The sequence below is a fragment of the Lissotriton vulgaris genome, chromosome 12 (assembly GCF_964263255.1).
Source record: "Lissotriton vulgaris chromosome 12, aLisVul1.2, whole genome shotgun sequence".
In the NCBI taxonomy this organism is placed as follows: Eukaryota; Metazoa; Chordata; class Amphibia; order Caudata; family Salamandridae; genus Lissotriton; species Lissotriton vulgaris.
Window position 1 is genome coordinate 39,156,948 of NC_141700.1, and position 255,731 is coordinate 39,412,678.

Sequence of the window (255,731 nt, forward strand, 5' to 3'; positions counted from 1 at the left end):
ATCTGATGAGCTTGGCCACCACCTTCGGAATCAGAGCCAGAGGAGGAAACGCATAGGCGAACATTCCTGTCCACTCCAGCAGGAGAGCGTTCCCTTGTGTCCCTGGTCGGTGGAACCTGGACGCGAAGGCGTGGCATTTGGCGTTTTCGTCGTCCGCGAATAAATCTATGTCTGGATGGCCCCAGCAACGGAAGAGTTCTTCGACTACTTCGTCGTTTAGCACCCAGTCTGGCTGATCTTCGAAGTGCCTGCTGAGTGCGTCCGCCTTTGTGTTTAGCTCGCCTGGAAGGTGTACTGCCACCACCGACAGTCCCCGAGCCAGAAGCCAGTGCCATATGGCTTGGGCCTCCTGAGACAGAGGGCGAGACCGTGTTCCTCCCTGCTTGTTCAGATAGAACATTGTTGTAGTGTTGTCCGTCTGAACCAAGATCTTGTCCGTTGTGATTGCTGGAAGGAACGCTTTGAGCGCCAGATGTACTGCTCGAAGTTCCAGCATGTTGATATGGTAAGTCTGAAGGTTGGTCGACCAGCGACCCTGAATCTGAAGACGACCCATGTGAGCACCCCAACCTTCCAGAGATGCGTCCGTTATCACAGACATCGAAGGAAGAGGCTGCTGAAAAGGGACTCCCTGCAAGACATTCCGAGGGCGAGTCCACCACTGTATTGAGGATAGTGCTGCTTGAGATAGGATGATTCGATCCTCCCAATCTCCAGTCGCTTGGTCCCACTGGTCTTCCACAGACTCTTGAAGAGGACGCATCCTCAACCTGGCGTTTGGAATTAGGAAGATGCAGGACGCCATGGAGCCCAGTAGAGACGCTACTTCTCGCACCTTTGGACGAGGAGACTGAAGTAACTTTCTGCATTTCTGCCCCATGGAAGATAGTCTCTCCTGCGAAGGAAACGCTCTTCCTAAATTTGTGTCTAGGACCGCTCCCAGATAGTGGATGGTTTGCGTGGGATGCAGGACTGACTTTTCTGTGTTCACGTGGAGCCCAAGCCTGTGTAGTTGTTGAAGACACAGACGACAGTCTTTGGTGGCTTGATGAGGGGACTGGCTCTTCAGGAGCCAGTCGTCCAGATATGGGTACACAAACAGACCTTTTTTGTGTAGACATGCCGCTACCACTGCCATGCACTTGGTGAACACCCTTGGTGCGGATTTCAGACCGAACGGAAGTACTTTGTACTGGTAATGCTTGTTCCCTACCAGAAACCTCAAGTACTTCCGATGACCTGGTGTGATAGGAATGTGGAAGTACGCGTCCTGTAAATCCACCGAACACATCCAATCTCCACTTTGTAGATGAGGACATATCTGATGAAGTGCCAGCATGCGAAACTTCTCTTTGACCACCACTTTGTTGAGGGACCGAAGATCTAGAATCGGTCTGAACTTGTCCTCTTGGTCTCTTTTGGGGACTAGAAAATACCTTGAGTACACTCCTCTCCCCCTTTGGGATGGGGGTACCTCTTCGATTGCGTTTTTCTGCAAGAGGACGCTCACCTCCCTTTTGAGGAGGTTTAGATGGTACGAGCGAGTCTTTTTTGGAGGAATCGGTTGTGGTCTCTTCCGGAAACGTAGCGCATATCCATTGCGCAGTATATTCAGCACCCACTGATCTTTTGTGATGCTGACCCACTCTTCCAGGTGTTGCGAAGCACTTCCTCCCACTGGAGTGGGTAACGGCGCCAGAGGAAGCCACTGCTCAGGCCTTGCCTCCTCTGGGCGTGGCAGAGGACTGATGATGTCCGCCTCTGCCTCTGCCTGATTTTCCTCCTCTGTATTGTGTCTTCCCTTGTGGCTTGTTCTGAGACCATTGAGGGGTTTGAACCCTCTGTTGGCCTCCCCGGTTCTTGTTGGTCTTGAAGCGTCGCTTGAACGGCTCTTCTTTTCCAGACCAACCGCCTTCACCGTGTCCAATTCGGTTTTCATGCGGGTCATTTCCTGATCGGCATGCTCCCCAAAGAGTGAAGATCCTGAGAAGGGCAGATTGAGGATGCGTTGCTGGGCATCTGGTTTGAGACCCGTCAACCGCAACCAAGAAGATCTTCTTGCGCAAACCCCATGCGAGTAGGCATGTCCTGCTAGGAGTGCGTTATCTGCGGACGAACTGATCATTTGGTTTGCCACCAAACAGCCCTCCGTCACTGTTTCCTCAAAGTCCTTCTGGTCCTCCTTGGGCAATTTCTCTTTGAATCGTTCCATGGAGTCCCACAGTGCTCTATCATATCTGCCGAGAAGTGCTGAGGCACTAGAGACTTTCAGTGATGAAGCTGCTGTGCTGCACACTCTGCGTCCCCAAGAATCTTGGGTCTTGCTGTCCTTGTCAGGAGGAACTGAAGAAGAGGGTGCGACTGCGTGATTCTTCCTAGCTGAGGCTACGATAACCGAGTCCGCCGCAGGCTCCCCTTTAACAAAGATTGGATCCGAGTCGGCCGGCCTATACTTTTTCTGGATACGTGCCGGAACCGCTCTGATTGCCGCTGGCGTGAGGAAGACCTCCTTGATTGGGTCCATTATCCCTGGAACCAATGGGAGCAAAGGCCGTGAATATGATTTGTGCCGAAGGGTCTCAAAAATTACAGTAGTGGAAACTTCTGGAACAGCCATTTCTATTTGAAGTTTTTGAGCGCCCCTTTGAAGAACGTCTAGGTATGTGTTGACGTCGTCAAGCGGGGAAGCTCTGGAGTGAGGGCTGTCTGCCAGCGTTGGGGAGTAATCCCTTTTAGAAGATCTTGAAGAGGATGAGGAGGAGGTTGATGGTGTTCTCCTTCTCCTGTGGTGAGATTTTACCTTCCTCATTGGCGATCTTCTCGGTCGGTCTTCCCTTCGAGGAGAACGTGATTCTCTCCGACGCTCCCTTCGTGGAGATCTCGACCTCTCAGTTCGTTTCTCCCTTCTCGGCGTTTGAGATCTGGGATGCTCTCTCCGCGGTGATCGGGAGACCCTGGGGGTATGTGACCTTTCCGCTCTCCTCTCCCGAGAGCGTGATTGGTGCCTGATAGGACTCTGTCTGTCTGCCTCTTCTACCAGTCTCTGAAGAGGTGACCTGTGGAGTGGGCTTACATATCTGTGCAGCCTCTCCGTCGCTCCAGAATCCTTCCACGTGTGCAAAGGAGCATACCATCTTGGCGAGAGTGTTATCTTTCGCTGGGGCAACGGACTTCTACTCCTGGAACTGGACCTCGATGAGCTAGAGGCCCTTGAGGAGGAATGGTGAGAAGCCGATTGGGTCACCAAAATAGTCGAAGGCACTGAAGGGGATTTTCGTCTCACCGGTGTTGGCGGACGTCTTAGAAGTCTTTCCCTTGACGTTGGACGCCTCTGCGGCGTCGACGGAGTGATAATCTTCGACGTCGAACGCCTCGATGACGACCTGTGTTCTCTCGACGTCGACCTGTGATGTCGAGCCGCTGACGGTGTCTTTTCCCTCGACGTCGAACAGCGTCGTCCCGCCTTCGACGGAGGTCTCGACGTCGAACGGCGTTGCCCTGCCGTCGACGGAGGTCTCGACGTCGAGCGGCGTTGCCCTGCCGTCGACGGAGGTCTCGACGTCGAACGGCGTTGCCCTGCCGTCGACGGAGGTCTCGACGTCGGCCGACGTTGGTCTGTCGGCGACGGAGATGGCCTTCGACGTCCTGTCGTCGACGAAGCCCTTGATGTCGATCTGGCATGTGGCGACGGCGGAGGATCGGACATCCTCGACGTCGAGCGCCGACACGTCTTCGACGATGATCCCTTCCTCGACGACGATCGTCCGAGGGGGCTCTTGCTCCTCGACGCCGAGCGCCTCCGTGGAGACTTCGGCGGAGGTGTCACACTCTTCGAAGCCTGTCGACGTTGGGACGACGGCGAGTGTATTCTGTCTCTCGACGCCGACCGTCGCCTGGTTGACGGCGGCGGAGTTGACTTACGTCTTGACGTCGATCTTCTCGTCGACGGAGATCTCGTGGCTTCTCTCGACGCCGATCGTCGCCTAGTTGACGACGGCGGAGCTTTCTTCGTCGTCGGTGATTTTCCTTTCGACGACGATTTCCTCGTCGACGCCGGTCCCGACGTCGACGGAGCTTTATCTTTCGATTTTTCCATCAGATGTTGTTTTTTCAGCGCCGAGCCCGGCGCTGAGGTCGATGGACGCTCTGACTTGCCTTTAGAGGGAGTTCTGGGTCTCTTTGAACTCTTCCTCTCTGTAGATCTTCCCCTCATGGATCTTTGGGCCAAACCATAGAGCCTGTTCCTCTCCCTGTCTTTTAAAGTTCTGTCAGACAGGTTTTGACAATGAGAACAGTCCTTTGGATCATGATCTTCTGGCAAGCATAAAATACAGACCTCATGAGAGTCCGTTTTTGCCTTCTTGTGGCCACAAGAAGGGCAATCATCGAATAATGAAGGCATCCTGACAGGAAAAACCTCACAAAAATTCGACTGTTAAGCAGTTATTTACTTGACCCTGATGTAAAAAGTCAAAGTAAATCAAAAAAATGTTCTTTAGAAGCTTTTCTGACTGAAAAAGGCAGAAAAACTGTGGAGCTGTGTATCCAGGGTCCTTCCTGAAGGAGCCGGAAAGAACAACTGACCTAACTGTAACCCCTGAGGCATGATGGGAAGCTAGGGGCAGAGGTGCCTTAAAGGCACAGCGTCAGTTTTGGTACATGCAGCCACAGGGTTAGCTTTTCAGTCTTTTTAGACTGGGTATTTGCAATGCAGCCTGGGAGCTGTATATGCTTACAGTGTCTTATAAGAATTTCTGCTGTTTTCTAAGCATTAAAACAGTTTCTAAACAAGCATTTGTGTTGTTTATCATGTTTCTAATGCTAATACACATGTATGGTGGAAATTCTTCACAGCATATTCCAGCTCTACTGTTTTATTTGGCTGCGATTGCTTATTTTTATATATATATATTTATATATATATGTATATGTATATGTGGGGCACATATAATATATTGTTTCCGGGGTCCCGCGCATGGGCGGGAATATTCTAATGCTTATGACTTTGATGAGGATCCCCTGGAAGAGAAACACTAAAACCCATCTGCCTCCTCCTAGAAACTAGTGTCAGCGGTCTATGGGTGATGCATGGGTGTGGTGGTGTTGCTAGCTGGAGAATGGCGTTGATTGTTCTCAATTTACTTGGATCCTTCAGCACCTCCCAGATTTCTTCAAAGGGTGTTATGACATTGCATCCCTCAGTTGTGTAGGCGGTTTAATCACTGCTCATGTTTCCTGTTGAGTTCCTACTCTAAAGCTGTCAGCATTTCTAGAAGTTATACAATGTCATGCCTAAACATGACGGCCATTCAATATTTTTATTCTAAACACATCCTTGGTCAAAGCTTTGGGAGTGAATGACTTCAAAGACAATTCAAAATTGAAGTTCTTCGATAACTGCAAGTGTCATGTGTACACCATCTATTTTTCACTTTTTTGTAATGAATTCTGGAGTTATTGTGGCTGTATGTGCTTGTCTAAATACATGGAAAGACCCCGGCTTGTCATAGGTTTTACAGGGCGCGGGTAAATCACCTCCTACAAGCCCACGCCTTCCACTTATGCAGGGTGGCATGAGCACCTGGCATGAATTCCTGATTCAAGGTTTTACAAAAAAAGTAATTCCAGTTTTTTCTACACCATCTGGCACCATCAAGTGACATTTCCATTTTGGTTGCTTTATCATTAGTAATAAAAAAAAAAATTAACAGGCTTGCTTTATAAATCCACTAACCTAGATTTTGATCCACTGTTATGGTGGCCCTGGACAAACCTCATGCCTGAACACGTAGTTGATTTACCTTCAAGCAGGAGTAAAGTTTAGAACATGACATAACATGGAGCACACCACCTCCGAGATGTCCCAGAATATTAGATCCCTTCAGCCATTTAAAAAAATATGTCTCAGTATACGCAGATGGAAGTGTTTTTTAAGCTCTTCAGTCCGTGGTAGGGTTTTTTTCTGTTGTCACAACATTGAAAATTAGTTGATTTCTGATGACCCCAAAGGTCTTTAGTAGATGTAATGTAAGTATTTGTTGCCTCAAAGTAAGTCTTTTGAATGGATTAAAGGTAGATTCGATATCCACAATACACAGTGATATCTTAACACATTTCAGGTTGTATGATTATTCATATATGGATGGTGTAAAGCAAAGATAATTTTCTGTGAGCAGGGATATATATTAAGAAGTTGCTATTCTTACCTAAACCTGGGCACGTAGGATCATTAATAATCCTAACTGGTCAACTAATTCCTCTCATCCATGCATGGACCCCAGAACACTTAATCCATCCGCTATCTCCAAAGAGGGTGCACAACATTTTATGTCCAATGTAAAAAATAAAAAAATTACACCCTTCTATATGGACATTCTGATGGTTACTTTGTTACTTTTAACTTCAAATTCCTTACCATAAGATTATCCTCAAGCGTTCCAGCCTGAATCAGGGGAATTTTCTCAGCAATGCTCCTGCACACTGATAAGTAATGCCATGTGGCTCTGCTGTGATTTCGTACCACCCTGAAAGTGACGGAGTGGAGTCACGTATGTGGAGTCCGTCACAGAATAGAGTTCGTTTTTTTCATTCTGTGGCCTTAGATGCAGATTCAGAGCTCCACTCCCAACTTTATCGTCTAAAGGCGACTTCAGATTTATCTCAAAGAATGTGCCAGGATTTAAATAGTTCCAAAAGCAGATTTTGGTCACAGACCTGCAAGATGTGGGCCTTGGGTGCTTGACTCATGTCACAACTCGAAATAATGCAATAAATGTTGCTTCACGTGCCTGAAGGTGATCCAGAAGCAGGAGGCAAAACTGTATGTTGCTGAACATGACAAGAGGATGCTCCCACTTCAAGGCACAGGGTTGTTCACGATCATGTTCTAAGCTAATATGGTACCCAGAGCTCATGAGCATTTCTCTTTGATTCTGCTATCTGAAAGAGACACATTAGTGATAGATTCCTTACCTTAGAATATCCCCAGGCGTTAGACTGGATCCGGAAATTTTTGCGTAGCAGTACCCTTGCGCGTCGGTAGGCGTCGTCTGCGGCTCCGCGTCCGTCGTGGGCGCCGTGATGACGTCGTCGGAGTACTTAGACGCCGCCTCCGCATGCTGACGTCAGTTCTTCTTTTTTCCGCGCTAGCAAGCGCAGATCTGGAAAAAACAGTAACCCTTAGTCAATTTTTGACTAACTTTTTGGATCACTTTTGATCCTTTCTCGAAGCCATAGGGATGCCTGGATTCAAGCACTGCGAGGATTTTTGGGTAGCAGTACCCTTGCGCGTCGGTAGGCGTCGTCTGCGGCTCCGCGTCCGTCGTCCACGTCGTGGGTGCCGTGATGACGTCGTCGGAGTACTTAGACGCCGCCTCCTGTGCTGACGTCAGTTCTTCTTTTTCCCGCGCCAGCAAGCGCAGATCTGGAAAAAGCAGTAACCCTTAGTCAATTTTTGACTAACTTTTTGGATCACTTTTGATCATTTCTCGAAGCCATAGGGATGCCTGGATTCAAGCACTGCGAGGATTGCGACCGCACGATGTCGGTCACGGATCCTCACCACCTGTGCCTAACTTGTCTAGGCGTCGACCACGACGACACGGCCTGCTCCGACTGCCGGGCCCTCTCTTCGAAAGCCAGGCGGGAGTGGTCCCGCAGTCGACTCGAACTCCGGCAGTCGGCCCCGCGCCGCGAGAGGTCCCGGTCCCATGGGAGGTCGAGGGACAGGTCACGGGCTCGGAGCCACCACAGCTCAGAGAGTCGGCACCACTCCTCCGGGTCGAAGTCGTCGTCGGGTAAGAAACACAAGAAGTCGAAGAGGTGTCATCGCTCTTCTGACTCCCCCCGACGCTCGCGCGATGCAGCCGGGGGTTCGGGTGACACCGCCCATGCGGCTCCGCCGGAGTCGCGGGCGTCGCGGCCTGCTCCACACCCTCCGGTCCCTGGGCAAGACGCGAGGAGATCGAGCGCTTCCTCATGGCCATGAGGTCCCTCTCTCCTCCGACGGGCTCCGCGAGGCCTTCGGCCCAGTGGACCCGTCTGGGGCCCCTAGCGGGTCGGGGGCTTCGGCCCGACACCGCAGGGCCCCACGGTCCCGGCGCCTTCGGGCCCTGCGCCGCGGGACCCCACTGGACCCGCTTCGGGATCTGGATCGTCGCCGGTGGACCTTACGACCCCCCCGGCGTCGTCCTCAGGTGGCGCCGTCCCCGATGCCTCCTTTGTTCCGGTTCGGACGTCTAAACGGCGCCACTTTCGACAGCGCTTGGGGAGTTTTACTTCAATGAACCGGCCCCATTAATTGAAAACTCTGAGTATCAGGAGATGGGTGATGAGGAAGATTCGGAGGGGTCTGAGGACCCTCTGACCCGAGAATGTCAGTCTCATGAGGACTGGACAGGGGAACTTGGGGAGGCCAGTTGTCTGGACACCTCTCCAGACACTGGTTTTGTCTCCCCTCCTACCGTGGCTTCAGAGGAGGGGCCAACCTATAGTGTGGTGTTGATGAGGGCTGCCAAGGCCTTGGGCCTTGAGCCCCCCTTCGCGGCCGTGAGGACTAACCTCCCCACTGAGGTCCTTAAACCGCAGTCAAGCTCGGCCGAGCCTCTGCTGCCCTTTAATGAGGCCTTGACCGACGTTCCTTTGGGCACTTGGTCCAGGCCCGCTACGGGTTCGCCCGTAGATAGGAACGTGGCCAGACGCCACCGCCCGGCCCCGGGGCGACCCATGTTTCCTGTCTACTCACCCCACCCTCGAGAGCCTGGTCATCCAGGCATCCAATTCCCATACCCCATTCCCGTCGGCTCCGCCGGACAGGGAATCCAAGAGGTACGAGCAGTCTGGGACTGCGATCTTCCAACAACGCATGCCTCTTGGGCCGCTATACCCGCTCTCTGTGGGAGACGGTTGAGGAAGTGCTGCCAGAGTGTCAGTTGGAGATACGGGCCAAACTCGGCCAAGCCCTTGTGGAGGGCCAGTATGCAGCCAAATATTCTATCCGGTGTGGGCTGGATACCACCGACTCACTAGGTAGAGCAATGGCAACGACAGTGGAGGTTAGACGCCACACCTGGTTGAGGTCCGCCAACTTTTCGGCCGATGTCCAAAACACACTGACGGACATGCCGTTTAATGGCCGTCGCCTTTTTGGCGACAAGGCAGACCATGCGCTTGAGCGCTTTAAGGACTCCAGGGCTACGGCCAAGTCCTTGGGCCTCTCGGTCCCGCTCCAGCAAACGGGTGCCTTTCGCTCCTTTCGTGGCCAAGGAAGAGGCGCCCCCCACGTGCTGCCAGCCACACGCCGCAGACTAACTTCCAGCGCGGTGGTGGCCTTGGAAATCGCCGCGGAGGTGGTTGGGGACAACGGCGAGGCCAGTCCATACCTTCCCCCGCAGCATCCGCCTCTAAACCCTCCTAGTCTGTGCTTTTCGGCCCATGTGACGCCAGTGGGGGGCAGGGTTCGCCATCACCACTCTCACTGGCGCACTGTCACTTCGGACAGGTGGGTGCTGCAGATCGCCCGAAGGGGCTACTCCCTCGCCTTCGAGACGACCCCTCAAGCCATTCCACCGCAACACCACCGCGTATCGGGGGATCATTTGCGGCTTATGCAGGAGGAAGTTTCGGCCCTCTTGGCCAAGGGGGCCAGCGAGCGCGTTCCTGGGCCAGAAGTAGGACGTGGTTGCTACTCCCACTACTTTCTGGTACCCAAGAAGGGCAAAGGGGCCTACGCCCTATCTTGGACCTACAGAAAGTCAACGGCTTCCTCCGGAAGGAGAAGTTAAAGATGCTGACTCTGGCTCAAGTGTTAGCTGCCCTGGATCCAGGAGACTGGATGGTAGCGTTGGACTTGCAGGATGCTTATTTCCACATCCCCGTCCTGCCGGCCCACCGGCGCTACCTGCGGTTCACGGTAGGCCACAAGCACTTTCAGTTTACTGTGCTCCCCTTCGGCCTTACCAGCGCCCCACGGGTGTTCACGAAGGTGATGGCGGTGGTCGCAGCTCATCTGCGCAGGTTAGGGGTTTCAGTCTTCCCCTACCTCGACGATTGGTTGTTGAAGGCGGGCTCGCCCCAGACAGTCGTCAGCCACCTCCAGATGACGGCAGACCTCTTGCACCAGCTGGGGTTCTCCATCAATGTGCCAAAGTCAAACCTGTGCCCCTCTCAGAAGCTCCTTTTCATCGGAGCGGTTCTCGACTCGGCGCAGTTTCGGGTTTACCCACCTGAACAGCTGGTTCGGGATATACAGGCTCTGATTCCTATCTTTCAGCCTTTATCCCGGGTCTCGCTCAGGTTGACGCTGCGGCTTCTGGGGCTGATGGCTTCCTGCATCCTTCTGGTGCATCACGCCCGTTGGCGGATGCGGGCTCTGCAGTGGGACCTGAAGTTTCAGTGGGCCCAGCACCAGGGCAACCTTTCTGACCATGTCCTGATCTCGGAGGGCACTGCGAGACAGCTGCAGTGGTGGCTCACGGACCGCGTTTGGGCCAGCGGCAGATCCCTCTCCCTTCCCCAATCGGAGCACGTAGTTGTGACGGACGCGTCCCTCCAGGGCTGGGGAGGCCACATGGATGAGGCGGAGATCAGAGTCCTCGGTCTCTGGCGGAGTCCCTGCTCCATATCAACCTTTTGGAGCTGCGGGCGATTCGTCTAGCACTGAAGGCATTCCTCCCCTCTGTCCGGTGGAGTGTAGTGCAGGTGTTCACGGACAACACCACCGCCATGTGGTACTGCAACAACCAGGGCGGGGTGGGGTTGTGAACCTTCTGCCAGGAGGCTCTGCGCCTCTGGCAATGGCTGGAACATCATGGCGTGACCCTGATGGTTCAACACCTGGCAGGTTCTCTGAACGCCAGGGCGGACGAACTCAGCCGCCGGTACATGATGGATCATGAATGCCGTCTGAACTCGGACGTGGCGCAAGGTCTCTTTCTGCAGTGGGGAGAGCCTTGGTTAGATCTATTCGCCACCGAAGAGAACGCGCAATGTCATAAGTTCTGCGCGTTGGAATTTCCAAGGCGGCACTCGCTCGGAGACGCTTTTCGTTGCGAGTGGAGTTGCGGTCTGTTGTACGCCTTTCCGCCTATACCACTTCTGCCCAGAGTGCTGAAGAAGATCAAGTGCGATCGGGCACAAGTCCTCCTTGTGGCTCCGGACTGGGCGCGAAGGTACTGGTATCCCTAGCTACTCAGTATGTCAGTCGATCCCCCGGTTCGTCTGCCTCTTCAGGAGGACCTTCTGTCGCAGCAGCAGGGGGCGGTCCTCCACCCGAACTTGTCCAGTGTCCACCTCCATGATTGGAGATTGAGTGGCGACAGTTGAGGCCATTTGACTTGCCTCCTGAAGTCTGTAACACCATTGTGGCAGCCAGGCGTCCCTCCACAAAGTCGGTATACGCCTGCAGGTGGAACAGATTTGTGGCATGGTGCACAGCAAAGGCTGTGGATCCTCTCTCTGCCCCTCTTTCTGAGGTTCTTCTCTTTCTTCTTTCACTTGCCCAGCAGGGCTCTGCTCTGGGCACTATCAAGGGCTAACTTTCGGCTCTTTCAGCCTTTTTGAGGCTGCCTGATCAAACTTCCTTGTTCAAGTCCCCCATTGTTAATCGATTCTTTAAAGGCATCACGCATACGTTCCCTCTGGTGCCCTTTGTGATGCTTCAGTGGGACTTGAACTTGGTTCTTTCTTTTCTGATGTGCGCTCCCTTTGAGCCACTTCACAACTGTCCTCTCCGCCTTCTTACTTTGAAGACTGCCTTCCTGGTGGCCATCACCTCTGCCAGGAGAGTGAGTGAGCTCCAGGCTCTATCCTGTAAACCTTCTTTCCTTTCAGTCCATCCGGAAGAGGTTGTGTTGTGGACAAGGCCGCCTTTCCTGCCCAAGGTAGTCACGGCCTTCCACATCGGGCAGTCCATCACCTTGCCCACCTTCTTTCCGCCTCCGCATCCCTCGAGAGAGGAAGAGAGGCTCCACCGTCTGGACCCAAAACGTGCGCTCTCATTCTATTTGGATCGCACACGCCAGTTTCGGGTGGATGACCAACTGTTTGTTGGTTACGTGGGCGCTAAGAAGGGGAAAGCGGTGCACAAGCGGGCCATCTCGCGGTGGATTACCTTGTGTATCCAGGCGTGTTACTCCTTGGCTAAGAAGGAACCCCCTGTTGGGCTGAGGGCTCATTCCACTCGGGCCACAGCGACTACAACTGCCTTGGGCCGAGGTGTGCCCTTGCAGAACATTTGCCAGGCGGCTACGTGGGCCTCGCTGCGCACGTTTGCAAGACATTATTGCCTGGACAGCCAAGTCCGGAGGGATGGCTTCTTTGGCTGTTCCGTCCTCCAGGACTTTCTGGTGTGATTATTGGTTCGCAGACCCACCACCGGGGTTGGTATTGCTGGGGTATCTATTCTAAGGTAAGGAATCTATCACTAACATGTCTCTTTCAGATGCACAAGTTACTACTTGTGTAACGATATATCTGTAAGAGACATTAGTTAGTGATAGATTCCTTACCGACCCACCCATCCTCCCCGTTCTGCGAACCGATATCTTGTTTTCTTTTGTTCTCATTAGTCAGACTGGCACCAAACCTATTAGGAGGAAAGCTACCCCTAGAACCGCTTTGTGTGACCACAGAGGAGGGGACTGCTGATTACCCTGGCCACATCCAGGTGGGCAAACAGGCTCTGCACAATGGGAGAAAAGTTTCCCCCATCTTGAAGTTTTAAAGTGAGGGGCCCTTTGCGATCGTCTGTATTATGGAAAACAGGAACTGCTGAAAAAGCAGGTCGGTTTGCCACTAGAAACTTTTACCCTATGGATTACGGAGAGACAAAGAGTGACCATCAGCCTCTAGCTAATGCCAACCTTAAACGTGCACCCCCTGATGTCAGTAGTCTGATAGGATCCTTGAAGGACTGGACCGGCTCCCTCTTGCCTCCAGGGCAAAGAATTGGACTCTAAGCGTCCGTTAGCTAGCATAGTGTGCGGGTAAGGGGACAAAGCAAGCTGCAATAAGGCTTTTTCCTGAAAGTACCCATTTGGCTGGTAACAACTGGACCTGCATTGGACTTCGCTGTTGGCCTCTGACTGACACCATGATAGCTTCTAAGTGCCCTCCCCTGAGGTTGTGGTGGCCTTAGAAGATTGCTGTCGTCGTTGATTTTTTGGGCACCAGAAGAAAAGATTTTGAAAAACGTTTCCTCCGGCTCTTCAGAGGGACCCGCTGGAAAAGTATCGGGCCCAGCAGTTCCATGGTGTCAGACTGAATTTCAGCTTCACCCAGCCCAAGGCTCTCAGCACTTTAAAAAAATAATGCTCTAAGTCCCAACATACGTTGAGACTCAAGAAATATTCATCTAGAAATCTCCAGGGCTGCAGCGGGCCCACCTGCTTCAAGAAGCCAGCCTTCAGTTACATTGTGGCAGCTACAATTTCAACTGCAGCCCTCTCGGGTCGGATGTTTCTTCTCAAAAGACTGTTTCTCAGAAATGGGGATAAATGCTAGCTGTGGCAGGGTCTTTACTTCAGCTCTCTGCCTGTCAGGCCTCCTTCTGCCCTCATTCACTTACAGTGCTGCTGTGTAGCTTTATATTTTGGAGCAGGAGTATACATGTACGAAAAACATCAGCCTAAATAGGCTACTCAGTGGGTGACCTTTTTTACCCTGGGCATGTTACTTTTGTTCACCCTCCATGGAGATAGTTTGTGACCGAATTGTTCCAAGGTTCATACATGGGGCAGAATTATTCTTACATTTATGAATTCAATTAAGAGCACAATGATGCAGAACCAGGTCTACAAGTAAGTAACCATTACTTCTTTCTTTATTATTGTTCTGCTTCATTTTTTAAAATTTCCAATTATTTTGAATTGGGCACTGCAGAATTAAAGCCGGATAAATTTGATCGTAGGCTCTTACTCTGGAAATATTAATATTTTTTCACTAGTTCATGTCACTGTGTTACAGTTTTCTAGTTGCTAGATCACGTTTTTATAACCCAGTTGTCAACAACTTCCTTATAACTAATTAATTACAAAATAGTTTTCAGCTAGCCACTGTGTTTTTTGTTCCTGGTCTCACGGACAGGCATATTTGTTGAAGGATGTACTTCTAGATTGAGCCGCTGAGTATCCGTGTTTATGGTGTAAATATAAAAGGAAAGCCTTTGGAGGGGAAGGTTTAAATTTTAATTGTGTGTCATGTCCACTAAGAAACTTTTCTCCTACGGAATGGAGCCATCTTATGAGTTAACGGAGGTGCCTGTAGAGGCAAAGGAAGGTGAGATTCTCCCAGCTGGGTGTTGTAGAAGGGACAGTAAACATTTGGAGGCTACGTTTCAAGATTTTAAAAAATGACATTTCATGCTCATTGGTAAAAGTAGGTTAGTCTCTATACCAACACTGGAATCTACATTTTGTAATCTACATTTTGTCATGTAGCTAAAGCCTACTGCCCAAAAAGACATTCTGATGTCATTGATGGATTTCGGGTTTGTCACTGGGGCTATAGGTGCCAGAACCACCCTAATCCAAGATTATTTCCGTCAGTGCATATCATGCTGGAAAACAGAAGCAGGGGTCCAATAAGGGTGAATGGTTTTCAATAGAGGACCATATTGTTGCCTCAACCATTATGTAGCGAAGTAAAACTGGGGAAAGGGGGTAGAAGAGTGGGGGCACTTTCGCCTCTCCATCTTTCAAGATTTCTGTATACGTTTCAATAGCCTGACCTAAAAGCTTGCCAAGTCTCTAAGGAATCTTTCAAAACCTCCTCAAACATATCAGATGACTATACATGGACAACAAGGCTTGGAATTATTGTATGCAAAAAGTGGTGTACTTTGGCAGGATAAATGCAAACCATTGTTTCTCTTGTTGGGCAGCAGGAACAGGATAGCAAAATGCAAGTCAATATATATATTTTGGTGAAGAGGATGTGGTTAGTTTTGCACTACTCACACCCTCTCTACCCAATTGTATAATATTAATGGGGGCACACCCAGTTTTAAATAATATGCAGCTGGGGGGTCAAGTGCCTCCTCACCACAAAAAAGAAATATATTGTCACTTTTGATTGCATTATTTTTGTGCTTTAGTTTAGAACACTTGCTGTTTTTTTATGCGAGATATTAAAGTGGAACTGATTGTAATGCTCTGCCTTTGTGCAGCCATCTCCAAGTGCAACAGAAAGTCCTAAGAAGTTACTTGTTCCTAAGAAGTCTGACGAGGGCTCATCCCACCAAGATCCTGATCCCAAGTAAGTATACCAGCGTGCTGTCCCTGGGGGGAGTACCCCTTTATTTGTTACAGGATACCCCACCCCATGTTGATCCTACATAAAATAATTTAAAAGACTATACAACAAATAACCAAGCATGCTAAATGCTACATTCTGAGCACATTCGTAACATTACATTTGTTACAATTAAAGTAAATCTGACATTATTATGGGGTTTCTGCTTTGGTATAAAGTGCAGCTCAGCCTAGTTACTAGAATGAAAAATAATATTTTTCATCATCTTGTTTTGGAGATATTCTGGCCCCTTCTAACGGATTACCCTAATGTTTGGCATAGAAGCAGGCTTCAATTACTTCACTTTCTAAATCTTTTTTTAGAAAGGCTCCATTCCAATCTGGAATCAAATGAGTGAGAAAGGTAACAAGTCTCAAAACCAGCCTAGGAACTCTAAAATCAATATGTATCATTTGGCACAAGTGCAATTAAGACATTAGTGCCTACAGGGAGAGTTGTGTTCAAGTTCTTCATTAAGCACTTAAAACAGTTAAATCAAAATCAGTCAAACCTAATCTTACCTTGCTGCCCATGAGGTAGGGTGCATACTATTTAAGAGTGGGATTTGGGTCATATTAGACATGGCATGTACTTTCAGTGACTAAGCCCATAAACATACTGTCACTGGTCAGGATGTAACTCACACATAGGACAAGTCAAAATATGGATAATACACTTTACTATATAACCCTTGACACGTAGCAGCTATTTTAAAGACTTCTTTTTTAATTGAATAAATGGTAAAGTCTGATTTGTATTAAATATATGGGAAATGTAACTTTCAGAAAGCTATTTTTACTCTGCCCCAAGTTGCTGAAGCTCCTTAGCAACTGCCTGTAGGAAACTGGCTTTTTGTTGCAGTACTCCTCCAACTCCATAACGAAACCCCCCACACTCAAACACACTGTTTGCCTGCTATTTGATGCAACTTTGACTGGGCATAGGTACTATGGAGGGTCGCTAAGAGCTGCAGCATATCTTGCGCCGCTCTAAGGGACCCAGCATCTAACTCATACAGACTACCACTGCAGGCTGCATGACAAGGTGCTCCAAAAAGTGAAAACATGACACATCCCTGTTCATTCACAAGCGAGAGCCACGTGGGCACTTTAATTCGGTTGGCTAGCAGCATAAAGCACAAAATACCAGTGATTGGTCAAATGTATATGACCTGGCTTTTCCTCATGGGGACATCTTCTCAGGGGGGGCTTGGGGACTTGTTTACTCTGAAGGACCTGAAGACCGTGACCTGGGCTTATGGCTCATACAGAAGAGATGTACCTATTTTAACTAGCGTGCATGTGGCTTACAGCTTCTACCTTGGGGAATTGGGGCATTGCGAACAATTTAGCACAGCCCATCCAATGGCCTGACTAGTTCTGTTCGGATTGGTGGATCACGTATATGGTTCAATTCTGACACCTAGGGGGTATAAATGGGACCCTGCTAGATCCATGTCCCCTAACAGTGCATGTAATATTTGTAAGTCACCCCTACAGCAGGGCTTACACCCTAATGCAGGGTGCATTATAGTACACATGAGGGCATCTGCATAAGCAGATGTGCCCCTGTGATGTCTAGTTCTATTACTGAATAGTACAAGTAAACAGTGAAACCAATTTAAGGTATGTACTGGGCGCTGGGCAAAACGAATTTCCCAGCTGCATAATGGCTTCACTGAAACCTATTTTGTTTGGTATCCAACACCTTTTATTAATAACCCCACACTGATTCCAGTGAAGAATTTATTAACACATACACCCAGCGGGCCCCTTAGAAGTTCCCCATGAACCCTACTAGCCTGCCACCACAGATGCGCTTCTGATCCCCTAGAAGGTGAGAGCCCCACTCTCAGAGGTCAGGAACAATGCCTGTTCCGGTGGGAGGTGTTTACACTTTATCCTCCAGGAAGCCTATTAGATCAGGATATCAACGCAGGAGGTTCTTTACGCCTCTGCCACCTTTGATATGCGACCCCAAGGCTCTCAGCGACAGGGAAAATGCCAACCCCTGACCCTAGGCTCATTTGGCACCAGGACAGGGGGGGAAATTAGCTGGTCAGGAGGTGTGTTCACCCTCAGGCTAGTGCCACCTCTAAGGTGGGGTACCTGAATTGCACAAAACGAAGAAAATTCCACCATCTTGGTTTTTGGTGGCATTCGGTGCCCTGGGTTAGGGTTATACCCACTTCCCACAGGAAGTGGTCATAAAGATGGTGTAGTCACCCTAAAGGTAGGTAGCCCATTGGCTACTACCTAACACTCCCTGTAACACCCCTAAATACAGTATTTAGGTGGCACTCCTGATGCCTTAACCTTACATTCAACATACAAATAGAAGAAGTGGACAAAGAAAAAGGGCTTAGCCAAGACTCAATGAACAGCTACTGACTTGGCACCAACCCTGCCAACCTGCCTGCTGAACCCGTTCCTTATGGAGAACCTGACTCGTCCTTTGCTGTGCAGACTCCAAGAAACCCGGATGGCTGCCAGTGCTTCGCAAATAGTCAGAGAACTCCTTTGAAGTAGAGGAGCTACTCTCCTGCAGCCGCAAGCACCAAAAAAGCAAAGTTCAGTATACCGACCTGCCGCTGACCGAGACTACTGATGCAGCAGCCACCCAGGAAGAGGTCACCTTGCTCCTACAGGTCAGCTCCGTCCTCTTTCCAAGTGTGGGGATGCCAGGACCGACCATAGCTGCACAACACCAATACCTGGGGTACTGTACCTCTTGCAGCAACCAAGGCTTGTTGTGTTCAGCCTGGACACTAATGCTGAGGAAGACCAACCTGCAATGTCGAGGGACTTCAGGGTCAGTGATACCTTCACCGAGAGTGGCCCAGCAGTCTTGTTTGTCCCTTGTCTGCAAAACTAAATCAGAGAGTAAGTCGCCAACACCCACAAGAGCCGAGCCCATCCTTGAGTCTGGCCAGACTGGACTTCCAGTCTTCTCGTTGAGTCTCTTTCTGCAGGGCCCCCTCCAATTGCGAGTGTCTCCAGCATACGACCCAATGCCAAAAGACACCACTGCACCCGCGCCCCACAGCCCGAGGATAAGAGGACCAACAGTGTCTGAGCATCTCCAGGACTGAGCCCCCTGTGGGTTCACCTGGACTGGCCCCCCAGTCCAAGCTTGCAGCCTCTTTTCAACCGTACCAATCCCATTTGAAGTGCATGAAACACCCAATCAATTAATCAGGAGTTTGTATAGTGAAGCCACTTACCCATGGGGTTCTTAAGGCACTGAGGGGGGGGGGGGGGGGGGGGGGGGGGGTCTGCTGATCGGTCTGGGCGTGGAGGTTGTCGAAGAGCCAGGTATTGAGAATCCTTCTTGAATTGGGTCAGTGACTGGGATTTACTGAGGTGGAGAGGCAGGGTGTTCCAGGTCTTAGCGGCAAGGTAGGAGAAGGATCTTTCTCCGGTTCTGGTCTTGTGAATCCGTGGGACAGTGACTAGGGCAAGTTGGGTGGAACGAAGTTGTCTGGTGGGTAAATGGAATAAGAGGCAGTGGTTCAGATATGCTGGTCCTGCATCGTGGAAAGCTTTGTAGGCATGTATGTGGAGCTTCAAGGTGATACTCTTGTTGGCTGGGAGCCAGTGGAGTTGTGAGAGGTGATGTGGCTGCAGCAGGGGATGTCCAGTACCAGTCTGGCTGCAGCTTTTTGAACGTTCAGTGGTTTCCTGAACTGTTTCTAGGTGATGCTGGGGTAGAGTGCGTTGCCAGGCTGAATTACACCTCTGACCCTGGCCTCGCCAGTGCTGCCCAAGGTGATCTGTTGGTGTTGCCTTGGACCTTGCCCGATACTCACCTTCAGTCCAGGATAAGAGTACCGTAAGTCGCTGACAAGTGCCTGAATCCAATGCATGTTTTTCCTTCATAGGATAACATTCCCACTCCAGAAATTGCACTGTCAATTTTTGAAACCTGTGTAAGTTCATGTCTTGAAAAAGTACTTCTCTAATTCCAATGGTCTGTGTATCTAAATTCATATAAAAATAAGTTATTTTTATAAATTGATTCTGATTTCTTTGAGTGTGTCTCACTTACTGCGTTTGTGTGCAGTAAATGCATAGCACTACCCTTTGATATGTCTAACTGCTTGCCCACACTAACACAAAAGATAGCATTTGGGGTTTAATTTGTGCTTCTGTAAACCAGTTGGGGTTTGCCTGGACTCTTTGTACAGTGTACCTCTTTTTATTCCATTATATAAACAGCCAGCTTCTTACGTTGATGGTTCAGCGGTGTGATGTAAGACTTTGCAATTGCTGTACAACTCCGTCAGTATTGTGATGCCACAAAGGAATCCACAATTGACTTTAGTTGGCCAAAATATTTTTTGATGTATTGTTTTTTTCTCAATTTTTTTATCTGGTTTGGTATGTCCTTGTCTAAGCCACCCCAATTCTTGTTAGACATTTTAAAATTATCCTAGACTGGCATTAAAAGTTTAAAGATTTTTTTTGTATTTTCAACAACAACAAAAAGTCCCAACTGATCTAATACCATGTTTGAGGCGGGGGGTAGTACCCATATGCTCACCCTGGCTCCCTACAAGAAACTTACGTTTACACAGCTTGGAACCTTGCCATGGGGCCTAATCCTACCAAGGCTCATCTCCAGAACCTGCTGGCTGAGCATGATTGGACCATGGTAATGGAAACACATCAAAATGAAACAGGAGAGGGAGATGTCAGTGAAGATGATGAGGAAGTCTCCATTACACCTACTGACAGTACCTCTACTGTGAGTACCTCTAACAGTATCCCTGGGGAAATAGATGAGGAAGATGCAGACCTTCAGACATTGGCTAAGAAAATAGCCCTTGAGACCAAACTCTTAGCTATAGAAAAAGAAAGAATGGAGATTGCTCTAGGACTGTCTGATGGCAGCAAAGACTTAAATAAGGAGGAAGAAATATCTTTTGAACCAAAAATCCCCAAAGGGATTGTCCCTAAATATACAGAAGGTATTGATATCTGCAAATAGTTTACAACCTTTGAGGAGGCCTGTAGGATGAGGAAACACTACCAAACGTATTGGGGCTCTCGGCTCTGGGAGCTGTTTCAGGAAAGTACAGGTATAGACTCCTGACACTTGATGAGGCAGATGCTGAGTCCTATGACTTTATGAAGGGAACACTGTTTGAGGGATTTGGACTCACCACAGACGAATATAGAATTAAGTTCAGCAAGACTCAGAAAACATCTAGTCAGTCCTGGGTTTATTTTGTAGACTTTTCAGTTAAAACACTAGGTGGCTGGTTGAAGGGAAGTCAGGTGCAAGATTAAGATGGGCTTTATAATTTTCTTATGAAAGCAATTGTACCTCTGAAAAGTTGCATCAATATCTGGTGGACCTGGGTCAGGTCTCTCCCTAGGAGTTGGGGGAGAAGGCTGACCGTTGGGTCAAAACCAGAGTGCTCAAAAAGGGTCGTGAAGGGGGTGACCTGAAGAAAGGGGTTGTTAAGCCCCCTCAAGAGAAAAACGCGGACCACTCTAAACATAAAGCTAATGAGCCCGCTGTAGGATTCCAAAAATCTATCCAGTAGGGTGGACCCCAAGACACCTCACAAAACAAAAGTGGGTACCAGGGCAAGGCCTGTGATCTCAAAAAGGCTTGGTGCTTTCACTGTAAAAAGGCAGGGCACCGAAACAAGGACTCTTCCTGTCCTAAAAACAAACCTACTAATGTACCCCCATAGGTTGCCAGTGTAGCCTTTGAGCGCGATTCCACAGAAGAGGACATCCTTGTAGCTTAAAACTGGGAAATGGGACCAGAAAGTGAGTTTGTGATCCCAGAGGGAGGCAGACACGTTTGTGATCCCAGAGGGAGGCAGACACTTCCACCACCTACTGGTGAATGGAATCCCAGCCATTACCCTGAGGGATACATGACATGTCCAGACCAGAATATCCTAGGTGAGACTAGAAGAGTAAGGGTTATCACTGGGGAGGTTACTGAGAGGCCTGTGGCTTTAGTACCCATTGAAACAGCTGGGTCCCTTAGTTGGAGAAGGGCGGTAACAGGACAGACTTCCCCTTCCATATTCTCCTTCAAAATTACCCCCCAGAGGTCAGTCTGAACCCAAAAGAGATTCCGATCCAGTGCCAGTTCTCTCCCAAGGATTCTGGACATGCTGAACCTGCAGTTAGGACGAGTAGTCCCCAGAAGAAAAGAAAAAAGGAGAAAGTGTTGGAAAGGTGGACAACTTTTAGCCAAAGTTCCAGTGAGTCAAGGAGATCCTACCCCAGTTGGCACTGGTGAAGCCCCGCCTGACCCACAAGAAGTCCCGACTAGTCAGGCATATGTTAAGCACGAGATGGTGGCTCCTCAGCTCATAGAGGAGAGAGTGGGAGGAGGGTGTTTGCTACAGGATTTTCAGGAGGGGGTGGCTGTGTGTAATGTGGGTATACAGTGACTACCTTCTCGTTTGTGGTTTGTTTTGTACTAAATAAGAAATAAATAAGAATAATTGTAACCAAAATAATTAAATCTATTTGGGATGTGATATGAAATCTTGCCTTAATAAATGAGTTTGTTTCTTTCTACTAAGTAGAGTGTGATAATATTGAATGATATAGTGATTCTTGAACTTATTAGGGCAGTGGTGTATTTCTTGGTCTTTCTCTGGTTATTCCGCTGCCCCGCACCTCATAGTATAACCAGGGGTCCCCTATTTCTTCACTTGAACATTTCAGGATGAGGATTCAGCCACTTTTATCAATTAAATTAGTTGATTCAGAGTATAGGGGTGAATTCCACTGTGAAGGGCTCTGTGGAATGGGTGAATGAATAGGGCCACATACATGAATTAAATCATGTAACAAGCTTGTAGCAAAGGTGTGTTCATGCATGTAGGGTGGCAGGTCTGAATGCTGTAGCTTGCAGTGCTTTGAGTATCTTGTGACCTCATATAGAATTCAAGTGGTTATGAGTATTCAATTTTATACCTTTTCTTCTTTGTGTCCATCCAGACATAGGGTTCCTTTTTACAGACTGCTAGTAAAGAAGCCTGAAAAGAAATCCTCAAAAGACAATATTCAGACTCCGGAGGGCAGGGAGGTAGTTGGCTTTCCTCATGCTACATCGGATACCACGGGGAATAAGAAGAACGAAGGTAGGTCTTGTGCAGGCTGAATGTTGTTGTTGCTCCCATTGGTGCTTCGGTCTGTTACAATGGAGGGTCCTTGTGCAGGCTGGGTGTTAATGGCACACTTTCCTGGTGCCTTGGTCTCTTACAAGCATTAGTCCAATGGATGTTGAGTGTTTGTGCTGCATTTGTCAGTTTTAGTCCTTAAAGAAGGTGAATCCTGTGTAGGTCACGTGATTGCGGCACATCGGTGATTGCTTCTTCTTTAACCAAGTTGGTTTCTCTGTAGGCTCTTTTTTCATGCCACCCATGCCTGTGCTTTGGTCTGTTAGGAAGGTGTTTCCTGTGAAGGCAGGGTGTTTCTGCTGCATGTGTTAGGGTTATCGTCATAAATTCGGGTGGGTTATAACCTGGCAGTGCCTGGGACTATTACAAACACAAGTTCTCATAGTGTTCTCCATCTCTAGATGTTTCAGGCTGGTATCAGGGGCGGCCTTAGGCATGTGCAAGCTGTGCACCTGCACAGGGCCACCAAACCCCAGGGGCCACCACACCAATATATATCCTTAATATAATAATCCTTTGAGGATGGATACATATTTGCGTGGCGGCCCCTAGCAGAGATTTGGCAGCCTCCGGCTCTGTTCCACTTCCATACACCCTGTGCCCACCACTCTTCACTGGCCTCCGTGCTCCGACCCACCCGGACCACCTCTTCAGGGGCCCCCTACCTACGCTCCCTGCCCAGGGCCGCCATGAGCCTAGAGCCGCCCCTGCTGGTATGGAGATGGGTTCTAGGGAATCTGGGAGTTCATGCCACACCTGTCAGGGCTTCGGTCTGCCTACCAGTTTAGCTGCTGCCACCACTCTGCACATGCTTCTGTTTAAAGGTTAATAACGTTTCTTCTCTTGTTGCAGTTTTCGCACTCACAGTAAGGGATATTTTAAAAGGGGTGGGAACGCTTCATGATCACTAAATCAGAGACTTTTTATGCTGCTGCCATAGTTGCATTGGAATTCACTACCTTCTGCAGTGCTTCATTATTGAATGGCTGGATTTGCAGTACACAAGCACCAGTGATTCGGGGAAGGCCTTTACTTGGGTCGGGTGAGCTGATTTTTGGGGTTTGTCCAGTGAAATTACACTGCATTGAGCTTGATAGCTTTTATGACCTACTACTCTGCCTTGGTAGAAGGGTGTGATTTAGAAGGAATCTACATATATGCCGTTGAGGATGAACAGCTCTTCCACCATTGGGGTTGGCAGTCTATACTGTTGATGTGGCGTAGGAGAGAGGAGGAAAGTAGGTCTCTTGAGTGAGGCCTCTGTTATTGCAGCATCCGCTTGCCTCCCATTTGGTGACAGGTGGCGATGGAATAGTAGGTGTTTCATGCCGGTGGATTTATCTTTTGTTCTCAATCGAGGGGGAGCAAAATCTTATGCTGTACTGCTGTAAGGTGCATTTATGGTAGAGGTCAGAGTTGTTGTGCTACGTTCGCTGTGCTCCAGATTCTAGGCACTTTTGCAGTGGGTATTTATGGGTGTGTTTTGAGGTGGGGACTGCCTAACCTGTTAGATGATGGAGGGGTGGTTGATGTAGAGTGATATGGTGCTTTTTTATCAAATTGGGCAGTGCCACTTTGTCTCTATTAATTTGAACTGGCACTAGTTCCACTCTGGATTTTCTCTCTGTAGAGGCAGTCTTCATTCACATTGCCAACGGCAAGTTGTCCTCATAGCATAAATACTTAGACAAGCATCATTAAAGTCCTAAATCTGTGCACGGCACAGCCTGATGCTATGGGTTAAATTAAGTTTCATTTTGTATGTTCTCTGCTCCTTTTTCTCTCCCCCTAAAGCAGGATCTGGACATCAAAACCGTGTCCAGGCCGTAGATCAAGGGAGGAAAGATGTTAATGCCAAAGTTAAACGCAATCCCTCTATCAAGATCAGCGAAGCCACCTCCGTTTCAGAAAAGTGGCATGCCTCGCAACATGGAGAGATCACTAACTCCAACGAACTCAAACACCTGGATGAGTTTCTTTTCAATAAGGTAATGGAAATTGGATGAGAGGATAATGTATATTGCCCTTTCTCTCCCTTGCATTCAAACAATGCATCCCAGATTTCAAAATAAATAGATTTTTATACAAAAAATGTTTATATAGCAAACCATTTATAGACTCACAAGCTGTGCATCATTCCTCGTTGTAGTGGCTGAGTTCACATTTGTATCTAATTTACTGAACTTTGAATGTCAGCCATAGGCGTAAGTCTGATGACTTGCTGTGATGTTGACAGTAATCCCTCAATGACCAACTATATGACCACCATTTTAGATGACCTCCCTGCAGGTAAGCTGTTTCCATTGGAGAAAATATCCTCCAGTCAACACATGGGTGTTGAAATCTTCATGGCAGCCATTTCCCTTGCTAAATTGCACCTCTTCTGCCACCCTCCAGGAGACAACCAGATAGCTGTTCATGTAGTAAATAATGGTAACAGTCTCAGAGCATGTCCTGCACCACCTGAACGTGATCTTTTTTGGGTATTTCAACCATCAGTGAAATGATGTGGATGACTTGCAAGTTACCACTCTAACAAACTTTCTGAAAGATCAAAATCTTGTGCAAGCCTATACAGAAACGACATACACAAAAGTAATGACCCTCAATCTAATCATATCCAAGGCAGGAGCTCTGAGCATCGACTCGATTAACTCATGTAACAGGTCAGACCATCACTCCTTCACATTCTACATCTCAGCTTGGTACATAAATAATTTGACCACAGGGTCAAACCTAGGCATTGAACCAAAGGTACCAGAAACATATACTGGGACAATCTTTCCTCTTTTTCAGAGAAACCTTATCCCCCAGAATTAATATGGGATGTACTAGAAATAACAGAGCACTACAATGGCTAACATAATAGAGGTTGAAGCCCTGCTACTCCTCAAAAGGCTAAAAAATAAGTCAGCCCAGCGATGGTACTGTGGTCGTAGTACCCTTAACAGTTTGTCTACTCCCCTTTCTAAATTAGTCAGTCCCAGACTAAATGTGTGTACTTCATACTTCTTAATTCGTTTTAGGTTTGGGTCTTAACCAGTCTCTTAAGTCCAAAAACAAAACACGCTGTATAATTATAGGGCACTTCGACTACGAGCTTCCTGGGGTCTCTCTTCCCGCCGTCCTCTCCCGGCCAGTGTGTTTGGACCCAAAAAGAAACAGAAAGAAAACAAGGCTCAGACTACTTGTCCTTTGGTTGGATATGAAAAAGTGGAGGGATGGGGGGATGGGGGGTTGTGCACCGTCACCAGGTCCCTAACGTGCTGTGACTAATGTGGTTAGGGAAACATTGGTGCCATTAGTGCCCTGTTACTCGCACCCACAGCCCCCGTATTAACCTTGAACATGCAGGTTGCACTTGCCTGCTCCCACGACCCTCCTGGGCCGTGGTGTAGGGAGACCCCGCCTCCTCGTCGTAGGGGGGACTCGTGGTCCCGGGCGCGGTGCTCCTAGAGCGGTTTCCTCTGGTTGGGTCGGGTCCGCTGTCGCGTCTCTCCCGTGCTGGCTCCTCGGTGGAGATAGGCTCCTCGTCGTCCTCTTCCTGTCCGTGCTGAACACCTCGAGGCTCTTCTGATTCCTGATGATCCGCGTCCTCCTCTCGATCTCGTGTCTCCCCAGCTGAACACCCATTTCCCGGCTTTTCACTTTTTTCAGCCGTCTCCGCACCTGGGCTTTTCTCAAACACTGGACCGTCAACCTCACTTCTGGAACTCTCCTCCTCGGCGGCCATATTGGGTTGGTCGGTGTCCTTGTCGGGTGAGGGTTCTAAACCCTCACATTGCCTCCCCCTTGGGAATGGCCGGTCGGGCCATTCAAGAACTGGAAATTTGGATAGATAGTCCACATTTGTCTGTAGTTTTCCGGGAACATGTATAGCTTCAAAGGTGAAAGGCTTTAATGCAAGGAACCATCTTAATACTTTTGGGTTAGAGTCTTTAAGCAGAGACAGCCAAGTAAGGGGAGCATGATCAGTCAATACTAAAAAGGTACGTCCTAAAAGATAATATTGGAGTGCTTCCATGGCCCATTTCAGTGCTAAGCACTCTTTTTCAATTGTTGCATATCTGGTTTCCCTGGGAAACAGTTTTGTACTAAAATACAGAATGGGACTCAAGTCACCTGAGTCATCTGGATATTTTTTAAACTCCTTTTTAATATATTTACTGTAATAATTTTAATGCGTAAATAATGTATATATAATGTATCATCGTCTTTTTATGATATTGAATTATCGAAATAAAGTATCTTGACTGACTGACTGAGTCATCTGGCTGGGACAGTACAGCCCCAAGACCCCTCCCAGATGCATCCGTTTGAAGGAAAAATGTCTTCCTAAAATGAGGGCAGGTAAGTACTGTGGATGTACAGAGAATAGTTTTCATTTGTTGGAAGCTCTCTTCTTGGAATGCTAGCCACGGAAGGTGTTTCCCTGCATGTCCTTTTGTGAGCAAATCAGTGAGGGGACTAGCTAGTTAAGAGAAGTGTGGTATAAACCGTCTTTAATACCCCACCAACCCGAAGAAGGAAGGCGGTCTTTCTTACAGGAGGGACAGGGAATCTTGGAGATCGCTTCTATCTTAGTCACCTGTGGTTTTATACACCCTCCACAGATAGTGTCCCCTAAATACTCTATACAGTCCGTTCCAAAGGTGGTCTTCTTGGGAGTTAGGGTGAGTCCTGCTTGTTTTAACGACTGTAGTACTGCTTCGAGGTGTACTAGGTCTGTCTCCCAATCTGGGCTATATACGACAATGTCGTCCAGATAGGCGACTGCAAATGTGTGGTGTGGTGTTAGTATTGTATCCATTAGCCGCTGAAAAGTAGCAGGGGCCCCATGGAGGCCAAATGGCAAGACTTTGAAATGGTACAGGCCTGTTGGTGTAGAAAAGGCTGTCTTTTCTCTAGAAGAAGCAGTTAATGGGATCTGCCAATAGCCTTTAGTTAAGTCTATGGTTGTCATTACCCTGGCTTCCCCAGTCGCTTGATTAACTCGTGCACCCTAGACATTGGGTAGGCATCAAACTTTGATACCGCATTCACCTGACGAAAGTCAATGCAGAATCTGATGCTTGCATTAGGTTTCGGGACGAGAACCACTGGAGAGGACCAGGCACTATTAAAAGGTTCGATTATGTCGGCTTCTAACATTGACTGTATCTCTTGATTTACTGCCTCCCTCCTTGCTTCTGGAATGCGGTACAGCTTAAGTTTAACTGGTTGGGCTGTTTTTGTAATAATGTCGTGTTCGACTAACGTGGTTCTCCCAGGATTCCCAGACACTACACTGGCATATTTGGCACATAAAGACAGCATTTGTTGTTTTTGTCTGATTGTCACTCGCGGTCCTAGTTGAATGTGGCTCCTTTCCTTACTCTCCTTAGGGACATAGGATACTTCTACGGGTTTGTCTACAGTAATGTGGTGGATGGGAGTGTCTATGTTTGAGGTACTTGGAAGAGGTTCTTCCCAGGCTTTCAGTAGGTTTACATGATATATCTGCCCTTCGTTCTTTTTGTGGGGTACATCCACTCTGTATGTTACAAGTGTTACCTTCCCAAGATTTTGCAGGGACCTTGCCATGTGGCTAAGAGTTTCTTATCAGAGCTAGGTAACCATATAAGTACTTGGTCTCCTGTCTTAAACTCTCTAAGGCTAGATTTACGGTAATAAAGGTGTTTTTGCCTGTTTTAAGCCCCTTCCATATTTACACACACCTCTTCCCATAAGGAGGATAAGGTCTCTTTTAGGTTGACTGAATATTGAAGTGGAGGTTGGCCCTCCTCTTCTTCCTCGGTCCACTTTTCTACAGCCATGTCCAGAAGTGTTCTGGGTTGTCTCCCAAAGAGGAGTTCAAACGGGGAGAAGCCTGTTGACCTCTGTTCATGTGTCCGGATAGCTAATAAAACAAGCGGTAGCTGCCTATCCCAATCCCTCCCTGCCTTGTCTATGCTTTTCCGCAAAATGGTCTTGATTACTTGATTGTGCGGTTCTATCTTTCTACCAACCCATCAGTTTGGGGATGGTAGACTGATGTACGTATTTGTTTCACTTTGAGGATGGTACAAACTTGTTTCATTAAGCGAGACATAAAGGGGGTGCCCTGATCAGTTAACAATTCTTGAGGGAACCCCACCTGGGAAAAGAAGGTGACCATTGCATGGGCTATAGCTGAGGTAGTAGTGGAGGACAAGGGTATGGCTTCTGGATATCTGGTAGCGTAATCCACCAAGACCAAAATATACTGGTGGCCTCTAGCAGAGGGAATAAGAGGACCTACCAGATCCATTCCTACCCTTTTAAAGGGTACATCTTTGATGGGTAGAGGAAATAGTGGAGCCTTCGGGATAGCCGGGGTATTGATCAGTTGACAGCGAGAACATGTAGAGCAATATCTGGCTACTTCTTGATACACCCCCGGCCAATAGAATCTAGATAATAGGTATTTAAGAGTGTGTTCTTTACCGTAGTGTCCACCCCCTGTCTGACTAAGAGCTATCCCTGTAGGATCGTGGAACTAACAGCTGTTCCTTCCTTTTATCCCCCTCATGAGAAACCCGGTACAAAAGACCCTTTTTCACACAGAAGAAGGGGCCTATCTTATCAGGTTGGTCTTCCTGGACCTGGTTCCAAGCGTTTTGGAGCGTGGTGTCATCTTTTTGAGCGGCCCGGAAGCTCAGTCCTGCCTCTTGTGATGTGTCTGGGGAGGTAAAGATACTAATGGGTAAGACTGGTTTTGCCCGGGCATACCTGGCTCTGTCTTTTCTTTTTTCACTACGTGTTTTTGGCACTTTAGGAAAGGCTTCCACTATTTCTTCTTCATAAAAAGGGGCACTATCTAACCAAAGAGTCGGAGGAGGAGACGTATATGTCTGTAAATACTCATGGAATCTGGGGAGATCTGTCCCCAATAGGACTGTCTCAGGAAGGTTTGGAACCACCCCCACCTTTCTGAGCTGGGACTCCCCGTCAATGTCTAGCAAGATCTCAGCCAAAGGATACAACTTTTTGTCTCCGTGAACACAGGTTACTTGTATGCATTCTTCTTCCACTAACTGCGATTCCCTTATCAAGGAGTGGTCAACTTCTGTATGGTGACACCCTGTATCTAAGAATGCGAACACTGGTCTCCCATTCACATATATTTGCTTTCTATGTCTTTCTGGGGGTTTTCCCGTCACTAATACCCTCCCTTGAATATACTTCCATGGGCTCCTGTGGGAAAAGGCATGAGGGACAGTTACGAGCTATGTGTCCCCACTCAGCACAATGGAAACACTGAGGTCCTGGTAGGGCAGGAGTGGGTACAGGTGGTCGGGGTTGGGGTCATGTGTTGACTTGTCCCTTCTGTTCTACTGGAACAATGCTGGGTCTAACCGGGATTCGTGGGGGTCCGGTCTGTGGTTTATGGGGTGGAGCCTTAAACTCAGGGGAGCGGTGGTATGCACAAGCCAGATCCACTGCGAGGGTAACCGTTAGGTTAGGATGTTGTTTTATCCAGGCTCTTGTGCTGAATGGTAGGGCCTTTAAATATTGTTCAAGGTACACCTTTTCCGTGAGCTCGTCCACAGAGGATACAGTAGGTTGTAGCCAGCGATTGCCTAAGTCCCTTATCCTGTAGTATAAGGCCCTAGGATTATCACCTGCTGTCCATTTTCTTTTCTGAACCTGGAGCGATAGTACTCATGATCACACCCTAATAGCTCTACTATAGCCTTCTATCTGAAAGAAACAGGTTAGTATTAGATTCCTTACCTTAGAATAAACCCAGGTGTCAGACTGGATCCGGAAATTTTTGCGTAGCAGTACCCTGGCGCGTCATCCGCGACTCCGCGTCCGCCGTGATGACGTCATCGGAGTACTTAGACGCCGCCTCCGCGCCAGCAGCGCAGATCTGGAAAAAGTGGTACCCATAGTCACTTTTTGACTAACTTTTTCGATCTTTTCTGATCATTTTTCAGAGTCTTTCGACTCCGAACGGTGCCGGTAGGATGCCTGGATTTAAACCCTGTGAGGACTGCGACCGACTGATGTCGGTTACCGACCCTCACCGCCGGTGCCTTCACTGTCTCGGCTTTGACCACGACGACAAGGTCTGCCCCGACTGCCGAGCCCTGACGTCGAAAGCTAGGCGGGAGCGGTCCCGCAAGCAGCTCGAGCTCCGGCAGTCGGCCCCGTGCTGTGGGAGGTCCCGGCCCGGACGGAGGTCGAGGGACCGGTCGCGGGGTCGGAGCCATCATAGCTCCGGGAGTCACCATCGGTCTTCGGGCTCGAAGTCGTCCGGTAAGCACAAGAAGTCGAAGAGACGTCATCGCTCTTCCGACTCCCCCCCCCCGACGCTCGAGCGATGCGGCCGGGGGTTCGGGTGACACCGCCCACGCGGCTCTGTCGGAGTCCAGGCGTCGCAACCTGCTTCATACCCTCCGGTCCCTATGCAGGACGCGACGCCGGAGGAGATCGAGCTCTTCCTCATGTCCATGAGGTCTCTCTCTCCTCCGACGGGCTCCGCGGCGCCTTCGGGCCCAGCGGACCCATCTGGGGGCCCCAGCGGGTCGGGTGCTTCGGCCCGACGCCGACTGGTGCTTCGGCCCGACGCCGCCGACACCTTGGGCCCGGCGCCGCAGGGCCCGGCTGGATCCGCTTCCGGATACAGGTCGTCGCCGGTTGACCTGACGACCTCACCGGCGCTGATCCCTAGGGTGTCCCCTCCGTCGCCGCCTTCAGGCGACGCCGTCCCCGATGCCTCCCTCGATCCGGTCCCGGCGTCGGAGCGGCGCCGCTCTCGGCGCCGCTTGGAGAGTTCTACTTCAACGAACCGGCCCCATCCTTTGACAACCCTGATTATCAGGAGATGGGTGATGAGGAGTATTGGGAGGGGTTTGAGGACCCTCTGACACGTGATTGTCAGTCCCAGCAGGACTGGACAGGTGAACTTGGGAATGCCAGTGGTCTGGACACTTTGCCGGACACTCGTTTTGTCTCACCTCCTACCGTGGCTACGGAAGAGGGGGCAACCTACAGTGTAGTGCTGACGTGGGCGGCCAGGGCCTTGGGCCTTGAGCTCCCCGTCGCGGCCGTAAGGACTAACCTCCTCACTGAGGTCCTTAAACCGCAGTCATGCTCGGCTGAGCCTCTGCTGCCGTTTAATGAGGCCTTGACTGATGTTCTTTTGGGCACTTGGTCCAGGCCCGGTGCAGGTCCGCCTGTAGATAGGAACGTGGCCAGACGCCACTGCCCGGCCCCGGGCGACCCTTGTTTCCTGTCCACCCATCCCACCCCCGAGAGCCTGGTCATCCAGGCCTCCAACTCCCAGACGGCATTCCGGACGGCTCCGCCCGATCGGGAATCCAAGAGGTATGAGCAATACAGCAAGAAGGTATTCTCCTCCCTAAGTTTGGGACTGTGGTCTTCCAAGAAAGCGTGCCTCTTGGGCCGCTACACCCACTCTCTGTGGGACACGGTCGCGAACGTGCTGCCAGAATGCCCGGCGGAGGTCAAGGCTAACTCGCACAAGCCCTTGCGGAGGTTCGAGATTCAGCACTTTTTTCCATCCGGTGTGGACTGGATACCACCGACTCACTGGGCAGAGCAATGGCAACGACGGTGGCGATTCGTCGCCACGCCTGGTTGAGGTCCGCCAACTATTCGGCCGCTGTCCAGAATACACTCATAGACATGCCGTTTGATGGCCATCGCCTTTTTGGCGACAAGGCAGACCATGCGCTTGAGCGCTTTAAGGACTCCACAGCTACGGCCAAGTCCTTGGGCCTCTCGGCCCCGCGCCAGCAAACGGGTGTCTTTCGTGGCCAAGGAAGGGGTGCCCCCACACGTGCTGCCAGCCACGCACCGCAGACTAGTTTCCGAAGCGGTGGCGGCCGTGGAAACCGCCGTGGTGGCGGTCGGGGACAGTCCACATCTACCACTGCAGCATCCGCCTCCAAACCCTCCTAGTCCGAGCTTTCAGGCCCATGTGACGCCAGTGGGGGGCAGGTTTTGCCATCACCTCCTCCACTGGCGCACTGTCACATCGGACAGGTGGGTGCTGCAAATCGTCCGAAGGGGCTACTCCCTCCCCTTCGATGCGACCCCTCCAGCCATGCCACCGCAATACCACCGCGTGTCGGGGGATCACTTGCGACTTCTGCAAGAGGAAGTTCCGGCCCTCTTGGCCAAGGGGGCCATCGAGCGCGTTCCTGGGCCAGAAGTATTGTGTGGTTGTTACTTCCACTACTTTCTGGTACCCAAGAAGGGCGAAGGGGGCCTACGCCCTATCTTGGACCTACGGAACGTCAACGGCTTCCTCCGGAAGGAGAAGTTCAAAATGCTGACACTGGCTCAGGTCTTAGCTGCCTTGGACCCAAGAGACTGGCTGGTAGCGTTGGACTTGCAGGACGCTTATTTCCACATTCCCGTCCTGCCGGCCCACCGGCGCTACCTGCAGTTCACGGTAGGCCACGAGCACTTGGTTTACCGTGCTCCCCTTCGGCCTTACCAGCGCCCCACGGGTGTTCACGAAGGTGATGGCGGTGGTCGCAGCTCATCTGCGCAGGTTAGGGGTTTCAGTCTTCCCCTACCTCGACGACTGGTTGTTGAAGGCGAGGTCGCCCCAGACAGTCGTCAGCCACCTCCAGACGACGGCAGACCTCCTGCACCAGCTGGGGTTCTCCATCATTGTGCCGAAGTTACACCTGTGACCCTCCCAGAAGCTCCTCTTCATCGGCGCAGTCTCGGAATTATCCTCCAGAACAGCGGGTTCGGGATATTCAGGCTCTGATTCCGATCTTTCAGCCTTTATCCCGAGTCTCGGTCAGGTTGACGCTGCGGCTTCTGGGGCTTATGGCCTTTCATCCTTCTGGTGCATCACGCACGATGGCCGGCTCTGCAGTGGGACCTGAAGTTTCAGTGGGCCCAGCATCAGGGCAACCTGTCCGACCATGTCCTGATCTCGGAGGGCACAACGAGACAGCTGCAGTGGTGGCTCACGGACCGCGATTGGGTTAGCGGCAGATCCCTCTCCTTTCCCCAAACGGAGCACGTAGTTGTGACGGACACGTCCCTCCAGGGCTGGGGAGGCCACAGGGGAGAGGCGGAGATCAGAGGCCACTGGTCTCCGGCCGAGTCCCGGCTCCATATCAACCTTTTGGAGCTGCGGGCGATTAGTCTAGCACTGAAGGCATTCCTTCCCTCTGTCCGGGGGAGTGTAGTGCAGGTGTTCACGGACAACACCAGCCTGATAGGCGGCCTGTAATTCGCCTGATAGCAAGGGTGCGATATACTGCCCCCACCTCTCTTGGGGCCATGTGGCTGTGGAAGCAACTCTCTCGAAATTAACAAAAAAATAATCTGGGTCATCCCCTCGCTGAAATTTCTGCAATACCGAGCCGGGCACATTGGAATGAACACGCGCACTTGAAATGGCATCAGTAAGACAAAGTACAGCTGTATCCTGTACTTGTTGGTTCGAGGCCATAAGAGCGGCTTGGTCCTTCAGGGCAGCCTGTAAAGCCTCCCTTTCTTTTTAGGCTTGTTTAGTCTGTTCTTCAAAGACTAACTGCAGATGGCGCTGTCCTTCAGCTTGCTGGGTGATGATTGCTTACATGGTGGGGTCCTGTCTTTGCCTGACCTATCCCACTTCTGACACCACTGTGGTCGTGGTACCCTTAACAGTTTGTCTACTCGCCTTTCTAAAGTAGTCAGTCCCAGACTAAATGTGTGTACTTTATACTTCTTTATTCGTTTTAGGTTTGGGTCTTAACCAGTCTCTTAAGTCCAAAAACAAAACACACTGTATAATTATAGGGCCCTTCCACTGCGAGCTTCCTGGGGTCTCTCTTCCTGCCGTCCTCTCCCGGCCAGTGTGTTTGGACCCAAAAAGAAACAGAAAGAAAACAAGGCTCAGACTACTTGTCCTTTGGTTGCATATGAAAAGGGGGGGTGCACCGTCACCAAGTCCCTAACGTGCTGTGCCTAATGTGGTTGGGGAAACATTGGTGCCATTAGTGCCCTGTTGCTCGCGCCCACAGCCCCCGTATTAACCACGGACATGCAGGTTGCACTTGCCTGCTACCACGACCCTCCTGGGCCGTGGTGTAGGGAGACACCGCCTCCTCACCGTAGGGAAGACTCATGGTCCCGGGCGCGGTGCTCCTAGAGCGGTTTCCTCTGGTTGGGTCCGCTGTCGCGTCTCTCCCGTGCTGACTCCTCGGTGGGGGATAGGCTCCTCGTCCTCCTCTTCCTGTCCGTACTGTACTCCTCAAGGCTCCTCCAATTCATGATGGTCCGCGTCCTCCTCTCAATCTCGCGTCTCCCTAGCTGAACACCCGTTTTGCTGGCTTTTCGTGCTTTTCAGTCGTCTCCGCACCTGGGCTTTCCTCAAACACTGGGCCGTCGACCTCACTTCCGAAACTCTCCTCCTCGGTGGCCATATTGGGTTGGTCGGTGTCCTTGTCGGGTGAGGGTTCGAAACCCTCACAGGTACAACCAGAACCCAAATGTAGAAAGAAATGACTAGAACTCGTAGAGGAGCACTGGAGATACAAACACTCTTCAAAGCTAAGGGAACAAAGGAACGCCTACAAAAAGCTCATATGGAATGAAAAAGCAGCATTCTTCAGATCCCAGTTAGATAACGCCAGAAACCAGAGAGGTAAACAGTTCTAAATTGTTACGCAACAAACCGGGTCCGACAACTCCACCTCAAGCAGTAATGCCTCCGTAGGGAACTGTAAAGCTTTCTCATCCTTCCTCGAGGAGAAATTAAAATTAAAAACTCAATCGCAATAGGCAATGAACAGCATCAGGTCAGAGATTAACCATACACCAGCCTCGACACGAAATCACTAACAGTGCGATGCACAAGCATCAAGCAGTTCAATTAATTATGAAAATAGGGGGACATGGAGTGAATTCAGCACTTTCAGCGAAGCTGAAATCTTTAAGCTCATAATGCCAATGAAGCCAACCTCGCATTTCAACAACTGCGTTCCCTCAAAATTGTCTTGACTGATCTCAGTCCTCTTTTTCTCCCACCTCTGGGGAAAGATAGTAAATGCATATCTAACACAAGGCACCATCCCTGACTGCCTCAAGACCAGACTGTAGGAAAGTTCCCCTTTTTGCTCTGGTCACCCCCACTTTTTGCCACTGGTACTGATGTTTTTTGACTGATGTGCACTGGTTCCCTATATGCCAGGCCCTAGTGCCAGTGCTCTTTTCCTAAAAACAAGGCAAACATTTCTAATTGTAACACAGTCTGCACACACTTTAGCACCCCTGTAAGTCCTTAGTAAATGCTGCCCCTAGGGCTTGGGTACCCCTCTTCTTGAAGTTGCTGGTAAAATGTGTTCACAACAGTCTTATGATGACGCATTGAACAGTTTTGCTTGCTCAACAAATTTCAACTAGGTTCCATGCCGGGTTACAGAAATACAATAGCCATCCTACACATTGATGGTGCACTCAATGTCCTGGACCGAAACGACTCGTGCCTAGTGACCCTTCATGTCTTGTCCTCCGCTTTCGGCACAGTCAACCAGACAAGCTTTTCAAGTTACTAGATTACAGAATAGGAATGTTCGGGAACATGCTAAATTGGTTCACCTCTTTTCTACATAATTGACCATAATGAATCAAAATGGGTGGTGCATTATCCAATGAATTCCCAGTCAGACTTTGGGTACCCCAAGGATCCATCATCGACCTCCTTTCTTCAACCTCTATATGGGACCATTGACTGAGATCCTCAAACAAGAGTGTCAATGGGCAATAAACACCAGAGCAAGTATGATGTATGCACATAGGGTTTATTTTAAGGTCTTTTGGTTCAATGGAACAACAATAGTCTGTTCTCCCACGTCTTCCACTCAGAGGTAGGGTACTTCACTGCAGCTTGTCGTCGTCCAACCGAACCAAGGTCATCAGCCATTAAAAAAAATATATAAAAAGAGGAGGATTTAAGGCAAGTGGTCTGATACTTGCCTTGGCTAAGGGAGGGGAGTGAGGGATGAACACCCAACACCTGGTACTACCACCACTTGTGTTACATTTCGCAGCTATGGTTTTACGCTGCCAAGCATACCAGGGATGTCTGTCAACCCTCCCCTTCCTTTCTTAATGGTGTCTCAGTGGCTGAGAGGCGCTTACTAAACCAAGGCCGGATTCGTCCACGTACCTCTGGGATCCACGCTCCCCCAGGAGCACGGACGGTGTTCATGTAGTACTGGATAGGGTCCGGCTCCCTCTGGTTCTGGACTCCCCGGCTCAGTGATCTTCAGGTCGGAGATGGCGTCCTCTGTACGTCATCAGCAGGGATTTCTTAGTCGGAGTCCTTGAGTTCGAAGCTCCTCTCTAACTTGGCCTCTGTCCTGGTTTCCTCGTACTGCGGTGTGATCAGGTTTCTCTCCCTCTCGCCGATTTCAAACATTCTTCCGGATATAAAGACCTCCCTCTCCTCCTCGATGGCTTCTGTTGGTGCATGTGACGGTATTACCTTGGGTCTGCCTCGGTTCTAGGAAGTGTAGCTGGTTAAAGGGACCGGTACAGTCCTCCGCACTTTCCCCAAAGGGAGACTGTAAATAAAGTATAGGAGAGACATAAGGGGGGATAACATCCTCGTTGTCCTCTTTCTCCCGACCAGGTACATTGTGACAAAGAGGCACACGTCTGTGCTGCCACAGGCGAGGCTTTTATCCAAGTGAACCTCCCCAAGAAGGTGAAACCATTCATCCCATCACCATATTTCAAGATAGCAGCGCAGTCCCTAGTTTACTGCAGGCTTGACTACAGGAGTGTGTCTCTTTCAGGTCTGCTTGAAGCAAAAACGGCACAGCTTGTGACAATCTTCAACACTGCAGCAAGACTAATTACAGGTACGAGACGTTTCGACTGAATCACACCCTCTCTCAAGTTTGTCCACTGCCACCTGTTCAAAGCCAGAATCCAGTTGAAGATAATCTTTGTAAGGAGCTGGCTCTTTATGTGATATATCAGTAATCTGATCCACCATGCAAAGAGTCCAGGGGGTCCCCTAGTTGTGGACAGGGGCTTGCTATGCAATCCCAAAGTGCTCTATTAGTGGGTGGTGTGGTCGAGCAGCCTTAAGGTATACACAGAGGAGTGCTAGACATTTGCAAATACACACAATGATTAATAAATGGCACACACGACTCCGGAAGGATATCCACACCAATTTATCAAAATAGCAAGTACCTTTATAGATGGTTAGGCATCAGAGAAAAATTGTTGAAGTAAATACGTTTTAAATATAAACTCTTTTCACATTAAAAAGTGGACACAGTGCAATTTCTAAGTTCAGCAGGGTTATCCTATGGAAGGAATGTTCTTCCAACAGTTACAGTCCTTAGACTTACAAGACCAATCTCGGGGAGTTAAGGTGAGTGGTCCATTGCAGCACCAGCAGTACTCAACCAGTGGCACAAGGATAGCCAGGTGCAGGGTGCAAAACTGTATTGAGTGCCCAATGTGTTTCAATGAAAATAGGTCACTGCGAAAAGTGTCCGCAGGCTCTTGCAAGTAAGCCAGTTGGCCTGAACCAGCAAGTGGGCTCAGGCCTTGCAACGCTTGGGGACGGAAGGACACCAAGGCCCAGGGGCGACGGGACCAGAGGTGTCGTTAGGCATTGGGTTTCCTTAAACGGGGCAGTCGTGGCAGAGGAGGCCTGCATGCCGAGGTTGCAGGCGACGTCAGGGAGTCTAGATGGAGTGAATCCACGATTGACTCGGGCTCTGCAGAGCTGGGGAACCTCGTTTGAACCATTGTCCACCTTCAGCTCGGCTACGACGGGTGCAGTGGTTGCTTCTATTTTTGGATTTTGGTGGTTCCACACGTGTCGGAGTAGTCTTCTGATTTCTTGAGAACTGGTCTGCTGTTCACTGGAGGTCTTTAGTCTTTCTTGAAGCCAGGCAGTCCTCCCGGGGATTTGGAGGCACACAGCTGCAGGACGAGACGTCTTTGGCACAGAGTAGACGGAGAACGGCAGACAGGTCAGCTGGGATGGGACCACAGGTGCTCGCCTCAGTCTTCTGCTTTTGCAGCTTTTCATGTTCTTCTTGCCTTTACCAATGATTGTGTGTAAATCATTGTTAGATAAAGTAAATGAAAATAATCAAAATATCGGAGCAACAGCAGACCCGTATTTTTAGGAGTCTCGAAACTGATCATTGAATTCGATATTTTCAGTCTTTAAAATGGCTTAGTTTATATTTCAAGTACTTGGCACATACAAAACTATAGAATTCGAAAGGCCTGTACATACAGAGTGTAGGAGAGTAGGGTCTGCAATCCTATGATCACCCAGATTTTTTGCTTTTGTTTCACTGGTTTACGACTTTCTCTGGCTGTGGGCCTGCTAATCAGACCCACAGCCTGGCTGTTCCCTCACTAAATTGACATGTGTACCTTAGGTGCATTATCCAATTGGTACTGGGCCACCTTATCAGACCCTGTAACTCAGGGCATAGGTGTACCCAGGGCCTACCAGGGGCTGAAGCATGTATTATGCCACCCCTGGATGGCCATCTAAATCTGACACAACTGGCTGCACGACAGCTGGGGCAAGGTGGCGTAATCACCCTTTGCTTTAGATATAGTATCCCTATATCTAACCCTAAAAATGGACACACAGATTCCTATCAGTCACTCCTATGGCAGGCCTTGACAATCCTGAAGGCAGAGTGCTTGGAATCGTGTGAGATGGTGCTCTGGCATGAGCTGAGCCCGTTTGCAGCTTGCGGAACCAAGTCCTAATAGCTGTTCCATGATAACGCATACCATATACTCTTAAGTGCATTATAATCCTCGCGGTTAAATGCTATCTCTGGTATCGCTTTATCAAAACATGTCGAGTAAGGTGTCATACGAATTGGAATACTAACCCCTCACCAATTCTGGCGACGGGATTAGCATTCCGCCCTTCTAGAGGGACACGACATGTATGTAACTGTGAACCCCGGTTAAAGTTAACTCAAGCCTCAGCATCACAAAATGGATGCTGCCACCACAGACACGAGTCTGACCCCCTGCAGCTGGGAGTCCTTCCAGCGAGGGGAGCTTGGACAAAGGGTTTCCTGTCAGGGGCGGTGCTAGCACCATCCCAGACAGGGTTTTGTGTATCCTGGGTAGGCAGGGCTTTACAGGAAGGTGACTGCAAGTGGCACCCCGGTGCTCACTATGCATCTGCTGGCTAGAACCAGTTCCAGGGGCACACCAGCCCCTGGCCTGGGGAAAGTCCGGCATGGGAGAGGGGTGTAACCACCCCCCTTCCTAGTCCCACCCCTAGGGCAGGACCTAGTCGCGTACCCACCCCTTTCTTTAGGATAAAGGCAGGAGCGGGGACCCTTCCAAATTAGATCATCTTTGAATCAAGAAACTACTTTCCACGAAAGGAACTCTCGACTTCTTCTTAAGATTTCTCCCTTGTGACTAAGGAGTAGTCACCCTGCATCCGCAGGCTCCATCTAAGAACTCTGCGGTTTGCTGCACGTCCTTCCTCCGGAATCCGACCGCCCAGCACGACGAGACCCGGCTTCCCTGGCACCTCTGACCTCTACCTACCTCTACAGCTAAGCTGAGAACCGTAGGTGCGACGAGACCTCGAGGGACCGGCCATCATCAGAACTGCACGACTTCTAACCAGCACGACCGCCGAGGGATCCTCTGGTGAGTGCTTTGGGGTCCGAGAAGCCCCGACCCTGAGCAGCTCCAGCACCGAAGTCCAGCCCCCCAGCATCCACGAGATCTGCGTGGGGCCCTTCTGCTTTTTGCTGCTCACCGCGTTGTCTGGCTACTAGCCCGCTGGCTTGTGGCCTTCCCGACGACGACCGACGACGACAACACTGCTGGTCTGGTTGCTCCAGACTGGCCCTAGCTCCCTTCCAAAAGAGGAGCACCCCGGACCCTCCTGGTCCACTCCAGACGCCATTTTAGGTCCACCGCGTGGGCTTGAATTTGCCAAGACTTGTTACCCCAATCCTGGGTCCAGCGACGTCGACAGCATCAACCATCGTGGGACAGCTCGCACCTCCATCCTGGTCGCCGACGACGCCTCCTGGTCCGTGAGACTGCAGAGTCCAGCGTCGCCCACTCACCTGGTCGAGGTGACTTCGCCCGGTGCCATCCTGGTGCCCACACAATCACTGGCTAGTGATTAAGAACTTGGTCCCCTCTGCTTTCAGGTGTCATCCATCTTCGATCCAGGCTTGGATCCATCAAACAATCTTCACTGGTCGCCTGCCAGCAACTTCTTTCTTCAGGCTCCTGGTTCGTCAACGAGGATTCCCGACGCCTTTTCAGACCTATGCAGCTGCAGCCCCTGGGCTAGGTAACTTCGGCATTTCGGTGCCCCAGCATAGCCTCACTATCCAAGGGTCCAGATCCACTTTTGTTTTCAACGTACCTAGTCTGGTTCGCCCAAGAACACTAACTTTGCTTTTACTAGCCTCCATAGACTTTGTCCCGCATCCCGCGTGAGAGTGCACACTCTGCACCCGAGTCCCCTAGGCCTCCTACTAGTAATCTGAAGGTTCAGTAACGTAGTCCTAGCGATTCCAAAGCCTATTAGTCCAGTACTTACCTGCTAGTAATTTCGCATTCCACTTTCATAGTATATGGTTTTTCGTGCCCCTCGGGCATTTGTGTAAATTGTGCAACTTAAAGTATTTTCGTAAGAGTTTTGTTGTGTGCTTAGTACCCTGTCCTCATAAAGAGTACAGGGATGTTGTGATCTAAATAAATACACTGTTTATTTTCATAACACTTGTGTGGTGTCCTTTCACTTGGTGTTTAAGGGGTATATGCGATGGTATAACAGCTGGCTTAACACGCCCTCTAGAGTTTAGCCCGAAGACTGCTCGTATCCACGCTACTAGGATAGCTGGTCTATAAGGTTGACTTACAACCAATCGCCATAAGGGTTGTTTGGACTGATACATAGTGATCACTAGAATAGTGAACACTGAATATCAGGCCAACTTCTCACATTGGTGAGCAGCGGTTGGGATTTGAGCTTGCTGTTGTTTTACCACACGTATCCTAAGAATATCATTGTGAAAGATCACATGAGTTAAGGTACATATAACTTAGCTTAGAATACTCTGAGTTCTACTGAACCAGCTGTTGTAGTTTAACAAGGCTTAGCACACCTTGACTACAACTCTTAGCAAGGGATCAGTAGGCAAACAAATAGTGTAGGTAGGTGCATCACTTAAACCACACTAGAAGCATGTCTAACCTCGGAGAGTCTTCAGAGACCCCTCTTGCATTTGTAGACCCTCCACAGGTCCCTTCCAGATATGCTGCACTTAGCTTCCAAGAGATGAGGCAAATCTGTACATCCAGGAAGCTAAGACAGGGTTCTAACCCTACCATTCCCTTTCTGATTGGTCTCTTAGAGACTTATGATGCCAGGAGGTCTGCCAACACAGATCCTTCTCATCCAGATGGGAATATGCCCCACTTACAGGGTCCCTTTGATAACCATGACCATCCCCTCCAGGAGGCAGATGAGGATGAGGATGAGTTATCAGGGGAGGAGGCAGACAAAGGTCAGGTAGAAGTCAGTAGACTCACTAGGACCAACTTAAGTAGGCATGAGAATGGATTTGGGGGACCCCCAGGGCCACTCTCAGGCAGACTTAACATTGGGAATGGACGAGTTAGGTCTCTATCAAGAGGCTCTAACAGGTCCATTCGAACCAATGGCTCTCAGACCTCTTCTCATAGAGGGATGTCATCCCCTAAGAGAAGGGAGCATGAAGCTAAGATGAGGGAAGCCAATCTGAGGATTGAAAGGGAAGAACTTGCCCTGGCCAAAGAGAGGCTTGCCTTTGCTAGAGAGCAAAAGTTAAGTGGGTTAGATCTCACTGGTGGCAGCATTCTCCCAAGAGAAAAAGACAGGAGTTTAGACACTAGACACCTGAGTAAGATAGTGCCCCCCTTTAAACAAGGGGATGATATCTACAAATGGATGACTGCTTTGGAGAGGGCTTGCACTGTACAGTGTGTCCCCCAGAGTCAGTGGGCAGCTATTTTGTGGCTCTCCTTTGAAGGTAAAGGTAGAGACAAGCTCCTCACTACTAGAGCTGAGGATGCTAACAATTACCAAGTCCTGAAGAATACACTGATAGATGGGTTTGGCCTAACCACTGAGCAGTACAGGTTGCTGTTCAGGGATACCCAGAAAACTCAGTCTCAGGATTGGTCTGACTTTGTAGATTGTGCCACTAAGGCTTTGGAGGGCTGGTTGCTGAGCAGTAAGGTTACTGATTATACAGGATTGTACAATCTGATCATGAGGGAACAGATTTTAAACAATTGTCAGAACCAGTTGTTGCATCAGCACCTTGTTGACTCAGATCTGACCTCTCCCCAAGAATTGGGAAAGAAGGCAGACAGATGGGTCAGAACAAGGGTTAAGCAGAACCAGGGCCAGAACCAGGGTGGTCAGAAGAAAGCAGACCAGAAGGGTAAAGATACTAAAGGTGAACAAAATGACCAGAAGTCTTCAACAGGTCCCCAACAATCCAAAGAGGGTTGGGGTCAGGCTTCCCAGAAGAAGAAGACTCAAGAAGGCCAGTCAAAAAGGTGGTGCCAGTACTGTAAAAGTAAAACTCACTGGTTTAGTGAGTGCACCAAGAAAGGAGGGCAAACTCCTGCCACTGCAGCCCCTAAGGCAACTGCACCCCCTAGTACAGTCAGCAGTGGTAGTGCACCTCCCAAGGGATTAGTTGGGTTAACCTTGGGTTCTGAGGGGTATGACAACTTAGTTGGCACACTCACTCAGGCTGTCCTTGTCTGTACAGGGGATATGGATATATCCCCTGATGTCAGTCCCAATACTTTGGGCAAATACAGGCAGACACCTTTGATAAATGACAAAATGGCTCAGGCCTATAGGGACACTTGTGCCAGTGTCACCATGGTGACACCTAACTTTGTGGACCCTGGACAGATCATGCCAGGTACAGATTTCCTGGTGACCAATGCCAGCAACGTCACTACCAGTCATAGTATGGCGATTGTTGCTTTCTCCTGGGGAGGGGTAAATGGCCAAAAGAAGGTTGTAGTTAGTGCAGACCTCCCAGTGGATTGTTTGTTGGGCAATGATTTGGAGTCATCACAGTGGTCAGAAGAGAAGCAGAGGACTCACATGGAGATGTTAGGCTTGCCAGCACATGTGCTTGCTGTGACTAGGTCACAGGCCAGAAGATGCCCCACTGAACAGGTGCTGGATCCTGGAACAATGGACCAGACACCTTCCAAGAAGAAGAGCAGTAGGGTTAAGGCATTGCCTTCCCCCTTGCCCCAGGTTGAGGATCAAGTCTCAGAGGAGGCTGACCTACAGGAACTGAGGGAAACTGAGCCTAAAGAATTTGAACTTGATCTAGTTGAATTTCCGGGCTCAGGGGGACCCTCAAGAGAAGACCTGGGGAAGGAACAGTTAGACTGCCCTTCCCTTGAACCCCTCAGACAGCAGGCTGCTGCTGAGGCTGCTGGGAACGCCACAGGTACCCACAAGGTATACTGGGATGATGGACTCCTGTATACTGAGGCAAGAGACCCCAAGCCTGGTGCAACCAGGAGGCTGGTTATCCCCTTGTCTCAGAGAGGTTTCCTTCTTACCTTGGCCCATGAGATTCCCTTAGCAGGACACTTAGGCCAGACAAAGACTTGGGACAGACTTGTCTCACACTTTCACTGGCCTCACATGAATGGAGATACCAGGGAGTTTTGTCGCTCCTGTGTCACTTGCCAAGCCAGTGGTAAGTCAGGTGGCACAACAAAGGCCCCCCTTATACCAATGCCTGTGGTGGGGGTGCCCTTTGAAAGAGTGGGGATTGACATTGTTGGTCCAATGGAACCCCAGACAGCATCAGGGCACAAGTTTATACTGGTGGTAGTGGATCATGCCACCAGGTATCCTGAAGCTATTCCACTTAGGACCCCTTCAGCACCTGTAGTGGCAAGAGCCCTAGTTGGAGTGTTCTCCAGAGTGGGCTTCCCTAAGGAGGTTGTCTCTGACAGAAGTGCAAACTTCATGTCAAGCTACTTAACTGCTATGTGGAAGGAATGTGGTGTCAACTACAAGTTCACTACACCCTATCATCCACAATGCAATGGGCTTGTTGAAAGGTTCAACAGGACCCTAAAAGGGATGATTCATGGACTACCTGAAAAGCTCAGGCGTAGATGGGATGTCCTGATTCCCTGCCTTTTGTTTGCTTACAGAGAGGTCCCACAGAAGGGGGTTGGCTTCAGCCCTTTTGAACTTCTGTATGGGCATCCTGTGAGAGGACCCCTGTGTTTGGTTAAGGAAGGATGGGAGAGACCTCTCAAAAAGCCTGCAACCAGCATAGTGGACTATGTACTTGGTCTCCGCTCCAGGATGGCTGAGTATATGGAAAAGGCATCTGAAAACCTTAAGGCCAGCCAAGAACTCCAAAAAGCTTGGCATGACCAAAAGGCTGTCCTGACTGTGTATCAGCCTGGACAGAAGGTGTGGGTGTTGGAGCCAGTGGCCCCAGCAGCACTCAAAGACAAATGGTCTGGGCCCCACACAATCCTTGAGCAAAAGGGAGAGGTCACCTACCTGGTGGACCTTGGAACTCCCAGGAGCCCCCACAGGGTGCTCCATGTAAACAGGCTCAAAGCATATGTCGACAGGAAGGACATGAGCTTGCTCATGGCCATAGATGAGGGACAGGAGGAAGAGTGACCCTCTCCCAGACCTGCTCACTCAGAATCCTGATGATGGATCAGTAGATGGTGTTGTCTTTTGTGGCAGCCTCTCTGAACATCAACAGAAGGATTGCAAACAAGTTCTTCAATCCTTCAGGCATATGTTCTCTCTAACACCCAGTCAAACCAATTGGTGTACCCATGAGGTTGACACTGGTGACAGCTTGCCAGTTAAGAGTAAAATCTACAGGCAGCCTGATCATGTTAGAGACTGCATCACAACAGAAGTGCAGAAAATGTTGGAGTTGGGAGTCATTGAACCCTCAGATAGCCCTTGGGCTAGTCCAGTAGTTCTAGTGCCAAAGCCTCACACCCAGGGTGGTAAGAAAGAGATGAGGTTTTGCGTAGACTACAGAGGTCTCAATGCACTCACTAAGACTGATGCCTACCCAATACCAAGGGCAGATGAACGTATAGATAGATTGGCTTCTGCCAACTACTTAAGTACATTTGACCTGACAGCTGGGTATTGGCAAATCAGGTTAGCTGAGGATGCCAAGCCCACGACAGCATTTTCTACCCCTGGTGGGCATTATCAATTTGTGGTAATGCCCTTTGGTTTGAAAAATGCACCTGCCACCTTCCAAAGGCTGGTGAATCATGTTCTCACTGGGCTGGATGACTTATGTGCAGCATATCTGGATGATATAGCTGTCTTTAGCTCCACCTGGGAGGATCACCTGGTCCACCTGAGGAAAGTGTTAGAGGCACTGCAAGCAACAGGTCTCACTATCAAGGCCACTAAGTGCCAGATAGGACAGACACAGGTTGTATACTTGGGCCACCTTGTAGGTGGAGGCCAAGTTCAGCCACTGGAGAGCAAGATACAGTCAATCAGGGACTGGGCTCCTCCAACCACCCAGACTCAGGTTCGAGCTTTCTTGGGCCTGACTGGTTACTACAGAAAGTTTGTCAGGAATTATGGATCAATTGTGACTCCACTTAATGAACTGACAAGTAAAAAGATGCCAAAGGAAGTTCAGTGGACAGCAGGCTGTCAAAAAGCATTCGATGACCTAAAGCAGGCCATGTCCACAGCACCTATCCTCAAGAGTCCAGACTATTCCAAACCATTCATTGTCCAAACAGATGCTTCTGAGTTGGGTGTGGGAGCTGTTCTATCTCAACTGAATTTTGATGGTCATGACCAGCCCATTGCTTTTATAAGCAGAAGGCTGACCCCCAGAGAGAAAAATTGGTCAGCTATTGAGAGGGAGGCCTTTGCTGTGGTTTGGGCCCTGAAGAAACTGAGGCCATACTTGTTTGGCGCTCATTTCAAAATTCAGACCGACCATAAGCCCCTCTTATGGCTAAATCAGATGAAGGGTGAAAACCCCAAACTGCTTAGGTGGTCCATTTCCCTACAGGGGATGGATTTTACAGTGGAGCATAGACCTGGCACTGATCATGGCAATGCAGATGGGCTCTCCAGGTATTTCCACTTAGAGCAAGAAGACTCACCTGGTCAAGGTTAGTTTATTGTCCCAAAGTTTGGGGGGGGGGGGTCATGTAGGAGAGTAGGGTCTGCAATCCTATGATCACCCAGATTTTTTGCTTTTGTTTCACTGGTTTACGACTTTCTCTGGCTGTGGGCCTGCTAATCAGACCCACAGCCTGGCTGTTCCCTCACTAAATTGACATGTGTACCTTAGGTGCATTATCCAATTGGTACTGGGCCACCTTATCAGACCCTGTAACTCAGGGCATAGGTGTACCCAGGGCCTACCAGGGGCTGAAGCATGTATTATGCCACCCCTGGATGGCCATCTAAATCTGACACAACTGGTTGCACAACAGCTGGGGCAAGGTGGTGTAATCACCCTTTGCTTTAGATATAGTATCCCTATATCTAACCCTAAAAATGGACACACAGATTCCTATCAGTCACTCCTATGGCAGGCCTTGACAATCCTGAAGGCAGAGTGCTTGGAATCGTGTGAGATGGTGCTCTGGCATGAGCTGAGCCTGTTTGCAGCTTGCAGAACCAAGTCCTAATAGCTGTTCCATGATAACGCATACCATCTATTCTTAAGTGCATTATAATCCTCGCGGTTAAATGCTATCTCTGGTATCGCTTTATCAAAACATGTCGAGTAAGGTGTCATACGAATTGATATACTAACCCCTCGCCAATTCTGGCGACGGGGTTAGCATTCCACCCTTCTAGAGGGACACGACATGTAACTGTGAACCCCGGTTAAAGTTAACTCAAGCCTCAGCATCACAAAATGGATGCTGCCACCACAGACACGAGTCTGACCCCCTGCAGCTGGGAGTCCTTCCAGCGAGGGGAGCTTGGACAAAGGGTTTCCTGTCAGGGGCGGTGCTAGCACCATCCCAGACAGGGTTTTGTGTATCCTGGGTAGGCAGGGCTTTACAGGAAGGTGACTGCAAGTGGCACCCCGGTGCTCACTATGCATCTGCCGGCTAGAACCAGTTCCAGGGGCACACCAGCCCCTGGCCTGGGGAAAGTCTGGCATAGGAGAGGGGTGTAACCACCCCTCTTCCTGGTCCCACCCCTAGGGCAGGACCTAGTCTCTTACCCACCCCTTTCTTTAGGATAAAGGCAGGAGCGGGGACCCTTCCAAATTAGATCATCTTTGAATCAAGAAACTACTTTCCACGAAAGGAACTCTCGACTTCTTCTTAAGATTTCTCCCTTGTGACTAAGGAGTAGTCACCCTGCATCCGCAGGCACCATCTAAGAACTCTGCGGTTTGCTGCACGTCCTTCCTCCGGAATCGGACCGCCCAGCACGACGAGACCCGGCTTCCCTGGCACCTCTGACCTCTACCTACCTCTACAGCTAAGCTGAGAACCGTAGGAGCGACGAGACCTCGAGGGACCGGCCATCATCAGAACTGCACGACTTCTTATCCAGTACGACCGCCGAGGGATCCTCTGGTGAGTGCTTTGGGGTCCGAGAAGCCCCGACCCTGAGCAGCTCCAGCACCGAAGTCCAGCCCCCCAGCATCCACGAGATCTGCGTGGGGCCCTTCTGCTTTTTGCTGCTCACCGCGTTGTCTGGCTACTAGCCCGCTGGCTTGTGGCCTTCCCGACGACGACCACACTGCTGGTCTGGTTGCTCCAGACTGGCCCTTGCTCCCTTCCAAAAGAGGAGCACCCCGGACCCTCCTGGTACACTCCAGACGCCATTTTAGGTCCACCGCGTGGGCTTGAATTTGCCAAGACTTGTTGCCCCAATCCTGGGTCCAGCGATGTCAACAGCATCAACCATCGTGGGACAGCTAGCACCTCCATCCTGGTCGCTGACGACGCCTCCTGGTCCGTGAGACTGCAGAGCCCAGCGTCGCTCACTTAACTGGTCGAGGTGACTTCGCCCGGTGCCATCCTGGTGCCCACACAATCACTGGCTAGTGATTAAGAACTTGGTCCCCTCTGCTTTCAGGTGTCATCCATCTTCGATCCAGGCTTGGATCCATCAAACAATCTTCACTGGTCGCCTGCCAGCAACTTCTTTCTTCAGGCTCCTGGTTCGTCAACGAGGATTCCCCGACGTCTTTTCAGACCTATGCAGCTGCAGCCCCTGGGCTAGGTAACTTCGGCATTTTGGTGCCCCAGCATAGCCTCACTATCCAAGGGTCCAGATCCACTTTCGTTTTCAACCTACCTAGTCGGGTTCGCCCGAGAACACTAACTTTGCTTTTACTAGCCTCCATAGACTTTGTCCCGCATCCCGCGTGAGAGTGCACACTCTGCACCCGAGTCCCCTAGGCCTCCTACTAGTAATCTGAAGGTTCAGTAAAGTAGTCCTAGCGATTCCAAAGCCTATTAGTCCAGTACTTACCTGCTAGTAATTTCGCATTCCACTTTCATAGTATATGTTTTTTCGTGCCCCTCGGGCATTTGTGTAAATTGTGCAACTTAAAGTATTTTCGTAAGAGTTTTGTTGTGTGCTTAGTACCCTGTCCTCATAAAGAGTACAGGGCTGTTGGGATCTAAATAAATACACTGTTTATTTTCATAACACTTTTGTGGTGTCCTTTCACTTGGTGTTCAAGGGGTATATGCGATGGTATAACAGCTGGCTTAACACGCCCTCTAGAGTTTAGCCCGAAGACTGCTCGTATCCACGCTACTAGGATAGCTGGTCTATAAGGTTGACTTACAACCAATCACCATAAGGGTTGTTTGGACTGATACATAGTGATCACTAGAATAGTGAACACTGAATATCAGGCCAACTTCTCACACAGAGGTCCAATTTACTTTCCATGCAACTTGATAAAATGGTCTAGCCAATTGGTGTTCTGCAGCAGCTGGGGCATGCCCCCCCCCAACATAACAGCTGCCTCCGTGTTCCACCCCCTGGCATTTCTTGCACCCCACAGAACACAGGAAATGAACTAAAACCAACCAGTAATCTTCTCTTTAATCGGTCCAGCAAAATTATACCTGTTGCTGTGCTTCTATGGACAAGTTTGGGGTGTGAATGGCACAGGACGAGCTTGGCAGAACAAGAAAACACATGCACTCCCATGGTGTGTTCTACGAGAAAGAAAACAGAAGCTCTGTGATGTAAGCCATGGCATACCTCACGGCATCCAATCAAAAGCATAGTAAAGATGCTATCCTCCAGTAGTAGAAGAAGAAACACAAGAAAAGTAAGGGAAACCACCAAATAAGCGAGTAAAGGAGATTGACAGGAAAGCGAGCCAATTATAAACAATGGGCTGACCCAGCAGTTACTGTTAGGTATTGGTATTTTCCAGTAGATCTTAGACAACACACCAACTAAAACTGTAGGCAAGCCAACAATTGGATTTTCCCTTTGTATGAGCTCATCTTCCTTGCTGTTATAATGCTGATGGGAATGCAGAAGCTGAGCTCTGTTAATGTGTTTTTTAGGTCTCGCCTGTCGATGCGCATGCGCATCGAGCTTGCGAGACTATGGGGGCTTAAACACTCTTTAACCAACTTGCAAGGAATCGTGGCGATTCCTTGCAGTGCCCGTGAAATTTAAGCTCAATGCGCATGCGCATTGAGCTTAAAAGCGCGTGCACATGCCCCCAGCCGCCTGCCTTGCCCACTCTCTCTCTCACAGCCTCCCCCAGCTCCGCCCCCTCACTTCTTGGTTGCACGGCCGCTAGGCCGTGCCTCCCCTACTCTCCTCCCCCCTCCTACTCTCCTCCCCCTCCTCCTCCTACTCTCCTCCCTTGCCTGCCGTGTCGCACCTCTCCCCGCTCCGCCCCCTCCCCTGCCCGCCGTGTCGCAGAACACAGAAGCTTGCCTCTTAATTCACTTGTTTGCTTGAAACATCTGCTATCTCAGCTTTGTAAAACACAAAAAGCACCATTTCCTGAAATCTGCGGCGACAGTTGATGAAAAACCGGGCAGATCCGGGACGCTTGACCACCCTAAAATATACTTCAGTGTAATAACCTGCCCTGGAAACATTCCAAACTGCGCACAAAAAAGTTGCAGCAAACTAATTTCGTTAAGCTCGTGACACACTCCCTAGCCACTCGAGCTCTTCCTCTTTCGAGAACCCAGAGGTGCAGCTTTTGAGAACGAAAGGCCTGGAGTGAACATGCACACGGTGAAGCATAGCTGCGCATGCGCGGATGCTACCATTACCACCCACGTGATAGCCGAAAAAGAGCATCCACCTGTGTATAAAATAACAAATTATGTGGCACCATTCTCCGGCACAGTGAAAAGAATGAAGCCAAGTGATTCGTTACGGCAGGGCTCCGGCCCGAAGCTTAGACAGTTTTATGAGTGCCACTTTGGTGTCGCCCGCAAGCATCACTCTTTTCTCACAGACTGGCAGCGCACCGCGCGACGTCGCCCCGCACTGTCTATGACGTCACTGTTCTCGAGCGCAAATCGTAATCGCATTGACATTCCAAACACTCACAGGAGTAACCCCGACCGAAGCGCGCGCGCCCCCTCCTCCTCGCGCCTTCCGCAACCCCCTCCCTCTGCCGGGCCCGCCCCCCTCTTTCCGCCATGCGCAGCCACTCCCCTTCTTCTGTGCCTGTTTCCCGCTCTTTTTTCTAACCGCCCTCGCTGCTCACTTAGGCAAATCATGGCAACATCCATCAAACGGTGGTTAAGCAACCTCTCGACCACCTCCATCAGAAAGACCCGCAAGGCCGAACTCTGCGTGACTCCATCTGGGCACCTTAGACCAATTGCAACTGGCCCGGATAAAACGCAGTCCGCGCCTGTGTTTTCAGAGAAAGAGTTGAGTGAACTATTCCCGTGCACATGCCCCCAGCCGCCTGCCTTGCCCACTCTCTCTCTCACAGCCTCCCCCAGCTCCGCCCCCTCATTTCTTGGTTGCACGGCCGCTAGGCCGTGCCTCCCCTACTCTCCTCCCCCCTCCTCCTCCTACTCTCCTCCCCCCTCCTCCTCCTACTCTCCTCCCCTGCCTGCCGTGTCGCACCTCTCCCCGCTCCGCCCCCTCCCCTGCCCGCCGTGTCGCATTTCTCCTCCCCCCTCCCCTTCTCTACCTTCCCTCCGTCTTGTCTCTTTTGGCCCCCCTCCTCCTCCTACTTTCCTCCCCACTCTCTCTCTCACAGCCTCCCCCAGCTCCGCCCCCTCACTCTTGGTTGCACGGCCGCTAGGCCCTGCCTCCCCTACTCTCCTCCCCCCTCCTCCTCTCCTCCCCCCTCCTCCCCCCTCCTCCTCCTACTCTCCTCCCCCCTCCTCCTCCTACTCTCCTCCCCACTCTCTCTCTCCCAGCACAACCTTTTTTACTTTTGTCTACCTGTGATAACGCACGTCTGTGTCTGTCTGATTTTTTCTCAATAACTAGGAAGATAAACCTGCGTTAAATGAACAATTTGCTGAGTTCCACGTTTTGGGGTGTGCAGGATGTTAGCTAGTATTTTTTAACACACCGGTGTGCACTGTGGAGAGTCTTCCGTGACGATATCGGTCATGGGCGCTCATGTGGTTAAAGATGGCGATAGGCAGTGTGAGTGAGCAAAGAGCTGCTTCTGTGCGTGTTTTCAGCCGGCAGTAAGCATCTTTGTGAGACTGCTCTGCAGTTGTTGCTTTCCCAATCGGCATTGTGTTTCCCTTAATGGCCAATTAATTTCAAATGTTGCTGCTTGCAAATGATGCGTGTGAGAGACCCCTCTGGGGGCCTCTTATGTTCGTCATAACTTCCTAGTGGGACCGCCGTTGTCGGCCAAGACTTTTGGCGGGGCTGTGAAAGCGAAGACAGCGGAAAACGAGCCATTCTGATTACGTGCAGCACGTCCTCCAACTCAGCACGATCACAAGCAAAACCTCTCCCTGCTCCTGTCCAGTGCTAAGGACGTGCCTTTTATGGGCTATGAGACTATATCTTGGACGGGCTTTGTGCTTTGACCTTCTCTTGTATTCGTCACTCTCTTGTAACCAACCCTCTATCATTCAAATAGGTTAGTATTTCCCACCACTTTCTTCCAAACATCCTCTAGGAGGCAGGATACAAACGGTTAATGTTGCCTGCATAGATTTTAATACGTGAGGAAAGTCTAACACGGCGCCCGATTATTGCCCTTCATATGTTCCCCGACTTTTTTTCTTCATTTCCTCATGTTTGTCAGTTCGCAGTTTTCCCTGCAAAATGACATTATTATTTCTCAGTGCAAGTTGGCACTGAAAGTGGTTGAACTTCTTTCTCGCAATTTTATTTCAACACCACTTGATGGATGTTGGAGATCTTTATTTTCTCACGACATTTTAAAAAGGAAGCAAAAGTCCTGATTTTAATTTGAAAACACAAATGTAAAAAACTCTGCTAACTCCAGATAGCAATTATGCATTCGCAAGTATTACGAAAAGTTTACTAGAGAGACATTTTGGTTTTGCACATCCCTTATTCAATGCATGACTACTGCAATCAAGTCTAAAGCCAGTTTCTGAGCTGTCATTGAAATTGAAATAGTCAACTGTTCCAGAAACTAAAGCATGTCGTTGAGTGTGTAACATCCATGTCATTCAATACAACAGCCATGCTCTAGATCAGAAGCTTTTCATCCAAACACCTCCCTTGATCTAAACCAATACAATGAGCTAACAGATCACTAACTTATAGGTGGAGTGGGAAAAATAAAATATCAAGGAAGCAAACCTGTATTACGCCTTGAAAATGGAGCAACACCCTTCTACACATAATGCTTGCACCTTCATATCTATAATTAAAAAAAATCTGAATACATCTTTCTTGAACATTTTCAAAAAATATTTCATCCATTATCCATGATTAAAAGAGCACCAATTTGCCACCTCGGAATCCACTTAGATTACATTTACCTTTCTTCTGCTATCATCTGTATTATGCACAAAGTCATATCACCTCTTCCCCAAGTTCTGCATACGTTCATTTTTAGGCCTCGCGTAAGGCCTCACGTACCGACAGCTCATGTATGCTCATGTATCCCGCTTTCACCACATCCACAACCACCACCACCACATCCACTACCACTTTCACCACAACCACATCCACCACATCACCACCACATCCATCACCTCCACCACCACCACATCCACCCCCACATCCACCATCACCACCACCACCACATCCACCACCACATCCACCACCACCATATCCCCCAGATCCACCACCACCACATCTATATGTGTGTGGCTCTGTGTGTGTTTAGGTGCAAATGCAATGTTCTTGGATTTTCGTCACAATAAAATACACTGAACATAATCTTCACAAAAGTTATTTACAAACGTTTAAGCTATTGCCATTATAAATTACAATAACTTTTATTTAAGTATTAATTATTTACAAAATTAAAAGCCATTGTTATTTGTAATATCAATACATCTAAGTCACGTAAATACAACACACATTGCATTACAAATGCTATAGGTGTCACATTTGCGAAAGTTAAAACTATTGACATTGTAACTGACAAAGCTATTAATTTTGCTACTTTCAAAACCAACACATAAATAAAAAAGTGTCATTTACAATATCAATAGCTCAAACTTTCCTAATGCGAGACCTATTGCATTTCCAATGCTTGTTTTTTATATGTTCGGTCGCTTGTTTGGAATAGCTCTGATTTCAGGTATGTGACTGTCCATACTGGTGCCTGGCGTGGTGTGGTGATCTATTTCCTTTTCTCTTTACAGATCAATGATTTGAGTTCTCTAAAGTCTGGGATAGAATGTTTGTTTCTTGAAGCAACCGAAAAGTTTAGAAGATTCATCAAGACAATGTATTCTACTCCAGTAAGTAGTTGCCTTCCTTTCAGAGGAGAACTTACACATCTGTGATTCATAACCTATTAGGCATAGCTATATCATGTCTAATGTTTGTAAACTGATACAGTGGTGGTAGTCTTGCTCACTACGTGTCTGCACATTTGAAATGCCGATTTAGTGCTCATTGCATGAAAATAAACAGTGTTATTGTTTATTATTTGCGTTGTTGGGAAACCTGACCCTATGCTTGAACTTACATTGTAAATAGTTGTGTTAAGGTGATCCCTGTTCTAGTGGATAGGTTTAGTAACTTGCATCAATGATAGCTGGTTCTCATCCCAGCTCCCTGTCTTCTGAAATATCATACACATTTCTTGTCCTTGTATCTAAGTTCACTTACCGAAAATTGGGAGCTCTTAGAAGGAAGTTAAATGCATTCATTATGCGCTGTAAAAATATTTAGAAATCATAACGTTTCACCATTTCATTAAATATTGCGAACGTTAATAATTCTGGTTGAAACCTACAAACATAAGTTGGCAGCTGTGTGAAATAAGCTCTTGTCCTCCACCATGTGTGAATGTCTTATGATTGTTCATGCTTCTCTTGTACTTTTGAAAAGTGTGTGGCAAATATAAAAATGAATCTCCTCATGAGTTCCTTGACTTTCCTACACAGTAGAACAAGATTGTCCTCTTAGCTGCAAGTCACCCTGCTGCCGTTGCTCAAGTTCTGTGAGGAATTGCTTATGATTGTTGCTGAAGCGATACTTCTCTGTAAATTACCGTTTTTTCCCAGAATGGGCACATTCACGCTGGTTATGGAGATCTGATGGAGCGGTACCGGTTCCTGGTGGCCAGTCTGGCAAAAAAGCAGGAGGAAAAGGATGTGAACCTTGTTCTGAATCTCTTCCAGTCATTTCTCGATGAGTTCACCAAAGGCTATTCCCGGAAAGATGACTCAGAGGTCCAAAAGGTAAACAATTCCAAGTTGTCTGTGGAGTGAAGCTTGACTGGGTAGACCATAGCATGATTACGGTCTGTTAATGTTTAAGAAAGTTGTTTGTAGAGCAGAACTTTAATACCTTTGATGCCTGCATGCAACGGAAGTGAAGTGGGACCAGTGTTGAGACAACCATCCTCCTTCAAATGAACTACTCAGTGGCTGTCCGATGTTACGTTTGGGTCACTTACTTCCTCAGTTAGACCCGTATCTTTGTCGTAGTGGGGAAAAATGTGAGCCAGTAGGATCAAATTACCTGAAGAAAGCTGCTAGCTAGCCAGTCAAGGAGGATCGATTTTGCATGGTGTAGCCGGTCTTCCATCTAGGAAAGAGAAATGGTTGATATTTTATTCACAGTGGAGGTAGCATTTTATAACGCTTGAAGCATGTCTCTGGATGTTGAAGTTTTTATGTTACCTATAACTCTGCTAGCTATAACATGTGAGGCAGGAGCTTGGCACATACACTCATTCTTGTGAGGAGGCTAAAGTTACACCTGAGTTATGTGTTTGATCTTTCCACAGCAAAGCAAAGCTCAAAAAAAGAAACGTAAACAGGATCAAGTGGTGAGTATTGTTTTATATCTTCCATCAATTGTAATAGCAAGAGTGTGTGAGGCTCAGGGAGACATTGAATGTGGTACGAAAGTTTACTTCACAGTTCTACGCTTTCACAGTATGCAGGGCTCTAGATCAGGAAGGTTCAGTGTCAGTGTATCACTAAAAGCAAGTGTTGCATCCTTAGAAAAAAGAAATATAGGGATATTGTCCACACAAGGCCCTCTAGTCGTGCGCCTCAAGTGAAAGCCCTAAGATTAAAGGAAAAGGTGTCATTGTGGCATAGCTGTCTGTTGTTACATTATTGGCTCCAACAACTATGTGTTCTCACAGATATAATTGTTTAACAATAAAAAGGTGTGTTCACTAGACTAAACATTGCATCTGATAGAGCCTTCTGGCCACAGATTCCTAACCTTGGAATATTCCCAGGCGCCAGACTGGACCCGGAAATGTTTTGAGCAATCCCCTTGCACCCTGGTATGCGGCATTGTTTGGCTGCGCATGGCATAGTCTGTGCCGAAAATGACATGTACAATACCTATATCAGTGTCACCCTAGTGCACTGACCACAGTGCCTTCTTTTCTGCACCATCAGCATGGATCCAGATCGAGCTTGCCTCCTGTCACTTTTTGACTGACGTTGACGTTGAGTGCCATTTTTCAGAGATGTCCCTGAAGAAACCCAAAGGGTTCAAGCTTTGTGGTGCCTATCATTGACAGATGTCAGTGATGGACCCCCACTTGGTTTATCTGTGGAGTCTGAACCTAGCGTTCTGGCTCCTGAAGTCATAGAGTTTGGTTACATTTACCACCAGACTGTATGAATATTCTAGAAGAAGTAACAAGGCCTACCACCAGAGCTTGCTATGCAGCAAACTGGAAAAGATGTGTTTTCACTGCAATAAGAACAAAATCAATCCTTTAGATGCTTCTATACAAAACATTATCTGTTACCTGTAACATTTACAGCAAATTGGACTAGCTTATACATCTATTTGTTTGCACCTTGCAGTAGTAGCTGTGTATTTGCAGACCAGGCAGCATCCATCACTATTCAGTGTTCCAGTAATCAAAGGTTCGAGGCATGTGGGCTGCTAAATTCATATCTAGTGCACAGATCGCCGCCTCGTGTTGGGTCAGGATGATTGCACCTTGTTGTCCTGGAAGAGTCTTCGAAGTATCACGAGATAGGTGGCTCCTCCCCTGGACTACGGTGCGCATGGGCATCGACTCCATCCCCAGATTGTTTTTTTCCGCCATTGGGTTCGGATGTGATTTCGACGTCTCCTGTTCGGAATCAATAAAACAACTTCTTAAAGGCCAAAAGGCTTTCCTTACTTCGTCGGTATTGTTCGCGTTCGGTCTCGAGTATACTCTGGCTCGTCGAGTCGGATATCGGAGGAGTCGGGTGACTCTTCGGTCATCGAGGCCCTGTCGACGCAGCAAGACCCTGACGATTCTACGATGGAACGGAGTCCGTTCAAGTACTGCCCCGTGTGTGGTTCGAAGTACCCACACATCGACGTGCACCCTGTGTGCAACAAGTGCCTATCGCCGGACCACGACGAGGCCAGCTGTATGGCCTGTTCAAGATTTCGATCGAAGAAGACGATCAAGCTTCGGCGCGTGGCGCGCCTCGAGGCCCAGCGATCGGCCACGGCACCAGTGGACATCTTTGACAGCCCCGACGCAGGCGAGCAAGAACTTCACCTGCAGATTTCACCTCCATCGGCGGAGGTCGAGGCCGACTACGGAGAGGACCAGGACCTCGAGGAAGACGTCGAGGAGGTAGGGAACGACGAAGAACCTTTTGGGGCCGTGGAAGATAGCTCGGAGGATGAGCTATGCCCCGTACAAACTATTACATAGGCTCAGGTCACGGGATCGCCACAAGGCCTTACCCACGACCCTACACCTCGCTCCTCGGCCCCGCCTCCTGGCCCGGCTACGGACACCTCTACGGAGCCGCCATTGCCTAAATCGAAACCGATAGTGAAACCTTCGGGATCGACCAAATCAAAGATGGCCGACGCACCGCCGAAACCGAAGACGCCATTAACGACCTCGTCGCCGGAGCCCTCTAAGCCGAAGAAGGCTGTCGAACAGGCTAAAGTGCCTAAGGTGGTCAAAGAGCCAAGCTCGAAAGCAGTCGTCCAGCACTCGAGTAAGGTGGTCGAGTCGAAGTCGGCCGTCGAGCCGTCTACTGTCAAGCCTACCGCATCTACAGGCAAACCGGCCGTCGAGGCCAAATCGGCGAAGGGCACCGAGCCAAAGTCTGGAGCCACAACGCCAAAGGGAAAGTCTGCCGATCCGAAGCCATCGGCGTCGACGCATGGGGCCGTGGATGGTGGCGGACGCGCAGTTGTCGAGAGTACGTCTGCGCCTCCAGCAAGGAACATGGATTCATCAACGCTCCAGTCTTCCCCTGGGGGTGGATCGAGGTCCTCGGTCGGGTCGACGAGACGTCCGCTTCTTTTACCAAGCAAGTGGCAGACTCCCTCAAACGGATTCGGGAGAAAGAGTTGACGTCGGTGCCAAAGACACCCTCGGTACCTACTCCGGTAGCGCCACCGAAGACCTCCATGCCGCTCCTTTTTACTCTACCACCCAAGGTGGTGCCAAAGGCCTTTGCACCTCGGTCGGTGCCTAAGGACTCAGAAGGGGTGAGGCAAACTCAACTGAGTGGAAGTTTGAGTCGACAACCCTTATTAGAAGAGCAGTCGGAACAGTATATCAACGCCGACACGGGAAAATTAACGCTCTACAAGAGAAAGATTACTTCACAGCCTTTGGAGTCGTTTGTAATCCCTCTGAAAAAGAAAAGGCCAGCGCCAGAGACGCCAGAACTTTTTGAGCACATTCCTCCGCATCCTGGGAGAAGCCCATCGCCTTCACCCACTTGCTCAGATGGAGATCAGGGTGAACAGGACGAGGAGTATACTTTTCCCGAAAACACAGACCCTGATGAGCAACAGGACTCGTGGTTAGCCTCAGGTGATCAGGGGGACCAACAAGCTGTCCATGACCCACAAGCTTTTGGCGCAAAGACTTCTCCAACCGAAGATTCTGCGGCATTCAATGCCTTGATTGAAAGGGCGGCTGCAAACCATAAGGTGGAAATGCATGCTGACCCTGTGGACGTTGACTTTTTATTTGACACTTTCTCTGCTGCCGAGAAAACTGTAAAAACACTTCCAATGCTTAAGGGTGTTCTTAAGCATGCCATAGACAGTTTCAAGGAAACTACAAGGGCACGGGTTGTCAACCCTAGAATAAAGAAAAAATACAGACCGGCACCTGGGGACCCAACTTACATAAGGGGCCAGTTGCCTCTGGATCTTTGGTGGTCTCTAATGCTCGCAAGAGGGCGAACTCACAGACAACGGGTGAAGCTCCTCCCCCGGACAAAGAGTCTAAAGTGCTGGAGGCGTCGGGGAAAAGGGTGGCAGCGCAGGCAGCCAACATCTGGCGCATATCCAACACACAAGCTCTGTTGGCCAGATACGACAGGGCACACTATGACACCTTAGAGCAGCTTTTACCGCACCTTCCAGACGAGTTTAAAGAAGGAGCTGAGATGCTTATCCAGGAAGGCAAGCTCATCTCCAACGCTGCGATTAGATGTGCTCTCGACGTTACGGATACGGCAGCAAGAGCGATAAATACTAGTGTGATGTCTCGGCGTCAAGCATGGCTACGCATCTCAGGGTTCAAGCCAGAGATACAGACTACTATCCTCAACCAGCCCGTTAATCCAGACAGACTATTTGGCCCTGAGGTGGACACCACCCTCGAAAAAATTAAAAAAGATACTACGACGGCTAAATCCATGGGTGCACTTCAGTCTCAGCAATTCAGAGGGAGCACTTTACTACGCTCAGGCACTCGGGGTGTTACCAGAGGACACTTGGCACAACAGGCGCAATTCAGTAAAAGTGGGACGCAGTCCTCGTACCCCAAACAGGGTAGAGGAGGTTACAGAGGAAACAACGCCAAGGGCAGGGGCAGAGGCAACAACAGTTCCCGTTCCTCTGCTGCCAACAAACAGTGACTTCCTGTCACTGCCCCCCGACCATCCAACACCTGTCGGGGGGAGACTCCAACAGTTCCTGCCAGTCTGGAAGTCCATCACCACAGACAGGTGGGTAAGGAAACTTATCCAGTTCGGCTATTGTTTGGAGTTAACGTCCACTCCACCCAACATACCCCCAAGACAACGTCCTATGTCGGCAGAGCACTTGCACTTATTGCAGCAAGAGGTTCTTGTGATGCTGCAAAAAGGCGCAATAGAGCTCGTGCCACTGGAGGAACAAGGCACAGGGATTTACTCCCTGTACTTCTTAATCCCAAAGAAGGACGGCTCACTCAGACCCATTCTGGACCTACGCCCCCTCAACCTGTATATTCTTTCAGAACACTTCCACATGTTAACTCTGCAGCAGGTTCTTCCACTGTTAAACCAGGGAGACTTCCTCGCAACCTTGGACCTCAAGGATGCTTATTTTCACGTACCACTCCATCCATCCCACAAAAAATACCGCCGGTTCACCATTCTAAACCGGCATTACCAGTTCAGGGTCCTACCCTTCGGAGTGACCACTGCTCCCCGAGTGTTCACAAAGTGTCTGGCAACGGTAGCGGCGCACCTCAGGAGACAGAACATACATGTCTACCCTTACCTGGACGACTGGCTCGTTCAAGCCAAGTCGGCACAGCAGTGCGCCGCAGACATGTCCCGCACTATTCACCTGTTTCACAGTCTGGGGTTTTCGCTAAACTATCCAAAGTCGCACCTTCAGCCAGCCCATGTGCGGTAATATTTGGGCGCGACGATAAATACTCTGGCTGCTACAGCTCAGCCGAACCCAGCGAGGATCAACAACATCCAGTCGCTGATACAGAGGTTCAGACCGCAACACTCACTCCCTGCGAGAGTGTTTATGCAGTTGATAGGCATGATGGCCTCCTGCATCTTCATAGTCCCACACGCGAGGTTGCATATGCGTCCTCTCCAGGCATGCTTGGCACACCAGTGGACTCAGGCTCAAGGGCAGTTGAAAGACCTAGTGTTGGTAACTGGTCGGGCATACAACTCTCTGCATTGGTGGACTCCACACAACCTTTGCAAGGGCCGACAGTTCCAGGAGCCTGTGCCACAAATTATCCTGACGACGGACGCATCTCTCCAGGGTTGGGGACCGCATGTCCTCCACTACACAGTGCAGGGGCTATCGAGAAAGCCGTCAACAACCAGCTCGCCGCCTTCCTCGAAAGCAACAAATCCCTCGACTCTTCACAGTCCGGCTTCCGAGCCAAACACAGCACGGAGACCGCTCTCATCGCAGCTACAGACGACATTCGAACTCTACTAGACAACGGAGACACAGTCGCCCTCATCCTCCTCGACCTCTCCGCAGCCTTCGACACAGTCTGCCATAGCACTCTCCTACAGCGCCTCAATAACACCGGGATCCAAGGAAAAGCTCTGGAATGGATCACCTCATTCCTCACCGGAAGAACCCAGAGAGTCCGCCTCCCACCATTCAAGTCCGAGGCCACTGAAGTCATCTGCGGCGTACCCCAAGGTTCCTCACTCAGCCCCACCCTCTTCAACGTATACATGAGCCCCCTCGCTACCATCGCTCGCCAACACAACCTCAACCTCAACATCATCTCCTACGCAGACGACACCCAACTGATCCTATCACTCACCAAAGACCCCAACACCGCCAAAACCAACCTACATGAAGGCATGAAAGAAGTAGCAGAGTGGATGAAGCACAGCCGTCTGAAACTGAACTCAGACAAAACAGAAGTCCTTATCTTAGGCACCTCCCCCTCCGCTTGGGACGACTCTTGGTGGCCAGAGGCCCTTGGAAAAGCACCCATCCCGACGGACCACGCACAAAACCTGGGCATCATCCTGGACTCCTCTCTCTCGATGAACAGACAAGTCAACGCAGTCTCATCTTCATGTTTCAACATCCTCTGCATGCTCAAAAAAACATTTCGCTGGATCCCCACCGAAACTAGAAAGACAGTCACCCATGCACTGGTTACAAGTCGCCTGGACTACGGAAACACCCTATACGCCGGTATCACCGCAAAACTCCAGAAAAAACTCCAACGCATCCAGAACGCATCAGCCAGACTCATACTAGACATCCCACGCAAAGACCATATCTCTAGCCACCTGAAAAACCTCCACTGGCTCCCCGTCAATAAGAGGATTACTTTCCGACTCCTAACCCACGCTCACAAAGCACTCTACGAACCTGGACCCGAATGCCTCAACACACGACTTTCCTTCTACACCCCCCCTCGCCAGCTACGATCTTCCAACCAAGCCCTTGCTACCATCCCTCGCATCAATAAAACCACCATGGGAGGTAGATCCTTCTCCTACCTCGCAGCTAAAACCTGGAACTCACTCCCCATCCACCTACGTCTCACACAGAACCACCTAGCATTCAGAAAGCAACTTAAAACCTGGTTATTCGACAAGTAACTCCCTTCCCCTCCTCAAGCGCCTTGAGACCCTCTGGGTATGTAGTGCGCTATATAAATTTCTACTTGACTTGACTTGACTCTCCACAGTTGTCTCATCTGGCTCAGGGCATGTGGAAGTGGGCCATTCAGAGGAACATCTTCCTCATGGCAGAACACCTCCCGGGCGTGGACAATCAGATGGCGGATCTGCTCAGCAGGTACAGCCACCAAATGCACGAGTGGGAGTTACATCCATCAGTACTCCACCCGTACTTCCAGCAGTGGGTTCATACAGAGATAGACCTGTTTGCCACATGGGAGAACGCAAAATGCCCAAGCTTCGCCGCCAGGTTCCCACACCCACAGTCGCAGGGCAATGCGATATGGATGAACTGGTCAGGCAAATTTGCGTACGCTTTTCCCCCAGCACCTCTCATACCGCTGGTGGCACGAAAGCTGCTGCAACACTCGATGACACTCATCCTGGTTGCTCCAACGTGGGCACGCCAGCCATGGTACACCACGTTTCTGGAACTCTCCGTGGTACCGCATCAAAGGCTGCGCCTCACACCCAGGCTCTTGACGCCGAACCATGGCGACATTCAGCACCCAGATCCGCAACAGCTGAACCTGGCGATCTGGCTCCTGAGGTCTTAGAGTTTGGCTACCTGGATTTGCCCCCGGAATGCATGGACATCATCCGGGAGGCAAGAAGGCCCACTACCAGAGCTTGCCATGCAGCAAAATGGAAGCGGTTTGTCATTTACTGTACAGAACATCATATCAACCCGCTAGATGCATCCATTCCTAATATCATCTGCTATTTGTTACATCTTTACAAATGTAATCTGGCGTATGCTTCCATTCGGATACACTTATCCGCCATAGCGGCTTATCTCCAAAACAGGCAGCACCTCTCGGTTTTCAGGGTGCCTGCCATCAAAGCATTCCTGGAAGGGCTGAAACGAGTCATCCCCCCCCCCAGGACCCCACCGGCTCCTGTGTGGAACCTCAATGTGGTCCTCACCAGATTGATGGGACCACCGTTTTGAGCCTCTACACTCCTGTGAGATTCAGTTCTTGACATGGAAAGTGGCCTTTCTCATTGCCATCACGTCTCTACAACGTGTTAGTGAGCTACAAGCGCTCACGATACAAGAGCCATTTATTCAAATTCATCCTAACAGGGTAGTGCTGCGCACTAACCCTAAGTTTCTTCCTAAGGTGGTGTCGCAGTTTCATGTCAATCAAACCATTGAACTACCCACATTCTTTCAGAACCCTGAAACAGTAGCAGAAAGAATGCTCCACACGCTTGATGTCAAACCAGCATTACTGTACTACATTGACAGGACCAAAAGCTTTAGGAAGACACAACAGCTATTTGTTGCCTTCTCAGCCCAGCACAAAGGCAACCCCATTTCCAAGGCAGGAATAGCCAGGTGGATCGTTAAGTGTATTCAGATTTGCTACCACAAGGCTAAGCGCACTTTAACGGTCCCCCCCAGGGCCCACTCCACACGCAAGTTAGGGGCCTCCATGGCTTTCCTAGGTAATATTCCTTTGGAGGATATTTGTAGAGCAGCCACGTGGATTACACCACACACCTTTACTAAACACTACTGTGTAGATGTGCATTCCAAACAGCAGGCAGCTGTGGGTCAGGCTGTTCTTAAAACTCTTTTTCAGACTTCTGCAGCTGGCAAGGGCGGCCGCCGTTAATGGAGGGACTGCTATGTATTCTATGCACAGATATGAATTTAGCAGCCCACATGCCTCGAACTGAATATGCTACTTACCAGTATGCATCTGTTCTTGGCATGTAGGGCTGCTGACATTCATATCGCCCGCCCTCCTCCCCGGCGCCCGTAGCGGCTGCAGATTATTTCTTGCATTCAATCATTAGCATGGACATCATTTACACTATTTCACTCCATCTCGGCCACAATGGCTAAAAACAATCTGGGGATGGAGTCGATGCCCATGCGCACTGTAGTCCAGGGGAGGAGCCACCTATCTCGTGATACTTCGAAGACTCTTCCAGGACAACAAGGTGCAATCATCCGGACCCAACACTAGGCGGCGATCTATGCACTAGATATGAATGTTAGCAGCCCTACATGCCAAGAACAGATGCATACTGGTAAGTAGCATATTCACTTTCAAGGATGAGGTAAAGAGAGTAATGCCAGCAAGGATTCCTCCTGCCTCACTTTGGAATCTCAACATTGTTCTCACAAGGCTCATGGGTCCTCCTTTTGAACCATTGCATAAGTGCCCCTTGCATTTTCTCTCATGGAAATGTACTTTCCTCATTGCGATCACGTCACTCAGGAGAGTTGGTGAGCTACAGTCATTAACCTTAGAAGAACCCTTCTTTCAACTACACAATGACAGGGTAGTTCTAGACACCAACCCTAAATTCCTTACAAAAGGGATTTCTGCATTTCATATCAACCAATCAGTTGTTACCAGTCATTTTTCCTCAACCTGATTCTGTAGCAGAACGCTCTTTTCTCACACTTGACTTTAAAAGAGCTTTATTGTACTACATAGATGGAACAAAAGATTTTCACAAAACAACTGTTGCATTTGGTCTGCCTCACAAAGGTAATCCCATCTCTAAATCTGCTATTGCAAAATGGATTGTTAAAGAGCCTCAGATTTTCTACCGCACGTTGTGCTAAGAGAGTCTCCTTTGAGCTCTGCTCACTTAAACTCTATTTGAGGATTTTTTCCAGCATTTTTATTCAGGATTGTTAGGTGTTTCATCTAGAAATGTCTGACAGAGAGAAGAAAGCCCTTTTCAAAGCTTGTGCCACCTGTGGCAAGGAAAGTCTGTATGTGGAAGACAGGCATAAGGACTGCATTTATTGCCTGTATCCAGATCATAAGGCTGCGGAATGCAAGAACTGTTGCACCTTCTCTTCAAAGACCCTCCAGGACCGTGAGGGTCGCCTCCACACTTGGCTCCAGAAATTAAAGTCAAGGAAGGAAACTCTGTCAAGTGACAGTGAAGACTCTTTATCTGCAGCCTCATCTAGAAGGTCAGTCAAAAGGGGTAGGGTTTCCCCTTCACCTTCTTCAGAACGTCCAGTTAAGGCCTCAAAAAAGACCCCAGTGAGTCTGAGAGCCGGAGTCCTAGTAAATATCCTCACCACGGTGTAAAGGAGAGGAAAGGACTATCTACAGCTACAGCAGTGGTGGAGGCTGCTAAGACGTTCAAGAAGCCCTCTTCTCTGGCATCTGAGAAGTCAGAGAAAGGTTCCAAGTCGTCAACGACGCTGCAGAAGACTCTGTCGACGAAAGCTTCTAAATCACAGGTGGGAAAAGTTACACCGTTGACAGGCTCGTCGACGGTGCAGTCAGCGTCGACGGTGACGTTGATGAGGATGTCGACGAAGGTAACGACAGCGACGAGGATGTAGTTGACGGTGGTGGTGACGACAGTGTTGTTGACGAGAGCTTCGACGACTATGACGACGGCGGGAGCGTTGACTACACCCATCTCGTCGTCAATTCAACTGTCGACGGTGGATCACTATTTCCTTGAAAAGGACAACACCGGACATGACTTCCCCAAGGAGGGTTACCATCTTGCCACCCGCGCTGTTACTTGAGGAAGAGGAGGGTTCTGATGGAGGTGATCAGGACTCTTTTGGCTATGCACATAGTCCTTCTCAGTTGTTGGTGAAGTGCCAAGAGACTGACTCTGAGGGCGAGTAACTTCATGAATGCTCTCACCAGCAGTCTTATCGACGTCAAGAGAGAGCAGGGCAGGAGATGGTGTCAGTTCCTTCTTCCTTCTTGGCAGATCTCCATGGCATGCCGCCTACTGTTCCCTCTGTCCCGGCAGTACAAGCTATACCTGCTCCCACGGCTTCCATAGTTGTTTCTCCGGAAATGCCATCCCAGGTGTTTGCTCAGCCACAGACACCTGTTCCAAGTTCACCTCCAGTGATCCAGGACATTCATGATGATTCCTCGGATAGAGATCAGGATGAGGATAACCGGCCTAACCAAGGTGTGGAATGTGATGATTACCTAATCCCGGACCCAGCGTCTCCTAGTCCAGACCCAGTGGACTCTCCCCCGTGGATATTGGTAGTTTTCACAAGCTGATGGAGAGAGCATATAGTAGGTTCAAACTACTTATGCCTTCTGTACAAAGTGTTTCCTCTATGATTTTAAGGAACCCTATAGGAAGGTGACCCGGTCAATACACATTGTTGACCATGTCTAGGAGGAGGGTCTAAAGGCGATGAAAAACCCAGCTACGGTATTTCCAGTTTTGCCACGCCTGGAAAAGAAATACAAGGCCCCTGAGGAGGGTCCGGCGTCTTTAACTGGGCAGCCGAAACCGGACTCTGTAATATGGCAAGCGACACAGAGAAAGTCTTGTAACCCTTCGGCACCCCTGTCAACTCCTCCTGATAAAGAGGGCAGGCGCCTTGATAATGCGGGGAAGTGATTCTCCTCTATGCCAAGTCTTCTGGTGCGAGCGGCAAATGCATTGGCGATCCTTGGCGGGTATGATTGTCAATTATGGTGTGATCTATCACCATATTTGGACCAATTTCCCCAGAAGTCCAAGGGGGAGGCCAAGAAGATACTGCAGGAAGGGGAAGCGACATCGGCAGAGGTGATAGATTGTGCCATGGATATTGCCACCACGGCTTTCCGTTCGCTGGCTGGCGCATCGGTTCTTTGTCGCCAAGGATGGCTCAGGGCGACCTGGATCAGACCGGAGGTCCAAAATAAGATACTGGTCCTCCCTTTTGATAGTGAGGCATTGTTTGGCAAACACATCGATGATGCCCTCCAAAAGATAAAAAAGGATACGGAGACGGCTAGGTCTCTCGGTACTCTTCAGTATTGGAAGGCTCCTTTCAGGGGGGGCCAGAGGAAGGAGTACTACTTCATACAGAGGCTCGTACCAACAACAGAGGTACTCTTCTTATGGATCAACGTCTCAATCGTATCGACAACCTTACCAGCAAAAACAAGGCCAAACCTTGTCTTTCTCTAGGTCCAATGCTAGAGGAAAGCAGAATCGCCAGGGACGTGATACTTCCAAGAGGCAATAGCGGCGTTCTGGCTCAGACTGCTGTACCCACCTCCTCAACATCTGTAGGAGGCAGGGTGTCTCAATACCTCCACAACTGGAACGGATAACATCAGACCATTGGGTGCTCAACATCATTCAAGAGGGCCAAACATTGGAGTTTACTCAAATACCACCTTCCAAGCCCCCTGCTGCCATTCCTTCGAAACATCTGCGTCTCTTGCAGCTCAGATGATCCTCAAAGGAGCTGTGGAGCTGGTTCCCTTATCTCAAAGAGGGGAAGGATTCTATTCCAGGTTCTTCCTGGTAAAGAAGACGCTGGAGAAGTGGCACCCCATTTTAGATCTCAGGGAGCTAAACACCTATCTCATTTCTCAATCCTTTCGAATGGTCTCGCTCCAGGATATCTTACGTCTCATCAATCCAGGTGATTTCATGGCCACTCTCGATCTCGAAGATGCGTATTTTCACATACCCATTCACCCAGCTCACAGGTTTCTTCGATTCACAGTAGCCAAGAGGCACTTACAATTCAGGGTTTTACCCTTCAGGCTTCGCTCTGCCCCGAGTATCTTTACCAAGATGCTGGCACCGGTGGCAGCTTTCCTAAGAAAACAGCATTTTCAGGTCTTCCCATACCTGGACGACTGGTTGCTGAAGGCCCTGTCCTGGGGGGCTGCGGAGGAAACAGTCAAGGCATGCACGAACCTATTCAGGAACCTGGGTCTCACTCTCAATAGGGAGGAGTCGTCTCTCCTCCCTTCCAGGACAGCACGTTTCCTGGGAGCTATCTTGGACACGACTCTCGGCAAGGCCTTTCCATCCCTCGAAAGGCAGGAAAAACTGAAATCCATGGCGCGTTCGTTGAGAAAAAGAAAGTGTCTTTCAGTACGCCCTTACAAATCCCTTCTAGGAGTGATTTCTTTATGCATTCCTCTGATACCCCAGTGCTGACTGCGGATGCGATCTCTTCAGGAACAGCTAGACAAGCAATGGCGGCAGATTCACGGCTCATTAGATTACAAGGTGCTAATTACTGCGACAATGAGAAAGGCAGCCTTGTGGTGGGCGAAGGAAGAAAACCTATCCCAAGGTCTATCCTTTGTAAGCAATCCAGCTCCTCAAGTGGTAACGACAGATGCCTCGCTGGAGGGCTGGGGTGCGGTGCTTCAGGATCTACATGTCAGCGGGCATTGGTTGCCCCAGCACCGTCATTTTCACATCAACCTCCTAGAACGAAGAGCAATCCGGCTGGCACTTCAAACATTTCTTTCACAATTGCAGGGGTCGGCGGTTCTCTTCCGCACGGACAACTCCACGGTCATGCACTACATAAACAAGGAAGGGGGTACCAGATCTCTTCCATTATCCCAGGAGGCCCAATAAATTTGGGAATGGGTGAACCTACACAGAATATCGCTACAAGCAGAACACCTGCCAGGAGTGCTAAACGAAAAGGCGGACAGACTCAGCAGGCTGTCGTCAGTCAGCCACGAATGGGAACTGAACCAGACGGTCTTGGAGGAGATTTTTCATCGGTGGGGCAAACCCTCAATAGATCTCTTTGCCACCCCGATGAACAGAAAATGCCAGTTTTACGCAAGCAGGTTACACCATTGAGGGTCGTTGGGGAATGCGCTTTCGATAGCTTGGTCAAGAGCATTTGTGTACGCCTTTCCCCCCATTCTGTCAAGGAACAAACTACAGAGTTTACACTATCCAGCCAATCAAATGCTATAGAAGTGTACAGTGACAGTTCACAAGTTCAGATGCTTGCTGGGAATGATGTCATCTTGTATTCATCTGATCCCATTCTCTTTCCACCATATGAGACCATTGCAGGAGGAACTTGATAGCCACAGGCTTTATTTTATGATCAGATTACTGTGGACACGTGTATACAATAGACTTCAACATGTATTACGGCAAGGCATGAAGGTGCCCTATGAACAAGCAGCTGGTCTTCCTCCAGGTTTATTGCTATTTCTACTGTCATTTGTATGTCAATTATGCACATGTAGTGCTGTAAAAGCAAGTCCATTCTTGTATCTTTGCACTCTGCACTAAGCTCCAGCTCAAACAAATGTGTTCTTAGTTTTCCATATACTGTGAAGGTCACCAGGTCAGCTTTCAGTGTCTGGTCAGAACGCAGTCAGTTCGTAAGAAACTCCTCCTTCCCAACTTGAAGCTTAAATCTGGCAAGAATGCAGTCAGCTGGAAGACATAATGCTGGCTGAATGAGCAGCAAAGTTCTCGTGGACACTGAGGGACAAAAACTGATAAAATTATGGAGTACTTAAAAAAATATCTTTTTTTTTGTAAAAAAATATCTTTAAACTTTTGCAGGTTCAGTCTATTGTCACCTAAAACAAGTGGGTGGAGTGTAGCTTTAAAATTGCATGTCACATTGCAGCACTATATGCTCCGCCTCTGCTCCTGCTGCAGCAGAGATAGGTCGAGCGAATATACTTTATTTACATTCTCAAGGCGCAGTGTTTATGGCTTGCAGCACTCTGCGAGTAACGGAAAGATTAATGCACACGATACGGTCACTAATAGAGTATTAAAAGTAACTTTAAGGACAAACATGCAGTTGCGTTAAGGCAGCTTCTTTGCATGATGAGATTCCTTTGGTTTTCATTCAGAATGCTTCTGTTTACGATAATTCATTTATTTTCTCTTGCCTGTCTTCTGTTTGCAGACGGAGCATTGCGGCCACGTTTTCATCCACTATCAAGTTAGCATAGGCCAGTCATGTGAACAGTGCCAATCCAATATCTGGCCCATGGACAAAGTGTACCTCTGCAGAAGTAAGAATTGAATTGTTTTTACAGGTTTCTGCCACAGTAAAAACTGCTACTGTCTGTCGAATGTAACTATTGTCAAATATTTATGAAAGGAAAGCCTGAGAGGTGAGCCTGTTCCTGCTAGTAAATTAGAGACAGTAAATTCAATTCAACCTAATGTTTAAGTCCTGTAGGTGAGTGAAGAAATAAATAATGAAGCCTGTCTGAGCAGTTAAAGAAAGTAGCAAATCACTTGGTGCTGCTTTGGAGCCAGAACATTTTATTACCACAATTTTAAAACATAAATGCTCATTGGAACATGCTGGAGAAATGTGGGAGTCGGATCGCTTGGTATTTGGGCATTACCTGGAAATATATACCCAGATTTGACGAGCTGTAGCCAGGCTTAGGAGACTCAACATGCTCCTTGCACTCTGCTGTCTTCTCTGGTACCTATTGCAACCAGTTAAAACATCCTGCTCCTACGGCTGGTGTCATTCAGTGACTCCAAATGCAGGGGGAGCTAAGGCCTTCTGGGTGCTTCTCATTTTCCAGGGTTCTTCCCCAAGGGTGTCTCAGCCCAGTGCACTCTCATGTGCTTGCTCCATGTCTATTAATACTGAATGTCGACAGCCTCTGGAGGTGCACACAGACGCGGGTCTACCTTCTTCTGCAGCTATTATTCAGTGACAGAAGCCACTGAGGGAAAGGAGTAAGGGGTTTACCAGTGGCTGCTCAGTGGTTTACATCTTTAGAGGTACCTGGAAAATGACACGCCAACTATCCCACAGCCCCCCGTATCCACCCCCAACCCTTTCTCCCTAGAAGATTGGGGCCATCTAGGAACAGGCTGACTCCAAGGAGTTAAAGCTGTATAAAAAGTTTTGTATTTATATTTTTGGCAGCATCTTCCATTTTTACCGGTTCCCTCATTTTAGGGAGCAATCTGAAGAAGACATAGTGGTGAACACTGCCTTTGAAGTGCAAAGCAAAATATTTGTTTAGTTTTTTTATTCAGTACTAGGTCTTGTGGAAGGTGGACCGGTGAATCCACTACAGGGATCTGTACTGGATCTTGTGATTACAGTGGATCTCCTCCAGTCAAGCTTCTGAGATAGAATATAATGTCTCCATATAAATGTCTTAAACATGAATGTAACATCTCAGATTGTTTCCCTTGTAACAGTTGATTTGCTGCAGGTGTTGGGTTGTAGGGGTGAAAACTCATGGTGGTTATTTGTTTAAAATGCGAAACGCAGATGTGGACTACCCAATTTTTATTTTCTTTCTCCCTAGATTGCACAATGATCTGCCACAAGAAGTGCACACTGAAAATCCACAACTGGTGCGTCTCATCTTATGTCCGTAAGGTATATATATCTGCTGTAAACTAATTTGTGAGTATCCTTGGCAGTTAACGGCTGTGAGTATCCTTGGCAAATGGTAGGGGCCCATTGCATCTTCACTCCCTTCAAACCCACTACATTGGCCAGTTGGTTAGTTCACCACCTTCAGAGAGATTTCTAATATACAATGTACAGTTTTGACTCCCATTAGAGCCACCTTAGTATCCCATGTTTTCTGCCAGGCGAAGTGAGTAACACTGAGCTGTGTAAAAGTGAGAAATGTTCTGTGTGTGGTGATATTTTGCTACGTAATGGATCATATTAGTAAAATCATTGGTGTTGGCTGATTTTTTTTTTTTGCCTCAGTTATGATTTCCTAAAATATTTCTTTGCCTAAATGTTCTTATCTGGGCATGTACTACACAATGTTTTTATCTATGGGTTTTAAGTACAGATAAAGCTGTAAGTATTGTATATTGTCTACTACCACTAGGTTGCATATAGTTCCCAACTGTTGCCTAAATAGAGCAGCATAACCCCTACAAGTGAGTACTCGATTGGTTAACCTGCACACAACAGCTCGTAGTTCACACCATTATGGATACAGATATACTCTCATGACTTCTTCCCTTCTCTTCTTCCAGAGCGAGCCGAACAAGGATTCGCGCCACTTTGGGGTCGAGGTGTCTGCTCTGACCAGTGACCGTAAACCTGTCCCCATTGTGATGGAGAAACTCCTAGAGTACCTGGAGATGCACGGCCTCTTCACAGAAGGGATCTACCGGAAGTCTGGAGCAGCCAATCGTATGAGGGAGTTGAAGCAGTCCTTAGAGAATGGTAATGCCTAGTTTAATGTTTTTGCAGGTTTTTTCCACTGTTCTGGTCGTAGCTTAAAACTGCTCAAAATTTGCCTCACCGGCTAATCTACAGGGTATGGCCACGTTGCTTTTAGATGTAATTGGTAAGTTGTGGTTATGTCAGTCATCTACCTGAACGTGTGTTGTTCATGATTGGGCATGTAGAAGTAGCTGCAAAACCCCGTTCTCACAGTACAATTGAGATGCAATGCCAGGTGGTACAAGTAACAGAAAACGGCTCTGGTGTCATTGCATTAGGGCATCATTTCCACCAAAAGTGATGTTGCCTTTCCATGTGGGGCAGACATTCATGAGCCTCACTTTTTTCTCTACGCCACATCCCACTAAGAAGGAAAAGAGCTTGTACCGGTTGGACCCCAAGTGGGCCCTCGGCTTTATATCGATCGGACCAGGAAGCACCGGATGGATGATCAGCTTTTTATGGACTTCAGTGGTGTTGAGAATGGAAGAGCAGTCCACAAGGACCTTAGTCAGCTGAATTCATTCTCTGCATTATGGCTTTGTGTTATGGCATGGATAAGGAGCTTCCTGAGTGCGTTCAGGCTCATTCTACCCGAGCGAAGGCCAACTTTAACAGTGGTGCGACGGTGCAGGACATCTATCTGTACACCCCTTCCCCAGGCAGGATTCACTGGATTGCAGGGAGGGCCAGTTGGCCCACTTGATCCTGCAGGATTTCCGGTGTCAAACTGACTCCTTTGACCTTCGCACCTTTTAGGAGGTACTAATTTTGTATCTATTCAAAAAGTGAAGTCTCTATGGTTAGATGTATCCATCAGACAAACAAGTTACTCACTTTTGGTAACTCTCTTCTATGAAATACTATTCTCTAACTGCAGACTCATAACTGAACCATCATCCTCCCCGTTCCGTGGAGTGGACTTATAGGTATTAATAAGGTTCCATGTTAGATTCTGCAGAGTATCACTGTTCTTTACTGGTACTCCTCCTTTAACGTTACAGTGCAGAAGGTTTTCTTGTAAACTGATGTCTTCATACTTGTGGCTGCTACATATGGCTCGCCGCTGTCACTTCAGGGGAAGGGAGCGAGGCAGCTACGGTGGTCCAACGGCATCAGCTATTAGCGCATGAGGTAATTTGCTGGAAAACATTTCTCGATCCAGCATGGTGCCTGGGAGAATTTTAAAAAGTAAGGAACCTTTGGTTAGATTGACTGTCCACAGAAACAGAATTCCAGCAGGTAAGTAGCTTGTTCATTTGGACCCAGAAATCTACCAATTCATGTATCAGCAATTGACGATCCCTTCGCTGACCCTGGACGTGCTGCTTAATCATGTTTTGCTGTGTTGAAGTCATGCATGATTGAGTTGTGTATTAAAATAAACTAAGACAAAACTGATGGAATGTTTAGAATTCTAACACTACAAAGTCTTGATACAGTGTGTTTTTTTATTATCTAAGGAACATTGTTATTGTCGTTTTTGATCACCGGTGCTGATTTATAAACCAGTCATTCCCTTTGCAGATCCAAATTCCGTAAAGCTTGAAAACTATCCAATTCATGCGATCACTGGAATCCTGAAGCAGTGGCTGCGAGAGCTGCCGGAGCCGCTTATGACTTTCAGCCAGTACAATGACTTCCTGCGGGCTGTGGGTATGTTTCTTGGTGATGTTTTTCATTGTCATGCTTTTGGCCCTTACAATGGCCACTACTCTCTTTGTTAAAGAGCCCTGTGCTTCTGTCTCAACTAGGCGCAGCCGAACAGGCAAACGCACAGACCTCTTCAGAAGGTAGTCCATTAGCCTGAGTAGCTAGTACCTAAAGTCAAAAAAAAGACCTGCTGCGAGAGGTGGTGGTGTTAGTTATTAGCCAATAAAAATGTCTTGTTGGGAAAAAGCTGGAAATGTAGTGCTTTTCTTCAAAAAGAAAAAAGGATGTATGAGTCTTTGATGTAATGCACACGATGTGGAAGTTGCATGAAGAATTAATTATAACTTCCTCTTATAAACATGTTTGAGGATGGGAGCGCCTGTTGTGGGACATTAGTACAGCAATCAAGAATTACGCTTTCATTCTCGGTGATTCTGCATACGACGCTGAATTTGTGTGGCATTTTGCAACTGTCCTAGTGCTGAGCTGTGAAGGCTTTTGGCCATCTCTCAATAAGTTCCCCATAGTCCACCCTTCTCTCTCCTTTCACAGAGCTCCCTGGAAAGCAGGAACAACTGTGTGCGCTCTACAAGGTCATAGAACAGCTCCCGCAGGTCAACTACGACACACTGGAGCGGCTTATCTTCCACCTCGTCCAGTAAGAGCTTCCAGCACAATTCTATTTTTTCTTTACTTTTTATATTTTAAGTCCGGATCCAAACTGAGATTCGCGTTCTCATGACCTGCATTGTTTGCAAAACTATGTATCTGTACAATTTTATGTATTGTTTATCATTTATTGTTAAAAAGTTATTTAGGTTTTACTTGAATTCCTCAGTCCCAGGAAACAAGTCCGCACAATGCTTAAACATATCTTTAAGTCTTGTCTCGCAGCATAACAAACTTATTGATACAATAGTCATGCCGTCTTATGACTTGCTCACGTACCGCCATTGTTTTGGTCTCTATGTCTACCTTAATCTGTAAACCAATAACTACTGCAATGCAAATTTTGTGAAGCGCTCTGATGCCTTCGGTTCAAGTTTGCCCTATATAAAACTCTACAAATAATGAAAAAATGATGGTAGTTAGGGACATTTTACTACAACAGTTGCCGTTTGTCTGTAACATTTCTCCTAAGGGAGCATTTTCCAGAGAGCCTGTATCCTGTGCCTCTATACAAAGAGGGTTGACTGGGATGGGTGGGTTTATGGGGTGCGAGAAGGATTCTGTTGCAGAGAATCACACATTATCTAGTGTCTGAAGGCCTCTCGGGTAAATTTGGTAACTGTATAACTCTTGGGTGTTGGCATGTCCAAAGAGTGGTTGCTGGTGCTACAAACACAGGCTGCAATTTTCATAAAGACTTAATTGTTTTAATTTTGCTCTCTACTATTTTTACGTTTACAGAGTAGCTTCACTGGAAGATGTCAATCGTATGACTCCCAATTCTCTTGCTATTGTCTTTGCTCCATGTCTTCTGCGATGCCCCGACAACTCAGATCCGCTGACCAGTATGAAGGACGTTTCTAAGACCACAACGTAAGTGTGAGAAAAAAAATATACGCTGGGAATCAGGAATGCCCTAAAAAATTGGCATAATCGAAGAGAATGGCTTGTAGCAGCACATCTTGCATGAGCACGTAACCATGAGGCAGTTTTAACGAAAAAAAGGCTGCCTAAGGGAACTCTGATGTTTTTAAACTATTGAGTCTCAGCAAGAAGCATATGTCTTGGCTCTCAGCTGCCTAACTCTGGGTTGTCATGGAGACTGAGACCAATAAAAAGGCAGTAGTGATTTTAGTTTTTTCCAAGTGTAATGTCATTCTTCAACAGAACAAAGCCCTCCTTTGGGCCTTCAGTTCAGTCAACAAAGTCTAGTGTTTCCCCTCTTTTCACTCTCGTGGAATCCCCTCAATTTTAAACTTGACTTTTATTTTAGAAACAAAACTTCTTATGATGGGTCTTTTGACATAAAACACACCCGCAAACATACATTCACACTTTTTTTTTTTTTCTATAAGTTGATGAAACTTTGCTCTGTTCACCAAGTCAGTAAATCATGCAGAGCCTGGATATACTGTAACGAGAGAGGTGTGTTAACATTCAGAGTGTTTCCTTAACGAAGTTTATAGTGTTTTTGCAATCATTTGGCAAACTTTGTGCACCGCATGAAGGTGTCAGCGTTTTCTAAAATAAATTGTTTAAATAAAAATCCACAAAAGTAGATTTGGAATAAAAACATCTAAGCAAAATTACAAGTCAGTTGGATAATTATCTTAAAAGTATTTTTTCCCGGATAGTTTATTTCCAGTAACACTCCCTCACAATCATTTTCACCCACAGGCAAAGTTTTATCAAGTTTACAAAACGTACCTACCTTTGCAAAGTTGATTAACTTTGCAAAATGTGATGGTTGATTTTTTCTTTTTTATTTTGCCTGCTACCACATAAAACTAAAAAAAAACTCAAATTTAATGGATCTAAATTTCTGATACTTTTTGTGGTTTGTGCCTCTCGACATTTAACCTTTTGTCTGTGCACACTGCAGAATGCCATAACACCTCTGCTTTATGGGTAATTTTGCAAGAAGCCTTTGGAATCCAAGAACTGGGGAGTGATCCTCATTTCTCCATTTTTCATTTCCTCACCCACGCCACCATTTCCTTCATGTTTTCCCTACTCTATTCCTGTTCACTTTCCCACTTACCAACTAAATGGACATTCTTACTGCTGCAACCCTGTGCTCACTTAATTATCCTGAAGTTCTAAGTGCTGCAGTTCAGCTCTCTGACCACCTCACCATTTACCTTAAAGCCTTCAATTCCCACATCTCATGCCTCTTCTTACTGGCAGATGTCTAACTGCTGATGTCCCCATCCCTTCAGGTGCCTTGAGATGCTGATCACGGAACAGATCCGGAAATACAAGATCAGAATGGAGGAAATCTCTCAGCTAGAGGCCGCAGAGTCCATGGCAATCCGGCGGTTGTCCTTGCTAAGACAGAACACAGTAAGTATTGAAGTTAATCATTTCATAGTAGCTCATTCGAGTAGAGATTCTCTAGTCGAACCTGTTCATAATTTCCCTTCATCGTTGTGTTTTTTTGTCTTCACAAATTATATTTTTCAACTAATAGTTTATAACGTGTTTTTTCATAGCCCAAAATGCATTGTACTTGTTTACACATTATGTTCACAATGAATGCCTCAGCTAGTAGGTACTATACATAAGATTGTTTGAAATAGTTCAAGGTGCAGCACATACAGACATGTTGAACAACCAGTGCTGATTCCAAGCATTTCTCTCTCATGTGTTAGCATTAGATCAACATTCTTTCCACATCCATTTGATACATTCCTCACATTTTAAAGATCTGTTTAAGTGTTCCACTTCAGCAGCTGTCTATTCCCAGACCCTCAGATTGTCATGTGTCCTAAACTAAATGGACAACCCTTTCTATGATGAAAGTCTTGAACTTTGGACTGTGTCATAGTGGTTTGTGTGTTGTGAGAACTGACCACTGTCGAAGTTGGTATTTCAAACCGGGTCTCGTTTAGACACGGTGAGAAACCAGGCAAAAGTGGTACCAACCCTGTACTTTATTGACCTCCTGTTTAAGCCTTAATGTATGCTCTGTCGCAATCCGAAGGTGAGAACCCACATGGTGTTTCCCCCTGAAGAAGTTAAAGCACAGCCCTGCTTTGTGAATTGTTTAATCCTTTGCCTTAAGTGATCTTTAGCCATACGGCGCACAATAAAATGCCCAGCATTGTGCAGAATTGATCTCCCTGCTTGATGATGTATGTTGGTGAATTGAATCTTGGTTCTTCTCTCTCTAGCTCTGGCCTCTCCGCCTCGGTTTCTCTTCTTCTTTGGAGGGGTTGCTGGTAGGTAAATGGCCTAGTGAGTCCCTCTTGCATGATTAGTCTGCACTCTCTATCCCACCCATTACAGTTTGCCTTGAATGCTCACATAGCTACTAGTGCATGTCGTTTGTAAAGCAAGCCTGCATGTCCTGTAGCTTTCCGGAAGCCCCCTACCTCTCCTCCATTGTAGGCAGTCTAAATTATTTGCATCACTCAGCATGTACTTCTTTCAAAGGTAGGATTAGGCAAAGTTTCAATTCATCATTTCACCTTTTTTGACCTGGAATATTAACAATGGCTTTGTCAGGTTAATATGGATTTTCTAAATGGGAAGACTGCTAAAAGCAAAGGATGTCAATTATGGGATGATGAACTCTCCTTGTCCACAGCATTGCATTGCACACCGATGGTTGAATGGTTTGCAGTAGATGTCATATCTCTTGGCTCTCCACAAAGCCTCTCTTACCACCTCTCCAAGGCTCCATTTACACTCTTCCCTGAAAAAGAGAAGAGTGATTCTGGGCAGGTGCCCACCCCTCCTCATGATTCCAGAAAGCATAGACTCCGCCTTTAATTTCATTCAGCCTTCTCACGTGCACATACAAAGCCCTACACAACACAGGACCAGAATACCTGGACGGCTGCATACACTTCAACCAACCACCAGACATCTGCGCTCTGCCTCACTCTCACACACACCCCGCACCCACCAAAGCAAAACTGGAGTTTGCTCCTTCTAATGTTTTGCGGGAGATATGGACCAACCTCCCGCAAAACATCAGAGCCTCCTTCTCACTTCTTGAGTTCTGCAAGAAGTTGGAAGACCTGGGTCTTCGTGTAAGCACCGTGGGTACCACAAATCTGCACACCTCCCCAAGCACCTGGATATTCTCGAGTGATTAGTGTGGTATACAGATCACTATAACATAACCTAACATAAATGAGGAACACGCTCATACTGCAAAAAGCAGTGTGTAAAACAAATTGGATAATTAGTTTATTGTAAGAAAATTCAGTATATTTAATTACATACTTTTTACTTGCTGATTAATAAAATCTACCTGTCCGTCTTACTGTTAACTGACAAATTTGTCTTCTGTCCCTTAAAGGTGTTCCTCAGTCCCATATGTTTTTTATCAACAGCTGGTTTCTATGTGCACTGATCACATCATCTACACAGACTTCTGACTGGTTTCAGTGCACCGATTGAGCCCTGGCTTTACTATGTGTTTCTTGAATGCCCATCTATGACACTTTATCTGTCTCTAACCCTCGTACATTTTTACACCCTCCCAGGTTTTGCTGCAGCAGTGGAGCGAGTCATAGGTTGTCTCCTATATAACGTACATGTAATGTTACATAGACATGGACTGACCTGTAGGGAAGTCTAGACGTAGAATGAAAGTACCTGCCTCTGACAAGCCAGTAGTGCCAGGGCCCAGTCCATCAATGCATGCAGAGCTGGTCTTGTAGCTGATTCTGCCTGTCCACGTTTCCCCATCTCTTGCTGTTCCCTCTCTGCAAGGATGTGAAAATACCTGCCCTGAGCACTTTCAGATGTGCCTGCACTACAAGCGACACTAAGATTAAGAAGCTTCTTGATCAGGTTTTTTAACATGATTTCAAATTGGTTCAGTCCTCCTCTCTGCCTTTTTAAAAATTCGTAACTTTCCAGGTGCCCTGTTCTAGGTCCAACTTTGTTTACCCTTCGCTTTCAGCAATTTTTTAAAGTAATATTTATTGCTCCTGAATTGTCCTAGTGACCACACAAGGCAAAACACCATTTTGTTCACAACTTTTAACAATGTCTCCAAGTGTTTCCGGTTACAATAATACACAATGTAAACAGTCTCTTGATTGTACCCTGAAAGTTGCAGTCCCTGGTAAGAGATAGGAGGTACTAACTCTGGCTCATTTTTTAAACATCTTGCTTGTTTTAACTAACCTTAGAGAAGTGTCTGAGGTTGGCAGTAGAACTTACATGAATACAATTTCTCAGGCAGAATAAACAAAATAACATTTATAGTCTACTAATTTCTCGTTTTACTTCTATTTTGCAGGGTCGGAGTCCCAAATCGAACGAGAGTGTTATTCCGGAGCTAGGGTCTGTGCAGGAGGAGGACCCATCAGAGGTTGAGGTGGATCGGGAATCTGAAATCCTTATTGAGCGAATACAGTGCATCAAGGAAGAAAAGTGAGCATAGATCCCTAATTGTAGCTGTTGCAAGAATCACAGAATGATGTATTTTTTCCCATGTTAAGCTGAAAAACTTTGGCCTTGTCCGTTATTTTATTTCTATAGTATTCGTGATTCTCTACCTCCGCACCCGCTCCAATTCTGAATACGCTCTCTCCACTACAACCTCCCTCACTACCCACAACCCTCCAGTCCTGTGAAAACATCAAGGGTCATGCGCCTTAAGTCATAGCACTGACAGTTTGATGGAAATGGAATTATTTAACTGTAATACTTAGATATAGCCAGAGCGAGGAGCTATGCCTGTCATAGAGAGGTTCATTGGGATAAGTACTTTTCATGCAGTGCCCCTAATAGGCTTTGCTCCTTTTTTCTTTCAGGGAAGATATTACCTATCGTTTACCAGAGTTAGATCAACGAGGTTCGGATGAAGAGAACCTTGACTCTGAGGCATCCATTAGTACGGAGAGCTTGCTAGACGACCGCACTGGGCAGGTGGACAAGGAAGGTCAGTATTAAGGTAGTGTGTGTTTTTCTTACCTTCACATTTTTTATTTATCAGAATTTGGTTAAACTTCGTACTTTTTTCTGGGCTTTGTGAGAATTCTCAATCCGATTTTTGCTTTTATATTTAAGGACACCCGAAGATCTGTGTACAGTCATCCGGCTCTGATGTCGTTGTTTCCTATCCTGATGCCTGCTTTTGGCCCCCTAGTAGTGTCACACCGTCCAAAAACACTTTGGCACTGCCCAGCAATTCCCTTTCACTGGATCAGTCAGACTTGTCCAACAGCACCTCTCCTCTGCGTCGTCGGCCATCGTCCTTCTTGGCGAAAATGAAGGTACACCGAAGAAACCCAGTAATTCCAGCTTCGAATATCAAACTGCCATATGGCATTGTTCGCTCCACTGAAAGCTTGGGTAGGGCCACAGGTGCCAGTGCAGCAGAACTAGTGGTGAGGCGCCGGGATCAGCCAGCCCGACGGAAAGACAGTGTTCACTCGGTGTACATTGCCCAGGGGACAGAACCAGGTCCAGCAGAGGAGCCGTTTCAGGATTATGAACCAACAGCGAAGTTGAAACGGCGCTTTTCCGACCCCTTCTTGCACGTGCCTTGCGTCGAGGAATCGAACCTTTGAAGCACTTAAAGGCACAGTTTAAGAATTCACATTAATTCTTGAGACCAAAATACAGTTGACTATGGTTTCTTCTGGAGACCAAAAGACGTTGAACAGTTCGCTGAAAATAATCTCTATTTCCACATTTGTGCCTTTCTTTCTAGCAGGAACAAATGAGACCAAACTTGAGTCACTTTCACCAACCTTTCGATCTCCCCAAGTTTTTTCTTTTTTTTATTTTATAAAGAATTTATTTTTTATGCCTGGTTGTTCTGATGTTTTTTAACATTGTTACATTGTTATTGCATCAACCGAGGACCAAAGTCGACAAAATATTTATTCCATTGAGATGGGAATAAATGCCTCTCTGGTAAATGTGGTGGCGGCGTTGAGGCAAATCAGAAGCTTGGGCAGTTTTCTTTTGTTGCATTTTTGATGCACTCTGGCGTATTGAAGCACATCTAGTAGGGTACAGTGTAACACAGCACAAGGCAATCCAACGTAATGAAGCTGGGGGCCTGTGGAATCTCTCAGCTGACCTTCTCATTGGCCAGGTTAAATGGTACTCCTAGAACTAGACATGATGCGTAACTGAAGCCCATCACTTCCAGACCGTGCCTGTTACACTCACAGAAGGTTACTTATAAGCCGGCTGTGCAATTCTGAACTGGTCTCAAGCGGATTCTGTTGCCATAAATGACAAGACTTTCTAGATCAAGAATATTATTCTGAAACCTGTGAGGGAAATGGTTACTGCCGCCTTATGACATCCTCACTGTGCTGAGGAAAGTGCAAGCCCTTTTGAAGTGATACATAAGAAGCACTTGTATAATGGGAGGTGCAGCGGGGGAGGGGGAGGTTGTGTCGATAATATAGCACATCATGGAGCAGTTTATGTATTTGGGTAATTTCCTACTAATGTGTCCTATTCTGAAATGATTTGCTGCAATAAGCAATCTTACTATTTTCAAGTATTTCAGTTTTTTTTTATTGCTTAAACATCAACATTTTCCAAACAGTTCCTCAAATGTTTGCGGGCACAAATTTGGGCCTCTGTCGTTTATTTACAGACGATTTGTGTTTAGTTCCAGAAGGAGAGGCGCGAATTTCACACATGAGCAGAATCCCATGGGAATATCTAAGCCATTCCAAAAGTAACAGACAATTGGCGAGAAGATGGCCTAGTGTGATCCTGCTCCCCGCCAGGAAATAAGATGTTCCAACTGCTGCTCATCAGCAGATATAGAATATTAAACCCACTCTCGACCCCATCTTCTTATCTAGAGGAGCCACAAAGAGAACAATTCAGATAAAAGGTTTTCATGTTTGCCGTTTTATTTTTCCTACTGTGTGAATACATCTTATTGGTGACTTGTCATACCTCCTATGAAGTATCCAATCTGGTACGCCATTTGGTGTCTTACAAAGCTCTATGTTGGTAAAACAGATCATGACCACTGCCTGAGTTCTCTGTTTTGAGATGTTTGAACTGAGCACTGCCGGGCTTGCAAAGAATAACGCACACATTCTTTCTGTAGTTGCTAATACACGAGCAGCCAGCTCAACTGTATGAGAGGCAGGAAGCTGCACTCTGCTGCATATCCATGAAGCATTAGGACCCTAAGCCAGATTTAGTCCTCATTGATGAAACTATGGCATTAAGAAGCAAAATCACTCTTGTTCCTGCTCCTTTTCGTTTTTGGAGGCCACAACTGCTATAAAATGTCCAAAAGAATTCAATCAAAAACACAGAATCGGCTAGTTTATTTTCCTAATTGTAGGACAGGTTGACTATCACCGACTCTTACACCTTCGTTGTTAGTAGGGATTGTGAATCCGTAATCAGTTGCCTTTTGAGGAGAGTCCTTTTCATACCACCACATCGCCCTTTTCATACCACCACATCGCCCTTTTCTGCAGTTGACACAGACATCATTTGTAAAGGCTCCCATTACATTCTCCAGAAGAAGGCTATGGAATTTACTTGACCAAAACTTGTGTCCACATCTGTAGAGAGGAAGTCGAAATAGATGATTCTCTTTAAGGCAATATTATAGGGAAAAACATTCCCATTAACCTGCTCTCAGCAGTTGAGTGTCATATTGGAGTAATTGCAGTTGTCAGTAGTCAAATTGACCAGAATCTTTCAGTGCTGCAGCCAAAGCTATACGTTGGCTGTCTCTGAGAGAAGCTGTTGCTATTTTAAAACTTGCCAGTTCTAGAAGATACCATTGTTTCTTGACTCGGTGCACGGTGTTCCGCAGATTTAAAGTATGGCACTGTGTAATCTTACGGGTCTTAGTCCATATTTAACATTTAAAGTTGATGTAGGTATTGTTAGATGGTTTTCCCGACAACCTAGCTTAACAACACAAGCGCTTGAAAAGCTTATTGAAGGCAGACATTTTTCTATCTAGAACAGATAGAGCTGAGAGCTATATTACCTAGATTAAAGAATGTGTAAATGTCTTCAAACTGAGATTAGATACATCAATACTACAGAGTACATGCTTTGTCTTTCAGAATTAATCTTTTCTCTGGAAAACAGTGGGGGTCTGGGCAGTGAGATTTAGTCCCTAAAGAAAGGTAAGGCCAGTTTGCTGCCTGGCTTATTTTCTGAAATGCCGGTGAGGTTCCTGACCAACAGCACTTGGTATTGTTGGAGGTGGTAACCAACTGAGATTTGGGACGGTACCAGTGCACCATAGCGCCTCTCCTTCATCCTCGACACCGAGGGCTCGGTGCTGCTTTGAGTGTTCTCTCTTTCTAAGGCAAGTCACAGTTCTTTGTATACTGATTCAAAGAACGGCCTTCATGAACTGCCATGCCTCTTTGCTACTGTGTGCCAATGGTGTGTCTAGCTAGTGATGTGGCTACTTGTATATGGGAGGGCATAGACTTGCCTTGTAGCTCACTATCAGCCGCTTTATTTAAACCAGAGTCCTAGTTGTAAATTACCTCTGTGCCAAGAAGACGGAGTATTCCGTTTTTTGTTGGGTAGTTTTCAACCATGCTGGCCAGTTTGCTGACCTTTCACAGAGGGAAGACCAATGTACGCCGCATCAACAAGCTAGTGTGTTAGTCTGTGCTTTCCGTTCAGGTTATTGATTTTGGAATGAAATATCTGATTTCTGCCTCATTCTCAACCAGAACAGAGCTTTCACTGTTGTAAAGTGGTGAAAGATTGTATCATCTATTTTGCACTGTGAATTGCGTCTATATTCTGATGCTGTGTATTATTCTGCCATCAATTGGTTGGGTCCGGAAACTGTAAAACTGTATTAAAATGTAAAACTTTTTTCTTGTGGACATTGAATACTGCAACAGTATTCCAGTTGCACAGCGACCTGCCCCGCTAGCTTCTTCAGTGAAGGCTGGAGCTCTGCTGTTTATTTGAAAGTCGGTCTGTTTTAAGACTAGACCACAACTCTGGCCAGCGCCTAAGCCTCATGCTAGGGCTACATTCCTGAGGAGCCCTTTTTTGAAAGGCTCTCTAGATCCAGAAAAAACACTTCACTATGAGTATTTCTTCTATGTCATTTATGCCTCAACCAGCCAGAGATAGGAATTTAATACTGGGACCCAACCAAGGGGCCGAGGATATGTCAGTATGCTTTTTCTTTTCACAATTTAAAGTGCTCAACTTTATTTCTTCTAATCAAAAGTGTTAACAAAATGTATTTTAAAAAGATAAGATTCACATACAAAAAAATAATGGACACCCAGACTGTAGGTCACAATGCAAGGCTGGAAGCACCAAAATGTATCCAATATTTGCATAAATATTGCTTTGGGTAATTGCTTAAAAACAGAGCTGGTTTTGTGGTTTGGCATTTTGATCTTGTGTTGCAATATTTACACAAAGGCTGACCGGATGTTTACAAAAATTTCTCTATGTGCACTCAGGACGCAATAATGTGCCTGCATGCATTTCAAAGAATGACAACATTTGTGTTGTATGTAGGTAAACACACACACAGTTGTAAAGAAAGAAGTCGTCATCTGAGAAGAAGGCATCAGTTTGAAAATATTCACTTTTCTGATAATAGACTCTTCGTATATTGTCTGCAAGCTTTTGTCTTCAATGAAATCATGAACTTTGAAAAATGTGGCTGTGTACAGAATTCAGGAACCCTGCATAGTGGTGATGCTGTCCCAAGTTCACGAATCCAGGAGAGATTCACATATCGGCTAAGACATTTGTCTTAAAAATAGCTCTAAACTACCCGAGGCTGACAAATGAGGGGCAAGCAGACACCAACTGGAAAGTTCAAGATGAAAGAGGATTGTCTGGGAAAAGGGCCTTTTGAGATGCAAGTGAGGTCAGCTTTTTACACACATTAAAGAATAAGGCTCACAAACCGCTCATGAATAGATGAAAATCAGAATAGCAAACGTTTTGGAAGATAAAAGGTGAGCCGCTTGCATTCTGGTGAACATTTGGTTTGTAAAGTCTCTGCCTCTTATTCTCCGGCAACTAAGGCTGTGTTTGTTATTAGTAGGCATTCATCTGGTACACAGGCCATTTTTCTGTGCCAACACAGTGTTTTAGCAAAAGGGGGACCATAGAACCATGTGTGAGATCAAGGCCTCCAACAGTTGAAGAGTTTTGCAGGTGTTTTGTGAGATATAACACTAAAGCAACTCAAGACGCCATTCCTTGTCTGGCCTCAACAAGCTTAGAATCCATTTGTTCCAACTGTAGAGATGTCTTGCAAGAAACAGAAACGTACACTTATTAGAGCAAAATGTTTAACCAGACCGTACATTTAAAATGCCCTTTGACTCTTCAGGTGATTGCGGTCGTAGTATTGTTGATTTTGCTTTTGCCCAAGTTGTTGGAGGATATATTTTGGTAGGTGCACCAACCGTTCTTCGCCTTAACATTTCAACCTTTTTCCCATTTCATGGTTACACGTATCAAAATGTCGACGTACAAAAAGATTTTATAAACTATTTTTGAATGAAAGGTATTAAGTGTGATATCCTCGAGTCCAGATTTGGGTTCCCAAGAAAGCATTGGAATTGTACATTCCTTTTGAATGTTCATATATTTTTGTCTGCAGTTTATTTCTATATTTTTTTGATCAGGAAAATTGTTTCATTGCATTGCCATCTGCATATTGTCTCAGCTCTTTGTTGTCTGGGAGAGTAATAGTTATTTCTGAGAAAATGCCTGTAACTAAATGTTGTGTGTAAAGCGGCCGTATTACAGTGTTTAACTTAATTTAACTTTGTAAAATAAAAGACAAAATGTAAGAAAATTTACTGTTGTTTTTGCCAGCAGTACTGGATTTCTTTGATAACAGGAAGCGCAATTTCTGTACAGCCCGCCATTGCATTTGCAAATGATGTTTTCTTTTCAACAACATGCCCAGTGTAGAGAAGGAGCCAATACTGAAGTGTGGGATGACTAAATTTCTTTTATTAGATGGTTTATACAGCAAGTTCAACTCGTCACAAAATGTGGGGTAGGGTTCCTGCAGCTGATCTTTGGTAAGTATCCACGGCTTGATCGGTATTCTGTTCTCCTCACTGTCTCGCCAAGGGGTAATGCAAAAAGAAAGAAAACATGGCGGTTAGCTCACAGCTCAATAACCAATTCTGGTTATGGGGTAGGGTGTGCGGGTAACATTCGTGAGGAAGGAATAGACCAACACCATATGTCTCAGGACAGATCACTACCCCGATAAGTGCGGTGCTCAGTGCACAAAAATGAAATGGTGCCCTTAGGATAGTCCCTCCCTCCTCACTCTGCTACCCGGTTCCCCACCTCTTAATTCCTAGTAGGGTTCTGAAGCAAGCCCGTACCTGGTTTAGCCACACGTCTTCCTGAGCGTGGCTGGGCGATGCGAGGGGACGGTGGCCTCCTGGCTTCTCCTGCGGTGGAGTCTCCGGTACGTTCTCTCGACCTTTGGCTCGGCTATCAGCTCTCCCGGCTCAGACGTCCTCCAGGTCCGTGGCTCCGCTGCAAACACTCCCGGCTCCGCCGTTCTCTGGGTCCGAGTTTTCAGTCCGGTCTACCTCCAGCAGTCTTCCTCTCCTCTGCTCCGAGTCGCGTTGAACCTCCCACACGTTCGCGTCTTCCGGGTCTGCCTTTCTTTCCCCTGAGGCCAGTTCTGATAGGCCAACAAACTCAGTCATCATAGGGGTGGAGTCAAGGTCCGGGAAGACCAGGCTGTCCTTAAAGGGCCCGGACCAGTCCTGTTGATTAGATGGAGAGTCAGTTACTGGGGATCGCAAAGGGGAGTTCGGTACCCTGAGACAAGCATGAAGAAGCAACCAAGAAAACTGTTAGGGAAATTTGCTGACTATCTGAAGCTTGGTATCTGCTTCGAGGCTGTGATACAGATTTCAGGAGTAAACTCTTTAAGGGGAGTGCACAGGAAATTAAATAGTAACGATTGATCTAAGTGGTGGTATAGGGAATGAAGAAGCCAAAGGGTTTAGAATAACAAATACCAAATTCCACCACACCTTTCTGTCTGTGAAATTCTTTACTGTTTATTTTTAAATATGGCACTTGTGGCCGCACTGCTGGCATCATAACACCACACGTGCCGATGATCTTGCTGTAAGAACCAGCATACATCTCTGAATGCCTGACTTTCCACCAATCAACCAGAGATCTCCGATCAGCCTCCCTCCTCATCGCAGACCACCACCCCCCCAACCGCACCCGCCCCCCCAAACTGACAACAGAGGTCTTTCTCTCACCATCCCATTGCTCCAGCAATTCAGGAAGGCGTTCAAGACCTGGATGTTTAAATGAAAACCACCATGCAACAGCCAACCTCTCCAGCGCTTAGAGACCCTCACTGGTGATTTGCTGCGCTTTATAAATGTTTGATTGATTGAGTGCGACTGAATATGCTTGGCATATTTCTTCTACCGATTGGTTTGATCCAGGTAGACCTCGATATGAAATGCAATTGAACATCATTCTGCAGTTTGCATCTAATTCACACCCAGTTAAGTCACAGATTCTGTTATTAAATGCTCCAAGAGTTGTAAAACATATTTTAAAATATTCAGGCTGGAACCACTAGAAGGCAAGGCATATGAATGTATAAGAGAGGAGAAGTAAGTAAATGTACTATTAATCGTCATCACATTAGTACTCATTGGCTGCTTCACAGCATTGTGTTTTTTTTATTTCTGTAATTGGGGATCTCTGTGTATAGTCATAATCTAGTGAATAGTCCCGCCCATGTGCCTGTACCCCGGAGCAATCAAAAATAATCTCTTAAATCGTCAAAAATTGCAGACCTGCACAGACACTTAAGAGAGAATTCAAAGACAGATAATGCAGCCTATATCCACAGGCTACACTGTCCAGTACTTCAACTAGAAATTCCACCAAAAACCCACAAACAGCACAGCCTGTCCAGTGTTTTCCACAGAGAAAATCCTTCCCCTACCAGCAGAAGCCTCTGGAATGATAGAGAAAGTGGTGGACAGACAAGCCCCATAGGCTGCCGTTATGTGGCTCAGAACAGGATACTGTGCCTTTAAGAGAACCTTCCAGAACTCTCCCAGTATCCCAGAATGCACAGCAGGTCCCTTTTACTTTCAGTTCTTTTTTCCGACTCCTGCAAGCAGGACCCTGGAGCATTGAGCTCTCCCTTTCTAGGGTTTATTTACAGATTTTTTCACTTTTTACGTGTTTGAGTGCTTTCATTTGAAGTACTTTGGTGCTTTCTTCCTTGTGTGTGTCTTTAAGCACTCTTTTATTTGTCACAATGCCTGTTTTGTTTGACAAATGCCCACAGTGTTCGAGGAAGTAGGCCAAGTCGGACCCACACGAGGTGTGCATCATCTGCCTTCCCTCATCTCATGTCCCGTAGGAGTGTGACATTTGCCAGTCCTCCAGCAGGACCCTGAGAGATAGGATGAAGATCAGGCTCCAAGGCCTGGAAGATAGAAGACTGAAGGCACAAGGTGGGTCTGGGCATACTTCATCTGCCCATGCTGAGGCCTCTGGAGGGCTCTCCAGGGGCAGGAAGACCAGCAAACGTCCATGTTCTCCGCCGGCGTCGATAGCACCGACGACGGCGTCGAGAGGGATGACTGCAGTCTGTTCCCCGTCTCCCCATGGCTCTGGGTCGAGGCGACGTCGACGTCGAGGGATCTGACTAGACTGCCGTCGAATTCACCGTTGACTATGTCTTCATCGTCAGCGTCGGCGCCGAGTTATCGATGTCGAGAGGCGGCCCAGCGTTGGCACTCGCCATCGAGGCTACACCGCTGTTTACCGTCGGCGAAGAGGAGGAGGTCGTCGTCGAGGGGATCCTTGACGTCGAGGAGGCGTTCGCCGTAGAGGAGGCGTTCACCGTCGAGGAGGCGTTCACTGTCGAAATGGAGGTGTTCGCCGTCAAGACGAGGGCGTACGACGTCGAGAGGATGACGGTCGCCGTCGAGGCGGCATTCTTCTACGCCAAAGAAGCTCAGAAGGAGTTCAGGCGCCAGGAGTTCCTCTGGGTCCGCTGGGACGCACCGACGTGCGCCACTAGGCTCTGCCTCACCATCGCCTCCACCTAAGAAGAAAGCAGAGGATGACAATGAGGAGGGAGCGGCGGAAGTGGAGGCGGAGTGGGATTCCGCGGTGGAGGATCCTTGGGCAACGGAGGAGGAGGGGAAGGTGTCCTCTGCTTAGGAGGTGTATATACCTCGGAGTACACAGAGCCCTGTGACTCCCTTTCCTCCTTCTGGACCGCCGGTGGTTTCGCAGAGGATGGCTTCACTACCACAGTACCAGACGCCGCTTAAGGGGACTCCTCAGCCGAGGCCCCCGGTCAGGCCGCAGTCACCTGCTCTTGTGAGGCCTGTGGAGCGTCCGAAGTCGCCTGCTCCTGTGAGGCCTGTGGAGCGGCCGAAGCCAAGGAGATCGCGTTCTCGCTTCGACCGGAGGGGGAGATCGCATAGTCGTCACCGGTTGTCATCAAGACAACGCCACAGGAGGCGCAGATCCAGATCCCACACAAACTCTTCAGGGACCAGGGAATACTCGCCGACTTTGTCGGAATCCCCAGGGACGAGGGTGTCGCCTGTAGACTACATCGTCTCATTCCAAGATGTTCTGCTGAGGGGTGCGGCTAAGTTGGGCATCATGGTGACGGTGCCTACGCCCACGACGTCCGTGATTTTCGAGACGCTACATTAAAAGCACCTGTCTCGACCGTTGCTGCCTCTAGTACCAGGTTTGGTGGAGTCCGCCAATGAGTTGTTTCTCACTCCGGCGGTGACGAAGGCGGCCCCCTCCAGGCTCCTCAAGAAGTACCGGGCTTCGGATTCTGGCCTGGCTTTTCTTAGGATGGATCCAATACCGGACTCAGTCATTGTAACGGCGGCTAGGAAGCAGCACGCCACCACCCCGTCGTCTACAGTGCCTCCTGATAAGGTGAGCCGCTGGATACACTCGGCTGGCTGGAAGGTCTGTGGGACAGCGTCTACCACGATGAAGGCGGCCAGTGCTGCAGCATTGCTAGGCGATACGATCGAGCCCTATCGGAGTCCCTCCAGCAATTTGCTGAGCTTCTTCCTCGAGAGAAGAAACAAGATTTTCAGGAGATCCTGAATGAGGAGATTTTGGTGTCAAACCAGCTCATCAGCGCGGCTGCTGATGTGTCCCTTCTGGCGGCGCATGGGTACTGCCATGGTGTCAACCAACAGCGTCACGCTTGGCTTCGACTTGCGTCTCTCAAGCCAGAGGATCAACAACAGGTGGCCAACCTGCCTTTCTCGGGGCAAACCCTGTTTGGCAAGCATGCGGACGACGAGATGGGCCGCATGAAAGAGGAGGCCGAGACCCTGACGGCCGTCTGGTTGGAGAAACCCAAGGAGAAGACCTAGCACCCGTTGCAGAGGCGGTTCGGGGCGCAGGGCAGAGGGCGAGGACATGCTTCGGGACAGCAGCAACAACAGCAGCAGTTCCGGAGGACCTTCCAGAAGCGCCAGAAGGGCAGAGGCGGCCATCAGTCCGCAGCGGCGAACAAAGGCCCGGCCGGGTCTAGGCCCTGAGCTGTTACTTCCCCTGCATCCATTACCCACTCCGGTGGGGGGAAGCGTTCAATTTTTTCTGGCAGAGTGGAGAAAAATTACTCGGGACAAGTGGGTGCTGAATATTGTTTGCAATGGATACAGTCTTCGGTTCACCAGCCCGCCTCCAGCAATTCCATCGGTCAGCTCTCAGTTTCGACTGCGCGAGCTCCAGGCGGAGGCCGATACCCTGTTAAGGAAAAGGGCGATAGAAGACGTACCTCTGTCTCAAAGGGGAAGAGGTCTGTACTCACAGTTCTTTCTGGTTCACAAGAAGGACAAGAACCAGTTCAGGCCCATTCTGGATTTGAGACAAGCAAACAAGTGGATTCGCAGAGAGAAATTTTGCATGCTGTTGTTGCATCAGATTTATCCTCAGCTGCAACAGGGAGACTGGCTATGTGCTATAGACCTACAGGATGCTTACTTCCATGTGCCCATTGCACAAAAACACAGGAAGTTCCTGCGATTCCAAGTCGGCACCAATCATTATCAGTACACAGTACTGCCATTCGGGCTGAAGTCTACACCCAGAACATTCTCAAAGTGCATGGCAGTGGTAGCGGCACACCTGAGGAAGAACAAGGTGTTAGTCTACCCGTACCTGGACGATTGGTTGATCAAGGCCTCCTCATTCTCGGACGTTCAAGCGCACTTCCAGAAGGCGTGCGTTCTCTTGAACAAGCTGGGGTTGCACATCAACATGTCCAAGTCTGTCACGACTCCGGTCCAGCGCATTCAGTACTTGGGAGCTGTAGGAGAGTAGGGTCTGCAATCCTATGAGCACCCCAGATTTTTGCTTTTTGCTTCACTGGTTATCGACTTCCCTGGCTGTGGGCCTGCTAATCAGACACACAGCCTAGCTGTTCTCTCACTAAATTGACACGTGTACCTTAGGTGCATATACCAATTGGTACTGGCCCACCTTATCAGTCCCTGTACCCAGGGCATAGGTGTACCCAGGGCCTACCAGGGGCTGCAGCATGTATTATGCCACCCCTGGCTGGCCATCTAAATCTGACACAACTGGCTGCACGAGAGCTGGGGCTAGGTGGTGTAATCACCCTTTGCTTTAGATATAGTATACCTATATCTAACCCTAAAATGGACACATGTATTCCTATCAGTCACTCCTATGGCAGGCCTTAACAATCCTGAAGGCAGAGTGCTTGGAATTATGTGAGATGGTGCTCTGGCATGAGCTGAGCCCGTTTGCAGCTTGCGGAACCAAGTCCTAATAGCTGTTCCATGATAACGCGTACCATATACTCTTAAGTGCATTATAATCCTCGCGGTTATTTGCCATCTCTGGTATCGCTTTATCAAAACATGTCGAGTAAGGTGTCATACGAATTGGAATACTAACCCCTCGCCAATTATGGCGACAGGGTTAGCATTCCACCCTTCTAGAGGGACACGACATGTATGTAACTGTGAACCCCGTTTAAAGTTAACTCGAGCCTCAGCATCACAAAATGGATACTGCCACCACAGACACAAGTCTGACCTCCTGCTGCTGGGAGTCCTTCCAGCGAGGAGAGCTTGGACAAAGGGTTTCCTGTCGGGGGCGGTGCTAGCACCATCCCAGACAGGGTTTTGTGTATCCCAGGTAGGCAGGGCTGAGAGGAAGGTGACTGCAAGTGGCACCCCGGTGCTCACTGTGCATATGCCGGCTTGAACCAGTTCCAGGGGCACACCAGCCCCTGAGCTGGGGAAAGTCCGGACAGGGGAGAGGGGTGTAACCACCCCCCTTCCTGGTCCCACCCATGGGCAGGACCTAGTCGCGTGCCAGCCCCTTTCCTTAGTATAAAGATAGGAGCGGGCCCCCTTCCCAAATTAGATCATTTTTGAATCCTGAAACTACTTTCTACGAAAGGAACTCTCGACTTCTTCTCAAGATTTCTCCCTTGTGACTAAGGAGTAGTCACCCTGCAGCAGCAGGCACCAACTAAGTATCTTGCGGTTTTGCTGCACGTCCTTTCTCCGGAACCAGACCGACCAGCAGGACGAGACCCGGACTCCCTGCCCTCTCTGACCTCAACCTGCCTCTACAGCACAGCTGAGAACCGTGGGTGCGACGAGACCAGAGGAACCGGCTATCATCAGAACCAGCACGACACTGATCCAGCATGACCGCCGAGGGACCTTTGAGTGGGTGCACTGGGGTAAGAGAAGCCCCAACCCCAAGCAGCACGAGCACCGAAGTCCAGCCCCCCAGCATCCACCAGATCTGCGTGGGGCCCATTTGCTCCTGTGTTGCTTGCCACGTTGTCCAGTCACTTGCCCGTTGGCTAGTGACCCTCCAGGCGACGTCCTACGTTTGTTTCACCGCTGGTCTAGCTCCTCTAGACTAGCCCTTGTCTCCTCTTGAAGGGGACTTTCCTCGGACCCTCCTGGTCCACTCCAGACGCCATTTTGTGTCGCCACGTGGGCTTGCCTTAGCCAAGGCTTGTTGCCTCCTTCACCGGATCCAGCATCAGACATCCGACGTGGGACAGCTCGCAGACCTCCAGCCTGGTCGACATCAGCGCCCTGGTCCGTGCAGCAGCAGAATCCAGTGTCACCTCTTCACCTGGCTGAGTGACCTCGACCGATGCCATCCTGTTGCCCACCTAATCACTGGCTAGTGATTCAGAACTCGGTCCCCTCTGCTTACAGGTACCCTTCTTCACTGATCCATCCTTGGATCAGCCCGGAACATCTTCACTGGTCGCCTGCCAGCAACTTCCACTTCAGGCTCCTGGTTCGTCAACGAGGATTCCCGACGACACTTGAACCCTATGCAGCCGCAGCCCCTGGGCTAGGTAAACCAAGTACCACGGTGCTCCAGCGTAGAACCACTCTCTAAGTGTCTAGATCCACTTTCGTTTTTGACCTACCTAGTCAGGTTCGCCCGAGAACACTAACTTTGCATTTACTAGCCCTCATAGACTTTGTCCCGCATTACGCGTGAGAGTTTCTACTCTGCACACGACGTCCCTAGGCCTCCTGCTTCTAATCTAAGGGTTCAGCATTGTAGGCCCAGTGGTTCTAAAGCCTCTGAGAATAGTTAGTTACCTGCTAGTAATTCGCATTCCACTTTTGTAGTATATGGTTTTTCGTGCCCCTCGGGCATTTGTGTAAAATGTGCGACTTTCTGTATTTCTTTAAGAGTTTTGTATTGTGCTTAGCACCCTGTCCTCATAAAGAGTCCAGGGTTGTTGTGTTATAAATAAATATCCTTTTATTTTCATAACAACTTGTGTGGTGTCCTTTCACTTGGTGTTCAAGGGGTATATGTGATGGTATAATAGCTGGCTTAACACGCCCTCTAGAGTTTAGCCTAAAGACTGCTCTTGTCCGTGCTACTAGGATAGCTGGTTATAAGGTTGACTTACAACCAATCATCAATAAGGGTCGTTTGGTATGATACATAGTGATCACTAGAATAGTGAGCACTGCATATCAGGCCAACTTCTCACAGGAGCCACCATCAATACGCTGTCAGCAAGCGTGTCTCCTTCGGAGGAGTGGTGATTATCTCTCCTTCGGAAGGCTCAGGCTCTTATGACCACTCCATTTACAACAGTGAGGACGGTGTCTTCTCTACTGGGATCGATGGCCTCTTGCATCTTCCTAACGCCACACGCACGACTGCACATGAGACCGTTGCAGGAGTGCTTTGAGGATCAGTGGGATCAGAGAAAAGAGCTCTGGGACGACAAGATACGACTGTCTCTGCATGCTCTTCAGTCTCTGAAGTGGTGGTGTTCAGCAGAGAATCTCCTCAGAGGGGTTCACTTCCACAAGGACATTCCCACGCAGACTATCGTGACGGATGCGGCTCTCCACGGCAGGGGGGCACACTCTGGAGACTTACAGGTACAAGGAACGTGGTCCCCGACGGAGTCCACGTATCACATCAATTTCCTGGAACTCAGAGCTGTTCACTTGGCGCTGAAGGCCTTTCATCCGTCCTTCCAGGCCAACTCTCTGCTTGTACAGACGGACAATACGACCACAATGTATTACCTCAACAAGCAGGGGGGCTCGAGATCACGCATCTCTGTCTCAGGAGGCGCAGGTGATCTGGCGCTGGCTTCTGGCCAGAGGACTGACGATAACGGCTACCCATCTAACAGGTGTGCAGAATGTTCAGGCGGACGCACTGAGCAGACTGATTCAGGAAAACCACGAGTGGGTCATAAACGACGAAGTACTAGGAGAAGTGTTCGCAAGGTGGGGAACTCCAGACTTAGGTCTGTTCGCCACCGCTGAAAACAGCAAATGCCGAGACTTCGCCTCCAGATACTACCAGCAGGGGACGCTGGGGAATGCGCTATGGATCAACTGGTAGAACTGCTTTCTGTACGCTTTTCCACCCATTCCCCTGATTCCGGTGGTGCTCATCAAGCTGGCCCACTCCAGGGCGCGGATGATCCTGATCGCCCCGGAATGGCCCAGGCAGTGGTGGTTCACGGACCTGCTTCACCGGTCTCTCCTTCCTCACATACGGCTGCCGTGCCGGCCGGACCTTCTCACGAAGTTCGGGGGGCAGATGGTGCACCCCAACCTCTCGTCGTTGAGTTTGGCGGCATGGCTCCTGAGATAGTGCAATAATGCCATTTGAATCTACCAGAAGATTGTATGGACATATTGAAGGAGGCTAAGCGACCTTCCACTAGGACTTCCTATGCTTACCAGTGGAAGAGATTCTGCATGTGGTGCAAGTCCAAGAACTATGATCCAACAACATGTAAGGAAGATGTCATCCTTCCACATTTAGTGCAGTCTGGCCTTAATTTCCATTCCATTAAGGTTCATCTCGCTGCGCTGACTGCCTACAGGAAATGCCCTTCACAGACTTCCTTCTTCCAGATCCCTGTGATCAAGGATTTTTTGGAAGGCTTGAAGAAAGTGTTCCCTCTTGTCCGGCTTCCTTCGCCTTCATGGGAATTGAATGTGGTGCTGTCCAGATTGATTAAGGAGCCTTTTGAACCTATTCATAAGGCTTTGTTGCAGCACCTGTCCTGGAAGGAGGCGTTCCTCGTGGCCATCACATCAGCCCGTAGGGTGAGTGAAATTCAGGCGTTGTGTTGCCAAGAACTATATACTTTATTTCATGCTGCTAAGGTTGTTATGCGTACTCACCCTACATTTCTTCCAAAGGTTATCTCTGATTTCCATGTTAACCAGACCATAACTTTACCTACATTTTTTCTGAATCCTTCGTCTCCAGCGGAAAGGTCTCTGCATTCCCTGGATGTTAGGAGGGTGTTGAAATGTTATCTGGATAAAACCAAAGAAATTTGTAGGTCAGACCAATTGTTTATCAATTATGGATCAGTCAGGACCGGTCTTGCTACCTCAAAACAGTCCATCTCTCGGTGGATTGTGTCCTGTATACCATTGTGTTACCAGAAGGCTAATAAGACCTTAGGGGTAAACCTAAGGCTCATTCCACCAGGGGCAAAGCTGCTACGACTGCTTTGCTACGTAATGTTCCGATTGCAGAGATCTGCAAGGCGGCCACTTGGAAGTCGGTCCATACCTTTGCTAAGCATTACTGTCTGGACACTGATGCCAGGACAGATGCTCAGGTTGGGCAGGCTTCGCTGCGAAATATGTTCGCACAGTAGTGGTGTTATTTTTCTTCTCTCCACCGCTGCTTTGGGGTGGGGATGGGCTTGCCATTCTATTCACTAGATTATGACTATACACAGAGATCCCCTACTACAGAAGGAGTAGTTTCTGTCCTGTAACTCCAGTTCTGTAGTAGGGGTATCTCTGTTATAGTCATAAGCGCCCGCCCTCCTCCCCGGTGGAGAAAGATATTCATGTAAGTAATGCTACAGGTCAGGCGTGTTACGCCTAAAAAAAGAACTGAAAGTAAAAGGGACCTGCTGTGCATTCTGGGATACTGAGAGAGTTCTGGAAGATTCTCTTAAAGGCACAGTATCCTGTTCTGAGCCACATAATGGCAGCCTATGGGGCTTGTCTGTTCACCACTTTCTCTATCATTCCAGAGGCTTCTGTTGGTAGGGGAAGGATTTTCTCTGTGGAAAACACTGGACAGGCTGTGCTGTTTGTGGGTTTTTGGTGGAATTTCTAGTTGAAGTACTGGACAGTGTGGCCTGTGGATATAGGCTGCATTATCTGTCTTTAAATTCTCTCTTCAGTGTCTGTGCAGGTCTGCAGTTTTTGACGACTTAAGAGATTCTTTTTGATTGCTCTGGGGTCCACGCACATGGGTGGGACTATTCACTAGATTATGACTATAACAGAGATACCCCTACTACAGAACTGGAGTTACAGGACAGAAACTACTCCTTACTTTCAAACATGCTGCACCACAGCTGCACTGCTGTGCAAGATGTATATAACTAACTACGACAAAGCCAATACCTTGAATAGGCTAGACTTAGTGCCTTTGCCAATACTTGTTTAGAGAGAAGACAGGGCATGGAGAAGAAGCAAGCATAAATGACCTCAAATAACAAGAATCAAAGGGAGAAGTGAGCCCAGGAAACGGAACTAAACACAGGCTTAGTAATGAACTTGAGTGACACCCCATCACAGATTTGCTAGTGAGAATCCTGAAAGATCAGAATAAGGCTTTTTTTATTTGCAAACTGTTGACAGGCAAGATGCAATCAGATCCTGTTTGAAGGGATAAAAAGATCTTCATTCACTTTCTCCACCCCCTCCTTTCCTCCAGAAGTAGCCACTTTTGAAAAGACCATGCTGAATGGCCTACAAGAAAGAGGCCTATTGGAAATATATTAAAGGCCTCATTAACGACTGTGCTTCACAAGGCTGCAGATCCGTGCTTAATTTGAGCAGGTGCTTTCCGGTGCTCAACACCGGCACTTAATTGGTTTCCTGTGTTCGGCACCGGCACCTAATTGTCAACACCATACTTAGAACAGTCTACGGGTGGCGCTGCTCATCTAATTTAGAGATGAGCAGAACAACGGTTGTTTAGGAATACAATATACATTAAAATAGTGCTAATACCTGCCTCCCCAGCCATTCCTTTAACTTTGGGGACCTGGAATAATCTGAACGGTTGCATTTACATTTACGGTGCTCACTACGCATAGGCCGGCCAGAACCAGTTCCAGGGGCACACCAGCCCCTGGCCTGGGGAAAGTCCGGCATGGGAGAGGGGTGTAACCACCCCCCTTCCTGGTCCCACCCCTAGGGCAGGACCTAGTCGCGTACCCACCCCTTTCTTTAGGATAAAGGCAGGAGCGGGAACCCTTCCAAATGAGATCATCTTTGAATCAAGAAACTACTTTCCACGAAAGGAACTCTCGACTTCTTCTTAAGATTTCTCCCTTGTGACTAAGGAGTAGTCACCCTGCATCCGCAGGCACCATCTAAGAACTCTGCGGTTTGCTGCACGTCCTTCCTCCGGAATCCGACCGCCCAGCACGATGAGACCCGGCTTCCCTGGCACCTCTGACCTCTACCTACCTCTACAGCTAAGCTGAGAACCGTAGGTGCGACGAGACCTCGAGGGACCGGCCATCATCAGAACTGCACGACTTCTATCCAGCACGACCGCCGAGGGATCCTCTGGTGAGTGCTTTGGGGTCCGAGAAGCCCCGACCCTGAGCAGCTCCAGCACCGAAGTCCAGCCCCCCAGCATCCACAAGATCTGCGTGGGGCCCTTCTGCTTTTTGCTGCTCACCGCGTTGTCTGGCTACTAGCCCGCTGGCTTGTGGCCTTCCCGACGACGACAACACTGCTGGTCTGGTTGCTCCAGACTGGCCCTTGCTCCCTTCCAAAAGAGGAGCACACCGGACCCTCCTGGTCCACTCCAGACGCCATTTTAGGTCCACCGCTTGGGCTTGAATTTGCCAAGACTTGTTGCCCCAATCCTGGGTCCAGCGACGTCAACAGCATCAACCATCGTGGGACAGCTCGCACCTCCATCCTGGTCGCCGACGACGCCTCCTGGTCCGTGAGACTGCAGAGCCCAGCGTCGCCCACTCACCTGGTCGAGGTGACTTCGCCCGGTGCCATCCTGGTGCCCACACAATCACTGGCTAGTGATTAAGAACTTGGTCCCCTCTGCTTTCAGGTGTCATCCATCTTCGATCCAGGCTTGGATCCATCAAACAATCTTCACTGGTCGCCTGCCAGCAACTTCTTTCTTCAGGCTCCTGGTTCGTCAACGAGGATTCCCGACGTCTTTTCAGACCTATGCAGCTGCAGCCCCTGGGCTAGGTAACTTCGGCATTTCGGTGCCCCAGCATAGCCTCACTATCCAAGGGTCCAGATCCACTTTCGTTTTCAACCTACCTAGTCGGGTTCGCCCGAGAACACTAACTTTGCTTTTAACACTAACTTTGCTTTTACTAGCCTCCATAGACTTTGTCCCGCATCCCGCGTGAGAGTGCACACTCTGCACCCGAGTCCCCTAGGCCTCCTACTAGTAATCTGAAGGTTCAGTAACGTAGTCCTAGCGATTCCAAAGCCTATTAGTCCAGTACTTACCTGCTAGTAATTTCGCATTCCACTTTCATAGTATATGGTTTTTCGTGCCCCTCGGGCATTTGTGTAAATTGTGCAACTTAAAGTATTTTCGTAAGAGTTTTGTTGTGTGCTTAGTACCCTGTCCTCATAAAGAGTACAGGGCTGTTGTGATCTAAATAAATACACTGTTTATTTTCATAACACTTGTGTGGTGTCCTTTCACTTGGTGTTCAAGGGGTATATGCGATGGTATAACAGCTGGCTTAACACGCCCTCTAGAGTTTAGCCCGAAGACTGCTCGTATCCACGCTACTAGGATAGCTGGTCTATAAGGTTGACTTACAACCAATCGCCATAAGGGTTGTTTGGACTGATACATAGTGATCACTAGAATAGTGAACACTGAATATCAGGCCAACTTCTCACATTGGTGAGCAGCGGTTGGGATTTGAGCTTGCTGTTGTTTTACCACACGTATCCTAAGAATATCATCGTGAAAGATCACATAAGTTAAGGTACATATAACTTAGCTTAGAATACTCTGAGTTCTACTGAACCAGCTGTTGTAGTTTAACAAGGCTTAGCACACCTTGACTACAACTCTTAGCAAGGGATCAGTAGGCAAACAAATAGTGTAGGTAGGTGCATCACTTACACCACACTAGAAGCATGTCTAACCTCGGAGAGTCTTCAGAGACCCCTCTTGCGTTTGTGGACCCTCCACAGGTCCCTTCCAGATATGCTGCACTTAGCTTCCAAGAGATGAGACAAATCTGTACATCCAGGAAGCTAAGACAGGGTTCTAACCCTACCATTCCCTTTCTGATTGGTCTCTTAGAGACTTATGATGCCAGGAGGTCTGCCAACACAGATCCTTCTCATCCAGATGGGAATATGCCCCCCTTACAGGGTCCCTTTGATAACCATGACCATCCCCTCCAGGAGGCAGATGAGGATGAGTTATCAGGGGAGGAGGCAGACAAAGGTCAGGTAGAAGTCAGTAGACTCACTAGGACCAACTTAAGTAGGCATGAGAATGGATTTGGGGGACCCCCAGGGCCACTCTCAGGCAGACTTAACATTGAGAATGGACGAGATAGGTCTCTATCTAGAGGCTCTAACAGATCCATTTGAACCAATGCGCTCAGACCTCTTCTCATAGAAGGATGTCATCCCCTAAGAGAAGGGAGCATGAAGCTAAGATGAGGGAAGCCAATCTGAGGATTGAAAGGGAAGAACTTGCCCTGGCCAAAGAGAGGCTTGCCTTTGCTAGAGAGCAAAAGTTAAGTGGGTTAGATCTCACTGGTGGCAGCATTCTCCCAAGAGAAAAAGACAGGAGTTTAGACACTAGACACCTGAGTAAGATAGTGCCCCCCTTTAAACAAGGGGATGATATCCACAAATGGATGACTGCTTTGGAGAGGGCTTGCACTGTACAGTGTGTCCCCCAGAGTCAGTGGGCAGCTATCTTGTGGCTCTCCTTTGAAGGTAAAGGTAGAGACAAGCTCCTCACTACTAGAGCTGAGGATGCTAACAATTACCAAGTCCTGATGAATACACTGATAGATGGGTTTGGCCTAACCACTGAGCAGTACAGGTTGCTGTTCAGGGATACCAAGAAAACTCAGTCTCAGGATTAGTCTGACTTTGTAGATTGTGCCACTAAGGCTTCGGAGGGCTTGTTGCTGGGCAGTAAGGGTACTGATTATACAGGATTGTACAATCTGATCATGAGGGAACAGATTTTAAACAATTGTCAGAACCAGTTGTTGCATCAGCACCTTGTTGACTCAGATCTGACCTCTCCCCAAGAATTGGGAAAGAAGGCAGACAGATGGGTCAGAACAAGGGTTAAGCAGAACCAGGGCCAGAACCAGGGTGGTCAGAAGAAAGCAGACCAGAAGGGTAAAGATACTAAAGGTGAACAAAATGACCAGAAGTCTTCAACAGGTCCCCAACAATCCAAAGAGGGTGGGGGTCAGGCTTCCCAGAAGAAGAAGACTCAAGAGGGCCAGTCAAAAAGGTGGTGCCAGTACTGTAAAAGTAAAACTCACTGGTTTAGTGAGTGCACCAAGAAAGGAGGGCACACTCCTGCCACTGCAGCCCCTAAGGCAACTGCACCCCCTAGTACAGTCAGCAGTGGTAGTGCACCTCCCAAGGGATTGGTTGAGTTAACCTTGGGTTCTGAGGGGTATGACAACTTAGTTGGCACACTCACTCAGGCTGTCCTTGTCTGTACAGGGGATATGGATATATCCCCTGATGTCAGTCCCAATACTTTGGGCAAATACAGGCAGACACCTTTGATAAATGGCTAAATGGCTCAGGCCTATAGGGACACTTGTGCCAGTATCACCATGGTGACACCTAACTTTGTGGACCCTGGACAGATCATGCCAGGTACAGATTTCCTGGTGACCAATGCCAGCAACGTCACTACCAGTCATAGTATGGCGATTGTTGCTTTCTCCTGGGGAGGGGTAAATGGCCAAAAGAAGGTTGTAGTTAGTGCAGCCTCCCAGTGGATTGTTTGTTGGGCAATGATTTGGAGTCATCACAGTGGTCAGAGGACTCACATGGAGATGTTAGGCTTGCCAGCACACGTGCTTGCTGTGACTAGGTCACAGGCCAGAAGATGCCCCACTGAACAGGTGCTGGATCCTGGAACAATGGACCAGCCACCTTCCAAGAAGAAGAGCAGTAGGGTTAAGGCATTGCCTTCCCCCTTGCCCCAGGTTGAGGATCAAGTCTCAGAGGAGGCTGACCTACAGGAAATGAGGGAAACTGAGCCTAAAGAACTTGAACTTGATCAAGTTGAATTTCTGGGCTCAGGGGGACCCTCAAGAGAAGACCTGGGGAAGGAACAATTAGACTGCCCTTCCCTTGAACCCCTCAGATAGCAGGCTGCTGCTGAGGATGCTGGGAACGCCACAGGTACCCACAAGGTATATTGGGATGATGGACTCCTGTATACTGAGGCAAGAGACCCCAAGCCTGGTGCAACCAGGAGGCTGGTTATACCCTTGTCTCAGAGAGGTTTCCTTCTTACCTTGGCCCATGAGATTCCCTTAGCAGGACACTTAGGCCAGACAAAGACTTGGGACAGACTTGTCTCACACTTTCACTGGCCTCACATGAATGGAGATACCAGGGAGTTTTGTCGCTCCTGTGTCCCTTGCCAAGCCAGTGGTAAGTCAGGTGGCACAACAAAGGCCCCCCTTATACCAATGCCTGTGGTGGGGGTGCCCTTTGAAAGAGTGGGGATTGACATTGTTGGTCCAATGGAACCCCAGACAGCATCAGGGCACAAGTTTATACTGGTGGTAGTGGATCATGCCACCAGGTATCCTGAAGCTATTCCACTTAGGACCACTACAGCACCTGTAGTGGCAAGAGCCCTAGTTGGAGTGTTCTCCAGAGTGGGCTTCCCTAAGGAGGTTGTCTCTGACAGAGGTGCAAACTTCATGTCAAGCTACTTAACTGCTATGTGGAAGGAATGTGGTGTCAACTACAAGTTCATGCAATGGGCTTGTTGAAAGGTTCAACAGGACCCTAAAAGGGATGATTCATGGACTACCTGAAAAGCTCAGGCGTAGATGGGATGTACTGATTCCCTGCCTTTTGTTGGCTTACAGAGAGGTCCCACAGAAGGGGGTTGGCTTCAGCCCTTTTGAACTTCTGTATGGGCATCCTGTGAGAGGACCCCTGTGTTTGGTTAAGGAAGGATGGGAGAGACCTCTCAAAAAGCCTGCAACCAGCATAGTGGACTATGTACTTGGTCTCCGCTCCAGGATGGCTGAGTATATGGAAAAGGCATCTGAAAACCTTAAGGCCAGCCAAGAACTCCAAAAAGCTTGGCATGACCAAAAGGCTGTCCTGACTGTGTATCAGCCTGGACAGAAGGTGTGGGTGTTGGAGCCAGTGGCCCCAGCAGCACTCAAAGACAAATGGTCTGGGCCCCACACAATCCTTGAGCAAAAGGGAGAGGTCACCTACCTGGTGGACCTTGGAACTCCCAGGAGCCCCCACAGGGTGCTCCATGTAAACAGGCTCAAAGCATATGTCGACAGGAAGGACATGAGCTTGCTCATGGCCATAGATGAGGGACAGGAGGAAGAGAGTGACCCTCTCCCAGACCTGCTCACTCAGAATCCTGATGATGGATCAGTAGATGGTGTTGTCTTTTGTGGCAGCCTCTCTGAACATCAACAGAAGGATTGCAAACAAGTTCTTCAATCCTTCAGGCATATGTTCTCTCTAACACCCAGTCAAACCAATTGGTGTACCCATGAGGTTGACACTGGTGACAGCTTGCCAGTTAAGAGTAAAATCTACAGGCAGCCTGATCATGTTAGAGACTGCATCAAAACAGAAGTGCAGAAAATGTTGGAGTTGGGAGTCATTGAACCCTCAGATAGCCCTTGGGCTAGTCCAGTAGTTCTAGTGCCAAAGCCTCACACCCAAGGTGGTAAGAAAGAGATGAGGTTTTGCATAGACTACAGAGGTCTCAATGCAGTCACTAAGACTGATGCCCACCCAATACCAAGGGCAGATGAACTTATAGATAGATTGGCTTCTGCCAACTACTTAACCCCTTCGATGCTGATGACGAGCTCAGCTCGTCATCACCCACGGGGGTCGTGTGCTGATGACGAGCTGAGCTCGTCATGGTGCAACTAAAATGGCATTTTCCAGCACAGGAGGGGGAAAACGCCTAGCATCCAAGTGGTTAAGTACATTTGACCTGACAGCTGGGTATTGGCAAATCAGGTTAGCTGAGGATGCCAAGCCCAAGACAGCATTTTCTACCCCTGGTGGGCATTATCAATTTGTGGTAATGCCCTTTGGTTTGAAAAATGCACCTGCCTCCTTCCAAAGGCTGGTGAATCATGTTCTCACTGGGCTGGATGACTTCTGTGCAGCATATCTGGATGATATAGCTGTCTTTAGCTCCACCTGGGAGGATCACCTGGTCCACCTGAGGAAAGTGTTAGAGGCACTGCAAGCAGCAGGTCTCAATATCAAGGCCACTAAGTGCCAGATAGGGCAGACACAGGTTGTATACTTGGGCCACCTTGTAGGTGGAGGCCAAGTTCAGCCACTGGAGAGCAAGATACAGTCAATCAGGGACTGGGCTCCTCCAACCACCCAGACTCAGGTTCGAGCTTTCTTGGGCCTGACTGGTTACTACAGAAAGTTTGTCAGGAATTATGGATCAATTGTGACTCCACTTAATGAACTGACAAGTAAAAAGATGCCAAAGAAAGTTCAGTGGACAGCAGGCTGTCAAAAAGCATTCGATGACCTAAAGCAGGCCATGTGCACAGCACCTATCCTCAAGAGTCCAGACTACTCCAAACCATTCATTGTCCAAACAGATGCTTCTGAGTTGGGTGTGGGAGCTGTTCTATCTCAACTGAATTTTGATGGTCATGACCAGCCCATTGCTTTTATAAGCAGAAGGCTGACCCCCAGAGAGAAAAATTGGTCAGCTATTGAGAGGGAGGCCTTTTCTGTGGTTTGGGCCCTGAAGAAACTGAGGCCATACTTGTTTGGCGCTCATTTCAAAATTCAGACCGACCATAAGCCCCTCTTATGGCTAAATCAGATGAAGGGTGAAAACCCCAAACTGCTTAGGTGGTCCATTTCCCTACAGGGGATGGATTTTACAGTGGAGCATAGACCTGGCACTGATCATGGCAATGCAGATGGGCTCTCCAGGTATTTCCACTTAGAGCAAGAAGACTCACCTGGTCAAGGTTAGTTTATTGTCCCAAAGTTTGGGGGGGGGGGTCATGTAGGAGAGTAGGGTCTGCAATCCTATGATCACCCAGATTTTTTGCTTTTGTTTCACTGGTTTATGACTTTCTCTGGCTGTGGGCCTGCTAATCAGACCCACAGCCTGGCTGTTCTCTCACTAAATTGACATGTGTACCTTAGGTGCATTATCCAATTGGTACTGGGCCACCTTATCAGACCCTGTAACTCAGGGCATAGGTGTACCCAGGGCCTACCAGGGGCTGAAGCATGTATTATGCCACCCCTGGATGGCCATCTAAATCTGACACAACTGGCTGCACAACAGCTGGGGCAAGGTGGTGTAATCACCCTTTGCTTTAGATATAGTATCCCTATATCTAACCCTAAAAATGGACACACAGATTCCTATCAGTCACTCCTATGGCAGGCCTTGACAATCCTGAAGGCAGAGTGCTTGGAATCGTGTGAGATGGTGCTCTGGCATGAGCTGAGCCTGTTTGCAGCTTGCAGAACCAAGTCCTAATAGCTGTTCCATGATAACGCATACCATATATTCTTAAGTGCATTATAATCTTCGCGGTTAAATGCTATCTCTGGTATCGCTTTATCAAAACATGTCGAGTAAGGTGTCATACGAATTGGTATACTAACCCCTCGCCAATTCTGGCGACGGGGTTAGCATTCCACCCTTCTAGAGGGACACGACATGTATGTAACTGTGAACCCCGGTTAAAGTTAACTCAAGCCTCAGCATCACAAAATGGATGCTGCCACCACAGACACGAGTCTGACCCCCTGCAGCTGGGAGTCCTTCCAGCGAGGGGAGCTTAGACAAAGGGTTTCCTGTCAGGGGCGGTGCTAGCACCATCCCAGACAGGGTTTTGTGTATCCTGGGTAGGCAGGGCTTTACAGGAAGGTGACTGCAAGTGGCACCCCGGTTCTCACTATGCATCTGCCGGCTAGAACCAGTTCCAGGAGCACACCAGCCCCTGGCCTGGGGAAAGTCCGGCATGGGAGAGGGGTGTAACCACCCCCCTTCCTGGTCCCACCCCTAGGGCAGGACCTAGTCGCGTACCCACCCCTTTCTTTAGGATAAAGACAGGAGCGAGGACCTTTTCAAATTAGATCATCTTTGAATCAAGAAACTACTTTCCACGAAAGGAACTCTCGACTTCTTCTTAAGATTTCTCCCTTGTGACTAAGGAGTAGTCACCCTGCATCCGCAGGCACCATCTAAGAACTCTGCGGTTTGCTGCACGTCCTTCCTCCGGAATCCGACCGCCCAGCACGACGAGACCCGGCTTCCCTGGCACCTCTGACCTCTACCTACCTCTACAGCTAAGCTGAGAACCGTAGGTGCGACGAGACCTCGAGGGACCGGCCATCATCAGAACTGCACGACTTCTATCCAGCACGACCGCCGAGGGATCCTCTGGTGAGTGCTTTGGGGTCCGAGAATCCCCAACCCTGAGCAGCTCCAGCACCGAAGTCCAGCCCCCCAGCATCCACGAGATCTGCGTGGGGCCCTTCTGCTTTTTGCTGCTCACCGCGTTGTCTGGCTACTAGCCCGCTGGCTTGTGGCCTTCCCGACGACGACCGACGACGACAACACTGCTGGTCTGGTTGCTCCAGACTGGCCCTTGCTCCCTTCCACAAGAGGAGCACCCCGGACCCTCCTGGTCCACTCCAGACGCCATTTTAGGTCCACCGCGTGGGCTTGAATTTGCCAACACTTGTTGCCCCAATCCTGGGTCCAGCGACGTCGACAGCATCAACCATCGTGGGACAGCTCGCACCTCCATCCTGGTAGCTGACGACGCCTCCTGGTCCGTGAGACTGCAGAGCCCAGCGTCGCCCACTCATCTGGTCGAGGTGACTTCGCCCGGTGCCATCCTGGTGCCCACACAATCACTGGCTAGTGATTAAGAACTTGGTCCCCTCTGCTTTCAGGTGTCATCCATCTTCGATCCAGGCTTGGATCCATCAAACAATCTTCACTGGTCGCCTGCCAGCAACTTCTTTCTTCAGGCTCCTGGTTCGTCAACGAGGATTCCCGACGTCTTTTCAGACCTATGCAGCTGCAGCCCCTGGGCTAGGTAACTTCGGCATTTCGGTGCCCCAGCATAGCCTCACTATCCAAGGGTCCAGATCCACTATCGTTTTCAACCTACCTAGTCGGGTTCGCCCGAGAACACTAACTTTGCTTTTACTAGCCTCCATAGACTTTGTCCCGCATCCCGCGTGAGAGTGCACACTCTGCACCCGAGTCCCCTAGGCCTCCTACTAGTAATCTGAAGGTTCAGTAACGTAGTCCTAGCGATTCCAAAGCCTATTAGTCCAGTACTTACCTGCTAGTAATTTCGCATTCCACTTTCATAGTATATGGTTTTTCGTGCCCCTCGGGCATTTGTGTAAATTGTGCAACTTAAAGTATTTTCGTAAGAGTTGTGTTGTGTGCTTAGTACCCTGTCCTCATAAAGAGTACAGGGCTGTTGTGATCTAAATAAATACACTGTTTATTTTCATAACACTTGTGTGGTGTCCTTTCACTTGGTGTTCAAGGGGTATATGCGATGGTATAACAGCTGGCTTAACACGCCCTTTAGAGTTTAGCCCGAAGACTTCTCGTATCCACGCTACTAGGATAGCTGGTCTATAAGGTTGACTTACAACCAATCACCATAAGGGTTGTTTGGACTGATACATAGTGATCACTAGAATAGTGAACACTGAATATCAGGCCAACTTCTCACACAGAGGTCCAATTTACTTTCGATGCAACTTGATAAAATGGTCTAGCCAATTGGTGTTCTGCAGCAGCTGGGGCATGCCACCCCCCGCCCCCCCCAACATAACAGCTGCCTCCGTGTTCCACGGCCTGGCATTTCTTGCACCCCACAGAACACAGGAAATGAATTAAAACCAACCAGTAATCTTCTCTTTAATCGGTCCAGCAAAATTATACCTGTTGCTGTGCTTCTATGGACAAGTTTGGGGTGTGAATGGCACAGGACGAGCTTGGCAGAACAAGAAAACACATGCACTCCCATGGTGTGTTCTACGAGAAAGAAAACAGAAGCTCTGTGATGTAAGCCATGGCATACCTCACGGCATCCAATCAAAAGCATAGTAAAGATGCTATCCTCCAGTAGTAGAAGAAGAAACACAAGAAAAGTAAGGGAAACCACCAAATAAGCGAGTAAAGGAGATTGACAGGAAAGCGAGCCAATTATAAACAATGGGCTGACCCAGCAGTTACTGTTAGGTATTGGTATTTTCCAGTAGATCTTAGACAACACACCAACTAAAACTGTAGGCAAGCCAACAATTGGATTTTCCCTTTGTATGAGCTCATCTTCCTTGCTGTTATAATGCTGATGGGAATGCAGAAGCTGAGCTCTGTTAATGTGTTTTTTTTTTATATGTTCGGTCGCTTGTTTGGAATAGCTCTGATTTCAGGTATGTGACTGTCCATACTGGTGCCTGGCGTGGTGTGGTGATCTATTTCCTTTTCTCTTTACAGATCAATGATTTGAGTTCTCTAAAGTCTGGGATAGAATGTTTGTTTCTTGAAGCAACCGAAAAGTTTAGAAGATTCATCAAGACAATGTATTCTACTCCAGTAAGTAGTTGCCTTCCTTTCAGCGGAGAACTTACACATCTGTGATTCATAACCTATTAGGCATAGCTATATCATGTCTAATGTTTGTAAACTGATACAGTGGTGGTAGTCTTGCTCACTACGTGTCTGCACATTTGAAATGCCGATTTAGTGCTCATTGCATGAAAATAAACAGTGTTATTGTTTATTATTTGCGTTGTTGGGAAACCTGGCCCTATGCTTGAACTTACATTGTAAATAGTTGTGTTAAGGTGATCCCTGTTCTAGTGGATAGGTTTAGTAACTTGCATCAGTGATAGCTGGTTCTCATCCCAGCTCCCTGTCTTCTGAAATATCATACACATTTCTTGTCCTTGTGTCTAAGTTCACTTACCGAAAATTGGGAGCTCTTAGAAGGAAGTTAAATGCATTCATTATGCGCTGTAAAAATATTTAGAAATCATAACGTTTCACCATTTCAATAAATATTGCGAACGTTAATAATTCTGGTTGAAACCTACAAACATAAGTTGGCAGCTGTGTGAAATAAGCTCTTGTCCTCCACCATGTGTGAATGTCTTATGATTGTTCATGCTTCTCTTGTACTTTTGAAAAGTGTGTGGCAAATATAAAAATGAATCTCCTCATGAGTTCCTTGACTTTCCTACACAGTAGAACAAGATTGTCCTCTTAGCTGCAAGTCACCCTGCTGCCGTTGCTCAAGTTCTGTGAGGAATTGCTTATGATTGTTGCTGAAGCGATACTTCTCTTTAAATTACCGTTTTTTCCCAGAATGGGCACATTCACGCTGGTTATGGAGATCTGATGGAGCGGTACCAGTTCCTGGTGGCCAGTCTGGCAAAAAAGCAGGAGGAAAAGGATGTGAACCTTGTTCTGAATCTCTTCCAGTCATTTCTCGATGAGTTCACCAAAGGCTATTCCCGGAAAGATGACTCAGAGGTCCAAAAGGTAAACAATTCCAAGTTGTCTGTGGAGTGAAGCTTGACTGGGTAGACCATAGCATGATTACGGTCTGTTAATGTTTAAGAAAGTTGTTTGTAGAGCAGAACTTTAATACCTTTGATGCCTGCATGCAACGGAAGTGAAGTGGGACCAGTGTTGAGATAACCATCCTCCTTCAAACGAACTGCTCAGTGGCTGTCCGATGTTACGTTTGGGTCACTTACTACCTCAGTTAGACCCGTATCTTTGTCGTAGTGGGGAAAAATGTGAGCCAGTAGGATCAAATTACCTGAAGAAAGCTGCTAGCTAGCCAGTCAAGGAGGATCGATTTTGCATGGTGTAGCCGGTCTTCCATCTAGGAAAGAGAAATGGTTGATATTTTATTCACAGTGGAGGTAGCATTTTATAATGCTTGAAGCATGTCTCTGGATGTTGAAGTTTTTATGTTACCTATAACTCTGCTAGCTATAACATGTGAGGCAGGAGCTTGGCACATACACTCATTCTTGTGAGGAGGCTAAAGTTACACCTGAGTTATGTGTTTGATCTTTCCACAGCAAAGCAAAGCAAAGCTCAAAAAAAGAAACGTAAACAGGATCAAGTGGTGAGTATTGTTTTAGATCTTCCATCAATTGTAATAGCAAGAGTGTGTGAGGCTCAGGGAGACATTGAATGTGGTACGAAAGTTTACTTCACAGTTCTACGCTGTCACAGTATGCAGGGCTCTAGATCAGGAAGGTTCAGTGTCAGTGTATCACTAAAAGCAAGTGTTGCATCCTTAGAAAAAAAAAAAATATAGGGATATTGTCCACACAAGGCCCTCTAGTCGTGCGCCTCAAGTGAGAGCCCTAAGATTAAAGGAAAAGGTGTCATTGTGGCATAGCTGTCTGTTGTTACATTATTGGCTCCAACAACTATGTGTTCTCACAGATATAATTGTTTAACAATAAAAAGGTGTGTTCACTAGACTAAACATTGCATCTGATAGAGCCTTCTAGCCATAGATTCCTAACCTTGGAATATTCCCAGGCGTCAGACTGGACCCGGAAATCCCCTTGCACCCTGGTATGCGGCATTGTTCGGCTGCGCATGGCATAGTCTGTGCCGAAAATGACATGTACAATACCTATATCAGTGTCACCCTAGTGCACTGACCACAGTGCCTTCTTTTCTGCACCATCAGCATGGATCCAGATCGAGCTTGCCTCCTGTCACTTTTTGACTGACGTTGACGTGGAGTGCCATTTTTCAGAGATGTCCCTGAAGAAACCCAAAGGGTTCAAGCTTTGTGGTGCCTATCATTGACAGATGTCAGTGATGGACCCCCACTTGGTTTGTCTGTGGAGCCTGAACCTAGCGTTCTGGCTCCTGAAGTCATAGAGTTTGGTTACATTTACCACCAGACTGTATGAATATTCTAGAAGAAGTAACAAGGCCTACCACCAGAGCTTGCTATGCAGCAAACTGGAAAAGATGTGTTTTCACTGCAATAAGAACAAAATCAATCCTTTAGATGCTTCTATACAAAACATTATCTGTTACCTGTAACATTTACAGCAAATTGGACTAGCTTATACATCTATTTGTTTGCACCTTGCAGTAGTAGCTGTGTATTTGCAGAACAGGCAGCATCCATCACTATTCAGAATTCCAGTAATCAAAGCTTTTCATGGATGAGGTAAAGAGAGTAATGCCAGCAAGGATTCCTCCTGCCCCACTTTGGAATCTCAACATTGTTCTCACAAGGCTCATGAGCCCTCCTTTTGAACCATTGCATAAGTGCCCCTTGCATTTTCTCTCATGGAAATGTGCTTTCCTCATTGCGATCACGTCACTGAGGAGAGTTGGTGAGCTACAGTCATTAACCTTAGAAGAACCCTTCTTTCAACTACACAATGACAGGGTAGTTCTAGACACCAACCCTAAATTCCTTACAAAAGGGATTTCTGCAGTTCATATCAACCAATCAGTTGAGTTACCAGTCTTTTTTCCTCAACCTGATTCTGTAGCAGAACGCTCTTTTCTCACACTTGACTTTAAAAGAGCGTTATTGTACTACATAGATGGAACAAAAGATTTTCACAAAACAACTGTTGCATTTGTTCTGCCTCACAAAGGCAATCCCATCTCTAAATCTGGTATTGCAAGATGGATTGTTAAAGAGCCTCAGATTTTCTACTGCACGTTGTGCTAAGAGAGTCTCGTTTGAGCTCTGCTCACTTCATTTCTATTTGAGGATTTTTCCCAGCATTTTTCTTCAGGATTGTTGGGTGTTTCATCTAGAAATGTCTGACATAGAGAAGAAAGTCCTTTTCAAAGCTTGTGCCACCGGTGGCAAGAAAAGGCTGTATGTGGAAGACAGGCATAAGGACTGCATTTATTGCCTGTATCCAGATCATAAGGCTGCGGACTACAAGAACTGTTGCACCTTCTCTTCAAAGACCCTCACTTGGCTCCGGAAATTAAAGTCAAGGAAGGAAACTCTGTTAAGTGACAGTGAAGACTCTTTATCTGCAGCCTCATCTAGAAGGTCAATCAAAAGGGGTAGGGTTTCCCCTTCACCTTCTTCAGAACGTCCAGGTAAGGTCTCAAAAAAGACCCCCGTGAGCCTGAGAGTAAATATCCTAGTAAATATCCTCACCACTGTGTAAAGTAGAGGGAAGGACTATCTACAGCTACAGCAGTGGTGGAGGCTGCTAAGAAGTTCAAGAAGCCCTCTTCTCTGCCATCTGAGAAGTCAGAGAAAGGTTCCAAGTCGTCGACGACGCTGCAGAAGACTCCGTCGACGAAAGCTTCTAAATCACAGGTGGGAAAAGTTAAACCGTTGACAGGCTCGTCGGCGGTTACGGTGACGTTGATGAGGATGCCGACGAAGGTAACGACAGCGACGAGGATGTCGTCGACGGTGGTGGTGACGACAGTGTTGTTGACGAGAGCTTCGACGACTATGATGACGACGACGGCGGGAGCGTTGACCGTCTTGTCGACGGCAGTGTCGACTACACCCATCTCGTCGTCGACAATTCAACTGTCGACGGTGGATCACTATTTCCTTGAAAAGGATAACACCGGACATGACTTTTCCAAGGAGGGTTACCACCTTGCCTCCCGCACTGTTACTTGAGGAAGAGGAGGATTCTGATGGAGGTGATCAGGACTCTTTTGGCTATGCACATAGTCCTTCTCAGTTGTTGGTGAAGTGCCAAGAGACTGACTCTGAGGGCGAGTAACTTCATGAATGCTCTCACCAGCAGTCTTATCGACGTCAAGAGAGCGCAGGGCAGGAGATGGTGTCAGTTCCTTCCTCCCTCTTGGCAGATCTCCATGGCATGCCGCCTCCTGTTCCCTCTGTCCCGGCAGTACAAGCTATATCTGCTCCCACGGCTTCAATAGTGGTTCTCCGGAAATGCCTTCCCAAGTGTTTGTTCAGCCACAGACACCTGTTCCAAGTTCACCTCCAGTGATCCAGGACATTCATGATGATTCCTCGGATAGAGATCAGGATGAGGATAACAGGCCTAACCAAGGTGTGGAATGGGATGATTACGTAATCCTGGACCCAGCGTCTCCTAGTCCAGACCCAGTGGACTCTTCCCCGGTGGATATTGGTGGTTTTCACGAGCTGATGGAGAGAGCATCTAGTAGGTTCAAACTACTTATGCCTTCTGTACAAACAAAGGGTTTCCTCTATGATTTTAAGGAACCCTATAGGAAGGTGACCCGGTCAATACACATTGTTGACCATGTCTAGGAGGAGGGTCTAAAGGCGATGAAAAACCCAGCTACAGTATTTCCAGTTTTGCCACGCCTGGAAAAGAAATACAAGGCCCCTGAGGAGGGTCCGGCGTCTTTAACTGGGCAGCCGAAACTGGACTCCATAATATGGCAAGCGACACAGAGGAAGTCTTGTAACCCTTCGACACCCCTGTCAACTCCTCCTGATAAAGAGTGCAGACGCCTTGATAATGCGGGGAAGAGATTCTCCTCTATGGCAAGTCTTCTGGTGCGAGTGGGAAATGCATTGGCGATCCTTGGCAGGTACGATCGCCAATTATGGTGTGATCTATCACCATATTTGGACCAATTTCCCCAGGAGTCCAAGGGGGAGGCCAAGAAGATACTGCAGGAAGGGGAAACGACATCGGCAGAGGTGATAGATTGTGCCATGGATATTGCCACCACAGCTTTCCGTTCTCTGGCTGGCGCATCGGTTCTTTGTCGCCAAGGATGGCTCAGGGCGACCTGGTTCAGACCGGAGGTCCAAAACAAGATCCTGGACCTCCCTTTTGATGGTGAGGCATTGTTTGGCAAACACATCGATGATGCCCTCCAAGAGATAAAAAAGGATACAGAGACGGCTAGGTCTCTCGGTACTCTTCAGTATTGGAAGGCTCCTTTCAGGGGGGGCCAGAGGAAGGAGTACTACTTCATACAGAGGCTCGTACCAACAACAGCGGTACTCTTCCTTATGGATCAACGTCTCAATCGTATCAACAACCTTACCAGCTAAAACAAGGCCAAACCTCGTCTTTCTCTAGGTCCAATGCTAGAGGAAAGCAGAATCGCCAGGGACGTGATACTTCCAAGAGGCAATAGCGGCGTTCTGGCTCAGACTGCTGTACCCACCTCCTCAACAACATCTGTAGGAGGCAGGGTATCGCAATACCCCCACAACTTGATCTTATAACATGAGACCATTGGGTGCTCAACATCATTCAAGAGGGCCATACATTGGAGTTTACTCAAATACCACCTTCCAAGCCCCCTGCTGCCATTCCTTCGAAACATCTGCGTCTCTTGCAGCTCAGATGATCCTCAAAGGAGCTGTGGAGTTGGCTCCCTTATCTCAAAGAGGGGAAGGATTCTATTACAGGTTCTTCCTGGTAAAGAAGACGCTGGAGAAGTGGCACCCCTTTTTAGATCTCAGGGAGCTAAACACCTATCTCATTTCTCAATCCTTTCGAATGGTCTTGCTCCAGGATATCTTACGTCTCCTCAATCCAGGTGATTTCATGGCCACTCTCGATCTCGAAGATGCGTATTTTCACATACCCATTCACCCAGCTCACAGGTATCTTCGATTCACAGTAGCCAAGAGGCACTTACAATTCAGGGTTTTACCCTTCGGGCTTCGCTCTGCCCCGAGTATCTTTACCAATGTGCTGGCACCGGTGGCAACTTTCCTAAGAAAACAGCATTTTCAGGTCTTCCCATACCTGGACGACTGGTTGCGGAAGGCCCCGTCCTGGGGGGCTGCGGAGGAAACAGTCAAGGCATGTACAAACCTATTCAGGAACCTGGGTCTCACTCTCAATAGGGAGGAGTCGTCTCTCCTCCCTTCCAGGACAGCACGTTTCCTGGGAGCTATCTTGGACACGACTCTCGGCAAGGCCTTTCCATCCCTCAACAGGCAGGAAAAACTGAAATCCATGGCGCATTTGTTGAGAAAAAGAAAGTGTCTTTCAGTACGCTGTTACAAATCCCTTCTAGGAGTGATTTCTTCATGCATTCCTCGGATACCCCAGTGCAGACTGCGGATGCGATCTCTTCAGGAACAGCTAGACAAGCAATGGCGGCAGATTAACGGCTCATTCGACGACAAGGTGCTAATTACTGCGACAATGAGAAGGGCAGCCTTGTGGTGGGCGAAGGAAGAAAACCTATCCCAAGGTCTATCCTTTGTAAGCTATACAGCTCCTCAAGTGGTAACGACAGATGCCTCGCTGGAGGGCTGGGGTGCGGTGCGGTGCTTCAGGATCTACATGTCAGCGGGCATTGGTTGCCCCAGCACTGTCATTTTCACATCAACCTCCTAGAACGAAGAGCAATCCGGCCGGCACTTCAAGCATTTCTTCCACGATTGCAGGGGTCGGCGGTTCTCTTCCGCACAGACAACTCCACGGTCATGCACTACATAAACAAGGAAGGGGGTACCAGATCACTTCCATTATCCCAGGAGGCCCAATAAATTTGGGAATGGGCGAACCTACACAGAATATCGCTACAAGCAGAACACCTGCCAGGAGTGCTAAACGAAAAGGCGGACAGACTCAGCAGGCTGTCGTCAGTCAGCCACGAATGGGAACTGAAACCCTCAATAGATCTCTTTGCCACCCCGATGAACAGAAAATGCCCGTTTTACGCAAGCAGGTTACACCATTGAGGGTCGTTGGGGAATGCGCTTTCGATAGCTTGGTCAAGAGCATTTGTGTACGCCTTTCCCCCCATTCTGTCAAGGAACAAACTACAGCGTTTACACTATCCAGCCAATCAAATGCTATAGAAGTGTACAGTGACAGTTCACAAGTTCAGATGCTTGCTGGGAATTATGTCATCTTGTATTCCTCTGATCCCATTCTCTTTCCACCATATGAGACCATTGCAGGAGGAACTTGATAGCCACTAGGCGGAGGCCACAGGCTTTATTTTATGATCAGATTACTGTGGACACGTGTATACAATAGACTCCAGCATGTATTACGGCAAGGCATGAAGGTGCCCTATGAACAAGCAGCTGGTCTTCCTCCATGTTTATTGCTATTTCTACTGTCATTTGTATGTCAATTATGCACATGTAGTGCTTTAAAAGCAAGTCCATGCTTGTATCTTTGCACTCTGCACTAAGCTCCGGCTCAAACAAATGTGTTCTTAGTTTTCCATATACTGTGAAGGTCACCAGGTCAGCTTTCAGTGTCTGGTCAGAACGCAGTCAGTTTGTAAGAAACTCCTCCTTCCCAACTTGAAGCTTAAATCTGACAAGAATGCAGGCAGATGAAAGACATAATGCTGGCTGAATGAGCAGCAAAGTTCTCGTGGACACTGAGGGACAAAAACTGATACAATTATGGAGCACTTACAAAAATATCTTTAAACTTTTACAGGTTCAGTCTATTGTCACCTAAAACAAGTGGGTGGAGTGTCGCTTTAAAATTGCATGTCACATTGCAGCACTCAATGCTCCGCCTCTGCTCCTGCTGCAGCAGAGATAGGTCGAGCGAATATACTTTATTTACATTCTCAAGGCGCAGTGTTTATGGCTTGCAGCACTCTGCGAGTAACGGAAAGATTAATGCACACGATACGGTCACTAATAGAGTATTAAAAGTAACTTTAAGGACAAACATGCAGTTGCGTTGAGGCAGCTTCTTTGCATGATGAGATTCCTTTGGTTTTCATTCAGAATGCTTCTGTTTACGATCATTCATTTATTAGGTCTCGCCTGTCGATGCGCATGCGCATCGAGCAAGGCGAGAGTATTGGGACTTATCCGCTCTTTATCCACACTGCAAGGAATCGTGGCGATTCCTTGCAGTGCCCGTGACTTTTAAGCTCAATGCGCATGCGCATTGAGCTTAAAAGCGCGTGCACGTCCGTCTTTGTTTACCCGCTCCGCCCCCTCCCCTTCCCGCCGTGTCGCATTTCTCCTGTCGCACTTCTCCTCCCCCCTCCCTCTTGTTTATTGTACCCGCTCCGCCCCCTCCCCTTCCCGCCGTGTCGCATTTCTCCTCCCCCCTCCCCTCTCTTCCGTCCGTCCGTCTTGTTTTCTTTCTCTCCTGCCTCTTGTTGACAGTTGTCTCCAGACACCGCCCTGGAGGGCCCGGGTGCAGGCAGCGGCCGTCGGCGCTTTTACCACCGACTGAGGCGCTTTACTGTTGTCACTCATTCACCTAAGTTGTAGCGCATTTCTCTCAACTTACTTTGGGGTAAGCACCCTGTTTCCGCTGTAAACAGAAAGTGACTGGAGTGTTTTGGTGTTTTCGTCTCTGCTCAAATGTGTGCTTTTTTTAACATAATACGTTCCCGAATTAGAAATAGTTTCCCCACGAAGAAAGCGAAAGTAAAATACGATGGGCGGAACAGACAACTGTTTATTTGTCAACATCTATTTGTGTACCTTTATTTTTAACCCAGAGACACAGCAAGCCTACGACAACGCTCCCTATTCCAGCAGAATCAAATCAGAGGGGGAAGAAATGGGCCGAGGGGGTACATTTTAGTGAACGCTGTCAACAGCATTCGTTTGGAAATGCACTATAAATTATTCGAAGCCACCGGCTCAAAAAATATGAAAGTAGGCCGAACGAGCTCCCGTGACAGGCCGGGCCCCGAGGACAGACCGACGCCACAGCTGAGGCGAGACGAACTGTCCGGGACTGAACCACCCCGGAGCCTGCCTGACTAATTCTTTTTCCCGTTAGCGCCTTCTTCCCTCCTCTAGCACCTAGAAGTCTGTCTTCCAGTCGACATGTCAGTCTAGTCTCGGCATTTCCATTAGTTCTGTTTACTTCACAACTTTTCTCGATGCCCGTCTTTCCTTCATTTCGTTTTCTCATTTCCTTTACAATTCTCCCTTCAGTCACTCACTCTCTATGTCTCCCATTTCTTTAGCTCATTTGGCCTTAGTTCCTTCCCTGATCTCACCCTATTTCCGCATTTGTAATCATATTTTTTCTTTCTTTGCTATGTACGTGGTTCGTGTGTTTTTCTCCCATATTAAGATTTCACTGTTCTTCGGTCCACTTTTTATTCACCGTTTGTATTCGCGTTTCCGATCTTTGTATTATTGTAGTCTCACTCGTTGGTCCCGCACTTCTAAGGCTGATCGAAGACTTGTCATTTCTCTTCTTCTCTCAACACCACGCCCCACTAATAACCGTTCTTTTTGTTTTGCGTTTTCACTCATTTTCTGAGTCTTTGACCATGAATCGCTCCCTCGAGTTTTAAAATATGTTATGGAATTCGTTCTTCCCCATTCGGTTTCTGACCGTCTACGGATGCGCGCCTTCACATCATCACACACCCTCACTCACCCTCACCCTCACTCACCCTCACTCACCCTCACCCACACTCACCCTCAACCCCTCACCCTCACTCACCCTCAACCCCTCACCCACACTCACCCTCACTCCCCCTCAACGCCTCACCCTCACTCACCCTCAACCCCTCACCCTCACTCACCCTCAACCCCTCACCCTCACTCACCCTCACCCTCACTTACCCTCAACCCTTCACCCTCAACCCCTCACTCACCCTCACTCTCTCACCCTCACTCACCCTCAACCCCTCAGCATCACCCTCACTCACCCTCACCCTCACTCACCCTCAACCCCTCACCTACCCTCACCCTCAACCCCTCACCCTCACCCTCACTCACCCTCAACACCTCACTCGCCCTCAACCCCTCACCCTCACTCACCCTCACTCACCCTCAACCCCTCACCCTCACCCACCCTCAACCCCTCACCCTAACTCACACTCACCCTCACCCTCACTCACCCTCACCCTCACTCACCCTCAACCCCTCACCCTCACACAGTGCAATAGGTCTCGGAGCATTTGAGTTAGAGCTTTTAGAAATGTTTATGCTTTTTTTTTTTATTCTTTAGCATTGGCTACAGGAAACAAAAATGCTCAAGATTTACAAAAAAAACCCATAAACAATTCTAAAAGCACTAACTCTAATGCTGCGAGACCTATTGCATTTCCAATGCTTGTTTTCTCTTGCCTGTCTTCTGTTTGCAGATGGAGCATTGCGGCCACGTTTTCATCCACTATCAAGTTAGCATAGGCCAGTCGTGTGAACAGTGCCAATCCAATATCTGGCCCATGGACAAAGTGTACCTCTGCAGAAGTAAGAATTGAATTGTTTTTTACCGGTTTCTGCCACAGTAAAAACTGCTACTGTCTGTCGAATGTAACTATTGTCAAATATTTATGAAAGGCAAGCCTGAGAGGTGAGCCTGTTCTTGCTAGTAAATTAGAGACAGTAAATTCAATTCAACCTAATGTTTAAGTCCTGTAGGTGAGTGGTAAGAAATAAATAATGAAGCCTGTCTGAGCAGTTAAAGAAAGTAGCAAATCACTTGGTGCTGCTTTGGAGCCAGAACATTTTATTACCACAATTTTAAAACATAAATGCTCATTGGAACATGCTGGAGAAATGTGGGAGTCGGATCGCTTGGTATTTGGGCATTACCTGGAAATATATACCCAGATTTGACGAGCTGTAGTCAAGCTTAGGAGACTCAACATGCTCCTTGCACTCTGCTGTCTTCTCTGGTACCTATTGCAACCAGTTAAAACATCCTGCTCCTACGGCTGGTGTCATTCAGTGACTCCAAATGCAGGGGGCGCTAAGGCCTTCTGGGTGCTTCTTATTTTCCAGAGTTCTTCCCCAAGGGTGTCTCAGCCCAGTGCACTCTCATGTGCTTGCTCCATGTCTATTAGTACTGAATGTCGACTGCCTCTGGAGGTGCACACAGAAGCGGGTCTACCTTCTTCTGCAGCTATTATTCAGTGACAGAAGCCACTGAGGGAAAGGAGTAAGGGGTTTACCAGTGACTGCTCAGTGCTTTACATCTTTAGAGGTGCCTGGAAAATGACATGCCAACTATCCCACAGCCCCCCGTATCTACCCCCAACCCTTTCTCCCTAGAAGATTGCGGCCATCTAGGAACAGGCTGACTCCAAGGAGTTAAAGCTGTATAAAAAGTTTAGTATTTATATTTTTGGCAGCATCTTCCATTTTTACCGGTTCCCTCATTTTAGGGAGCAATCTGAAGAAGACATAGTGGTGAACACTGCCTTTGAAGTGCAAAGCAAAATATTTGTTTAGTTTTTTTAGGTCTCGCCTGTCGATGCGCATGCGCATCGAGCTTGCGAGACTATGGGGGCTTAAACAGACTTTAACCAACTTGCAAGGAATCGTGGCGATTCCTTGCAGTGCCCGTGAAATTCAAGCTCAATGCGCATGCGCATTGAGCTTAAAAGCGCGTGCACATGCCCCCAGCCGCCTGCGTTGCATGTATTTTCCCTCAGGCGCACTCCTCCCACACCCCCGCTCCGCCCCCTCCCCTGCCTGCCGTGTCGCATTTCTTCAGTTCCCTCAGCCGCACTCCAGGCCCCTGCTGCTTTCACACCCTCTCCCCGCTCCGCCCCTTCCCTCAGCCGCACTCCAGGCCCCTGCTGCTTTCACACCCTCTCCCCGCTCCGCCCCCTCCCCTGCCCGCCGTGTCGCATTTCTCCTCCCCCCTCCCCTTCTCTGCCTTCCCTCCGTCTTGTTTTTTTTTTTTACCCGCTCCGCCCCCTCCCCTGCCCACCGTGTCGCATTTCTCCTCCTGTTTGAAATTTCACTACAGGGGCTTAAAAGTGGAACATGCGTTGGGTGGAGCAAGAGGCATATAACTGTTGTTTGTCCTGTGTTAGCCAGGAAGGACGAGGAAAGGCTCTTCTATTTTCTTTAACATTTTGAACCAGCACTCTCCAAAACAGCTGTGATTTCGTGCTTTCAGTTTCAGGAGAGCTGCATTTTTTTCACGGCCGGCCTCCGGCCGTGACTCGCATTTCTCCTTTATTGAAGGTGGGGATTTAATTCAATCGACTGCATGTTTGAAATTTCACTACAGGGGCTTAAAAGTGGAACATGCGTTGGGTGGAGCAAGAGGCATATAACTGTTGTTTGTCCTGTGTTAGCCAGGAAGGACGAGGAAAGGCTCTTCTATTTTCTTTAACATTTTGAACCAGCACTCTCCAAAACAGCTGTGATTTCGTGATTTCAGTTTCAGGAGCGCTGCATTTTTTTCACGGCCGGCCTCCGGCCGTGACTCGCATTTCTCCTTCATTGAAGGTGGGGATTTAATTCAATCGACTGCATGTTTGAAATTTCACTACAGGGGCTTAAAAGTGGAACATGCGTTGGGTGGAGCAAGAGGCATATAACTGTTGTTTGTCCTGTGTTAGCCAGGAAGGACGAGGAAAGGCTCTTCTATTTTCTTTAACATTTTGAACCAGCACTCTCCAAAACAGCTGTGATTTTGCAGGAAATGCTGACAAGCGCTCATGTGCTCTGTGATACCGCCCTGCTTTATGTGGAACTTTTTCATCGCTGCGTACATACTTTTAAATCTCTACGAAAAACTATACTTATGTCGCAATGCTAGCGTTGCAACCAAAAGGGGCATTTATATTTCTATAATTGGAAAGTTTGTTTTTAAATTAAGTAGCTCTTGCCGCACAAAGCAACTACAATGGACAAATAAAAACACGAGGTAAATTCCGAAATAGCTGCTCCTGTTCTCTCCGCTCTTCCACTTCTGAAGCTGTGGAGTTGTGCAATTGTACTAGTTCTCTTTGCTCTTGTGGTGGGTAAAGGGCGTGGCTGGCCTGCATGCTGGATCTTTGGTGTTCAAATGTTTCTCAGGAGCTAGAGGGAGCGGTACAGCCTTTGTGGTAGTGGATAATAGGGTTTAACATTCCGAGCAGCTTAATTTAATAAAAGATAGATTGTTGTTAATTTTTTTCTTCGTTCATGCCACCTATTTTTCAGTATGCATGGATCCTTGCTCCCGCCTATCTTTCACCCTCCCCGGCACCGACTCCAATCTCCCTTTCCCCTTCACCACTGACCCCCTCCCCATCCCCCTTGAGCACGGGTTCAGGCTGTAGCCTTTCCTTTCTCCGGTAATGGTATTTTCTCCTCTCAATTATTTTGCACTTACTTTGATTTTTTTTCTCTCGCCCTGTTCTTCGATTACCTCCCCCCATCCTCCAGCACCACCCCCCATCCAACGCCCGCCATCCAGGAGTAGCTTGCTGTTTTTTCTCTCTTCCACATCTCCAACACCTCTATTCCCCCTCCAGCCACTCTCTCCAGCACTAGCTCGTGCTCCTTCACCCACCCTTCCCCTCTGTCACCACATCTCCAGCCCCCCTCACCCCGACCAGCACCTTGAGCACTGAGTCTCTCTCCAGCACGTATACTCTGCGCACCCTGCACTGCTCTAGCTTACCCTTTATTCTCTTTTGAACAAATTGGCCACATGCCGCACCCCGTCTCCCCTCAATCACTGTCAGTTGTTTTCGGCCAGATCCCGGTACTGAACGATGTCATTGATGACCCGCAGGGTGGGGAGGAGACTGACAAAATGCTGCAACTCCGGGCCGAATTATCCGACAGCGCTATTATGTGGCTTTGAAAAGCAAATTATATGGTACATTGTGAATGAAACAAATTATGCGCCAACTTTTCATCCACCACCACATCCATCACCACCACCACCACATCCATCACCACCTCCACCACATCCACCACCACCACCACCACCACATCCACCACCACCACATCCACCACCACCACATCCACCACCACCACATCCACCATCACCACCACCACATCCCCCAGATCCACAACCACCATATCCCCCAGATCCACAACCACCACATCTATGTGTGTGTGGCTCTGATGCAATCTTCTTGGATTTTCGTCACAATAAAATACACTGAACATAATCTTCACAAAATTTATTGACAAACGTTTAAGCTATTGCCATTATAAATCACAATTTTTTTAGTTTAAGTATTAATTATTTACAAAATTAAAAGCCATTGTTATTTGTAATATCAATACATGTAAGTCACGTAAATACAACACACATTGCATTACAAATGCTATAGGTGTCACATTTGCGAAAGTTAAAACTATTGACATTGTAACTGACGAAGCTATTAAATTTGATATTTTCAAAACCAACACATAAATAAAAAAAGTGTCATTTACAATACCAATCGCTCACACTTTCCTATTGCGAGACCTATTGCATTTCCAATGCTTGTTATTCAGTACTAGGTCTGGTGGAAGGTGGACCGGTGAATCCACTACAGGGATCTGTACTGGATCTTGTGATTACAGTGGATCTCCTCCAGTCAAGCTTCTGAGATAGAATATAATGTCTCCATATAAATGTCTTAAACATGAATGTAACATCTCAGATTGTTTCCCTTGTAACAGTTGATTTGCTGCAGGTGTTGGGTTGTAGGGGTGAAAACTCATGGTGGTTATTTGTTTAAAATGCGAAACGCAGATGTGGACTACCCAATTTTTATTTTCTTTCTTCCTAGATTGCACAATGATCTGCCACAAGAAGTGCATACCAAAAATCCACAACTGGTGCGTCTCATCTTATGTCCGTAAGGTATATATATCTGCTGTAACCTAATTTGTGAGTATCCTTGGCTGTTAACGGCTGAGAGTATCCTTGGCAAATGGTAGGGGCCCATTGCATCTTCACTCCCTTCAAACCCACTACATTGGCCAGTTGGTTAGTTCACCACCTTCAGAGAGATTTCTAATATACAATGTACAGTTTTGACTCCCATTAGAGCCACCTTAGTATCCCATGTTTTCTGCATGGCAAAGTGAGTAACACTGAGCTGTGTAAAAGTGAGAAGTGTTCTGTGTGTGGTGATATTTTGCTACGTAATGGATCATATTAGTAAAATCATTGGTGTTGGCTGATTTTTAGGTTTCGCCTGGGGAACGGAGCGTAAGCTCCGCCCCCAGAGAAATCTCTAGTCTTCAGTAAGGCACTCTTGGAATACGCCCTCTGTTCCACTGGCTAGCTCCATAAATGGAGGCTAGCCATTGGAACAGAGATCTGTCCGTCATTCACGGACCAGATTCGGGGGCGTTCCCGAGATTTTTTCCATGGGCGTTCCCTCTGTGTAGTCATGCGGCGGTGGGCGGGGTTATTTCAGCGGTGGGCGGAGTTTCGTTTTTCGACTACGGCCGCCAGAGGAAGCCCTGGTGAGTGCGTGTTAAATCTTGCCTTCCCGCCCCCTCCTCCCCCTCCCTGTGTGTCCGTTCCGCCCCCCTCCCTGTGTGAAAGTGATTTGTTTCTGGAGCTCGGCTCTGGTCCATTCCCGCCCCCCCCTCCCGCTCGGAAGTGCGTGTGCAGTTGCTCATCTTACCTTCCCGCCCCCTCCCCGTGTGTCCGTTCCGCCCCCCTCCCCGTGTGAAAGTGATTTGTTTCTGGAGCTCGGCTCGGGTCCATTCCCGCCCCCCCCCTCCCGCTTGGAAGTGCGTGTGCAGTTGCTCATCTTGCCTTCCCGCCCCCTCCTCCCCCTCCCCGTGTGAAAGTGATTTGTTTCTGGAGCTCGGCTGGGTCCATTCCCGCCCCCCCTCCCGCTCGGAAGTACGTGTGCAGTTGCTCATCTTGCCTTCCCGCCCCCTCCTCCCCCTCCCCGTGTGTCCGTTCCGCCCCCCTCCCCGTGTGAAAGTGATTTGTTTCTGGAGCTCGGCTCGGGTCCATTCCCGCCCCCCCCCTCCCGTTCGGAAGTGCGTGTGCAGTTGCTCATCTTGCCTTCCTGCCCCTTCCCCCCCCCTCCCCGTGTGTCCGTTCCGCCCCCCTCCCCGTGTGAAAGTGATTTTATTTCTGGAGCTCGGCTCGGGTCCATTCCCGCCCCCCCCCCTCCCGCTCGGAAGTGCGTGTGCAGTTGCTCATCTTGCCTTCCCGCCCCCTCCTCCCCCTCCCCGTGTGTCCGTTCCGCCCCCCTCCCCGTGTGAAAGTGATTTGTTTCTGGAGCTCGGCTCGGGTCCATTCCCGCCCCCCCCTCCCGCTCGGAAGTGCGTGTGCAGTTGCTCATCTTGCCTTCCCGCCCCCTCCTCCCCCTCCCCGTGTGTCCGTTCCGCCCCCCTCCCCGTGTTAAAGTGATTTGTTTCTGGAGCTCGGCTCGGGTCCATTCCCGCCCCCCCTCCAGCTCGGAAGTGCGTGTGCAGTTGCTCATCTTGCCTTCCCGCCCCCTCCTCCCCGTGTGTCCGTTCCGCCCCCCTCCCCGTGTTAAAGTGATTTGTTTCTGGAGCTCGGCTCGGGTCCATTCCCGCCCCCCCTCCAGCTCGGAAGTGCGTGTGCAGTTGCTCATCTTGCCTTCCCGCCCCCCCCCTCCCCCCCCTCCCCCCTCCCCTCCCCTCGTGTCCGTTCCGCCCCCCTCCCCGAGTGAAAGTGATTTTATTTCTGGAGCTCGGCTCGGGTCCATTCCCGCCCCCCCCCTCCCGCTCGGAAGTGCGTGTGCAGTTGCTCATCTTGCCTTCCCGCCCCCTCCTCGTGTGTCCGTTCCACCCCCCTCCCCATGTGAAAGTTATTTGTTTCTGGAGCTCGGCTCGGGTCCATTCCCGCCCCCCCCCTCCCGCTCGGAAGTGCGTGTGCAGTTGCTCATCTTGCCTTCCCGCAGGGGCATAGCTAGAGCTCATGGCGCCCGGGGCTACCCCTCAGATTGCCGCCCCTTGGCGGGGGGGAGGAGAGGGGGGGGCTGCTGGGGAAAAAGGATGGTGAGCACTTCAAATATGTCCAAGTCTCCGAGGAGAGACACGTAGTATTGCTGCTAACAGTTACCTCGATTATGAAAGTTACATTTAGTTATTTATAGTTTTACATAGTGCGAACTTGAACCCGAAGTATATCAGAGCACTTTACAATTTGAGGCAAAGGTAACAAATCAGAACATTAGTCAAACATGGGGAAACTAATGGGCATTGAGATGTTTACTCCTCTCCAAATCGCAATGGTTGTTTGTTAGAAATGGGGGTCTCTAGTTGGCAATGGCTGGCCACTGTCCAAGCTACTAAGGCTACCAACATCTCCACAGGGCAGACTGTACTAAGGCTCCCTGCATCTCCGCACGGCAGACTTTACTATGGCTCACAGTATCTCCGCACGTCAGACTTTGCTAAGGCTCCCAACCTCTCCGCAGAACAGACTCTACTAAGGCTCCCTGCATCTCCGCACGGCAGACTCTACTATGGCTCCCAGTATCTCCGCACGGCAGACTCTGCTCAGGCTCCCAACATCTCTGCAGGACAGACTCTACGAAGGATCCCAACATCTCAGGACACTTTACTAAGGCTCCCAACATCTCCGCAGGACAGACTCTAGACTCCCAACATCTCCGCAGGACAGACTCTATTAAGGCTCCCAACATCTCAGGACAGACTTTACTAAGGCTCCCAACATCTCAGGACAGACTTTACTAAGGCACCCAACATCTCAGGACAGACTCTACTAAGGCTCCCAACATCTCACGACAGACTCTACTAAGGCTCCTAACATCTCCGCAGGACAGACTCTCTACTAAAGGAAATACTCATGCCCAACAAAAACATTCCTTAAACCATTTCTTCTCTGCATGTGTGCCCAAGGTTTGAAACTCACTCCCACCTGCCATCTACATTCCCTCGTCTCTACCCACTTTCAGAAATGAATTAAACCCTTCTTTTTCAACCTCCATTTTATGCCCAGCACATAGTATACGTGTGTCCTTGGAATGTGGTTTCAGTTGTGTACACGCCTTCTCCTCCTCATAGGCCCCTTTCTCTAGATCTTCGCCATACCTTCGAAGCCCCTCTGTGTCTGAAGCCTCGTTGTTCCTTATTTATGATCTTTTCACCAGATAAGCACACCTGGAGGCTTTCCATCTTGAGATACCAAGACTGCCACGGGGTCTCGATCACACCCATGTACTGACTGATTGTCTTGTGATACTTACTTATGTTTCCTATCTATGCCTGCTGATTACATCCCCGTTGCTCTTAGCTATTATGCTTTTGGGCTCCGTTCTTGGAAATAAAATAAATAAATGATTGAGGTGAGGAGAGTGGTGCGTGGATCTCTGTATCGGAATATCATAGGAGGTGAAGCGTTGGTTTAAGGTGGGTTGGCAACGATGTGTATGCATCAGTCCCACCGTAGAAAGAGAAATATAGGGCAGGTTGTGGTGTAGTGTCAGAGGGGTGTGTACGTCGCTGTTCTAGTGGCCCGGGAGCGGAGGGCAGGGTTGAGAGGGGTCGGTAGAGCTGGTGGAGTGATGGCAGGTGGATTGTCAGCGCTGCGCGGAGCTGGCAGTGTAGGAATAACTGAAGTCCCTGCAGAACAGTGCCTGTTACAGAAGGGTGTCTTACTTGGTATTTTCGGCGGCCTGAACCGGGTGCAGTGGATCCATGAATACTCCTGTCGGCCCGCCCTGGCGCTGGCAGTGCCCGCAGTGGTGCCCTGGGGCTCCTCGTCCAGATTTCGGCCTTGCCTGGCGCCTGAGGTGCCTGAACTCTCCGCAGCTAGGATAGAGCGGATGGAAAAGTCCGCCAGCCGTGTGGGTGTGCTGGAGGCCGGGATCACGTAGGGGGCTAACTTGAAGCAGTATCCAGCCTGGACAAGAAAGGCAGGCAGTGCCTCGTTCGGGACAAGGGGCCACAAGTCGAGGGCACCGAAGGGGTAGCTCTGGGGCAAGCGCCTGGAAAGCAGCCATGGCTCGGGGTCAATCAATACAGCCTGGTGCGGGCGCTTGGCAGAGCACAGTACCGCCTCTGCAGTTTCACCTCTGCCTACACGGCCTCGCTTAAGAGCGCAGAGTACAGAAAGCAGGCGAGAGGCCGCGCGGACCAATGGCGGAGCAGGCCCGTGATTCTATGTCAGTCCACGGAGGCTCAGATTATGCTTCTCTTCACTTTACTGACTTAAACAGCAGCCAATAAAAAACTTTAAACTGGCATGACCCCGGAAGGACAACCCCCTCCAACAGTATGCACCAATCACTATCAAGTCCACTGTATATCTGTCCATGTTTATCAATACGACCTCCTCTTTCTTTGCTGCTGCAGCAGCGAGTTAAGTGCCCTTCTATATTACTTCTTTTCTTGGGGGTAATGTGTGTCGGGCGGTGATTGTTGACGGCGCGCGCGCGCGCCTGTGATTTGTTGATACGGAGCGGACCCTCGCTCGTGATTTGTTTTGTTGGTGTATTTTGTGATTGCGCCTTATTTTACAGGGCTTGATCCGTTACATTGTTTGTGCCCGTGCGGGTGTTTTCTGTCTTCCGCGCGCGATCCGAGGCATGCTGTGCGCTCGGTAGGGGGCGGTGGAGCAGGAGGAGGCAGACGCGAGACGCTCGCGCTCAGGAGGCAGTCGAGCCCGGCCCCACACGCAACGCGCATGCGCGAAGAGCCGGCTTTCGTTTTCCTCACATTACCGGCTCCTCACGCAGCGCGCGTTTGTAGACTGCATAAGTCCTGGCCTCATCAGAACGCTAAACGGAGCGTATCCGTATTAGAGCTCTGCTCTAGGGGAGCTTGGTGTGCACAAAGGGGTCTCCTTCCACCTCGATCTTAGCCTCACAGAGTGGTGATTATTTCGGACTACAGAGTGGTGATTATTTCGGACTACAGTGTGTGTGTGTGTATTTGAGGCACCCCTGGGCTGCTCCCCCCCTGTTGAAGTTCCTCCACACCTCCCTGCTTTAGCGCTATGGCGTACTACGCCGAGGAGGATACCCAATGGGCAGATTACAATGAATACGATGAGTATGAGCCACAGGAAGAGCAATTGGAGGAAAATTTGGTTAAGGCTCTGGATACCCATGTCCAGGGGTCGGTGAATAAGGCATTGATCAAGGCTCTCAAGCCTTTTACTCACACCCTTCAGAAATATGGCAAGAGGAAGTTTAAGTCAGCCCGGCAGAGTGATACCTCTCCTCAAGCCTCGGCCCAGGTGTTAGCACAGATGGCCAGGAATGTGATGAAGGATCATGGCTCAATGGTTATGGATACGTCTGGGGATTCGTCCCCGTCCCCACCTGTCACTTCTGATTCTGAGGTGGACTCGGTGATGTCCAGGAAGAGATCGAAGAAGGTGAAACACGCCGCCTATAAGGCTGATGATAGTCAGGCGCCGAAGAATCTTCTGTTTGATCCAAACAACATTGTGCACCCTAGGTCCACGGAATGGGTGCCGTGCCCGGAGGTGGCGCATTATGTGTGTAATAACCTGCGACAGGGTTTCGACAATAGTGTCAGGGCCACGCTCAGATCTGAATGTCCCAGGCCATCCTTGACAGGGAAGGTGGCAGATACGCCGGACTTGGACCCCACAATGGCGGCCTTTATGAGAAAGTTTGCGAAAGATCCGAAAAAAGGATTAGATAGGGCCTGGCGAGGGTGTCAGGACAAAATGTTGGACGTAGCTGGACCCCTCACAAAGATTCTGGACGCAGCTGTCAAGGCAAAGGATAGGAAGGTGCCACTGGATGTGTCAGAGATCCTTGAATGGGCACAACGTGCCATGTGCTTTTTAGGGAACGCAAATGTGGCCCTGTCTACGGAGCGGAGACGCTCCTTTCTTATGAGAATCGACTCCCAGCTGGCGGAAATGGCCCCTACCGAACCTGGTTCCCTCGCCAATGGTATGCTCTTTGGAGACAAATTTGTTAGAGAAATGGGCAAGTACGTTGCCACCTTCTCCGCGCTGGACCGGGCGCAATCAAATATCAAGAAGGTTTTCCACACTGGTGTTTTTGATAGGGCCGGACGCCCACGAGGTCGAGGGTCCGGCCGAGGTTATGCACAGACCTCACGTGGAGCAGATCAGAGAGGCAGAGGCAACAGACGCTCCAACTTCTACCCCTCCCGCGATAGAGGAGGCAGGGGCAAAGGACAGAGAGGATCCTATTGTGGCCAGCAGAATGGTTCTGGAGACAACTCCTACTCAGGTACGACTTTTGTGTCCGTCGGAACATATGGTGGGAGGCAGACTGTCTCTTTTTCTCCACAGGTGGCGCACGCTCACGAGCGACCCTTGGGTGTTGCAGACAGTACAGGGGTTTCACATAGAGTTCTATGCCTCCCCGAGCCAACGGCGGAGACCAAATGCCCTGCATTTTTCCCAGACAGAGCAGAGTTTCATAGACGCAGAGATATGCTCCTTACTCCAGAAGGGCGCGATTGTGGAAGCCATTCCACACGACCTGGGCTTCGTGAGCACTGTCTTCGTGGTCCCCAAAAAGGACCAGGGGTATCGGCTAGTGTTGAACCTCAGGGAATTCAACGGCTGGGTGGTGTATCGACACTTCAAAATGGAAGGTATACACCTGCTACGCGACATCCTCCTAGAGCAAGATTGGATGGTACGCCTGGCCTTAAAAGACGCCTACCTGGCGGTGTCCATTTACCCCCCTCACCGGCGTTTTCTACAGTTTCAGTGGCGCGACCAGTGGTTCGAGTTTTCGGCCATGCCCTTTGGGCTGTCGTCCGCCCCATGGTGTTTCACCAAGTTGATGAGACCCGTGGTACAGAACTTGAGGGAACGGGGCGTTCGCCTCATCATTTACCTCGACGACATACTGATTTTAGGTCGGTCGCCGGAGATGGTATCTCTCCATCTGTCCTGGACGATTCAACTTCTTCAGGACTTGGGTTTCCTTCTGAATTTGCAGAAGTCCATCTTGCAACCTTCTCAGGTGATGGAATTCCTGGGTTTCCAGATCGACTCTGTGAAAGCTCAACTACTCTTGCCCCTCAAGAAGAGGGTGGCTATCAGGAAGGAGTTGAGGAGAGCGCTTGCCTCTCCGACAATCTCCTTGAGGATTTTGGCGCGTCTGGTCGGACTTCTAGCGTCATCTATCCAGGCGATATTTCCGGGCCCTTTACATTACAGGGCCTTGCAGCGTTTGAAGGCATTGCACTTGCGCAAGGGTCTGACTTACGCTCAACACGTTTCCCTTTCGCCAGAGGCTCGTACGGAGATGAACTGGTGGTTAGAGCATATGGATGCGTGGAATGGCAGAGCCATTTTCGCGGCCACCCCGGAAGTGGTGATAGAGTCGGATGCCAGCCGCTGGGGCTGGGGAGCCCGTTGCGGCTCGGTGGAGACGGGGGGCCGATGGTCCAGCGACGAGCTGAGTCTCCACATCAATTGCCTGGAACTTCTGGCGGGTTCCTTTGCGATTCGCACCCTGTCCCCTCAGAAAGTGTCATGCTGCATTCTCCTACGCATGGACAATGTGTCCGCGGTGCGATACATAAATCGCCTGGGAGGGACCAGGTCTCGCCTCCTGGCGGAGATAGCGAAGGATTTCTGGCACTATTGCCTGGCCCATCAAATTTCGGTGACGGCGGAATATATTCCGGGGTCTGCCAACGTAGCGGCGGATTGGAACTCTCGATACTTGAGAGATGCGAGCGATTGGAGACTGCACCCTCGAATCTTCGGGGCATTGAACCACAAATGGGGTCCGTGTGTGGTAGACCTTTTTGCCTCTCGGCTCAACAGGCAACTTCCCCAGTTTTACAGCTGGCGCCCGGATCCCTTGGCGATCAGCTCGGACGCCTTCCTTCAATCGTGGACGACGGGCATTCTGTATGCGTTTCCTCCTTTTATCATGATCCCGAGAGTTCTGGCTCAGGTTCGGAGGCAGAAAGCGGAATTGGTCTTGGTCTCACCGTGCTGGAAAGCACAAGCGTGGTTCCCGGTGGCAATGAGTCTCACCTGTGCAGCGCCGGTGCAAATTTCGACGTTCCCGGATCTTCTCACGGACCCGGTGGGTCTTCCCCACCCGCTGGTCCTTCAGAATCAGTTGTCCCTCATGGCGTGGAGACTTTCCGGCGACGTTGGCAAGTGCCGGGAGTTTCAGAGGACACTCTCTTTTTCCTATCTCAGGCATGGGCACCTTCCACCCACAAGCGATATGAGTCAGCTTGGAGACGATGGGTTGGTTGGTGTAACGAACGGCAGGGGGATCCGATGGGATCCGATATTACTGTCATAGCGAATTTCTTATCGGAACTGGCGCGGTCTGGTCTGGCTTATCGCACAGTGAATAACTTCCGATCGGCGATCTCCGCGGGGCACCCGCATGTTGACGGTAAGCCCGTTGGGGAACACCCTTTGGTGTGCAGGGTAGTCAGGGGGGTCCGCTTAGTGAAGCCCCCTCAACCCAGGTATACTGAACTCTGGGACGTGTCAGTGGTCCTACGTTTTTTGGCGGCCTGGCCGGCTAATGAGGGTCTGTCTCGCAAACAGCTCTCAGCTAAACTTACACTTCTTCTCTGCCTGGTTTCATGCAGGCGAGTGTCGGATATTCGGGCCTTGGATTTATCAGGTAGAGTATTCACTCCCACGGGAGTTTCTTTTACGATCTCTAGGCGTACAAAAACGCATACAAAATGTATTGCATATCCTGCTTTTCCTCATCACAGTAAATTATGTGTGGTCAAATGTTTGAAGGTATATGAGGATTGTACTAGGGAATTTAGAACTGGTTTTGGTCAACTGTTGATTTCATTACAGAAACCTTTCCGCCCAGTCACCAGTGCAACTCTGGCCAGGTGGGTTACCTGGTTGTTGGGCCTGGCGGGTATTGATACCTCTAAATTTGGGGCTCATTCTGTGAGAGGGGCTATGGCCTCAAAATCCTTTGGTGCCGGCTCCCGGCTTCAAGATATCATGACTGCGGCAGATTGGTCTTCTGATTCCACCTTTAAAGTGTTTTATCATAAGCCTATTGTGGATGTGGCCTCGGTGGTGGTGGATATACTTTAAACTAGCATAATCTGAGCCTCCGTGGACTGACATAGAATGAAAAATTGTCTAGCAGACGCGACAAAGAATTTTCAATTCTATTAAGGACACGGAGGCGAGGATTATCCCACCCGGGCTTGCAGGATTGTATTTCATGCAATGTTATATGGTTGATGAATTCTTGTACCCACCCGAATGAATGTTATGGCTTGTTGTATTTCCAAGTTTGGGAATGGCCATTACGACTTATGTTCTTGTTTCAGGAGATCAGCACAAGCAGACATGAGGTGAACAGTCTATGCTCTGGAAATCTGTGACGTGGTGCAGGAGGTGCCTTCCTCGAAGATGGATGGGATGGTTGCCACGTTGGCCTCCGGTCTTGTTGGACTGATGATGTGTCGCAAAGAAAGAGGAGGTCGTATTGATAAACATGGACAGATATACAGTGGACTTGATAGTGATTGGTGCATACTGTTGGAGGGGGTTGTCCTTCCGGGGTCATGCCAGTTTAAAGTTTTTTATTGGCTGCTGTTTAAGTCAGTAAAGTGAAGAGAAGCATAATCCTCGCCTCCGTGTCCTTAATAGAATTGAAAATTCTTTGTCGCGTCTGCTAGACAATTTTTCATTCCAGAGAGAACATCTGACATCAGGACAGACTGCCTGACTCGCGCGCGCACCACGCCAACGTGCGTGCAGCGTGCGTACGCACAGGCAGCAGTTGAACGCAGGTTTGCTTGCTTTGCTTGAACTTAAAACTGTGCCGCCACGGCACTTGTGGCCCGTTGCGGCGGCGTTTAAAATGTATTTGGGGGCTGGGGACACTGACTGACAAAGTGTCAGACAGTGAATGTCCCCAAATAAATCATAAATGCCGCCGCAACGGGCCACAAGTGCCGCGCTGCCTTGCGGCCTCCAAAACAGTGCCGCCTGGGGCGGTCCGCCCCCCCCCCCTAGCTACGCCAGTGCCTTCCCGCCCCCCCCCCCCCCGTGCCCGTTCCCGCCCCCCTCCCTCCCTGTGCTCGTGGTGCTTGTTATATCCATGAAAGACGTGCCTGCAGTAGCTTCACTAGCGTCTTACTATCCAATTGTACGAGTTTCTGGGTTGATTGACGGCAACGCACTGGGCCTTCGTGCTGTGACTCCCCCTCCTGGGACTTCCGAGGCAGAGAGATGCAGGTAAGTGCGAATCGATTCTTTTTATGTTTGCTGCATGCGTGTATATTTGAATTTTTGGGAAGGAGTGTTGTGAATGATGTGTGTGTGTGCGCACGTGTGTAAATGTATGGGTGGGAATGAGTGTATGTGTGCGTGTGTGTCCCGTCCACCCTCCTCTCTGCTAAATTTACCGGCCACCACTGGCTTTCCCTAATATGCTGAAGTCTGTGGACTTTGTGTTTCAATTTAGCATCGCACCAGTGGCATGACGGGTAAAATTAGAGATATGGTTGCATTTTGCCCCAGTAATCCCCACTCCAGTAAAGTAGAGGACACCAACATGTTTATTCACACACTTACATGGAATGGCGATTAACGGGCAGACCTTCAAACCGCTTTCTCCGACACAAGCCCCTCTCTTGCCGGCTTTGGGGCACTCACCCTAAAGCTGCGCTTCGAGCCCACTCTTACCAACCACAGGGTGGTGCATATTGTTTCCCTCCCACGTATATGCGAGCAAGTGAGCCGACCCATCAAAACACAACTTCAGTAAAGCCTCTACTGGATACAATGAACGGACCCCTCCCAGCGTCATCGACCCGACAGACCGGGGGGGGGGGGGGGGGGGAGCAGGGAGACCCTCCCTGATCCCTGATCTTAATACTGGCTAGGGAGTGTAGTAGGGAAGACTGTTGCCCTAGGCTGTTGTAGAATCCTATTTGGACCTGAAAGCAAGCGGTGTGCTTGACACTTCAAGGCACTAGTCCATAGCTGCACGGCTTCGAGCGGAATTCAGGACGGCGCCTGTCTATTGGGATAGGAATTTACATGAATAATTCTCTGTCTCACTGACTCCGCCTCTCCTCATTCACTACACACCTGCTTACAAGCTGCAGCGACTCCGCCTCATCATTCAATACACACCTGCTTACAAGCTGCAGCGACTCAGCCTCTCCTCATTCACTACACACCTGCTTACAAGCTGCAGCGACTCCGCCTCTCATCATTCAATACACACCTGCTTACAAGCTGCAGCGACTCCGCCTCTCATCATTCACTACACACCTGCTTACAAGCTGCAGCGACTCCGCCTCTCATCATTCACTACACGCCTGCTTACAAGCTGCAGCGACTCCGCCTCTCATCATTCACTACACACCTGCTTACAATGTGCACATCCGACCCGGCATTCGTTCTGCTGGGTAAAAAAGGAGCCAGGTTCCCTCCCCCTCCCGCTCCCCCCCCCCTAGGTCACAGCTTTATTGAGGCAAGTTGCCAAGCGTGATCTCCTGGACCCAGAACAATATATTACTTTTGTTTAGTAGGAATCAAACCGCGCTGGACATCCAAGCTGTTCCATCCGCAATGTATAGGGCACAGACAAAGTCCAAATAATTTCAAAGAATAATAGAAATAATAAATCAATTTGATTGATTGACGGCACCGCACTGGGCCTTCGTGCTGTGACTCGCGGCTGCTGACGGCCTGTGATTGGTCACAAGCTCATAGTATATAGTTGCTGGAGGCGGCGCGGCCGCTCTTTCTTTCACGCAGTCCTTGTCTGAGGTTAGTTGGGGAGGCACTGAACGGGGCTACACATTAAAAATGTTCTAATGACTATTACCCGGTTTCCGTTGAATCGTGCGGGAGCCTCCCCGGCAGCCGTTCGTGCATGTTTAATGGCTCCCTCGTGGCTCACTTTTAAGTGAGGCCTGTTCTGCGTTCTCATGTGGGCTCCTGGCAGGGTTTAGTGATACGTAGTTGGTAGATATCGTAGGCAGGTCATTCTTCTTGCTTGAGTTGTGCAGCGGGAGCTGTTATTTTGTGGGTGTCAACTTGCAGTTTATGACCGGCTTCTTTTCCTCAGTGACTGTGTAGGTAACGTTTGGCACGTTGTTTCTGGGCGAGGCTTTCTTTTGACAACCTGGTGAATTCTGGCAATTGTAATGTTACTTTGCTCACATCAAACTAAACCGATCTAACACCATGTAACTTTAATTTGTAACACAGAATTACACGGACGTATACTCTGGCATCTGACGTGGAGAGCAATTAGCAAATTTACACATTTCTAAAGCCTGCTTTTGAGGGTATTGGCATCGAGCTGTGTGTAGTTCCATCAACTCACAGCTTTGTCCTCATATCTATAATTTGGGGGAATCACGAGGGCAATATGTATTTTAATAAATGTTCAGCTGGTTTTCTACCCAGGTTAGTTTGCCTTTCCACCATGAATGCCGCTCATACATGTTGGGGATTGGTTCAGGACCTCCCCATCTCTATATTCGGAGTGGAAACTTTCAATTTCTCTCCACTGAACGTTCCTACAGAACTCTCCATTCAAACAGTCGTAGGTCAATGTGTCTGTTAAAAGCCTACGGTTATTTGTCCACTTGGTTAGTGCCGTTCCTTTTCGAGACCAATGTATGGTGGAGGGTCACGGAGAGTTGGGGAGGGTTCACTGACCTAGCGTTTAGATCCGAATTAGCCATACAATTAGGAGATCCCTAACTATTCTAACATGTTTGGCTGAACTGCAACTTTGATATGTGTGGCTCTGGGTGTGTGGGTGTGTGTGGCTCTGGGTGGGTGTGTGGGTGTGTGTGGCTCTGGGTGGGTGTGTGTGTGTGTGGCTCTGGGTGTGTGTGTGTGTGGCTCTGGGTGGGTGTGTGTGTGTGGCTCTGGGTGGGTGTGTGTGTGTGGCTCTGGGTGGGTGTGTGTGTGTGTGTGGCTCTGGGTGGGTGTGTGTGTGTGTGGCTCTGGGTGGGTGTGTGTGTGTGTGGCTCTGGGTGGGTGTGTGTGTGTGTGGCTCTGGGTGGGTGTGTGTGTGTGTGGCTCTGGGTGGGTGTGTGTGTGTGGCTCTGGGTGGGTGTGTGTGTGTGGCTCTGGGTGGGTGTGTGTGTGTGGCTCTGGGTGGGTGGGTGTGGCTCTGGGTGGGTGGGTGTGTGTGGGGCTCTGGGTGGGTGTGCGTGTGTGTGTGGGGCTCTGGGTGGGTGTGCGTGTGTGTGTGGGGCTCTGGGTGGGTGTGTGTGTGTGGGACTCTGGGTGGGTGTGTGTGTGGGGGGCTCTGGGTGGGTGGGTGGGTGTGTGTGTGTGGGGCTCTGGGTGGGTGGGTGTGCGAGAGATTAAGCTAATGGCAATGTAAATGACAAAACCCAACACATAAATACAGATGTTGTCATTTACAATGCCAATAGCTCAAACTTTTCAAAAGGCGAAACCATTGCATTGTAAATGCTTGTTTTTTTTGCCTCCGTTATGATTTCCTAAAATATTTCTTTGCCTAAATGTTCTTATCTGGGCATGTACTACACAATGTTTTTAGGGCTCGCCTTTCCTATTCCGTAGGAATAGGAAAAGAGCCCTAATGCAGCAAACCCATACTTAAGGCCAAGCAAGGGCTCTCCAGAGGATTTTGGGAAGTGCACGCCTCGTGCACGAGCTTGCCTGAGCCTTCTGCCTATCAGCCTGCCAGTTCTACTCCCCTAATTATTCACTTCACTGACTCTGGCTCTTCAAAGGCTCTGCTACCCGCCCCCCCCCCTCCCCTCCCCTCCCTTCATCCGCCTGCACTTCCCGGCCGCTTGCCTTCTGTCCCTTAATCTCCCCGTGACTCCCCCCTCACCTCTCCCACCCCATGACTCCCCCCTCACCTCTCCCACCCCACTGCTTCAGGCCCCACCATTTGCTCAGGACATTGCTTGTTGTCAGTGACCTCTTACAATGCTATGCCATCCCTACGTGCCTATACTCCCCTCCCTCCGTGTTCCAGCCGCTGTGCCTCAACTCCCTGCTGGGGAGTGGCAGCACACCCTACACTTGTTTGCAACTCGAGTTTGTTCCGATGCTTGGAGGAAGTTCTTGCTTTTAGAATAAATGGACGTGCATTTTGAAGTCGCCTTTCACGCGCGTCCTTCAGTTTGAAATTGGGGAGAAAAACTTTTTTATGTACTGGGCTTTTAAGGGGAAGCGTGATTGTCATTTCATCGATGTTAAAGAGTAATGTCGTACTTTCAACCAGTTCTTTTTTCAATCTTCCAGTTAACGTTTACTTAACCGGAAAACTGTCAAGGGTCATCAAAAATAATGGAGTCTGACAGTAAATATACCTGAAAAACGAGCTAGAGTTTCCATGCCGCGGCACCAAACCGTAGCAAGAACCTAACTTCCCTTTTAAAACACCCGCAGACACCAGGGAAGATCACCTGACATTTTTTTCTCTAAAACTGTTTAAAACAAAAAGTCCATACAATGAGGACTTTGTTAAAGTGCCCATAAAAGTCCGGAAATGTATTCCCATTAAAATCAGCTGGGAAATGGCATTGTAGCGATTTAATATCCATCCACGCAGAGTGAGATTATTACAGGTCTTTAAAAAACATTTTTATAGACTCCCTCCTTTGAGCGAGATGTTTATTATCCACACTGTTAAGTGTTTGTCTTACCTGAAACGGAGGTGTTTTACCAAAAGCAGCTTACTAGAGTCAAACACTGTTCGGGTTCCTCTGTACAATGAGCCACGAGGAGCGCGGGAAGTGGATGGTGGGTGGCAAATGGACTCAAAGCGGCCGGTCGCTTTGATGTTTGGATAAGCATCAGATAAGGATCTGTCTGGCCTCGAACACCTTCAAGAAGCGGCAGCCTGCCCTTCACACGCGGCCTCCCAGCCAGCCTGTCTCCGAGTGCTAGCACCAAAGAGGGGGGTTTGAAGCCCTAAATGAGTATTCCTTAGAATTTCTATGGGCGCCCCTTGCAGTTTGTAGTTACATATTTACAACTGCAGCTCGCCTGAAGAGCAGAGTGTGTGCTGGGTGACTGGCAAGCGAGCAGCAAATCCAACAGGCTGCTGCAGTGAACTGAAGGGACGAAGAAATACGATAAATCATATTTATAATAACAAGAAGACAAACCTGTTTTATGACAGGTGGGGAAGACCCCGGAGCTGTCGTGAAAGTTAAAAAAGAAACTTAAAGATAATCACACAACGCCGAGAAGAACATATCTTCAAATATTCGTGCCTCATTTAGACGATATTCAACAATTGTACCTAAGGCAGGATTCCTCGTTCCATTTTTTATCTTGCAATATTATACTTTTTGGTAGAAGCCAGGTTGCTTCGAATCTGGAGCGGATTCACTTATTTTTCAGCTCGAAAAGTGCTGCGCATCAGGCACTTAAGTGTAATTTCTCTTTTCCAAGCCCCACACAAATATAACTACTTATGCCTTCTGTACAAACAAAGGGTTTCCTCTATGATTTTAAGGAACCCTATAGGAAGGTGACCCGGTCAATACACATTGTTGACCATGTCTAGGAGGAGGGTCTAAAGGCGATGAAAAACCCAGCTACGGTATTTCCAGTTTTGCTACGCCTGGAAAAGAAATACAAGGCCCCTGAGGAGGGTCCGGCGTCTTTAACTGGGCAGCCGAAACCGGACTCCATAATATGGCAAGCGACACAGAGGAAGTCTTGTAACCCTTCGGCACCCCTGTCAACTCCTCCTGATAAAGAGTGCAGACGCCTTGATAATGCGGGGAAGAGATTCTCCTCTATGGCAAGTCTTCTGGTGCGAGTGGGAAATGCATTGGCGATCCTTGGCAGGTACGATCGCCAATTATGGTGTGATCTATCACCATATTTGGACCAATTTCCCCAGGAGTCCAAGGGGGAGGCCAAGAAGATACTGCAGGAAGGGGAAACGACATCGGCAGAGGTGATAGATTGTGCCATGGATATTGCCACCACGGCTTTCCGTTCTCTGGCTGGCGCATCGGTTCTTTGTCGCCAAGGATGGCTCAGGGCGACCTGGTTCAGACCGGAGGTCCAAAACAAGATCCTGGACCTCCCTTTTGATGGTGAGGCATTGTTTGGCAAACACATCGATGATGCCCTCCAAGAGATAAAAAAGGATACAGAGACGGCTAGGTCTCTCGGTACTCTTCAGTATTGGAAGGCTCCTTTCAGGAGGGGCCAGAGGAAGGAGTACTACTTCATACAGAGGCTCGTACCAACAACAGAGGTACTCTTCCTTATGGATCAACGTCGAAATCGTATCAACAACCTTACCAGCTAAAACAAGGCCAAACCTCGTCTTTCTCTAGGTCCAATGCTAGAGGAAAGCAGAATCGCCAGGGACGTGATACTTCCAAGAGGCAATAGCGGCGTTCTGGCTCAGACTGCTGTACCCACCTCCTCAACAACATCTGTAGGAGGCAGGGTATCTCAATACCCCCACAACTTGATCTTATAACATGAGACCATTGGGTGCTCAACATCATTCAAGAGGGCCATACATTGGAGTTTACTCAAATACCACCTTCCAAGCCCCCTGCTGCCATTCCTTCGAAACATCTGCGTCTCTTGCAGCTCAGATGATCCTCAAAGGAGCTGTGGAGCTGGCTCCCTTATCTCAAAGAGGGGAAGGATTCTATTACAGGTTCTTCCTGGTAAAGAAGACGCTGGAGAAGTGGCACCCCTTTTTAGGTCTCGCTATTCGATGCGCATGCGCATCGAGCTTGCGAGCATATAGGGCTTTAACCAGAGTTAAACTAACTGGGCGATTTGGTGCTGTGCCCGTGGCTTTTAGGTCAATGCGCAAGCGCATTGACCTAAAATGTGCGTGCACAGCACCAAATCGCCGTCTGTTCCCTCTCCCCGCTCCGCCCCCTCCCCTGCCCGCCGTGTCGCATTTCTCCTCCCCCCTCCCCTTCTCTCTTCCCTCCGTCTTGTTTATTTATTTTTTTACCCGCTCCGCCCCCTCCCCTGCCCGCCGTGTCGCATTTCTCCTCCCCCTCCCCTTCTCTCTCTTCCCTCCGTCTTGTTTATTTATTTTTTTACCCGCTCCGCCCCCCTCCCCTGCCCGCCGTGTCGCATTTTTTTATGTGTGCGTTTGTGTTTACATGCGCATCCGTCTTTGTGCGTGTATGTGTATTTCTAAGCACACAAGATGAGAGGTACGGTAAGGGTCTATTTAAATGTCTGTGCACCTCCCATCAAAACACCGGACCAGTTTGCAGCTTAATCAAGGGATTTTCAGTGACTGGCCAACTCTAATTCAGGTTGTCTCTTTCGCTGTCACCAGCAAGGAGCAAAATAACATGAACATGCCATGATAAGTGATTTCACCTCAAAATGTTGCGGAATTCCCCAGTGCTCCTCAAATTTTTCAAAACAGTCTGCTGAATGTAGCCTGGACATGCTTGTGTAGTGCATATACGTTTACACCCACTTCTTGTATTCCCTCTGCGCGTCAGCAGTACAGAAGGGGCTACAGATGTTTGTGTAGCCCCCATCTGCAATTTCGTATCGAAATAAAAGATGTCTCATGCCGAACGAACATTTTGCGCCAGCACAGTCTCACGAGGCACTCCCTCATGTAGTGCACTGCACCTGTCTGCACCAGGCGCACCTTTAAGTGTGCACCGCGGTGCAAACAGCAACAGTTCACCAAATATGCATTTCAGCCCAAATAATTAACAGCATCATATTTGTTTCCAAATGTATTCTTTTTTGCCTTATCAAGAGAGCTAAGAAATGTATGGGTGAAGAGTCGTGATTACTCTTTATCTGTATGTAGTGGGCACTAAAGGACGATAGTGAGGCTGTGGGCGTGCAGCCACGACACTGCACTTGAAGTAGTGTGCAAGCTGCGTCATAATATTACATTCCGAGTATTTCTGTCATATGCTGGCATACCTGAAGGCCACAGTACTGCATGAGAAGTTCCATATGCGAGAACGACGCTCTTTATGTTGCCACGGGAGCCAAGGCCGACCATTGTGCACACAGTGAATCGACCCAACGTCAGACGTGAGGCCTACGCAGGCCTTCATTTCTGGAACAGGCCTCATCCGCTACCATGGCAGCCAGGCTACCAGGGCCACCGGCTTCTGAGGCACCAGAAAAATCCTGTCATTTTTTTCTTTTTCTGCAAAAAAAAAAAAAAAGAGCACTTTCATGCGGTGAGAGCCCTGAGCGATGAGTCAGTCAGTGAGCCATCGCTGCAACACACAATGCCTACAGACAAAATCTGTCTTGGAAAGTGAACTGGAGGAAAAAACACAGCGACTTTCTCTGCTCCTACTGCAAACTATTGTCTTTCCTACACTAATGGTGTTTTATTGCTCCAGCCAGCTATGTAGTATAGGGGATTGCTGACTTCAGTTCTTCAAATCAGGCATCCGTAGATTGGTCAAGCGCACCAAAGCAGTTTCCCCTGAGCACTTCTAAGTTACATGTATGACCTGAGAGAAGCTCACTAAAGTATTCACCAGTTGCTTTCCACTGATCTAGGGGTTCCACTTTTTACATAGAAAAATATTAGCCATTTGTTCATGTTTTAAGATTTTGCAACGGCCAAGACATCGATTTGGTGCTGTGCCCGGTGCATCCACCATCACCTCCACATCCACCATAACATCCACCACCACATCCACCTCATCCACCACCACCACCACATCCACCACCACATCCACCAACACTTTAACCACACCCACCACCACCACATCCACCACACCCACCACCACTAAATCCACCACCACTGCATCCACCACCACTGCATCCACCACCACTGCATCCACCACCACTGCATCCACCACCGCATCCACCACCACCGCATCCACCACCACATCCACCATCACCACCACATCCACCACCACATACACCATCACCTCCACATCCATCATGACATCCACCGCCGCATCCACCGCCGCATCCACCACCGCATCCACCACCGCATCCACCACCACATCCACCATCACATCCACCATCACATCCACCAAGCTATTAATTTTGCTATTTTCAAAACCAACACATAAATAAAAAAAGTGTCATTTACTATACCAATCGCTCAAACTTTCCTAATGCGAGACCTATTGCATTTCCAATGCTTGTTAGATCTCAGGGAGCTAAACACCTATCTCATTTCTCAATCCTTTCGAATGGTCTTGCTCCAGGATATCTTACGTCTCCTCAATCCAGGTGATTTCATGGCCACTCTCGATCTCGAAGATGCGTATTTTCACATACCCATTCACCCAGCTCACAGGTTTCTTCGATTCACAGTAGCCAAGAGGCACTTACAATTCAGGGTTTTACCCTTCGGGCTTCGCTCTGCCCCGAGTATCTTTACCAATGTGCTGGCACCGGTGGCAGCTTTCCTAAGAAAACAGCATTTTCAGGTCTTTCCATACCTGGACGACTGGTTGCGGAAGGCCCCGTCCTGGGGGGCTGCGGAGGAAACAGTCAAGGCATGTACAAACCTATTCAGGAACCTGGGTCTCACTCTCAATAGGGAGGAGTCGTCTCTCCTCCCTTCCAGGACAGCACGTTTCCTGGGAGCTATCTTGGACACGACTCTCGGCAAGGCCTTTCCATCCCTCGACAGGCAGGAAAAACTGAAATCCATGGCGCATTTGTTGAGAAAAAGAAAGTGTCTTTCAGTACGCTGTTACAAATCCCTTCTAGGAGTGATTTCTTCATGCATTCCTCGGATACCCCAGTGCAGACTGCGGATGCGATCTCTTCAGGAACAGCTAGACAAGCAATGGCGGCAGATTAACGGCTCATTCGACGACAAGGTGCTAATTACTGCGACAATGAGAAGGGCAGCCTTGTGGTGGGCGAAGGAAGAAAACCTATCCCAAGGTCTATCCTTTGTAAGCAATACAGCTCCTCAAGTGGTAACGACAGATGCCTCGCTGGAGGGCTGGGGTGCGGTGCGGTGCTTCAGGATCTACATGTCAGCGGGCATTGGTTGCCCCAGCACTGTCATTTTCACATCAACCTCCTAGAACGAAGAGCAATCCGGCCGGCACTTCAAGCATTTCTTCCACGATTGCAGGGGTCGGCGGTTCTCTTCCGCACGGACAACTCCACGGTCATGCACTACATAAACAAGGAAGGGGGTACCAGATCACTTCCATTATCCCAGGAGGCCCAATAAATTTGGGAATGGGCGAACCTACACAGAATATCGCTACAAGCAGAACACCTGCCAGGAGTGCTAAACGAAAAGGCGGACAGACTCAGCAGGCTGTCGTCAGTCAGCCACGAATGGGAACTGAACCAGACGGTCTTGGAGGAGATTTTTCATCGGTGGGGCAAATCCTCAATAGATCTCTTTGCCACCCCGATGAACAGAAAATGCCAGTTTTACGCAAGCAGGTTACACCATTGAGGGTCGTTGGGGAATGCGCTTTCGATAGCTTGGTCAAGAGCATTTGTGTACGCCTTTCCCCCCATTCTGTCAAGGAACAAACTACAGCGTTTACACTATCCAGCCAATCAAATGCTATAGAAGTGTACAGTGACAGTTCACAAGTTCAGATGCTTGCTGGGAATTATGTCATCTTGTATTCCTCTGATCCCATTCTCTTTCCACCATATGAGACCATTGCAGGAGGAACTTGATAGCCACTAGGCGGAGGCCACAGGCTTTATTTTATGATCAGATTACTGTGGACACGTGTATACAATAGACTCCAGCATGTATTACGGCAAGGCATGAAGGTGCCCTATGAACAAGCAGCTGGTCTTCCTCCATGTTTATTGCTATTTCTACTGTCATTTGTATGTCAATTATGCACATGTAGTGCTGTAAAAGCAAGTCCATGCTTGTATCTTTGCACTCTGCACTAAGCTCCGGCTCAAACAAATGTGTTCTTAGTTTTCCATATACTGTGAAGGTCACCAGGTCAGCTTTCAGTGTCTGGTCAGAACGCAGTCAGTTCGTAAGAAACTCCTCCTTCCCAACTTGAAGCTTAAATCTGACAAGAATGCAGTCAGCTGGAAGACATAATGCTGGCTGAATGAGCAGCAAAGTTCTCGTGGACACTGAGGGACAAAAACTGATAAAATTATGGAGCACTTACAAAAATATCTTTCTTTTTTTTGTAAAAAAAATATCTTTAAACTTTTACAGGTTCAGTCTATTGTCACCTAAAACAAGTGGGTGGAGTGTCGCTTTAAAATTCCATGTCACATTGCAGCACTATATGCTCCGCCTCTGCTCCTGCTGCAGCAGAGATAGGTCGAGCGAATATACTTTATTTACATTCTCAAGGCGCAGTGTTTATGGCTTGCAGCACTCTGCGAGTAACGGAAAGATTAATGCACACGATACGGTCACTAATAGAGTATTAAAAGTAACTTTAAGGGCAAACATGCAGTTGCGTTGAGGCAGCTTCTTTGCATGATGAGATTCCTTTGGTTTTCATTCAGAATGCTTCTGTTTACGATAATTCATTTATTTTCTCTTGCCTGTCTTCTGTTTGCAGATGGAGCATTGCGGCCACGTTTTCATCCACTATCAAGTTAGCATAGGCCAGTCATGTGAACAGTGCCAATCCAATATCTGGCCCATGGACAAAGTGTACCTCTGCAGAAGTAAGAATTGAATTGTTTTTTACCGGTTTCTGCCACAGTAAAAACTGCTACTGTCTGTCGAATGTAACTATTGTCAAATATTTATGAAAGGAAAGCCTGAGAGGTGAGCCTGTTCTTGCTAGTAAATTAGAGACAGTAAATTAAATTCAACCTAATGTTTAAGTCCTGTAGGTGAGTGAAGAAATAAATAATGAAGCCTGTCTGAGCAGTTAAAGAAAGTAGCAAATCACTTGGTGCTGCTTTGGCGCCTGAACATTTTATTACCACAATTTTAAAACATAAATGCTCATTGGAACATGCTGGAGAAATGTGGGAGTCGGATCGCTTGGTATTTGGGCATTACCTGGAAATATATACCCAGATTTGACGAGCTGTAGCCAAGCTTAGGAGACTCAACATGCTCCTTGCACTCTGCTGTCTTCTCTGGTACCTATTGCAACCAGTTAAAACATCCTGCTCCTACGGCTGGTGTCATTCAGTGACTCCAAATGCAGGGGGCGCTAAGGCCTTCTGGGTGCTTCTCGTTTTCCAGGGTTCTTCCCCAAGGGTGTCTCAGCCCAGTGCACTCTCATGTGCTTGCTCCATGTCTATTAATACTGAATGTCGACTGCCTCTGGAGGTGCACACAGACGCGGGTCTACCTTCTTCTGCAGCTATTATTCAGTGACAGAAGCCACTGAGGGAAAGGAGTAAGGGGTTTACCAGTGGCTGCTCAGTGCTTTACATCTTTAGAGGTGCCTGGAAAATGACATGCCAACTATCCCACAGCCCCCCGTATCCACCCCCAACCCTTTCTCCCTAGAAGATTGGGGCCATCTAGGAACAGGCTGACTCCAAGGAGTTAAAGCTGTATAAAAAGTTTTGTATTTATATTTTTGGCAGCATCTTCCATTTTTACCGGTTCCCTCATTTTAGGGAGCAATCTGAAGAAGACATAGTGGTGAACACTGCCTTTGAAGTGCAAAGCAAAATATTTGTTTAGTTTTTTTAGGTCTCGCCTGTCGATGCGCATGCGCAATGAGCTTGCAAGACTATGGGGGCTTAAACAGACTTTAACCAACTTGCAAGGAATCGTGGCGATTCCTTGCAGTGCCTGTGAAATTCAAGCTCAATGCGCATGCGCATTGAGCTTAAAAGCGCGTGCACATGCCCCCAGCCGCCTGCGTTGCATGTATTTTCCCTCAGGCGCACTCCTCCCACACCCCCGCTCCGCCCCCTCCCCTGCCTGCCGTTTCGCATTTCTTCAGTTCCCTCAGCCGCACTCCAGGCCCCTGCTGCATTCACACCCTCTCTCCGCTCCGCCCCCTCCCCTGCCCGCCGTGTCGCATTTCTCCTCCCCCTCCCCTTCTCTGCCTTCCCTCCGTCTTGTTTTTTTTTTTTTACCCGCTCCGCCCCCTCCCCTGCCCACCGTGTCGCATTTCTCCTCCCCCCCCCCCCCCCCCGACTCGCATTTCTCCTTCATTGAAGGTGGGGATTTAATTCAATCGACTTCATGTTTGAAATTTCACTACAGGGGCTTAAAAGTGGAACATGCGTTGGGTGGAGCAAGAGGCATATAACTGTTGTTTGTCCTGTGTTAGCCAGGAAGGACGAGGAAAGGCTCTTCTATTTTCTTTAACATTTTGAACCAGCACTCTCCAAAACAGCTGTGATTTCGTGCTTTTAGTTTCAGGAGCGCTGCATTTTTTTCACGGCCGGCCTCCGGCCGTGACTCGCATTTCTCCTTCATTGAAGGTGGGGATTTAATTCCATCGACTGCATGTTTGAAATTTCACTACAGGGGCTTTAAAGTGGAACATGCGTTGGGTGGAGCAGGAGCGCTGCATTTTTTTCACGGCCGGCCTCCGGCCGTGACTCGCATTTCTCCTTCATTGAAGGTGGGGATTTAATTCAATCGACTGCATGTTTGAAATTTCACTACAGGGGCTTAAAAGTGGAACATGCGTTGGGTGGAGCAAGAGGCATATAACTGTTGTTTGTCCTGTGTTAGCCAGGAAGGACGAGGAAAGGCTCTTCTATTTTCTTTAACATTTTGAACCAGCACTCTCCAAAACAGCTGTGATTTTGCAGGAAATGCTGACAAGCGCTCATGTGCTCTGTGATACCGCCCTGCTTTATGTGGAACTTTTTCATCGCTGCGTACATACTTTTAAATCTCTACCAAAAACTATACTTAGGTCGCAATGCTAGCGTTGCAACCAAAAGGGGCATTTATATTTCTATAATTGGAATGTTTGTTTTTAAATTAAGTAGCTCTTGCCGCACAAAGCAACTACAATGGACAAATAAAAACACGAGGTAAATTCCGAAAAAGCTGCTCCTGTTCTCTCCGCTCTTCCACTTCTGAAGCTGTGGAGTTGTGCAATTGTACTAGTTCTCTTTGCTCTTGTGGTGGGTAAAGGGCGTGGCTGGCCTGCATGCTGGATCTTTGGTGTTCAAATGTTTCTCAGGAGCTGGAGGGAGCGGTACAGCCTTTGTGGTAGTGGATAATAGGGTTTAACATTCCGAGCAGCTTAATTTAATAAAAGATAGATTGTTGTTAATTTTTTTCTTCGTTCATGCCACCTATATTTCAGTATGCATGGATCCTTGCTCCCGCCTATCTTTCACCCTCCCCGGCACCGACTCCAATCTCCCTTTCCCCTTCACCACTGACCCCCTCCCCACCCCCCTTGAGCACGGGTTCAGACTGTAGCCTTTCCTTTCTCCGGTAATGGTATTTTCTCCTCTCAATTTTTTTGCACTTACTTTGATTTTTTTTCTCTCGCCCTGTTCTTCGATTACCTCCCCCCATCCTCCAGCACCACCCCCCCATCCAACGCCCGCCATCCAGGAGTAGCTTGCTGTTTTTTCTCTTCCACATCTCCAACACCTCTATTCCCCCTCCAGCCACTCTCTCCAGCACTAGCTCGCGCTCCTTCACCCACCCTTCCCCTCTGTCACCACATCTCCAGCCCCCCTCACCCCGACCAGCACCTTGAGCACAGAGTCTCTCTCCAGCACGTATACTCTGCGCACCCCGCACTGCTCTAGCTTACCCTTTATTCTCTTTTGAACAAATTGGCCACATGCCGCACCCCGTCTCCCCTCAATCACTGTCAGTTGTTTTCGGCCAGATCCCGGTACTGAACGATGTCATTGATGACCCGCAGGGTGGGGAGGAGACTGACAAAATGCTGCAATTCCGGGCCGAATTATCCGACAGCGCTATTATGTGGCTTTGAAAAGCAAATTATATGGTACATTGTGAATGAAACCAATTATGTGCCAACTTTTCATCCACCACCACCACTTTCACCACATCCACCACCACATCCACCACCTCATCCACCACCATCACTACCACCACCACATCCACCACCACCACCACATCCATCACCACCACCACCACATCCATCACCACCACCACCACATCCACCACCACCACATCCACCCCCACATCCACCACCACCACATCCACTACCACCACATCCACCATCACCACCACCACCACATCCACCACCACCATATCCCCCAGATCCACAACCACCACATCTGTGTGTGTGTGTGTGTGTGTGGCTCTGTGTGTGTGTAGGTGCAAATGCAATGTTCTTGGATTTTCGTCACAATGAAATACACTGAACATAATCTTCACAAAATTTATTGACAAACGTTTAAGCTATTGCCATTATAAATCACAATTTTTTTAATTTAAGTATTAATTATTTACAAAATTAAAAGCCATTGTTATTTGTAATATCAATACATGTAAGTCACGTAAATACAACACACATTGCATTACAAATGCTATAGGTGTCACATTTGCGAAAGTTAAAACTATTGACATTGTAACTGACGAAGCTATTAAATTTGATATTTTCAAAACCAACGCATGAATAAAAAAAAGTGTCATTTACAATACCAATCGCTCACACTTTCCTAATGCGAGACCTATTGCATTTCCAATGTTTGTTATTCAGTACTAGGTCTGGTGGAAGGTGGACCGGTGAATCCACTACAGGGATCTGTACTGGATCTTGTGATTACAGTGGATCTCCTCCAGTCAAGCTTCTGAGATAGAATATAATGTCTCCATATAAATGTCTTAAACATGAATGTAACATCTCAGATTGTTTCCCTTGTAACAGTTGATTTGCTGCAGGTGTTGGGTTGTAGGGGTGAAAACTCATGGTGGTTATTTGTTTAAAATGCGAAACGCAGATGTTGACTATCCAATTTTTATTTTCTTTCTCCCTAGATTGCACAATGATCTGCCACAAGAAGTGCATACCAAAAAACCACAACTGGTGCGTCTCATCTTATGTCCGTAAGGTATATATATCTGCTGTAACCTAATTTGTGAGTATCCTTGGCAGTTAACGGCTGAGAGTATCCCTGGCAAATGGTAGGGGCCCATTGCATCTTCACTCCCTTCAAACCCACTACATTGGCCAGTTGGTTAGTTCACGACCTTCAGAGACATTTCTAATATAAAATGTACAGTTTTGACTCCCATTAGAGCCACCTTAGTATCCCATGTTTTCTGCATGGCAAAGTGAGTAACACTGAGCTGTGTAAAAGTGAGAAGTGTTCTGTGTGTGGTGATATTTTGCTACGTAATGGATCATATTAGTAAAATCATTGGTGTTGGCTGATTTTTAGGTTTCGCCTGGGGAACGGAGCGTAAGCTCCGCCCCCAGAGAAATCTCTAGTCTTCAGTAAGGCACTCTTGGAATACGCCCTCTGTTCCATTGGCTAGCTCCATAAATGGAGGCTAGCCATTGGAACAGAGATCTGTCCGTCATTCACGGACCAGATTCGGGGGCGTTCCCGAGATTTTTTCCACGGGCGTTCCCTCTGTGTAGTCATGCGGCGGTGGGCGGGGTTATTTCGGCGGTGGGCGGAGTTTCGTTTTTCTACCACGGCCGCCGGAGGAAGCCCTGGTGAATGCGTGTTAAATCATGCCTTCCCGCCCCCTCCTCCCCCTCCCCGTGTGTCTGTTCCGCCCCCCTCCCCGTGTGAAAGTGATTTGTTTCTGGAGCTCAGCTTGGGTCCATTCCCGCCCCCCCTCCCGCTCGGAAGTGCGTGTACAGTTGCTCATCTTGCCTTCCCGCCCTCCCCCCCTCCCCCCCCCTCCCCGTGTGTCCGTTCCGCCCCCCTCCCCATGTGAAAGTGATTTGTTTCTGGAGCTCGGCTCGGGTCCATTCCCGCCCCCCCCTCCCGCTCGGAAGTGCGTGTGCAGTTGCTCATCTTGCCTTCCCGCCCCCTCCTCCCCCTCCCCGTGTGTCCGTTCCGCCCCCCTCCCCATGTGAAAGTGATTTGTTTCTGGAGCTCAGCTTGGGTCCATTCCCGCCCCCCCCCTTCCCGCTCGGAAGTGCGTGTGCAGTGGCTCATCTTGCCTTCCCGCCCCCTCCTCCCCCTCCCCGTGTGTCCGTTCCGCCCCCCTCCCCGTGTGAAAGTGATTTGTTTCTGGAGCTCGGCTCGGGTCCATTCCCGCCCTCCCCTCCCGCTCGGAAGTGCGTGTGCAGTTGCTCATCTTGCCTTCCCGCCCCCTCCTCCCCGTGTGTCCGTTCCGCCCCCCTCCCCATGTGAAAGTGATTTGTTTCTGGAGCTCGGCGCGGGTCCATTCCCGCCCCTCTCCTCCCGCTCGGAAGTGCGTGTGCAGTTGCTCATCTTGCCTTCCCGCCCCCTCCTCCCCCTCCCCGTGTGTCCGTTCCGCCCCCCCTCCCCGTGTGAAAGTGATTTGTTTCCGGATCTCGGCTCGGGTCCATTCCCGCCCCCCCTCCCGCTCGGAAGTGCGTGTGCAGTTGCTCATCTTGCCTTCCCGCCCCCTCCCCGTGTGTCTGTTCCGCCCCCCTCCCCGTGTGAAAGTGATTTGTTTCTGGAGCTCGGCTCGGGTCCATTCCCGCCCCCCCTCCCGCTCGGAAGTGCGTGTGCAGTTGCTCATCTTGCCTTCCCGCCCCCTCCCCGTGTGTCCGTTCCGCCCCCCTCCCCATGTGAAAGTGATTTGTTTCTGGAGCTCGGCTCGGGTCCATTCCCGCCCCCCCCCTCCCGCTCGGAAGTGCGTGTGCAGTTGCTCATCTTACCTTCCCGCCCCCTCCTCCCCCTCCCCATGTGTCCGTTCCGCCCCCCTCCCCGTGTGAAAGTGATTTGTTTCTGGAGCTCGGCTCGGGTCCATTCCCGCCCCCCCCCCCTGTCCTGTGCCCGTTCCCGCCCCCCTCCCTCCCTGTGCTCGTGGTGCTTGTTATATCCATGAAAGACGTGCCTGCAGTAGCTTCACTAGCGTCTTACTATCCAATTGTACGAGTTTCTGGGTTGATTGACGGCAACGCACTGGGCCTTCGTGCTGTGACTCCCCCTCCTGGGACTTCCGAGGCAGAGAGATGCAGGTAAGTGCAAATCGATTCTTTTTATGTTTGCTGCATGCATGTATATTTGAATTTTTGGGAAGGAGTGTTGTGAATGATGTGTGTGTGCGCGTGTGCGCACGTGTGTAAATGTATGGGTGTGAATGAGTGTATGTGTGCGTGTGTGTCCCGTCCACCCTCCTCTCTGCTAAAATTACCGGCCACCACTGGCTTTCCCTAATATGCTGAGAGGCTGAAGTCTGTGGACTTTGTGTTTCAATTTAGCATCGCACCAGTGGCATGACGGGTAAAATTAGAGATATGGTTGCATTTTGCCCCAGTAATGTGCACGTTGTATTGACATTGGTAACCGGATATGTCTTTGAATCGAGATTCTTAACATAGGGAAAAAATCCCAACAGTAGCAAACGAGAGGGAAGAGCAGTGGCTGGAGGGATGGGGCAAGGGGGTAGCATCAACCAGGCAGGCGGGTTGGTCTGAAGGTGGTGTCAGGAACTAGGCATCTATCCTTCCAAGCCCAAACGGCTGGAGGCGAGGGTCAATGGAAAAAGCCAAGTTTGCGCTGGAAAAGGCCAGAAATGCGCTTGGAGCAGCTTATGTAGTTGCAGTAGGGAGAGGGTCCCGTAACCACTGTGTCATCATTTTAATATTTAGCAGAGAGCTCTGTCAAAGAGAGACACAATGAGACCCCACCCTGACACAAATCCCCACTCCAGTAAAGTAGAGGACACCAACATGTTTATTCACACACTTACATGGAATGGCGATTAACAGGCAGACCTTCAAACCTCTTTCTCCGACACAAGCCCCTCTCTTGCCGGCTTTGGGGCACTCACCCTAAAGCTGCGCTTCGAACCCACTCTTACCAACCACAGGGTGATGCATATTGTTTCCCTCCCACGTATATGCGAGCAAGTGAGCCGACCCATCAAAACACAACTTCAGTAAAGCCTCTACTGGATACAATGAACGGACCCCTCCCAGCGTCATCGACCCGACAGACGGGGGGGGGCCCTCCCTGGTCCCTCCCTGGTCCCTGATCTAAATACTGGCTAGGGAGTGTAGTAGGGAAGACTGTTGCCCTAGGCTGTTGTAGAATCCTATTTGGACCTGAAAGCAAGCGGTGTGCTTGACACTTCAAGGCACTAGTCCATAGCTGCACGCCTTCGAGCGGAATTCAGGACGGCGCCTGTCTATTGGGATAGGAATTTACATAAATAATTCTCTGTCTCACTGACTCCGCCTCTCATCATTCACTACACACCTGCTTACAAGCTGCAATGACTCAGCCTCTCATCATTCACTACACACCTGCTTACAAGCTGCAGCGACTCCGCCTCTCATCATTCACCACACACCTGCTTACAAGCTGCAGCGACTCCGCCTCTCATCATTCACTACACACCTGCTTACAATTTGCACATCCGACCCGGCATTCGTTCTGCTGGGTAAAAAAGGAGCCAGGTTCCCTCCCCCTCCCGCTCCCCCCCCCTAGGTCACAGCTTTATTGAGGCAAGTTGCCAAGCGTGATCTCCTGGACCCAGAACAATATATTACTTTTGTTTAGTAGGAATCAAACCGCGCTGGACATCCAAGCTGTTCCATCCGCAATGTATAGGGCACAGACAAAGTCCAAATAATTTCAAAGAATAATAGAAATAATAAATCAATTTGATTGATTGACGGCACCGCACTGGGCCTTCGTGCTGTGACTCGCGGCTGCTGACGGCCTGTGATTGGTCACAAGCTCATAGTATATAGTTGCTGGAGGCGGCGCGGCCGCTCTTTCTTTCACGCAGTCCTTGTCTGAGGTTAGTTGGGGAGGCACTGAACGGGGCTACACATTAAAAATGTTCTAATGACTATTACCCGGTTTCCGTTGAATCGTGCGGGAGCCTCCCCGGCAGCCGTTCGTGCATGTTTAATGGCTCCCTCGTGGCTCACTTTTAAGTGAGGCCTGTTCTGCGTTCTCATGTGGGCTCCTGGCAGGGTTTAGTGATACGTAGTTGGTAGATATCGTAGGCAGGTCATTCTTCTTGCTTGAGTTGTGCAGCGGGAGCTGTTATTTTGTGGGTGTCAACTTGCCGTTTATGACCGGCTTCTTTTCCTCAGTGACTGTGTAGGTAACGTTTGGCACGTTGTTTCTGGGCGAGGCTTTCTTTTGACAACCTGGTGAATTCTGGCAATTGTAATGTTACTTTGCTCACATCAAACTAAACCGATCTAACACCATGTAACTTTAATTTGTAACACAGAATTACACGGACGTATACTCTGGCATCTGACGTGGAGAGCAATTAGCAAATTTACACATTTCTAACGCCTGCTTTTGAGGGTATTGGCATCGAGCTGTGTGTAGTTCCATCAACTCACAGCTTTGTCCTCATATCTATAATTTGGGGGAATCACGAGGGCAATATGTATTTTAATAAATGTTCAGCTGGTTTTCTACCCAGGTTAGTTTGCCTTTCCACCATGAATGCCGCTCATACCTGTTGGGGATTGGTTCAGGACCTCCCCATCTCTATATTCGGAGTGGAAACTTTCAATTTCTCTCCACTGAACGTTCCTACAGAACTCTCCATTCAAACAGTCGTAGGTCAATGTGTCTGTTAAAAGCCTACGGTTATTTGTCCACTTGGTTAGTGCCGTTCCTTTTCGAGACCAATGTATGGTGGAGGGTCACGGAGAGTTGGGGAGGGTTCACTGACCTAGCGTTTAGATCCGAATTAGCCATACAATTAGGAGATCCTTAACTATTCTAACATGTTTGGCTGAACTGCAACTTTGATATGTGTGGCTCTGGGTGTGTGTGTGTGTGTTGGGCTCTGGGTGTGTGTGTGTGTTGGGCTCTGGGTGTGTGTGTGTGTGTGTGTGTTGGGCTCTGGGTGTGTGTGTGTGTGTGTGTGTGTGTGTGTGGCTCTGGGTGGGTGTGTGGCTCTGGGTGGGTGTGTGGCTCTGGGTGGGTGGGTGTGGCTCTGGGTGGGTGGGTGTGTGTGGCTCTGGGTGGGTGGGTGTGTGTGGCTCTGGGTGGGTGTGTGTGGCTGTGGGTGTGGGTGTGTGTGGGTGGGTGGGTGTGTGTGTGGCTGTGGGTGGGTGTGTGTGGGGCTCTGGGTGGGTGGGTGTGTGTGTGTGGGGCTCTGGGTGGGTGTGCGTATGTGTGTGTGGGGCTCTGGGTGGGTGTGTGTGTGTGTGGGGCTCTGGGTGGGTGGGTGTGTGTGTGTGGGGCTCTGGGTGGGTGGGTGTGTGTGTGTGTGTGTGGCTCTGGGTGGGTGTGTGTGTGGGGCTCTGGGTGTGTGTGTGTGTGTGTGTGGGGGGCTCTGGGTGGGTGGGTGTGCGAGAGATTAAGCTAATGGCAATGTAAATGACAAAACCCAACACATAAATACAAATTTTTTCATTTACAATGCCAATAGCTCAAACTTTTCAAAAGGCGAAACCATTGCATTGTAAATGCTTGTTTTTTTTGCCTCCGTTATGATTTCCTAAAATATTTATTTGCCTAAATGTTCTTATCTGGGCATGTACTACACAATGTTTTTAGGGCTCGCCTTTTCTATTCCGTAGGAATAGGAAAAGAGCCCTAATGCAGCAAACCCATACTTAAGGCCAAGCAAGGGCTCTCCAGAGGATTTTGGGAAGTGCACGCCTCGTGCACGAGCTTGCCTGAGCCTTCTGCCTATCAGCCTGCCAGATCTACTCCCCTAATTATGAACTTCACTGACTCTGGCTCTTCAAAGGCTCTGCTACCCCCCCCCCCCCCCCCTTCGTCCGCCTGCACTTCCCGGCCGCTTGCCTTCTGTCCCTTAATCTCCCCGTGACTCCCCCCTCACCTCTCCCACCCCACTGCTTCAGGCCCCACCATTTGCTCAGGACATTGCTTGTTGTCATGACCTCTTACAATGCTATGCCATCCCTACGTGCCTATACTCCCCTCCCTCCGTGTTCCAGCCGCTGTGCCTCAACTCCCTGCTGGGGAGTGGCAGCACACCCTACACTTGTTTGCAACTTGAGTTTGTTCCGATGCTTGGAGGAAGTTCTTGCTTTTAGAATAAATGGACGTGCATTTTGAAGTCTCCTTTCACGCGCGTCCTTCAGTTTGAAATTGGGGAGAAAAACTTTTTTATGTACTGGGCTTTTAAGGGGAAGCGTGATTGTCATTTCATCGATGTTAAAGAGTAATGTCGTACTTTCAACCAGTTCTTTTTTCAATCTTCCAGTTAACGTTTACTTAACCGGAAAACTGTCAAGGGTCATCAAAAATAATGGAGTCTGACAGTAAATATACCTTAAAAACGAGCTAGAGTTTCCATGCCGCGGCACCAAACCGTAGCAAGAACCTAACTTCCCTTTTAAAACACCCGCAGACACCAGGGAAGATCACCTGACATTTTTCTCTCTAAAACTGTTTAAAACAAAAAGTCCATACAATGAGGACTTTGTTAAAGTGCCCATAAAAGTCCGGAAATGTATTCCCATTAAAATCAGCTGGGAAATGGCATTGTAGCGATTTTAATATCCATCCACGCAGAGTGAGATTATTACAGGTCTTTAACCTCTTGGCTGCTAGGCGTTTTCCCCCTCCTGTGCTGGGAATTACCATTTTGCTGTTTGCATGACGAGCTCAGCTCGTCATCAGCACACGACACCCGTGGGTGATGACGAGCTGAGCTCGTCATCAGCATCGAAAGGGTTAAAAAACATTTTTATAGACTCCCTCCTTTGAGCGAGATGTTTATTATCCACACTGTTAAGTGTTTGTCTTACCTGAAACGGAGGTGTTTTACCAAAAGCAGCTTACTAGAGTCAAACACTGTTCGGGTTCCTCTGTACAATGAGCCACGAGGAGCGCGGGAAGTGGATGGTGGGTGGCAAATGGACTCAAAGCGGCCGGTCGCTTTGATGTTTGGATAAGCATCAGATAAGGATCTGTCTGGCCTCGAACACCTTCAAGAAGCGGCAGCCTGCCCTTCACACGCGGCCTCCCAGCCAGCCTGTCTCCGAGTACTAGCACCAAAGAGGGGGGTTTGAAGCCCTAAATGAGTATTCCTTAGAATTTCTATGGGCGCCCCTTGCAGTTTGTAGTTACATATTTACAACTGCAGCTCGCCTGAAGAGCAGAGTGTGTGCTGGGTGACTGGCAAGCGAGCAGCAAATCCAACAGGCTGCTGCAGTGAACTGAAGGGACGAAGAAATACGATAAATCATATTTATAATAACAAGAAGACAAACCTGTTTTATGACAGGTGGGGAAGACCCCGGAGCTGTCGTGAAAGTTAAAAAAGAAACTTAAAGATAATCACACAACGCCGAGAAGAACATATCTTCAAATATTCGTGCCTCATTTAGACGATATTCAACAATTGTAACTAAGGCAGGATTCCTCGTTCCATTTTTTATCTTGCAATATTATACTTTTTGGTAGAAGCCAGGTTGCTTCGAATCTGGAGCGGATTCGCTTATTTTTCAGCTCGAAAAGTGCTGCGCATCAGGCACTTAAGTGTAATTTCTCTTTTCCAAGCCCCACACAAATACAATTTTATGTATGTATGTGGATAGATTTGTGTAATGCTCGCAGACAGTCGTACATTACAGATCATGTCAGTCAGTCAGGAATACTTTTATTTGATCTCGTTAAAAATCATAAGAGTGGAAGAAGTTCAATGATACAAACATGTTAAAAAAAAAAATGCATAATTAGATAAATTGTTGAGGGTTAAAAAGGAGCTAAAATAAAAAATATAAAAACACAATGCTGTCATGACCTGGATAATCATCCATAGATAATACATTAGATAAAACTTTCATATTAAAAGGAAATTTTGAACAGAGAGAGGCGGTACTGTACACCGGGGGCCCAGAAATGATGTTGGTGCAGGAGAAGAACAAGGGTCCAAGCGGTCTTAACTGAACCACTCCAGTTCATTCTTGTTTGTTGTCTAATTCTTTGGCTGCCATTTTCCAAAGCATAATGGCTTTGCAAGAAAGTTCAATGGAGTGGCCTCCAAGACATTGTATGACTGCCGCTCTGCATGTCCGTAGCTGATTTTTTATCAGCAACTTTTCCGAATTTCTAGAAGTGTGGGGCAGATGCATAGGAGATGTAAGAGGCTCTCTTCTCCTTGTCCACACAGATCGTGTCATTCCCACACCCCTTTGCCTCCAGAAACCCCAAATGCACCCTGCTCCCGCCAACATATTTTGATTTGTAGAAGGTATATCTGTTTTAGAGGTAACTCCAAATTCAGGTCTACAGCGTAAAGCACTTGCAAGGCAGAACAAGCAGACCGCCCACCACAAACCCCCACCTCCAGTGTCCATATAAGGGCAGCAAAACCACCGCTGATTATTCGGCAATCACCAGTTCTTTTTAGCAATTCGAGTTTGTTCTGATGCTCGCACTCACTCTACCACTCTACCACCCTCACTCTACTACTCTAACGCCCTCTCGCTGTCACTCTGCCGCCATCACTCTACTGCCCTCACGTCCTCACTCTACCGCCCTCACTCTACCACTCTACCGCCCTCACTCTACCACTCTACTGCCCTCAAGCCCTCACTCTACCGCTCTAACTCTGCCACCCACACGCCCTCACTCTACTGCCCTCACTCTACCACTCTACTGCCCTCACGCCCTCACTCTACCGCCCTCACGCCTTCACTCTACCGCCCTCACTCTACCGCCCTCACTCTACCGCCCTCACTCTACCGCACTCACTCTACCGCCCTCACTCTACCACTCTACCACCCTCACTCCCTCACTCTACCGCCCTCACTCTACCACTCTCACGCCCTCACTCTACCGCCCTCACTCTACTGCCCTCACGCCCTCACTCTACCACCCTCACTCTACCGTCCTCACGCCCTCACTCTACCGCCCTCACTCTACCGCCCTCACTTTACCACCCTCACGCCTTCACTCTACCGCCCTAACTCTACCACTCTACCACCCTCACGCCCTCACTTTACCGCCCTCACTCTACCACTCTACCGCTCTCACGCCCTCACTCTACCACTCTACCGCCCTCACTCTACCACTCTACCGCCCTCACTCTACCACTCTACCGCCCTCACTCTACCACTCTACCACCCTCACTCTACTGCCTTCACTCTACTACTCTACTCTACCGCCCTCATTCTACCACTCTACCGCCCTCACTCTACCACCCTCACTCTACTGCCTTCACTCTACTACTCTACCGCCCTCACTCTACCACTCTACTGCCCTCACTCTACCACTGTACCACCCTCACTCTGCTGCCCTCACTCTACCACTCTCATGCCCTCACTCGACAGCGCTCACTCTACCACTCTACCGCCCTCACTCTACCGCCCTCACTCTACCGCCCTCACTCTCCACTCTACTGCCCTCGCACCCTCACTCTACTGCCCTCGCACCCTCACTCTACTGCCCTCGCACCCTCACTCTACTGCCCTCGCACCCTCACTCTACTGCCCTCGCACCCTCACTCTACTGCCCTCGCACCCTCACTCTACTGCCCTCACGCCCTCACTCTACCACCCTCACGCCCTCACTCTACTGCCCTCACTCTACCACTCTCATGCCCTCACTCGACAGCGCTCACTCTACCACTCTACCGCCTTCACTCTACCGCCCTCACTCTACTGCCCTCGCACCCTCACTCTACTGCCCTCGCACCCTCACTCTACTGCCCTCGCACCCTCACTCTACTGCCCTCGCACCCTCACTCTACTGCCCTCGCACCCTCACTCTACTGCCCTCGCGCCCTCACTCTACCACCCTCACGCCCTCACTCTACTGCCCTCACTCTACCGCCTAAACTCTATCGCCCTCCCTCTATCTATCGCCCTCCCTCTATCTATCTATCCCCCTCCCTCTGTCTATCTATCGCCCTCCCTCTGTCTATCTATCGCCCTCCCTCCCTCTATCTATTGCCCTCCCTCTCTTCCACCCACCTCCTTCTCTAACTCCCTGTTCTCTTCTCCCATGCTGATCTGCTGCTCTCTTCAACCCTGCCTCCTTCTCTTACTCCCTGTTCTCTTCTCCTGTGCCGATCTGCTGTTCTCTTCCACCCCACCTCCTTCTTTAACTCCCTGTTCTCTTCTCCTGTGCTGATCTGCTGCTCTCTTCCACCCCTCCTCCTTCTTTAACTCCCTGTTCTTTTCTCCTGTGCTGATCTTCTGCTTTCTTCCACCTGCCCCCTTCTCCAACTCCGTTTTCTTCTCCAGTGCTGATCTGCTGCTCTCTTCCACCCACCTCTTTCTATAACTCCCTGTTCTCTTATCTATCTATCTGTCTGTCTGTCTGTCTGTCTGTCTCTCTATCTATCTATTATCTATCGCCCTCACTCTATCTATCGCCCTCACTCTATCTATCGCCCTCACTCTATCTATCGCCCTCACTCTATCTATCGCCCTCACTCTATCTATCGCCCTCACTCTATCTATCGCCCTCACTCTATCTATCGCCCTCACTCTATCTATCGCCCTCACTCTTATCTATCGCCCTCACTCTTATCTATCGCCCTCACTCTTATCTATCGCCCTCACTCTTATCTATCGCCCTCACTCTTATCTATCGCCCTCACTCTTATCTATCGCCCTCACTCTTATCTATCGCCCTCACTCTTATCTATCGCCCTCACTCTTATCTATCGCCCTCACTCTATCTATCGCCCTCACTCTATCTATCGCCCTCACTCTATCTATCGCCCTCACTCTATCTATCGCCCTCACTCTATCTATCGCCCTCACTCTATCTATCGCCCTCACTCTATCTATCGCCCTCACTCTATCTATCGCCCTCACTCTATCTATCAATCATCCTCACTCTATCTATCAATCATCCTCACTCTATCTATCAATCATCCTCACTCTATCTATCAATCATCCTCACTCACTCTATCTATCATCCTCACTCACTCTATCTATCTCCCTCACTCACTCTATCTATCTCCCTCACTCAATCTATCTATCTCCCTCACTCAATCTATCTATCTCCCTCACTCAATCTATCTATCTCCCTCACTCTATCTATCTATCTAACTCTATTTATCTATCTCCCTCACTCTATCTATCTATGTATCGCCCTCACTCTATCTATTGCACCACTACAGCATCACTCAGGGGCACCACAACATCACTCAGGGACACCACAACATCACTCAGGGGCACCACAACATCACTCAGGGGCATCACAACATCACTATGCGCTACTACAGCATCACTGAACACCACAGCATCACTCGTCGCCACCACAACATCACTCAGCGCCACCACAGCATCAATCTGTGCAACTATTCAACAACAACTGGTTCAAATATGTTCTCTCAATGTGTCAAGCTTTATTACAAATGTCACAAAAATATGTTAATATTTCACTTCTGTTCTTGGATTTTCGCCACAATAAAATACACTGAACATAATCTTCACAAAAGTTACTTACTGAAGTTTAAGCTATTGCCATTATAAATTACAATAACTTTTATTTAAGTATTAATTATTTTAAAAAAAATAAAAGCCATTGTTATATTTGTAATATCAATACATCTAAGTCACATAAATACAAAACATGTTGCATTACAAATGCTATAGGTGTCACATTTGCGAAAGTTACAAGTATTGGCATTGTAAATGACAAAGCTATTAATTGCCTTATTTTCAAAACCAACACATAAATAAAAAAAATGTCATTTACAAGACCAATAGCTCGAACTTTCCTAATGCGAGACCTATTGCATTGCAAATGCTTGTTATCTATGGGTTTTGAGTACAGATAAAGCTGTAAGTATTGTATATTGTCTACTACCACTAGGTTGCATATAGTTCCCAACTGTTGCCTAAATAGAGCAGCATAACCCCTACAAGTGAGTACTCGATTGGTTAACCTGCACACGACCGCTCGTAGTTCACACCATTATGGATACAGATATACTCTTATGACTTCTTCCCTTCTCTTCTTCCAGAGCGAGCCGAACAAGGATTCGCGCCACTTTGGGGTCGAGGTTTCTGCTCTGACCAGTGACCGTAACCCTGTCCCCATTGTGATGGAGAAACTCCTAGAGTACCTGGAGATACACGGGCTCTTCACAGAAGGGATCTACGGGAAGTCTGGAGCGGCCAATCGTATGAGGGAGTTGAAACAGTCCTTAGAGAATGGTAATGCCTAGTTTAATGTTTTTGCAGGTTTTTTCCACTGTTCTGGTCGTAGCTTAAAACTGCTTAAAATTTGCCTCGCCTGCAAATCTACAGGGTATGGCCACGTTGGTTTAGATGTAATTGGTATGTTGTGGTTCTACCTGAACGTTAGTTGTTCATGATTGGGCATGTAGAAGTAGCCGCAAAACCCCGTGCTCACAGTACAATTGAGATGCAATGCCAGGTGGTACAAGTAACAGAAAACGGCTCTAGTGTCATTGCATTAGGGCATCATTTCCGCCAAAAGTGATGTTGCCTTTCCATGTGGGGCAGACATTCATGAGCCTCACTTTTTTCTCTACGCCACATCCCACTAAGAAGGAAAAGAGCTTGTACCGGTTGGACCCCAAGTGGGCCCTCGGCTTTATATCGATCGGACCAGGAAGCACCGGATGGATGATCAGCTTTTTATGGACTTCAGTGGTGTTGAGAATGGAAGAGCAGTCCACAAGGACCTTAGTCAGCTGAATTCATTCTCTGCATTATGGCTTTGTGTTATGGCATGGATAAGGAGCTTCCTGAGTGCGTTCAGGCTCATTCTACCCGAGCGAAGGCCAACTTTAACAGTGGTGCGACGGTGCAGGACATCTATCTGTACACCCCTTCCCCAGGCAGGATTCACTGGATTGCAGGGAGGGCCAGTTGGCCCACTCGATCCTGCAGGATTTCCGGTGTCAAACTGACTCCTTTGACCTTCGCACCTTTTAGGAGGTACTAACTTTGTATCTATTCAAAAAGTGAAGTCTCTATGGTTAGATGTATCCATCAGACCAACAAGTTACTCACTTTTGGTAACTCTCTTCTATTAAATACTATTCTCTAACTGCAGACTCATAACTGAACCATCATCCTCCCCGTTCCGTGGAGTGGACTTATAGGTATTAATAAGGTTCCATGTTAGATTCTGCAGAGTATCACTGTTCTTTACTGGTACTCCTCCTTTAACGTTACAGTGCAGAAGGTTTTGTTGTAAACTGATGTCTTCATACTTGTGGCTGCTACATATGGCTCGCCGCTGTCACTTCAGGGGAGGGGAGCGAGGCAGCTACGGTGGTCCAACGGCATCAGCTATTAGCGCATGAGGTAATTTGCTGGAAAACATTTCTCGATCCAGCATGGTGCCTGGCAGAATTTTAAAAAGTAAGGAACCTTTGGTTAGGTTGACTGTCCACAGAAACAGAATTCCAGCAGGTAAGTAACTTGTTCATTTGGAGCCAGAAATCTACCAATTCATGTATCAACAATTGACGATCACTTCGCTGACCCTGGACGTGCTGCTTAATCATGTTTTGCTGTGTTGAAGTCATGCATGATTGAGTTGTGTATTAAAAGAAACTCAGACAAAACTGATGGAATGTTTAGAATTCTAACACTACAAAGTCTTGATACATTGTGTTTTTTTATCTTAGCACGTTGTTATTGTCGTTTTTGATCACCAGTGCTGATTTATAAACCAGTCATTCCCTTTGCAGATCCAAATTCCGTAAAGCTTGAAAACTATCCAATTCATGCGATCACTGGAATCCTGAAGCAGTGGCTGCGAGAGCTGCCGGAGCCGCTTATGACTTTCAGCCAGTACAATGACTTCCTGCGGGCTGTGGGTATGTTTCTTGGTGATGTTTTTCATTGTCATGCTTTTGGCCCTTACAATGGCCACTACTCTCTTTGTTAAAGAGCCCTGTGCTTCTGTCTCAACTAGGCGCAGCCGAACAGGCAAACGCACAGACCTCTTCAGAAGGTAGTCCATTACAGACCCCCCCAGGATATAGCGGCATGGATTAGCAAATTTAGCGGCACAAAAATGGAAATTTAGCGGCACAAATATGGAAATTTAGCGGCAATTTTGCGGCCTTTTATGTGGCAATTTTTCCGACAACAAACAAAGATATCTTAGTTTTTTTAGTTATTTAACACCATGAAACTATGTATATTTGGTTTATTTACAATGTAGACACTTTGTTTCCCTCGAGCGTGTGCTTCACAATAATGGGCTGCTGCAGTTTCACAGCAAATCTACAACTAGGATGGAATATTTATTTCCTGTCCATATTTTATTGTATCTTGCTCCTTGTCCCATCCTTCCCCTGTTGTTGCAACAACACCTCCTCACTGTACAGGAGTTTTTTTCCAGCTAGTACTGCAGCCTGGAGGGTCTGTGTAATGTACTAACCCTGGTGTGCGTTGTCGCTACTCTAACAGTTGAAGGTTTGAGTACTTTGCTAAACAGTACCAAAACATGAGTTTGTGTTTAATTACGCTGCTGTTGGCTCAGTGGGCTTAGCATCGCTACCAGTGGTCTGTGTCCGACCCCATGCTCACAGTTTCAAAGTTAGAGGGTTTATTCAGCATTTCATCCTTCCGAGATCGATACAATTGTCGAGCGGCGGGAACATGACTGGACGGACGGCTGCCTTCCTTAGGATGTGGAGACGTCTTTGTCATTCCCAGGTACACGTTTGTGGTTATATTAAGTTACCGCCCACAGACCGTTTCCCGGACTGGTAGTTTGGTACGGTGGAATCGCCTCATCCCCTGCTCCCTGACTGCGTCACTTGTGTGTTCTTTATTCTAACCGTGCACTTTTAGTTATGCAAAGGTGGAGATGACACTGCAGCCTAGCAGGGGGTGTACTGCTGCACCCTGAAAAAGGAAGGGTGGGCGGCACTGGGTAGCGTGCACTAGCTGTTCCTGGGAGGTCTTTGAAGGTATTGGGGCCCTCCCCTACACAAGACCTGAAACAAGCCATATCACCACCAACTCGGGGGTGGGTGGGGGGGGCTCTCACCATTCTACCCCCTCCCCCCCCCCCCCCCCCCCCCCCCCCTATTGTGAAAGAGTTCAGGGCTAAAACTAGGCCCGGAATAGCAGGCTTCGCGCAACCAGGCCCCCTTCGAGCTGATTTCGCTGGCTATAAAAGTGCAAAGAATGCCCCATAAAGGACAGGTTTATGTCCTGCTGTCAATCAGCTCTGCCCATCACAGGAATGAGTGAGACGCAATTCTCCCTCCCCCCACGACCCCATGTCTACAGAGATGGTGACCGCTCCTTAGGCACTGAATGATACACCATTTTGGCAGCAACCTGGAAATAGTGTTGCAATAGACACCGTTTGTGTTCTAAAAGGAAGCATAGCAGTGCAAGCAGATGGAGGGGAATATGCCTATTCCGGGGTTGTTCCAAAATAAAGGCAATCATTTGTTTTTATAAATATAGCCGGACCACTGAAATTATTCAATAAGCGGAAGTGGCATTTTGTGCTTGTTTTCTAACGCCCTGCTCCACTTCCGTGTGCGGGGTTGCTCAGTGTGCCCCTTCCCTGAGTTTGTACAGTTCCCCCCTCTGTCACCCTTTCCTTAAAGTGGAGATTAAGAACTGTCATAAACAGATCGCCCTTGCCTTCCAAATACGCAGGCTTTTTATGGCCCTATTACAAAATGTAGATCGTTATAAGGGTTCTTGAGGAGACGGGGGCATGGCAGGGGGTCGAGAAGGGGCGCTGCCAGGCCAGGCAAAAGGGTCGGAAATGATGACGGGTCCTTTATGTACCTTAGAGACACCAGGAGAGAGGCTTCAGAAGCAGGCACGAAAGGGCAGTGCGGGCGGCGCAGGTGTGGCTCAATGTGTGAGAGTGAACATGCTGTTTGTAACCACTGCTCCGCCGTTATCTGCTGGGTACTGCGAGTATCTGCGTTAAATCCATGCTGTGTTTATAAAAGAATGTGTAAATATTTGTATGAATGCCGCGATTTCTACAAAAGTGCCGATTTCGCGGGCACTTTTGTAAAAATCGCGGCATTTTTACACAAGTGCCGATTTCGCGGCAAATCGCGAAATCGCGATATCCTGGAGGGTCTGCAATTAGCCTCAGTAGCTAGTACCTAAAGTCAAAAAAAGACCTGCTGCGAGAGGTGGTGGTGTTAGTTATTATAATTGTAAAAGAGAGGAACCCCTTGTATGGAACAAGGGAACTAGGGTGTTAAGCCAAGAAAAGATTGATTCCCTTGTTGACTATACGGAGAAGCTAAAACTTAGCTTTAAGAGAATGAAATTAACAATCATACAATAATACAATCTAGATCATATGATCAGAATCATGAACTAAATACAATCCAAAGCATTCGGTACAACAAATTTTATTATTGAAAGAGAACAAAAGTAAAAACAATAAACATTCATATACCCTATATTAAAAATTTTTTTAACTAACAATTAATATTGACTATTGTGACCTGCACAATAACAAAAGACAGACAAAATTGTTGTAAAACATTAAAAATTGTAAAATACACTGGTACATTCAAATTAGCAATTTCGTCACACCCCTGTTGTATAACCATAAATTCCATATAAACAAGGGTGGAAGAGACTTGAATTGTACAAAAAGTTGTGCGTCGACGCGTTTCGGTGGTACTGGACACTGATATGTTCCACCTTTGTCAAGACTAAAATATGTTGTCTGTCTGGTTACTGGTTCTGAGAGATTACCCTATGATAAATATACATACAATTAATCATCCGTTCACTTAGATCATTTCCACAACTGTAATGCTAGTACATGACATTTCTAAAACACTTACATCAACTAACAATTAAACATTGGTAGGGTATATGCATTAGTACCTCTCAAGCTTGTGAGCTTTTTCTTATCATAAGTCCTATCTCTTACTTATTAAAATGGTATTACTCATGGTGGACAAAAAGGAAGCAAAATATTACTTCAAAAGCGATGAGCAAAAGAGTCTTATATTTTCAAATATTGGCTCCCATCCATTACCTAACAGATTCTAATAAGGATTGACTTTGTTATTGTTACTATGTATATAAATCTTCTGTGGAGATCTAACTGGGGTCCCATATGGTAGGGTGTATTCGTTAATGCCTCTAAGGCTTGTTAGCTAGTTATTACCATAAGTGCTATCTATTATTTTAAGTAATGTTATTACTCCTAGTGAACAAAAAGAAAGCAATGTACTACTTAAACAGTGGTAAGCGGAAGGACCTATTGGTCTCAATTCATGACCCTTATCCATTATCTAACAGATTCTAATAAAGGGTTAACTTCACCCTAGTCTTTGGTCCTATGTGTGTCGTCCATCTGTGGACATCTAAGGAGGGTCCCAAATAGTGGGAGAGTTTATTAACCATTCTGGTACCTATCTAGGAACTCGATTCTATTTTGGGGTATAACAGTCAATTTATATCTTACCTCTCCAAGTTCCCAGCTGGGAGCCTGTTGGAACTCTTGATTCTTACTTTCCAGGGGAAATTTTAGTAGTCATATGTATGGACCAGAGATACTTCGAGGTGTCTGTGGGGGTGAGATACTATTATAAGCCAACGTTTTTTATCACGCACTTTAAATTGTATGGGTCAATCTTCTATACATATTATGGACACAGTTGTTATGGCCAGTTATCTGGGGGTTTGCACTACTGTGCATTCTATTGTTTAGACAGATCATTTGGGCACAAGGGTGTCTATTGTGCAGTAGCGGAGGAAAAAGCAAAAGATATATGTACCTGTGTATTTGATTGGCTCAATTAAACAATGGTACTGTTCAAATTGTGTTGAAAGATCCTGTCTGGGTTGGCGATTTAAACGCTAAAATAGGGAAAAGAAAAATCTAATAAGGAGATTGTCAGTTGATTTTAATTAATTGTTTATGAAATTTTATCGTGGAACACCTACCTCCACAAACAACATAAGAATTCTCTCCAGGATAAAGGAAGAGAAAGCTACTGCATACTATCTGCAGGTTAGTTTAAGAGCAGCTGCTTCGCTGCTAGTAGCTGCTGGAAACTGCAGGTTGAGGCAGGGTTAACCGCTCTGGAATCAGGCGTTGGAGATTCCCCAAAGTAGAATATGGCAGGCCCTGATAAAATGAGGGCACAAAAAGAGATATATCTATTAAAATAGAGCGCTAACCGGAAAACGTTACATGGATGTAAGTGACCCGGTTGTCGGGTCTCGGAATTACAGTCGGGTGAAATGTTACCTGGTTCCGCGGATGAATCTCGCTATGTCGGGGGTTCTGCACGAAATGCTGAAACAGTCAGCTACGTCTGTTGTTTGTGTCGTGGACTTAATGGTGATTGGTCCAAACCTGGTTCGGTATCAACCAATCAGAACTGCTTCTTTCTAAGTATAGAAATTAGCATGGCGCGCTGGAGCGATCGTTCACTCATTGGTTGTACGCCGGTTCAGTTTATATCCGCCTCTGAGTGTCGATATAGTTTCCTATAAGGTCCTCCCACGGCAAAAGTAGCCAGGGTTTGCAAATGCGGATGCGGAAGTAAACCGATCTAGTTCCGATTATTGACCGCACATGCCATTGGTTGTTTGTATAGGAAAACGGCATAATGCGCCTGATTGTAATTGAGGTAGTTTGCGTGGTATTAATTGTAAGCTCCCGATCTCGAAAAGGAAGCGACATTTACTCAAAGGTTAAGGCTTATAGGGCATTAGGTTCGGAGCAAACCACTATTAAATATCTTGTGTGTACTTCTTATTAATGTACCCGGCTGAGCACGTGGGTTAGGCAGGCAAATAAGCCTGACAACCCGTGGTATTGGGTGTAGGAAGGTACATCCTGACTATGGTTGCCCCCAACTTTTTGCCCTGTGTTTTAGCTGGTTTTTGACATAGTCGACCTGGGATCCTGCCAATCAGGACCCCAGGCCTACTGCTCTCTCTGTAAAATGGATTCCATGTACCTTAGGTGCATTTCCAATTGGGACTGGGCCACCTTATCAGACCCTGTAACTCAGGGCATAGGTGTACCCAGGGCCTACCAGGGGCTGAAGCATGTATTATGCCACCCCTGGCTGGCCTCCTAAATTTGACACAACTGGCTGCATGACAGCTGGGGCAAAGTCGTGTAATCATCCTTTGCTGTAGATATAGTATACCTATATCTAACCCTAAAATGGACACACAGATTCCTATCAGTCACTCCTATGGCAGGCCTTGACAATCCTGAAGGCAGAGTGCTTGGAATCGTGTGAGATGGTGCTCTGGCATGAGCTGAGCCTGTCTGCAGCTTGCGGAACCAAGTCCTAATAGCTGTTCCATGATATCGCATACCATATACTCTTAAGTGCATTATAATCCTCGCGGTTAAATGCTATCTTTGGTATTGCTTTATCAAAACATGTCGAGTAAGGTGTCATACGAATTGGAATACTAACCCCTCGCCAATTCTGGCGACGGGGTTAGCATTCCACCCTTCTAGAGGGACACGACATGTATGTAACTGTGAACCCCGGTTAAAGTTAAACGAAGCCTCAGCTTCACAAAATGGATGCTGCCACCACAGACACGAGTCTGACCCCCTGCAGCTGGGAGTCCTTCCAGCGAGGGGAGCCTGGACAAAGGGTTTCCTGTCGTGGGCGGTGCTAGCACCGTCCCAGACAGGGTTTTGTGTATCCTGGGTAGGCAGGGCTTTACAGGAAGGTGACTGCTGAGTGGCACCCCAGTGCTCACTACGCATAGGCCGGTCAGAACCAGTTCCAGGGGCACACCAGCCCCTGGCCTGGGGGAAGTCCGGCATGGGAGAGGGGTGTAACCAGCCCCCTCCTAGTCCCACCCATAGGCAGGACCTAGTCACCGGGTCAGCCCCCTTTTTTAGTATAAAGATGGGAGCGGGCCCCCTGTTCAAATGAGATCATCTTTGGAATCAAGACACGACTTTCTGCGAAAGACATCAAGATTTCCTTCTTCAAGATTCTCCCTTGTGGCTAAGGAGTAGTCACCCTGCATCAAGCGGGCACCATCCTAAGAACACTGCGGTCTGCTGCAAGTCCTTCCTCAGGAATCCGACGACCCAGCTCGACGAGACCCGGCTTCCCTGGCACCTCTGACCTCTACTCACCTCTACAGCAAAGCTGAGAACTGTGAGTGCGACGAGACCTCGAGGGACCGACGATCGCCAAGACTGCATGACTTCTTTGCAACAAGCCCACCGTGTGCTCCACTGGTGAGTGCTTTGGGGTCCGAGAAGCCCCAACTCTGAGCAGCTCCAGCACCGAAGATCAGCCCTCCAGCATCTCCACGATCTGCGTGGGGCCCTTCTGCTTTTGCCTGCTCACCGCGCTGTGTGGCTACTAGCCGACTGGCTTGTGGCCTTCTTCACGACGCCCGACGACATCACTGCTGCTGGTCTGGTTGCTCCAGACTGGCCCTTGCTTCCTTCTTCAAGAGAAGCACCCCGGACCCTCCTGGTCCACTCCAGACGCCATTTTGAGTCCACCGCTTGGGCTTGAATTTGCCAAGGCTTTGTTGCCCAATCCTGGGTCCAGCGACGCCGACAGCTTCATCCATCGTGGGACAGCTCGCTCCTCCATCCTGGTCGCCGACAACGCCTCCTGGTCCGTGAGATCTGCGAGCACAGCGTCACCCACTCACCTAGTCGAGGTGACTACCATCCGGTGCCCTCCTGGTGCCACCTGACTACTGGCTAGTAGTCTCGAACTTGGTCCCCTCTGCTTTCAGGTGACATCTTCCTTCGATCCAGGCTTGGATCCATCGAACTTTCTTCACTGGTCGCCTGCCAGCAACCTCTTTCTTCCAGGTTCCTGGTCCGTCTACGAGGATTCCCGACGTCTTTTGAGACCTATGCAGCTGCAGCCCCTGGGCTAGGTAACTTTGGCATTTCGGTGCCCCAGCATAGCCTCACTATCCAAGGGTCAGAATCCACTTTCGTTTTCCTCCTACCAGGTCGGGTTCGCCCGAGAACACTAACTTTGTCTTTACTAGCTACCATAGACTTTGTCCCGCATCACGCGTGAGAGTGCACACTCTGCACCAGAGTCCCCTAGGCCTCCTAGAAGTAATCTGAAGATTCTATAGTCAAGACCTAGCGATTCCAAAGCCTATTAGTACTGTACTTACCTGCTAGTAATTTCGCATTCCACTTTCAGAGTATATGGTTTTCCGTGCCCCTCGGGCATTTGTAAATACTGTGCTAACTTAAGTATTTTCGTAAGAGTTTTGTGTTGTGCTTAGTACCCTGTCCTCATAAAGAGTACAGGGCTGTTGTGATTCTTAATAAATATCTTGTTTATTTTCATAACACTTGTGTGGTGTCCTTTCACTGGGTATTCAAGGGGTATATGTGTGGTATAACAGCTGGCTTAACACGCCCTCTCGAGTCTTTAGCCTTAGACTGCTCGTATCCACGCTACTAGGATAGCTGGTCTATAAGGTTGACTTACAACCATTCATCAATAAGGGTTGCTGGACTGATACATAGTGTTCACTAGAATAGTGAGCACTGCATATCAGGCCACCTTCTCACATTGGGACCTATATCTATGCTAGTCCTGGATTCTGTAGTCTACATTACTACATAACTACAGAATAATGGTTAAGGTGAAATAACTGAAAACGTATCATGGAAGAAAATAGGGAGAAAGGAGGGAAGACATCTTTTTTTTTTTTTAAATTTGTTTTTATTGCAGAATTAGAAACCACAGAGTACAAATGTTCAACCAGTCCACTCGTAACGTCCCCCCCGATCAACATTAAAACGTATACCATACACAGCCATTCAGCCCGCATCCCGGAGGCCGGGCGGCATAGTACCCTACATAGTAGGAAAGCATCTCGGTGAGTGTCCCTTAGGGACAATGGTCGAAAGATCGTTTTACGTATCTGCATTTTACCCCCCCCACCCACAACAATAACATCGTCAGCCATCCCATTTGCGCGATCAATGCTACCATCCGCGTCCGGGCCCACCCCGAGCACTGTAGAGCCCACCATACCTGGCCCGCTCCCCTTAGCCACCTCTCACTCAGCGTCCCACTGGCCCTACCAAACTCGAAGTCGCCATCGCGGACAACCAACCTCCTGGCTTCCAACCCACCCCGAACTCCCACTGAACAACCCCCCGGTGTCCCCTCCCCGGCAACTGCTAATGGTGTGTGTCCTGTCCTGAAGTGTAGTATGGATCCCGCTACAGTGTCAATGACAACTCTGAGTTAGTACGCCACGCAGTGTCCACCGGCCCCATTCGCTCAGTCCTCGTCCTCCACTAAAGAGTCACGCAAGGCCTGCACCACCAACTCCCACGCACGCGCTGCATCCAAGGCCTTCTCTTTACCAAGCTTGATAGCCTGTGTCATCCGGAGCACACTCTCGCATTCAGACCACCGCAGCAATTCATTCTTCCACCTCCTTACTGACGGCCCGCCCCTGGACTTCCAATGCCATGATATTTCTCTTTGCGCCAGTATCAGACCCAAGTCAATAAATTTGCTCGTCACCTTGGTGTGTTTGGTGTGCGGGAACCAGAGCAACAAACATGCCGCCATATCGAAGTCCACCTCCCTGTCGGTCACATCGTTTAGGAGGTCCCCCACCTCCGCCCAGTAGGCCTCCAAATGCGGGCAACCCCAAAACAAATGATCCATGTCCGCTCCCGGAGACGAACACCTCGGGCACCGCGCGTCTTGCACCTGGAAGTACCGCCGTATTTTTTCGGGGGTCAGATAGGCCCTATGGAGCACATAGAAATGCACTTGTTGGAAGCGCGCATTTCTCGTGCCTTTCCATGTGCGCCGTAAAATGTGGCCCCACACCGTGTCTGGAATGGGCCTGCCCACACTCTCCTCCCATTTAGCTTTGAGCCCCTGGAGCGGTTCCAGTCCCTCATGTAACATCCTGTTATGGAGGCAGGTCACAGCCTTGAAGGTGCCCGCTGCCATCACCACATACTGGCACGCCATAGTCGTGGTCGGTTCTATGAGCCCTCCCTTCCAGTGCTTCTGTATAGCCGCTACCACCGCCGCATGCAAGAGGAACCCCCCGTCAGACAACCCGAACTGTTCCCGAAGCACTTCGAAGGGCACCAAAGTCCCATCGATATACAGGTCTCCTACTACCTGTAGTCCCGCCTCCTCCCATTCCAGCAATGGGGACCAATCGCCCCCGTGTGGCAGGGCCGTCAGCATACCGATCGGAATTTCCGGCGCATAAGGCCGCGTCGCCTTCGCTCTCCTGAGACTCCTCTTCCAGCACAGCCTGAGTGTCCGTTCCTCCATAGTGAGGCCCCGCAACTCAAGCCTCTGCTGCATGACGATATAAGACAGCACATGGCGTTGTATCCCCAGCTCTCGGTCCTCCTCCGGTCCCCTAAACACCCTGGCCACATGTTGCGTGAGAACCTGTAGTTGCGCCGCCAAGTAATATAGTTCAAAATCAGGAACAGCCATCCCCCCCTCAATCTTGGGGCGAAGCAACGTACTCAGAGCCACTCTACGGCGGCCATGTCCCCACAGGAAACCAATAATCATCGTCCTCAGGTCCCTAAAGATCCTCTGAGGAATCCAGATAGGCAACGTCCGGAAGTAGTACAGGAGGCGGGGGAGCGCCACCATTTTCAAGAGAGCAATCCTACCCAGTACCGTTAGCGGGAGGGTCGACCAAAAGGACATACTGCCCCTCAGTGCCCGAACGCACCGACCAATGTTGCCTTCTAATAGGTCCGCGGTCACGTGGTAAATACGGACTCCCAGATAAGTGAAGCAAGATGGCTCCCAAACTACCCCCAAGTCGCGAGCAGGGCTGGGCGACTCCGCTCTCAGCGGGAACACACAGGTCTTCGCCCAGTTGACCTTAAGGCCCGACAGCTGGCCAAACTCCGATAACAGGTCCATCGCTCCTTCCAGGGCCCGCTCCGTATCGTCTAGGTACAGGAGCAGGTCTTCCGCATACAGCGAGATGTGATGTTGCTGCCCGCCGCCATTTATCCCCGCGTATCTTTCACCCGACCTAGCATGGACCGCCAAAGGTTCCATCGCCAGAGCAAACAATAGGGGGGAAAGGGAGCACCCCTGTCTCGTGCCCCTACCCACCGGGTATGCCGCAGACACCAGACCGCCCAAACGTACCCGCGCCGTTGCTGAGTACAAGACCCTCGTCCACCGGCGGAACCCCTCACCTATGCCAAACCTCTCCAGCACTCCATCCAGAAAGGCCCATTCCAAACTATCAAAGGCCTTCTCAATGTCCACGGACAAGACCGCCTGGGCCCCGTCTCCATCCAAGATGGCGTCCATTATCCCAACCAGGCGACGGATATTCAGCGCCGTGCTCCTCGTGGGGATAAACCCCGCCTGATCCCTGTGCACCAGGCCCGTCATGTGCGGGGCCAGTCTGGTGGCCAGAATTCGGCTCAGGTTTTGTAGTCCACCGTCAACATGGACAACGGGCGATAGGACCTCACATCTGTTGCATCCCTGCCGGGCTTTAGGAGCGGCACAATCAAAGCCTCCCGCATGGACCCAGGCAAACCCCCTGACTCATAAGCTTCCGTATACACCACCAGCAGCCTGGGGGCTAGGCTGTCGACAAACTGCTGATAGAATTCTATTGGTAGCCCGTCCACCCCGGGCGTTTTATTCCGAGCCATATTTTTAATGGCCACCCGTATTTCAGTGAGCGTGATCGGGCCGCCCAACTCTTTCGCGTCCTCCTCATCTAGGACCGGAAGCTGCCTCGCCCCTAGGTACTCCGCAATTTCCTGGACCTCCACTCCCAACTGACTCTGGTATAATTCCTGATAATACACCCGAAAGCACTCCAACACCGCTGCCTGGGAATACACCGTCTCCCCCCGTGCGTTGTTAATGCTAAGGACCGGGCAGCCCCTAAGTTCCGGGTTAGCGAGTCTGGCCAAGAGCGTGCCCACCGTATCCCGTTCAGCATGCGCTCTGATGGCGTATTGCCTGTAGTCGTAACATCTCAACCGTTCCGTCTCGGTGGCGACCACTTCCTTCGCTTCTAACAACTGGGTCTGTAAGTCTGGCCTGGCCGGCCTGCGCCGCTCTAATTCTCTCAGATTCTCCTCCGCTTTCGCAAGTGCATTCAACACAGTCATACGAGCATTCGAAAACCGACCCAGACATACCCCTCTCACCACCACTTTCATCGCATCCCATTCAGTGGACCTACTCGTGGCCGTACCCTCGTTCTCGCCAAAGTAACGATCGATGCCTTGTTGGACAGCGTCACTAAACACTGAGTCCTCCAGCGTGTCTGGCCGGAGCCGCCATGTTGGTATCGCCAAGCGCTCCCGCTGCCACTGGATATGTACCAATAGGGGATTATGATCCGAAATGGTTCTAGCCAGGTATTCCGTGTGGGAAATCAATGGGGCTAGGGACCCGCTGCAGAGCACTGAATCTATCCTCACATGTAGAGCGTGGAGAGCGGAGTAAAAGGAATAGTCCCTGGTGTCCCTGTGCTGTTCCCGCCAAACATCCAGCAACCCCCATCTGTCCTGCCAATCCTTCCTGTGCATGGCCAACTTACGTACCGGGGAATCAACAAGGGGGGGGTGAGACCTATCCAGAGCCACATCCGTAATCGAGTTGAAGTCCCCCCCTAGCACTACCGGGCCCGCCAGGAAAGAGGCCAAGGATCCAGAGAGGCCATCGAAGTATCGGGCCTGATCAGTGTTCGGCGCATACACACAACAGAGAACCACATCCCTTCCATACAACCTCCCCTCCACTGCCACAAACCTGCCATCAGGGTCCACTACTTGGTTCAGCACCTGGAACGGTATCCCCGCCCTCACCCAAATCAATACCCCCCTGGCATATGCTGAGTAAGTGGTGCCGAACACCTGGCCCGCCATCTTTTTTGCAACGCAGCGCACTCTTTTTTAGTCAGATGGGTTTCTTGTAACATAGCAATCTGGACCCCCCCCTTCGCACCAGGTATGCGTGCACTTTGTGGCGTTTGACCATAGTTCGTAGCCCCCGGACATTCCACGTTAGGCATTTTAAGTTAGGTAACGTCCCCATACCAGCATCGATCAGTCCGAGTCAAACAACGGGAGTTCACATCCCCCCCCAAAGCAGTTGCCCCCCCGAAACAAACCCTGAATAGAAAAACACCCCAAACCCCACTCCCCAGGACAGAGCCTACAAACTCAGTGTCAGCCCCGATCCAAACCTCAAACCAACCACACATTCTCCTAACCTGTGGTCTCCACCACAGAAGGCCTTAAGGGCCCTAGGGGGGTGAGTTATCGCCGACCCCAGCTAGCGGAGCCCACACCCCGCGCCCTCATCCCAACCTGCGTACGTGGCACCCTACCCGGCAACCCACCCATCACCAACAGGATACCGCCCTACCATTAGATCTTGTCCAAGTCCCAACACAGTCTCAACCGTGAAATATCCCATCAGAGGTCTGGGGGGTCACCACCGGCCCCTTCGAGCTTTCCGCTTCTGAGAGGTCCTCTCCTGTCCTGCTGCCTTCCCCGCCAGAGTCCGTTTCCACCAGTTCACTGTTCTGTTGCGACCCCGTGATGGCCGCCGTCGCTGCGAGCGCATCTCTTTTCCGCAGCCATTTGAGCCTCCCGTTTCTCCCGCTAGCGCCTATTGCGGGACCGGATGCGTTGCGATTGTCTGACCCGGGGTTGTTTAGGCTGATCTCGCCTACTTTTATGCGACCTGTCCGTCCCCGCTCTATACGACTCCAGCCACTGCCATGCCTCGTCCGGAGTCTGGAAGAAGTGCGTGGCCTCATCCAGTATGACCCGCAGCTTGGCCGGGAAGAGCAAGGAGTATTGAATGCCCTCCTCCCGCAGCTCCTTCTTCACCGCCAGGAACGATGCTCTGTTCCTCTGGACCGCCTGAGTGTAGTCCGGGAAGATTGTGACCCTGCTGTTTTCCACCTCGAACGGGCCTGACATCCGAGCCCTCTGGATGAGGAGGTCCCGGTCCTTATAATGGAGGAGCCGCACTACCATCGGTCGGGGGGGCGGCCAAGCCCTGGCGGGCGAGCAGGCACCCTGTGGGCTCGCTCCAGGGTAAAGAAAGGAGTAAGCCCCTCCGGTGCCACCACAGTACGAAACCAGTTCTCCATGTAGGCCACCGCATCCTCCCCCTCAATTCGTTCCGGCAGGCCTACGACCCGCACGTTGTCCCGCCTATTGCGGCCTTCGGCATCCTCCGAACGTCGTTCCAGCGAGTCCAACCGGGCCAGTATGTCTGTGATCTTATGTTCCGCGGTCACCACCGACGGTTTCAGGTCCAATAACAGCTGATCATGGTCCTTGACCCTATCCGCCAGCTTCGCATGATCCGCTCGCAATAGCCCCAGCCCCTTGGCTACTTGCGCGATGTCCTGGTGCAGCGCCTCCTTGGTCGAGGTGATTGCATCGAGTATGGCGTCTAGACGTCGATTCAATCGCTGCTCCTGGTCCAACTCCGGCGGGGGGGTCTCACCCATCCGAGACGATGCTGCTAGGTCCCCCTGTCCGCGCTCCACGGCCACCAGCCCTCCTGTCGCTGCCATTTCAGGGTACTGCGTCACAGGCCAGGAAGCCCGTCCAGCTCCGGCACTCGTGGGTCGGTGCCAACTCTCCGATATTGAGCAGGATCAAGTGCCACCGCCGATGCCCTCAGGTCCAAGGGCCAAGTGGGCGAGCACCGTTCGGTCGACCCCCTCTTGAGCCTGGAGGAGGAAGGGAAAAGATAGGGATAGCGGCCAGCAAGAGTCCCCAAAGTCCGAGCGGGGCGAATCCCTGTCCCCCGACCTACGGAACTGTCGCCTCTGTCCCCAACGCCTCGCTCTTTCGGCTGCAGAGCCTCCCGCCAGTCGGCACCAACTCGGCTCAAAGTCGGTGTCCGGAGCTGCCCGACCACACCGCCGCCATTTTCTTCTCACTCTCGGCGACGCCTCAGCCGTCGCCCAACTGGGTCTCCTCGGGGCCAGCAGTCCCCCGGCAACTTTCCGTCAGCGCCCTGCGGTCCCCTCACACTTCGTAGGGCAGGAGTGTCGACCTCGGGTCGCCCAGGGTGCAAAATGCAGGAGAATTAGCGGGACTCCGCGCGGAGCTGCGAGCTCACGCCGCCATCCCAATCGGCGTCCAAGCCACGACCCCGAGGGAAGACATCTTTAAAGACATTTGGCCCAATCTTCCCTGGTATTGAGTCCTTTGTCGATGGTATTAAGATAGCAAAAATACCATTGCTCTCTAATCTTTCTAGATCTATCGACATCTCCCCCTCTTCTATTGATTTTGATCTTCTCTAGTTTGAACCATCTAATGTCATCACATGAATGGTTCATACTTTTGAAGTGTTCAGTTAAAGGAGCATTAGCTTTCAAAGTACGTATTGCCGACTTGTGTTCTAGCAATCTGGTTCTAAGTTCCCTTCCTGTCTCACCCACGTAACCAAGGTTGCATGGGCAAAGGAGGAGGTACACTATATTCTTACTACGGCAATTATTGAATGTGGTCGGTTGAAGTTTTTGACTGTTGTGAACAACGAAAGTACCCTCAATGCAGTGGGGGCAGATCGAACATGTTCCACATTTGAAATTACCCGATGCCGTCTGTCCAGTTAATGTGAGTTGGTTTTCTTTGGGACAGTATATGTGTGAACAAGACTGTTCTTAATTGTCTTGTTGCGGCGGAATGAGAAAAGGGGTCTATTTAGCTGATTTACACTGTCATGGTTAAGTATTTTCCAATGTTTGTTAACAATATTCTTAATTTGATTGCTCAAATGAGAATATTGTGTAACAAACACAATCCTATCTAAAGGTAGGTTTTTGTTATTTCCTTTTCTTAGAGGGTCCAAGAGACTGTCTCGGTCGTAAAACCGGGCACGTTTAAGTGCATTTTTAATCAGCTTCTTGGGATAACCTCTATTTTCTAGTTTTAACCTGGTATTTTCCGCATGTTTGTAGAAATCATTTAGGTCTGTACAGTTCCTGCGAAGCCGCAGGAATTCCCCAAATGGTATGTTATCTTTTTGTGATTTGGGGTGATTGCTTGTATAGAGGAGGAGAGTATTTTTATCAGTGGGCTTAGTATAAAGCTCCACTTTCAAATTTCCATTGTCTTCTTTAATAATAATAATATCGAGGAAGGTAACCTGTTGGTTACTGTGGTGTCCCGTAAATTTCAGGTTGGGATCACCCAAATTGAGCCACTCTAAAAAGTTGGTAAGGGTCTCACTGGCACCGCTCCAGATGAAGATGATATCATCAATGTAGCGGTGCCAGCAAGTGATATTCTCAAAATAAGGAGCGACCTCATTATATATGTGCTTGTCCTCGAAACTGCTCACGTACAAGCAAGCCAGACTGGGGGCACATGTGGCCCCCATGCTGGTCCCCTTGATTTGTAAAAATAAATCATTTTTGAAAAGAAAAAAGTTTTTTTTAATATTAAGTAAATACATGACATTATGAAATAGTTGTTGCCTCCCTTCAGATCTTCATTTTCTAAAATGGAAGCTATAACCTGTGTGGTATCATTTTGGGGAATGTTAGTGTCGAGAGCTTCAATATCTAAGGCGACCAGTAATTGGGTCGCCTTATTGAACTCTCTACCTTCGAATGTCGTAATTGCATGGGTGGTATCTTTCAGATAAGATCTGTTTCTTGACTATGGGTTGAAGGAAAAAATCCACATACCGGCTTACAGGCTCTAACAGGGAGCCAATTCCGCTGATAATGGGTCTCATGGGGGGATTATCCAACTGCTTGTGAATTTTGGGGAGACCGTACATCGCTGGGATAAGTGTTTTAGAAATGTCCTGTACTAGCATTACAGTTGTGGAAATGATCTAAGTGAACGGATGATTAATTGTACGTATATTTATCATAGGGTAATCTCTCAGAACCAGTAACCAGACAGACAACATATTTTAGTCTTGACAAAGGTGGAACATATCAGTGTCCAGTACCACCGAAACGCGTCGACGCACAACTTTTTGTACAATTCAAGTCTCTTCCTCCCTTGTTTATATGGAATTTATGGTTATACAACAGGGTGTGACTAAATTGCTAATTTGAATGTACCAGTGTATTTTACAATTTTTAATGTTTTACAACAATTTTGTCTGTCTTTTGTTATTGTGCAGGTCACAATAGTCAATATTAATTGTTAGTTAAAAAAAATTATAATATAGGGTATATGAATGTTTATTGTTTTTACTTTTGCTCTCTTTCAATAATAAAATTTGTTGTACCGAATGCTTTGGATTGTATTTAGTTCATGATTCTGATCATATGATCTAGATTGTATTATTGTATGATTGTTAATTTCATTCTCTTAAAGCTAAGTTTTAGCTTCTCCGTATAGTCAACAAGGGAATCAATCTTTTCTTGGTGTTAGTTATTAGCCAATAAAAATGTCTTGTTGGGGGGAAAAAGCTGGAAATATAGTGGTTTTCTTCAAAAAGAAAAAAGGATGTATGAGTCTTTGATGTAATGCACACGATGTGGAAGTTGCATGAAGAATTAATGATAACTTCCTCTTATAAACATGTTTGAGGATGGGAGCGCCTGCTGCGGGACATTAGTACAGCAATCAAGAATTACGCTTTCATTCTCGGCGATTCTGCATACGACGCTGAATTTGTGTGGCATTTTGCACCTGTCCTAGTGCTGAGCTGTGAAGGCTTTTGGCCATCTCTCAATACGTTCCCCATAGTCCACCCTTCTCTCTCCTTTCACAGAGCTCCCTGGAAAGCAGGAACAACTGTGTGCGCTCTACAAGGTCATAGGACAGCTCCCGCAGGTCAACTACGACACACTGAAGCGGCTTATCTTCCACCTCGTCCAGTAAGAGCTTCCAGCACAATTCTATTTTTTCTTTACTTTTTATATTTTAAGTCCGGATCCAAACTGAGATTTGCGTTCTCATGACCTGCATTGTTTGCAAAACTATGTATCTGTACAATTTTATGTATTGTTTATCATTTATTGTTAAAAAGTTATTTAGGTTTTACTTGAATTCCTCAGTCCCAGGAAACAAGTCTGCACAATGCTTAAACATATCTTTAAGTCTTGCCTCACAGCATAACAAACTTATTGATACAATATTCATGCCGTCTTATGACTTGCTCACGTACCGCCATTGTTTTGGTCTCTATGTCTACCTTAATCTGTAAACCTATAACTACTGCAATGCAAATTTTGTGAAGCGCTCTGATGCCTTCGGTTCAAGTTCGCCCTATATAAAACTCTACAAATAACGAAAAAATGATGGTAGTTAGGGACATTTTACTACAACAGTTGCCGTTTGTCTGTAACATTTCTCCTAAGGGAGCATTTCCCAGAGAGCCTGTATCCTGTGCCTCTATACAAAGAGGGTTGACTGGGATGGGTGGGTTTATGGGGTGGGAGAAGAATTCTGTTGCAGAGAATCACACATTATCTAGTGTCTGGAGGCCTCTCGGGTAAATTTGGTAACTGTATAACTCTTGGGTGTTGGCATGTCCAAAGAGTGGTTGCTGGTGCTACAAACACAGGCTGCAATTTTCATAAAGCCTTAATTGTTTTAATTTTGCTCTCTACTATTTTTACGTTTACAGTGTAGCTTCACTGGAAGATGTCAATCGTATGACTCCCAATTCTCTCGCTATTGTCTTTGCTCCATGTCTTCTGCGATGCCCCGACAACTCAGACCCGCTGACCAGTATGAAGGACGTTTCTAAAACCACAACGTAAGTGTGAGAAAAAAAATATACGCTGGGAATCAAGAATGCCCTCAACAATTGGCATAATCGAAGAGAATGGCTTATAGCAGAACATCTTACATGAGCACGTAACCATGAGGCGTTTGAGGCAGTTTTAACGAAAAGGCTGCCTAAGGGAACTCTGATGTTTTTAAACTATTGGGTCTCAGCAAGAAGCATATGTCTTGGCTCTCAGCTGCTTAACTCTGGGTTGTCATGGAGACTGAGACCAATAAAAAGGCAGTAGTGATTTTAGTTTTTTCCAAGTGTAATGTCATTCTTCAACAGAACAAAGCCCTCCTTTTGGCCTTCAGTTCAGTCAACAAAGTCTAGTTTTTCCCCTCTTTTCACTCTCGTGGAATCCCCTCACTTTTAGACTTGACTTTTATTTTAGAAACAAAACTTCTTATGATGGGTCTTTTGACATAAAACACACCCGCAAACATACCTTCACACTTTTTTTTCTTTTTTATAAGTTGATGAAACTTTGCTCTGTTCACCAAGTCAGTAAATCATGCAGAGCCTGGATATACTGTTAACGAGAGGGGTGTGTTAACATTCTGAGTGTTTCCTTAACGAAGTTTATAGTGTTTTTGCAATCATTTGGCAAACTTTGTGCACCGCATGAAGGTGTCAGCGTTTTCTAAAATAAATTGTTTAAATAAAAATCCACAAAAGTAGATTTGGAATAAAAACATCTAAGAAAAATTCCAAGTCAGTTGGATAATTATCTTAACCCCGTCCACGCTGATGACGAGCTGGGCTTGTCATGGCGTAGCCTCCTCGCACGCTGATGACGAGCCCAGCTCGTCACGTAAAGTGCGTTTTTAAAAATCTCAGCGTCCACCTTTATGCATATTCTGTGGGAATGCCCCGTCATCGCCCCTTACTGGGCGAGAGTGCACCGGATTATGGGAGAGGTGACTGGTGTTGAGTTGGCAGCGGAGGTGCCTCCTCAAAGTCTGGGAACCGACTGATTACAACACGGCGCAGACTCGTTGGGCGACACTGGGCAATATGATTGCTAAGCGAGATATTGCCCAAAGGTGGGGTGCTGCTACGGCCCCCCTGGTGGTACAATGGAAAGCCAACATGGATTGGTGTATGCTCAGAGAAAAGACGGTTTATGCTGCCAGGGGGAGGCCTCAGACGTGGAACAAAGTGTGGGGGGCATGGAATGCATACAGGGGTGATATGTGCTTGCCACCGGAACCTATCCCCCTGGACGAACACCTATCACCGTAACCTGTGGCACCAACTGTTTTATGCTGTTTGTACTTCTCCTGCTCTTTCCTCCCCCCCCCCCTCCCCATTCTACCATTCATTCTTTTATCGAATCTCTACCTGTCCTCCTCTGCCTCTGACCGACTCCTATACGTCCTTGTTACTCCATTGCCTATCTTACGCGCCTTTTGGCGTTTCTTTCTTGGTTTGGTTATCTTTTATAAAAAATAAAAAACAACCTGCAATGTTCTGATGTAAATCGCCTTGCACTATTTTCCTCCTGAGACTATGCTGCGTTGCCTCCGGGATGTTAGGCTGAATAGCTGTGTGCTCTTTCATAATAAAGGTTTTAAAAATTATAAAAAAAAAAAAAAATTTTAAAAAAAAAAAAATCTCAGCGTGCGAGCGGAATTCCGCTAGCGCGCATGAGGTTAAAAGTATTTTTTCCCGGATAGTTTTTTTCCAGTAACACTATCTCACAATCATTTTCACCCACAGGCAAAGTTTTATCAAGTTTACAAAACGTACCTACCTTTACAAAGTTGATTAACTTTGCAAAATGTGATGGTTGATTTTTTCTTTTTTCTTTTGCCTGCTACCACATAAAACTAAAAATAAAAACTCAAATTTAATGGATCTAAATTTCTGATACTTTTTGTGGTTTGTGGCTCTCAACATTTAACCTTTTGTCTGTGCACACTGCAGAATGCCATAACACCTCTGCTTTATGGGTAATTTTGCAAGAAGCCTTTGGAATCCAAGAACTGGGGAGTGATCCTCATTTCTCCATTTTTCTTTTCCTCACCCACGCCACCATTTCCTTCATGTTTTCCTTCTCTATTCCTGTTCACTTTCCCACTTACCAACTAAATGGACGTTTTTAGTGCTGCAACCCTGTGCTCACTTAATTATCCTGAAGTTCTAAGTGCTGCAGTTCAGCTCTCTGTCCACCTCACCATTTACCTTAAAGCCTTCAATTCCCACATCTCATGCCTCTTCTTACTGGCAGATGTCTAACTGCTGATGTCCCCATCCCTTCAGGTGCCTTGAGATGCTGATCACGGAACAGATCCGGAAATACAAGATCAGAATGGAGGAAATCTCTCAGCTAGAGGCCGCAGAGTCCATGGCAATCCGGCGGTTGTCCTTGCTAAGACAGAACACAGTAAGTAATGAAGTTAATCATTTCATAGTAGCTCATTCGAGTAGAGATTCTCTAGTCGAACCTGTACATAATTTCCCTTCATCGTTGTTTTTTGTCTTCACAAATTATATTTTTCAACTAATAGTTTATAACGTGTTTTTTCATAGCCCAAAATGCATTGTACTTGTTTACACATTATGTTCACAATGAATGCCTCAGCTAGTAGGTACTATACATAAGATTGTTTGAAATAGTTCAAGGTGCAGCACATACAGACATGTTGAACAACCAGTGCTGATTCCAAGCATTTCTTTCTCATGTGTTAGCATTAGATCAACATTCTTTCCACATCCATTTGATACATTCCTCACATTTTAAAGATCTGTTTAAGTGTTCCACTTCAGCAGCTGTCTATTCCCAGACCCTCAGATTGTCATGTGTCCTAAACTAAATGGACAACCCTTTCTATGGTGAAAGTCTTGAACTTTGGACTGTGTCATAGTGGTTTGTGTGTTGTGAGAACTGACCACTATCGAAGTTGGTATTTCAAACCGGGTCTCGTTTAGACACGGTGATAAACCAGGCAAAAGTGGTACCAACCCTGTACTTTATTGACCTCCTGTTTAAGCCTTAATGTATGCTCTGTCGCAATCCGAAGGTGAGAAACCACATGGTGTTTCCCCATGAAGAAGTTAAAGCACAGCCCTGCTTTGTGAATTGTTTAATCCTTTGCCTTAAGTGATCTTTAGCCATACGGCGCACAATAAAATGCCCAGCATTGTGCAGAATTGATCTCCCTGCTTGATGATGTATGTTGGTGAATTGAATCTTGGTTCTTCTCTCTCTAGCTCTGGCCTCTCCGCCTCGGTTTCTCTTCTTCTTTGGAGGGGTTGCTGGTAGGTAAATGACCTAATGAGTCCCTCTTGCATGATTAGTCTGCACTCTCTATCCCACCCATCACAGTTTGCATTGAATGCTCACATAGCTACTAGTGCATGTCGTTTGTAAAGCAAGCCTGCATGTCCCTTAGCTTTCCAGAAGCCCCCTACCTCTCCTCCATTGTAGTCTAAATTATTTGCGTCACTCAGCATGTACTTCTTTCAAAGGTAGGATTAGGCAAAGTTTCAATTCATCATTTCACCTTTTTTGACCAGGAATATTAACAATGGCTTCGTCAGGTTAATATGGATTTTCTAAATGGGAAGACTGCTAAAAGCAAACGATGTCAATTATGGGATGATGAACTCTCCTTGTCCACAGCATTGCATTGCACACCGATGGTTGAATGGTTTGCAGTAGATGTCATATCTCTTTTGGTCTCCACAAAGCCTCTCTTACCACCTCTCCAAGGCTCCATTTACACTCTTCCCTGAAAAAGAGAAGAGTGATTCTGGGCAGGTGCCCACCCCTCCTCATGATTCCAGAAAGCATAGACTCCGCCTTTAATTTCATTCAGCCTTCTCACGCGCACATACAAAGCCCTACACAACACAGGACCAGAATACCTGGACGGCTGCATACACTTCAACCAACCACCAGACATCTGCGCTCTGCCTCACTCTCACACACACCCCGCACCCACCAAAGCAAAACTGGAGTTTGCTCCTTCTACATCACACCCAAGATATGGACCAACCTCCCGCAAAACATCAGAGCCTCCTTCTCACTTCTTGAGTTCTGCAAGAAGTTGAAGACCTGGGTCTTCGTATAAGCACCGTGGGTACCACAAATCTGCACACCTCCCCAAGCACCTGGATATTCTCTTGAGTGATTAGTGTGGTATACAGATCACTATAACATAACCTAACATAAATGAGGAACACGCTCATACTGCAAAAAGCAGTGTGTAAAACAAATTGGATAATAGTTTATTGTAAGAAAATTCAGCATATCTAATTACATACTTTTTACTTGCTGATTAATAAAATCTACCTGTCCGTCTTACTGTTAACTGACAAATTTGTCTTCTGTCCCTTAAAGGTGTTCCTCAGTCCTATATGTTTTTTATCAACAGCTGGTTTCTATGTGCACTGATCACATCATCTACACAGACTTCTGACTGGTTTCAGTGCCGATTGAGCCCTGGCTTTACTATGTGTTTCTTGGATGCCCATCTATGACACTTTATCTGTCTCTAACCCTCGTACATTTTGACACCATCCCAGGTTTTGCTGCAGCAGTGGAGCGAGTCATAGGTTGTCTCCTATATAACGTACATGTAATGTTACATAGACATGGACTGACCTGTAGGGAAGTCTAGACGTAGAATGAAAGTACCTGCCTCTGACAAGCCAGTAGTGCCAGGGCACAGTCCATCAATGCATGCAGAGCTGGTCTTGTAGCTGATTCTGCCTGTCCACGTTTCCCCATCTCTTGCTGTTCCCTCTCTGCAAGGATGTGAAAATACCTGCCCTGAGCACTTTCAGATGTGCCTGCACTACAAGCGACACTTTCAGATGTGCCTGCACTACAAGCGACACACTAAGATGAGGAAGCTTCTTGATCAGGTTTTTTAACATGATTTCAAATTGGTTCAGTCCTCCTCCTCTGCCTTTTTAAAAATTCGTAACTTTCCAGGTGCCCTGTTCTAGGTCCAACTTTGTTTACCCTTCGCTTTCAGCAATTTTTTAAAGTAATATTTATTGCTCCTGAATTGTCCTAGTGACCACACAAGGCAAATCACCATTTTGTTCACAACTTTTAACAATGTCTCCAAGTGTTTCCGGTTACAATAATACACAATGTAAACAGTCTCTTGATTGTACCCTGTAAGTTGCAGTCCCTGGTAAGAGATAGGAGGTACTAACTCTGGCTCATTTTTAGGTCTCGCTAGACCTATTGCAGCCAAGTTCCTTGTCAAGCGACCTAGATCTGGCCACGAGCGCCGATTACACATCGTGACCGCGCATGCCCCGCCCCCCCAGCCGTGCACATCTTTTGCTCCACATTCCACATTCACAGCGGCAGCCTCTCACAATCACGCGCGCACACAGCCACACCCACGGAAGCGCGCACACACAATCTCTCTCTCACTCTCCCCCCACCCACTCACCCACTCACCTGGCTCTTTCCAGGTGTCCCTCTCCCTCTGCAGCGGGTCAGTGTAGGCAGCAGGCAGCCTCGGAGGTCGGCGTGTCTTCTCCGGCGATCCGATGTGCACGCTCACGGCGACGTGCGCTCCCACTGTGCTGTTTTGCGCCATTTCCGCAGTTGCACCAACCTGACCAAAAAGCACAACCATTGACGTGAGGAACGTGCTCAGCCACCGATGCAGATGATTCGTGGAACAGTGCTGGTATTACATTATTTCAGCTCTATGAGGGGCGCCTGTCGGCATGCTGTCATAATGACTTTCTTTGTTTCTCCATTGTAAGCCTTAATTAAATGTAATTATCAGGGCCGGACTGGGACTGCTGGTGTGCAACAGCGCAGCGTGTTCACGTAGGTGTCTCCTCCGCCCCCGTGTCTGCGCACCTCAATTCAGTTTAGGATGGGGTGGGGCTGGTGGGTCACTCATGCCGCATGCGCACTGGGCTTTCACAATTTAAAGTGGGCGGAACTACCATGATCCTAGAGAGGCACGGTGACCGCTGCCAGGGCCATCATTTAATTAGCACCCCTGTCTGCCGACTGCCGCCCGCAGCAGGTGAGTTCCAGGGCTTTCCAACTCGGCTCTCTGTGTCCGAGCTGTAACGTGATGCTGGGAGAGCCAATGCAGAGGGAGTTTACCGCACGCACTGTGTCCCCTGCTCTGTTTGGATGCCCGGTGCCGGACGGTGTTATATGGGTCGTCAGATCACTGGTAATCGCCCCGCTTCCGCCCCCCCCCCCACCCTCCCGAAATCTCTCTGCCTCCGTGATGGCCGCTTCAGGAGTCGGACCAGCAACCTAAAGAATGGCGAAGCCTTGGACAAAAGTGCTTCAGATTGTGATGTGGGACATTTTCATAATTTTCGTGTATTTATGAGGGACATTTGTGCGACTATGAGGGATACTTTCTTGTGAGTGAAATCAGCAATTAAGACGAGGGAAACATAATATCTTACACTCGGAAATTACACTCGTGCAAGAGCAACTCTAAAATCTAGACTGCTGTAACCTAATTGACCTGTTGAATAAATATCTAACAATTATATTAAAACTTTAACTCCGACCTTAGCAGGAACTGCAGCGTTAATTGTTTATACTTCCCAAGTCTCTCTGCTTGGCTGCAGACAACTGCTGGGATTCGTGATATATTCTCACTTAGTGACAACGGGTAGAGGAGATGACTGGTGACACTAAAGCTAACACTAACGAGACAAACTCACGGAGGGCTTCACCTTCCATAGTTAACATGGAGTTGGCCATAATCACTCTTGAAACTCATAACCCCACTCCCTTCCTCCGGTGTCAGGATCTTACTCTCCACGGAATTAGCTTATTGCTCAAGGAGGCCTTTCACCCCCACAGCTGATAAGCACATCAGTTAATGCCACTGGGCAAATCAGCTCAAAGTGGCAACTTTATTACTGGATGGCAAAGATAAATATGCTTTTTAGACAAGTACATTAAAAAAACACTTGCTCTAGATCTGGAACTAGGAAAATGTACCCAAGGCTGCATCGATAGTCAGTGTAAAATGTATTAATCAAAAGTTATAATTCAAACCAGCTCAAACATAAAATGTAGTAGAAACACCACAGGTCTTACACTGAACCCAAAAGGAAAAGCACATTCACTGTCACTACCCAAAAGGGTATCAGGCCATACACAATACGGCCTGGGTCCTATCTGCCACCGTTTTAGCTTTGTTCAGATGGCAGACTGAGTCTGGCAACAGCGTTCCTCACTCACCCTAAACTTGTGCACAAGTATTAATTGTCATGCACAACCTGCTCAGAGTTCCTTATCCCATCAGCTGACCTTATTTAAAAAAGATGGGCAGTGGATGTGACTCGTAGTCAATGTGTGATGTTCCACCTATACATGAAAATAAAAATATAGTTAGGCCATAATTTCTTTAAAAAAATATTGTGGTATCCACAGTATCGTGGGGCGTAATATTGAAGGTACGAATATTGTTTTTTCAGTTTTTTCTAATGCTCTGCAACCTCCCTCAGAAGGAGGTTGCTGTTTCATGTGTTTGCCACATGGTCTATTTAATTTCACAGATATCGTACAGCTATTCAGATATGGTACAGCTATTTGTTTGCCAAATGTAGGCCACAGTACAAGTGTACAAGTGATCGTGTTGAATATCAGACAAAATATTCATGCAATTGAACAGAGTTCTTACCAACAAACTCGGTCTCACCTTCTTTCGGATGCACAATTCGTTTCTATAAGCGAAAATTATTGATTAAAGATGTTTAGTCTTGTATTTGTCACACACATAGGTGGTTATTTGAATTTGAGTATGTAATAAGGAATAGTGCATAGTGTTGAGTATTTAACTTGGAGTAGCATAACTTTCTAATCACATGCATGATGGGTATATTTTGTTCCCACTATATGGAGTTGAGCGTGGCTATTGTGACACATGAGGTTATGCTGTTACTTCACTCACATTTATTATAATTTTAATTAGTTCTACCTTATGTTCTTTTAAAGCTTTCTATTTTTGGTTAAGGTGTTACTGATTAGGTATTGGATTGGAAGGGTCTGCTGTTTTTTTGCTTTGTTTTGAATCTAAAAAAAACGTTAAATATATATACACATTTGAACATTTAGTATTTTAGGATATATGATTCCCTGGCCCTGATGAAGTCAGCTAATGATGAAACACGTGTTGGCGAGGATAGAACAATAGAAGAAGATTCCAGAATTCTTCCAGTATCGTGATTCATTTTGGTCAACTGGATAACAAGAGTGCTCAGGGGACCAATTTTGAATTTCTTGGAAGATTTTTCCTACTAAGGAGTGATTGGCAGTCACTCCTTCCTCTTCTAAGCACGATACCTTTATGAATGATCAAAAGAACCACAGCCTATGTTAGTTAGAATGAGCTCCTGCATACAAATTAATGTATACTTAGCAAAAAATATAGGGACACCATCCTACACACAAACAATCCCTAGAGTGCAAAATCAGGGTTGGGGGAGTCCCCCCATCTTCAAGATGGAGGGGACTGTAAAGTGCGCTTAACTTTGCCTCCTCCACCGGAGGAATGTCGTTGGCAGAAGTGGGCACAACTCCTTATCTTTCTGACTTTTCCTGCTGTTTTCCCTCAAAGAGGAGGTGTAAACCGAGGATTGTCATCTGCTGCTAGCAGCAGAGGCTGGGGGTCGCATTACAAAGGCAGGAGGCCTTTCAAGCTTCCCCTTCACGCACTGGGCCCATCCTGGGGGATGAGGTGGGACACCTCTGCCCAGGATGTGCATTGTTTCTGGTCCCAGAGAGTAGAGGCTCTCCAGAGGTCCAGAAACATCTGTGTGCGGCAGACTGCCTAAAGCCAGTCAGTGCCCTCACCCGGTTTTCAGAGGGTACCTCTGAGGTACCCACTAGGTACATGGTTCAATAAATCCCATGCTGGCATCAGTGTGGGTTTATTGAAAGGAGTAGTTTGGTACCAAACACTCCTGGGTTCAGCAAAGCCATGATGGTCCTGTGGAACTCGATTTGTCAAGTTCCCAGCCCATGTACTCTCTGTATGTGTGTGTGGGTGGCTTTGTGTGTGGGTGCAAATGCAATAGGTCTTGCATTTGCGAGCGATTAAGCTATTGGCATTGTAAATTACAATGCCATTTATTTGTTTTAAAAACAAAAAGCATAAATAAAAATAGTGTCATGAGCAATGCCAATAGCTCTAACTTTAAGAATGGCGAGACCATTGCATTGTAAATGCTTTTTTAAACATCTTGCTTGTTTTAACTAACCTTAGAGAAGTGTCGGAGGTTGGCAGTAGAACTTAAATGAATACAATTTCCCAGGCAGAATAAACAAAATAACATTTATAGTCGACTAATTTCTCTTTTTGCTTCTATTTTGCAGAGTCGGAGTCCCAAATCGAACGAGAGTGTTATTCCGGAGCTAGGGTCTGTGCAGGAGGAGGACCCATCAGAGGTTGAGGTGGATCGGGAATCTGAAATCCTTATTGAGCGAATACAGTGCATCAGGGAAGAAAAGTGAGCATAGATCCCTAATTGTAGCTGTTGCAAGAATCACAGAATGATTTATTTTTTCCCATGTTAAGCTGAAAAACTTTGGCCTTGTCCGTTATTTTATTTCTATAGTATTGGTGATTCTCTACCTCCGCACCCGCTCCAATTCTGAATACGCTCTCTCCACTACAACCTCCCTCACAACCCACAACCCTCCAGTCCTGTGAAAACATCAAGGGCCATGCGCCTTAAGTCATAGCACTGACAGTTTGATGGAAATGGAATTATTTAACTGTAATACTTAGATATAGCCAGAGCGAGGAGCTATGCCTGTCATAGAGAGGTTCATTGGGATAAGTACTTTTCATGCAGTACCCCTAATAGGCTTTGCTCCTTTTTTCTTTCAGGGAAGATATTACCTATCGTTTACCAGAGTTAGATCAACGAGGTTCGGATGAAGAGAACCTTGACTCTGAGGCATCCATTAGTACGGAGAGCTTGCTAGACGACCGCACTGGGCAGGTGGACAAGGAAGGTCAGCATTAAGGTAGTGTGTGTTTTTCTTACCTTCACATTTTTTATTTATCAGAATTTGGTTAAACTTTGTACTTTTTTCTGGGCTTTGTGAGAATTCTCAATCCGATTTTTGCTTTTATATTTAAGGACACCCGAAGATCTGTGTACAGTCAGCCGGCTCTGATGTCGTTGTTTCCTATCCTGATGCCTGCTTTTCGCCCACTAGTAGTGTCACACCGTCCAAAAACACTTTGGCACTGCCCAGCAATTCCCTTTCACTGGACCAGTTAGACTTGTCCAACAGCACCTCTCCTCTGCGTCGTCGGCCATCGTCCTTCTTGGCGAAAATGAAGATACACCGAAGAAACCCAGTAATTCCAGCTTCCAATATCAAACTGCCATATGGCATTGTTCGCTCCACTGAAAGTTTGGGTAGGGCCACAGGTGCCAGTGCAGCAGAACTAGTGGTGAGGCGCCGGGATCAGCCAGCCCGACGGAAAGACAGTGTTCACTCGGTGTACATTGCCCAGGGGACAGAACCAGGTCCAGCAGAGGAGCCGTTTCAGGATTATGAACCAACAGCGAAGTTGAAACGGCGCTTTTCCGACCCCTTCTTGCACGTGCCTTGCGTCGAGGAATCGAACCTTTGAAGCACTTAAAGGCACAGTTTAAGCATTCACATTAATTCTTGAGACCAAAATACAGTTGACTATGGTTTTTTCTGGAGACCAAAAGACGTTAAACAGTTCGCTGAAAATATTCTCTATTTCCACATTTGTGCCTTTCTTTCTAGCAGGAACAAATGAGACCAAACTTGAGTCACTTTCACCAACCTTTTCGATCTCCCCAAGTTTTTTCTTTTTTTTATTTTATAAAGAATTTATTTTTTATTTTTTATGCCTGGTTGTTCTGATGTTTTTTAACATTGTTACATTGTTATTGCATCAACCGAGGACCAAAGTCGACATAATATTTATTCCATTGAGATGGGAATAAATGCCTCTCTGGTAAATGTGGTGGCGGCGTTGAGGCAAATCAGAAGCTTGGGCAGTTTTCTTTTGTTGTATTTTTGATGCACTCTGGCTTATTGAAGCACATCTAGTAGGGTACAGTGTAACACCGCACAAGGCAATCCAACGTAATGAAGCTGGGGGCCTGTGGAATCTCTCAGCTGACCTTCTCATTGGCCAGGTTAAATGGTACTCCTAGAACTAAACATGATGGGTAACTGAAGCTCATCGCTTCCAGACCGTGCCTGTTACACTCACAGAAGGTTACTTATAAGCCGGCTGTGTTTATTAGTAGGCATTCTTCTGGTACAAGGGCCATTTTTCTGTGCCAACAGTGTTTTAGCAAAAGGGGGACCATAGAACCATGTGTGAGATCAAGGCCTCCAACAGTTGAAGAGTTTTGCAGGTGTTTTGTGAGATATTACACTAAAGCAACTCAAGACGCCATTCCTTGTCTGGCCTCAACAAGCTTAGAATCCATTTGTTCCAACTGTAGAGATGTCTTGCAAGAAACAGAAACGTACACTTATTAGAGCAAAATGTTTAACCAGACCGTACATTTAAAATGCCCTTTGACTCTTCAGGTGATTGCGGTCGTAGTATTGTTGATTTTGCTTTTGCCAAAGTTGTTGGAGGATATATTTTGGTAGGTGCACCAACCGTTCTTCGCCTTAACATTTCAACCTTTTTCCCATTTCATGGTTACACATATCAAAATGTCGACGTACAAAAAGATTTTATAAACGATTTTTGAATGAAAGGTATTAAGTGTGATCCTCGAGTCCAGATTTGGGTTCCCAAGAAAGCATTGGAATTGTACATTCCTTTTGAATGTTGATATATTTTTGTCTGCAGTTTATTTCTATATTTTTTGATCAGGAAAATTGTTTCATTGCATTGCCATCTGCATATTGTCACAGCTCTTTGTTGTCTGGGAGAGTAAGAGTTATTTCTGAGAAAATGCCTGTAAGTAAATGTTGTGTGTAAAGCGGCCGTATTACAGTGTTTAACTTAATTTAACTTTGTAAAATAAAAGACAAAATGTAAGAAAATTTACTGTTGTTTTTGCCAGCAGTACTGGATTTCTTTGATAACAGGAAGCGCAATTTCTGTGCAGCCCGCCATTGCATTTACGAATGATGTTTTCTTTTCAACAACATGCCCAGTGTAGAGAAGGAGCCAATACTGAAGTGTGGGATGACTAAATTTCTTTTATTAGATGGTTTATACAGCAAGTTCAACTCGTCACAAAAGGTGGGGTAGGGTTCCTGCAGCTGATCTTCGGTAAGTATCCACGGCTTGATCGGTATTCTGTTCTCCTCACTGTCTCGCCAAGGGGTAATGCAAAAAGAAAGAAAACGTGGCTGTTAGCTCACAGCTCAATAACCGATTCTGGTTATGGGGTAGGGTGTGCGGGTAACATTCGTGAGGAAGGAATAGACCAACACCATATGTCTCAGGACAGATCACTACCCCGATAAGTGCGGTGCTCAGTGCACAAAAAGGAAATGGTGCCCTTAGGATAGTCCCTCCCTCCTCACTCTGATACCCGGTTCCCCACCTCTTAATTCCTAGTAGGGTTCTGAAGCGAGCCCGTACCTGGTTTAGCCACGCGTCTTCCTGAGCGTGGCTGGGCGATGCGAGGGGACGGTGGCCTCCTGGCTTCTCCTGCGGTGGAGTCTCCGGTACGTTCTCTCGACCTTTGGCTCGGCTATCAGCTCTCCCGGCTCAGACGTCCTCCAGGTCCGTGGCTCCGCTGCAAACACTCCCGGCTCCGCCGTTCTCTGGGTCCGAGTTTTCAGTCCGGTCTACCTCCAGCAGTCTTCCTCTCCTCCGCTCCGAGTCGCGTTGAACCTCCCACACGTTCGCGTCTTCCGGGTCTGCCTTTCTTTCCCCTGAGGCCAGTTCTGATAGGCCAACAAACTCAGTCATCATAGGGGTGGAGTCAAGGTCCGGGAAGACCAGGCTGTCCTTAAAGGGCCCGGACCAGTCCTGTTGATTAGATGGAGAGTCAGTTACTGGGGATCGCAAAGGGGAGTTTGGTACCCTGTGACAAGCATGAAGAAAGAAGCAACCAAGAAAACTGTTAGGGAAATTTGCTGACTATCTGAAGCTTGGTATCTGCTTCGAGGCTGTGATACAGATTTCAGGAGTAAACTCTTTAAGGGGAGTGCACAGGAAATTAAATAGTAACGATTGATCTAAGTGGTGGTATAGGGAATGAAGAAGCCAAAGGGTTTAGAATAACAAATACCAAATTCCACCACACCTTTCTGTCTGTGAAATTCTTTACTGTTTATTTTTAAATATGGCACTTGTGGCCGCACTGCTGGCATCATAACACCACACGTGCCGATGATCTTGCTGTAAGAACCAGCATACATCTCTGAATGCCTGACTTTCCACCAATCAACCAGAGATCTCCGATCAGCCTCCCTCCTCATCGCAGACCACCACCCCCCCAACCGCACCCGCCCCCCCAAACTGACAACAGAGGTCTTTCTCTCACCATCCCATTGCTCCAGCAATTCAGGAAGGCGTTCAAGACCTGGATGTTTAAATGAAAACCACCATGCAACAGCCAACCTCTCCAGCGCTTAGAGACCCTCACTGGTGATTTGCTACGCTTTATAAATGTTTGATTGATTGAGTGCGACTGAATATGCTTGGCATATTTCTTCTACCGATTGGTTTGATCCAGGTAGACCTCGATATGAAATGCAATTGAACATCATTCTGCAGTTTGCATCTAATTCACACCCAGTTAAGTCACAGATTCTGTTATTAAATGCTCCAAGAGTTGTAAAACATATTTTAAAATATTCAGGCTGGAACCACTAGAAGGCAAGGCATATGAATGTATAAGAGAGGACAAGTAAGTAAATGTACTATTAATCGTCATCACATTAGTACTCATTGGCTGCTTCACAGCATTGTGTTTTTTTTATTTCTGTAATTGGGGATCTCTGTGTATAGTCATAATCTAGTGAATAGTCCCGCCCATGTGCGTGTACCCCGGAGCAATCAAAAATAATCTCTTAAATCTTCAAAAATTGCAGACCTGCACAGACACTTAAGAGAGAATTCAAAGACAGATAATGCAGCCTATATCCACAGGCTACACTGTCCAGTACTTCAACTAGAAATTCCACCAAAAACCCACAAACAGCACAGCCTGTCCAGTGTTTTCCACAGAGAAAATCCTTCCCCTACCAGCAGAAGCCTCTGGAATGATAGAGAAAGTGGTGGACAGACAAGCCCCATAGGCTGCCGTTATGTGGCTCAGTACAGGATACTGTGCCTTTAAGAGAACCTTCCAGAACTCTCTCAGTATCCCAGAATGCACAGCAGGTCCCTTTTACTTTCAGTTCTTTTTTCCGACTCCTGCAAGCAGGACCCTGGAGCATTGAGCTCTCCCTTTCTAGGGTTTATTTACAGATTTTTTCACTTTTCACGTGTTTGAGTGCTTTCATTTGAAGTACTTTGGTGCTTTCTTCCTTGTGTGTGTCTTTAAGCACTCTTTTATTTGTCACAATGCCTGTTTTGTTAGACAAATGCCCAAAGTGTTCGAGGAAGTAGGCCAAGTCGGACCCACACGAGGTGTGCATCATCTGCCTTCCCTCATCTCATGTCCCGTAGGAGTGTGACATTTGCCAGTCCTTCTCCAGCAGGACCCTGCGAGATAGGATGAAGATCAGGCTCCAAGGCCTGGAAGATAGAAGACTGAAGGCACAAGGTGGGTCTGGGCATACTTCATCTGCCCATGCTGAGGCCTCTGGAGGGCTCTCCAGGGGCAGGAAGACCAGCAAACGTCCATGTTCTCCGCCGGCGTCGATAGCACCGACGACGGCGTCGAGAGGGATGACTGCAGTCTGTTCCCCGTCTCCCCATGGCTCTGGGTCGAGGCGACGTCGACGTCGAGGGATCTGACTAGACTGCCGTCGAATTCACCGTTGACTATGTCTTCATCGTCGGCGCCGAGTTATCGATGTCGAGAGGCGGCCCAGCGTTGGCACTCGCCATCGAGGCTACACCGCTGTTTATCGTCGGCGAAGAGGAGGAGGTCGTCGTCGAGGGGATACTTGACGTCGAGGAGGCGTTCGCCGTAGAGGAGGCGTTCACCGTCGAGGAGGCGTTCACTGTCGAAATGGAGGTGTTCGCCGTCAAGACGAGGGCGTACGACGTCGAGAGGATGACGGTCGCCGTCGAGGCGGCATTCTTCTACGCCAAAGAAGCTCAGAAGGAGTTCAGGCGCCAGGAGTTCCTCTGGGTCCGCTGGGACGCACCGACGTGCGCCACTAGGCTCTGCCTCACCATCGCCTCCACCTAAGAAGAAAGCAGAGGATGACAATGAGGAGGGAGCGGCGGAAGTGGAGGCGGAGTGGGATTCCGCGGTGGAGGATCCTTGGGCAACGGAGGAGGAGGGGAAGGTGTCCTCTGCTTAGGTGGTGTATATACCTCGGAGTACACAGAGCCCTGTGACTCCCTTTCCTCCTTCTGGACCGCCGGTGGTTTCGCAGAGGATGGCTTCACTACCACAGTACCAGACGCCGCTTAAGGGGACTCCTCAGCCGAGGCCCCCGGTCAGGCCGCAGTCACCTGCTCTTGTGAGGCCTGTGGAGCGTCCGAAGTCGCCTGCTCCTGTGAGGCCTGTGGAGCGGCCGAAGCCAAGGAGATCGCGTTCTCGCTTCGACCGGAGGGGGAGATCGCATAGTCGTCACCAGTCGTCATCAAGACAACGCCACAGGAGGCGCAGATCCAGATCCCACACAAACTCTTCAGGGACCAGGGAATACTCGCCGACTTTGTCGGAATCCCCAGGGACGAGGGTGTCGCCTGTAGACTACATCGTCTCATTCCAAGATGTTCTGCTGAGGGGTGCGGCTAAGTTGGGCATCATGGTGACGGTGCCTACGCCCACGACGTCCGTGATTTTCGAGACGCTACATTAAAAGCACCTGTCTCGACCGTTGCTGCCTCTAGTACCAGGTTTGGTGGAGTCCGCCAATGAGTTGTTTCTCACTCCGGCGGTGACGAAGGCGGCCCCCTCCAGGCTCCTCAAGAAGTACCGGGCTTCGGATTCTGGCCTGGCTTTTCTTAGGATGGATCCAATACCGGACTCAGTCATTGTGACGGCGGCTAGGAAGCAGCACGCCACCACCCCGTCGTCTACAGTGCCTCCTGATAAGGTGAGCCGCTGGATAAACTCGGCTGGCTGGAAGGTCTGTAGGACAGCGTCTACCACGATGAAGGCGGCCAGTGCTGCAGCATTGCTAGGCGATACGATCGAGCCCTATCGGAGTCCCTCCAGCAATTCGCTGAGCTTCTTCCTCGAGAGAAGAAACAAGATTTTCAGGAGATCCTGAATGAGGGGATGTTGGTGTCAAACCAGCTCATCAGCGCGGCTGCTGATGTGTCCCTTCTGGCGGCGCATGGGTACTGCCATGGTGTCAACCAACAGCGTCACGCTTGGCTTCGACTTGCGTCTCTCAAGCCAGAGGATCAACAACAGGTGGCCAACCTGCCTTTCTCGGGGCAAACCCTGTTTGGCAAGCATGCGGACGACGAGATGGGCCGCATGAAAGAGGAGGCCGAGACCCTGACGGCCGTCTGGTTGGAGAAACCCAAGGAGAAGACCTACCACCCGTTGCAGAGGCGGTTCGGGGCGCAGGGCAGAGGGCGAGGACATGCTTCGGGACAGCAGCAACAACAACAGCAGCAGTTCCGGAGGACCTTCCAGAAGCGCCAGAAGGGCAGAGGCGGCCATCAGTCCGCAGCGGCGAACAAAGGCCCGGCCGGGTCTAGGCCCTGAGCTGTTACTTCCCCTGCATCCATTACCCACTCCGGTGGGGGGAAGCGTTCAATTTTTTCTGGCAGAGTGGAGAAAAATTACTCGGGACAAGTGGGTGCTGAATATTGTTTGCAATGGATACAGTCTTCGGTTCACCAGCCCGCCTCCAGCAATTCCATCGGTCAGCTCTCAGTTTCGACTGCGCGAGCTCCAGGCGGAGGCCGATACCCTGTTAAGGAAAAGGGCGATAGAAGACGTACCTCTGTCTCAAAGGGGAAGAGGTCTGTACTCACAGTTCTTTCTGGTTCGCAAGAAGGAAAAGAACCAGTTCAGGCCCATTCTGGATTTGAGACAAGCAAACAAGTGGATTCGCAGAGAGAAATTTTGCATGCTGTTGTTGCATCAGATTTATCCTCAGCTGCAACAGGGAGACTGGCTATGTGCTATAGACCTACAGGATGCTTACTTCCATGTGCCCATTGCACAAAAACACAGGAAGTTCCTGCGATTCCAAGTCGGCACCAATCATTATCAGTACACAGTACTGCCATTCGGGCTGAAGTCTACACCCAGAACATTCTCAAAGTGCATGGCAGTGGTAGCGGCACACCTGAGGAAGAACAAGGTGTTAGTCTACCCGTACCTGGACGATTGGTTGATCAAGGCCTCCTCATTCTCGGAAGTTCAAGCGCACTTCCAGAAGGCGTACGTTCTCTTGAACAAGCTGGGGTTGCACATCAACATGTCCAAGTCTGTCACGACTCCGGTCCAGCGCATTCAGTACTTGGGAGCTGTAGGAGAGTAGGGTCTGCAATCCTATGAGCACCCCAGATTTTTGCTTTTTGCTTCACTGGTTTACGACTTCCCTGGCTGTGGGCCTGCTAATCAGACACACAGCCTAGCTGTTCTCTCACTAAATTGACACGTGTACCTTAGGTGCATATACCAATTGGTACTGGCCCACCTTATCAGTCCCTGTACCCAGGGCATAGGTGTACCAGGGCCTACCAGGGGCTGCAACATGTATTATGCCACCCCTGGCTGGCCATCTAAATCTGACACAACTGGCTGCACGAGAGCTGGGGCTAGGTGGTGTAATCACCCTTTGCTTTAGATATAGTGTACCTATATCTAACCCTAAAATGGACACATGTATTCCTATCAGTCACTCCTATGGCAGGCCTTAACAATCCTGAAGGCAGAGTGCTTGGAATTATGTGAGATGGTGCTCTGGCATGAGCTGAGCCCGTTTGCAGCTTGCGGAACCAAGTCCTAATAGCTGTTCCATGATAACGCGTACCATATACTCTTAAGTGCATTATAATCCTCGCGGTTATTTGCCAACTCTGGTATCGCTTTATCAAAACATGTCGAGTAAGGTGTCATACGAATTGGAATACTAACCCCTCGCCAATTATGGCGACAGGGTTAGCATTTCACCCTTCTAGAGGGACACGACATGTATGTAACTGTGAACCCCGTTTAAAGTTAACTCGAGCCTCAGCATCACAAAATGGATACTGCCACCACAGACACAAGTCTGACCTCCTGCTGCAGGGAGTCCTTCCAGCGAGGAGAGCTTGGACAAAGGGTTTCCTGTCGGGGGCGGTGCTAGCACCATCCCAGACAGGGTTTTGTGTATCCCAGGTAGGCAGGGCTGAGAGGAAGGTGACAGCAAGTGGCACCCCGGTGCTCACTGTGCATATGCCGGCTTGAACCAGTTCCAGGGGCACACCAGCCCCTGAGCTGGGGAAAGTCCGGACAGGGGAGAGGGGTGTAACCACCCCCCTTCCTGGTCCCACCCATGGGCAGGACCTAGTCGCGTGCCAGCCCCTTTCCTTAGTATAAAGATAGGAGCGGGCCCCCTTCCCAAATTAGATCATTTTTGAATCCTGAAACTACTTTCTACGAAAGGAACTCTCGTCTTCTTCTCAAGATTTCTCCCTTGTGACTAAGGAGTAGTCACCCTGCAGCAGCAGGCACCAACTAAGTATCTTGCGGTTTTGCTGCACGTCCTTTCTCCGGAACCAGACCGACCAGCAGGACGAGACCCGGACTCCCTGCCCTCTCTGACCTCAACCTGCCTCTACAGCACAGCTGAGAACTGTGGGTGCGACGAGACCAGAGGAACCGGCTATCATCAGAACCAGCACGACACTGATCCAGCATGACCGCCGAGGGACCTTTGAGTGGGTGCACTGGGGTAAGAGAAGCCCCAACCTCAAGCAGCACGAGCACCGAAGTCCAGCCCCCCAGCATCCCCCAGATCTGCGTGGGGCCCATTTGCTCCTGTGTTGCTTGCCACGTTGTCCAGTCACTTGCCCGTTGGCTAGTGACCCTCCAGGCGACGTCCTACGTTTGTTTCACCGCTGGTCTAGCTCCTCTAGACTAGCCCTTGTCTCCTCTTGAAGGGGACTTTCCTCGGACCCTCCTGGTCCACTCCAGACGCCATTTTGTGTCGCCACGTGGGCTTGCCTTAGCCAAGGCTTGTTGCCTCCTTCACCGGATCCAGCATCAGACATCCGACGTGGGACAGCTCGCAGACCTCCAGCCTGGTCGACATCAGCGCCCTGGTCCGTGCAGCAGCAGAATCCAGTGTCACCTCTTCACCTGGCTGAGTGACCTCGACCGATGCCATCCTGTTGCCCACCTAATCACTGGCTAGTGATTCAGAACTCGGTCCCCTCTGCTTACAGGTACCCTTCTTCACTGATCCATCCTTGGATCAGCCCGGAACATCTTCACTGGTCGCCTGCCAGCAACTTCCACTTCAGGCTCCTGGTTCGTCAACGAGGATTCCCGACGACACTTGAACCCTATGCAGCCGCAGCCCCTGGGCTAGGTAAACCAAGTACCACGGTGCTCCAGCGTAGAACCACTCTCTAAGTGTCTAGATCCACTTTCGTTTTTGACCTACCTAGTCAGGTTCGCCCGAGAACACTAACTTTGCATTTACTAGCCCTCATAGACTTTGTCCCGCATTACGCGTGAGAGTTTCTACTCTGCACACGACGTCCCTAGGCCTCCTGCTTCTAATCTAAGGGTTCAGCATTGTAGGCCCAGTGGTTCTAAAGCCTCTGAGAATAGTTACTTACCTGCTAGTAATTCGCATTCCACTTTTGTAGTATATGGTTTTTCGTGCCCCTCGGGCATTTGTGTAAATTGTGCGACTTTCAGTATTTCTTTAAGAGTTTTGTATTGTGCTTAGCACCCTGTCCTCATAAAGAGTCCAGGGTTGTTGTGTTATGAATAAATATCCTTTTATTTTCATAACAACTTGTGTGGTGTCCTTTCACTTGGTGTTCAAGGGGTATATGTGATGGTATAATAGCTGGCTTAACACGCCCTCTAGAGTTTAGCCTAAAGACTGCTCTTGTCCATGCTACTAGGATAGCTGGTTATAAGGTTGACTTACAACCAATCAATAAGGGTCGTTTGGTATGATACATAGTGATCACTAGAATAGTGAGCACTGCATATCAGGCCAACTTCTCACAGGAGCCACCATCAATACGCTGTCAGCAAGCGTGTCTCCTTCGGAGGAGTGGTGATTATCTCTCCTTCGGAAGGCTCAGGCTCTTATGACCACTCCATTTACAACAGTGAGGACGGTGTCTTCTCTACTGGGATCGATGGCCTCTTGCATCTTCCTAACGCCACACGCACGACTGCACATGAGACCGTTGCAGGAGTGCTTTGAGGATCAGTGGGATCAGAGAAAAGAGCTCTGGGACGACAAGATACGACTGTCTCTGCATGCTCTTCAGTCTCTGAAGTGGTGGTGTTCAGCAGAGAATCTCCTCAGAGGGGTTCACTTCCACAAGGACATTCCCACGCAGACTATCGTGACGGATGCGGCTCTCCACGACAGGGGGGCACACTCTGGAGACTTACAGGTACAAGGAACGTGGTCCCGACGGAGTCCACGTATCACATCAATTTCCTGGAACTCAGAGCTGTTCACTTGGCGCTGAAGGCCTTTCATCCGTCCTTCCAGACCAACTCTCTGCTTGTACAGACGGACAATACGACCACGATGTATTACCTCAACAAGCAGGGGGGCTCGAGATCACGCATCTCTGTCTCAGGAGGCGCAGGTGATCTGGCGCTGGCTTCTGGCCAGAGGACTGACGATAACGGCTACCCATCTAACAGGTGTGCAGAATGTTCAGGCGGACGCACTGAGCAGACTGATTCAGGAAAACCACGAGTGGGTCATAAACGACGAAGTACTAGGAGAAGTGTTCGCAAGGTGGGGAACTCCAGACTTAGGTCTGTTCGCCACCGCTGAAAACAGCAAATGCCGAGACTTCGCCTCCAGATACTACCAGCAGGGGACGCTGGGGAATGCGCTATGGATCAACTGGTAGAACTGCTTTCTGTACGCTTTTCCACCCATTCCCCTGATTCCGGTGGTGCTCATCAAGCTGGCCCACTCCAGGGCGCGGATGATCCTGATCGCCCCGGAATGGCCCAGGCAGTGGTGGTTCACGGACCTGCTTCACCGGTCTCTCCTTCCTCACATACGGCTGCCGTGCCGGCCGGACCTTCTCACGAAGTTCGGGGGGCAGATGGTGCACCCCAACCTCTCGTCGTTGAGTTTGGCGGCATGGCTCCTGAGATAGTGCAATAATGCCATTTGAATCTACCAGAAGATTGTATGGACATATTGAAGGAGGCTAAGCGACCTTCCACTAGGACTTCCTATGCTTACAAGTGGAAGAGATTCTGCATGTGGTGCAAGTCCAAGAACTATGATCCAACAACATGTAAGGAAGATGTCATCCTTCCACATTTAGTGCAGTCTGGCCTTAATTTCCATTCCATTAAGGTTCATCTCGCTGCGCTGACTGCCTACAGGAAATGCCCTTCACAGACTTCCTTCTTCCAGATCCCTGTGATCAAGGATTTTTTGGAAGGCTTGAAGAAAGTGTTCCCTCTTGTCCGGCTTCCTTCGCCTTCATGGGAATTGAATGTGGTGCTGTCCAGATTGATTAAGGAGCCTTTTGAACCTATTCATAAGGCTTTGTTGCAGCACCTGTCCTGGAAGGAGGCGTTCCTCGTGGCCATCACATCAGCCCGTAGGGTGAGTGAAATTCATGCGTTGTGTTGCCAAGAACTATATACTTTATTTCATGCTGCTAAGGTTGTTATGCGTACTCACCCTACATTTCTTCCAAAGGTTATCTCTGATTTCCATGTTAACCAGACCATAACTTTACCTACATTTTTTCTGAATCCTTCGTCTCCAGCGGAAAGGTCTCTGCATTCCCTGGATGTTAGGAGGGTGTTGAAATGTTATCTGGATAAAACCAAAGAAATTTGTAGGTCAGACCAATTGTTTATCAATTATGGATCAGTCAGGACCGGTCTTGCTACCTCAAAACAGTCCATCTCTAGGTGGATTGTGTCCTGTATACCATTGTGTTACCAGAAGGCTAATAAGACCTTAGGGGTAAACCTAAGGCTCATTCCACCAGGGGCAAAGCTGCTACGACTGCTTTGCTACGTAATGTTCCGATTGCAGAGATCTGCAAGGCGGCCACTTGGAAGTCGGTCCATACCTTTGCTAAGCATTACTGTCTGGACACTGATGCCAGGACAGACGCTCAGGTTGGGCAGGCTTCGCTGCGAAATATGTTCGCACAGTAGTGGTGTTATTTTTCTTCTCTCCACCGCTGCTTTGGGGTGGGGATGGGCTTGCCATTCTATTCACTAGATTATGACTATACACAGAGATCCCCTACTACAGAAGGAGTAGTTTCTGTCCTGTAACTCCAGTTCTGTAGTAGGGGTATCTCTGTTATAGTCATAAGCGCCCGCCCTCCTCCCCGGTGGAGAAAGATATTCATGTAAGTAATGCTACAGGTCAGGCGTGTTACGCCTAAAAAAAGAACTGAAAGTAAAAGGGACCTGCTGTGCATTCTGGGATACTGAGAGAGTTCTGGAAGATTCTCTTAAAGGCCCAGTATCCTGTTCTGAGCCACATAATGGCAGCCTATGGGGCTTGTCTGTTCACCACTTTCTCTATCATTCCAGAGGCTTCTGTTGGTAGGGGAAGGATTTTCTCTGTGGAAAACACTGGACAGGCTGTGCTGTTTGTGGGTTTTTGGTGGAATTTCTAGTTGAAGTACTGGACAGTGTAGCCTGTGGATATAGGCTGCATTATCTGTCTTTAAATTCTCTCTTAAGTGTCTCTGCACGTCTGCAGTTTTTGACGACTTAAGAGATTCTTTTTGATTGCTCTGGGGTCCACGCACATGGGCGGGACTATTCACTAGATTATGACTATAACAGAGATACCCCTACTACAGAACTGGAGTTACAGGACAGAAACTACTCCTTACTTTCAAACATGCTGCACCACAGCTGCACTGCTGTGCAAGATGTATATAACTAACTACGACAAGGCCAATACCTTGAATAGGCTAGACTTAGTGCCTTTGCCAATACTTGTTTAGAGAGAAGACAGGGCATGGAGAAGAAGCAAGCATAAATGACCTCAAATAACAAGAATCAAAGGGAGAAGTGAGCCCAGGAAACGGAACTAAACACAGGCTTAGTAATGAACTTGAGTGACACCCCATCACAGATTTGCTAGTGAGAATCCTGAAAGATCAGAATAAGGCTTTTTTTATTTGCAAACTGTTGACAGGCAAGATGCAATCAGATCCTGTTTGAAGGGATAAAAAGATCTTCATTCACTTTCTCCACCCCCTCCTTTCCTCCAGAAGTAGCCACTTTTGAAAAGACCATGCTGAATGGCCTACAAGAAAGAGGCCTATTGGAAATATATTAAAGGCCTCATTAACGACTGTGCTTCACAAGGCTGCAGATCCGTGCTTAATTTGAGCAGGTGCTTTCCGGTGCTCAACACAGGCACTTAATTGGTTTCCTGTGTTCGGCACCGGCACCTAATTGTCAACACCATACTTAGAACAGTCTACGGGTGGCGCTGCTCATCTAATTTAGAGATGAGCAGAACAACGGTTGTTTAGGAATACAATATACATTAAAATAGTGCTAATACCTGCCTCCCCAGCCATTCCTTTAACTTTGGGGACCTGGAATAATCTGAACGGTTGCATTTACATTTACGGTGCTCGCTACGCATAGGCCGGCCAGAACCAGTTCCAGGGGCACACCAGCCCCTGGCCTGGGGAAAGTCCGGCATGGGAGAGGGGTGTAACCACCCCCCTTCCTGGTCCCACCCCTAGGGCAGGACCTAGTCGCGTACCCACCCCTTTCTTTAGGATAAAGGCAGGAGCGGGAACCATTCCAAATTAGATCATCTTTGAATCAAGAAACTACTTTCCACGAAAGGAACTCTCGACTTCTTCTTAAGATTTCTCCCTTGTGACTAAGGAGTAGTCACCCTGCATCCGCAGGCACCATCTAAGAACTCTGCGGTTTGCTGCACGTCCTTCCTCCGGAATCCGACCGCCCAGCACGATGAGACCCGGCTTCCCTGGCACCTCTGACCTCTACCTACCTCTACAGCTAAGCTGAGAACCGTAGGTGCGATGAGACCTCGAGGGACCGGCCATCATCAGAACTGCACGACTTCTATCCAGCACGACCGCCGAGGGATCCTCTGGTGAGTGCTTTGGGGTCCGAGAAGCCCCGACCCTGAGCAGCTCCAGCACCGAAGTCCAGCCCCCCAGCATCCACAAGATCTGCGTGGGGCCCTTCTGCTTTTTGCTGCTCACCGCGTTGTCTGGCTACTAGCCCGCTGGCTTGTGGCCTTCCCGATGACGACCGACGACGACAACACTGCTGGTCTGGTTGCTCCAGACTGGCCCTTGCTCCCTTCCAAAAGAGGAGCACACCGGACCCTCCTGGTCCACTCCAGACGCCATTTTAGGTCCACCGCTTGGGCTTGAATTTGCCAAGACTTGTTGCCCCAATCCTGGGTCCAGCGACGTCAACAGCATCAACCATCGTGGGACAGCTCGCACCTCCATCCTGGTCGCCGCCGACGCCTTCTGGTCCGTGAGACTGCAGAGCCCAGCGTCGCCCACTCACCTGGTCGAGGTGACTTCGCCCGGTGCCATCCTGGTGCCCACACAATCACTGGCTAGTGATTAAGAACTTGGTCCCCTCTGCTTTCAGGTGTCATCCATCTTCGATCCAGGCTTGGATCCATCAAACAATCTTCACTGGTCGCCTGCCAGCAACTTCTTTCTTCAGGCTCCTGGTTCGTCAACGAGGATTCCCGACGTCTTTTCAGACCTATGCAGCTGCAGCCCCTGGGCTAGGTAACTTCGGCATTTCGGTGCCCCAGCATAGCCTCACTATCCAAGGGTCCAGATCCACTTTCGTTTTCAACCTACCTAGTCGGGTTCGCCCGAGAACACTAACTTTGCTTTTACTAGCCTCCATAGACTTTGTCCCGCATCCCGCGTGAGAGTGCACACTCTGCACCCGAGTCCCCTAGGCCTCCTACTAGTAATCTGAAGGTTCAGTAACGTAGTCCTAGCGATTCCAAAGCCTATTAGTCCAGTACTTACCTGCTAGTAATTTCGCATTCCACTTTCATAGTATATGGTTTTTCGTGCCCCTCGGGCATTTGTGTAAATTGTGCAACTTAAAGTATTTTCGTAAGAGTTTTGTTGTGTGCTTAGTACCCTGTCCTCATAAAGAGTACAGGGCTGTTGTGATCTAAATAAATACACTGTTTATTTTCATAACACTTGTGTGGTGTCCTTTCACTTGGTGTTCAAGGGGTATATGCGATGGTATAACAGCTGGCTTAACACGCCCTCTAGAGTTTAGCCCGAAGACTGCTCGTATCCACGCTACTAGGATAGCTGATCTATAAGGTTGACTTACAACCAATCGCCATAAGGGTTGTTTGGACTGATACATAGTGATCACTAGAATAGTGAACACTGAATATCAGGCCAACTTCTCACATTGGTGAGCAGCGGTTGGGATTTGAGCTTGCTGTTGTTTTACCACACGTATCCTAAGAATATCATTGTGAAAGATCACATAAGTTAAGGTACATATAACTTAGCTTAGAATACTCTGAGTTCTACTGAACCAGCTGTTGTAGTTTAACAAGGCTTAGCACACCTTGACTACAACTCTTAGCAAGGGATCAGTAGGCAAACAAATAGTGTAGGTAGGTGCATCACTTACACCACACTAGAAGCATGTCTAACCTCGGAGAGTCTTCAGAGACCCCTCTTGCGTTTGTGGACCCTCCACAGGTCCCTTCCAGATATGCTGCACTTAGCTTCCAAGAGATGAGACAAATCTGTACATCCAGGAAGCTAAGACAGGGTTCTAACCCTACCATTCCCTTTCTGATTGGTCTCTTAGAGACTTATGATGCCAGGAGGTCTGCCAACACAGATCCTTCTCATCCAGATGGGAATATGCCCCCCTTACAGGGTCCCTTTGATAACCATGACCATCCCCTCCAGGAGGCAGATGAGGATGAGTTATCAGGGGAGGAGGCAGACAAAGGTCAGGTAGAAGTCAGTAGACTCACTAGGACCAACTTAAGTAGGCATGAGAATGGATTTGGGGGACCCCCAGGGCCACTCTCAGGCAGACTTAACATTGGGAATGGACGAGATAGGTCTCTATCTAGAGGCTCTAACAGATCCATTTGAACCAATGCGCTCAGACCTCTTCTCATAGAAGGATGTCATTCCCTAAGAGAAGGGAGCTTGAAGCTAAGATGAGGGAAGCCAATCTGAGGATTGAAAGGGAAGAACTTGCCCTGGCCAAAGAGAGGCTTGCCTTTGCTAGAGAGCAAAAGTTAAGTGGGTTAGATCTCACTGGTGGCAGCATTCTCCCAAGAGAAAAAGACAGGAGTTTAGACACTAGACACCTGAGTAAGATAGTGCCCCCCTTTAAACAAGGGGATGATATCCACAAATGGATGACTGCTTTGGAGAGGGCTTGCACTGTACAGTGTGTCCCCCAGAGTCAGTGGGCAGCTATCTTGTGGCTCTCCTTTGAAGGTAAAGGTAGAGACAAGCTCCTCACTACTAGAGCTGAGGATGCTAACAATTACCAAGTCCTGATGAATACACTGATAGATGGGTTTGGCCTAACCACTGAGCAGTACAGGTTGCTGTTCAGGGATACCAAGAAAACGCAGTCTCAGGATTAGTCTGACTTTGTAGATTGTGCCACTAAGGCTTTGGAGGGCTTGTTGCTGGGCAGTAAGGTTACTGATTATACAGGATTGTACAATCTGATCATGAGGGAACAGATTTTAAACAATTGTCAGAACCAGTTGTTGCATCAGCACCTTGTTGACTCAGATCTGACCTCTCCCCAAGAATTGGGAAAGAAGGCAGACAGATGGGTCAGAACAAGGGTTAAGCAGAACCAGGGCCAGAACCAGGGTGGTCAGAAGAAAGCAGACCAGAAGGGTAAAGATACTAAAGGTGAACAAAATGACCAGAAGTCTTCAACAGGTCCCCAACAATCCAAAGAGGGTGGGGGTCAGGCTTCCCAGAAGAAGAAGACTCAAGAAGGCCAGTCAAAAAGGTGGTGCCAGTACTGTAAAAGTAAAACTCACTGGTTTAGTGAGTGCACCAAGAAAGGAGGGCACACTCCTGCCACTGCAGCCCCTAAGGCAACTGCACCCCCTAGTACAGTCAGCAGTGGTAGTGCACCTCCCAAGGGATTAGTTGGGTTAACCTTGGGTTCTGATCTGAGGGGTATGACAACTTAGTTGGCACACTCACTCAGGCTGTCCTTGTCAGTACAGGGGATATGGATATATCCACTGATGTCAGTCCCAATACTTTGGGCAAATACAGGCAGACACCTTTGATAAATGGCTCAGGCCTATAGGGACACTTGTGCCAGTATCACCATGGTGACACCTAACTTTGTGGACCCTGGACAGATCATGCCAGGTACAGATTTCCTGGTGACCAATGCCAGCAACGTCACTACCAGTCATAGTATGGCGATTGTTGCTTTCTCCTGGGGAGGGGTAAATAGCCAAAAGAAGGTTGTAGTTAGTGCAGCCTCCCAGTGGATTGTTTGTTGGGCAATGATTTGGAGTCATCACAGTGGTCAGAGGACTCACATGGAGATGTTAGGCTTGCCAGCACACGTGCTTGCTGTGACTAGGTCACAGGCCAGAAGATGCCCCACTGAACAGGTGCTGGATCCTGGAACAATGGACCAGACACCTTCCAAGAAGAAGAGCAGTAGGGTTAAGGCATTGCCTTCCCCCTTGCCCCAGGTTGAGGATCAAGTCTCAGAGGAGGCTGACCTACAGGAAATGAGGGAAACTGAGCCTAAAGAATTTGAACTTGATCAAGTTGAATTTCTGGGCTCAGGGGGACCCTCAAGAGAAGACCTGGGGAAGGAACAATTAGACTGCCCTTCCCTTGAACCCCTCAGATAGCAGGCTGCTGCTGAGGATGCTGGGAACGCCACAGGTACCCACAAGGTATATTGGGATGATGGACTCCTGTATACTGAGGCAAGAGACCCCAAGCCTGGTGCAACCAGGAGGCTGGTTATACCCTTGTCTCAGAGAGGTTTCCTTCTTACCTTGGCCCATGAGATTCCCTTAGCAGGACACTTAGGCCAGACAAAGACTTGGGACAGACTTGTCTTACACTTACACTGGCCTCACATGAATGGAGATACCAGGGAGTTTTGTCGCTCCTGTGTCCCTTGCCAAGCCAGTGGTAAGTCAGGTGGCACAACAAAGGCCCCCCTTATACCAATGCCTGTGGTGGGGGTGCCCTTTGAAAGAGTGGGGATTGACATTGTTGGTCCAATGGAACCCCAGACAGCATCAGGGCACAAGTTTATACTGGTGGTAGTGGATCATGCCACCAGGTATCCTGAAGCTATTCCACTTAGGACCACTACAGCACCTGTAGTGGCAAGAGCCCTAGTTGGAGTGTTCTCCAGAGTGGGCTTCCCTAAGGAGGATGTCTCTGACAGAGGTGCAAACTTCATGTCAAGCTACTTAACTGCTATGTGGAAGGAATGTGGTGTCAACTACAAGTTCACTACCCCCTATCACCCACAATGCAATGGGCTTGTTGAAAGGTTCAACAGGACCCTAAAAGGGATGATTCATGGACTACCTGAAAAGCTCAGGCGTAGATGGGATGTACTGATTCCCTGCCTTTTGTTTGCTTATAGAGAGGTCCCACAGAAGGGGGTTGGCTTCAGCCCTTTTGAACTTCTGTATGGGCATCCTGTGAGAGGACCCCTGTGTTTGGTTAAGGAAGGATGGGAGAGACCTCTCAAAAAGCCTGCAACCAGCATAGTGGACTATGTACTTGGTCTCCGCTCCAGGATGGCTGAGTATATGGAAAAGGCATCTGAAAACCTTAAGGCCAGCCAAGAACTCCAAAAAGCTTGGCATGACCAAAAGGCTGTCCTGACTGTGTATCAGCCTGGACAGAAGGTGTGGGTGTTGGAGCCAGTGGCCCCAGCAGCACTCAAAGACAAATGGTCTGGGCCCCACACAATCCTTGAGCAAAAGGGAGAGGTCACCTACCTGGTGGACCTTGGAACTCCCAGGAGCCCCCTCAGGGTGCTCCATGTAAACAGGCTCAAAGCATATGTCGACAGGAAGGACATGAGCTTGCTCATGGCCATAGATGAGGGACAGGAGGAAGAGAGTGACCCTCTCCCAGACCTGCTCACTCAGAATCCTGATGATGGATCAGTAGATGGTGTTGTCTTTTGTGGCAGCCTCTCTGAACATCAACAGAAGGATTGCAAACAAGTTCTTCAATCCTTCAGGCATATGTTCTCTCTAACACCCAGTCAAACCAATTGGTGTACCCATGAGGTTGACACTGGTGACAGCTTGCCAGTTAAGAGTAAAATCTACAGGCAGCCTGATCATGTTAGAGACTGCATCAAAACAGAAGTGCAGAAAATGTTGGAGTTGGGAGTCATTGAACCCTCAGATAGCCCTTGGGCTAGTCCAGTAGTTCTAGTGCCAAAAGCCTCACACCCAAGGTGGTAAGAAAGAGATGAGGTTTTGCGTAGACTACAGAGGTCTCAATGCAGTCACTAAGACTGATGCCCACCCAATACCAAGGGCAGATGAACTTATAGATAGATTGGCTTCTGCCAACTACTTAACCCCTTCGATGCTGATGCCGAGCTCAGCTCGTCATCACCCACGGGGGTCGTGTGCTGATGACGAGCTGAGCTCGTCATGGTGCCACTAAAATGGCATTTTCCAGCACAGGAGGGGGAAAACGCCTAGCATCCAAGTGGTTAAGTACATTTGACCTGACAGCTGGGTATTGGCAAATCAGGTTAGCTGAGGATGCCAAGCCCAAGACAGCATTTTCTACCCCTGGTGGGCATTATCAATTTGTGGTAATGCCCTTTGGTTTGAAAAATGCACCTGCCTCCTTCCAAAGGCTGGTGAATCATGTTCTCACTGGGCTGGATGACTTCTGTGCAGCATATCTGGATGATATAGCTGTCTTTAGCTCCACCTGGGAGGATCACCTGGTCCACCTGAGGAAAGTGTTAGAGGCACTGCAAGCAGCAGGTCTCAATATCAAGGCCACTAAGTGCCAGATAGGGCAGACACAGGTTGTATACTTGGGCCACCTTGTAGGTGGAGGCCAAGTTCAGCCACTGGAGAGCAAGATACAGTCAATCATGGACTGGGCTCCTCCAACCACCCAGACTCAGGTTCGAGCTTTCTTGGGCCTGACTGGTTACTACAGAAAGTTTGTCAGGAATTATGGATCAATTGTGACTCCACTTAATGAACTGACAAGTAAAAAGATGCCAAAGAAAGTTCAGTGGACAGCAGGCTGTCAAAAAGCATTCGATGACCTAAAGCAGGCCATGTGCACAGCACCTATCCTCAAGAGTCCAGACTACTCCAAACCATTCATTGTCCAAACAGATGCTTCTGAGTTGGGTGTGGGAGCTGTTCTATCTCAACTGAATTTTGATGGTCATGACCAGCCCATTGCTTTTATAAGCAGAAGGCTGACCCCCAGAGAGAAAAATTGGTCAGCTATTGAGAGGGAGGCCTTTTCTGTGGTTTGGGCCCTGAAGAAACTGAGGCCATACTTGTTTGGCGCTCATTTCAAAATTCAGACCGACCATAAGCCCCTCTTATGGCTAAATCAGATGAAGGGTGAAAACCTCAAACTGCTTAGGTGGTCCATTTCCCTACAGGGGATGGATTTTACAGTGGAGCATAGACCTGGCACTGATCATGGCAATGCAGATGGGCTCTCCAGGTATTTCCACTTAGAGCAAGAAGACTCACCTGGTCAAGGTTAGTTTATTGTCCCAAAGTTTGGGGGGGGGGTCATGTAGGAGAGTAGGGTCTGCAATCCTATGATCACCCAGATTTTTTGCTTTTGTTTCACTGGTTTATGACTTTCTCTGGCTGTGGGCCTGCTAATCAGACCCACAGCCTGGCTGTTCTCTCACTAAATTGACATGTGTACCTTAGGTGCATTATCCAATTGGTACTGGGCCACCTTATCAGACCCTGTAACTCAGGGCATAGGTGTACCCAGGGCCTACCAGGGGCTGAAGCATGTATTATGCCACCCCTGGATGGCCATCTAAATCTGACACAACTGGCTGCACAACAGCTGGGGCAAGGTGGTGTAATCACCCTTTGCTTTAGATATAGTATCCCTATATCTAACCCTAAAAATGGACACACAGATTCCTATCAGTCACTCCTATGGCAGGCCTTGACAATCCTGAAGGCAGAGTGCTTGGAATCGTGTGAGATGGTGCTCTGGCATGAGCTGAGCCTGTTTGCAGCTTGCAGAACCAAGTCCTAATAGCTGTTCCATGATAACGCATACCATATATTCTTAAGTGCATTATAATCCTCGCGGTTAAATGCTATCTCTGGTATCGCTTTATCAAAACATGTCGAGTAAGGTGTCATACGAATTGGTATACTAACCCCTCGCCAATTCTGGCGACGGGGTTAGCATTCCACCCTTCTAGAGGGACACGACATGTATGTAACTGTGAACCCCGGTTAAAGTTAACTCAAGCCTCAGCATCACAAAATGGATGCTGCCACCACAGACACGAGTCTGACCCCCTGCAGCTGGGAGTCCTTCCAGCGAGGGGAGCTTAGACAAAGGGTTTCCTGTCAGGGACGGTGCTAGCACCATCCCAGACAGGGTTTTGTGTATCCTGGGTAGGCAGGGCTTTACAGGAAGGTGACTGCAAGTGGCACCCCGGTGCTCACTATGCATCTGCCGGCTAGAACCAGTTCCAGGGGCACACCAGCCCCTGGCCTGGTGAAGTCCGGCATGGGAGAGGGGTGTAACCACCCCCCTTCCTGGTCCCACCCCTAGGGCAGGACCTAGTCGCGTACCCACCCCTTTCTTTAGGATAAAGGCAGGAGCGGGGACCCTTTCAAATTAGATCATCTTTGAATCAAGAAACTACTTTCCACGAAAGGAACTCTCGACTTCTTCTTAAGATTTCTCCCTTGTGACTAAGGAGTAGTCACCCTGCTTCCGCAGGCACCATCTAAGAACTCTGCGGTTTGCTGCACGTCCTTCCTCCGGAATCCGACCGCCCAGCACGACGAGACCCGGCTTCCCTGGCACCTCTGACCTCTACCTACCTCTACAGCTAAGCTGAGAACCGTAGGTGCGACGAGACCTCGAGGGACCGGCCATCATCAGAACTGCACGACTTCTATCCAGCACGACCGCCGAGGGATCCTCTGGTGAGTGCTTTGGGGTCCGAGAAGCCCCGACCCTGAGCAGCTCCAGCACCGAAGTCCAGCCCCCCAGCATCCACGAGATCTGCGTGGGGCCCTTCTGCTTTTTGCTGCTCACCGCGTTGTCTGGCTACTAGCCCGCTGGCTTGTGGCCTTCCCGACGACGACCGACGACGACAACACTGCTGGTCTGGTTGCTCCAGACTGGCCCTTGCTCCCTTCCAAAAGAGGAGCACCCCGGACCCTCCTGGTCCACTCCAGACGCCATTTTAGGTCCACTGCGTGGGCTTGAATTTGCCAAGACTTGTTGCCCCAATCCTGGGTCCAGCGACGTCGACAGCATCAACCATCGTGGGACAGCTCGCACCTCCATCCTGGTAGCTGACGACGCCTCCTGGTCCGTGAGACTGCAGAGCCCAGCGTCGCCCACTCACCTGGTCGAGGTGACTTCGCCCGGTGCCATCCTGGTGCCCGCACAATCACTGGCTAGTGATTAAGAACTTGGTCCCCTCCGCTTTCAGGTGTCATCCATCTTCGATCCAGGCTTGGATCCATCAAACAATCTTCACTGGTCGCCTGCCAGCAACTTCTTTCTTCAGGCTCCTGGTTCGTCAACGAGGATTCCCGACGTCTTTTCAGACCTATGCAGCTGCAGCCCCTGGGCTAGGTAACTTCGGCATTTCGGTGCCCCAGCATAGCCTCACTATCCAAGGGTCCAGATCCACTTTCGTTTTCAACCTACCTAGTCGGGTTCGCCCGAGAACACTAACTTTGCTTTTACTAGCCTCCATAGACTTTGTCCCGCATCCCGCGTGAGAGTGCACACTCTGCACCCGAGTCCCCTAGGCCTCCTACTAGTAATCTGAAGGTTCAGTAACGTAGTCCTAGCGATTCCAAAGCCTATTAGTCCAGTACTTACCTGCTAGTAATTTCGCATTCCACTTTCATAGTATATGGTTTTTCGTGCCCCTCGGGCATTTGTGTAAATTGTGCAACTTAAAGTATTTTCGTAAGAGTTGTGTTGTGTGCTTAGTATCCTGTCCTCATAAAGAGTACAGGGCTGTTGTGATCTAAATAAATACACTGTTTATTTTCATAACACTTGTGTGGTGTCCTTTCACTTGGTGTTCAAGGGGTATATGCGATGGTATAACAGCTGGCTTAACACGCCCTTTAGAGTTTAGCCCGAAGACTGCTCGTATCCACGCTACTAGGATAGCTGGTCTATAAGGTTGACTTACAACCAATCACCATAAGGGTTGTTTGGACTGATACATAGTGATCACTAGAATAGTGAACACTGAATATCAGGCCAACTTCTCACACAGAGGTCCAATTTACTTTCGATGCAACTTGATAAAATGGTCTAGCCAATTGGTGTTCTGCAGCAGCTGGGGCATGCCACCCCCGCCCCCCCCCCCAACATAACAGCTGCCTCCGTGTTCCACGGCCTGGCATTTCTTGCACCCCACAGAACACAGGAAATGAACTAAAACCAACCAGTAATCTTCTCTTTAATCGGTCCAGCAAAATTATACCTGTTGCTGTGCTTCTATGGACAAGTTTGGGGTGTGAATGGCACAGGACGAGCTTGGCAGAACAAGCAAACACATGCACTCCCATGGTGTGTTCTACGAGAAAGAAAACAGAAGCTCTGAGATGTAAGCCATGGCATACCTCACGGCATCCAATCAAAAGCATAGTAAAGATGCTATCCTCCAGTAGTAGAAGAAGAAACACAAGAAAAGTAAGGGAAACCACCAAATAAGCGAGTAAAGGAGATTGACAGGAAAGCGAGCCAATTATAAACAATGGGCTGACCCAGCAGTTACTGTTAGGTATTGGTATTTTCCAGTAGATCTTAGACAACACACCAACTAAAACTGTAGGCAAGCCAACAATTGGATTTTCCCTTTGTATGAGCTCATCTTCCTTGCTGTTATAATGCTGATGGGAATGCAGAAGCTGAGCTCTGTTAATGTGTTTTTTTTTATATGTTCAGGCGCTTGTTTGGAATAGCTCTGATTTCAGGTATGTGACTGTCCATACTGGTGCCTGGCGTGGTGTGGTGATCTATTTCCTTTTCTCTTTACAGATCAATGATTTGAGTTCTCTAAAGTCTGGGATAGAATGTTTGTTTCTTGAAGCAACCGAAAAGTTTAGAAGATTCATCAAGACAATGTATTCTACTCCAGTAAGTAGTTGCCTTCCTTTCAGCGGAGAACTTACACATCTGTGATTCATAACCTATTAGGCATAGCTATATCATGTCTAATGTTTGTAAACTGATACAGTGGTGGTAGTCTTGCTCACTACGTGTCTGCACATTTGAAATGCCGATTTAGTGCTCATTGCATGAAAATAAACAGTGTTATTGTTTGTTATTTGCGTTGTTGGGAAACCTGGCCCTATGCTTGAACTTACATTGTAAATAGTTGTGTTAAGGTGATCCCTGTTCTAGTGGATAGGTTTAGTAACTTGCATCAATGATAGCTGGTTCTCATCCCAGCTCCCTGTCTTCTGAAATATCATACACATTTCTTGTCCTTGTGTCTAAGTTCACTTACCGAAAATTGGGAGCTCTTAGAAGGAAGTTAAATGCATTCATTATGCGCTGTAAAAATATTTAGAAATCATAACGTTTCACCATTTCAATAAATATTGCGAACGTTAATAATTCTGGTTGAAACCTACAAACATAAGTTGGCAGCTGTGTGAAATAAGCTCTTGTCCTCCACCATGTGTGAATGTCTTATGATTGTTCAGGCTTCTCTTGTACTTTTGAAAAGTGTGTTGCAAATATAGAAATGAATCTCCTCATGAGTTCCTTGACTTTCCTACACAGTAGAACAAGATTGTCCTCTTAGCTGCAAGTCACCCTGCTGCTGTTGCTCAAGTTCTGTGAGGAATTGCTTATGATTGTTGCTGAAGCGATACTTCTCTGTAAATTACCGTTTTTTCCCAGAATGGGCACATTCACGCTGGTTATGGAGATCTGATGGAGCGGTACCAGTTCCTGGTGGCCAGTCTGGCAAAAAAGCAGGAGGAAAAGGATGTGAACCTTGTTCTGAATCTCTTCCAGTCATTTCTCGATGAGTTCACCAAAGGCTATTCCCGGAAAGATGACTCAGAGGTCCAAAAGGTAGACAATTCCAAGTTGTCTGTGGAGTGAAGCTTGACTGGGTAGACCATAGCATGATTACGGTCTGTTAATGTTTAAGAAAGTTGTTTGTAGGGCAGAACTTTAATACCTTTGATGCCTGCATGCAACAGAAGTGAAGTGGGACCAGTGTTGAGACAACCATCCTCCTTCAAATGGACTGCTCAGTGGCTGTCCGATGTTACGTTTGGGTCACTTACTACCTCAGTTAGACCCGTATCTTTGTCGTAGTGGGGAAAAATGTGAGCCAGTAGGATCAAATTACCTGAAGAAAGCTGCTAGCTAGCCAGTCAAGGAGGATCGATTTTGCATGGTGTAGCCGGTCTTCCATCTAGGAAAGAGAAATGGTTGATATTTTATTCACAGTGGAGGTAGCATTTTATAATGCTTGAAGCATGTCTCTGGATGTTGAAGTTTTTATGTTACCTATAACACTGCTAGCTATAACATGTGAGGCAGGAGCTTGGCACATACACTCATTCTTGTGAGGAGGCTAAAGTTACACCTGAGTTATGTGTTTGATCTTTCCACAGCAAAGCAAAGCTCAAAAAAAGAAACGTAAACAGGATCAAGTGGTGAGTATTGTTTTAGATCTTCCATCAATTGCAATAGCAAGAGTGTGTGAGGCTCAGGGAGACATTGAATGTGGTACGAAAGTTTACTTCACAGTTCTACGCTTTCACTGTATGCAGGGCTCTAGATCAGGAAGGTTCAGTGTCAGTGTATCACTAAAAGCAAGTGTTGCATCCTTAGAAAAAAGAAATATAGGGATATTGTCCACACAAGGCCCTCTAGTCGTGCGCCTCAAGTGAGAGCCCTAAGATTAAAGGAAAAGGTGTCATTGTGGCATAGCTGTCTGTTGTTACATTATTGGCTCCAACAACTATGTGTTCTCACAGATATAATTGTTTAACAATAAAAAGGTGTGTTCACTAGACTAAACATTGCATCTGATAGAGCCTTCTAGCCACAGATTACTAACCTTGGAATATTCCCAGGCGCCAGACTGGACCCGGAAATCCCCTTGCACCCTGGTATGCGGCATTGTTCGGCTGCGCATGGCATAGTCTGTGCCGAAAATGACATGTACAATACCTATATCAGTGTCACCCTAGTGCACTGACCACAGTGCCTTCTTTTCTGCACCATCAGCATGGATCCAGATCGAGCTTGCCTCCTGTCACTTTTTGACTAACGTTGTCGTTGAGTGCCATTTTTCAGAGATGTCCCTGAAGAAACCCAAAGGGTTCAAGCTTTGTGGTGCCTATCATTGACAGATGTCAGTGATGGACCCCCACTTGGTTTATCTGTGGAGTCTGAACCTAGCGTTCTGGCTCCTGAAGTCATAGAGTTTGGTTACATTTACCACCAGACTGTATGAATATTCTAGAAGAAGTAACAAGGCCTACCACCAGAGCTTGCTATGCAGCAAACTGGAAAAGATGTGTTTTCACTGCAATAAGAACAAAATCAATCCTTTAGATGCTTCTATACAAAACATTATCTGTTACCTGTAACATTTACAGCAAATTGGACTAGCTTATACATCTATTTGTTTGCACCTTGCAGTAGTAGCTGTGTATTTGCAGAACAGGCAGCATCCATCACTATTCAGTGTTCCAGTAATCAAAGGTTCGAGGCATGTGGGCTGCTAAATTCATATCTAGTGCATAGATCGCCGCCTAGTGTTGGGTCCGGATGATTGCACCTTGTTGTCCTGGAAGAGTCTTTGAAGTATCACGAGATAGATGGCTCCTCCCCTGGACTACGGTGCGCATGGGCATCGACTCCATCCCCAGATTGTTTTTTTCCGCCATTGGGTTCGGATGTGATTTCGACGTCTCCTGTTCGGAATCGATAAAACAACTTCTTAAAGGCCAAAAGGCTTTCCTTACTTCGTCGGTATTGTTCGCGTTCGGTCTCGAGTATACTCCGGCTCGTCGAGTCGGATATCGGAGGAGTCGGGTGACTCTTCGGTCATCGAGGCCCTGTCGACGCAGCAAGACCCTGACGATTCTACGATGGAACGGAGTCCGTTCAAGTACTGCCCCGTGTGTGGTTCGAAGTACCCACACATCGACGTGCACCCTGTGTGCAACAAGTGCCTATCGCCGGACCACGACGAGGCCAGCTGTATGGCCTGTTCAAGATTTCGATCGAAGAAGACGATCAAGCTTCGGCGCGTGGCGCGCCTCGAGGCCCAGCGATCGGCCACGGCACCAGTGGACATCTTCGACAGCCCCGACGCAGGCGAGCAAGAACTTCACCTGCAGATTTCACCTCCATCGGCGGAGGTCGAGGCCAACTACGGAGAGGACCAGGACCTCGAGGAAGACGTCGAGGAGGTAGGGAACGACGAAGAACCTTTTGGGTCCGTGGAAGATAGCTCAGAGGATGAGCTATGCCCCGTACAAACTATTACAAAGGCTCAGGTCACGGGATCGCCACAAGGCCTTACCCACGACCCTACACCTCGCTCCTCGGCCCGCCTCCTGGCCCGGCTACGGACACCTCTACGGAGCCGCCATTGCCTAAATCGAAACCGAAAGTGAAACCTTCGGGATCGACCAAATCAAAGATGGCCGACGCACCGCCGAAACCGAAGACGCCATTGACGACGTCGTCGTCGGAGCCCTCGAAGCCGAAGAAGGCTGTCGAACTGGCTAAAGTGCCTAAGGTGGTCAAAGAGCCAAGCTCGAAAGCAGTCGTCCAGCACTCGAGTAAGATGGTCGAGTCGAAGTCGGCCGTCGAGCCGTCTTCTGTCAAGCCTACCGCATCTACAGGCAAACAGGCCGTCGAGGCCAAATCGGCGAAGGGCACCGAGCCAAAGTCTGGAGCCACAACGCCAAAGGGAAAGTCTGCCGATCCGAAGCCATCGGCGTCGACGCATGGGGCCGTGGATGGTGGAGGACGCGCAGTTGTCGAGAGTACGTCTGCGCCTCCAGCAAGGAACATGGATTCATCAACGCTCCAGTCTTCCCCTGGGGGTGGATCGAGGTCCTCGGTCGGGTCGACGAGACCGCCCGCTTCTTTTACCAAGCAAGTGGCAGACTCCCTCAAACGGATTCGGGAGAAAGAGTTGACGTCGGTGCCAAAGACACCCTCGGTACCTACTCCGGTAGCGCCACCTAAGAAGACCTCCATGCCGCTCCTCTTTACTCTACCACCCAAGGTGGTGCCAAAGGCCTTTGCACCTCGGTCGGTGCCTAAGGACTCAGAAGGGGTGAGGCAAACTCAACTGAGTGGAAGTTTGAGTCGACAACCCTTATTGGAAGAGCAGTCGGAACAGTATATCGACGCCGACACGGGAAAATTAACGCTCTACAAGAGAAAGATTACTTCACAGCCTTTGGAGTCGTTTGTAATCCCTCTGAAAAAGAAAAGGCCAGCGCCAGAGACGCCAGAACATTTTGAGCACATTCCTCCGCATCCTGGGAGAAGCCCATCGCCTTCACCCACTTGCTCAGATGGAGATCAGGGTGAACAGGACGAGGAGTATACTTTTCCCGAAAACACAGACCCTGATGAGCAACAGGACTCGTGGTTAGCCTCAGGTGATCAGGGGGACCAACAAGCTGTCCATGACCCACAAGCTTTTGGCGCAAAGACTTCTCCAACCGAAGATTCTGCGGCATTCAATGCCTTGATTGAAAGGGCGGCTGCAAACCATAAGGTGGAAATGCATGCTGACCCTGTGGACGTTGACTTTTTATTTGACACTTTCTCTGCTGCCGAGAAAACTTTAAAAACACTTCCAATGATTAAGGGTGTTCTTAAGCATGCCATAGACGTTTTCAAGGAAACTACAAGGGCACGGGTTGTCAACCCTAGAATAGAGAAAAAATACAGACCGGCACCTGGGGACCCAACTTACATAAGGGGCCAGTTGCCTCTAGACTCTTTGGTGGTCTCTAATGCTCGCAAGAGGGCGAACTCACAGACAACGGGTGAAGCTCCTCCCCCGGACAAAGAGTCTAAAGTGCTGGAGGCGTCGGGGAAAAGGGTGGCAGCGCAGGCAGCCAACATCTGGCGCATATCCAACACACAAGCTCTGTTGGCCAGATACGACAGGGCACACTATGACACCTTAGAGCAGCTTTTACAACACCTTCCAGACGAGTTTAAAGAAGGAGCTGAGATGCTTATCCAGGAAGGCAAGCTCATCTCCAACGCTGCGATTAGATGTGCGCTCGACGTTACGGATACGGCAGCAAGAGCGATAAATACTAGTGTGATGTTACGGCGTCAAGCATGGCTACGCATCTCAGGGTTCAAGCCAGAGATACAGACTACTATCCTCAACCAGCCCGTTAATCCAGACAGACTATTTGGCCCTGAGGTGGACACCACCCTCGAAAAAATTAAAAAAGATACTACGACGGCTAAATCCATGGGTGCACTTTAGTCTCAGCAATTCAGAGGGAGCACTTTTCGTCGCTCAGGCACTCGGGGTGTTACCAGAGGACACTTGGCACAACAGGCGCAATTCAGTAAAAGTGGGACGCAGTCCTCGTACCCCAAACAGGGTACGGGAGGTTACAGAGGAAACAACGCCAAGGGCAGGGGCAGAGGCAACAACAGTTCCCGTTCCTCTGCTGCCAACAAACAGTGACTTCCTGTCACTGCCCCCCGACCATCCAACACCTGTCGGGGGGAGACTCCAACAGTTCCTGCCAGTCTGGAAGTCCATCACCACAGACAGGTGGGTAAGGAAACTTATCCAGTTCGGCTATTGTTTGGAGTTAACGTCCACTCCACCCAACATACCCCCAAGACAACGTCCTATGTCGGCAGAGCACTTGCACTTATTGCAGCAAGAGGTTCTTGTGATGCTGCAAAAAGGCGCAATAGAGCTCGTGCCACTGGAGGAACAAGGCACAGGGGTTTACTCCCTGTACTTCTTAATCCCAAAGAAGGACGGCTCACTCAGACCCATTCTGGACCTACGCCCCCTCAACCTGTATATTCTTTCAGAACACTTCCACATGTTAACTCTGCAGCAGGTTCTTCCACTGTTAAACCAGGGAGACTTCCTCGCAACCTTGGACCTCAAGGATGCTTATTTTCACGTACCACTCCATCCATCCCACAAAAAATACCTCCGGTTCACCATTCTAAACAGGCATTACCAGTTCAGGGTCCTACCCTTCGGAGTGACCACTGCTCCCCGAGTGTTCACAAAGTGTCTGGCAACGGTAGCGGCGCACCTCAGGAGACAGAACATACATGTCTACCCTTACCTGGACGACTGGCTCGTTCAAGCCAAGTCGGCACAGCAGTGCGCCGCAGACATGTCCCGCACTATTCACCTTCTTCACAGTCTGGGGTTTTCGCTAAACTATCCAAAGTCGCACCTTCAGCCAGCCCATGTGCGGTAATATTTGGGCGCGACGATAAATACTCTGGCTGCTACAGCTCAGCCGAACCCAGCGAGGATCAACAACATCCAGTCGCTGATACAGAGGTTCAGACCGCAACACTCACTCCCTGCGAGAGTGTTTATGCAGTTGATAGGCATGATGGCCTCCTGCATCTTCATAGTCCCACACGCGAGGTTGCATATGCGTCCGCTCCAGGAATGCTTGGCACACCAGTGGACTCAGGCTCAAGGGCAGTTGAAAGACCCAGTGTTGGTAACTGGTCGGGCATACAACTCTCTGCATTGGTGGACTCCACACAACCTTTGCAAGGGCCGACCGTTCCAGGAGCCTGTGCCACAAATTATCCTGACGACGGACGCATCTCTCCAGGATTGGGGAGCGCATGTCCTCCACTACACAGTGCAGGGGCTATGGTCGACACAGCAGAAGAAGATGCACATCAACTACTTAGAACTGATGGCAATCTTCATGGCACTGAAGTCCTTCAAAGTACATCTGTGCAACAAGGTCGTGTTGATCCGGACGGACAACATGACGGCAATGTACTATATCCAAAAGCAGGGGGGCACACACTCTCCACAGTTGTCTCATCTGGCTCAGGGCATGTGGAAGTGGGCCATTCAGAGGAACATCTTCCTCATGGCAGAACACCTCCCGGGCGTGGACAATCAGATGGCGGATCTGCTCAGCAGGTACAGCCACCAAATGCACGAGTGGGAGTTACATCCATCAGTACTCCACCCGTACTTCCAGCAGTGGGGTCATACAGAGATAGACCTGTTTGCCACATGGGAGAACGCAAAATGCCCAAGCTTCGCCGCCAGGTTCCCACACCCACAGTCGCAGGGCAATGCGATATGGATGAACTGGTCAGGCAAATTTGTGTACGCTTTCCCCCCAGCACCTCTCATACCGCTGGTGGCACGAAAGCTGCTGCAACACTCGATGACACTCATCCTGGTTGCTCCAACGTGGGCACGCCAGCCATGGTACACCACGTTTCTGGAACTCTCCCTGGTACCGCATCAAAGGCTGCGCCTCACACCCAGGCTCTTGACGCAGAACCATGGCGACATTCAGCACCCAGATCCGCAACAGCTGAACCTGGCGATCTGGCTCCTGAGGTCTTAGAGTTTGGCTACCTGGATTTGCCCCCGGAATGCATGGACATCATCCGGGAGGCAAGAAGGCCCCCTACCAGAGCTTGCTATGCAGCAAAATGGAAGCGGTTTGTCATTGACTGTACAGAACATCATATCAACTCGCTAGATGCATCCATTCCTAATATCATCTGCTATTTGTTACATCTTTACAAATGTAATCTGGCGTATGCTTCCATTCGGATACACTTATCCGCCATAGCGGCTTATCTCCAAAACAGGCAGCACCTCTCGGTTTTCAGGGTGCCTGCCATCAAAGCATTCCTGGAAGGGCTGAAACGAGTCATCCCCCCAGGACCCCATCGGCTCCTGTGTGGAACCTCAATGTGGTCCTCACTAGATTGATGGGACCACCGTTTGAGCCTCTACACTCCTGTGAGATTCAGTTCTTGACATGGAAAGTGGCCTTTCTCATTGCCATCACGTCTCTACAACGTGTTAGTGAGCTACAAGCGCTCACGATACAAGAGCCATTTATTCAAATTCATCCTAACAGGATAGTGCAGCGCACTAACCCTAAGTTTCTTCCTAAGGTGGTGTCGCAGTTTCATGTCAATCAAACCATTGAACTACCCACATTCTTTCAGAACCCTGAAACAGTAGCAGAAAGAATGCTCCACACGCTTGATGTCAAACCAGCATTACTGTACTACATTGACAGGACCAAAAGCTTTAGGAAGACACAACAGCTATTTGTTGCCTTCTCAGCCCAGCACAAAGGCAACCCCATTTCCAAGGCAGGAATAGCCAGGTGGATCGTTAAGTGTATTCAGATTTGCTACCACAAGGCTAAGCGCACTTTAACGGTCCCCCCCAGGGCCCACTCCACACGCAAGTTAGGGCCCTCCATGGCTTTGGAGGATATTTGTAGAGCAGCCACGTGGATTACACCACACACCTTTACTAAACACTACTGTGTAGATGTGCATTCCAAACAGCAGGCAGCTGTAGGTCAGGCTGTTCTTAAAACTCTTTTTCAGACTTCTGCAGCTGGCACGGGCGGCCGCCGTTAATGGAGGGACTGCTATGTATTCTATGCACTAGATATGAATTTAGCAGCCCACATGCCTCGAACTGAATATGCTACTTACCAGTATGCATCTGTTCTTGGCATGTAGGGCTGCTAACATTCATATCGCCCGCCCTCCTCCCCGGCGCCCGTAGCGGCTGCAGATTTCTTGCATTCAATCATTAGCATGGACATCATTTACACTATTTCACTCCATCTCTGACACAATGGCTAAAAACAATCTGGGGATGGAGTCGATGCCCATGCGCACTGTAGTCCAGGGGAGGAGCCACCTATCTCGTGATACTTCGAAGACTCTTCCAGGACAACAAGGTGCAATCATCCGGACCCAACACTAGGCGGCGATCTATGCACTAGATATGAATGTTAGCAGCCCTACATGCCAAGAACAGATGCATACTGGTAAGTAGCATATTCACTTTCAAGGATGAGGTAAAGAGAGTAATGCCAGCAAGGATTCCTCCTGCCCCACTTTGGAATCTCAACATTGTTCTCACAAGGCTCATGGGTCCTCCTTTTGAACCATTGCATAAGTGCCCCTTGCATTTTCTCTCATGGAAATGTACTTTCCTCATTGCGATCACGTCACTGAGGAGAGTTGGTGAGCTACAGTCATTAGCCTTAGAAGAACCCTTCTTTCAACTACACAATGACAGGGTAGTTCTAGACACCAACCCTAAATTCCTTACAAAAGGGATTTCTGCATTTCATATCAACCAATCAGTTGAGTTACCAGTCTTTTTTCCTCAACCTGATTCTGTAGCAGAACGCTCTTTTCTCACACTTGACTTTAAAAGAGCTTTATTGTACTACATAGATGGAACAAAAGATTTTCACAAAACAACTGTTGCATTTGGTCTGCCTCACAAAGGTAATCCCATCTCTAAATCTGGTATTGCAAAATGGATTGTTAAAGAGCCTCAGATTTTCTACCGCACGTTGTGCTAAGAGAGTCTCCTTTGAGCTCTGCTCACTTAAACTCTATTTGAGGATTTTTTCCAGCATTTTTATTCAGGATTGTTAGGTGTTTCATCTAGAAATGTCTGACAGAGAGAAGAAAGCCCTTTTCAAAGCTTGTGCCACCTGTGGCAAGAAAAGTCTGCATGTGGAAGACAGGCATAAGGACTGCATTTATTGCCTGTATCCAGATCATAAGGCTGCGGAATGCAAGAACTGTTGCACCTTCTCTTCAAAGACCCTCCGGGACCGTGAGGGTCGCCTCCACACTTGGCTCCAGAAATTAAAGTCAAGGAAGGAAACTCTGTCAAGTGACAGTGAAGACACTTTATCTGCAGCCTCTTCTAGAAGGTCAGTCAAAAGGGGTAGGGTTTCCCCTTCACCTTCTTCAGAATGTCCAGTTAAGGCCGCAAAAAAGACCCCAGTGAGTCTGAGAGCCGGAGTCCTAGTAAATATCCTCACCACGGTGTAAAGGAGAGGGAAGGACTATCTACAGCTACAGCAGTGGTGGAGGCTGCTAAGACGTTCAAGAAGCCCTCTTCTCTGGCATCTGAGAAGTCAGAGAAAGGTTCCAAGTCGTCAACGACGCTGCAGAAGACTCTGTCGACGAAAGCTTCTAAATCACAGGTGGGAAAAGTTACACCGTTGACAGGCTCGTCGACGGTGCAGTCAGCGTCGACGGTGACGTTGATGAGGATGTTGACGAAGGTAACGACAGCGACGAGGATGTCGTTGACGGTGGTGGTGACGACAGTGTTGTTGACGAGAGCTTCGACGACTATGACGACGACGGCGGCGGGAGCGTTGACTACACCCATCTCGTCGTCGACAATTCGACTGTCGACGGTGGATCACTATTTCCTTGAAAAGGATAACACCGGACATGACTTCCCCAAGGAGGGTTACCACCTTGCCTCCCGCACTGTTACTTGAGGAAGAGGAGAGTTCTGATGGAGGTGATCAGGACTCTTTTGGCTATGCACATAGTCCTTCTCAGTTGTTGGTGAAGTGCCAAGAGACTGACTCTGAGGGCGAGTAACTTCATGAATGCCCTCACCAGCAGTCTTATCGACGTCAAGAGAGAGCAGGGCAGGAGATGGTGTCAGTTCCTTCTTCCCTCTTGGCAGATCTCCATGGCATGCCGCCTACTGTTCCCTCTGTCCCGGCAGTACAAGCTATACCTGCTCCCACGGCTTCAATAGTTGTTTCTCCGGAAATAACATCCCAGGTGTTTGCTCAGCCACAGACACCTGTTCCAAGTTCACCTCCAGTGATCCAGGGCATTCATGATGATTCCTCGGATAGAGATCAGGATGAGGATAACCGGCCTAACCAAGGTGTGGAATGTGATGATTACCTAATCCCGGACCCAGCGTCTCCCCCGTGGATATTGGTGGTTTTCACAAGCTGATGGAGAGAGCATCTAGTAGGTTCAAACTACTTAAGCCTTCTGTACAAAGTGTTTCCTCTGTGATTTTAAGGAACCCTATAGGAAGGTGACCCGGTCAATACACATTGTAGGAGGAGGGTCTGAAAAACCCAGCTACGGTATTTCCAGTTTTGCCACGCCTGGAAAAGAAATACAAGGCCCCTGAGGAGGTTCCGGCGTCTTTAACTGGGCAGCCGAAACCGGACTCTGTAATATGGCAAGCGACACAGAGAAAGTCTTGTAACCCTTCGGCACCCCTGTCAACTCCTCCTGATAAAGAGGGCAGGCGCCTTGATAATGCGGGGAAGTGATTCTCCTCTATGCCAAGTCTTCTGGTGCGAGCGGCAAATGCATTGGCGATCCTTGGCGGGTATGATTGTCAATTATGGTGTGATCTATCACCATATTTGGACCAATTTCCCCAGAAGTCCAAGGGGGAGGCCAAGAAGATACTGCAGGAAGGGGAAGCGACATCGGCAGAGGTGATAGATTGTGCCATGGATATTGCCACCACGGCTTTCCGTTCGCTGGCTGGCGCATCGGTTCTTTGTCGCCAAGGATGGCTCAGGGCGACCTGGTTCAGACCGGAGGTCCAAAATAAGACCCTGGTCCTCCCTTTTGATGGTGAGGCATTGTTTGGCAAACACATCGATGATGCCCTCCAAAAGATAAAAAAGGATACGGAGACGGCTAGGTCTCTCGGTACTCTTCAGTATTGGAAGGCTCCTTTCAGGGGGGGGCCAGAGGAAGGAGTACTACTTCATACAGAGGCTCGTACCAACAACAGAGGTACTCTTCTTATGGATCAACGTCTCAATCGTATCGACAACCTTACCAGCAAAAACAAGGCCAAACCTTGTCTTTCTCTAGGTCCAATGCTAGAGGAAAGCAGAATCGCCAGGGACGTGATACTTCCAAGAGGCAATAGCGGCGTTCTGGCTCAGACTGCTGTACCCACCTCCTCAACATCTGTAGGAGGCAGGGTGTCTCAATACCTCCACAACTGGAACGGATAACATCAGACCATTGGGTGCTCAACATCATTCAAGAGGGCCATACATTGGAGTTTACTCAAATACCACCTTCCAAGCCCCCTGCTGCCATTCCTTCGAAACATCTGCGTCTCTTGCAGCTCAGATGATCCTCAAAGGAGCTGTGGAGCTGGTTCCCTTATCTCAAAGAGGGGAAGGATTCTATTCCAGGTTCTTCCTGGTAAAGAAGACGCTGGAGAAGTGGCACCCCATTTTAGATCTCAGGGAGCTAAACACCTATCTAATTTCTCTTTTTTTTTTTTTTTAAATATTTTTATTAAGATTTTTTACAATTATGTACAGAGCACGGCAATATTAATGGAAAAAAATGCATGACATTGAGAAAAAATAACAAATAAAGCAACGACAGGCATAATAAAGAAGGCGACATCATATTGGGGCATCGGAGTAAAGTAATTTGATCCAAAATATTGTTCCTAATTGTATAACCTAAGGCTAATCAAACAGAGTTACCCTTCTCTAATGTTTCCATAGAATCAAATAAATATCTCACATTATTACCCACATACCAGTTTATATCTCATATGTGATCCTCATTTAACCGAATTTCAGACAAAACTCAATTTTAAACTATTAGATCATCTTTCCACCGCGTAATAGGGTCCCATATTATCTTGCCCAGCTTCCTCCCCCTTTTTCCCTTCCTTGCATAGACCTCTTTCTCCACATTGTATGTTGTTAGTAACTTAGCCAGCCATTTATGCAAGGTAGGAGGTATAGGGTCAGTCCATGCAGAGGCTATACATAATCTCATAACAGATATTGCAACAAATAGAAATTCCCTCCCGCTAAATGGTCGTGCGTCCTCCAGATTAACTCCTAGTAATATAGTTCCGGGGGTTAACACAATTTCAGTTCCTAAAGTATTATTTATGAAACGTTCAATATCTTTTTTTAGTAAGTCTAGATGAGGGCACGTTGGAAATACATGTTGTAAATCGGCATCAAAGCTTCCACACCTATAGCACTTAATACCCACTGTGCCTCCCCATTGTGCTATTTTAGCGGGTGTATAATATAAGTGATATATCGTTTTATAATGTTGCGCCTGCAATGGTGCTGAACATAACAGTGAATAACCCTTTTCTAGAGAAATACCAAAACTTTCACAGCTAATATTAAGATTATCCTTCCATTTTTCGCTCCATTTTTGATGGTCATCCTGTTTTGATTTTATCAGTTCAGCATAAAGCCTTTTAATTGTGCAGTCTTCCCCTCTTTGGATTACTTCCACAATTGGACTGCGCCTGAATCCCAGAGCACCTCCTTTTTTGTTCAAGAGAAAACTCCTGACTTGCAAGTACTTAAAGAATTGTCTAGTGTCTAGATTAAATCTAGCTTGTAAATCTGAGAATTGAAGAATCCCCTGGTCCCCCTTTACATCCCCTATAGTTCTAATTCCCCTGTTTTCCCACTCAGCAAATATAAGCCCCGAAAAAATATCTTGTGGAAGATTTGGGTTATGTGAGAGTCTGGTGTACACATTGTATTTCCCCAAACCAAATTTTTTAGAGAAACTTTTCCAAATTTCATATGCTGCTATGAGCGTCTTAAACTTTGTCCTCTTGTAATAGCTAGCCTCTGTAAATTTCAGCAAAACATCCTTCGCTTCCATTCCCAAGGTTAGTCCATAAATTGCTAGTGTTCCAAATTTGCTCCACTCTTCTGATTCTTCCCCTCCCAGCATACCAATCATATTTTGTAGAGCTGCCGCCCAATAATAAGATTTTAAGTCTGGAACTCCCCAGCCTCCCCTTTCTCTCGGAAGTGTCATGAATCTAAGGGCTCTTCTCGTTTTCCCCTTTGCCCAGATGAATCTATTTATAATACACTCTAGTTTTTTAAATATTTTAACATCAAATAATAAAGGTATTGCTCTGAATAAATATAAAAATTTTGGGAGTATCAGCATTTTTATTATATTTGTCCGCCCCACTATTGACATATGCAAATTGTCCCACCTATCCAGGTCTTTCTCTACTTTCTTAATCAAAGGAGTAATATTCTTTTCTACTAACACATCCAGATCTGCCAAGATGATAACCCCTAAATACATGCCTTCCTGCGTCACTCGATTGTCTGTACACGTAGTAAACGAATTTTTTATTATCTGCGTTTTAGATGTATTTAATTTATACCCCGATATCTTTCCAAATTTCATCGCCTCGAATTCCAGATGTTCTATAGATTCAGAGGGATTTGGAGAGATTACAGCAATGTCATCTGCATAAGCTAAAATTTTACATTGCCCGATGAATGTTGTTAGGGGTACAATCATCTCGAATGTCTCTATTCTACGTATTAATGGGTCCATGTATATAGCAAACATGGGGGGGTGCGGCTGTCACACATAGGTCAGGATTGACCTATTTGCCAGTAAGGGAAGGGGGGGAGGGAGAAGGGGGAGTGGGGTGGGACTCAGGGGGGGAACAGGGCACGGCAGGATACACAACAGAGAGACAGAGCTTAAAAAGGGCATTTTCAAGAAAGGGGGAACAGGTGGGGTGGCGAAAATTTAAAGGAGGCAATATAAGAAAAAACGTCAATGGAGTATTGATAATACGTTGGATAATTAAATGGTTAGAGTACAGAAGAGATTGTAGGCGGGAAAAGATATGTGATAATGTGTACCATGGGTGTTAGGTTTGCAACATGGAACGTATGCGGTCTAAATGATCCCCAAAAAAGAGCAAAAATTGTGGTAGCCTTGAAACAAATGAATGTGGATTTTGCATTTATACAGGAAACCCATATTATGATAACACAAGCACACTTCCTGAGTCAGTTAGGATTTCATCTATTAGTACACTCAAGCCAAGGGGTCAAAAAAAGAGGGGTAGCTGCCTTAGCTAGAAATAATAATATTCTGACCAGGAAGAAAGCACAGGATAAATGGGGAAGATGGGCCATGATTGAGTGTTTTATAGATGGAGAGTGGATAACGTTTGTAACCGTTTATGGCTCAACAGAGGATGACCCCGAGATTTTTCAATTTTTAGATGTCGAGCTAGCAACATGGGCACCAAAAATTATACTGGGAGGTGACCTTAATATAAATGGAGCAGATGGATTAGGACTGGGTTCCTTTGGGAAATATAAGGCCGGAAAAAGAAAGTCAACCAGGCACTACATAGCTTAGTCTTAAACAACGCTCTCTCAGATGAATGGGGGAAAAAGAGATTGGACAACAAAGGCTTTACATTTTACTCTGCTCCGCACCGAACATGTGCAAGATTAGATTATTTTTTCGTTTCAAGCACCACTATTTCAAATTCAAAGATTGAAAGGCTGCCACGGATCTTTAGTGATCATAACCCCTTAGTACTTACAATGGCAACAAAAATAAACACTAGACAATATACAAATTGGACCTTCGAAAGAGAGCTATTAAAAGATGATAAATATATAGAACATATGAATAAATGGATTATTGATTTTTTTATTTTCAATAGGGACACAGCAGAAATGGGAGTGGTCTGGGATACTTTTAAAGCTGGAGTACGGGGGGAAACAAAGAGTTATAACTCTTATAAAAGGAAACAAATACAGCTGAGGAATTTAGAGCTAGCTGAGAAGGTTCTTAAGGCAGAGGAGAACTTAGAAAACTGTGTTTTGACGGGGGGGACTTGGAAAAGGCTTGGACAGAACTAGTGAAAGTAAAAGGTGAGGCAGAGGGCGAAATGGCTAGTAAAGCAGCGAAAATTTACAATACTAAAAGAGAGAAGTGTTATGAATTAAGTGAGTCAGTAGGCAGAATCTTGGCTACTCGGACAAGGCAACAAGAAGCTGTGGGTATAGTTAGAGAAATTAGGGATACATCGGGCACGGTTCACTCAGAGTCGAATGAAATAAGGGAAGTATTTAGGACATTTTATGAGAAGTTGTACGACGATGAACTAGAGGGTCGAGATTCTCAAAGAGATAATGAGGAAATGAAGGAGTATCTCCAAGAGATCCCTATAGATACAATCGAGGAGGATGAAGCAGATGGATTAGAGGGAGTCTTGCAGACAGAAGAAATCAAGGAGGCATTATGGAATTTGCCCTCTGGTAAAGCAGCAGGTCCTGATCAAATTCCTATAGAGTTTTACAAAGTATTTTGGGACCTCCTGGCAGAAGAGATAATGAAGGTTATGCAACTAGCACAGCTGGGCAAATCAGCACCTAAGTCATGGGGGAGTGCTGAGGTGGTAGTAATATTAAAAAAAGGGAAAAACCCGGAAGATCCAGGATCTTATAGACTACTTTACTCAATGCGGACGTAAAAGTCTTCTCCAAGGCATTGGCATCAAGGCTTGCAAGAGTTATCGATAAAATAGTCAGTAGCTGCCAACACGGTTTTATACCAGGGAGAGGAACTACCCACCATATACGAAAAGTAATAACTCTATTCGATGCTACTTCAGTCACAGGAGACCCGATGGCAGTAATGTTACTTGATGCAGAAAAAGCATTTGATCGGGTCTCCTGGGGCTATCTTTGGTATGCTCTGGAAAGAACAGGCATTAAACAAGGTTTTATTAAAGCCTTACAGACTCTTTATTTAAAACCGGTAGCAACTTTACGGGTGAATGGTGGAAATACGGGCCAATTCCAAATAAAAAGAGGTACTAGACAGGGGTGCTCTTGCTCACCGCTATTGTTTGCTATATACATGGACCCATTAATACGTAGAATAGAGACATCTGAGATGATTGTATCTAATTTCTCAATCCTTTCGAATGGTCTCACTCCAGGATATCTTACGTCTCATCAATCCAGGTGATTTCATGGCCACTCTCGATCTCAAAGATGCGTATTTTCACATACCCATTCACCCAGCTCACAGCTTTCTTCGATTCACAGTAGCCAAGAGGCACTTACAATTCAGGGTTTTACCCTTCGGGCTTCGCTCTGCCCCGAGTATTTTTACCAAGATGCTGGCACCGGTGGCAGCTTTCCTAAGAAAACAGCATTTTCAGGTCTTCCCATACCTGGACGACTGGTTGCTGAAGGCCCTGTCCTGGGGGGCTGCGGAGGAAACAGTCAAGGCATGTACGAACCTATTCAGGAACCTGGGTCTCACTCTCAATAGGGAGGAGTCGTCTCTCCTCCCTTCCAGGACAGCACGTTTCCTGGGAGCTATCTTGGACACGACTCTCGGCAAGGCCTTTCCATCCCTCGAAAGGCAGGAAAAACTGAAATCCATGGCGCATTTGTTGAGAAAAAGAAAGTGTCTTTCAGTACGCCGTTACAAATCCCTTCTAGGAGTGATTTCTTCATGCATTCCTCTGATACCCCAGTGCTGACTGCGGATGCGATCTCTTCAGGAACAGCTAGACAAGCAATGGCGGCAGATTCACGGCTCATTAGACTACAAGGTGCTAATTACTGCGACAATGAGAAAGGCAGCCTTGTGGTGGGCGAAGGAAGAAAACCTATCCCAAGGTCTATCCTTTGTAAGCAATCCAGCTCCTCAAGTGGTAACGACAGATGCCTCGCTGGAGGGCTGGGGTGCGGTGCTTCAGGATCTACATGTCAGCGGGCATTGGTTGCCCCAGCACCGTCATTTTCACATCAACCTCCTAGAACGAAGAGCAATCCGGCTGGCACTTCAAACATTTCTTTCACAATTGCAGGGGTCGGCGGTTCTCTTCCGCACGGACAACTCCACGGTCATGCACTACATAAACAAGGAAGGGGGTACCAGATCTCTTCCATTATCCCAGGAGGCCCAATAAATTTGGGAATGGGCGAACCTACACAGAATATCGCTACAAGCAGAACACCTGCCAGGAGTGCTAAACGAAAAGGCGGACAGACTCAGCAGGCTGTCGTCAGTCAGCCACGAATGGGAACTGAACGAGACGGTCTTGGAGGAGATTTTTCATCGGTGGGGTAAACCCTCAATAGATGTCTTTGCCACCCCGATGAACAGAAAATGCCAGTTTTACGCAAGCAGGTTACACCATTGAGGGTCGTTGGGGAATGCGCTTTCGATAGCTTGGTCAAGAGCATTTGTGTACGCCTTTCCCCCCATTCTGTCAAGGAACAAACTACAGCGTTTACACTATCCAGCCAATCAAATGCTATAGAAGTGTACAGTGACAGTTCACAAGTTCAGATGCTTGCTGGGAATGATGTCACCTTGTATTCATCTGATCCCTTTCTCTTTCCACCATATGAGACCATTGCAGGAGGAACTTGATAGCCACAGGCTTTATTTTATGATCAGATTACTGTGGACACGTGTATACAATAGACTTCAGCATGTATTACGGCAAGGCATGAAGGTGCCCTATGAACAAGCAGCTGGTCTTCCTCCATGTTTATTGCTATTTCTACTGTCATTTGTATGTCAATTATGCACATGTAGTGCTGTAAAAGCAAGTCCATTCTTGTATCTTTGCACTCTGCACTAAGCTCCAGCTCAAACAAATGTGTTCTTAGTTTTCCATATACTGTGATGGTCACCAGGTCAGCTTTCAGTGTCTGGTCAGAACGCAGTCAGTTTGTAAGGAACTCCTTCCCAACTTGAAGCTTAAATCTGACAAGAATGCAGTCAGCTGGAAGACATAATGCTGGCTGAATGAGCAGCAAAGTTCTCGTGGACACTGAGGGACAAAAACTGATAAAATTATGGAGTACTTACAAAAATATTTTTTTTTTTTTGTAAAAAAATATCTTCAAACTTTTACAGGTTCAGTCTATTGTCACCTAAAACAAGTGGGTGGAGTGTTGCTTTAAAATTGCATGTCACATTGCAGCACTATATGCTCCGCCTCTGCTCCTGCTGCAGCAGAGATAGGTCGAGCGAATATACTTTATTTACATTCTCAAGGCGCAGTGTTTATGGCTTGCAGCACTCTGCGAGTAACGGAAAGATTAATGCACACGATACGGTCACTAATAGAGTATTAAAAGTAACTTTAAGGACAAACATGCAGTTGCGTTGAGGCAGCTTCTTTGCATGATGAGATTCCTTTGGTTTTCATTCAGAATGCTTCTGTTTACGATCATTCATTTATTTTCTCTTGCCTGTCTTCTGTTTGCAGACGGAGCATTGCGGCCACGTTTTCGTCCACTATCAAGTTAGCATAGGCCAGTCATGTGAACAGTGCCAATCCAATATCTGGCCCATGGACAAAGTGTACCTCTGCAGAAGTAAGAATTGAATTGTTTTTTACCGGTTTCTGCCACAGTAAAAACTGCTACTGTCTGTCGAATGTAACTATTGTCAAATATTTATGAAAGGCAAGCCTGAGAGGTGAGCCTGTTCCTGCTAGTAAATTAGAGACAGTACATTCAATTCAACCTAATGTTTAAGTCCTGTAGGTGAGTGAAGAAATAAATAATGAAGCCTGTCTGAGCAGTTAAAGAAAGTAGCAAATCACTTGGTGCTGCTTTGGAGCCAGAACATTTTATTACCACAATTTTAAAACATAAATGCTCATTGGAACATGCTGGAGAAATGTGGGAGTCGGATCGCTTGGTATTTGGGCATTACCTGGAAATATATACCCAGATTTGACGAGCTGTAGCCAGGCTTAGGAGACTCAACATGCTCCTTGCACTCTGCTGTCTTCTCTGGTACCTATTGCAACCAGTTAAAACATCCTGCTCCTACGGCTGGTGTCATTCAGTGACTCCAAATGCAGGGGGAGCTAAGGCCTTCTGGGTGCTTCTCATTTTCCAGGGTTCTTCCCCAAGGGTGTCTCAGCCCAGTGCACTCTCATGTGCTTGCTCCATGTCTATTAATACTGAATGTCGACTGCCTCTGGAGGTGCACACAGACGCGGATCTACCTTCTTCTGCAGCTAATATTCAGTGACAGAAGCCACTGAGGGAAAGGAGTAAGGGGTTTACCAGTGGCTGCTCAGTGCTTTACATCTTTAGAGGTGCCTGGAAAATGACATGCCAACTATCCCACAGCCCCCCGTATCCACCCCCAACCCTTTCTCCCTAGAAGATTGGGGCCATCTAGGAACAGGCTGACTCCAAGGAGTTAAAGCTGTATAAAAAGTTTTGTATTTATATTTTTGGCAGCATCTTCCATTTTTACCGGTTCCCTCATTTTAGGGAGCAATCTGAAGAAGACATAGTGGTGAACACTGCCTTTGAAGTGCAAAGCAAAATATTTGTTTAGTTTTTTTAAGTCTCGCCTGTCGATGCGCATGCGCATCGAGCTTGCGAGACTATGGGGGCTTAAACAGACTTTAACCAACTTGCAAGGAATCGTGGCGATTCCTTGCAGTGCCCGTGAAATTCAAGCTCAATGCGCATGCGCATTGAGCTTAAAAGCGCGTGCACATGCCCCCAGCCGCCTGCGTTGCATGTATTTTCCCTCAGGCGCACTCCTCCCACACCCCCGCTCCGCCCCCTCCCCTGCCTGCGTGTCGCATTTCTTCAGTTCCCTCAGCCGCACTCCAGGCCCCTGCTGCTTTCACACCCTCTCCCCGCTCCGCCCCTTCCCTCAGCCACACTCCAGGCCCCTGCTGCTTTCACACCCTCTCCCCACTCCGCCCCCTCCCCTGCCCGCCGTGTCGCATTTCTCCTCCCCCCTCCCCTTCTCTGCCTTCCCTCCGTCTTGTTTTTTTTTTTTACCCGCTCCGCCCCCTCCCCTGCCCACCGTGTCGCATTTCTCCTCCCCCCCCCCCCGACTCGCATTTCTCCTTCATTGAAGGTGGGGATTTAATTCAATCGACTGCATGTTTGAAATTTTACTACAGGGGCTTAAAAGTGGAACATGCGTTGGGTGGAGCAGGAGCGCTGCATTTTTTTCACGGCCGGCCTCCGGCCGTGACTCGCATTTCTCCTTCATTGAAGGTGGGGATTTAATTCAATCGACTGCATGTTTGAAATTTCACTACAGGGGCTTAAAAGTGGAACATGCGTTGGGTGGAGCAAGAGGCATATAACTGTTGTTTGTCCTGTGTTAGCCAGGAAGGACGAGGAAAGGCTCTTCTATTTTCTTTAACATTTTGAACCAGCACTCTCCAAAACAGCTGTGATTTTGCAGGAAATGCTGACAAGCGCTCATGTGCTCTGTGATACCGCCCTGCTTTATGTGGAACTTTTTCATCGCTGCGTACATACTTTTAAATCTCTACCAAAAACTATACTTATGTCGCAATGCTAGCGTTGCAACCAAAAGGGGCATTTATATTTCTATAATTGGAATGTTTGTTTTTAAATTAAGTAGCTCTTGCCGCACAAAGCAACTACAATGGACAAATAAAAACACAAGGTAAATTCCGAAAAAGCTGCTCCTGTTCTCTCCGCTCTCCCTCTTCTGAAGCTGTGGAGTTGTGCAATTGTACTAGTTCTCTTTGCTCTTGTGGTGGGTAAAGGGCGTGGCTGGCCTGCATGCTGGATCTTTGGTGTTCAAATGTTTCTCAGGAGCTGGAGGGAGCGGTACAGCCTTTGTGGTAGTGGATAATAGGGTTTAACATTCCGAGCAGCTTAATTTAATAAAAGATAGATTGTTGTTAATTTTTTTCTTCGTTCATGCCACCTATATTTCAGTTTGCATGGATCCTTGCTCCCGCCTATCTTTCACCCTCCCCGGCACCGACTCCAATCTCCCTTTCCCCTTCACGACTGACCCCCTCCCCACCCCCCTTGAGCACGGGTTCAGACTGTAGCCTTTCCTTTCTCCGGTAATGGTATTTTCTCCTCTCAATTTTTTTGCACTTACTTTGATTTTTTTTCTCTCGCCCTGTTCTTCGATTACCTCCCCCCATCCTCCAGCACCACCCCCCATCCAACACCCGCCATCCAGGAGTAGCTTGCTGTTTTTTCTCTCTTCCACATCTCCAACACCTCTATTCCCCCTCCAGCCACTCTCTCCAGCACTAGCTCGCGCTCCTTCACCCACCCTTCCCCTCTGTCACCACATCTCTAGCCCCCCTCACCCCGACCAGCACCTTGAGCACTGAGTCTCTCTCCAGCACGTATACTCTGCGCACCCTGCACTGCTCTAGCTTACCTTTTATTCTCTTTTGAACAAATTGGCCACATGCCGCACCCCGTCTCCCCTCAATCACTGTCAGTTGTTTTCGGCCAGATCCCGGTACTGAACGATGTCATTGATGACCCGCAGGGTGGGGAGGAGACTGACAAAATGCTGCCACTCCGGGCCGAATTATCCGACAGCGCTATTATGTGGCTTTGAAAAGCAAATTATATGGTACATTGTGAATGAAACAAATTATGCGCCACCTTTTCATCCACATCCACCACCACCACTTCCACCACCACTTCCACCACATTCACCACCACATCCACCAACTCATCCACCACCTCATCCACCACCTCATCCACCACCATCACTACCACCACCACATCCACCACCACCACCACATCCATCACCACCTCCACCACATCCACCACCGCCACCACCACATCCACCACCACCATATCCACCCCCACATCCGACACCACCACATCCACCATCACCACCACCACCACATCCACCACCACCATATCCCCCAGATCCACAACCACCACACCCCTCTCCACCGCCGTGCTGAGTGGTCGCTCCCTAGTCTCCCTGGCGAGACCCGGTTGCCCTGCTCGCTGCTCCGCATTTCATTGATTGGATTATTTGCTTACTGGCATTGTGCTGCCCTGCTCGCTGCTCCGCATTTCATTGATTGGATTATTTGCTTTTTAGCATTGTGGTGCCTTGCTCGCTGCTCCGCTTTTACTTTATTTTTGATTGGCCAATATCTCTTGAACCTGTGCTCCCCTGATCCGCTCTACCTGCGCAGAGCCTTCCACATTTGGCGCGATTGCCCCCGGCGCTGTTCTCTACCCTCCCCTCCGCTGCCATTTTGGGTGTTGTTGTTTGTGCTCGCTCAAGCCCGCCCCGCCTCCCAGCTGAACCGCCCTCCCACTGACGATATCCAGCGCCTCCATACCTGAAAGCGCTGTGATCCCCTCTCCACCGCCGTGCTGAGTGGTCGCTCCCTAGTCTCCCTGGCGAGACCCGGTATCGTTGTACTGACTACCACAGCCATTAGCCTGTGCTGCCTTGCTCGCTGCTCCGCATTCATTGATTGTTATCTGCTTACTGGCATTGTGCTGCCCTACTCGCTGCTCCGCATTTCATTGATTGGATTATTTGCTTTTTAGCATAGTGCTGCCCTGCTCGCTGCTCCGCATTTCATTGATTGTATTATTTGCTTACTGGCATTGTGCTGCCCTGCTCGCTGCTGCGCATTTCATTGATTGTATTATTTGCTTACTGGCATTGTGCTGCCCTGCTCGCTGCTCCGCATTTCATTGATTGTATTATTTGCTTACTGGCATTGTGCTGCCCTGCTCGCTGCTCCGCATTTCATTGATTGGATTATTTGCTTTTTAGCATTGTGGTGCCTTGCTCGCTGCTCCGCTTTTACTTTATTTTTGATTGGCCAATATCTCTTGAACCTGTGCTCCCCTGATCCGCTCTACCTGCGCAGAGCCTTCCACATTTGGCGCGATTGCCCCCGGCGCTGTTCTCTACCCTCCCCTCCGCTGCCATTTTGGGTGTTGTTGTTTGTGCTCGCTCAAGCCCGCCCCGCCTCCCAGCTGAACCGCCCTCGCCCCTCCCCCTTCCCACCATCCATTTATGACTGTAGCCCATGCGTGCAGCGTACACGCGCAGCGTTCGCGCCCCAGTCGCGCCGAAGGTGCGCCAAAGGTAAGCCCGTCTATGCCCGTCCGCGCCTGGACCGCGCCCAGCGCCAAACCCCCTGGCCCTCGTACCTCCCACCACCCCCGCATTACTTATGATGCAACCACCCTCCTAGCCCTTAACCCCGGCCGTGCCCCCAACTGCGTCCAAGCCGCTCCTGGACACACCCATGGACCCTTCTCATGCAACTCCTGCAAGTTCGACGGCTCCATAACCAACTCCTCATCCACGACACCAAGCAGAGACCAGACACCAACCAACTAAAATGCATCCTGCTCAACACCCGCTCAGTCCACAGACACGCCATCGAACTTTGGAATCTACTAGACACCATCTCTCCCGACGTCGCCTTCCTGACAGAAACATGGATGAACGCCTCATCAGCCCCTGACATTACCATTGCCATCCCGGAAGGATACAAGATCATCCGTAAGGATCGCATCGACCAAACAGGAGGAGGCATCGCTATCGTCCATAAGAACTCCATCCGCATCTCAACTAGCTCAGACGTCAACCTAGCTAGCGCCGAACACCTTCACTTCCAGATCCACACCGACCCCAAGACCACACTCAGAGGCACTCTCCTCTACAGACCCCCAGGACACCGTGCGAAATTCTGCGACGTTATCACCGACTTCATCACCCCACATGCCCTCCCCTCCGAGGAATACATCCTACTGGGAGACCTCAACTTTCACCTGGAAAAGAGCAACGACAGCAACACCACCTCCCTTCGGGACAACCTCGCTAACCTCGGACTCAAACAACTTGTCTCTACGCCCACCCACATCGCAGGTCACACACTCGATCCCATCTTCACCTCCAGCAAACATGTCTCCTTCAGTCACACCACCACCCTCCAGTGGACAGACCACAGCTGCGTACACTTTTTCTACAATAAAACCACCACTCACAACCGACTCCAACCTACTCTACGAAGAAACTGGAACAAAATCACCATCGATCAGATCTCCTCATCGCTTCTTCAAAACCCACCTGCCCACCCCTCAAACCCCGACCTAGCAGCGCTCAACCTCACCCAATGGCTATCCAACAGCGCCGACACCCTAGCACCACCAAAAAAACGTCAAATCAAACTGGGCAGCAAAAACGCCTCCTGGTTCAATGATGATCTTAAGAAATCCAAGAAACTCTGTCGCTCCATGGAGAAGACCTGGAAAAAAACTCCAAACACCAGCACCAGGGACGCCTTCAAAAACGCCACCCGCATACACCACCAACTGATCCGGACTGCCAAGAAAGCCGCATTCAAAGACCGACTAGACAACAACGCCCACAACAGCAAGGAACTATTCAACATCGTCAAAGAATTCACCAACCCCTCAGCCAACTCCAACGACATCACCCCCTCGCAAGCCCTCTGCGACTCCCTAGCTTCATTCTTCCACAACAAAATTGCAGACATCCACAACAGCTTCGACATCCAACCCGGAGACCAGCCCACCCAATCTTCTGCCGTACGTGCACCCCCCTCAAACATCCTTAACGACTGGAACCCTATCTCCACCGAGGAAACCATCCGCCTGATGAACTCCATCCACTCAGGATCCCCCACTGACCCATATCCTCACCACATTTTCAACAAAGCAGACTCCATCATAGCACCACACCTCCGAGACGTCATCAACTGCTCCCTCAACTCCGCCACCTTCCCGGAAAGCTGGAAACACGCCGAACTCAGCGCCCTCCTGAAAAAACCCACAGCGGATCCCACCGAACTCAAAAACTACCGCCCCATCTCGCTCCTACCATACCCGACCAAAGTCATCAAGAAAGCCGTCAACAACCAGCTCGCCGCCTTCCTCAAAAGCAACAAATCCCTCGACTCCTCACAGTCCGGCTTCCGAGCCAAACACAGCACGGAGACCGCTCTCATTGCAGCAACAGACGACATTCGAACTCTACTAGACAACGGAGACACAGTCGCCCTCATCCTCCTCGACCTCTCCGCAGCCTTCGACACAGTCTGCCATAGCACTCTCCTACAGCGCCTCAATAACATCGGGATCCAAGGAAAAGCACTGGAATGGATCACCTCATTCCTCACTGGAAGAACCCAGAGAGTCCGCCTCCCACCATTCAAGTCCGAGGCCACTGAAGTCATCTGCGGCGTACCCCAAGGTTCCTCACTCAGCCCCACCCTCTTCAACGTATACATGAGCCCCCTCGCGACCATCGCTCGCCAACACAACCTGAACATCATCTCCTATGCAGACGACACCCAACTGATCCTATCACTCACCAATGACCCCAACACCGCCAAAACCAACCTACATGAAGGCATGAAAGAAGTAGCAGAGTGGATGAAGCACAGCCGTCTGAAACTGAACTCAGACAAAACAGAAGTACTTATCTTAGGCTCTTCCGCCTGGGACGACTCTTGGTGGCCAGAGGCCCTTGGAAAAGCACCCATCCCGACGGACCACGCACGAAACCTGGGCGTCATCCTGGACTCCTCTCTCTCGATGAACAGACAAGTCAACGCAGTCTCATCCTCATGCTTCAACATCCTCCGCATGCTTAAAAAAACATTTCGCTGGATCCCCACCGAGACCAGAAAAACAGTCACCCATGCACTGGTCACTAGTCGCCTAGACTACGGAAACACCCTATACGCCGGTATCACCACAAAACTCCAGAAAAAACTCCAACGCATCCAGAACGCATCAGCCAGACTCATACTAGACATCCCACGCAAAGACCATATCTCTAACCACCTGAAAAACCTTCACTGGCTCCCCGTCAATAAGAGGATCACTTTCCGACTCCTAACCCACGCTCACAAAGCACTCTACGAACTTGGACCCGAATGCCTCAACACACGACTCTCCTTCTACACCCCCCCTTGCCAGCTACGATCTTCCAACCAAGCCCTTGCTACCATTCCTCGCATCAATAAAACCACCATGGGAGGTAGATCCTTCTCCTACCTCGCTGCCAAAACCTGGAACTCACTCCCCACCCACCTACGTCTCACACAGAACCACCTAGCATTCAGAAAGCAACTTAAAACATGGATATTCGACAAGTAACTCCCTTCCCCTCCTCAAGCGCCTTGAGACCCTCTGGGTATGTAGTGCGCTATATAAATCTCCGACTTGACTTGACTTGACTTGTGTGTGTGTGGCTCTGTGTGTGTGTAGGTGCAAATGCAATCTTCTTGGATTTTCGTCACAATAAAATACACTGAACATAATCTTCACAAAATTTATTGACAAACGTTTAAGCTATTGCCATTATAAATTACAATTTTTTTTTATTTAAGTATTAATTATTTACAAAATTAAAAGCCATTGTTATTTGTAATATCAATACATGAAAGTCACGTAAATACAACACACATTGCATTACAAATGCTATAGGTGTCACATTTGCGAAAGTTAAAACTATTGACATTGTAACTGACGAAGCTATTAAATTTGATATTTTCAAAACCAACACATAAATAAAAAAAAGTGTCATTTACAATACCAATCGCTCACACTTTCCTAATGCGAGACCTATTGCATTTCCAATGCTTGTAATTCAGTACTAGGTCTGGTGGAAGGTGGACCGGTGAATCCACTACAGGGATCTGTACTGGATCTTGTGATTACAGTGGATCTCCTCCAGTCAAGCTTCTGAGATAGAATATAATGTCTCCATATAAATGTCTTAAACATGAATGTAACATCTCAGATTGTTTCCCTTGTAACAGTTGATTTGCTGCAGGTGTTGGGTTGTAGGTGTTGGACAGGCCACGTGAGGGGCTTGCCTCCTCCCCACATGACAGGGCCCGGGCCCCGGTCCTCCAGACGTTACCCACAAAGGCAACCAACACCCCGTCCCATGCGGGACTCCTGCCGCGGACATCTCTGTATCATGGGGCCGAATTCCTTCCCGCTCCCTCGGCCGGCCCGGCCGCCATCTTGGACACTGCACCACGAGGCCGCGTGGCCTCAGATCGACCCTAACCCTGGGCCTGGCCAGGCCCCGACATCCCGGCACCACCATCCACCCAGGAGGTGAACGGCCCACTTGGCAGGTTGATGGGAGAAAGAAGTATCGATGGCTCTCCCCCGCCAGGTGCCGATCGCACCCAGCTCCCCCGGGCGCTGGCTCCACCCCCCTGCTGGGTGTCTGGACTCCCTCATCCCGGACCTCCCGACCTCCAAGTGCGAGGGTCCGGACATCAAAGGGCACCAGACCTATAACTGGGGCAGCTCCAGAGCAGGAAGGCAGTTGTATCCTGGAGTCGAGAGACGCAGTGAAGAACTCATCCTTGACGGACTACTGGTGCTGCCATAGTCCTACCTTGCGAACTATTGTCCTGCCTGCTGGCGCTGCCGCAACCTTCTGAAACCTTCATCGTCGTCGGGACCTGCTGGCGTGGCCGCGGACCGTTTGTAACCACCACCTTCACCGGGACCTGCTGGCTCCGCCGCGGACCGTCGCTATCTTCAACCATCCCGGGACCTGCTGGCTCCGCCGCGGCCCGATCATCCAGACCGCCGAGCTCGAGGATTGTGAGCTATTCCATCTACCAGATTGGTAACAAGACTGTCCCGCTACCCTTTCCCCAATCGAGAGACTAGAACCGAGGGGACCCCTGAGTCCAGACCTCCTTGTACCATTTCACCGTACTTAAAGAATTGCTTATAAAGAACGTTAAACCTTATCCTGGTGTGGTGAACATCTGTGGGGGGGAAGTTACTCGTCTGTACGATCGCTGGAGACGGCTCTCCCCGGAGACCTCTCCCCTTATTCTCGGCCGACCCTCCCGGTCCGTCTAACATTGGTGGCCAGCGGCGCGATCCGAATCAACGCGTAATCGTACAGAGAGTAGCTCACCCCACGACAAAACCACGATGACAACCAAAGAGAGCGGATCCACCGAGAAATTCCAGATGGAGAAATTGGAAGAGTACAGCCATCGTGAGTTGAAGCAATTCTGCATTGAACTAGGTATCGCTACCACCGGTCTGAGTACTAAGGACGATTTCAAGCACGCCATTGAGTCATGGGCAGAAACCGGGGCCGACAGAACCCCGGACCAAAATATCACAGCAGCCGAGAAAAACGCCACGGCTCCCGAGGAGCGAAGAACGGGTCTGTCGCAAAACGAAATCCAAGAGCGAGAGAAAAGCAGACTACATGAATTAGAAATGGCCCGGCTCAAAATGGAGGGCGAACTCAAATTAGCCGAACAAAAACTGAACCTAGAACATCTACGGCTCCGAGAAGAAAGGGAAGAAAAACAGAGACAAAGAGAGCTCGAAGAGAAGAGACTGGCGTATGAACACGAACGCAACCTAGCAGAGATCGAATTACGTAAGCAGAACAAAGAATTAGGGGTGCCCGAGCAACCGCGCACCCCGGGAGCAACAGAAAAGAAAGTACACATCCCCAAGGATGTCGTGCGAGAATATTTCCGAGATGACGACATACAGCAGTGGTTCAAGGCCTACGAGATCGCTATGACCTCCCACCGGATCGACCGAAGCGACTGGGGAGCCGGCCTATGGGGGAGGTTCGTCAATGAGGGCCGCGATGCCCTGTTACAGCTCCCCGACCATCTAATGACCTCCTATGACCACATGAAAGCTACCCTCCTCACCCGCTATGGGCTCACACCCGAAATGTACCGCCAGAGGTTCCGAGACTGCACCCGGATCCCAGGTACAACTTGGGTGGAGTACGTGAACTACTTCAGCCGAGCCTTTGAGGGTTGGATCAAGGGGAGCAATGTAACGACCTATGAGCAACTCTTCAATCTCATGGTATGGAAGCATTTATCTAACAACTGCTTCGTCGAACTCAGGCAGCACCTCCTCGACAGTAAATTGACCGATACACGACAGCTCGCCGCCGAGGCTGACCGGTGGGAAATCACCCGAGTGGGCCGAAATGGGTCGCATGAACAGCACCGGAACCACCCAGGTCAGCACCGTCCCCGAGGGGGAGGAGGAGGCCAGGGACGAGGAAGAGACAACGCCCTGGCCGCTCCCGCTGCCAACACTCCACCCCCGGCCAACCGGGGCAACACCCCGGCGCGCCCGGGGTACAGAGCCAATGTCACGTGTCACCGATGCCAGCGAGTCGGCCACTACGCCAATGACCCGAACTGTCCACAGAACCAGAGCCCGAGACCCCGCCAGATGGCTGCCGCCGCCCTGGGGGAAGAACAAATCTCCGAAGAACACGAGGAACATGAGCAAGAACACCCAGAATGGGAACCGGCCGCCATGGTTCTAGCATGCCTAGGGGGAAAAGACATGGTCCCGCGGGCCCCCCTACCCGCCAACACCCGGAAGTACAGTCAGTGGGTGAGCATTAATGGGCGCCGGGCCGAAGCCCTACGTGACACCGGGGCCAGTGTGACAGCCGTCCGCTGTCACCTGGTGACCCCAGAACAGATCCTGCCGAACGTTCTCTGCCCTGTCCGCTCAGCCGACAACTCGGAGAGTCTCTGTCGGATGGCCTGCGTCCCCTTCGAGTGGGGAGGAGTCTCCGGCATGTTGAAGGTGACGGTCCGAGATGATGCCCCCGTAGACTGCCTCCTGGGAAATGATCTGGAGACTTCCCCGTGGGCCGCCGTAGAGAGATTCAAGCAAGCCGGGCCGAAGACGGCTGAAATGCCAGAAACCGGTCCCCGGTAGCTTGTCTCCTTTCTGGTAAAGAATTGGCTTGGTAGTTTAGTCTGCCCTGTTCCCATGATGCACTGGGCCAGGGACAGACTGATTTGCATATAGCCAGGTTCTGAGCTGGGATGGGGCAGTGAGATAAATAACGGTGATGGATCAAGCCCTGATCTTTGGACTGGGTAAGAGTGGTCTGCTCAATTCAGACACTCTGTTCATCACCACCCCCTTTTGTAAATCGGTAGAGAGAAGAGAGCACCTGGGGATGTTGGGTCTCCCGGACTGGGCGTGCGTAACCACCCGGTCCATGGCCGCCCGTGCCATCCCCAGACCTGAAGAACCCGAATGGCCGGCACCTCCTCCTCCGGTCGCTCCAGTCGAAGACACCGTCCGTGCCGACCTTCCCGAGCAAACCCCCGAAGGGCTCGCCCAGCTCCAGGACCTTCCCGACCTGGCTCAGTGGCGTCAGGAAGGGGGGCCCACCCAAGAACAGTTTCGTCAAGAGCAGAAGACCTGTCCCTCCCTCGAGGGACTCCGCCAACAAGCTCTCGCCCAAAGCGCCGGGGATATCGCCGGAACCCATTGGGTCTATTGGGACAATGACCTGCTGTACAGTGAACAGAGAATCGCGGAGTTAGGGGCCAGTCGAGTGCTAGTGGTGCCCCTCCGCTTTAGAGACTTTTTGCTAAACCTGGCCCACGATGTCCCCCTGGCTGGTCACCTGGGTCAGGACAAAACCTACAGTCGCCTGGTGACCCACTTTTTTTGGCCAAAGATGAGGAATGACGTACTCCAGCACTGCCGGTCTTGCCCCACGTGCCAGGCCAGCGGGAAGAGCGGCCGCAAGCTGAAAGCCCCTCTGCAACCTTTCCCAGTGGTCACCACCCCGTTCGAGAGGGTGGGAATAGACATTGTGGGGCCCCTGGACCCCCGTACAGCACAAGGACATCGGTTCATCCTGGTACTGGTGGACCACGCCACCCGCTACCCCGAGGCTGTTCCCCTGCGAACTGTGACAGCCCCGGTGGTTGGCCGGGCCTTGATGGGAATCTTCTCCCGGGTGGGCTTCCCCCGAGAAGTCGTCAGCGACAGGGGCACGAACTTTATCTCAAAATACATGAAATCCCTCTGGCAACAGTGTGGGGTCACCTACCGATTCACGACCCCCTATCACCCTCAAGGAAACGGCCTAGTTGAGCGGTTCAACCGCACGCTCAAAGGGATGATTGGGGGGTTGGAAGAGCCCCTCCGTCGCCAGTGGGATGTGCTACTACCGTGCCTCCTCTTTGCCTATCGAGAAGTCCCCTAGAAGTCCCTCGGCTTCAGCCCGTTCGAACTCTTATATGGACACCCGGTGCGAGGGCCGCTCAGCCTAGTCAAAGAAGGTTGGGAAATGCCCCCTCTGAAGAACCCTCCAGATGTTTTCAAGTACCTCCTGACCCTACGCAACCAGACCAGAAGGTTCAGAGAAATGGCTAAAGCGAACTTGGAGGCCAGCCAGGAAGACATGAAAAGGTGGTACGATCAAAATGCCTCCTCCATCGAATTTGAACCCGGCCAACAGGTATGGGTGATGTCTCCCACCGAACCATGCGCCCTGCAAGACAAATGGACAGGGCCCTTCAAAGTGGTCGAGCGCAAGAGCCCTGTCACCTATCTCATCGATATGGAATCTTCACGGAACCCCCTCCGGGTCCTCCACGCCAACAGACTAAAACCCCACTTTGTGCGCTCGGAGCTCAGCCTCCTGATGGCAACAGACAGCGGAACCGAAGAGGATTCCGAGCCACTCCCTGATCTCCTACGGACTCGAGAGAAGGACGGCTCCGTGGATGGGGTCCGACTCTCGGAGGCCCTCACCCAGGAGCAACGTCAAGGCTGCCGAGACCTCCTACTGCAGTTTGCCGCTCTGTTCTCCCTCACCCCAGGGGTCACCCCCTGGTGCTCCCACGATGTAGACACGGGAGACAGTCCCCCTGTCCGACATCGGGCCTACCGCGTACCAGATCGGGTACGGGCCTGCATCCAAGAGGAGGTGTCCAAGATGCTCACGCTCGGGGTCATCGAGCCCTCAGACAGCCCTTGGGCCAGCCCAGTGGTACTGGTCCCCAAAGCCGCCGCCCCCGGCACCACTCCGGAGCTCTGGTTCTGCGTTGACTACCGGGGCCTCAATGCGGTCACCAGAACCGACGCACATCCCATTCCCCGAGCAGATGAACTCATCGACCGTATGGGAGCTGCCCGCTACCTCAGCATCTTCGACCTGACAGCGGGCTACTGGCAGATCGGTCTCACACCCCGAGCCCAAGAACGATCTGCCTTCTCCACCCCTGATGGCCACTACCACTTCAAGGTCATGCCATTCGGCATGAAGAATGCTCCAGCCACATTCCAGCGGCTAGTAAATCAGGTCCTGGCGGGACTCGAAGAATTCAGCGCCGCCTATCTGGACGATATCGCTGTGTACAGCCGCCACTGGTCCGACCACCTCAACCACCTCCGAGAGGTCCTGCAGGCCCTCCAACGCGCCGGCCTCACGATCAAGGCCAGCAAGTGTCAGATTGGCCAAGGGTCCGTGACCTACCTCGGGCACTAGGTGGGAAGCGGTCTGGTGGCCCCGCTGCAACTCAAAAACGCTGCCATCCAGTCTTGGCAGCCCCCCATCACCCAGACCGAGGTCCGCGCCTTCTTGGGGCTCACAGGCTACTACAGGCGGTTCGTGAGGGACTATGGCAGCATTGTGGGGCCCCTCACGGAGCTCACCTCCAAAAACCACCCAAAGAAGGTCAACTGGACCCCAGACTGTCAAGCGGCCTTCGAGAAACTGAAGGCCGCCATGTGCACTGCCCCTGTGCTCCAGGCCCCCGACTACAGTCGGGAATTCATCGTCCAAACGGATGCCTCCGACCATGGCATTGGGGCAGTCCTCTCCCAGTTGAACCCCGAAGGACTTGACCAACCAGTGGCCTTCATCAGCAGACGTCTCCTGGCCCGAGAACAACGCTGGAGCACCATCGAGAGGGAGGCCTTCGCAGTGGTGTGGGCTCTCAAAAAGCTCCGACCCTATCTCTTCGGCACCCACTTCCGGGTGCAAACAGATCATCGGCCCCTGCAGTGGCTAATGCAGATGCGGGGGGAAAACCCAAAACTGTTGCGTTGGTCCATCTCCCTGCAGGGGATGGACTTCACCGTGGAACATCGACCCGGCCAGGACCAAGCCAACGCAGATGGCCTGTCAAGATTTTTCCGCCTCGACGAGGAGAGTCCCCAAGAGGATGGGTGACTCTCCCCGCCTTCAGCTGGGGGGGACGCATGTTGGACAGGCCACGTGAGGGGCTTGCCTCCTCCCCACATGACAGGGCCCGGGCCCCGGTCCTCCAGACGTTACCCACAAAGGCAACCCGCACCCCGTCCCATGCGGGACTCCTGCCACGGACATCTCTGTATCATGGGGCCGAATTCCTTCCCGCTCCCTCGGCCGGCCCGGCCGCCATCTTGGACACTGCACCAGGAGGCCGCGTGGCCTCAGATCGACCCTAACCCTGGGCCTGGCTAGGCCCCGACATCCCGGCACCACCATCCACCCAGGAGGTGAACGGCCCACTTGGCAGGTTGATGGGAGAAAGAAGTATCGATGGCTCTCCCCCGCCAGGTGCCGATCGCACCCAGCTCCCCCGGGCGCTGGCTCCACCCCCCTGCTGGGTGTCTGGACTCCCTCATCCCGGACCTCCCGACCTCCAAGTGCGAGGGTCCGACATCAAAGGGCACCAGACCTATAACTGGGGCAGCTCCAGAGCAGGAAGGCAGTTGTATCCTGGAGTCGAGAGACGCAGTGAAGAACTCATGCTTGACGGACTACTGGCGCTGCCATAGTCCTACCTTGCGAACTATTGTCCTGCCTGCTGGCGCTGCCGCAACCTTCTGAAACCTTCATCGTCGTCGGGACCTGCTGGCGTGGCCGCGGACCGTTTGTAACCACCACCTTCACCGGGACCTGCTGGCTCCGCCGCGGACCGTCGCTATCTTCAACCATCCCGGGACCTGCTGGCTCCGCCGCGGCCCGATCATCCAGACCGCCGAGCTCGAGGATTGTGAGCTATTCCATCTACCAGATTGGTAACAAGACAGTCCCGCTACCCTTTCCCCAATCGAGAGACTAGAACCGAGGGGACCCCTGAGTCCAGACCTCCTTGTACCATTTCACCGTACTTAAAGAATTGCTTATAAAGAACGTTAAACCTTATCCTGGTGTGGTGTACATCTGTGGGGGGGAAGTTACTCGTCTGTACGATCGCTGGAGACGGCTCTCCCCGGAGACCTCTCCCCTTATTCTCGGCCGACCCTCCCGGTCCGTCTAACAGTAGGGGTGAAAACTCATGGTGGTTATTTGTTTAAAATGCGAAACGCAGATGTGGACTACCCAATTTTTATTAGGTCGAGCTGGTGTTGGAGCGCGAAGCGCTCCCGCCAGCGCAAGTTCTATAGTCACTGTGCTAACTGGCAAGGGAGATAGAGCTGTGAACGCGCGGCTACTGGCCTGTGCACGAGCCGATTATGCTCTGTGAACTCGCACGGCTCCAGAAGATGACGTGCTGCGCCAGAGCCGCCTCCAGCTTGTTTTAGATGCACTGAGTCATTAAAGAAGTGTTGCCGTTTTGGAAACATGTCATCTAAGGTTTCTTTTTTATTATACTTTATTTACAGAAGTAAATCGTTTGTGCTTTTATTTTATAATTACTGGGACTGTCTTAATTATACAGCTTGCTTCAATCCTTGTTACTACTGAGTTCCGAAGTGGGGAAGTCTTCGATGAGCCGAGGCCTCTGGGTCATGGGCGGTAGAATCGTAAAGGTGATAGTGTGGCTTACTCGAACCAAAAAAAGTGTCTGAAAAGAAGTTGTGGATAATAAGATCGGCAAGGTACCAGGGCCTATCGTCTATGGGTCTTTGAATAAACTGAGCCCATGTTTTTTGGATTCTTTGCAGTGCTTCCACTGTTATAATTATTTGTTCAAGGGCGGTGTGCTTGTCTTTGTACCACGTGCAGCTTTGTGTTGGTGCAGGTCGAGGTTTTGTGAGACTGCAGTAAGATGTTTACACAGTGACTCTCGCCTCTTACATTATACCAGGAGATACCGGAAAAATGAAACTTTTTATTGCGAGAACATTATTGTTAGAGTTTTGTAACCTCTATTCTTCATTAATGGTGTCGACCTACTTGTGTACAAATACCGTGTCTGTTTCTACCGTTACTTTATAATACTTGCATTGTTAGGCAGTTGTTTCGTCGTCTTCCTCCTACCACCATGCCTTTGAATATCGAGTCGGGAATAGTTACTCTGCCGACGGAACACCTGCTCATGGCTTGGAGATGCTGTCCACCTTTTAGGAGCAATCGACGTTAGTGGCTGCATTGTTATCTTATTGGTTGTATCCTGTTTGAGTCCTCGGACTGTTCTCCTGTAATGGGACCGAAAAGGCTGTACTGTACAGTAATTAGCCTTTTAGATAGTGCTGCATCCCAATCGGATGTTTCTTTTCTGCATATCTCGGTAATTTGTGCCATATTCTTTTCAGCCCCCGACCTAAGTTTACTTGAGTCCCCAGTTTGTTTTGTCGTTTTCTTTACCTGTCTGCTGGTAAAATGTCTTGTAAGCTGCTTGACAATTCTCTCTCTCTTTCTCTCTCATATATATAATATATATCTCTCCTCGCCGGCTTGACCCCACCACCATCCTTCTTGACATTAGGCCAGAAGGTCACCACCCACTTTGACTCCTATATCTGGTGTGTGTGTGCATGATTTCGGCAGGCTTATATGGGAGTGAAACCCCTGTGACATGTGCCAATCTCTGTTCTTTTCTGGTTCTCATGCCTCGTATATGGCAACGCTGTTGCCACTTTTCCAAACTAATTGTACAGAACATTAGGGCCTGCGGTGAGCTAACCAGCTTCGAGAGACTGCTAAAGACATGGTTGTTTTAGATGTGCACGCCCACATAATTACACAGCACTCTAATGCAACATACACTCCAAATACCACTCAGTGCCACATAAGTTATATGCAACATAATTACACTGCACTCAATGCAACATACACTCCAAATACCACTCAGTGCCACATAATTACACTCTACTCAGTGCAACACACACTCCACACAATACCACTCAGTGCCACATAATTATATGCTACATATTTACACTGCGCTCAACGCAACATACACTCCAAATACCACTCAGTGCCACATAATTACACACCACATAATTACACTGCACTCAATGCAACATACACTCCAAATACCACTCAGTGCCACATAATTACACTGCACTCAATGCAACATAAACTCCAAATACCACTTAGTGCCACATAATTACACTCCACATAATTACACTGCACTCAATGCACCATACACTCCAAATACCACTCAGTGCCACATAATTACACAGCACTCAATGCAACATACACTCCATATACCACTCAGTGCCACATAATTACACACCACATAATTACACTGCACTCAATGTCACATACACTACAAATACCACTCAATGCCACATAATTACACACCACATCACTGCACTCAATGCAACAATCACTCCAAATACCACTCAATGCCACATAATTACACAGCACTCAATGCAACATACACTCCATATACCACTCAGTGCCACATAATTACACACCACATAATTTCACTGCACTCAATGTCACATACACTCCAAATACCACTCAATGCCACATAATTACACACCACATCACTGCACTCAATGCAACATACACTCCAAATACCACTCAGTGCCACATAGTTATATGCAACATAATTACACTGCACACAATGCAACATACACGCCAAATAACTCAGTACCACATAATTACACTCTACTGAATGCAACACACTCCACACAATACCACATAATCATATGCTACATAATTACACTGCGCTCAACGCAACATACACTCCAAATACCACTCAGTGCCACAATTACACGTCACATAATTACACTGCACTCAATGCAACATACACTCCAAATACCACTCAGTGCCACATAATTACACACCACATAATTACACTGCACGCAATGCAACATACATTCCAAATACCACTCCGTGCCACATAATTACACTCCACATAATTACACACACTGCAATCAATGCAACATACATTCCAAATACCACTCCGTGCCACATAATTACACGCCACATAATTACACTACACTCAGTGCAACATACACTCCAAATATCACTCAGTGCCACATAATTACACGCCACATAATTACACTGTACTCAGGGCAACATACACTCCAAATCCCACTTAGTTCCACATAATTGCACGCCACATAATTACACAGCACTGAATGCAACATACATTCCAAATATCACTCAGTGCCACATAGTTATATACAACATAATTACACTGCACTCAATGCAACATACACTCCAAATACCACGCAGTGCCACATAATTAAACACCACATAATTACACTCTACTGAATACAACACACACTCCACACAATAACACTCAGTGCCACATAATGATATGCTACATAATTTCACAGCACTCAATGCAACATACACTCCATATACCACTCAGTGCCACATAATTACACACCACATAATTACACTGCACTCAATGCCACATACACTCCAAATACCACTCCATGCCACATAATTACACACCACATCACTGCACTCAATGCAACAATCACTCCAAATACCACTCAGTGCCACATAATTACACTGCACTCAATGCAACATACACTCCAAATACCACTCAGTGCCACATAATTACACACCACATAATTACACTGCACTCAATGCAACATACACTCCAAATACCACTCAGTGCCACATAGTTACACGCCACATAATTACACTGCACTCAATGCAACATACACTCCAAATCCCACTCAGTGCCACATAATTACACGCCACATAAGTACACACACTGCAATCAATGCAGCATACACTCCAAATATCACTCAGTGCCACATAGTTATATACAACATAATTACACTGCACTCAATGCAACATACACTCCAAATACCACTCAGTGCCACATAATTAAACACCACATAATTACACTCTACTGAATGCAACACACACTCCACACAATAACACTCAGTGCCACATAATTATATGCTACATAATTTCACTGCACTGAATGCAACATACACTCCAAACAATACCACTCAGTGCCACATAATTACATGCCATACAATTACACTCTACTGAATACAACATAATCTCCCCATAATGCCACTCAGTGCCACATAATTATATGCAACATAATTACACTGCACTCAACAGACACTCCAAATACTACTCAGTGCAAGATAATTACACACCACATAATTACTCTGCTGAATGCAACACACACTCTACACAATACCACTCAGTGCCACATAATTATATGCTACATAATTACACTGCACTCAATGCAACATACACTCCAAACAATACCACTCAGTGCCACATAATTATATGCTACATAATTACACTGCACTCAATGCAACATACACTCCAAATACCACTCAGTGCCACATAATTACACGCCACAAAATTACACTCTACTGAATACAACAAATTGCACTCTTCTCAATGCAACATAAATACACTCCACATAATACCACTCAGTGCCATATAATTATACACCTCATATTTACTCTACTCAATGCAACATAAATACACTTTATCTATCTGTCTATCTATCGCCCTCAATCTATCGATCGCCCTCACTCTATCTATCACACTCACTCTATCTTTCGCACCACCACAGCATCACTGAGCACCACTACAGCATCACTCAGGGGCACCACAACATCACTATGCAATACCACAGCATCACTGAACTCCAGAGCATCACTCATCGCCACCATAACATCACTCAGAGCCACCACAGCATCAATCTGTGCAACCATTCAACAACAACTAGTTCAAATATGTTCTCTCAATGTTTCAAGCTTTATTACAAATGTCACAAAAATATGTTAATAGTTCACTT

General features: G+C 48.7%; 3 protein-coding genes across 16 annotated transcripts in view; all 3 read left to right on the top strand.

Moving 5' to 3' along the window:
* Positions 1-86,565, top strand: part of MYO9B (myosin IXB) — a 384,903-nt gene extending 298,338 nt beyond the window's left edge. For 4 of the 13 annotated variants that reach the window (XM_086946942.1, XM_086946948.1, XM_086946946.1 and 1 more), the window contains 17 exons: positions 15,164-15,252; positions 22,266-22,408; positions 24,242-24,435; positions 54,308-54,406; positions 55,178-55,354; positions 55,906-55,947; positions 70,197-70,305; positions 71,578-71,651; positions 72,272-72,464; positions 73,992-74,120; positions 74,670-74,775; positions 75,528-75,659; positions 77,006-77,129; positions 77,960-78,007; positions 80,047-80,180; positions 80,564-80,691; positions 80,820-86,565. In XM_086946942.1, coding sequence (XP_086803068.1) covers positions 15,164-15,252; positions 22,266-22,408; positions 24,242-24,435; positions 54,308-54,406; positions 55,178-55,354; positions 55,906-55,947; positions 70,197-70,305; positions 71,578-71,651; positions 72,272-72,464; positions 73,992-74,120; positions 74,670-74,775; positions 75,528-75,659; positions 77,006-77,129; positions 77,960-78,007; positions 80,047-80,180; positions 80,564-80,691; positions 80,820-81,322 — 2,424 coding nt within the window. In that variant the 3' untranslated portion in view covers positions 81,323-86,565. Of the gene's footprint in view, positions 1-15,163; positions 15,253-22,265; positions 22,409-24,241; positions 24,436-54,307; positions 54,407-55,177; positions 55,355-55,905; positions 55,948-70,196; positions 70,306-71,577; positions 71,652-72,271; positions 72,465-73,991; positions 74,121-74,669; positions 74,776-75,527; positions 75,660-77,005; positions 77,130-77,959; positions 78,008-80,046; positions 80,181-80,563; positions 80,704-80,819 lie in introns of all 13 variants that reach the window. The other 9 variants (XM_086946943.1, XM_086946947.1, XM_086946950.1 and 6 more) reach the window with 6 other exon arrangements.
* A 22,320-nt stretch (positions 86,566-108,885) lies between these two features.
* On the top strand, positions 108,886-192,755 carry LOC147673178 (unconventional myosin-IXb-like). Of its 2 annotated transcripts, XM_086946959.1 has the most exons (16): positions 108,886-109,184; positions 109,956-110,132; positions 110,689-110,730; positions 119,649-119,757; positions 124,023-124,096; positions 145,672-145,780; positions 150,018-150,091; positions 162,075-162,267; positions 163,779-163,907; positions 180,798-180,903; positions 181,656-181,787; positions 184,065-184,188; positions 185,016-185,063; positions 191,140-191,273; positions 191,657-191,784; positions 191,913-192,755. In XM_086946959.1, exons 1-16 carry the CDS (start codon positions 109,170-109,172, stop codon positions 192,413-192,415), a joined length of 2,097 nt encoding a protein of 698 aa, XP_086803085.1. In that variant the 5' UTR covers positions 108,886-109,169; the 3' UTR covers positions 192,416-192,755. The 2 variants fall into 2 exon arrangements, with proteins under 2 accessions (XP_086803085.1, XP_086803086.1); XM_086946960.1 differs by lacking the exons at positions 108,886-109,184; positions 109,956-110,132; positions 110,689-110,730; positions 119,649-119,757; positions 124,023-124,096 and adding an exon at positions 134,284-134,416.
* Positions 192,756-197,877: 5,122 nt separating this feature from the next.
* Positions 197,878-235,583, top strand: LOC147673179 (unconventional myosin-IXb-like). The gene is made up of 5 exons (XM_086946554.1): positions 197,878-197,964; positions 216,263-216,454; positions 217,226-217,402; positions 217,954-217,995; positions 235,464-235,583. Exons 1-5 carry the CDS (start codon positions 197,878-197,880, stop codon positions 235,581-235,583), a joined length of 618 nt encoding a protein of 205 aa, XP_086802680.1.
* The last annotated feature ends 20,148 nt before the right edge of the window (positions 235,584-255,731 follow it).

Coding starts and splice junctions, on each gene's coding strand:
- LOC147673179 (XM_086946554.1), top strand. CDS start 197,878: ATGGATCCAATACCGGACTCAGTCATTGTGACGGCGGCTAGGAAGCAG. Junction 197,965..216,262: donor CTACAGTGCCTCCTGATAAG/GTGAGCCGCTGG, acceptor TTATATGTTCAG/GCGCTTGTTTGGAATAGCTC. Junction 217,403..217,953: donor ATGACTCAGAGGTCCAAAAG/GTAGACAATTCC, acceptor ATCTTTCCACAG/CAAAGCAAAGCTCAAAAAAA.
- LOC147673178 (XM_086946959.1), top strand. Junction 150,092..162,074: donor TCTCATCTTATGTCCGTAAG/GTATATATATCT, acceptor CTCTTCTTCCAG/AGCGAGCCGAACAAGGATTC. Junction 180,904..181,655: donor CTTATCTTCCACCTCGTCCA/GTAAGAGCTTCC, acceptor TTACGTTTACAG/TGTAGCTTCACTGGAAGATG.